Raw genomic sequence first — 288,358 nt, 5'->3', positions numbered from 1 at the left:
ATTAGGCCCACTTCTTGGGCTGGAGGTGGGAGCCAAGCTTCCCTGAGGCCCAGTCCTGACAGGTAAAGGGCTGATAACTGAACAAAATCAGGGCTTTGTTAGGTAGGGAAAAGGGAGAATAGAAGGAACCAGCAGGTGATCACACGGGGTCTACTACATTCAGTAAATGGGAGACTAGAACAGCAGGTCCCAGTGCCAGTTGGCAGACTGGCTACATAGAAATCATCTGGGAGCTTGTTTAAAAAAATATAACTCAAACAGTACTGTGCATATGAATTGCCCTGGGATCTTGTTAAAATGCAAATTCTACTTTTGTAACAAGCTCTCAGATAATGTAGCCAACTACTGGCCTATGAACCCCACTTTGATTAGCAAAGATAAAGCTATCTAACCCCCAAATTACTGACTCAGTCTCCCAGGTGATCCTGGTCTAAGAATTGGGTACAATGTGATAGAACATCAACAATATCAAGACTGGCATTCAAGCCCACACACCTGTGGTCAGTTAATCTTCGACAAAGAAGGCAAGAATATACAATGGAGAAAAGACAGTCCCTTCAGCAAGTGGTGCTGGGAAGGCTGGACAGCTGCATGTAAATCAATGAAATTAGAACACTCCTTCACAAAACACAAAATAAACTCAAAATGGCTTAAAGACTTAAATATAAGACATGACACCATAAAACTCCTAGAAGAGAACACAGGCAACATATTCTCTGACATAAATTGCAACACTATTTTCTCAGGTCAGTCTCCCAAGGCAATAGAAATAGAAGCTAAAATAAACAAATGGGACCTAATCAAACTTATAAGCTTTGCACAGCAAAGGAAATCATAAACAAAATGAAAAGACAACTAAGGAACTGGGAGAAATATTTGCAAATGATGCAACCAACGAAGGCTTAATTTCTAAAATATACAAACAGCTCATACAACTCAATAACAAAAAACCAAACAACCCAATCAAAAAATGGGCAGAAGACCTAAACAGACATTTCTCCAAAGAAGACATACAGATGGCCAACAGGCACATGAAAAGGTGCTCAACATCATTATTAGAGAAATGTAAAGCAAAACTACAATGAGGTATCACCTCACACCAGTTGGAATGGCCATCATCAAAAAATCTACAAGTAATAAATGCTAGAGAGTGTATGGAGAAAAGGGAAGCGTCCTACACTGCTGGTAGGAATGTAAACAGGTAGCAGCCATTATAGAAAACAGTACTGAGGCTCCTTAAAAAACTAAAAATAGACTTACCATATAATCTAGCAACCCCACTCCTGGACATATATTTGGAAAAAATTCCAATGTGAAAAGATACATACACCCCAATGTTCACAGCAGCACTATTTACAACAGCTAAGACATGGAAGCAACCTAAATGTCCACTGACAGATGACTAGATAAAGTTGTGGTACATTTATACAATGGAATACTACTCAGCCATAAAAAAGAATGAAATAACGCCATTTGCAGCACCATGGATAGACCTAGCGATTATCATACTAAGTGAAGTAAGTCAGACAGAGAAAGACAAAAATTATATGATATCACTTACTTGTGGAATCTAGAAAATGATACAAATAAACTTATTTACAAGACAGAAACAAACTCACAGACTTAGAAAACAAACTTAGGGTTACCAAACGGGAAGAGTGGGGATGAGGAGGGATAAATTAGGAGTTTGGGATTAATAGATACAAACTACTATGTACAAAATAGATAAACAACAAGGTCCTACTGTATTGCACAGGGAACTACATTTAGTAACTTGTTATAAACTAATAATGGAAAAGAATCTGAAAAAATATATGTTATAACTAATCGCTATGCTGTACGCCAGAAACTAACACGACATTGTAAATCAACTATATTTCAATAAATTAAAAAGAAGATTGGCATTCATTCATCCAACAAACATTTGTAGAAACTTCTACCCAGCCAAACCTGGTGCTTATTGCTGAAACTACAGTCCACATTCTGCTGGAGAGGGAGAGCAGGCAGATGGACGTATAAGCAGATGTTGTTATTGTGAGAAATGCTCTAATATGGCTCTGTACCATGATTGAGGGGCAAGGAGTGACTCACTGGTGAAGCCAGAGGAGACAGGTAGGGAAGGCTGCACAGAGAAGGACATTTGAGCTGGGCTTTCCTGGGTGCCCAGAGTGAGACAATATGGATGCATGAAAGCGTGAAAATACGAATGAGCAAAGTACACTCGGGCACATCGAGAAGGTCTCTGTGCCTTCCGTACAGGCTACGGTGCGGGTGGAGAAAGAACAGGTCAGAAAGCTCGGCTGGGGCTAGGTTATGGAGAGGCCTTAAATGCTGTCTTAAATCATTCTGTAGCTGTTCTCAAGTTTGCTCATTAGAATCACTTGGAGAGCTTTAAAAGATCCCGCTGCCCAGGTCACACCCTGGGTCAGTTAGATCACTGTTGGGGGGTGGGAGTGGGGCAGGGAGGCATCAGTCCACGTTAAAGCAGGTGATGCCATGCGCGGCCAAGTGGAGAACCGCAGCTCTACAAGAGCCAGCGCCTGCCTCACCTGTTTGCATAGAACACACGCTTCAGTGTGGACAGGGCCCATCCTTCCCAAACGCACTTTTCATTTCAATTTGATATTCAAAATCAGAATTATTAAAAGGCTTTTATGCCACAGAGGCCATGTGATGGGCACTGGAATGGCGCTCCCCCTGCACAGGGGCCTGCGGGGCGCGGGCAGATGAAGCCTGCCCTTTGTTCTCCGGCTGCATCTGTGAAAGCTGATCCCTGCCAAGCCGCAGCCAGGCAGAGGGCACCCTTGTCCTCGCTGGCCTAGACCACGGGGATCTTTGATGAGATGAGTCTGCAGAGTGTCTGCCCAAGGACACCTCCCCCCACTCCCTTGTCCGAACTGAAAACCTACTCGGGAATTGGAGCATATTTTCACTTGATGGAGATGAAAAGATGAACTCTCCACATTGTGAAAGCTGATGGAAGAATCTTTTTGTAGGCGCTTCACAATACGAATTTGGAATGCCTGCCCTTGGTTTTGATCTCTGTATTCAGCTGCATATAAAATGTTTTCGTTAATAAAAGCTGTCCCTTCTCATTTCTCACCATCTAAGTCCCTGAAGTCATCTTGAAAGGGTCCAAACACAGCTCTGCAACTTTCGTAGTCGTCCCCTCAAGTTGCGGAATTTTTGGAGTGTTTTGAATTAAAAAATTACTTAAAATCATTCCATGTATAAAACATAAACACAACTCAAAAACAGCACTCCAAACTTGTTTACCATCAGGATCAGTCCCCTAGTTTTGAGTCAATAAAATATTCAGGCGTCTTTAATGGAATGGAACAAGCTCTTCCTTTGGGAGACAATGGAGAGCAGAGACTGATGTATGCAAACACCACAGCCCAGCAGGTTCCTGGGAACGCGCGCCTGGCTTGGGGCTGACTCCGGTTTGGCCTTAATGACTATTTTGACTGTGTCCTGTTTTGCAATTCCCCATCCAGCACCCGGGAGGTGAAGTGCTCCTTTCGTTTCAGAATTAAACTGTCTTCCAGCAAGCCTTGTGGGGTCCCCTCCACTTCTCCTCGGAGAGGCCCCCAGAGGAGGGAGGCACGCCAGCCTCCTCCACAGCGGTTCTCAGGGCCTCCGCGGCAGACTTTTTAAATAATTCACCCAGCCTCTTCCCTCCGTGATAGCCCCGGCTTCCCCACAACCAAATGATGTGTAATCACCTTGAAAAGAAAAATAAAACAAACACTTATCTGCAGCTCTGACTCAAAGAGCTGGATTCTATGGAAATTACAGGCTTTCACTCTGGCTGTGCAGATGTGACCAGGAATCCACGCCGTAGCTAATGCAGGAGAGGGGCTGGCAGCCATGTGCACAGACGTGCCAGTGTGTGGGTGGCCCGGCGGGTGCAGCCGGCCCTTCCTGGGGAGGCTTGGGCTGGGCTGAGTGTCTGAGCAGGAAGCCCGGCTGATGCCTGACCACTTACAGGGAGAATATGTAATTAGTAAACAAAACCTCAACAGCCCCCCACCCGGAGCCTGCGTTCCCACAGCCTCAGCCGTGCCTGGCCTCCCATTCCTGTGGCTGCGGCAGCTCGGACCCACCAAGCGCCTGGCTCTCCCATGGCCCCGCTCCGATGTGAACAGGCTGGCCTTTGATGACAGGAAGGGAGTGGAGTTTTCATCTTGGTTCAGGGAGACATTACCTCCCTCTTTGTGGATCAGTGATTGCTTTCAAAATACCGGGAATCATTATTTTACCTTACAGTAAGGGTTATTTTGTGCCATGATTAATTTAGCTGAGGCTCTTAGAAAACAGTAAAAGCTGAGTGGCCTTATTAGTCCTCATTTTAAAAAGCACTTTAACATCCCCGGGCAGCAGGTCTGATGAGAAGTGCTACTTACCGTGACCCTCATGCACATTCCTTCTTCTGAACTGATTCTCACAGGGCTTTTTAGTTGCTCTGATGAAAATGCACTGGTTCCAAATGAATCAAATAGAAGTGAGGCAGGAATGCAATTTTTATCTCTAAAGAAGATCAATGCCAATTTCTAATGAAGGAGAAAGAAGTCATTTCATGCTACCTAGGAGGGAGACATCTTCATTCTAGAGAGAGGTAGGACAGGGGTTTGGGTTTAAAGTTTAATTAGAAAATGCCCAAAAGAAACTCATTTTTTAAGCTTGCTCACAACCTGGGACCCTGATTCAAGCTCTTCTCATCTTCTCATCTCTTCCCCTCTCCAACTTCCCCTTCCCTTCCTCATTTCCCATGTCTCTCTCTCTCTGCCTCCCCTCATCTCCCCAGGAATGAGTCTTTACAAGACCCATCAGTACATCTTGGGTGGTGCTGAAAGGCAGGGATTACAAACTCAGGGGATGGGTTGGCAGAGGGAGGCACCTCGCCCCAGCTCTTTGGATTCCACATTCTTCCCCTGAGGGGAGCAGCCCTGGTGGCCTGCAAACCCACACCACCAGCAGCCAGGAGGTCAGCAAGTGCCCTGAGAGCTGAGGAGTTTTCTGGAAACCGGTCCAAGCTGTACCTCTGTCACCAAGGATGTACCAGGATGTGCCAAACTCTTATTCCATGTGACAGTTTTAAAATTACCCTTTACATGTGCTCTTAATTTTTACGTAATAAAGGAACAAATGCTTTATAGTTAAAGACCACTTGGTGATTAAAATAAGTTTTACTGATGGCTGACAACACAAGTAAGAGCTGATCTAAATCTTTATGAGCTCCACGAGGCCCACAGCTGCTTGTCAACAAGCCCTCCTCTCCCAACCCTATTTTCTCTGAAGCAACATGCCTCTCACTTTCCCCCAGTTTTGTTTTGGCCTAGTAATTCTATCCTATTACACAGTTGCTCATCCTTTATCCTCCTGTTTTTGATTACCAACTGTTGTTTATTTTAAATGTAGTTACTGGCTAATTAAATAGAAATTAACTACATTTAAAGACAGGGTTCCCAATTATTGGATTCTTGCTCCTTCCTTGGCAAATACTCATTCTTCTTTAGGCAGTTCTGACAGCAGATATCCTGAAGGCCAAGCCCAGCACCCTTTGCCAAGGCCCCTTCAGGCAACTACCTGCTAGACCCAGAGTTGCAGGAAGTAGGGATGAGATGCTCTGTTCACCCATTAGGGCCCGGAGCAAGCTGGGCTGTAACCAGACCTGTTTCCTGTTGTGATTTGGTTAAACCATTTCTGATTCAAGACAGACTCTCCTACCAGAAGCTCAGGTTTATTTCACTGAAGAAGGAGGGGAAAAAACCTTGCTTTTCTTTGTGTTTTGGGGACAGCTGGACTGCATCTTCCTTTCCACCCAAACACTGAGCACTGCTTGGTTGGGTGGAAGGGCAGCTGGCTCCCTTCCTGGGTTGGACAGAGCACACGGACTAACTAAATCAGCGGGCTTCAGGGAACAGCTGAGCTGTAGGCTTCTGACTTTCAGGTCAAACCCATTGTGCTAATCACCCAGATAATCTGATATGGGCATCATTTATTCTAGAATAAGAACAAGAAACACATCGGTGACAGAATTCCATAATGCAAGCCTTTTTCCATCTCGATATGCGCTTCTGTAGATTTTGCACAGATGTATATAAATTCTATATGGGTATGTCTCCATTTACATAGCCTTCCAATCGGGAAATGTATTTTCCTGTCTGCCTATTGTTAAGCTACCCAACTTTCAAGGTTCAACTCAGGCCCATCTCCTCTTTCATGCAGACTTTCCCTAAGATACTGAGTCAAGTCCTAGCTCCATCACTTAGTAGCGGTGTGGCCCTGAGTTAACCCTCTGAAGTCCTCTAGTTCTTATTTTCCCAACAGGGAAAGCAGGGCATTACTGTTAAGATCAAAAGGTTTAATAAGTGTGAATGATATTAAGTTCTACACAGATGTGAGGCAACGTTATAATTCCATTATGACTCCTTGTCATTATTGCATCCTAGAATGCTATTTGGGCATTCATTATATCTTACATCATTACTTAATTGTTCCTGATATGCTTGCCTGTTCTCTCTAATTAGGTTGTAAATGACTAGAAAGTAATCAAAGACAGATTTATCTACAAGGGTGATTCAACCTTGCTTATAATAGCAAAAAAAAAAAATGGAAAATTGTCTAAAAGCACAATAATAAGGGACTGGGATTGGTTTTAAAAAGCAGATTACATATTCATTTAATAGAATACAGTTCAGTCGTTAAAATGAAAGGGAAGGATGGAAAGAGCTAGAAGGGGCATCACTTTTACCCTTACTAAGAATAACTGGATTAATGTCAAAAATCACAACTTCTCTACGTTAACTTGTCAAAGAGCTGAAGTTGCAAAGCAAACTACAGGCCCAAAACCTAAGAAGGGATAATGTCTGCAGAGAGAAAGGGAATGCAAAGTACTCACCGGGGGTAGTAGATGCCACCAGACACCAGTAAGTGAGTTCAAATAAAATAGCTGATAAATTGGTAAAGATGGAATACAGGCTAACAGGCAAGTGTGAAACCCTAGAGGGCCACAGAATTTGGAGGATTCTACACTTCTTTCAGGCTCTTTCTCCACAACCCCAGCAGATCCTCACAAAAAAGACTGGGACAAGCCCTAAGTTAGGTCAGCATGTTGTAGAGCTAGGAGGGTGGTAGAGCAGTTTTGTGGGAAGGGCCAGAAACACTGGCTGGGTCCATCTCTCCCACCTCTGATAGGGAAGATAGCCTTACTCTATAGAGGGAAAGGGCACCAAGCACAGCTGCCCTGAGGCTTTGGAGAAAATTCATTGCAAGTGGATGAAAGGCGCCAAAGGGAAAACTCAAGGAGGGATAGCCTCACACCCTGGGCACACAACACAGCCAGGGCGGAGGACGAGAACCGAAAGGCCATATCCTATATGGTGCACACCTAAGACTGAAGCTTATTCAGAACACAGAGAACAGATTCCCACACTATACCTCCCCCACTGCAAGCTGGCAACAAATTACTTGAATGACAAGTAGCAGTAGAATATTACTGAGAGAGCGAGATGGGAGAGACACAAGAGCAAGCAAAGACACTCTTGCTAAGGTACAATGCAAGGAGAAGACCTAAAATTCAGAATCAAGCAGATCTTGTTCTGGTAAATTCACTTCCAACCTGAACACAAGGTATCTCTATAAGAATTTAAAGCCTGTGATACATTGAGAATCAGCATAGCAACCCAAACCTAGATTGCTTCAAGTCACTACATTAAAAGCCTAATAGAAGGAAAGGTACCCTCATATTAAGACTTAAAAACTACTTATTCCAGGCCCTACTAACATTACACAACATGATCAGCTCTCAACAGAAAATTACAAGGCACAAAGGCAAGGAAAAAACACACTCCAAAGAAACAAAGTAAACATTGGAATCAGATAGTTATGATACACATGTTGGAACTATCTGACAAGGAATTTTAAGTAGCTATAATTAATATGTTAATGACCCTAGTGAAAATGATAGACAACATGCAAGATCAGATGACTAATTTAATCAGTGATAGAAAAAATGAGAAAGAATCAAATCAAAAAGCTAGAAATGAAAAACACAATAACAGAGATTAGGACTGCCTTACACAGTTTCATCAATAGACTCAGACAGATGGGCAGTGAATCTGAAGATAGATAGGTCAATATAAATTACCAAAAATGAAACACAAAGGCAAATAAGAGTGGGAGGCAAACAGAACTAACATCCAAGAGTTATAGGACATTATTAAACATTCTAACATATGCATAATTGGAACCCTAAATGTAGAAGAGATAGAGGGGGAAGCAAGGTACATCTGAAGACATAATGACTAAGAGTTACCTAAACTTAATTGCAAACACTAAACCACAAATCAGAGAGCACAAATCAGATAACACAACACATACATCCCTAGGTATATCGTAGTATTCAAACTGCTGAAAACCAATGACAAAGGAAAAACATTAAGGGCAGCCAGAGAAAAAGAAACATTACATACAGAGGAACAAAGAGAAGAGCTGCAACAGAATTCTTCTCAGAAATAATGCAAGCCAGAAGACAGAGAAGTGACATATTTAAACTGCTAAAAGAAAAAAAAAACAAAAACAAAAACAAAAAAGCCTGTCAACCCAGGATTCTATATCCAGCAAAAATGTCTTTCAAAAAAGAAAGAATTTTAATGACTTACAAAAATTGAGGGAATTTATTACTAGAAAACCTACTCCATAAGGAATGTTAAAGAAAGCTCTTCATGCAAAAATAATATGATATTAGACTGAAGGTTAGATCCACACAGAGAAATGAAGAACTTGGAAATGGAATACATAAATAAGGGAAAAATAAAATTCATCTCTTTTCTTATTTTTGATTGCTCTAAAAGATAACTTTTCATTACTGAAAACAATGATAGTGGCATGTATTCTACCTTCACAGCACGTGTAAAAGTGAAAGGTATAAAAATAATAGCATAAAGGATGGAAGGGAGGAGTTGAGATTATACTGCTGCTAGGTCCTTATATAACACATTAAAAAGTATCATATTTGAAGGTGGACTCAGGTTAATTAGAGATGTATACTGCAAACCCTAAAGAGACCACTAAAAATATATTTAAAGAAAAATAAATAATAATTCAGTAGGGGAGATGAAATAGAACAAAAAAAAATTCTCAACACAAGAAAAGGCAGGAAAAGAAAGAAAAAAGGACAGATGGAACAAGTGAACTCACCTTAATTATAAAGACAGATAGATTAAAAATAAAAAGATGAAGAAAATTATGCCATGCAAACACAAATCAAAAAGAAAAGTTGGAGTAGCTATGCTATCAAAGTAAACTTCAGAACAAGAGATATTATCAGGGATAAAGAGGTATACTACATAATGATAAATGGTTTCGTTTTCCAGGAAAACATAACGAATTAACTTGTGAATGCACCTAACAGCACAGCTTCAATAGACTTGAGACAAAAAGAGATGGACCTGAAAGGAAAAAAAATACACAATTATCTCTCAGTAATTAATAAAAGAAGCAGACAGATTGTGGAAATAGAACCCCTGAACACTATTAACCACTGTGCCAAATTAACACATATAGAACACTCCATCCAACAATAGCAGAATGTATTTTCTTTTCAACTACACATGAAACATTCACCAATATGTGCCATATTCTGTGAAATAAAATGACCTTTAAAATATAGAAACCATTCAAAGTATGTTCTCAGACCATAATGAAATTAAACTAGAAATCAGTAACATAAAGATATCTGGAAAATCCCCAAATACTGGAAATTAAACAACCCTCTTCTAATAATCTATGAACCAGAGAGAAAGTCTCAAGGGAAGTTAAAAAAGATTTTTGTTGGTGCAGCCACTATGGAAAACAGTATGAAAATTCCTTTAAAAACTGAAAACAGACTTACCATGTGATTCAGCAATCCCACTTCTGGGCATACATCTGGAGGAAACTCTAATTTGACATGATACATGCTCCCCAATGTTCACAGCAGCACTATTTACATTAACCAAGACATGGAAGCAACTTAAATGTCCATTGACAGATGAATGGATAAAGATGTGGCATATATACACAATGGAATACTACTCAGCCATAAAAAGAATGAAATAATGCCATTTGCAGAACCATGGATGGACCTAAAGATTATCATACTAAGTGAAGTAAGCCAGAAAGAGAAAGACAAATACTGTAAGATATCACTTATATGTAGAATCTAAAAAATGACACAAATGAACTTAGACTCACTGACATAGAAAAACTTATGGTTACCCAGGGGGAAAGCAGGGAAAGGGTAAATTGGGAGTATGGGATTTTCAGATATTAACTACTATATACAAAATTGATAAACAACAAGGTCCTACTGTATAGCAGAGAGAACTATATTCAATATCTTATAGTAACCTATAATGAAAAAGCATGTGTGTGTGTGTGTGTGTGTGTGTGTATAACTGAATCATCATGCTGTGTGCCAAAGACTAACACAACAATCAGAAAACAATCTAATTCTTAAAAACAGGCAAAAGGTCTGAACATATATTTTACCAAAGAACATATTCAGATGAGAAATAAGCATAAGAAAAAGTGCTCAATATCATTAATCATTAGGGAAATATAAATTAAAGCCACAATAAGGTACCACAATATGCCTATTTGAATATTTAAAATGTAATAACCTGGCAATATGCAAAATGGTGAAAATGCAAAATGGTACAGCCACTTTGGGAAACAACTTGGCTGTTTCTTATAAAGGTAAACATTTATCTATTATCTGACCCAGCAATCCTACTCCCAGGTATGTATCCAAAAGAAAAGAAAACATGTTTGTACAAAAACCTGTAAATAAATATTCATAGTTGCTTTAAAATTGGAAACAACCTAGATGTTCCACAAACTGTAGTATATCCATATATAGAATGCCTCCAGCAATAAAATAGGATGAACTATTGATTCACAAGACAGCAGGCATGAATCTTACCTGCATTTTTGCAAAGTGAAAGCAGACAGACCCAGAATTGTTTGATTCTATTCACATGACAGTCTGGAAAGGGTAATATCATAGGAAGGAAAATAGACAAGTAGTTGATGGATCAGGGCTTGGGGGAGGGTTGTCTGTATAGGACTAGCAGGAGAAACTTTGGGCTGATGGAGTTGTTGTGTATAAAATGATGGTTCATAATACTACTCTATGCATTTGCCCAATTTGGTAGAATGGTAACAAAAAGTGAGTTTTACTACATGTTAAAAAAAATCTACCAGAATGTGGGAGAAAGATGGAATGCAAATTGTGACAAATGCATTTAACTTATTACAAATGAATCACATAAGCACACTGAAGGGGATGGGGAAAAAGGAGCTGACCTAAGTAACTTTAGAAAAACAGTGTTTTGATTTGATAGAAGGCTGAAGCACCAAACATAAACACTGCACTTCAGTTGTTTCTCACAGGGGGATGGGCTAGGAATTCTGACACTGCTTGGGTTAAACAAATAACTAAATATATTGTTGGTAATCAGAGTCAGGTTTCTTGCTATTGGAGAAAGAAGTGACATGTAAGGACACAGTGAAGGCTCTAATGACTCCTGTGGTGCTCAATTGGTTTCAGATGTATCAATATGGACCCATGTTTTAAATGTTAAATTAAAAAAATTTTTTAACATATACAGATAAATTGGTACAGAAATATAGATATGTTTGTATGCACAAATTAGTGTATACTTCACACACACACATGCACGTATTCCTAGCTCTCTGCACTGAGAGGGGTTATAAACAATGACACCACAGTAACAAGGAGAACATCCAACTCCCCATGGTACTGGTTTCTAAATACCAGTCTCCAATAGAAGAGATCAGGGATCTTTGGAGAACTGTTGGATTCCAGGGGCTGGGGTAGTGGATGAGCCTGGAGCATCTGTGGTGTCTGAGTGTAAGCAGCATAAAAGATGCACAGGAACCATCTGAAAGAGCTCCCAGTAATCAACGATGGAACAATTTGAACAGCAAAAGAAAAAGGAATAGTACAATATTAGATTATAATGAAAAGAATAAAATCAATGTCCACAAGTCCACATGGATATAAATGATTAAATAAATAAATGGGAGAGAAGGAACAGCTCTTCCTCCGAGAAGAATACCAATTAATAAATGCAGAAGGCATGAAGGAAATAGAAAATCACCATCAAAACACCACACTAATCATTGCTTGCAGGCAAGATCCACCAATGTATGCTCAAAAGAGTGGGCAAATATTTAACTAGAAACAGGATATTTGCATAGTCTCCCAGAATGACTGCATTATTTCTGCCATTCTTCTTTAAATCCAAAGCTACCTCAAAATAAAATATTTTAAAATGAATAATAAAGAGAGGAGAATAGAAACATGGAAAGATGTTTATGACTTATTAAATTTTAAAAAGCAATATGATACCAATTGTGTGTGTGTGTACACCTCCACACACACACATTCACACACCCCCAAACAATTTAAACCAAAATGTGAGACATAGCTATTTCTTGGTGGTGTCAATATAGGTGATTTCAAATTTATATTATTATTATTATTATTGTTGTTATTATTGTTTATAAGTATTTTCTAAAATTTTCTACAATGACCATGCAGAATAAAAAAATGTATTTGAAACACTCCTTGAAGGATGTGTTACATATCTTCTGTATTTTATCTTGTGTTGAAAACAATAGTGGGTACTGACAAAGTGAATTCTTGAACTGAAGCATTGCCTTGCTATTTCCTTTTGCAAAATAGATAACCATTCCCCAATTTATATTTGTATATAGCACTAACCTTAGTGCTTTGCACAAAATACTCAGTAATAGTTGAATTATAAATATAGGTTCTGCTGTATTTAAATTAGTATAAAGTGAAGTACACCTGAAAAAATAACATCTACATCATCTGATAAATAGAAGTAACAGAAAACACTTGGAGTTAAGTATGTACTAGCACACTATATACTAGGCACTATTCTAAGCACTTTGCATGTATTAACTTATGCACTCCTCACCACAGCTCAGCAGATGGGGGTGGTACTATTACTCTCATTTTACAGATGAAGAAATCGAGGCATAGAAATTAAGTAATTTGCATGTAGCAGGCAGCAATAGGAAGCACTTCTAAATTCACTATCATTTTACTTCTCACAGCAACTCACTGAGTTAGGTCCCATTACCCCAGTTATCAGCTGTAAAACCTGAAGCTCAGAGACGTAGGTGACCCACCAGCCTAGCTGAAAGTGACAGGACTGGGACACTTGACCTCAAAACCCGTGCTTTTCCAGCTATATCATGCTGCCTCATGCATTAACATGAGGTGGGCAAACCAAAACAGGAAATTACCAGAGAACTGTCAAAACACATTTCCAGTGGAGAATTCCAAACACGGATTAGTTCTTTCCCAAGTCTGCTTAAATTGCACACCATCCACCTGCGTGTTTTTGCCTTCTCTACCAGCTGAGAAGGGTGACATTTGTTGTTCTCTAGTTTAAATCAGAAAGGCATGCAATACTATAATCACCAATGAAGCTACATATTAGCTTACAGAGGTTTTTTTTCCCTCCTTTAAATTAAAGAGGCAGTGAAAGGTACAATCTTGCTTCTGTTCCCAGGTCTCTGAGAAAGTCATTGTGGGCATTCTCAAGGCAAAAAGAAAGTAAAATCATTTTTAGAGAATAGTGCCCTGTTGACAAGTTGGCAGGCCTGCCTTGTTTGGAAAAGAATGTGCAGAAAACCTGAAAGATAATTAATGTGTGGTAACCTGACAGCACGCATCAGGGCCACAGTATGCCTGGCAGAGGCAGATGTGGCCACACAGTTTATTAATGCTGTGGAGTTTGTTTAATTCCAGTTGAGGCAATTAGAGAAGGCTGTAGAATCTGGAGAGAACTCCAAAAGAGACTCTCTGATCTCAGCTGCAGTGGGGTGGATCTAAGTCACCACCTTGGGCCCCAGGAGATGAGGCCAGAATTCCTCATAAACCTATTTGCTTTTCTTTGACAATCATCTCCACATCGCCCATCGTGATGGAGGAGAGTAAGGGCATCAATGGTCAAAATAAAGGAGAATTTTGAAACTGGCCTTACAATGTACTACATAACGTGTCCAGTATTCAACTTACCTTTTTACTTGTATTTTGCTTGTGTCAATTAAAATCATAGGTGTTTCCAATTTTACAGTGTGGAATAAATTTTAGTAAAATTGTGTACAAAGCGATTTTCTATCAATGTAATTCTGTTCTGCTGATGATTTTTAAAAATTAAAGATACGTGTCATTGGAGGAAAAAAAATAGCTAGGTAGCACTGGTTTTTTTTTTTGTTTGTTTGTTTTTGTTTTTTTGTATTTTGAAATGCTTTATAGCACTCTGAGAATGCTCATTGCTCCCTTGAACTGAGACTTCTCCTATCCCTACCTTCTTTTTTTCTCCCTTCCTCAGACTATGAAAATCCTCACTTGGGCCCAAAGATCCTCTGTCTCCACTTTTGCAGTTCCTGAAATTCAGGTAGATCTCTTTCTGCTCTGTGTATTTATAGTGTCCAACTGAGCTAGAACGCACTAGCACACACAGCTAACAGGTGCCACTCTAAGCTATGAGGGACCCCAACATGCTCTCTCCATTTACGAATTCTTTCATGCAGAGAGGTGCCCCGTTCTATAAGATCATTGACCTTGGGAGTCTATCAGACGGATCTGTTCATAACGCTACACTTGCAGTGTCTCTGAGCCTAGAAACCGATGGCAAGGGAAGCAATCCAACAATACACTGAGCAAACAGGGAAAGCCAAGCTGCTGCTAAATATTTTCCAAAAGTCTTCCCTCTGTGGGGTTCATCGGCCAACAGATAAACAAGTGACTTTGAGTCTTTAAAAAAAATTAAATAAGAACAGAATTTTTTCTAGGCCACACGTAGAGCCTGTCAGAGCTACAGGAGCTGCTTGCCAAATGCCTCTACCCGCCCCCCACCCACCTGGCCTGCCTTTTGCAGACGAAAGAGAACACGTGCGGCTTTTGTTTAGCTGTGGATCAGTGTGGGGTGTCACTGATCTGAGCGATGCCACCGTGTGCCCTGGGCAGGACTCCAGCCTCCCAGCAAAGGATTGCCGTGTCTTGCCAGGATTTTGTGTTGAGCCATTATGTGCTCTTGCTCTTTCTACCTGCCTTTTCCTGACTGCCGGGGAGGGGTCAGCTGGCTTCAGCAACTCCTTTACACTCCCACATCTGTTTTTCTATAGAGGAAAGCAAGAAACGTTGTAAGACCTCTCTCCCACCCTTTCCAAGGAGAGGGGTCCAAAATCCCCCACATAAAGCTTATTGCTGGTACTGTGCCCAGCAGAGCTTCTTGTCTCTAGTGAACCTGAGTAGCTCAGTGAGAATGAGACGTTACCCAAAGGCACCTCCCTTCAGCAAATGGCGTAGGCTTCCTGGCTTTATTTCCTCAGCTCTGGAGCTCATCATGCCATAAACCACAGGGACTTGGTAGGCATGTTAATGTATTAGCACCACATGGAGAACACTCACGGAACTCACATGCAGAACATGTGATGTCAGACCAGTTTACATGAGTCCAAATTTTGTGCAGCTGTTAGACGCAGATGTTTCATTTCATTTTTTATGTCAGCGCCATCCCAATAAATCCACTGATTCTGAGACTGAAAAGTCAAGAGAGTTCTGTGTGCTCACAGATGTTTCAGAGCCAGGAAACTGCACCACATCTGTGTGGACCTGCTTTTGCTACCAGGGGTCACATCAGAGCCTTGGTTCCTGTACTCCTCGCAGAAAGGCAAGCACTATTTCTATGGAAATCAATAGAAAAGCAAATGTAAAATACACAAAATGAGAAACTATTACCTAGGATTGGATGTACTCCTAGAAACAGACTCTTGCAAAGGAAGAATTCAGGAAAGACATTGCAGTTTCTTCAGAAGGTATTTGATAAAAACCACACATCAAAAATAATTAGCTTCTGACAAGAAAAAGTGTTTACTAACAAGTGTCCCGGGCTCTACCTCTTAAAGAATCAGCAAGCCTGTCTTGGGTTTGCCTTAGTCAGGGCAAGATGAATCACTCTGACCAGTAAAGGAAAACCTTCAAAGGTTGTCACCAAAATAATGCTGATCTTCAAAAATAAATAGCTCTCAGCATTTCCTTGGAATTAAAGATGAAAGACTATACATTTTTTTAATGCCTAGATTTTTAGATTTATATATGCTATTTATGACTCTCCATAATACGACTACATGTGTTATTTAAAAATAAATGCTAAGAACTGTGGATTTTCTGTGATTCATTTGGGAAATGTTGTGGTTCTTCATGGTTTGGTCAAAAAAAAAAAAAAAAAGAAACAGAACTTTAGGAATTTTTTAAAAAAGGGCAAGAATTCTCCAGTTTTTCTGGACTGGTGCAGGCACAGTTTTTAGGCCTAAGACTTGATATAACGTTATTTCCCCTTGGCTCCATCTTCATCACTCCCCTTCAGGGATTTTCACAGGCTCATCTCCATGTTTTGTGATGCAGCAGAGTAAAGCTTTGCAAACACAAAGGCCTGTCTGCGGGAAAGTGGCTTCTGCATAAGAAACATTATGAAATTGCTTGCTTGACTTGTCTCCCCCTCCCTGTTTGGATTTTTGAAATTCAGAGAAAACAAATCAAAACTTCTGAAGAAGAGTTTATCTTCTAAAGAAGAGAGAAAACATTCAGCTGCAACATGCTGTGAACATTTCAGGGCCTGCTTCTCATTCCAGATGCATGGCGTGCCTTGCTACTTAAGACAGAAAATCCCCTGCTGTGTTCCCTAAGCAGGCACATAGAGCAGATTTCATGAGCTCCTGGGTGCAGTTTAGACTCTGGTTCTTAATGCTCAGTCATTAAAAATGCTATAGGAGATATAACTCTATTGGGTGTTATTTGGGAAGATCCCACTGGATGGCATCTTCCCAAATAAGGTGGGGAGAAGAAATGGAGCTCAATTTAGCAACAAGGGAAGGGTGTGCTTGGAATGAGGCTTAATCAGCTTGCTTTGAACAGAAAGCTTTGCTCCATTGCACCATCAGCTTCAAAGATTTCTGAAACTCTCTGGACCTGGGGAAAGATGCTAACAGGCTTACGGTCCTTTTTGAGTACAATGCTGGCTAGATGTTGTGTATAATTCAGACTAGGTAAGTCATGTCACACACGTGACTGACAAGCAACTGCTAGCAATTCTCATTTAGGAAAATCAGAAGATTTGCATGAAGGCCTGGTGGCAATTGTAGCAATTATAGAAATTGCTCAAGTGTGAAAGTTAAACCTTGTGAAAGATTCAGCTCTTGGTGAATGAGACCCTTCTGGATTTTTTTTTTTTTTAAATGACTCATCCTACTTAAAACTAAGCTTTCATCATTCTCTGAACAGTCATATTGTTTTCCCTGTAACAAATCTATATCCATTTATTGAGGACATGTAGGAATTTGCAGCATAAAATAAATTTTATAGTAAAAAAATTCTGTACTGTATGCCTGATTTCTGGAGGTGGTTTTATTCTTGTATTTTTGCTTTTTTTTTTTTTTTTTTGTATCTCTTACTCACAGCCCCTTATGCCTTTAAGAGATTACTCATCTTTGAGTTGAATTAATCCATTAACCGTTTCACTACAGAAAATCCTCCAGGCTGTTCCTTCCAAGAGAATGCAAGACTTAATGATCAGATATTTGAACATATGTGATGAGAATGCATAAAACTTATAGGTGCACTAACCAACTTCCTTTTAAAACCCACAAATGACTAAATGCACAACTTATATATCTGGTTATCTAACATCAGGACAATATTCATTTCAAATATTTGATATATTTTTCTTTAAAAGTACACTCACACTTTGTATTTCACTTATATTGGTTAAAAGTGCACTGTGGGACCAAGAGGGAACACAAAAACAGTTGACTGATTTTGCCATTCTAGACACATAAGAAGCCATGGCTGTGTTTGCTAAAACAGGAAACAAAACAGAACTCTTTCCTAAGGTTAGAAATCATGAAGACAAGTGGGTCCTCTTGAGAAGCAATATCCCAAGGTGAATCCAAAGTCCAGCAGACAGATTGACTTTTATGAATTTAGGAAGTAGTACATGGAATAAATCATAGATGAAGAGATGGCCTAGGTTTAGGTGGTCTACTGGCAAGTTCTAGCAAGTCTTCAAGATAGAGATAACATTATTTGATCTGTTTGAGAGTATGGAAAAATACGGAAAGACTTTCAAGATGGCTGACTAAATACTCTACCCAAAATCTTATTGAAACGGCACAAGAAATATAAAAGAGTCAGAATAATCAACATCAGAACTAGGAAACCAGAAAACGTACCATTAACAGGCTCAGGAACAGCGAGAAATTCTAGAAAAGTGTACAAGTTAAAATTGGCAGATAAAGCTCCCCAAACAGAGGGAACTGAAAGCCCAGGGAGATAAAAAGAAGGCTTTTTTTAAGGTTTTTTTTTTTTTTTTTTTTTTTTTTGGCAGAACTCTAGTAAAAGCCCAAGATCAGACAAAGCAGATGCTCATAAAAAGAGTGAGCCATGAGCAGAGACAGGTAACTGCTTATAATTAGAATCTATCTTTAAACTGTTAAAGGAACAGGATTTCTACTATCAGTTGAAGAACTAACCACCAAAGAAAAAGAGATTTTTAAAGAAATAGATAATAATTTTAAAATAAGGTTAATTAAGATTCTCAGAGAGAGTAAAAATATTGTATTTATTAAACAAAAAAACTTATGAAAAAGAATTAGTTCTTAAAAATATTTGGGTGTAGACTCAGATTTTTAAAAGAAAAATTAAAAATAAGTATTCATTTCAAGAGTCTAAAAACAAGAAAAATTTAAAAATAAACATTTTGAAAAAGTAAAAGACATTAAGAGATTATACAAAATAAAAGCAGAAATTAATTAAAAGGAAAAACAAGCAAAAACTAAGGTAACATGAAAATTCAATCGAATACAAAGCTGGTTCTTTGGAAAGTAAAATGCAAACTAAACTTTGGGTAATTTGAGTAAAAATAAATAGAAAGCACAAATAACTAATATTAGGAATGAAAAAGGGGGACTTAATTATAGATACAGGAGAGATTAAGAAAATGCCATATAATTTCCAAGAATAAAAATAAATGAATTTAAAATCTAGATGCAGAAAGAGGTAAAAAAGAATCTGAATGGACAGCCATCAAAGAAGGAGTTGAAAAGGTAGTTAAAGAATACCCCTTAAAAATATACCAGTTCCCCAGAGGCTATTTCCTCAGGGAGCAGGTAATTCTTTAGTTAATTTAAACAGTTATAGAGCAAAGATAAAGAAAGAAAACTTCTCATCTAATGAATAAGGCCAACATAACCCTGAAACTTATGTTTAGCACAAAACACATGCAAGTTTTAAAAAAAGGAAGAAAAAGAAATTACTAAATCAATACAACTCATGAATCAGATATAAAAAATATTTTTAAAAATAGCAATTCAAAATACATTCGAAGAATAAAGTACTGTGACTAATTCCTATTTCCCTAAGAATGCTAGAACAATTTAATAAATGTTAGTAAACCTATTAATCTATTACATTTATAGGTTAAAAGAGAAAATCTACATGATCATCTTAATAGATGCTGTCAAAGCATATTGAAATTGAATGCCAGTATATTTTGAAAATTATTAGCAAGCTACGGCTGGAAGGAAAACTTTCTTATTTGATATCAGAAATTAGAATAAAATCATCCATAATGGGGAAGTATTAGAAGCAATCCCATTACATTAAAAAAAAAGAATGTGTATAATTATCTTTACTGTTTAATGTGTTGGGTCAGTGTAATAAAGCAAGAAAAAGATATTAGATATAAATGGTAGAAATAAAAAAGAAAAGTCATCATCATTTGTGGTTATTATAAAAAACCTACTTTTAAAAGTCAAGGTAATTAATTGAAAAAAATTATAGAGTAAAGAGTTAAAATTTACTAATGTGACCAGATATTAGATCAACATCCAAAAAACAAAAGACATTGCTATAATTGGAAGAATTGCAATTACAACAGGAACAAAACATACAGATTATCTGCTATAGAAAAGAAAAAAACCTAACAAGAAGTACACAAGACCCATAGAAAGAAAACTATAAACTTTACCCAAGAGGACATAAAGGAAGAACTAAATAATGGCAGAAATGTCCACATAATTGGATGGAGAGATTCAAGATTACAAAGGTGTTGATTTTTTCCTCAATTAATATCTAAATTTAATCAACTCCAATCAAAACCCCATTAGCATTTAAAAAAACGAAACTTGGCATGCTCATTCTAAAGAAAACCTAGAAAGGCAAATGGGTAAGAATAGCAAAGATAGAGTTGAAAAGCAGAACAAGAAAAGATAACCTCCCTCACCACATAGAGCATTTAAACACAACGTAAAGCTATAGTAATTACAGAAAGTGCTTTTTAGCATTGAAATAAATCAACAGTCCACTAAAATGGAATAGAAGGTCTAAAAATAGTTTGTCATAAATAGGTACATGAAGGATAGGATTTTAATATATATCTTTTAATAATAAAGGTAACATTTTAATAAAGGGAAAAGTAGCCTATTTGCTAATTGGTATTAGAAAATTGCTACTCAATTAGAAAATATTAAAGTATATCTTTACATCATAACATACATAATTAATGAATTCCATCTATATTAAACATCTAATCATGGAATATGAAAAAGTATCTAAAGAAAAAGAAGAGATGTTTTTATAGTTTGGGGAATTAAGGGCCATCTCTAAGCAACATACAAAAACTAGAAATTAAGAAAGAGAAATGTTGATAAAATTGATCACAAATGTTTTTAATATTTCAGTATGGTTAAAGACTCCATAGACAAAGTTATAAGGGAAAATACTTGCCATGTACACAACAAAGGATTACTACACAGAATATACAAAATACTCCTGTAAATCTGTAATAAAAATAGTCAAGCAATATAAACAGATAATTTAAAGAAAAAAAAAAAACAAATTGCCAGGATTCCAAGCTTCACTCATAATAAAAGAGATGCAAAAGTAAAATAATTTTTTAAAGAAATCTTGCTTGGTGTTCTCTGAGCCCCCTGGATCTGGGGGTGCGGGGGTTGCTGTCTGTAACTGATTTTGAAAAAATTCTCAGAAGATTATTTTAAATCTTTCTTATGCCCTTCTTTTTCCGGTGTTCTAATCATACACATTAGCCCTTTTGATACTGTCCCACAGCTTTTAAACATTCTATTTAAAAAAATTTTTTTCTCTTTGAGTTTTAATTTGGGAAGTTTCTATTGGGCTACTTCAAATTCACTGATTCTTTCTCACTGTGTCCAGGAGATGAGCCCAATGAAGACATTCTTTATTTCCATTACAGTTTTTCATGTCTAGCATTTCCTTCTGATTTTTATAGTTCCCATCTTACTGCTGATATTACTGAAATGGCTTTACAAGCTGCCTATTTTTCCATTAGTGCTTTTAACATATTAATCATAGTTATTTTAAATCCTTGTCTGATAATTCCAACATCTGTGTCATATCTGAATCTGGTTCTGATGCTTGCTTTGTGTCTTCAGACTGTGTTTTTTCTTGTCTTTCAGTATGCCTTGTAATTTTTTTGTTGAAAGCCAGATATGTTGTATCAGTAATAGACAGTAAGGTAAACAGGCCTTTAGCATGAGGATTTATGTTAATCTGGCTTGGAGTTGGGCTATGTTTAGTGTTTGTTGTCATTATAAATTCCACAGGCTTCAAATTCCTCTGGTGTCTTTATTTTTGTGTCCTTTCTTGGCTTTGGGGCTTCCCTTTGTACTCCCACTCAGAGAGACCCTTGGGCTTTGCAGCTCTGTCAGGCTGTAATCCACTGGAGGTTTACTGGAATGGTGAAAGGGTGTTGGGGGAGGGGAAGTGTTCTATAATCTTCTGATTAAGTCAGTCTTTGGTGGCCCTGTGTCTTGAAAGTGTTTCTGTCCCTCCTCCCTGCATAGAGGACCCTCACCCTGTACTCCACTCCCAGCGTCCTGTTAACCATATTATTTGGGGGGTTTGTTTAGTTGAGGCAGGAAGGCTAGGGGCTGGAGTAGGGTGGAAACCCCTGCCTCAGCGTGGTAAGGCCGCAGTATTGTCCCTGGAGAGTGGGCCTTTGTTATGAAGAAGAATCCTGGAGGGTTATGCCATTGCTACTCTTCCCATGCCCCTGCTGGGGGAAGAGGGGATTTTTCTCAAATCCTCACTGGGAACTGTAGTGGGGTTCCTGGGGAAAAGAGACCTCAAAACTATGGGGGCCCTCGATGACTGGAGCCCCAGGTGTTTCTTGCTCACCTAGTCCGCACTCAGCCTCCAGCAATTCGTCACAATTACTAGTGAGGTTATGTGGTACCACCCTTATCGCTCCAGTGGCTTCTGTTGTCTCTCTCTGGATGCACCTGTCTCTCCAGATTTCAGGGTGTGGTTTACCTTGAAACTTCAGTTCTGTGATGCATCCAAGAAAAATCATTGATTTTCAGTTTGTCCAGCCTTTTCTTGTTGTAAGGATGGGAATGGCGCTTTCTAAGCTTTTTATATGTCAGAGTGGAAATCTGGAAACTAAAATGAAATTCCATTTTTCCTACCAGACTGGCAAATTTAAGAATGATAATATTCAGTAGTAGAAAGAGGGGGAGGAAGTGAGTATTCTCATATGGTGTCGACAGGAAACTAAATTGGGTGTCATCTTTCTTGAAGGCAATTTCACATTATCAAATTTTAAAATGCACAGCCCCTTTGAGCTAGCAATTCCACTTCAAGGATTCCAGTTTACAGAAAAGCACACACAAATGTGAAAATAAATATGCACAGAACATCTATTAAATGTCTCTAAAGTAGCAGTAAATTGGAAACAAATTTCTATCAATAGAATAACTGTTAAAGAAACAACTGTGATTGATTTCTTCCATGACTATTGCATGTAGCACACTGAAAATGTAGGTAGATTAATATACTAAAATGATAATATGCCTGTGACATATTGCTAAGTGAAAAAAATCGAATTACAGAGCAGCATGATACTATCTTTGTAAAAACAAAACAAGCAAAACATTGTGTGTGTATGGCACATGGGGGTGGGCATGCACAGATATGCATTTGGATTTGCTTAGAAAAAAAGTCTGGGAAGTGTAGACACCAAATCCTAGCAGTTAATAGTTTCTTTTCTGGCAAGGAGGAGAAGTTCCCCATTTTAGGGGAGATTAACACATTCTAAAGCAAGCATGTGCTATTTTTATAATTAAAAATACACACACAAAGGAAGTAGATGCTATTCCTCAATTAAAGAGAAAGCTGTCTGTGAAAAGCTGATAGTAACCTTTAGTTCATGTTTACAAACAATTCCAGGAATCTGAAACAAGCTGCATTTTTATCTAAGTAAAAGACCTCTTGGGAGTGGAGCAGGGAAGGAAAGTCACTTCTTTGTCAGTGGAACAGGCTGGGAAACCTTGGCCTGTGCAAGAGTAAATGCCGGGACCGTGTTCACCTTGCTCACCATGATCCCGCCAGTGCCTACACTTTGTCAGGCACTTAGCAAGGCCTCCATATATATCGGTTGAATTAATAAATTAAGTGGAAAAAATGGCAATGGTTCTGTGATTAATTGACTGAACTATGTACAACAGGGAAATCTGGCAGGCAGTTGATAGGAAGTTTCTCTGTTTTTACTGAGTGTAGATACCAGACTCAAATTCTAGAATTTAAATAGGAAGTTCCAAGCACCACAGCAATGGTGAGGAAATTAACCAGACTGAGAGAGAGTGCTGCTCACTGAGAGTCTTTCTCATACTGAAATAGCAGCAGAAGTGGCCTAAGCAATTTTTTCTCTGCCAGCTCACAAAAAGGATCACTGACTCAGGAAATGACCTATAACACCTTAGTTTTAATTTTTACACTCATAAAGTAATGTCGTGATTAGGGCCAGAATCAGAATTACCTGGGGGTCTTAGTGTGTCACCAGGATGAAACAAAAGAGAAGAGACCAAGATTTACTGAACATCTCCTAACAACTCATTGAGGCACTGGGTTAGTCACTCAGAACGTGGTATCTCATTAAATCTCGTAAGAAGCTTGTGAAGTGTGGTCATCATTTACAGATGAGGAAACTGGGACTTGGGGAACTTGGGGAACTTGTCTCACAACACATACTAAATAGTGACTGAGCTGGGATTTGAACACAGGTGGGTCTGGCTCTGAAGCCCATGGTCACTCCTGGGCCACTGGACTCTGCTCTGGTTGGTGATGGCATGCCTCACTGATCGTATTAACAGGAGAGCAGTTCCTGTAGAAGACTTCTAAGGGCTGGGATACTAAGAACTGACTAGACTGGACCATCACTTCTGTAGAACTAATCCAGAGATCTTTACACATATACATAACTTCTAGAAATGGGGAAATGACTCAGTATTACCAAACAGGGCTCTCCAAATCTTGAACAAACACAGGTTTGTTCAACTCGTCCCAGGACACAGAGCACCCCCAGGCTGAGACAAATCACAGATCCTGAAGAACTGCTTACGGGGTGGCAGTGATGCGGAGACAGTCACGTGCTATAAATACCCTCATGGAATAAAGATCTTCATTTACTTTTCCATGATCTTTGCTAACTCAGAGGAAATAGTTTTCATCTCTATTTTCACCACAGCAGGAAGTTAACATCTCATGTCACCTTGGATTCCTTCTCTAAGGCGTTTCATGCCTGGTGTTTGGCCTCCATCTGTAGTATGCTAAGTACTGCACTTACTTCCCTGACACACTGTCCTGCACCTCTACTGTTAGAGTGCCTCGTGGCCAGGTCCTGGGCTTCCTACTTTTTTCTTTCCTCCCATAGCTTTACATTATCTTTTACAAACCAGTTGCAGCTACTTTTATTTCTCTAGTCTTTGTATCTCCAGTCAGATGTCCAATAGAAGTCTCCCATGTAACAGAGCTGCAAAGAATTCTCAGTTCCTACCTTCACCTCAAACCCATTCCTCCCCTCCACCGTGAATTCAATTCTCCACCTCATGACACTGTCGTCCACTCTGTTGTTCAAACTGTAACCTTTTTCCTGGCTTCTGACTTTCGTCTCACCTCCATATCTAATTCTTCAGCAAGTCTGGAGGTTCTGCTTCTAAAACATCTCAAATCTACCCTCTTTACTTCCTGTCTCTGCCAATATTCAGCTACTAATCGCTTATCTCAACTACTCTAATTTGGTCTTCTTGCTTCCCTGTCTCCAGGAGCCAGGTTGATAACTTTAAAACATAAATAATATTGATATACTGCAGTCTTTCAATGTTTTCCAGTTGTACTTTACCATGGTCTACAGGACTTGCATTACCAGCCCCCACCTACCTCTAGATCACCTCCTAGATCTCTTTTAACTTGTAGCCCTGCAGGTATGTTGACCTTCTTCCCATTTCGTGACCACACCAAGGTGAACCCATTTGGGGTTTCCCTGAATGCTCCCCAGGTTCTTTCTCCGGATTTTTCATGAGGGGCCTTCCTCATTAGTCAGTGTTAACCTCCTCAGTAATTCTTGCATGACCACCTTAGAGTAGTTATCCCTTACTTTGCCAGTCAGTCTCTATCAAAACATCCTGCTTTAGTTGGTTTTTTTTTAACTTATAGCACATATAATCATCTACAATTATTTTCCAATTATTTATTTATCTATTCATTGTCTGCTTCCCCCTGGAGAGAGACATTTCCATGTGGGCAGGGGACATTTCTCATTCAGAGCTGTATCTTCAGATCTAAGACTCATCTCTTACTGAAATAGTAGTAGAAGTTGCCTGGGCAATCTTCTCTCTGCCAGACTATGGAATAATAGGAAAAGACATAAAATTATAACATTTTAGTTTTAATTTTTGTTTTAAAAATAGTGTAGTGAATGGGTCCAGAATTAAGGTTCTAAATCAGAATCAGACTAGCACACAGTAGGTGTTCAATAAAAGTTTGCTGATTATTGAATGCACAATTGCTTGATTATGGTAACACAGAAGTGAAATGCTGCCCTTTACTAACCTGAGGCTATAATTATGATCAAAGAACACTGCACTCATTTTAAACAGCATTCTAATTAAATGACAAATTCTGGCTTGCCTTTAAAATATACATTGCATTGTGTCATGACTTACTGGATCATTTATCACATCAGCTGGACATTGTGAAATGTCCACCGCTTGAATTCAAACAAAGAAGAATATAGTGCAGGGGAAATCTGCTTTCCTGATAGTGACCAGCTGCCCTTACTGAACATTGCTGTTTGATTTTCATCACCTTCCATGTCTAGTGTCACTTCAGAATGCTGAGATAGCCAAATACGTGCCCTGATTAATGACCTCCACCTCCCCTTGAAAACAGTCCCTCCCAGTTAGTTACACTGGACCGAGGCACTCTTGGCTCCCAGCCAATGAGCTGGCAGCAAAGAGGGCTGGTTGCTTTGAATGCCACCTTTCCTAAGCAGAGGTCCATGGTGAGGACACCAACCCCTCTTAGTGGCATTGCTTTTTCTCCTTCTTTTTCTCCTTACGAACAGTAATATATTGTTTATTCTCAGCATCATTTGCAAAACGTTATCTGAAAGAAGCCTAAGATTTCCTTTTGCCTCCTAAGGAGGACTTCTAAATAGAGGCATTTTATAAACAGCTGCATGTTCTTTGGAGAGGAAATTGGAGGAACTGGCTGGCTGAAAAAAATGAAACATGGAGCTGTATGAATGCCTTTTCTTCTGATAAATTGTGGGTAAACCTGAAGGAGCAGAGGAGACAGCAGTCCTTTTGTTATCTGAAAACTAAGCCCCCACTGGGCATGCGGTATGGCCTAGAGTGACTTCTCCAAATCGAAATGGATATTCTCTAAGTTTGGGCTAAAAATAACAGCAACAACAACAATATAAAATTAAAAACTGTCTTGATAAGTTGCAAGGAAGAGCCATTCATTTCCATTAGATTTCGCCTGATTAGGTCCTGTGGATCAGCTAAATTGGGCAACAATGTCTTTTGCAGAAAGAATGCAAAATGAGTTCAAGTCAGATTCCACACAGGTTTGGAGGATGGACAACATACAGATCATAATGAATGAAGTAGACAAAGATTTCCTGAGGAGTCACATCAGTTAAAGCCTTTGGGCTTTGTTTTTTGTTTAAACTGGAAAGGGGGACACAAGATGACTTACACCTGCAAGGGAGTTATGCTACACTATTTGTTCTTGAAATCCAGGGAAGCCAGAAGCTAATTTGAGCTTCGTTGAGGTTTCTGCACATATCAGGACTAAAACACCTAAGGTCATGGAAATTCAGTTAGGAAGGGCTTTGGGGATCTTCTACTCAATTTATGGGTGAAGATACAGATCCAGGAAGTTTCTGTCCCAAAGCTAGGTGTCAAGTCAATTTTAGGTTTGCAGCACTTTCCTTTTAATCCCTTCTCTGTCAACCTCTCTCTTCTTCTTTAACTCAGAAATTCTGAACCTGTTTAAAACTATAGTGGTCAGAATAACAGCTTTGGAAAGGATGCCGGCTAGACTTCATGTCATAGTTGGAAACACATCAAATGAAAACTAATTAGGAAAACAAAGCTCAACAGACAAGACTTCTATGTAGACAAATTTTCATGAGTGTTTCTGTTTCATGTATTAATGGATTCCTTTATTTTTTGGAGGTTTCCAAATAAAGAATGAAAACAAACTTTGGTGTGATTCGACAATAGTGGTTTCAGTTGATTTTAATTTCTATTGACCAGTTAACTATGTATCATCCTGTTCCTCAAACCCCAACCACACCATCCCCAAGGTCAAATGCCACCCATGTGCTTTCTGCCTCTGTGTACTCAAAGAGAAGCTGGAGACAATGAGGATTCAGGCATGTAGATATATTTGGTCTGGAATACTTGGACATTGGCATCTTGATTTGCAAGTTATTGGGAAAGTACATCAACTTGGGAATCAAATTACTTCACTGACCCTCTAAAGACACGATGACCCCCAAAACATACTCTAGGACTTAGGCGTACCATTATTGACACCAACTGAGAAAAATGAAACTCCTTTTTGTATTAATTTATACTCTACCCTTTTCTTAAGAAAAAGAAAAAATAATAACTCTATGAGAAAATAAGCTCTTTGTACAAAAAAGTACTCTACTGAACTAATTGTGATAGTGAACCTGGAAACTATCTTAATATCCAATAATAAAGTAGTAATTAAGAAAACTGTGGCACATAACCTGCATAAAGTATTATACAAGGATCAAAAATTATAATGGAACTGCAGCAATATAGAAATGCTTATTTAATAATTATATACTGAGTACCTCCTGTATTCCAGTACTATCCTAGGCAGTGGAAGTCAAGGAGTACTACAAATAGCTTGCAGGGTAGCAGAGGAATCAGAAATGAGCAAGACATTTCAGGAAGAAAGGACAGTGAGGACAGAGGCCGAGAGATGTGTTCTGGGAGTTGAGAGCCATTCAGTATGGCTGAAAAGACAGGGCTGGGAAGGAGATGAAACTTGAGAGGAAGGGTCCAGAATGAAGGAGGACTTGGGATTTATTCTGTAGATAAAAAGGTGTCATTATAGTTTTAGCAGGATAAAATACATGACTATTATAGCATTCATGCAATCATTTGATTGTTCATTTGTTAATTCAAGGATCAGGTATTGAATGCGTATTCATTGTGCTAGGCATAGGAAGATAAAGATGAATAAAACATGATCTCTACCTCTGAGAGGCTAAAAACCTGATGGTGGGACACTGATATAAGAAAGTCATTATAACACACTGTGATAAGCACTTCAAAGGAGCCATCATCTACAAGGCACATGGACGCACAAAAACAAATGCTTTGATTGGGAGGGAGTGGATGAATGGTCCACGTAGTCCTATGTAGGGAAGGAAAATCTTTTCCCTCTACTCATCTTAGGTTTTATTGGCTGGGCTCTGCAAAGTAGACTGACAAAAAACAGATTAACAAGAAAAAAACAAACAGAAGTCTATGAGAGCATGCATTGCACATGTGCATGGGAGTAGTCATGATGAGCAACTCGAAGGGGTGGTTAGAACTTGGGCTTCACAGCATCCTAACAAGAAAACAAGATTTTTAAAGAAGTGACAGACAAAGGAAAAAGACTGAGTTTCTAGGGCAGCAAATTGTGAGAAAGTAAATATATAGGGGAATTAATGGAAGATAAGGGCTAGTTAGCAAAGTCTGTTATGTAGATATCTCTGGGGTGATTAACTTCTGTCCTTCCCAGTAGAGAGGGGAGGGGAATACCTTTACAAATTTATGTCTTGCTTTCAAGGCAAATAGTGGGAGGGCAGAGAGTTTTTCTTGTATCTGTTTCTTCTCAAATGCCTTCAGCTCAAAATAATCCTTATGTCAAAATGGCATATTTTGGGATGGCATGGTCTGCTACCTCTCACTTAACAGAGGACAAATATTAGTCATGAAAACAAAAGCATATTAAGAATTTCAACAGAGAAAATTTAATACAAGAAATTAGTTAATCAGGTCTTGGAGAACTGAAAATGCAAAAAGGGAACACTGAGGTTTCACAGAGATAGCAACTTCAGGAAGTAACTACCACCTCCTAGGTCTGAGCAAACAAAGGGAAGAGATTGGGGTTATAAGAATTCAGAAGCTAGGTGAGGTACCTCGCAGAGATGGGACCCAGACCTTAGAGGAGGAGATAAGGCTGGCTGGCGCTGGTGTTTCTGAGGAAGGTAGGGTGAAGCTGGTTCTTCTAGGGGTGCCCAATGAAACTGGAGATGGAAACAACTACTGTTGTCAGGACGAAGGCTCATTGCTGGCTGACTTTACAGGAACAGCAAGCAAATAGGAAAGAACAAGCCCCTTCAACTTCCTTACGCCTTCCGGTCTCCCTTTAGCGGCCCCTATTGACAGAAACCAAAAGGAATTCTGCTGGCTAAAAAAAGGCTAATTTGCTTAGTCCCAACCCCAGCATCACAAAAGAGGGTAGGGAAAGGTGAGTTTGACACTGACAGAAAATAGCCTAATCTCCAGTTTAAGAGTTTATCTTAGAAAATGAGGAGGCAACCTTAAAGGGAGGGCATTTCAGGTAAAAGTAAATTGCTTTTGCAAAGGCATGATGCCATCAAAGTGCTCTATGCTCTTGGGAATTTCAAGTATGAAATCAGTTGTAGTTGGAATGCAAAATGCATTGGTAGAGCATTGGGCAGAGCAATTGGAATGATAGAAAGGGACCCTGTTACCTGAAGGGCAGGGAATCCCATGCTAAGGAGAAGAGCCAAATATTATTTTTGAATATCGCTTATTGTATTTTTCAGTGTTTAGGTTTTTTTCATCCTCCTTGCCATTAAGAGTAGACCTTAAATCTAAGACTTATTGTCCTAGGGAAGGGGAGTATTTGGTACAGCATAGAACAAAGAGGTCATAGCCTAGATTTTTGAATTTCAAAATAGTTTCTTAAGTCCCTAGGGAGACAAAATAGCCTGAGGGCAAGCCCTTCTGATTCACAAAAATTTGGCTTTTTGAGACAGTAAAAGATTGACTCAAAATGACAAAAGCCTTACAAGAGCCAATAAATCAGTTTATTCCAAAGGGCCATTGAGTAGGAATACACAAGATAGGATATAAGGCAAGTTTCTGTCCTACAGGACAAAAAAGACTTTAGCTTCTGAGAAGAGAAACCGACCACAAAGTCAGATTCAGATTCCATGTTCTCACTGTGTTCATTCCTCACCCCCACCTCTGGGTCAGACCTGGGCAGGGAGTGTGTGTGTGTGTGTATGTGAACTTCCTGGAGACATTCAGTGAGAAGTCCCAGAACAAAAAGTTTATTCCTCAGTTCCCCAGCTGCAGGCTGTTCAAACTTCCTGCTCCTTAGAGAAGCCCTGTGTTGACATGGGGACGCAATCATACTTTAGAATGGGTCTTGGATAGCGTGTTCCCAAACAATATGTATGGCTTTCTTGTTTTTTGAGCTTTACAAAAATGGTATCATACTCTATGTATGGAACTTGATTTTTCCTTACTGTTTCATGTAGCTGCAGTTCATTCTTAATTGTAATGCATTTACGCTTAAATGTAATGCATTATGAGAATATCCTATAATTTATTAATCCATTTTCGGGTCCATGGATATCTGTGTTGTTTCTCATTTTTACTGTTATGAACAGTGAGGTAATGAACACGGTACCCACTTCATTAGCATATACATCAGGGATGGAATTGCTGGGCTACGAGACTGTGCAATTTTATAAAACAATGCTAATAGTTTTTCAAGTTGGTTGTATCGATTTGAATTCACAGCAGTATTTTTAAGAGATTCTGTTGACTGTATCCTTTCCAATACCTGGTATTGCCTGACTTCCTATTTTGTCAATCTAGCAGATGTAAAATATTTTCCAATTATCATCTTAATTTCTATTTTTAAAATTATTTAAAAGGCTGGACATCTTTTCATATGTCTATTTACCATTGAGGATTTTTCTACTGTGAAATTTCTTTGTATGTTCTTTGCTTTTTCTATCAAGTCACTTGTCTTTTAATATTGATTGGTAGGAGATCTTGAGATATCCTGGATTCTGATCCTTTGTTGGTTATGTTGTAGTTGTTGCAAACATCTCCTATTCTAGTTTGTGGTTTTGAGTTTTTACTTTCTAAGTGGTGTCTTTTGAGAAACAAATGTTCTTAGTTTTATTGTAGTCAAATTTATCAGTATTTACTGGTTAGAACTTTATATATCTTAATTTAAGAAATTCTTCTCTACCCTAAGGTTACAAAATTTCAAAAAATTTTATCCTAAAAGTTAAAAAATTTTGCCTACTTTGTATTCTCAAACCACCTGTAGTTGGTATTTCAGACTGATGTGAGGTAGAGATTCAGTTTTGCTCTCTCCGTATGGATAACCAGTCATTATACTTATTGAATAACCTGCCATGCACTGCCATGCATGTCCATATATCAATGTTCCATAACTATTTTAGATTTTTAACAAGTCTTGATATCTACTATGAAAAATCCTCCATTGTTCGTTAAGAGTAATTTGGTTATTCTTGTCCCTTTGCTTTTCTATATGCATTTTAGAATCAGTTTGTCAATTTTTAAGAAATATTCTATTTGAATTTTTACTGGAATTACATTGAATCCCTCAACCTCAACCCACTCTATTCTGGCTTCAATCTCTAGGACTCCACTAAAATTGATTTTGTCAAAATCACCAAAAATCTCCACGTTGCCAAATCAAATGGATTTTTCTTCATTCTCATTTTACTTGACTTACTAACAGCATTCATAAGAACATTCTCCTTTTTGACTGCGTTTATGCTCTGGACTTCAGAAACATCACATTGTCCTCATTTTCTTCCTAAACCACTGAACTAGTCTCAGTATTTACAGCTGGCTCTTTCTCCTCTGCCTGAAATCTGAAAGTTGGACTGTCACAGGGCCTAGTTTTCAATTCTCTCTCCTTAATTGTCTTCTGGCTTTAAGTGTTCCTATGTATTGGTATCTCCCAGATCTATAACTGACCCAAGCTTCAGACTTGTGTATCCAATTACACAACTGACATTTCCAGTTGAATTCCAAATAGACACTGCAAACTAAATGTACATAAACGACCTCTTGAATTCTGTCCTAAATATGATTCTCTCTCATATGCCCAGTTGCTTAACTTGAAAAATCAGGATCTCAGTCACTCTAGATTATTCCCTTCCCCTTATCCTTTGCATCTAATCCATTGGCAAGTTTATAAGTGCTACTTCCAAAATACATCTTGAATCCATCTACTTTACTCCATTGCCACCGCCATCATCCGAGTCTAAGCCACCATCCTTTCTTGCTTTGCCTACTACAAGAACCTACTAATGGGTCTCTCTCCTCCTGTTCTTGCCTCTCCATAATTAACTCTCCACTAAGCAACCAAAGTAACGTAAGAGTTAGGACAGAACATGTGCTGCCTCTGGTTAAAATCTTCAAAGGCTTCTTGTTGCACTTAGAATAAAATCTTAAACTCCTCACTATAGCCCACAGATATTACGAAGCTGACTCCTTCCTACCTCTTGGGTCTCTGCTCATTAATCCCATGGGAATTAATCCCACTGACCTCCTTTTGCTTCTTCGATTATGATAAGCTGTCTCCCACATCAGGGCTTTAACAGGTGCTGCCCCTGGTGCCCTCAGCTCACTGGATGGCTCATACTTCCTTATCATTCTTCTATCAGTTCAAATATCCTCAGAGGGGACTTCCCTGACTCCAAAGGGTCTGGAATTATTTTGTTTATTTATTGGTTTACATATTTATTCCTAACTGGAATTAAGTTCTTTGAGGACTGGGGCCTTAGGCTGTCTTGTTCATCATTGTATCCTAGCACCTGGAACAGTGCTTGGCATGTGGAAAGTGTTCAATGAGTATTTACTGAATGGATAAAAGCATCTCCCAGAGGGACTGTGTGGTAGGATAAGGAAAGAGGACAGATGACTGAGGCTTGTTAACCATCTCTTTTTTTCAACCGGTATGCAAAAAAAGGACAGGCAAATGGACTTGGTATAGAAAGGAACAAAGAAAAAGACAAACAACTGATGAGTGTTAATGGTATTTCCTTTCTTCTGCTATTGTTGATATGCTATTTGTAATAAATTCAAATTAGTAGAGCAAATCAACTTATCTGAATTTATATTGTTTCATAATGAAATGGGCCATTGTCAGCTTATGAAAACAATTTATATTCATAATTTGGGGAGAAGAAATTAAATTTACAAGAAGGTGTTCATCAAGTAGTCTTTTTTAACCTTGTTTGACAATCCATTTATGTCTAAAATACTGAACTTACACATTTGTTTTAAAATCTTAAATAACACTTAATTGCTAAGAATGTAGTTCTTTAATGCATATTTTTTGTGTCTAATCTATTTTGGAGAAGGAGAGGTTTAGATAACTCTCAGTATATTATTTTTCTCTCAGCTTTAATTATTGTCTTAGTAAAATTTTAGTTGAATGTATAACTGAAAGTGTACTATGGGTGATACAACACTTGGTTTAACAAACAGAATATGCTGGAATAGTCAGTAAATGATAATAAATAGCTACTTATATTTTTCTTTTTTACTTTTTAAAAAAATTCTTTTTAATTCTTATTTTTCTGCTTTTTTTTTGAGGGGGGAAGTAATCAGGTTTGTTTGTTTGTTTGTTTGTTTATTTATTTATTTTGATGAAGGTACTGGTGATTGAACTCAGGACCTTGTGCATGCTAAGCAAGTACTTTATCACTGAGCTATAACTCCCCCCCCCTTTTGACTTATGTACTTAACAAATCTATACATAATGCCTAGTATGTGCCTGGCACTGTTCTAATTACTTTAAAACATGATCATGTTTAATTCAATTCTTATAAAAACCCTACAGCTATTATTGCCCCATTTTATATATGTGGAAACTGATACACGGAGGTTAAATACCATTCCAAGCTCACATAACTAGTAGTAGGTGCCAAAGTTGATATTAAAATCCAGGCAGTTCTTGGTACTGACTATTCACTGTAACTGGATGTGATAGTGACTGAAAGTTGGTTATGTAAATGAAAATATGTTTTCTTTGTCCAGTTGAAATAATTTTGTGATATGCTTGTTATACTGAATAGTTGCTTGTTCTAAAGTACAAGAAAAGCTAGTAAGACAGGCAGGCTGCTGAAGTATCATTTAGCACACATGGTATTCTGAAAGATATCACTAGTATTTCTATGGTTAGGTTCACTATGGACCATTTTTTATTGATTTTTTAGTATGGGGGAGGCAATTTAATTAATTAATTAATTAAAATCATTTTTAATAGACCTACTGGGGATTGAACCCAGGACCTTGTGAATGCTAAGCACGCACTCTACCACTGAGCTATACTCTCCCTGCCCCCACCAACTATGGACCATTTTGTGACTTGCGCAGTGTACAACTCCAGAGGGCATCACCCACATAGGTTCCATGAGAATGGCACCCCTTAGAGTTGTTCAGGGTATAACCATCTGTAGTGGCTCTGCCAGTGGCCTGAAGATTTATTGGATATCTCAGAGTATGGCTTCCAAGCAGGAGACCTTTCTCTCTACATAACTCATTTCTAGTTTTATATCCATCAAAATTTATTACTAAAAGTGTATTAAAATGCCACTCTGTGTCCTGGATAATTGTCATGTCTCTTCCATTTTCAGCTTACTAGAAAGAAAAAAATGCTTAAATCTTTAAACATCTCCATATATGGTACACTATAGAAATACTTCTTTTTTTCCCCTCTGTGCAATGTTATGATTTTAAATGCCTTTCTCAGTACTTTTGGAGATGGCAACAAATCTAAGCCAAGATTTCGTGAAAGGCCAAATCCATTTCATCGTCCACTTGCCTTTAGATAGTTCTGAGAACATCTTACTTATATTCTCAATTTAGTTGACTGGCAATCAGCTCATGTGGTACTCCTGGTCCACTGAACTTAACTCCAAAATGTGGATGCTATCACTGCCAGTGACACTTCCAGGCAGAGCCAGAGCAGTCATAGGTACATGGGACCTAAGCAGTCATCTGGCCTAATTTTCCCTTAGGCAGATGAAGAACCTGAGGCCCGGAAAGTTGACAGTAGTCCAGGCACACCCAGCTGGTTGGTGGCAGGAATGAGACTTGAATCTGAGATTCCAAACTCTTACTTTTTTGCTTTTTTCTGTTACACCTCACTATGCCCCGTACCCTTGTAGAAAACACAGACATTATCTTGTGTAAATACTTAAAAAAAACTATGTCTCAACTTTCTTGTCTGCCCTTGTCTACATTCACTGGGACAATCAGTACAGTTCTTTGAGCAGTACAGTTCTTTGAGCGTTAAATGTGATCTACCCCATTTTAAGGAAGGAAAATCCATTACTAGCTCAGAAATATAGACTGATGGTTTACTGGTTATCACACAGGAGTCAGGGTCCCACCATGAATTGTGTGAATTAATTGATCAATTAACTTCTTTGGGTTTTCCCCAATTATGAAAGGAGGAGGCTGGACAATATACCTGCCATGTACTCTCTAGCTCTTGTGATTCCATGATTCTGTGAACTACCATTGTGATTCTCAGTTATCTTGTCCTTAAGGTGCATTTGGAACAGAACTCTCCTTTTATGTCTCCATTAAATGAGATCATGTTTTTTAGTAGCCTCGTCAGTTGTGCTACCTTATTTTTCACATGTTGCTTTCAGTGCGTAGTACCCTAACCCTCTTGTGTACTTTCCTTTTCTTCCAAATTGCCACTGAATATACAGTGACCTGTCATTCTGCTCTGGCTAGTCTAGTTTTACCTTTTATTTTGGTTTTGGTTGGAAGAGGATTGTTGCCAAATGAGCAGAGAAGGAAATCTCCCAGGTGGACTTTTCAGTGTCCCAGGGACCTGTCAGGAGTTGCCAGGCTTAGGGGCACATGACTGATTAAACCAGGGGTTGAGCCTGGTCCACAGGGAACTCAAGGTGGGGGGCTGCCTTGAGAACTGAGGCAAAATAGATGATCAGGACTAGACAGTGACCAACGGACTCAAACAGATCCTCTCTCGGAGCCTTGAATGGAGACAAAAAGCAGACTACAGAAGACAGCAACAGAGACCCAGAGGCATGCCATTTGGAGTCTTGAAACAGAAGCACTGTGGTAGGAGAAGCCAAGAAGTGGGGAAAAGTTAGTCAGAAAGAACAGAAAATAAATGAAGACAGAGAGTGGCTGAGTCATAATAATAGTAGACTTACTAAAGCGAGGATAAACAAATAAGCCTGAGGCAACGTCCAGATGACTAGAGCTCTTGTATTATGAGTGTGTCAGAAGCCCTCACTGCACGCTGTACTCCATGAGACCTGGCTGGCTAAAAGTTGCGTTTTATAGCTCTGTGGTTCCCCCCATCTATCTATCTAATAATTTCCATCTCCTGAAGCATCCCAAATAGGCCTGTGCACTTTGCCACTTGGAAGAGCCTAAATAACACGGTGCCTTTGTTGAATCCACACACCAGGTTCTTGGAGGACCTGGGTGATGTGTCGTGCCGTCATAAAGGAAGCTGAATAAAGCTTTGAGATGTACAGAACTACTTTGGGAGTGATTGAGCCCATGTTAGGCTGGCAAAAGAATAGTTCTGTATAGGAGCAAGATGTAGCCATAATAACTGGGCTGGAGCAGAGTGAAGCCTTGTGAGTAGGTGAAGGAAGAGCGGTCTATGTAGCAAGATTACCAGGAAGGGCCCCTACCCTAAATATTTTGCCTCCAATTTGCCACTACACAGCCTGAAATTCTTACTGAGAGATTAACTTTTATAGTGGAAGTCAAAATCTCTCCAAGTGCCCACTTATAAAGTGCTTATGTCCAGAGATAAGATTAACACTTAAAGTTATTATCAGTATTTCCCATCTAAGTGTGCATTCATTCAGCAAGCCCATTCTGTGCCCTTTGTTGTCTTAAAAGGACTGAGAAAATAAAAGTGTTGATGGTGTCAGGTCACGGAAGGTCAGGAGGGGATATTATCAAAAGATGAAGTACTACTGAAGGAAATCATGGTGACCAAGTGGACAAAATAAACTCTGGCTAATTTTGGTGAAGGGCTGAAGAAAACATTAAGGATGAAGCCAGATGTCAAATACCTCCAGGCCTCATTCAAGGACAACTTTCAAGGATGATGTATGTTTAAAAAGTCTGAGCTGAGTCCATTCTCTACTTCTTGTTTATTATACATAGAACTTGGAGTCTCTGGACTGGTTTTTCCATCTATAAAATGAGACATAATAATAAAATATAATTGTTCAGAGGAAGGTAGTAAGGACCAACTGAGAGGATGGAGGTCAAATGACTTTGATAGTTGCAAACTGCATCTGTTGCTAAGTAGTTCAATCCGGGAGCTGATGGAGAAGGCATTATCCTCACGGTACCCCTTCCTGCTGCTCCCCAGGGAGAGGAACATGGATTGACTTGTCTTCCACCCAACATTACCGTGGTGGTTACTCATCACTCTGAGATATTTTTTCCTCATCCTGTTCTCAGCAGCAGTCACTCTTCTATTCATTATTGATCTTGCTCTTCTAAATTGGTTATGAAATTCACCTTAAAAGTAGCCCATTAGATTTTCTCTTTAGCCTCTTCTCTTTCTCTTATAAATGTTTTCTAACAGGTAGGTATGGCGCTTCAGAAGCATTGTTTGCAAATTACAGAAAACTTGAATCAAGCTGGTTTAAACAACATGGGAGTTTAATGGCTTATATTACTAAATGGTCTAGAGATAGATCTTCAGGCAAAGCTGGATCAAGCAGTAAAGTGATGACATCTGGGGCCTAGTTAATTTCAGTTTCTCTCTTCTGCCCTCCATAGTATTTGCTTTATGTCAAGGCTAGTTTCCATTATGATCCAATTGCATCAGTGTTCTTGTCCACCAGGAAAAAGAGGATGACTTTTCCCCAGCAAGAGCCTCAAGATTCACTTTCATTGGATAAGTTTAGGTTACATGCCCCCTTTGAACAAATCTCTGTGGCCAGGAGGGAGTCTGCACGGAATAATTTAACCTAAGTCACATCCTCTACTCCTGGGGCTAAAAGCAGATTAAGTTTTTCCAGAGCCTCATAAATTTCTGAACAGTTTCTGGGCTGACAAGGAAGTGAACAGGGAGAAATGGATGCTGAGGAGGCCACTAACCAAAGCCCACTATAACACGTTAGAAAGAAATACTCTCCTTACATGAAAAGCTGCAGTGGCCAAATGCTTAAAGTTTTTCCATTTGAAAACTAGAGCACATGCTGTTTAAACCAAATTTGATGTGTCTAATGTGATACAAATTGACTTTCATCAGCAGGCATGAAGAACAATCATTAACCTTTGAAATCTGTGATTTTATAAAGCATTGAATTCTATATTCAATGCTCTCATGAGGGAAACTTTTTTGTTTACGCATTTTAGCCATTTTCAACATGATCTAAATTGAAACAGAGAATGTGTTTTTGCTTTTTTTTCCCGTCTAGTGTAAAATCGAATAAGCAACAGCACACTGCAGGAAGTCAGTCTAGCCACAGCAAATCTGTACTTGTTTTTGTGAGAGAGGATGGGAAGAATGAATATTTGCCCTGTGGCATCAATTTCCTGTTTAATGTTCTCCAAGAGGCATTTGGAAAATGCCCAGCAACACAGATGTACGTAAATACCATACATAACGTGTTTTCGTGAGTGGAAAGAAGAGTCTGTAAAATTATGACAAGGCTGATTTGCCCTCACCGCCTGGTAGTTGGTGAGTCACTCCACCTTTCACTTAATGGTTTGGAGGATGGATCATTCCAGAGTGTGGAATTTGAAAGACAAGCAGTATAGGAATAGCAAGGCATTTGGCTTCTTAGCTCAAGTTCTTACTCATTTAAGGCTACTTACATCCCAAAGTTGGCTTGAGCCTGTTGGAGATTGTCTTCAGACTGCCTGTAAGAAATATATATATATCAATCATGACAGTTTTCGAAAAAAACAAACAAATGAAATAAACACCCCAAATAGAATCCCATCTGTAAGATCTGCAGACACAAATTGTTTTCAAACCACAGAAAAACGTATGCACATACCACATAGCATCGCTCAAGGTGTGGGCAGATGTGTTCTCAGTTCTGTAGAGTCATATTACCCCAGACAACTCACATACCATTTTTGGACAACTTATTTGAAAGGTCATGGCTTGGTTGGCGAACCAAACTCTTATTTTGTTTCAGCAACTAACCTCTAGGGCTACTACATAATTTAAGAACTTGACACAGAAGGAAAGATTCACACAGAAAGAATCCATCCTTTAACTTACCCATTTGAGCCATTTCCTCACATAAGGCAAGATGAGAAATAATAGTTATGATCTATTAAGCATCTGCTTAGTTAGGTACTTAGGAAGGACTATGCAAGGAAGGCCTTTATATACTGCACTGGTAATCCTTCTTTTACCCCACTGTTTGTTTCAAATCTCCCCCATCTTATAGATGAGGAAACCAGGACTCACAGAAGATAAATTACAGCCAAGGTCACCCCAGTAACTAATGGAGCCAGCATTCGAACCCAGACCTGTCTGGCCCTGAAGTCCATGCTCTTTCCTCAAATTTATAAATTAATTTATGATTCATGGATAGGATTCAGAAGATTCACAAGAGCCTAAAATTGAATGCAAATTTGTTAAGAATGTATATATATGCATTCTTCTGGGGGGAGGGTCTAAAACTTTTCTCAGATTTATCAGCTATATTTCTAAAGCCTTGCATAGTTTTGAATAGAGTAGGGACGTGATAAATATTTGTTCAGTGAACAGTGTAGTTCCATGACACACACAAAAAGGATTAGTACCACTGCCTTTACTAATGCCTCTGTATTGCTATAGCTTGTCCCTTTACCTGTCCTACAGTTTAACAGATTTGAACTTCCAGTATAATCGGCTTTGTTTTGGATACATAAATTCACTTTTTTAAAAAGTTGAAAATGCAGAATTCAGTTGATGATCCATTTGAAACTATGTGATATCTATAGAACAAATTAAATGTTTTTAGAGGCTATTGTCTAAGGAGATGTTTTTTCTTAAATAGAGTTTGCTAATGCAAAGGACTGGAAACTATTTCGATCACTATAGAATAGAAATATAAAGTGAGCCACAAAGGCAAACCACATTTGTAATTTTTAAACTTTCTGGTAGCCACAAAAACAGTAAAAAGAAAGATGAAGCTAAAAAAAAATCATATGTTTTAATTAAGTCAGTATGTCCAAAACACTATCATTTCAACCTGAAAGCAATATGAAAAATCATTAATGAACTATTTTACTTTTTTTTTTTTCATACTAAATCTTGGAAATCCAGTGTGTGTTTTTGCACTTACTTCAGACTGGCTTCATTTCTCATGCTCGGTGGCCACGCTGGCTCATGGCTGCTGTACTGGGCGGTGCACATGGAGACCCAGGTGGTTGAAAGACTTGGGTAATGTTGATGAAGCAGGGAAGAAAGCAGAGAGAGAATGTGGCAGGTTTGGGCATGTGGGGAGACACTTCGATAATCCAAGATACGGTGACGGTAGGCTAGGCTGCCAGCTCATATTGCCAAAATTGTAGCTTTGCAGGTCATTATTAAGACAGGCTCTGGAAAACTGTAAAATTCAGCATTCAGCAGACGTCTTTTCCTATTCCTGCAGTCACCTTCTTTTCTTGGTAACAGACGTGCAGATCCTGGGTGCACATTTAGGGGAAGATGTGATGCAGAGTGACTAAAGTTACGCCTAGTAATTACAATAATTTTGTTCTTTTAACCACACCTAAAGCAAAGGATCTGTGAGTTTTATAGTGCATAGCCTAGGCTGTCTCCACGTCCTGGAGTTGCATTCCTCCACTTGACAGATTCAGGAAGGAGGCTGCAGAGCCCTGAGGTCATAGTCTGCAAGAACAGACAAAGCCATAAAACAGCGCAGGAAATTTTGTTCTGCACCCTGCCCAAGCTTCACTCATAGATCTTTCTTGTGCTTTTTGAGGCTGTTCTCAGGCTTTTCCACAGGGTGTGGTCCTAGTCTACTCCCCGGCCTGCCTTTCCTAAGGCTGAGATTGAGCTCATTAAAACACCTTCTGCTCCTAGGTAGACAGCTTGCGATCTAGACACACAGCTAGAAATACTTAGTTGATATAAAGCATCTTTTGGAATTACAGTTCTTCCCCTAAATTTTTCAGGTACTCCATATGACAAGCATAACTTTATTTTTCCCCATAAGATACTTATAATCCATTTGGGAGCTTATGGTCTGGTTAACACAAGTACCACACCTAGAATTCCCAAGAAATGAGAAGTCACCTGAATCCATGTGACATGGTTTCATTCTATCCCTGGCCTTACATTAAAAGCATTCGTTTTAGGCAAGTGGTAGAAAATGTTTTAAATTTTAAAGGGAAAAAATTGCAACCAAACATATGAAGACCTATGCCACTTGAGGAAAATAGAGATACTATTTATTGGGGAACCCTCAATTTTAACCTCATAAGCTCTTGATAAATTATGAAACATTAACAAGATAAGTTCAAATCTTCAAAGTAGAATGAAATCATACATCCACACAAATATTTGCTGGGTGAGGTGCCGACACAGCTGAACAAAATTTTTCCACCATCACTGTTATCACCACCTGTTACCAATACCATCACTACCACCAGCACTACCAGCACCACCACCACTGTTACCACCGCCACCAACACTGCCTCTCCTTCCGCTAACCTGCTTCAGGTAGTTGGGAAAAGAACCTAGGGAAACAATGTTTCATGGGGAGTTGCCTCTGCACCAGGGCCATGTCCTCCCACAGGTTACTGGGTCATGGAGTGGTATGAATTGAAAAGTGCAGCTTTTGTGAATTCAATCCACAATCCAAACACTATCTAGCTCCTCTATAATGATGCAAAGTTATTTGCTGAGGTAGACATGAACTAGTGTAATAGAGTCTAAGAAAGCAATTAACTAGGAGGGTGAAAATACATGTCAGAGATGACTGTGGCTGAAAACCCTTGGGGAGTAATAAGACAGGAATTCTTAGGACTTAGTTCATAATGGAGAGTGTCAGAGTGTGGAGGAGTGGATGGGTAGGCAATGACTCATATTCCCCACACAGGGTATAACCTCAAAAGACTGAGGCTGCTTCTACAAAGTATATATGAAAACCAGTCTCTGAACTGCAGTCACTACTCAGGGTGGCCATTGACTCTGTGCTGGTTAATTTCTAAGACTGCTTTTGTAGCAGAATAGTGCCTTGTTCACAGCCAGTTTACAAGCGAAGCTGTTAGGAGGATGTTCTTCAACACGTGTGCTCTGGAGCAAGTTTCTTAATTCTCTGAGCCTAAGTGGCTTCATCTGCAAAATGGGGAGAAGGAAGTATAAATTAGAAAATGTGTAATTTATTACATAGGATCTTCAAAACCTATGAGGAATGATCATGATAATGAGGATCTTATTTATTAAGAGAATGCTTGTCTTTTCTCTATTAAGCTCTCTACACCCTTTGGAAATAGATACTACTATCACCCACCTTTTTACAAACAAGGAAACTAAGGCTCAGGTTAAGGTTAAGATCATGCAGCTTGCAGGAAGATGTCTGCTGCTCTGCTTTTCACTGTTGGGTACAAATAGATTTCTTTCTTTCTTTCTTTCTTTCTTTCTTTCTTTCTTTCTTTCTTTCTTTCTTTCTTTCTTTCTTTCTTTCTGGAGGTGGGGAGGTAATTTGGTTTATTTATAGGTGGGGAGGTAATTTGGTTTGTTTATTTACTTATTTTAAGGGAGGTCGTGGGGATTGAACTCAGAACCTCATGCATGCCAAGTGCACACTCTACCACTGAGCTATACCCACCCCTACAACTAGATTTAATGTGTAAACTGTATAATTTACAATGGTTTAGACATCAATGGAAGACGAAAATTATCCAAACCCCAAAATATAAATATATATATAGAAAAACTCACTAATCTGGACCAACTGGGCCATTTCAAAGAAAATGCAGCCTTATTACTTTCAAGTACCTACAGTAACCAGAAAAATGACTAACAAGTGCTGGCAGTTCAGGCTCAGATTTAGTAAATAGATGAAAATGATTAGCATATCTAAGAAGTTCTGGTCTTGCCTATACTTTGAATAGAATGTTTTATAAATGAAAGAATTGTCAAGTGTTGGAAGACAAATTATTTTCTTTGGTAAGTAAATGCTTTCTTTCAGATATTACACGATTCATTTACTTACGAAGACATTTTTTTCATAGATAGTACAAAAGTACACATCAGCTTAGTCCCTCATACATGATAAAAAAGTTAGAGATTAAAACAATACACATTGTGTTAACATTTTTAATCAGATTAACTTATTTGTCTTTTAATTCTTTAGAATATAGTGTTCTGAATAAATGTAAATTTCTAAAGTGTTTTTCAAATTTTATGGCTATTTAAACTTTATAAACAAGATTTATTCTGGTATTAATACGAATGGCATAGTATCAACTATGTCCTTTGTTATTGCAGACAGTTTCTGAGGAATGTAGTCTTTTCTCAGATGAAATATTGATGTCATTTATGAGTTCTCTTTATGGTAAAAAATGGGAAAATGGAGAAGAAAGTGTTCAGACTACAGTCTTTGACAAGCCTGGCGCTAAATCTGCCCTCGATTACAGACCTGCGACTTCCACTCACTACAGTCTACCATGGCCCAACCTGGGTGTGGAATCTTTGAGCTATTGCTGTTAATCCATAGAAAATGTTTTAATGTGATGTGCTCCCCTTAAAAGTTAACGAATTGTTGCAAAAAGAATAAAGGGATTTATTAAATATGGTGGTCCTGAACCAAGCCAAATATTTTGTGGTTTTGTGGGAAAACAGCAAAGGTAATTGGTAATGTAACAAATGAGGGTCTCGTCAAGCCCCAGCTGTTAAACACATGATGCTTACTTGGAAGGGCAAATAGCAATATTTTTCCATCCCTTGAGTACATCCTGCTCTTGAAACGCCTGCATGACGACAATGAACCAATATTGGGAGTGACATACAAAGGAGACTGGGGGACTACATTTCTTTTCTCCTGCCTAAGCAAAACTTCATCTGGGTTATATCTGTCTAGAGTTAAATTTTCCGTATCACACAAACTCTGTGTCAATATTTTAATTGCATTTGATAGGATGTTTTTCTTTATAAAAGCTGAACAAACATTTGTAATAAATTTTTTATTAGGTAGTGTCTGGTTTTTACCGCATATTTGTGTATATAACTAAATTTAATGTTCAACAAACAACTTTTAAGCATCTGCTTTATGCCCCACACTACAACCTGCCCAAGCAAAGGAAAAGAACCAGGCACTAACCTTCAAGAACTTTAAGTCTGGGTAGAGAGATAAGACATATTTATCCAGAATCTTAGATGTGCAGAGTTAGAAGGACCTCAGAGGTGATATAGTCTTGGGGTTATATATTCAAACTCTAACAGAGTTAGCATAAACAAGTGAAGTCCCCAGGCCACTTGGGCACCATGCCATGCCAGAGAGTCGCTGCCCCATGTTAGGGAAATGTGCTTTCCTTCTTAGTGGATTTGCTGTTATGCAGAAATGTAGGTCTCTTGCCGCCTGATCAGTTGACTTTTTTTTTTTCAGAGAGGGTAGAATTCCAAGCTTTTGAAAAATTTCCCAATTTTTAAACATTGCCAACTAATTTGAGTTTTCCTAAGGCCAGATAAAAGACATCTGTGGGTCTTACTCACCCTGCAAGCTGCCATTTTGCAACCTCTGGTCTAGACTAACTCTTCCATTTTACAGATGAGGGAAGTGGCCCGTTCAAAGTCTGGAACTGTTCTCCAGGACTCCCAGTCCAAAGCTTCCACCACTTAACTACATCTTCTCTCAACAAGAAAACAATTAGATGGCTTCAAAAAGAAAAAAAAAAATTGTAGTTATTAAGCAACATGTTGAATTTTTTTTTAAATGCACAAGATAGTAGCATGAAAACATTGGGGTAAATCCTGTAGGGGAGAAGTAATAGTATGCTCATGGCAGGAAGGATTTGAGAAGGCTTTTGCAAGTGGCATTTGTGTGAGATCTTGAAGTAACTAATATGAATCAGTAGGAAGGAATAGTAAAAAGAATATAGTAGAGGGGAATAAAGAAACCACATACTAAGAATTTGCAAACAGACATGCAAGACAGCACAGAGAATGGCTTGACTTAATCAGGAAGTAGAAATCATGTCACTATCATGCATTCAACAAATATTTCTGGAGCTCTAATGGTGGGCCAGGCACTGTTCTAGGACATGCAGATACATCAGTGAACAAGAGAGCCAAGGTCTGGGTTCTTGTGGACTATTTTTCCCAGTGATACAGACAGCTAATAAACAAGTGAAAACTAATATAAAGTACTATGACTAAAGTAAGTAAGAGATGTGACAGTAGCAGCTGTGAATGCACATTAGACAGGATGGTCAGGGAGGCTTCTCTGAGGAGGAAGCAGTGGCACTGAGTCTCAGATGATGAGAGGAAGCCAGTCATGCAATGATCTGGGTAAAGAGCTTTCAAGGCAGAGGGAAAAGCTAGTTTAAAGGGCTTAGGGTAGGAAGGAATGGAAAGAAACAAGTGAGCTAAAGTAGCGTGAGCTGTGACAAGAGCAGTAGGGAACAAGGTCAGAAAGACAGGCAGACACTCATTAGGTCTTGGTGAGGAGTCTGGAGTGAAATGAGGTTTTCCACAGGGGAGCGGCATATTTGATTATAAATGCTTAGTTTCCAACAAGAAAGTAGCATAATTTGATAAGAAACGGAGGTAGATAATAGAAGTTCTTAAATGGAAGCCAACAAAATACAGTTAATTTTAGGGAAACACTGTAGAGTCCAGTGGGCAGAACAATGCTGAAAATGGTGGCTGGGCGTCTATTGTGCCTGCTTAGTGCAGAAGCCCGGGGTGAAGGCTGTTGGACAAGCTCAGGGATAAGGGAGGATTAGGATTCAGTCAGGAGTGGTGGCAATGAAGGGAGGAAGCAAGGATCGTGAACACTCAACAGAATGGATTGATGCCAATCATAACAACCAGATGAAAAAAACTACTGTGAAGAACTCTCAAGTTTCAGAGTTGGAGGCCATTTGGGAAGTTTCCTTGGTGACTAAGATGGGAGAGAATTCTCTCAGGATAACTCTTAGGGGATGGTGAGATCTATATTATACGTAATTAGAAATGTAAAATTAAAGAGGCCTTGGGGGTGACAGGGCAGGGCAGGAGAGAGGTTTGGAACTACTCTTTGTATGAATAGAAATTGAGGCTAACAGAGAAGCAGAACTCCCAGAAAGTAATGTAAAGAATAGAAACAGGTCAAAAAACTCAACCCTGGGTTGAGGCAGTGGTAGAGTGCAAGCTTGGCATGCACAAAGTCCTGGATTCAATCCCCAATACCTCCATTAAAATCAATCAATCCAATTACCTGCCCTCCAAAAAGTAAATTAAAAATGATTAAAAAGAATTCAACCCTGATTATATCCATAGTAAGGCTGAGAGTATAGTGTAACTGGAAGTTTGTTCTGTTTTTGTTTTTGTTTTTTTAGTTGATCTGTTCAATCAAAAAAACCCCATAAACCCCATTTGTTAACTAGGGTTTGGGAAAAAATAGCTTTATAGAAGCAGGCAGCTACTCTTATCAATGTAATAAACACTAATATGTTTTACTATAGAGAAGTGTTATTTGAAGCAAAATTGATAATAATATAAAATTTAGACTTGGATAGCTTCTCATTTTCACTTATTAGTAATGATTATTTAATATCTGAATGGAAACCAGTTTTTCTAGAATCTTCAGCCTCTCTATACATTCTAGGAAGGCTGCTAGTCCTGAACTTGAAAGCTCTGAGTTTAAAGACAAAACAAACTAAAATTTCAGGCAGACTTTTAAACCAATTCTTTACCCTTAACATAGAAAAGAACTAATTTTATCTTTCAAGAAAAAAATTTTTAAAAAAAATTCTAAAAGATTTCCTTCAATTATTTAAAAGGATGCTTCAAAGTCTCATTGGTTTGATTTTGAGGAAAATCACTATTGCTTTTTATAAACATTAACACGTTCATCAGTGCTCGTCATGAAGAATTCAAACAATGTACACAGTACAAATATGAACATGAAAAAAATTATCTCACTTTCCACTACTTCATAATAATATCATCATTATTATGAGCAGGAAAACATTATCTGGATACTTATACACAGATGGAAGGATAGATTTGAAGGGTAGAAAAGGAGCAGGGAGATAAATACCTCTATTCAAATTAGGGTCTGTGTTGCTATTTTTAATAAAATATATTACATTTAATTATATCTAAATTTCAGTGGAAGAAAAGGGAACAAAAGACAAAAATAGAAGGGAAAAACGATGAAACCAATTGTCAGAAAACACCAGAAGCCATTGGACTTTGGCCTCTAGTGCTGGGCTACTGAATAGTAGATATACTGATCTTTGTGATTTAGTAGATGTTTATAAGCTCTGTTTATGTTATGTTAAGGTACATGTTTAACACTTCACCTTGATGTATTATCCCTTATTAACCTTCCATGTTTAATCCGACTCCATTATAACATACGAGAGAGCTTTCTATCATGAGAACATATTTTCCATTGACATATGCTAAAAACTAACAAAAATAATGGAGGACAGACAATTCTCCACATGGTTCTGATCTGCATGAACTTCAGGTACCACATTTTAATGAAATACCACCAGGCCCCCCAATAGCAGAGTTCAAATTTTTGTTAGCATGCTGTATATAGTATATTAACTGTGAGTAACTGCATAAAGCACACACTTAGCTCCTAGCACGCGAGTGCACCAATCACTATGTAAATAACAGATGTGCATCATGATCCATGACAAATCACGTCACTTCCTCCAGTCTGTATGGTCACCTCGCATCTGTTCTTCAGCTCTCCCAGGTCTGTTTGCTGTCACACAGATAGCAAAGTGTGCAGTTGTGCTGCCTCCCTGTCTCCCAGCAGTAAACCTCTGTGACATTTTACAGAAACAGTTAATCAAGAACGAACTGACCAACAAAGGCAAAAGTGCAGCAAAGTACAAAAAAGATAATGCTGGAAAAGGAATCTGAGTCCAGTGTGAATACAGTTAAAGAAATAGTAGACCGTGGCAATGTGGGCACTGCTGCAGTGCGAGCCCCCCTAGATGTGCTCAGTGCAGGCAAACCAATGACATTAATGAGGAAAGTGGTTGTGATGATAAGGATGATGATGTCCCAGAGGAAGTGACTCCAGGGAAATGCTTCATATTAAGAAACTCTTGGGAGATATTTCATGACACTGAACATGCAAAGGATTAAATGCTGGAAGTTGATCCAGACTTAGGAAGACATCTGACAACTTTGCCAAAGCATAGAACAGATGTAGAGTAAGTTATATGATAAGACGTCAAGTACTGTGGAAACTACTCTTGATATGTTTTTTTACAAGGAAGTAAAATACTTTAATACTCAATGTTCCTGAAGTTTTAAAACTATAGTTTACTGAATGCCAGTGTTTACTATTTTTTTCCTTTCCCTATACATTTATAAATGGCCTTAAGAGGCTTTTTAATATTTTCATTAAAAATTTTGTAGGTCTTGGCATAATCATAGTATTTCCTATTGATTATGAAGCTTACTTTGCACGGCTTCAGCTTGCGTAGTCCTTTTTACTGTCCCACACTCCCATGCAAAGTGAGATCTGTCTGTACTTAATTATGTCACACAAACTAGCACTTAAATATATTTTTCCCCATTTTGTGTAACTAGATCTTAAACTGCTTAGTTGCAGAAATAAGGCAAACCCTCTTAATTCTACATTGTCTACTCCACCTAGCCTAGCACTGAATATTTAGTAAATGCTTAAATAGCACTTATGGGTTTACTAAGTAGGTATTCTTCTGTTGAATGATAGGTATTTTATAAAGTGTGACACCATAATAATAAATACTATTCCTTTCGTTAGAGTGTAAGATTTACCCATTTTATTTTCTACTGTTAGGGCAACAAAGTATGGCTCCCAGGTTGTGTCCTCCTAGCTCCAGGGTATGCTGTTCCTTTGGGTGACAATGCAAATGGTGACCTTAGGTCTGCTTTGTACACAATCTATATAATCCCACAGGCAGCCCTGATGCCCACCCCTAATACCTAGGACAACACCTATCATGCCAAAGGCACATGGTAAATATTTATCAAGGGAATTTAATTAATAATAATTACTAGGGCTGTGCACTGCACATTACTTTTTGCCAGATGCATATAAAGCATTATCTCATCTTATCCTTACCATTATCCAACGGTCCCCATGTTATACATGAGAAAAGCTTGGCTTAGAGAGATTATGTGACTCACCCAGCAAGGGTCTGCTAGAACTAGAATTGGTAAATAGGGCTATTTGAGTCTAATTCCTGTACACTGATAACAAACTGACATTTGTGACATCAAATGATGTGCAAATGGCTTAGAGAGAAAGAAATGATGCAATTAAAAATCTCTTCAAATGCATTTCCTTTTATCACAGGCCTATTTTGACAAGGGGGATACTTCTCATCAAATTTATCTTTGCATAATTTTCCATTTATAATTTCCCTGATGACATTCCTCTTTTAAAAACCAATTTTTAAAAAGAAGCACAAAAAAATGTATTTCCTGTAATACTAGCTTAAGGCAGAAATGATTATTTAGAACGGTCTCTATATTTATAAGCCACTTTATGAAGTTCTCTCAGTATATAAAAGAGAGTGTGCAGTGTGTCTGTAACCCCTCTTACATTTAAAAAAGTTCATGTTTTAAAAAATCACTTGGTTTTCTGCCTTGGTATTTCCCTCTACAAACACTTCACAGGTACTTCTTGCCTAACAAACTATTGATTGCAGGAGGAGATGTATCACTATAGCCCCGTACACTATGTAAGTTTCTATTAATTTCTTACTCTAGTGGCAGCACCTCAGATCAGTGACAGCAGGCTCTTCATGGGAAGGGTCGGGTGCATGAAGCCTGCAGAGGCCATCATGGGCCATCAGAGGCTGTGAGGTACCTGGGCAAACCCACTGTGGGCGGAGGGCTGGAATCACTGTCAGCTCGGCAAATGCCCCTGCTTCAAACTTGTTTTGTTCCTCTTTGTATGTAATAGAACATTCTTTTGACTACTCTTCTTCCTAGTGATTATGTGTATATAAGCTATTCGGTGGGAAGAGTTAGTGCAACTCCACTGTTGATGGGAATATGGCTTACTATCTAATCTCTCTCTATCTCCTTCTCTCAGTGTCCCTGTCGCTCTCTGATGCTCTTGTTCTCTCTCCCTGACTGCATACCCCCTGCCACCTCATCTCTTTTCTCTCCCCAGGAATCTATGCTAAAACTGTTCTTTAAAATCAGGGTTTTGTTCATGGATATTTGTTCTACTTTTAGACTTCTTACCGTGTGCTTACTGATGCCCTTTCCTAGTTGATCACTTTGCTTCCCTTCAAATCTTCAGTTGTCCTCCTTTCTCTTTAAATCAGAAGATCTCTTGCCTTCAATTGCATTTAGTAAATGCTCAGTTAAGGTGGCATCTTGGCATGTGTTCAGGATCTGAAACAAATTGTTCTATCAATAGTGATCACTTAGTGGGGCTCTTCCATTAACATTCTCTCTCTCAGATATCTCACTCTCCTTGGAACTTAAACTATATCCCCTCTGTGCAGATTCAGTTGTTCAACAAATCTTTATTGAGCAATAACTATGTGGCAGGCCTCTAGATATGGTGGTGAATAGAACAAATAATTTCTTACCTTCATTAAGCCTAGATTTTAGTGGGGAGAACATTAAACAAAACAGTAAACAAATGTATAAGCAATATAAATTTTGCTAGGTAAGTGCTATCATAGGGGAGGAAAAACTTTCCCTTTACTCTGTTACGATCTGTAGTTAAGACCTGCAAATTAAGCTGACAAATGACAGATTAAGTACGAGAAAAGCATTCATGTTTTATCTGATGTTAATATTTTCACATGGCATGGGGGGGCTTCATAGGAAAGAGGTGAGAACCCTAAAGAAGCGGTTAGATTTGGAAGCATATATACCATTTTAACAAAGGGTGATAAATTGTGGAGAAGTAACTAGACAAAGGAAAGGGGTTGAACTTCTAGGGGTGGTAAATTGTGAGAAAGTGACTAAGAAATATGTGGGGATACCTAATGGAAGGCAAGGGTAATTTTACTAAGATTTGTTTGTGCAGATTCATCTTGGCATCAAATCCCCATCTCCAGAGATAAAAGTGTTTTGTTCTTCCTGGTACCAGGAGGGCATCTTTCTCACAGGAAATTTATTCCCTGCTTTAAGGCAAAAAGGGAGAAGAGCAGAGAGCCCTTCCTGCACCTGCTGTTTTTTAATTGCCTTCAGCTCAAAATAGTCTATATGCCAAAACAGTGTATTTGGAGGTGCATGTCCTGATCCCCTCACTGTGAAGGCAATAAATGGATACGATGATGGGGTTCACTGCTTTAAATAGGGTGATTAGGGAAGGTTTTCCTTAGGAAGTGATATTTGCTCTGAGAGCTGAAAGCTGGTACCTTGGACAGTCAATTCAAGATGGCAAGAAAGAAGTCTTCAGGTAGAGGGAACAGCACTGGTACCCTGTGGCAGCAGTGAGCCACAGCGGCTGTCCTGCTGAAGAACAGAAAGAAGGCCAGAGGCGCTGAGAAGAGGTGAGTACGGGGGAGTGTGGAGAAGGGTAGGTGAAGGAATCATCAAGGGCCGGATCCCATGAGGCATTTGTGGGCCATGGGAAGAAATACGGATTTTATTTTCATTGCAGTAGGGAACCACTGGAGGCCTTAAACTGGAGAGTGGCATAAGCCAGTGTACTTTTAAAAGCTTACTCAGAATATGTGTAGACAAGAGATTTTGGAGGTGGGATGGTAAATACAGGAAGTCTAGTTGGGAGGTGAATGCAGCAATCCAGGTGAGAGGGTGATGGCTTGGACTAGGTGGCAGCAACAGTGATGAAAGAAGTGTACAGATTTAGAATACAGTCTAGAAGTAGAACTACCAGGACGTGCTGATGAAGTAGACAAATATGGGAGAAAGGGGAAAGAAAGGAGTGAAAAATGGCTCTTAGGATTTTGGCTTGACCACTGTGGTGTGTTTACTGATGGGGAGGACCAGGGGAGGAAGAGGTTGGGGATGAGGAATGAAGAGTTCTGTTTGTGCATGTTCAGGGCAAGGTGCTTATTAAACACCCCAGGGGCCTGTGTAGAGCTTGTAGTTCACAGGAGGTTGGCATCTCTCCTAAGTTTGGAGGAAAGTTTAAAGAGCAAATAGTTTAAGAGAAATAACAATACATCTATCTTGAAATTAGAATTATATCTTCATTTATTAATGTTTGGGTCAACTGCCTCATTTTGGAAATCAAATGACTGGTGACAGCAGGTTGATATAAGAGGAGGACTCTTGACATTTGCTGTCAAATCAATTTAGATAGTATTTTTCAGAGCAGGATTCTTACAGTGTGCAGCTGGGGATGTTCCAAACAATTACCCAGTGGATTCTGAAGTTTGACTGGATTTAAACCCCAACTCCATTGCTTACTAACTTTATGATTGTGGCAAGTTATTTAAATTTCCTTAGCACTGTTATCTTGAGTGTAGATGGAGATAATAATGACCTCACGGTGTGGATTTCATCAGTGGCCTCTCTAGTCTTATAAGGACATTATGTAAAGGGAGACATGAGATCAGTGAAAGTTATATTTGTCTATGGTTCCCAAAGCTGACCTAGATCTGAGCTGGATTGGCCCAAGGTGCTCACTAAAGCACTACAGAGAGACCTGAACCCTTCCTTTCCATCGCTTCCTCCACTCAGAGATGTGCTATGAAGATAGTGAGGCCTGCTGGCAACCTGGAGTGGATGATCCTTTAACAAGCTCAGAGGAGGCTGGGGAATTAGATCTGAGTCTTAGCCTGGGGCTATTAAGACTTGCCTTGAGAAAGGGACACATGTTTGTTGTCCAAACTGTTGCCCCTAACTCAGTGGTTCTCAAATCTAAGTGCAAATCAGAATTCTCTGGAGGGCTTGTTAAAGCACAGATGGCTGCGCCCTGCTCCCAGAATCTTAAATTCAGTAGGTGTTGGATGAGGCCCAAGAATTTGCATTCCAACACATTTCCAGGTGATGCTGATGCTCTGAGAAGCACACTTGGAGCGAACCACTGCCCTCCTGCATCCCAGAGACCTAGGCGGTATGTGCGACTATGACCTCATACTCTGTACCTGGTACAGGCAGGAGTTATCCATAGCAGCAACAATGTTAACAATGCATACAACAGTGAGGATCGCGTACAAAAGTCCTCAACCTATGGTGGAAGTCCAACTCTAAACACAACTCTCAGCTCCAGAGAGAAAACAAGAATTCTGGTTTTCGAGATCAATTGGATCTGAAACCCAGATGAAATGAAGAATATAGGAAAGTCGAAAACTGGCCCCAAAAGCACCTCCCCAGTGAGCTGTACACCAATCCAGGGCCTGGGACCCCTGCATCCTCCATAGTTTGTGTCTAACCATAGGACTTGGGTCCAGGCAGTAGGCTTGAACTGAACTGCTACAGCTTCCATGCTCTCTCTAAAATGGTACCCTTCCTAATGGAGATTTGTGTGGGATTCCTTAAGAATTCCATCTAGGGCTTTCAATTATACCACAGGCAGTCAAACGTGGCCCAGAGGAAAGAAAAGGCTTGGAGTTTCTCTTAGTCCTATCCCTAAAGTATTGTATCTCATTTCTACTCTACAGACAATTAAGCATTCTGCACTTTAGTGCATCCTGAATTGTGTCCTTTTCCCCTCCTCAGATCTCCTGAAGGAAAGTCATTGTGCAGGTTTGTTCCATTTGGTTTCTTCGATCCTGGATCTTCCCGTCAGAGCCTGAATTGTTCCCTTTGGAGGTTTTCTCAATGTCTGACCGGCACCTAAATCTCCTGTCTCGTTGTACCTCAATCTCCTTGACTTTTATTTCCCCTCCCAAACATCCCTATTACTGCTCTCTCTCCCTTCTGTAATGAATGGTTTTATCAGTCAGGTCAAGTTAAATTAGGCAGCAGTAACACATGACCCTGCTATTTGAGTGGTTTATAACAACGGAAGTTGTTTTCTGGATGTATTTTAATTTCCAAATCATGTTCTGTTCCATGTCATCTTTATTTCAGGACTTGGACTGAACGAGTTATCCCTACCTGTGACACACTGGTCATTTTACAACAGAGAGAAAAGCAATGGTAGACCCACATAATGGCTTTAAAGCTCTGCTAGAAGTGTCATGTGTCCCTTCTACTCACATTTCATTAGTCAAAGCAAGTCAGAAAGCCAAACCTAATATTGGTGTGTGGAAAGTATAATCTTCTCTTAGGATAATCCCTCCCATAATATAATCCTCCTCTGTTGGGAGGGGCTGGTAGGGTGGAGCTAGACCTGTGTTTGTTTTTGCAAACTGATACAAATTAAATTCTAACTTTATGGGCCTCTAGGAGACCCAAGTTAGCAGTGATCTGCTCCACCCTTCTTTCCTTCTGACTTTTGCAGCCTCCCTGTTTTCACTGGCCATTCTCCTCACTCCCTTCCTGTCATTTAAGCCATAATCAGCTTCTTTGGACTTTACAAATGGTCTTAAACCATCTTTGGTCAATAAAGGGAAAGAAAGAAGTAAAACGGGGAGAAAGAAGAAAAGAAGCTACTTTAAGAACCTTAAGGCAATGTACTTACACAGATTTGAACAAAACTATGCTCCACAGGAAAATGTCATCCGTCCTGTGTGGCACAGACTAAGGACATTACCAGTTGTCAGTGGCCATTTTCAGTCACTGGTCATATTCGCTGTGCTGGTACATTGACTTGGGGGTATTTTATGAATGCTCTTGACTCCTTTTTGTCCAGGAAGTACAAAGGCTGTGAGATTGTTGGAAGAGCTGGTAAGAAGACACATATGGCTGTGATGGAAACAAAAGTAGGGAGAATAAACATTTCAAATGAGGAGAAAATGATGAGAGTTGCATGTGTGTAAGGGATGAGTTGTATCCCAGAAGGAATAGTTCTGAAGGACAAAGAGAATCAGACAGCAATTGAAGAGCTGGGCTTTTGCAATCAAGAGTAATCAGCTAGAGATGAGGCAAAGTGATTAACAAAATGGAAAGCCCGGCCCACGGACATGATCAGAATCAACACAGATGTCCTTTAGCCTGTGTTAATTCAGGAGAAGGCCAGGAGTTTGTCTGAGAACTTAAAGGCCAAGTATGTTTGTGGTAGACCAAGGCCGCGCCTGCCTGCAAAGTAAGTGGAAAACTCCTACACTCTGCCGCCCAGGTGTAGATAAGGAGACTGCCCCAGGCTGGGCATGGCAAGCATTTCAAGGTCTGGAATCTGGGCGTTAGCCTGAATGAAGCAGCTTACAGAGTAACTATGTTTTTGCCTTATATGGTAGCATAAGTTGTTTCTGGTTGCTAATGTGTCTGGAGGTATAAAAGATAGTGAGACCACACTTCTGGACTCCCCTGACCTCCCTGACATCTCACTCCCTCCAGGCTGCCAAGACCACCAAATTTATGACATCTCTGTGAAAAACAAAGGAGCCACAGACAGCTGCATCTGCCTTACCTCATGTCTATCCTCTGCACAGCTTACATGCTGCTCTGGAAGTAAATCAAAGTGCAGCATCTTTGAACTGAACTCAAAATGTCATTCTTGCCCATTCTCTCACCTAGACCAGACTCCATGTTCTGACTCCGCATAGGGTGAAAGTACTGCTGACAAAGCTCCTGTTAAACCCACAAGTGGTCCATTAGTTCATGGCCGGGCCCCATGTGCACTGTCAGATGAGCAGCAAGTGTAGATATTATATCTGTAGAGGTCAAGGGATTCCTGGCTCAAGAGATTTTCGAGGATCTATTCTGGTGGAGAAAATGCCCAATAGTGTACATGTGTTAGTACACAGGGGACAAGTGCATCTGATTGAAAAGTTTTGAGAACTTTAGGTAGAAATATGCTCATTTATTATAAGCTTAAACTCTTCTTAGTCACATTAGACAGTGGCAGTGGGGCCCAAATCCCACCTGCTTGGCCTCTCCCTTTCCCTCTGAAAGTCTCTCCCCAGACATCTTCACAAACCCCAGAGCTCCTTACAACACAGTGTGAACAGTACTGCCCTACCTTACACAGAATCTGTAAGCTATACTCTAAACTGGGACATTTTTGAGCATGAAAGGGAGCACTACTGGTAATGATGCTGGACAACAGAGATAACCTGGGGCCATCCTGAGAAAACTGGGATTATAGTCATCCTGTAGGTATCCTAATCCCAGTATTTGCCTGCCGAGGCTCCTTCCAACGGGATCCTGTTCTGTCCACAGCCCCTGTTGGAGAGGCAGCCCCAGCCTCATCAGGCTGACCGTGAGCCACAAGACTGAATTTGAGTCAAGCATGTGACCTAAGGCTGGTAAATAACCCTGGGCTAGTGACTCTGGGAGACCTTGATGAGGCTTGGTTGAATAGGACCAGCCTGGTCAATTGGATTCTCCGTTTCATAAATCTGAAATACTGACCAAAACAAGCTGGGGGCGGGGGTAATAATTCTATTTTTTCTGCTTCTATATTGTTAACATGTGGAACAAGTACTGCCATTGTCAGTAAGTCACATCTGTCATTACACTGCAACAATTCTCAGCTGCTAGGGAGTGGGGAGGGGAAGTAGCCACATAAAAATCCCCAGCCAACGTCTGCTAAAACCACAAATGTGCACACCTTTGACCCAGTAATTCCAACTCTAGAAATTTATCTGACAGATATCCTTGCACATTTTCAAAATGATACATGTAGAGGCTATTGTGGTAATGTTACTAGCAAAAGACTTGCCCCCCCCAAAACTATGGGGAGTATAGATATTAATATGATAATTTATAGTTGTACAACAATGTGAATACAGTTAACACTACTGAACTGTACATTTAAAAATGGTTAGGATGGCAAATTTTATGTTATGTGGTTTTTTATCACAATTAGAAAAAAAGGTGATAATAAAACAAAAATTTAGCCTACTTAGAGTATTTTACCCATAAATGATGCTCAACAAATGTTTGATAAATGAAATAAAACTGGCAGAAGAGAGAATGAAAATAAACACAAAACAGAGTAAAATATTTGCTACTATAAAAAGAAAATCCAACTGCTGAGGGAGAATGGAGGAAGGACCCATGAATTCTGACGGGGAGGATCACAGACATGCACATTGTGACAGAGGGGAACAAAATGAAGGTTTTTGATCTTTTAGCCCTTGGATCCATGGGCTCTGTGGCTTGATTCTTTTTCTGGCTAGGTGACTTAATTTCTCATTGCCTCCTTACTATCCACCTTTCAAGGCTACTATCCATTGTAAATGAGATAATTCAAATAAAGCATCTAGCAAGATGTGTCCTTTACGTATGTTGGACCCCTAGTGAGATTCAGTGAGATTCTTGAAGGATGGGTAGAAATTGACAATCTGAAAAAAGTCTAAGAAAAAGGTATTTCAACCCAAAGGAATATTACAATTGGGTGAGTCAAGCAAGAGAAGCCTTGGGATTTTCATAAAAAACATTCAGGGGACTTAAATAACACTTGAATCTGGTTAAATGCCAGTGTGAAGATCTGGGTCTCCTCTTTCCTTTCTCTTTTTTTTTTTCCTATGGATTTGCTTCTTTCGATTTTGTATAGTTTTTCTTTAATCTTTCTCCTCCTTTCCTTCCTCCTCCTTTTTCCCCCTTCCTGTCCTCCCTCCCTGCCTCCTTCCCTCCCTTCCTCCTTTCCTTTCTTAACGTCAGAAGATAGATTATATTCTGAAGACTATCATTATTTTCTCAGGTAATTTCAAGACTACTTAAGACCTGGAAGAAACATGCTTTCAAATAAAACAGGGAGGACAGAGTTATTTGCCCTACTGAGATATCATTAACAAAAGAATAATGATAACATCTGCTGTGTTCTGAGTACCTGTTAGGTGTTTTGCATGAAATATAATTTCTCACAACAGGTAGATATTAGCTCCATTTTACAGATAAGAATAATCAACCCTGGCAAGGTTAAGTGCTTAGACTTACTGGAGCCAGGATTTGAGCCCAAGTCTCAGTTTAAAGACCAAGGTCTTTCCTGCGTACTATCTTCCCTCGCCAAACTCCTTAATTTTCTCTGGTCTCCTGTCTCTAGCCTTCTATAATGCTTGTAGTCTTTAGTTCTGGAAGTTAGTCAGGTTTAACAGGAAAAAATGATTGAGATAGTTCATCTATATAAGCCAGAAAAATGACAATAGTACTGCTATCTCTTTGTTGGTTCTGGGAATGGAATTTTATTTAATAGATGCCAAAGTAATTAAGCTTATTAAAGCATATGAAAGACACAGGAATGCCTTTGATTCCACCAGATTCTCATAATGATTAACACTGAATCAGTGAATTCCCCTCCCCAAACTGTATTGTTTTTAACGCCCAAGGTCATACAGCTGAGCTCTTTCTGTTATTTCTTCTGCTTAAGGCTACTTACGCAGTGAGCAGAATTACTACATGCATGCACAAAAAGATGGAGTGTCCTCCACACTCAGGAGAAAAAGGTATTATTTTGAGGCTTTAACAACTATTGTATATATTTTATTCACTTGCTCTCTTAGTGACTTACAGCAATTGTCAAGAAGACTGTATGTATGCTTTTAGGCTGGTGGCCTGCTTTAAATGCTGTATGTATCCTGTAATATTTCAAATACGGTTTGTAAGACTCAATGGTTTTTAAATTGAATTGTGAACAAAGTCTGAATACAACTATAATGGAACAACTTACTGGGAAGTTTCTTTGCTTATAAGAAAAATGGTTCAAATATGACAGTGTAAAAAATATGATAGTGTACAATTGCTTAACTACTCATTGTTTTTATTTTTTTTATGAAATGCTTCTCTCTGGCTGATGTTGTTCTGATGTAACTTTACCATTGTTGTAAACACACAAACAAACACATACCCCTACTTCTTACTACATTTCTAAGACAATTTTTTTCCCCCGGGGAAGGTAAGAGTTAAATGTTGAAAGAGGGGGAAATTTATGGACTCTTTGCTAGAATTATAGAATATTTGTTGTGGAAATGGCTTTGGAGAATAATTGTCTAAAACTTTCAATTTACAGATAATGAAAATGAGACCTCAGGAGGCAAAGTTACATACCCAACATCACACAGCTAGATGGTCACACAGGCAGGACTGGAATCCATTTCTTCTGACTTGCAGGTTGAGACTTGGTAGCTTGATAGAGAGAGTCAGGCTTAAAACAGTCTGTGTTAAAGGTGCCACTTTGAAACCAGGTTCCCTTGCTCCTGGGGACCTTCTGCTCCCTCCTGTTTCCTTATCAGTACTTTTGGTTGAAATTTATAGCCCAGACTCTTTCTGTGCCTTTCACCTGCCTTCAGTCTTTCTCTTCTCCTTCCTCAACTCCACTCCAGTTATTATGTATACTGTTGCTTCCTCCTGGCAGGAAAGTATTTTACAAAATTCAGAGGGAGTCATTGAGAGAGGCACTGTCTAATGCAAAAGACTAATGATAAAAATGTAGACAGCAATGGGAGAGAGGGTTTTATTTTTAGTTACATTAATTAGTAAATAAGTAATTAACATTGTTTGGAAGAGGTGAGAGCTCAGTTGGTAGACTGGTTTTCAGCCTTTAAATAATAACCATCCAGTCCATTATCAATCGCTAATCATACAACCACCTTTGTATAAATTCAAGCTTAAAATCCAGAGTAAAAATGAGAACTATTATTTAAAAGACTGCCCTTTAAGCCTGTAAAACAACTCACATGTTTATAGATCCTTACAGTTTACAAAGCACATATACGTCCATTTTCCTCTCTGGGCCTCAACAAACCAGGTGAACTCAGTAAGGCAATCTGTGTTGTTATATAGAGGAAGAAACAGAGGATCAAAGTTAGAGAGATTTACCCAGGGTAGGCTCAAACCTAGGTCCTCTAAATCTATAAATCTTTACCACTCTGCCTCCCCAAAAGCTCAACTGCAAACCTTCCCAGTTTCAGAAATTGAGGCAATTGGGCCAAATCTGCTTAGAAGGTTTGATGGTGGATTTTATGCACCATCTGCAACAGGTCCAGGCTACTGTGCAAGTTGCTCTGCTTCTCGGCCACACGATCCCTGAAGGTTATACTGATACTATTTTAAGACACTCTTTCCTGGATGCTGAGGCAGGTGGGGTCAGAATGAGAAGCACAGGAATGCATGCTGGAGAGAACGTGGCTGGTTTGGGATGGTTCAAATATGACAGAATACACTTGCTTACTTACTCTTATTTTTATGAAATGCCTCTCTCTTGCATGCAATACAGAGATTTTATTAATGAGAAAGCTGGTATCTGACAGTGAGCATCCTCATTTAAAATCCCAGTATGAGACTTGTCTCCCCAGGCACAAGACCTGAGAAGGCCTACTTCTGCCCTGTTCATCGTTGGGCCTGGAAGACCAAGAAGAACAAACATTTCCTTTAGGCAGCTCAGTCCTAAGGAAGGAGGAGGGGTGGCGCTGGGCTCCTCACGAGCTGTTCCTCTTTCCAAATTCAGGTGTCTTCGAGAGGAATCAAGATTATTACATTAATGGAGCTCCCTCCCCATGGAAGGAGATGTCAGGAGTGGGAAGTTATGTTCCACCTTATTACAAGGTAGCGAGGACTTCACGACTTAATGTAGGTGAAAAACTTAGGGCCTGGTCCAGAGTCGGTACTCGATTAATGGAAGCTCTTTTAATTAGAAATCCACATATTCATTTCACGTTTCAGCTCCTCCATTAACTGTAGGATTCAGGGCAAGAAACCATATCTCTCTGGTTCACTGCTGAATGCCCAGAACCAAGACTGGTGCCTTGCATAGCACCTGTAATAATAATAATAATAATAATAATAATAATAATAATAATAATAATAATAATAATAATAATAATAATAATAATAAAAAAAAAAATAAATTACCCTTTCTGAATTTGTTTCCTCATCCATAAAAGGAGGAATTTGATCTTTTTTAATATTAGATTATCAACTGTATTTTCATATGCTAGCAATGAAAAATCCAAAAATGAAATTAAGAAAATGATTCAATTTACAATAGCATCACAGAGAATAAAATACTTACGAATACATTAACAAAAGAAATATAAGACTTGTACATTGAAATCTATAAAACATGAGAAAATTAAAGAAGATCTAAATAAATGGAGAGATACTCCAGGCTTCTGGATTTGAAGTCTTACTATTTTTTTTTTTAACATTTTTCATTGATTTATAATCATTTTACAATGTTGTGTCAAATTCCAGTGTAGAGCACAATTTTTCAATTATACATGAATATACATATATTCATTGTCACATTCCTTTCTCTGTGAGCTACCATAAGATCTTGTATATGTTTCCCTGTGCTATACAGTATAATCTTATTTATCTATTCTACAATTTTGAAATCCCAGTCTATCTCTTCCCACCCCCCACCCCCTTGGCAACCACAAGTCTGTATTCTACGTCTATGAGTCTATTTCTGTTCTGTATTTATGCTTTGTTTGTTTGTTTGTTTAGATTCCACAGTATGAGCAATCTCATATGGTAATTTTCTTTCTGGCTTACTTCATTTAGAATGACATTCTCCAGGAGCATCCATGTTGCTGCAAATGGCGTTATGTTGTCGGTTTTTATGGCTGAGTAGTATTCCATTGTATAAATATACCACATCTTCTCTATCTAGTCACCTGTTGATGGACATTTAGGCTGTTTCCATGTCTTGGCTATTGTAAATAATGCTGCTATGAACATTGGGGTGCAGGTGTCATCCTGAAGTAGGGTTCCTTCTGGAAATAAGCCCAGGAGTGGGATTCCTGGGTCATATGGTAAGTCTATTCCTAGTCTTTTGAGGAATCTCCACCTGTTTTCCACAGTGGCTGTACCAAACAGCATTCCCACCAGCAGTGTAGGAGGGTTCCCCTTTCTCCACAGCCTCTCCAGCATTTGTCATTTGTGGACTTTTGACTGATGGCCATTCTGACTGGTGTGAGGTGATACCTTCATTGTAGTTTTGATTTGCATTTCTCTGATAATTAGTGATATTGAGCATTTTCTCATGTGCCTATTGATCATTTGTATGTCTTCCTTGGAGAATTGCTTGTTTAGGTCTTCTGCCCATTTTTGGATTGGGTTGTTTATTTTCTTCTTCTTGAGTCATATGAGCTGCTTATATATTCTGGAGATCAAGCCTTTGTCGGTTTCATTTGCAAAAATTTTTTCCCATTCCGTGGGTTGTCTTTTTGTTTTACTTATGGTTTCCTTTGCTGTGCAGAAGCTTGTAAGTTTCATTAGGTCCCATTTGTTTATTCTTGCTTGTATTTCTGCTAGGAGAAAATTTTTGAGATGTATGTCAGATAATGACATTTAAATTTCTTCTTTGCTCTAATGATCTAATTCTATAATAGGGAGTTGGGGAGATGGAGCAAATATAACACACCTATTTTTTTTTTTAATTTAAAAAAAAGACAAAGGGATTTGCTGCCACGATTGGTGATTAGTCTTTGTATACTGAATTCCAATATTCCGAAAGGGCAATTGACTTAGAATAGCAACATAAGTATGATTCTCTAATAATCTTATGGTTAATTTTGCTCGACAATGCCCCACCCTACCGCCAAATATCCTGTCAATTCTAGTAATAGTTCCAGTATTTTCGTCTATTCCTTATAATTTTTCAAAAAACTCATTGGGTCGGGGTAAGACAAAGCTTAGCTCTATTAGTCAAGTGTTCACAGCTCTGCTACTAGTTCTCACTTTATAAATTGAGGCCTTTATGGAACAAATCCAATGCTGCCAAGCACTCAGTTGTTTTAGAGAATAATCTTTTCCTTGCCCACTGAGCCAAAAACCAAACCATTCTCCAGTTGTTACCATACCAGAGATGAGAAAACAGGCTCAGGTAGTAATATGACCAGGGCACATAGCCAACAAACGGCTGAGCCTAGTCCTGAGCTTTTTAAGGTGCTTCTGTATCTTACTATTAATCTTATCAAGCAATTGGTACCTATAATCACATGCCCCATCATGTATTACATAGAAAGTTAACATGCTCCGGAAATCGCATGCACAGCACATAGTAGAATTTAGAACTTTTCCATCAGAAAATAAAAAATTTCTTATTTACATTTAAACAGATTTGCCAACAAAGACAAATATTATAAATCTAAAGTGATCAGCCTCAGAAGGCACAGTGAAAAACACCACAGTAGGTGAATGAATTCAGCAACTCTTAAAAACAAAGGTTCTTCAAGACTCAGATCTTCTTTATGCCCCGCTATTTCAGTCTGAATTCTAAAAGACAATCTGTCTACTTTGTGTCTGACTTATTTTCCTGTTAGACAGGAACTGGAATTTGAACTTTGCTCTCCAAAAGCCAAAGGCCAACTAATTTAGAAGGAGACTCTCAAAATCAATGATGGTTGCTTCTAGTTTCATTAGTTCTGTCTAAAGTGATTAAAGGATCTGATTCCCAGATAACCATGATCATTACTGCTATTTTTACAAATCATGTTAATTTCCATACTTCATTCTGATCACTTGTGGCATTCCTGAGGCAAGTCTGGATTCATGCAGCATTCCAACTCCGAGTGCCTTTTCAAGTTTCCAACAGAATCCTGTGCTGGTGAGTGATGATACCTTTATTGGAGTAGCCCCAAGGTGTGAAGCTGTTTCCTGTGGCTGAGACTCAGCCCAACCCCTCCACTTGTTGAAACATCTGCAAATACTTTGTTCAGTTCCAAGGCATCTGACCACAGCTAGCCTCCCATCTGGATTGCTTCCTTTTTCCTGATTGCTCACGTAAGGCATCAATAATCTAGGAAGGCACTGAGCAAGAGAGAAGCTGGAAGGGCCGAGGGATTAGACTGAAGTGCTTGGACGTTAAAGTTCTTAGGGTTTTCTCTCTCATTCATTAATTGATTCATTCAGTCGTCACTGTTGGGTGGCACTAGCAATGCAAATATCAACAAGAAGCAGTCTCTGTCATCAAACAGGAAACAATCTATTGCATGCTACATTTATTGTCTGAGGTAGGGAATTATGTTAATCAGTCTACAGGAATAAACTATATTTACCAGGTGTCTTCTATGTGTAAAGTTCCACAATTGCTTTAATTCTTATCTTTGGTAGCTATAAGGCTTATGGAATATATTACTTAATCTCTTTGTTTCCCTACTTTGAAACTACATAAAATTGAAAGCAATACTTGCTAAAGAATTTTATAAATAATAATAATAATAATAATTAAGAAATAACACAGGAATCTTTACTTGATAAGAAAGCTGATAAATTATGTAGTGCTGAGTAATCATATTCCTTCATATACCTCATTCACTTTAGGCTGTATGTTAAGCTACAAAACTATCTGCTTAACTATTATTAGAAAGAGACTATATTTTAAAAGATGTTAATGCAGATGGATCATTTTTATGCTCTTCAATGAAATTAATTCCAAGTTTAAAAAATATATTTATATTATGCATACATTTGCACATTTTAGTAAGTTACATTTAAACTCTCATTTTCTTATAATTAAATCATACAAAGATCTAATTAACTCTGTCCCAGGAGTTGCTGGGCAATAATTATACCTTCAAAGCACCAGGAGATTTAAGGTGTAGGCAGGGTGGGGCTCATCCACCCAGGATTTCAAAAGCACATGGTTCTTCAGGTCCTGTTGGGGCTTATCTATTTGCACGTCTTCCCTGCAGGAGTTTGGACTAATCAGGTCACTACATCTTGACTGCAGTCTCTACCACTCATTGTTCCCAATACGATTTAAATGTCAACAGACCACAGAGAAGTTAGCAATGGGAAAAGGAAAAGGCTTTCATACCAACCAAGACTGTCCCCAGGGTTCAGTAGGACATAGATCCTATATCAAATCATCTAATATCAAACCCTACAAATGAGCTCAGCCAAAAGGTTGAGCCATGTTGTCTGACAGTATCACATTCTCTAGTTGCAATGCAATCCTGAGGCAACCTGTAGTGAGTTGACAGTTCTTCCAGTTTGCTAAAATGGAAAAGGCAGGTTGTTGCTCCAGCAGAGTTTCCCTTTTGCTGCAGAACATTTCACACAGCATCAGCTAGTCTTCATCAATCTGGATATTAACTGGACATCTTGGGTGCTGATAGGGGTTAGCTCATTTCTCCTTCAGCCACTGCATTCTATGGTGCTTCATTCAAATTTAAAAAAAAGACACCCCTTCCTTAGGTGGATAGTATATTATCTTAGCAGGTGGAGGTAGGGGCTGGAGTTCAAAGCCTACCCACCTCCTCTGCCAGGCACCATTATTCAATCAACAAACTGCACAGGTGTAGGTGCCTGGGCAGAAAGGGTATGCAGAGCCTGACAATGATGGCAGAGGGCATTAAGAAAGATGAGGGCAATGTTGATGTGGAGAATAACGGAAAACGGGCAGTATTGGGTGGTTCTGCCTTAAGATTTTCTAAATAGAAGAGACTGATTAAGTATGGTATCTGCCTTGTGAGTCAAGTTAAAGCCACTTACCACTCTGGTGACTTCCTTTCCCTCTCAGGGAATCTCTTCTAAGAGCTGAGACGAGGAGCAGGTGTTATATTCACACAAAGATGAATATACCATATTACTATTCCTAAGGTGATCTGCATTTAAATAGAGGCCCAAAACATTTAAACATTAAGTAATCAGTCAGTTTTGTCTTTCCACTGCTCTATCCCAAACACCTAGAACAATGCCTGACACACAGTAGGCCCCTTAGTATGTTGACTAAATCTCTAATCCTAGACTTTCAGTCACTGAGCAACAGGAAATTACACCAAGAAGGTCTCCTGCTTTCAAGATTCCACAGATCAAATTAGAAAGTCACCAAAAATGAGTTTTCTCCTAAGCACTTCATAGGCCGGAGGTCTCAGCTCTCTTATAAAATACCATCACCACAAATACTCTAATACCAATTATTTAAAACTTCCACTGCACATCATGAACTATTTGTCAACCGACAATGAAATGTCTGTAAGCCAAATATTTTATGTAAGGATGCAGCCTCCCACACTACAGTTCAGTACTTAGTAGACTAAGTACAAATGAAAAAAAACTTGGTGGCACAGTTGTATTTAAACATTATGTTATACTTTTGTAATTTTATATCTGGGTTGCCATAATAGTAGTATATTATAATATTTGAACGTATCATCTTCCTCCAAAGATCTCAAAGCACCTTTGGTGAGTAACCAATAGTCCTCCCCACACCTCCGAAGTAGGTATGCTGTGAGCATTATATCCATCATACCAGGATCACACGTGAGTCAGTGGCAGGGCTGCATGACTCACTCATGACACTTCAGTTCACAGCTTAAACCATCAGGGAGTACTGCCTACAAATTCATTCATTCACTCATTCATTCCTTCTTTCAAAACATTCATTTGATGCAGTTAGGCTCAAGACCGTATTTCCTTACTGAACTTGCATCAGATGAACATTATAATCTGTTAAAATTTTTTTCTCATAATACTTAAAATTCATAGCAGAAATTTTTCTTCCCATGGTGATTAATCCTAATGTTTCATAGTGGTATACCTACCAGTGAGTCACATGGATATTAAGGAAATGACTGAAACACAAACAATTTTAAAGATATACTTCTCTCTCATGTTGTGGATGTTAATCATGTGTCTATACATAAGACTTTTTTTTTTTTTTTTAGTGTTTGCCTGGTACAGCTAAATACTTGCGTTTTCTGTGTCTAATTAGAAGTTTCCGCTGTGTATTATAGTTGAGTTGGTACAAGATGTTCAAGACCATGAAAAGATGAATGTAATGGCTTCCTCGTGTTATGGTCTGAATTTTTTTTCCACTTCATTAGTCCTTTTAAGTAATCACACTGTTTGTACCCTGACTTTCTTTACTGAACTCACAATTATTCCTCTTGCCAAACCATGCCCCCAGACTTGAATGTATAAATTAAATCTCATGCACGCATATGCAAGCCGTGTGCACTGCCCGTTAAACAAAGTAATATGAACAAATTAAAGGCACATTTTAACGACATTTGAGTTCGGTGTGTTATAGTGGTTTTCTGTTACCTACTGGGCACAGTATAAGACATTGATTCACAGAGGTCATTTTCAGTGTGCTGCTCGCAAACCGGTTTGTTCATCCAATCCAGCCCCCTAACTGCGCACGTTGCATTTTGTACGGTTTTCCTCTCGGGCTCTTCACCCCGTGGAAGGGGCTGATTCACCCCCAGCTCCCTCTGCCGAAGCCGGAGCCGGAGCCGGCGCGGCCAAGGCCACCGGGCAGAGCGGGCGTGCGGCCGAGGCCGGGCTGCGTGACAGGCTGCACTTCCCAGCCCCGACGCTGTGGTAACTGACTGATCTCATCGTCTCTCGTCACGACACGCGCTGCCTGGGCTGCACGCGGCATAGCGTGAGAGGCGCCGGGGCCGCGGGCGCGCCCATCCCGGAGCCTTCGTGCGGACGCGCCCCGCTGCCCCTCCGAGGCCCGCCGCGCAGAAAGCCCAGTCTGCTTATCACCACACCACCGGGTGTTCTCAGGCTGCAGAAAGACGGCCCCCCGGACGTCAGCAAATAACCTGACCTCCCAGGCGGTGGTCTTCGCTCTTTTCAGCCTCGGCGGACCCTGCCCCTCGCCGCCCCCTGACGCACAGCTGCCACCCCCGCATCGGAGTTCTGGGGAAGGCGCCGAGTGGCCGGGGTCAGTCGCCGGGCAACGCCATTCGCCTTCCGTGCGCCCCTGAGGGTCGGTGCGCGCCCGGTTCCCGGCAGGCGGGGCTGTGGTGGGGGCTTGGGACTCCCTTCCTGGTGTCCCTGTCCCGGGGCGGGTCGCCCGCGCCCCGTTCCGCGCAAACCCCGGAGGGCGCGAGGACGCTACGCAGCTGTGGCTCCCGAAGGAGCGACCTGATAACGGCAGGCGGCGAGCAAGCTCAGGGGCTGCTCTGGAAGCCGAGAGGGGTCCGCAGGGCGAGACTGATCCCTTGCCCGCTCCGCTCAGCCCTCGTCCCGCCGCCCGAGCTGTTTACTTTACAGCAGCGGTGCTGGGCACTTTCCGGTGTTAAAATGAGGGCATCGGCCGCTCGGGCTCAAGTCAGCGGGGGTCGGGCGGAATCAGGATTCCTCGAGGGATTAGGCGGCCGTGTCTGCACGCGAGGCGGGCTCCGGGCTCGCCAGGAAGCGCGAGTGAGTGCGGAAGCGGCGAGAGCAGGAGGCGGGGGCGGGGCCGCGGGGTTGCGTGACCCGCCGCCCGGAGGCCGCACGCACTTCGTGCCCCGGACAGCCCTGCCTTCCTGGCCCACCGCCGCCGCCGCCGCCGCCGCCGGGCAGCAGCGCAGGTGCTGGAGGGCGGCGCCCGGTTTCCACTTTTACAACCGCAGCGGGGAGGGGAGTCACGCTGTATTTCTGGGACAGGGAGTGAGTTCACCGGGGAGGACACGCCGTCTCCTTGTTATCGGGACGTGGGTAACATTCGGTAATAAAACCCGCTCAGACAGGATGTATTAAACGAACTGGGAACCAGAGGCGCTCTGTCAATAAGCAGTCGTTCTGGGGAAGCTTTCCAAGGAAAGCTTTAAATTAAGAGGAACAGCACACAGGTGCAGTTCGTGTGACATGCTTCCACAGGAAGGAACCAGAGCAAGGACGGCGGCTTTGCGACGCAAGTTTTGCCCACTCTACACAAAGCTTAGTAACAGAGTCGTGATGCTGTGCAAACTTACACTCCTGCTAGGAGCGTTCTGTCTAATGTTTTATTTTAAAAGAAGAGGTGCCTGGTTTCTTTGACATACTAACTGGAAAGATCTCTTTTATATGGCGAGTCGAGTCCCAAGGACGTTTAAAAAAACAAAACAAAACTAACTGGCTTTATAGGACGCCATGAACCAAGTTGCTTCTCAAAATCATGTGAATAAGTATTTATTTCATTATCTATTTATATGATTCAAATGTTTGTAGATTTGGTGATAAATGAAGTTTGGAGGGCAAAACAAAAATATCCACACTAGGACAGTTTAACAAGCAAAACTACTCCAGTTGACTGAAAGCTCTCGAAATTTCACATTAGCTTATTTTATTTATTTAAATAAATAATGTTTTGATTTGGTGGATCACTGCTTCTATTTATTTCCCTATTATTATTGCCGTTGGGCTTACAGTGCTTAGTTAGACACACACACACACACACACACATACATTTTGTTGTAAAAATAACACACCATTACAGAGGGGATTCTCTCCAGTTATGACACCTACCATAAACTCCCAGGAAGCTCTTTCAGAATACACATGTTCACCTCTCAATTTATCACATGTGGAAACGGAGCAAGATTCACTGTTTAACATTGAAATGTTCTCCCGCCTAACTCAGATTCTCACTTGTATATATAGGAATGTTTATTTTGTCTGCTAGGATTCTTCCTTTCTGCCCCTCCTCCTTGGGTTCTGCTTCTGCCTCTAGTCTTCTAGACGTGTAATTAGCAAGGGAGGTGTCATGATGTGTGGCCTTGACTCCTTGGTCACAACAACTAGTCAGGAGGTGTGTACCTGACTCCTGCCTTCAGTGATTTGGTCAAGGGTGTGTAACTCAAGGTGTGCTAAACAGTCATTTCCTGGCATTTTTCTAACGAGGTTGGGAACAGAAGTCCCCTATCTTCCTATTGGTGTCAAAACTGGACTGTCAGCCACCACTGCCCCACCATGTGCAGACACTGTAAAAGAGAACAGAAACAACTTTCAGTGAGTGGTAGACTCAAAGGACTGAGACATTCCATGGCTTTTTAGAGTTCCAGAGTTCTCAAAGCAGTCCTGTTTCCTGCTTTCTTGAAGCTTAGTTATTCAGTTATTCTGTTGAGTCTGTGAGGTACCCTGATATCCCAATAGAATACATATTGGTAGTAATAACTAACAAACATATATTTAGAATGCTATTTGGAATACATTTTTTAAAATTTATACTACTACTTGTAATTTGCTTTTTTCACAGAACAATCCATTGGGACATTCATCACCAAAGAACTACATCATCATTTTTAACAGCTGTACCATCTTCTTGTTTGATAAATCAGTTTATTTCATGTTGGTGTTTCTGATTTTTAAACGTTATAAACAAGACTGTGATGAACACTAAATATATGTGCTGATAAGAAACAACTTTCCCAGAAGCTTCCAGCAAACTGTTTGGTCATAATTGGGTCATAGGCCCACTCCCAATTTAAATCCCTAGTAAGGGGAAGTGGCTGGCAGAACTGACCTCATCTGAGCTAATTTCTGGAGTTGGGCTGATGCACGTGTGTTTAGGGGTGGAGGGGGAGAGAATGGTGATGGGGTCAGGATTTCTGAACAAAAGATAGAAGGGGAATCAGGTGTCCACTACAATTGTTCTCAACATTTCAAGGTGTTTAAAACATAATAAATATTAACTTTTCACACTAAAAGCAGTGTTTAAGACTGCTAGTTGCTCTACACCCTTGGAAATCAGGGCTACTATAATTACATCTATGTGATCTGATAATAATGTTTGATTTTTTTTATCAGTAGTTCATAAGGAAATATCTTTAAGATGATTCACAACTCCTTATTTGATGGCATTAAAGTATTCTATTAATAGAGATATAATAAAATGACAGGAAAATTGCTCTGATTTGATTCATATAAATTCTGCAGCTATCTAAAATTATAGGTACAGAAACATGAGATTTATCTCTAAAAAGGTAGAATGAAATCACTTCTGTCAATCACTTATCAAAATAAATGTGAATTAGACTTTTAGATGCTTCATTAGAATCTCATGGAAATCTCAGAAATAAGCAATAATTTCATTTAAAAAGCAAGTTCTTTAAAAATTTTTTTTTTAATGCATAAAACAGTTATCAATTTTCAGTCTTTGGATTTACTAACATGTTATAGACTAGATATTGGATGATAAGTTTTAAAGAATATATTTTAAATAAAAAAGTTCTGGGGATGTAATGTTCAGCATGGTAACTATAGTTCATAATACCATACTGTATATTTGAAAGTTACAGAGTAGATCTAAGAGCTAAAAGAGTAGATCTTAAAAGCCCTCAACACAAGAAAAAAATTTGTGTCTACATGTGGTGATGGATGTTAACTATACTTACTGTGGTGATTATTTTACAATATAAACAAATACTGAATCATTCTATTGGATATCTGGAACTAATGTTACATGTCAGTTATATCTCAATTTAAAAAATAAATATATTCATGTAACAAATATTGAATTACATTTGGTGCATAGTACATTTTTGGGTAAAGCTCTTTATCAATAGTGAAGACGCCACAAGAGAATACACTTATGATCATCAAAGGTTTCACTGTAGTGCTTGAATTACTTTTAATACTTGAGAGCAGATGTTAATTGCTTTAAGACCTGACTTGTCCCATTGGAAGTTATGTTCAGTAATTATATTCGCTGGGCTAAAGAGTTCAGAACACAATTTATTCCTGCACAGATGACAAAACATTTGAACTCCTAGAGAGAAATGCTATTTAAACATTGTGACCTTCATTTTATTAGGTACTCAAGTTTACACTGCACATGTGATGGATTAAAAAATATACAGAGTATAAATCCACAAAGAGTATTTTGTCCTCAAGCCACCTCTTGACCAGAGTTATATGGGGTTCAAAACAGACAAAATAGTTTTACAAAGGAGTCTAACTATTGATTAGCAGTTTAAAAAAAATTAGGAAAGAAAATCTAATCCATACCTTGGTAGGAATAAAATGTGTTGCAAGCAGTCACTAGTAGCTGACCCTTTAAAAAAAACAACTGGAAGCTGTATGGGAAAGGTTATGAAAACAGTAAGTATAAAACAAAGTTATGGTCCCAGAATTAAATACCTTTTGGGTATTTACATACGTTACTAATCCAGAGAGGACTGATGCCCCGTGGGTACTGGCTGGCTGGCAGAACCAACAAACACACTACCGAGGCCCAGGTGATTCTGCTAACACTCACATTCCATCCAAGCATATTTCAGTGCTCATGTGCAGGGCTATGCCCTTGGCCACTTCCATCATCTGGGTGAGAGTAAACAATAAGTAGGATCTGATTGAGTTCCATTTAGAAAGATTCTCAATAAATAAGACATTGTGTATCAGATGCCTGACAAATAAAAAGAGCCCAATAAATGTTAGCTTTTTAAAAATTCTGCACTTGCATTGGATGGAGCCCAGAAATAGCACTGAAACCACTGTTGCTTCTAATTTGGGAGACCTGTCTGCAAACATTTTATTCAAGCTTTTGAGGAGATAGTGTTGTACTGTGTTCTGATTCACAGGATAAAAATAAAGTTGGGCTAACCCTAATTTTGCCATGCTTTCTTTTGAGCTCACTTTAAAATTAGCAATCTTGGGTAGACTTCCTGATATTTGTATCAGATTTGCAGACAAAGTACCTATTCTTCCACATGCTTTTCATGTGGGGAGGGGAGTGGCGGGGTGAGGAAAGGAGGGGCATAGTACTACTTACCAGAATGAAGGGGATGAATGACAGTGACCTGCTGGATAAATATCTTAGGTAAATTCAAATTCATACAGAAACAGAAGCACAAACACCGTGTTCTCATAAACGTTAATACTACAACACAAATGTCAGCAGGCCACGTGGAAAGACCTAGTTTAGTCACTTTACAGAGACTCTACTCTCAGAACTAGGGAGTATATTTTTTCCTTTCAGTATTTTTTTTTTCTTTCATTGACCCACAGGGGAAAAAAAACAACAAAGGGTCACAGAAGAGGTTAAAAGGAACTTAATTTGGCTATCAGTGATTATTTTTAAAAGTCACAGTAAAAAGTGAAACTTGGCTGATTTAAAATTTAAGAAGTGGATAAAACAAAACTTTATTCAATAAGTCCAATGATGTGAATATTTTAAACTCCACTTCAGTTCCAGTATGGCCAATAATGAAGTGAGGAAAAGAAGTGGAAAAACAAAAAGAACAAGGAAAGAGACCTGGACAGAGATAAATGGAGAGACTGGGACCAACTGAGAGCCAAGAAAAAACACACACCAACACTGGGGAGAGGCTTACCACTTTTTTTTTTTAACTTAAAAAAAACCTATTTTGTAACACCCTGTCACAATTCATCTGTCCTCTGGTCTTCAGGAATAAGTTTCCACTGCTACCTTTTAACAAGGGCTGTTCTTCATAATTTATCAACTCTCTTCACCCTTGAATTTTTACCAGGCCTACCAAAGTTCAATAGGACTTTAATGATGAAAATGTTCTGTATATGTGCTGTCTTATGCGGTAGCAATATGTGACTACTGAACACTTGAAATGTGGGCAGTGCAATAAAGAAATGGAATTAAAATTATTTCATTTTAACCAAATTAAGTAGTCAAATGTGGCTCTCTTACTGGACAGTAAGAGACACTGGACAGTGTAAAGGTCTAAGGGACATTTACAGTGTAAGGAAAATTGTTCTCAAGGCCAATGCAGAGCTGAATAAGCACACATGAAGTCAGATCACACGGTGATTTATAATACAGCCTTGCAGCTGGACCTTCTCCCTTCCTTAAAGTTTCCTTTCCTTATCATATGCACAGAGTACTCAATAAATATTATTATTGCTAATAATCATACTATAGCCAAACTAGCCTCAGAAGAGTGATCTTGCTTCAGGTGTACGATTCCTGTTCCAGATAAAGCACTTGATGGATGTAGATGAACTGTTTTTTTTTTTTTTGTGCTCTATACCTAACCCCTCACTGTTACAAAATAATAACAGTCTTACTTTCACTGTCCCTCAAAGAAACAGCCTGAGGATGAACAGCTGACAGTTCTTTGCGCTTCTCATAAACATGCAGTGCTTGACCATTTCATCTGCTATCCTCTGCTCCCTTTAATCCTCTCTTCAATCCTCTAATTATCTTTCCCAGATGAAGAAAGCTGTCCTCTTTTATAGAGTGGAAACAGAAAATCACTGGTAGGCGTTGGGGCAAAAATATCGGTCAGGTTACATCTATCTCTAAGACTTTCAGTGCTTTGAGGAGCAAGGATTTATAACTGTTCAGTACTCCACGCTGTCATTTTCATTAATAAATAGCTATCAATCAGCAATTTGACTACTGTCCCAGCACTGCTCTCTGCATCATTTGATCACTTCTCTAAATCACAGGTTTTAATTTTCTTTGTCTTTACTTAACCTTACTTCATTCAATTGTAGTAAGTCTCTTTCCTTGCTAGCAAGCCGCGAATGTTTTATTTCTTGGAAGAGCTGATTTTGGACCTTATAAAAGCCTCAAAAAGGAAAGATCCGTACTATGAATGCGTTGCCTGCATTGATTAGTCACTGAGCATCACCCCGGCCTGGTTATGCAGTGCTTGTTGGGTAGTAGGTCATCAATAAACTTTGTTTTGAACTAAGTAAGGAAAAGTAAGTCACGTCTAAAGGTGGGCAGCCTTCTATAATTGTGGACTACAGTCTCAAGATACCTTCTGAACTCAGCTCTTCATCTTGACTACTTTTGGACTAGGATGAAAATTTTACTATTTCCTTCCCAATCAACTTGCCCTTCCTGCAACGACTGCGACCAGAGCTTCCCTTTACACCCGTGAACTCTATAGGCATCGCTCTTCTTTCCCTTAAGAACAAAAACTGTCCACTGCTGCGTCCGCTACAAGGGCCCTGGACCCAGTGGTGAGAGGTAGAACTTCGGCCTTCACCCGACCCAGTCTCTCCAACTCGCCGCAGGACTGTGGCTGTCTCCCTCCAACCACCATAACTCTAGCCCGCTCTCCCCCACCTTGCCCTTCGCGCCCTTAGCGCCCCTCGACTCCCTCTCACAGCATGCTGCGCAAGACGAGCCCCTTCGCGGACCACCAGCTTTCCCGCTTCCGCCCGGCGCCTGTGACCGGGGCGGCGCAGAAGAGCCCCGCTTCCGCGTCGGCGACGGCGTGGGCCGTGACGTCATCGCGCCCTGACGTCAGGTCGACGAGCAGCACGGTCTCCTGGGAGACCGGGAAAGCCGTTTCGCACCCGGCGGAATCGAAGTCTAGGTGAGAGGCAATGAATGGCTTCCTTGAGCCCCGGGATGACCGGGTTCCCCTGGGCGCAGTTCCGGAGCGGAGGCGTGCTGGCACCCGGGGAGAAGGCCAGAAAGCCGCGCTGTGGCGCCTCGCTCAGAGGGTGGGCCCCGTGCCTCGCCTCTGGCCCCCGCTGCGGCCCGTGTCCGGACGCTCTTTTCTTCCCCGGAGTGCGCGGCTCGGTTTCACTCCCGCACTCTCCTCCTCCTCTTCTTCCCATGGCAGGTCCTGAGGGAACGAGGTTAGATAGGGACAGGTTTCAAAACTCTTGCAGCCGTTTTGGCTGGATGTGCACTTGGTTTCTACTTGGAAAATCCCACCTCGCCCTTCAGAAAGGTCTTAGGACGTGAACACTCTCTTCAAGTGACCTTGCCCTCCTCATCTGGGGTGATTCACACCAAAGGAATAGCGCTTTAGGGAACGACCTGAAAGCGGAACGTGAGATAATGGCCCAGCTTGACACTTGGGTCAGGAAGGGAATCAGAAGTGAACAATCAAGGAAGTTTCTGTATTTTTGATATCTTCCTTGTGATCCTGTTAGAGAGCAGGTTCACAAATACCTGCGTGGTTGCTGCAGGTTATAACCACACCCCTTGTCAAAGGAAAGTGCGTAATGTGAAAGAATAAAGGGGACTCATTGGATTAAAAAAAAAAACCCGCAAAATAACGTAAGGGTAAATTAAAAATTAAAAAAATTTTCCTCTTGCTAAAGGGAAAGATACCCTCTTCCCTCCCTTTCTTGGGAAGCCTCCTATTTGTGAATGCTTCCTCTGCCCCTTTAATATGTATGCAAAACTTTTAAAGACCCAGAATGTTTCTCTGGAGGACCTGGGAGCAGTTTCTTTAACATGTAAACATCAAAGAAGATAGGGTCCCTCTCTCCATATCACCTTGAGAGTTTAGCCTAAGCGCCTTACTTTTAGTCACCCAACTGCTTTGTCACAGAGATTTGTATTCCTTAGAGCAAATGCAATTAGCTAGCGCAGGTGGCTACTTCAGTTACCAAATGAATTTAAAACGAAGTGTGAAAGAGAGTATAGCAAGCTATGTTGAGGACAAGTTACCATTTATCTTGAGGACATGTATGTAATGGATTGTATCTCTTGGCTGTATAAAGAGTGAGATTTCCTTCTGTCTTTGTAATCTCATTAACATATTAGCAGTGTTGTGCATCACAGTCCAGTTAAATGCTTATTCAGTAATAAAATTGTTTTCTTTCTGCATCCTGGAGAGATTTCCTTGATTGGCAGGATATTTTATTTTTAATTTTTCCTCAATAGTCAGATCTATCAATTCTTTCCATTCAGTATAGTAACTAGGCCACAAAGTTGGAATAGATTTACAATGACGGTACTAAATGAAAACGGTTTGCCTTGTTTATACTGTCACTAGATCCATGCTCTCAAATTTATACATGGAATTTTAAAAGGAGATTTAGTTGGTAATTTTAGGGAAGATTCTGCTCCCAATAGAGTTTAAGATAATGTCATCTTATTTTACTGATGGTGAACCCATTGTACAATGGCAGAAATGAGAATAGTGAGCTTTCTGTGAATAATGAGCTCCTGCCACATCACTGTGACAGTCTGCCAAACATCAGATTATTATGTACTTGGCCACCAGGGTCTATGTTAGCTATGTCAGTTAACTTTACCCCCATAGTTAACTCCATTTAACACACACACACACTACATTTACATGGGAAGACAGTTCATTAGTTATTTGTTTTAAACAGCAGCTCATTAAAACAAGAGGCTTTGTGCTCACACAGAGGATGGAGAATCCTCTCTTCTACCACTACTTGCACAATTGAAGAAAAATACTGCCTCCTCAAGGATTTTTGTCAACTACAATTTCCCTGGCACCTTGCCGTGGTTCGGGTTGCTGTCTCTGATCGAGTACCTTTCCAGTCTCTGTCAAAATTCTGTCCTGATCAAAAGCAAAAAACCTCAGGAAGCCTTCACTAAAAGCAAAAAACCTCAGGAAGCCTTCACTAATCCTCCACTTCCATCAGAAAGATAAGACTTTTTTATTTTTATTTTTTAATTGAGTTATAATTAGTTTACAATGTTGTGTCTATTTCTGGTGTACAGGATAAGACATTTTTATCCCGAACTTCTAGATTGTTCCTTGTCCACAACTCCTGGCCCTCACGCCTTTTTTCCTGCTATAGAATTTTGCCTATATCACCTTACTCTCTGTCCCCCTCACTGCTCACTCCTTAGATAAATATAAACATCTCTCTCTCATGAAACTGGACTATCTATTCTTTCTCCATATTTGGGAAAGATAAAAAAAAGAGCCTAAAGTGCTCCTTCATTCATCTTGTGTGGTTTTGTGAAAGCAGTGATAGAATTTTGTTTTGAATTGTTTTATTAGAAAATGAAAATCTATTAAAAGTAAAATATCTGCATAAAATTATATAAATGCTCATCTTAGGTAAAATTGGCACTTGGCTTCTCATGCTTTGATGACTCTTCTGTTCAGTGCCTGCATGTCATATTTAATCTAAATAAACTTTTAACTCTAAAAACTTAAAACTAGCATTCATGTCACGATTGCCTTTCTTAGCTGCTGAACTAAATAGTCGATTTAGATATTTTTTCTAGCAGTTTTCCAGGAAAAGAACTTAAAAAAAATAAATGGGTGTATTTAAAATTTTGTGATCCTTATTCTGTATTTTAAAAACAAATAACTAGTAGTAAACCACCACAGAAATTACAATTAGACTATAAAGTTCCAAAGAAATGATTATTTCTAATTCAGTAGTCTCTATATGTCTCTAGGTCTTTTCTGTTTTATTAGCCTAATAACTTAAGGAGACTACTCCAGTTTTACCTTTTAACATTGACCTGATGAAACAAACATCTGTTGACACAGTTATCGCCATTGATCCCCAAATACTGCCAAGAATTCTCTTCTAATTTGAATTTTTTTTCATATTGTTTCAGTTCTGACTATTGCCGTCAATGTCTTTTGATTATTTTACCTCAGAGCTCCCTCAGTGTATTTTGGGAAGTTATGGATCGTCATGTCCCCATGCATGCATTACCTGAAGAAATCCAAAAGGTACGATGCTATGCTATTACAGCATTAGGAACATTTTAACAAAAAATTATAAAACCTGGCAGAATGAATTCAAAGGTTTTGTATTTGTTTTAGCCAGGGGATCTGCAATGAATTGGTGGAGTAGGGAAAGGGAGTAACTGTGATGGTCAAAACTGTAGAATTCAGTTCAGTGCAAAGAATGTCCTGTGAAAGAAGACAGATACATAATTCTAGCATGATATTTGAACAGTTGTTTCGGGAGCCCTTGTGAAAAGAGCAATGACCAGATACTTTATTTAGATATTTTTATAGCAGCTTTTCAGAAAAAAAAATAAAGCTGACATAAATGGGTCTGTTTAAAATTTTAAGTGATCCTTTTTCTCTAACTGTGAAACAAATAATTAGTAGTAGATCACTGCAGAAATTATAGTTTGTAACTTATTATGATGCAGGAATTTTTTGTTTGCTTGTTTGATTGTTTTTATGATGCAGGAATTTTAAGTGTCTCTCTGCAAGGGTATATTTCAACTGCACCTTAATTCTTATCACTTGTCACACACCAGGCACTGTGTTAAGCCCTTTCATAGATAGCAGCTCATTTAATCTGGTTAACGATCTTTTTCACAGTTGATATGCTACTCTCTGTTAGTTCATATCTGTCTTCAGGCAAAAGCATTTCCCCCATATTTAGTTTGGAGATGCATACATTGTTAACAGCATAATTTAAAAACATCCTTTTGAAACTGATTGACAAATTATGAATTAAAACCTCAAACGTTAGCGTTCATTAATCAGTCAGGTTTTTTAGTAAATCTACAGTCAACTCTTAATTAACCACCAATCCGTAGTTTTTAATTAAAAATTGCAGTCAGCTCTCAGATACACTTTTACCCTTTGTGCACGTTGCTTTGGGCTGCCTGATAGCATTAATCATGCCATTGATTTAACTTGATGCTTACTGCTACAGCATGTCCTTCAGATTTATGTGAACTGCAATCTGGCAGGAACTGGAAGAGGGGTACATTACCAGAAAAGACCTTTTAAACCATTGCATTTCACCTTTTAAGTTAGGTGTAAGAGAAAGTAAGCACAGAGAGAGCACAGCTGTGTTACGTTTACCTGAGAAATGGTGCTTAGATGTGTTTGAAGACATGGAGTGTCCTGTCTCTTTCCCTCACCTGAGTTCCTTTCATATACTATCCTGTTGTGGTAGAGATTAAAATAAACAAAACAAAACAGTCTGCAAGAAACAATGCCCATACTCAGATCCCTGTCATCTGTCACAAAGAAGATATATAATAAAATGAAAAAAAAAAACCTCTAAAAGACAGTGTATGAGTTACATGTCATAAGATAGTATCTTCTCTGAGAATGGAGAAGGTGGGGAGAGGAATCCTTGAATGTTAGGATGGTCAAGGAGGATCTTTATGCAGGAGATAGAACTGGAATTGGCTCTTGGAGGCCAAAGATTTCTACAGACAGGTAGGAATAGGGCATCCTGGTCCAAAGGAACAAAATCTTACTGGTGAGAAAAAGCTGGCCAAGTTAGAGAATGTTTAACAATGCAAATGTTTTAAATACATGAAAGAGTATGTATTATTTTAACAAAGTTTTAATGAGAGTTGAATGTTTTTTATTCTTTTTAAGGTACTTTATAAGTAAATTATTTAAAAATGTTAAAACCAAGCATTTCATACAGTTATATTCTCAAAGCTGGGATGGCAGGCAGCTGTCCATACAGTGCAGAAAGGTGGGGAGGCCAGGAGTAGCTCAGTTGCCTAAGGCCCTGGACAAGTAGCCCTTAGCCTGCTGAATGTTTAGAATGTAAAGTGCAGCTTTGCAGTTTTTCAGACCTAAGTTAAATACGTTTATAGAACAAATATTTATCAAGTGCCTATAATGCATAAGGTACTGTTTTGGGTACTTGATTATAAAGCAGCATGTACGTGCATCCCACAACCTGTTAAAGCTTGGTGTAAGGATGTCAGTTATTTGTTTTCCATAACTTCTTACCTATATTTGATTCCTCTTTACTGTCCATAATGTAACTTGTTAAATTGCCTAGTGACCAGGCATCTATCTATTTAGTCAGCTTACATACATCATTCTATACAGAATCATTTTAAATAGATATATAACTTATAATAGCAATAAGAATACTTCAGTTTAGAACCATTTCACTATTAAGATAAAGAAAAAAATCTTTGTTTTTCATAATGGCTTGAAAATTGTGCAACATTTCTTTATTGGATAAAAAAGGACATGAGGTGGGTGGATCAGTACAGAGTGACTGGTCTTTCAAAGACTTTTTTTTCCCATGTTCTTCTGTTAGCTTTTTGTGTTAGTTTTTACGCTGGCTCTTCTTTCTAAAGAAGCCCCTGCTGTTTCCTTTTTTTCCTGTGTGTATGCAAGGAAGGTTAGTGTAGAAATCAGGGAAGGGAAGGTGAGGGGAGCCTTTCCTCTTTCTTTCTGTGCTTTTGCTATATAATACGGAAATGGGGTGGTTGATAAATTACATGAAAGATATGTGATAAAGGAAATGAAAATGGCTGTACTACACTGTACTATTAATAGCAAAATAGTAGCAGTAGAAAGAGTTACAAGAAAAAGTAAATGTAGGGAGATGGCCACCAAAGGGAAAATGTGGAGAAGAGTGCTGACAATACTAAGATCTAGTTAAAGAGTCTATTGCCCAATTAGAAAGCAAAGATTGTTAAATCATCTCCGTCTGGTCTCATCTTCTTAGGGAATCTTAGGGAAGGAAGAAGATAATCTTTTAACTCCCATTCCCAGATCTTTTTGCTTTTTATCACAATTTCTGACCGAGCATAAAACACATTTCAGACTTGCATCTCCCCAAGTGGTAGAAAATGTAAAACAGGCCCATGGGCTGGACAGCAAGACCATACTCGTCGCCTTTGTCTGCTGCTAGACTCTACAGTTTACTTCTGTAAGTTCTGAGACCATATCTCTGAATCTGCTCTCTAGACTGAGCTGACTTGTACCTATCTCTGACCTCCGATAAGCGGCTTCTCAGCTAGAATTTTCATCCAGCATACTGAAAGCAGAATGTACTTGTAATGATAGTACAGTTCAGTTTAAAACTAAAACAATACTTATAGATCAGCAAAGTAATAATCCTGTATCTTTTCACCTGCCAAATGTCCACCCATTTTAGAGACATATGAACTCCTCTTTTGAGAAAAAGAGCAATGAATGATTTTCCTCTTGCTATTTTTGCTAGAGGACATACACAGAAGTCAGAACAACCTCAACAAATCAGTGTTATTTTGCAAAAGTAAAATGGATCTCTTGTTTTTTTAAATGGTGACAAAATGAGCACTTGTAATAGGATTTTAGCTTCAGGAGATATTTATTACCACAGGACACAAAGTAAAATAAAAAGACCAGAGTTGTTTATTTTACCAAACAGAAGTGGCAGTACAAGGGCTGGAGAGCACACTGTTCTTTCTGGGATGACAATCCTTTTCCCTACCAGTAACAGCTCATTTTGTCCTGTTTCAGTAAAGTAATTTTAGTACTTTGGAACTTTGAAATTTATTCAGAATAACAGTTTTATATTTCCAAGCACAGTTTGTCATTGCCAGAAAAAATAAACTTAATTTTCCAGGTCATTTTGGGCCACTGTGGCTAGGGTCAGATTTTGTGTTGAGTTAAAGTAGAGAAAAAAGAAAGAGAACATGGTCATAGAAACATTAGCACCAGCATCCTGGAAAAGTAGTGATATGTGTGTGGGTAGATGTGTTGTGTTTTTAGGTAATTGCAGTTTTAAAACCTAGTGACAAAAGAAATAGGAAGCTGTATAATTTTTGGAGAGACTATTCACTTAATATTGTGACCCAAGTTCATTAGGAAAAAAATCATTGTTTTTTTTTAATTACTGTGAATTTTGCAAACTCTGCATTTGTCAATTTGTAGTCCAAAAATTTTGCTGGCTGGCCAGAGAGTGTCATGGAGTTTACTAAGGTGACGTTTTTCTGGAAAAATAGGGGGAAATATACTTTGGAAGCATATTTAGATAAACATAGGTGTGTCATGTATAATTTATGTATGAAACCAACATTTCTTAACATTGCCCAATAAAAATTATGGGTTAATCTCTGGTATTTTAGTCCCAGATTTTTATATTTTATTATTTTAAAATCAAACATTTTATTTTGAGATCATTATAGACTCACATGCAGTTGTGAGAAATGATACCAAGAGAGCTCATGCACCCTTCCCCAGCATCCCCCAATGGTAACATCTGGTGAAGCTATACTACAATATGACAACCAGGTTGTTGGCATTGATACAGTTAAGGGTTCTGCCACCACAAAGATTCCTCATGTTGCCCTTTTACATCCACATCCTCTTTCACACACCTCCACTACCCTACCCCCAGTTCATGACCCCTGGCAACTGTTGATCTGGTCTCCAGTAATCTTGTCATTTCAAGAATGTTATACTAGTGGAGTTATGCACTATGTAATCTTTGAGATTCGTTTTTTTTTTCATTCAGTGTAACTCTCTGGAGTTTTATTCATTGTCTTTTTGATATTGCATTATATGAGCTATTTATCTTTTGATTATTAACACCCTTATCAGTTATACAATTTGGAAATATTTTCTCCCACTCAGTAGGTTGTCTTTTTGTTTTGTCAAAGGTTTCCTTTGCTATACAAAAGCTTTGATTAGGTCACATTTATTTACTTTTGCTTTTGTTTCCTTTGCTTGAGGGGACAGATCCAAAAAAATACTGCTATGACTTATGTCAAAGAGTGTTTCTCCTATGTTTTCTTCTAGGAGTTTTATGGTTTACAGTATTAAATTTAGGTCTTTAATCCATTTTGAGTTTATTTTTGTATGTGGTGTTAGAAAATGTTCTAGTTTCATTCTTTTATATATAGCTGTCCAGTTTCCCCTGCACCACATATTGAAGAGACTGTCTTTTCTCCATTGTATATTCTTGTCTCCTTTGTCATAGATTAATTGACCATAAGTGCATGAGTTTATTTCTGGGCTCTATATTCTGTTCCATTGATCTATATATCTGTTTTTGTGTCAGCACCATATTGTTTTGATTACTGTAGCTTTGTGGTGTAATCTGAAGCCAGGGAGCATGGTACCTCCAGCTCAGTTCTTCTCTCTCAATATTACTCTGGATATTGGTGGTCTTTTGTATTTCCATACAAATTTTAAAATTATTTGTTCTAGTTCTGTGAAGAATGCCATTGGTATTTTGATAGGGACTGATTGAATCTGTAGATTGCCTTTGGTAGTATGGTCATTTAAACAATATTAGTATTTTCAATCTGTGAACATAGTATATATTTTCATCTGTTTGTTTCATCATCAGTTTGTTTCATCAGCATTTTAAAGTTTTCTGAGTACAGGTCTTTTGCCATCTTAGGTAGGTTTATTCGTAGGTGTTTTATTCTTTTTGATGTGTTAGTAAATGGGACTGTTTCCTTAATTTCTCTTTCTGATAGTTTATTGTTAGTGTGTAGAAATGCAAACAGATTTCTGTATGTTAAGTTTGTATCCTGCAAATTTATTGAAGAGCCCTAGTGGTTTTTTGGTGTCATCTTTAGGATTTTCTATATATAGTATCATGTCATCTGCAAACAGTGACAATTTTACTTCTTCCTTTCCAATTTGGATTCTTTTTATTTCTTTTTCTTGTCTAATTGCTATGACAAGAAAAAGATGCCCACTCTCACCGCTTCCAATACTATGTTGAATAAAAGTGGTGAGAGTGGGCATCTTTTTCTTGTTCCTGATCTTAGAGGAAATGTTTTCAGCTTTTTACCATTGAGTATGAGGTTAGCTGTGGGCTTGTCATATATGGCCTTTATTAGGTTGAAGTTTATTCCTTCTATACAACTTTGGTGAGAGTTTTTATCATAAACGGATGTTAAATTTTGTCAAAACCTTTTTCTGTATCTATTGAGATGATCATGTAGTTTTCATTCTTTAGTGTGTTAATAAGAGTGTATCACATTGACTGATTTACAGATACTGAAAAATCCTTGCAACCCTGGAATAAATCCCACTTGATCATGGTGCTTGATCCTTTTAATGTATTGTTGAAATTAGCTTGTTAGTATTTTGTTGAGGATTTTTGTATCTATGTTGATCATTGATACTGGCCTATAATTTCTTTTTTTGAGTGTGATCTTTATCTGGTTTTGGTATCAGGGTGATGCTGGCCTTGTAGAATGAGTTTGGAAGCATTCCTTCCTCTGCAATTTTTTGGAATAGTTTGAGGATGGATGTTAACTCTTCTCTACATGTTTGGTAGAATTAACCTGTGGGACCATCTGGCCCCGAACTTCTGTTTGTTGGGAGTTTTAAAATAAGTGATTCAATTTCATTACTGGTAATTGATCTGTTCATATTTTCTATTTCTTCCTAGTTCATCTTGGAAAATTGTACATTTCTAATAATTTGTCCATTTCTTATAGGTTGTTTATTTTATTGGTATATAGTTGTTTGTAGTAGTTCTCTTACGATTTTTTGTATTTCTGTGGTGTTGGTTGTAAGTTCTCTTTCGTTTCTGATTTCATTTATTTGGGCCCTCTCTTTTTCTTGATGAGTCTGGCTAAAGGTTTATCAACTTTGTTTATCTTTTCAAAGAACCAGCTCTTAGTTTAATTGATCTTTTCTGTTTTTTTTTTTAATGTTGAATATCTTTTTATGGGTTTATTTGGTGCCTCTCCTCTTAGGTGAAATGTCTCTTCATGTCTTTTTGACCATTTTCTAATCGGATTTTTTTAAACTGTTGTTTTGAGAGTTCTTTGTATAATCTAGATACTAGTCCTTATCAGATACATGGCTTGCAAATATTTTTCCCTAGTCTGTAGCTTGTCATTTCATTTTCTTTACAGGATCTTTTACAGAGCACAAGTTTTAAATTTTAATGAAATCCAAGTTATCAGTTTTTCCTTTTATGGATCATGCTTTTTGTATCAAGTGTAAGAACTGTTTGCTTAGTTTAGATCCTGAAGATTTTCTCCTAGGCTTCTTTCTTCTAAAATCATATTTTTATGTTTTACATTTAAGTCCATGATTCATTGTAAGTTAATTTTTGTATAGTGTGTGAGTTTAGGTTGAGTTTTTTTTTTACCCTATGTATATCCAATTGAAAAGGCTATTTTTCTTTCACTGAGTTGCTTTTACGCCTCTGCCAAAAGTCAGTTTGGCATATTTATGTAGACCTATTTCTGGGTTCTCTGTTGTTATTCCATTGATCTATGTATCTATCCTTTGGCCAGTACTACATAGTGTTTATTACTATAGCAATACTATAGCAATTACTATAGCAATAATATAGCCTTCAAATCAGGTGAAATTTTCCTCCCACTTTATTCTTCTTTTTCAAGACTGTTTTAGCTCTTCTAGTTCCTTTGCCTTTTTATATAAATTTAAGAACAAACAAATCCTGTCTATATCTAAAAAAAAACCCCGTCTTGCTGAAAATGTGGGAATAGGGGTTTTCAGTAGATTCTTTTCACTGAATTGATTTTTAAATTGGTGGTGCAGCCAGTTGACTTAATTGATGAGGAAGGGTCTTGATGGCCTAATGAAATGGTTAGGTGGTCTGTGTGACTAGTGACTCAAAAGGTTCATTGTCCTGTCTCAAAAGCTTTTTCCTAATCTGAATGAAATTCACTAGCTAGACCCTGATTGTTTTGAGTAAAGGCATCTTTTTTAATATAAAACTTAGAAGGGTTAACATTTTATACTACTGTCACTTTTACAGCAGTGGAATAGTTTCTCTGTTTCTTTCCTCCTTATATAAGTACAAAAAAGCATGGGATGGGTGGGGAAAGAAAGGAAGAACAATTTTTGGAGCAGAAAATGCCTCACTTGGGCAGCAGGAGGTCACTGAGTGCCTTTTCCATTTGAAGCACAGACAGGAACTTTGAAAAGGATCTGAAGTCTAATTTAACCTTTTAAAAAATATGCATCACTTTTATATTAAATAACTATAATTTTAAAAGTACAAACACTGCACTTGAGAAGTTTATTTTATAATTTATTTTTAAATGGCTCTGCATTTGTTTAATATACTACATTTGTTGATGCCTCCTCCAAAGTGCATCTTGTAAAAAGCAAAAGCATCCTACTAATGATAGCCTTTTTCTCAAGAATGACAGCATGTCATTATTTTACTTACAAAACGAGATGATATAATGCCAAGTTATAAGAATGAAACACAAATTATATTTTACCAAAAAAGATAAATTTTACTTACTTCATTTGGGAACATAATTATAGTTTTTCATATCTTCTCAAGTTTCACAGAAATGTCCTAAGTAATTAGCCCACACAGATACAAAGAATTTGAAAGTGTTACTACGTTTTCCTGTTGCAGTTTTACTTGCATAAAACTATTTACAATCTAATAGCATTGAAAACTTTTATTCAATGTACTTGTTTAACATAGATCACTCAGTGATTCAGGTTGTACTAAGTGAAGTCTAGAGAATACTCTTATGGACCTTTGTCTTGTTTCCTAGATCATAATGAATGTCATCTTTTGGTTTTCTTTGCTGAACTTCTAGAAGACCTGTTCTGTAAAATGTACGTTTCACTTATTTCAGCTTTCACCATCATGATTGCTGTGGTGGAGTAACATTCTAATAGCTTCTACAACTATGAAGTTTATACTATTTGTGTTTCGTACATCAGGCTGCAAATAACTCCATCCAGCAAGAGTTTTCTTTAGAATAGGGATAAGGCACTTTCCCAGGAGCAGGGAAAGAACTCTGTTTAATAGGTAAAGGATGAAAATATCTTGGAGTAAGAATATAATTTTCAAATTGATGAGAAGGAATCAAAACTCATGATGGGGAAAGGGATTGTAAGAAAATACTCATATGCTCTGAATTAGCTCAAGTCTCTTGACCTGGATGAATTACATTCCTGGGGACTGACAGTACCTTTCAGTGGGATTGCAGAGCTGCTCTTGGTGATCTTTAAGAACATGTAGAGAGTAAGGGGATAACATACAAATGCCCTGCTATGTATAAAATGACTATAAATTGCAATCAGTGAGGTCAATTTCAATCCCAGACAAGATTCTAAAATATAATATTAAAGGATGATTTGTGAGGATATATTAGAGAAAACAATAACCTGTGGACCAATTTTATGTTCATTTAAAGAACCATGTAGGCCTTGCCGTTGCATTCTGTATAGAGTCACTAGATCCAGGAACTGTAGTTGACATAGAATATATGCACTTTATGAAGGCATTTGACAAAGTTTGTCATGATATTCCTGAAGATAGTAAGAATAAATATAGGCTGATTACAAAAATAATTGGATAGTTTTGTAACCAGCTGAAGAGTTGTATCTGGAATGTGCCGAGTAATGAATTCGTATCAATCAAGGAGATAGGGCCTGCTGTAGAGTTCTATCCTCAACTTTGTCATATTCAACGTTTTTTTCTTTTTCAATCAATTAATTAGATGGATAAAGCAACTTACAAGGAACAACTTTGTGGCAGACACAAAGCTTAGAATTTTCTGGGTACCAAAGTCACTAACTAAAGTTTGAGTCTAAAACATACATATATATATATATATATATATATATATATATATATATATATATATATAAAATTTAAAAATATATATTTACTTCTTTAAATTTACAGTTATATTTCTTATTCTGTACTTGCATATGAAAAGCCAAATGTTCACATAATAGAATGAGGGGGTTATTGGTTGCAAGGAATAGGGAGCTTTAGGGAGAGAAAAGAGAATAGATGATGAAGATTGGTCATGGATCCCAAAGGGCAAGTAAGGCAGCTAGGTCTCAACAGGGACTGAAGTGAGGAATTAGAAGGCCACTGGGTATAAGACAGTCACTGGTTCCATTTTTCTCTCTTGATTCTTCTGGGACTGAGGTCCAACCCTCATCTACCAATCAGCTATGCTAGGGTGGATGGGTAGCAGGTGTTTTAGTCACATTACCAACAGAGTAGCAAGGACTATGTAAGGTAGTTTCTCTAAAAAAGAGGACATAGATGGGAAGGAATGGATTGGCATATTCAGTATAATGAGTCATGGTTTTACACTGTGGTGTATTTTAAATAGGAGCTTTATTTAATATAAAAGCCAGTTATAGTATATAACAGCAACATATAATTGCTAAAAATACAAAAGACCATTGTGATCTAAGGTTGCGTTAGATGATACTACTAATGATATTATTGATGAAGTATTAGAATGAAGTTTGACTCCTCTCTTATACTGCTTTAGTGAGACCAATTGAAGTATTCAATTCTGGGCATAATACTTTGAAACAGATATAGAATACTGGAACATATTCAGAGAAAATTATCTAGAATGAAGAAGAAATTCAAAACCACGTCATATGGGAGGTATCACCTAACACTAGTCAGAATGGCCATCATCAAAAAGTTCACAAATGATAAATGCTGGAGAGGGTGTGGAAAAAGGGAACCCCCTACATTCTTGGTGGGAATGTAGTTTGGTGCAGCCATTAAGGAAAACAGTATGGAGATTCCTTAAAAAACTGAAAAGAGATTTACCTTATGATCTAGCAATCCCATTCGTGGACATATATCCAGAGGGAACTCTAATTTGAAAAGATACATGCACCCCAATGTTCATAGCAGCAATATTTACAATAGGCAATCATGGAAGCAACCTAAATATCCACTGACAGATGATTGGATAAAGAAGATGTATATACAATGGACTATTACTCAGCCATAAAAAATGAAATAATACCATTTGCAGCACTATGGATGGACCTAGAGATTATCATACCAAGTGAAATAAGTCAGACAGAGAAAGACAAATACCGTATCACTTTTATATGGATTCTAAAAAAATGACACAAATGAACTTATTTACGAAATAGAAACAAGACTTACAGACGAGGAAAACAAATTTATGATTACCAAAAGGGAAAGTAGGGGGAGGAGTAAATTAGGAGTTCAGGATTAGCAGATACAAACCTCTCTATATAAAATATATAAACAACAAGGACCTACTATATAGCACAGGGAACTATAGTCAATATCTTGCAACCTATAATGAAAAAATATATGTATATGTATGTATAACTGAACCACTATGCTGTATGTACACCAGAAACTAACACAACATTGTAAATAACTATAATTCAATAAAAAAAGACATTTTTAAACAAAAAGTAAGCATTCCTCATATAATCCAAGGTTACTTTCATTTTAGTGCCCAGTATCAAATATTTAATGAAGCTGTCTTTTATCTTTGTGAATAGCAAGACATGTAGAGGCTACTTGAGGAATATTTACATATTTGAGAGAGAAAAAAGAATTACCTCTCTCTTGACTTTGCTAAAATTCCATTTTTCATTTCCCCGATCTGGCCAAATATATATGAAGATTTTATTGAAGGAAGTTAGAGGATTTAGCTGACATACACATGGTAGATGAATATGATAGAAATGGTTACAGGCATAGATGCTGGTTTTAAATAGACTTGACTTTAATTCCAACTTCTCTACCTATCAGCTGGTTATTTAACTTCAACAATCTTCATTTCCTTATCTGTAAAATAGGTATAACTATACCTACCTGAGGGGAAAAGAACTATATGATTAAGAGAATAGAGACTAGGTTCAAAGTACTTTTTCTATTTGTGGTTTTATGACAGAATGTTAAATTCTGTAAAAATCATAAAATGTTAAAACTGAACAAGAACTTATTGTTCATTTGATCCAAAGCCATAATTTTGTAAGTGAAGAAAATGAGATCTGAATAAGCCAAGAGGCATCTCTGTGGTCACTAGTGCAGTTGGCAGTGAAAGGTCAGTGATTTCTTCCTACTTCATGGAAAACTCATCTTAAAACAAGAATTATAAAGATGTTTCATCATTTTTAGTTTTATTTTATGGAAAAATATTTCAAAAGTAAATCTTTCGTAGAGATACCATGGAGAAGTAATTACTCCAAAAGACCTTTTTTTATTCCAAGATTTTGTGTCAGAGTCAATATCATGCCAGTTTTTAAAATTTTATCCAGATGTATGCAATGTTATAATTTTTACTCCATGACATAGCGCAGTATACATTTATTTTATTTGATTAGCATGGTTACAATGACATCTTCAGATGAACTTTATTTTTTAGAAATTTTGAAAGTATCATTTCAAGTAAATGTATGTTCTACTTTCTAGATGTCCCCTGAAGAAAAGTTTTGTAAGTACTGTGGAGTCAGCTATCTAATTCTTCATGAGTTTAAGGCTATGGAAGAAAAAGTGAAAGCAATGGAAAAAGAGATGAAATTTTATCAAGAAAGTGTAGACCGTGAAAAGAGACTTCAAGAAAAGCTACAGTCTCTTAGCCAAGATTTTGAACAGTACAAAACTGACAGTGAATCCAAAACAGAAAGGTTAGAGTATGTTATTCCTTTCCGTCATTTATTTAGTTTGGAAGAAAAGTACAGAAAATAAACTTTGAATGTTTTTGTAGAATTTCTCTATATCAAGTATAATTTACACCTTAATACATTTGAGTTTGTTTGTTACTTATTACTGGTTACTAAATATAATCCTTAAATATAGTTTGAACATTCCTTTGAGGTATATATTTACTATCTGAATAATTAGAAACCAGTTAATTCAGTAACTATAAATTGAGATGGATTGAGTTTTACTTTTCCCCAGATATGTATCTTAATTTTATCATTAAGATTATTGTCTTTCAAAAATCAGGTGAGTTTTGGTAGTTTTTGATATCTAACATTTGTTTTTAAATGGCCTTGAATATTTAGATTTATAGAATAAGGTTTTCATGTTTTGAAAAGGATGCCGAAACATTAAAATTGGCACATGATTCCAAATCACTAAAACTGGAATAAAATTACGGATTGGGTTCCTAATGCTGTTGAGTCTAATCAGCAATTTAGTCTGCCAAAAGACACCTTACTGAGCTTATTCAAACATTTCTACGGAAAGGTTTCTGCTGTTGTTTTACAACTTTTCTTTTTTCCTTTGAATGAATATTTCTCTATTTAAAATATCAACTGTTGATGTTAGTAAACCATGAACTAATGAATATAATGAAAATCATGTCGTAAAGTAGAAACTTTCTTAAGTCTCTTAGGACTAAGTACGTCTATTAAATTTTATTACAAGTTTTAATAATTATATTAAATATCATTTGAGCTTGATATTTCTTACCCTTAACTAAGAAAATTTTGTTATATTTTCTTGAATTTCTATTCTGAATAATAAAGTATTTTATAGTATTTGATTGGAAAAATAAAAAGTTTAAAGTATTCAGTTTAAAATTTTAAATTTGGAGGGTTTTTGCCTATCAGATTCTTTTGTTTGGTGTTATTCACACTTACTTTCTTTAATAATGCATTGTATTATATAAGTAATATATAAATATATGAAATAAAAGAAGTATACAGAAGAAAAGGCAAGAAAGTCCTTTTTTATCCTTCTGATTGCTTTCTTACTGGAGATAAAACTACTTTTAATAGTTTGGTATATATCTTACTACATCCTTCATTAGGCCTTAAACTTTATTATAGATGTATTTTTAATAAATGCAGTGCAACCTATATATATATATGAGCCATGTTGTTTTAAAGCTCTTTATCTTTTAACAGACTAGTTTTTAATGTATTAAATTTCTTGATCTGTGACTTTTGTCACTTAGCTATGTATATTGGAAACTGTTCCATGTTAATGCACGTAGGTCTACCTTGTTCTTAACTGCTGCAATGTTTTCCTTACTAAGAAACTCCATAGTTTACTTAAGCATGTCTCTTTTCAATGTTTAGATTATTTCCAATATTTATTATTACATATAGTATTTATATTTATATTCTTACGTGCATATGTTTCCCATTGGATAAATTCCTAGAAGTGAAATAGCTGAAAGAAAGTCAATGCCAGTTTAAAATTTTGATGGTCCTTATACCAAATTCTCCCTTGAGAAGATAGGATTAACTTATTTTTGGCCAGTAATTTATAAAGTGGCTATTTTCCTACATCTTCTTAATATTGGAGTCTTTAATTTTTCTCAAATTTTCACTTTTTTCTTGAGTGAAAAAATGTTACTTCATTGTTATTTGTATTTCTTTATTGTTAATAAGGTTGAACTTTTTTCATATATTTAGTAGATATTTATATTTCTTCCTCTATTATCTGTTCATGTATGTTGTCAAAATTTCTATAGTTATTTGTTTATTTTTATTTATGTATAGGAGTTTCTAACATAATATGGACTTATACTTTGTTTACATATTGCAAATATTTTCTCATGTTTGCATATCTTATTGTTTGTTGTAATTTTTTGTGTACCAATTTTTAAAAAATATCTTGTGCCAAATTCTGGTAAGGGTTCTTTGTCAAGTTCTTTTGGTTCCAAACAACAGAAACTCTGGCTAGCTCTAACCTAGATTCAAGCAATTTGAAAAACAACGTATGTTTAAAACTTTTATAGTATTATTGTTTTAGTTAGCTTTTTAATCTACTTGCAATTAGTATTTGTGAGTCAGATTTATAATTTCATGTTTTTTTGTTGTTTCATAAATGTATGGCTTTTTGTTCCAATATCATCCTTTAAATTCTTCATTCTTTCTCCCTTGATTTGAAATGCCACCTGTTATGGTCTATTTCTGGACTCTGTTTTATGCTCTTGATCTGTTATCTTATCACTGAGTGTCTTAGTCTAATTGGACTGCTATAATGAACTATCATAGACTGGGTGACTTATAAATAACATTATTTATCTCTCACAGTTCTGGAGGCTGGAAAGTCCAAGATCAAGATGCTAGCTTATTGTTATCTGGTGATAGCCCCCTTCCTGGTTCATAGACAACTGCTTTCTTGCTTTGTCTTCACATGGCAGAAAAGGCAAAGGAGCTCTCTGGGGTTTCTTTTATAAGGGCACTCATCGCACTCCTGAGGGCTTCATCCTTATGACCTAGTGACCTCCCAGAGGCCCCACCTTCAGATACCATCACATTGGGCAGTTGGTTTCAACTTAATACTGAGGGAATAGAAATATTTAGTATATAGGAGTGGGTCAGCAACACACTTTTAACTACCTTAGCTTTATATGTATTGACATTTTGTAGTGTAGTTGTTTATTTTGCTTTTCAGGTTATCCTGGCCTTTCTAACACATTTTCTCTTCTAGATGAATTAGAATCAGCTTATCAGATTCCATAAAACTTTCTATATTATGATGTAGATTGGAGTTGCATTTGTCTTTTAGAGCAATTTGACATCTTGAGAATTGACATCTTTTTATCTTGAGTCTTTAAATTCTAAAACATAGTATTTCCCACCCCATTTATTCAAGCCTTATTTAAATCCCTTAATAAAGTTTTATGATTTTCTTGAAAATTGCATATTAGTTTAATTCCTAGACATGTAATTTTTGTTGCTATTGGGGATGGCATCTTTTTGTTCATTAGATTTTAAAATTTTTCTAAATGCCATTGATTTTTATACATTGATTTTGTAGGTAGCTCCCTTACTGAATTCTTTCACTACTTGTATTTGTTTTTTAGGTCATTTTCTTGAATATATTATATATATATAATATATATATATATATATATATATTCATTTTGTATATGTACACATACATATGAGTCACATTATATGCAAATAGTAACTTACCTTTTAATTTCTAATAGTTATACCCTCCCCACCCTACTACACCCCTTCTTTTTGTCTCATTAACTTGAATTGGACCTTTAGAACAACATTGAATAGTAAACTTGTAGGGTGCATCTTTGTCTTATTTCTGATTTAATGTGAACCCGACTAGTGTGTCTGTGTTAAAAAGGGTATTGGCTATAGGTTTCTTAGAGATGAATTTTATCAGTTAAAGGAATTCCCCTTTATTTTTAGATCCTTAAGTTTAGTGTTTTAATCAGGAATAGTTGTTGAAATTTTAACAAATGCTTTTCTATCTTCTGTTGGGATGAATATATGATTTTTCTCCTTTATTCTGTTAATGTAGTAAGTAATACTAATAGATTTTCTTTTTTAAACATTTTATTTATTTATTATCATTTAAAAATTTTTAGATTTTTTTTGAGGTAGCCTTGTTTTATAACATGTTTCATTCATATATACATTGTATTTGTTTATGTCCTACATTGTGCTCACCACCAAAAATTCAGTTTCCATTTGTCACCATACAGTTGATTCTCTTTAGCAATTTCACCCTCCTCCACCCTGCCCTTACCCCTCTAGTAACCACTTCTCTGTTCTCTGTATCTATGTGGTTGTTTTGGTTTAGTTTTGTTTGTTCATTTATTTTGTTTTGTTTGTTTATTTGTTCTTTATATTCCACATGTGAGTGAAATTCCGTCTGACTTATTTTACTTAGCATAATACCCTCAAGGTCCATCCATGTTGTCATAGATGACAAGATTTCATCTCTTTTTATGGCTGAGTAGTATTCCAGTGTGTTTATGGTATATACATGTATATACCAGCTTATTTATCCATTCATCTGTTGTTGAGTACTTGGGTTGTTTCCATATCTTGGCTATTGTAAATAATGCTGTGATGAACATTGGAGTGTATATATCACTTTGAATTAGTGTTTTCAATTAATTAGTTATTAATTAATTAATTAAATACCCAGAAATAGGATAGTTGGATCATATAGTAGTTCTGTTCTTAATTTTTTGAGCAATCTCCATACTGTTTTCCATAGTGGCTGCACCAGTTTACATTTTTACTGAAAGTGCACAGGTGTTCCCTTTTTTCCATATCCTGGTCAACATATGTTATTTCTTGCCTTTTTGTTAATAGCCAATCTAACAGTGTGAAGTGATACCTCATTATGGTTTTGACTTGCATTTCCCTAATAATTAGTGATGTTGAACATCTTCTCATGTATCTGTTGGCCATCTATATGTCTTCTTTAGAAAAAAGTCTATTCAGATCCTCTGCCCATTTTTAATTGGGTTGTTTGGGTTTTTTTATTGTTGAGTTTTATGTGTTCTTTGTATATTTTGGATATTAAACCCTTATCAGGTATATAATTTGAGAATATCTTCTCCCATGTGGTAGATTGTCTTTTTATTTTGTTGGTGGTCTCCTTTGCTGTGCAGAAGCTCTTCAGTTTGACGTAGTTGCATTTATTTTTGTTTTTGTTCCTCTTGCCTGAGGAGACCTATCTAGAAAGATACTGCAAACACCAATGTCAAAAAGCATACTGCCTATGTTTTCTTCTAGGAGTTTTATGGTTTCAGGTGTTACATTCAAGTCTTTAATCTGTTTTGAGTTGATTTTGGTGCATAGTATGAGATAGTGATCTAGTTTCATTTTTTTGCATATGGTTGCCCAGTTTTCCCAATACCATTTATTGAAGAGATTATCCTTTCTCCATTGTACATTCTTTACTCCTTTTTTGTAAACTAATTGTCCCTATACGCATGGGTTTATATCTTGGCTCTCAGTTCTGTTCCATTGATCTATGTATCTTTTTCCCCCAATATCATGCTGTTTTGATTACCTGGCTTTGAAATATGGTTTAAAATTAGGGAGAATGATACCTCTAGCTTTGTTCTTTTTCTTCAGGATTGCTTTGGCTATCTGGAGTCTTTAGTGGTTCCATATAATATTAGAAGCTTTTGCTTTACTTCTGTGAAAAATGTCTTTGGGATTTTGATAGGGATTGCATTGAATCTGTAGATTGATGTAGGTAATATGGACATTTTAACAATGTTAATTCTTCAAATTCATGAGCATAGATTATCTTTCCATTTATTTGTGTCTTCTTCAGTTTCTTTCAACAATGTCTTCAGTATGCAGGTCTTTTACCTCCTTGTTTAAATTTATTTCTAGGTATTTTATTCTTTTTGATGCAATTGTAAATAAGATTGTTTTCTTAATTTCTCTATCTACTAGCTTATTATTAGTGTATAGAAACGAAACCAATTTTTGTATGTTGATTTTTCTACCCTGCAACTTTACTTATTTTTTTATTTCTAATAGTTTTTTTGTGTGTGGAGTATTTGGGGTTTTCCACATGTAAAATCATGTCATCTACAAATAGTGACAATTTTACCTCTTCCTTTCCAATTTGGATGCCTTTTATTTATTTTCTTGCATAATTTCTCTGGTTAAAACTTCCAATATTATGTTGAATAAGAGTAGTGAGAGTGCACATCCTTTCTTGTTCCTGATTTTAGAGAGATAGCCTTCAGTTTTTCACCATTGAGTATGATGTCAGCTGTGGGTTTGTCATATATGTTCTTTGTTATATTGAGGTACATTCCTTCTATACTTACTTTATTGAGAGGTTTTTTTTTTTTTATCATAAATGGGTGTTGAATCTTGTCAAATGCTTTTTCTGCATCTATAAGATGATCATATGGTTTTTATCCTTCATCTTGTTATGTTGATGTATCATGCTGATTGATTTGCATATGTTGAACCATCTCTGCATCCCTGGAATAAATCCCACTTGATCAAGGTTATTATACTTTTAATCTGTTGCTATATTCAGTTTGCTAATATTTTGTTGAAGATTTTTGCATCTATGTTCGTCAGAGATATTGGCCTGTAATTTGTGTATGTGTGTGTGTTGTCATTGTCTCATTTTTGTATTACAGTGATGTTGGTCTCATAAAATGAGTTAAGAAGTGTTCCTTCATCTTCAGTTTTTTAGAGTAGTTTGACAGTTATTCAGTCTTTGAATGTTTAGTAGAATTCACCTGTGAAGCCATCTGGTCCTGGACTTTTGTTTTGGGAGAACTTTTTGATTGTTATTTCGATCTCTGTACTAGTGATCCATCTTTTTAGATTTTCTGTTTCTTCATGATTCAGTTTTGGAAGGTTTTATGATTCTAAAAATAAGTCCATTTCTTCTTGGTTGTTCAGTTTGTTGGCAGATAGCCGTTCATAATAGTCTCTTATAATCCTTTATATTTTTGTGGTATCTAACTATTACTTCTCCTCTTCCATTTTTGACTTTATTTATCAGAGCCTTCTGTCTCTTTTTCCTTAATCTAGCCAATCAATTTTGTTTATCTTTTCAAAGAATCAGCTCTTAGTTTCATTGCTTTTTTTTCTATTATCTTTTTAGTCTCTATTTCCACTCTGATCTTTATTATTTCCTTCCTTCTACTGACTTTAGACTTCATTTGTTCTTTTTCTAGTTCCTTTAGATGTAATCTTAGATCGCTTAATTGAGATTTTTTTGTTTGTTTATTGAGGTAAGTCTGTATTGCTATAAACTTTCTTCTTAGAATTTCTTTTGCTGCATCTCATAGATTTTGGTATGTTGTATTTTCATTTTCATTTGTCTTCAGGTAACTTTTGATTTCTCCTTTCATTTCTTCATTGACCCAATAGTTGTTTAGTAGCATGTTGTTCAATCTCTACATGATTGTGATTTTTCCAGCTTTCTCCTTGTAGTTACTTTCTGTTTTCATACCATTGTGATTGGAAAAGTTGCTTGATTGATTTCAGTCTTTAAATTTATTGAAACTTGTTTTGTGTCCCAACATACGGTCTATTCTTCAGAAAGTTCCATGTGCCCTTGAAAAGAATGTGTATTCTGCTACATTTGAATGGAATGTTCTGTACAAATCTGTCACATCCATCTGGACTAATGTTTCATTTAAGGTCAGTGTTCCATTGATGACTTTTGCCTAGGTGATCTATTTATTGATGTAAGTGGGATTTAAAGTTTCCTGCTATTATTGGGTTACTATCAATTTCTCCCTCTAGGTCTGTTATTAATTGTTTTATATATTTTGTGCTCTTGTGTTAGGTGTTTATATATTAATAACTGTTATGTCTTCTTGATGAATTATTCCTTTGTCATTATATACTGTCCATTTTGTCTCTTATTATCTTTTTTGGCTTGAAGTGTATTTTGTCTGATGTATGTCTATACCCACTTTTTTTTTTGCTGCCATTTGCTTGTAGTATGATCTTTTATTCTTTCACTTTAAGACTACATTTGTTAAATATAACTGAGATGAGTCTCTTGGAGGCAGCATGTAGTTGGGTCTTGTTTTATAAACCATCCAGTCACTCTGTATTGTTTGAATGGTGAATTCAGTCCATTTATATTTAGAGTGATTTTTGATTATTGATAGAAGAAGACTTAGTACTGCCAATTTATCTTTTGTTCTCTGGCTACTCTATTTCTTCATTATTTCTTGGAGAAGGCCTTGTGATTCTGCCTGCCATTTTGGTTTGGTAGTTTTCTATGATGTTTTTCTCAGTTATCATTTTTTTTTCTGTTTCGTGTCTCTGCTCCACATTTATGTTTTGTAGTTACCATGAAGTTTGTATAAAATGTCTCATAGATAAAGTAGTCCTTTTTATTTATTTTTTAACATTTTTTAATTGATTTATAATCATTTTACAATGTTGTGTCAAATTCCAATGTAGAGCACAATTTTTCAGTTATACATTAACATATATATATTCATTGTCACATTTTTTTCTCTGTGAGCCACCATAAGATCTTGTGTATATTTCCCTGTGCTATACAGTATAATCTTGTTTATCTATTCTACAATTTTGAAATCCCAGTCTATCTCTTCCCACTCCCCACCCCCTTGGCAACCACAAGTCTGTATTCTATGTCTATGAGTCAAATAGTCCTTTTTAGATAACATCCTACCTTCATTTACCTATACATTCACTCTCCCATGTTGCTTACATCACTCTCTCCTAATATATTTTCTAATATGAAATAATACTTGCATTTTTGGTATAAAGCCATTTGGATTATGGTGTGTATTTCAGGGTTTCCTAAATTTTATGCATTTTCTTACCTTCTTCATGATATTTTTCCACGGCTATGAACACTCTGTAGTATTCTTCCATAAATACTCCATTAATTATATATGTGTAAAGGAAATTTTCTATAATAATAATAAATGGAAAAACATTATCACTTGCCATAAAAAGAAAGTTAAAAATAAAGATACAATTATTAAAATAAAATGTGTCTTTGTACCACTGAAATAATTATCCATATTACTAGTTATGTGTGTGATAGTTTATGAAAATTATTGTTCCTTTAGTATGGTGCTGGATTAATTTGCTAATGCTTTACACAGATTTTTGCATCCATGTTCACTATTGAGGTTGACCAGTAGTTTTCATGTTTTATATTATAAAGACTGGCTTATACTGGCCTCTTAAAAAAAGTTAAGAAGACTTTCACCTTTTGTGCTTACTAGATGTTTTGAATAACACATGAGTTGCCTCTTCCTTGCAGCTTTGGCAGATATTGTTTAAAAAGTATGCTTGTATCTTTTCTGAGAAGTAGAGTTTTGATGGCCCATTATGTTTCCTCTACAATTATTGGTTTATTTATGGATTTTACCCCTTCCTGGGTCAATTTTGGAAATTGGTATTTTTCTAGAAAGACAAGTATTTCACTAGCATTTCAAATTTCTTAATAGTTAGTAATATATGTTATCCCTTTATTTAAAAAATTTCCTTTGTATCTTTTATGACCCCCTTTATCTTTTCTTGGGATGATTATTTGTGTCTGGTTAAGAGAGATACAGTGTAAAGAAAGAGAGAGAAAACTTGTTTTTCTAAGAAATAAACAGATTTGTCTATTATATTGACCTTTTCAAAGAGCCAGATATTAGCTTAATTGATCAAATCTGTTTCTTTACTATCTCATTAGTTTATACTCTTGTTTATATGTATATATTTACTATCCTTAAAAAAATTTCGAGTTCTCTTACTAGTTACTTCATCAAAGTCAAGGCTAATTTGTTTTCAGTCAGTTTCTATTTCAAAGTTAGATGATTGGATATATAAGACCTATCTTTTTTGATTAGATGTTTTAATATAAAATATTCTTGTTAACCTACTTCACCTTTTCTAACACTTAATTATTTAAATTATATTTTGTAACTTTATACTTCACGAATGTTTTATACTGGCTTTTTTAAATCGAAGTATTGTTCATCTAAATATATTAATTTCAGGTATACAGCATAGTGATTCAGTATTTTACAGATTATACTCCACTAAAGGTTATTGCAAGATAATGGCTATAATTCCCTCTGCTATGTTCTTTGTTGCTTATCTGGTGTATACATAGTAATTTATATCTCTTCATTGCATATCCCTAATTAGTCCCTTCCTTCATCCTTCTCCCCTTTGGTAACTGACTTTTAAAAAAATTAATAGACTTTAATTTTTGGAGCAGTTTTAGGTTCACAGCAAAATCTAGTGGAACATACAGAGAGTTTCCATATACCCACTGCCTGTACACATGTACAACTCTCCCCACTATATAATCCTACCTCACTGTGATACATTTGTTAAAGTCAGTGAACCTACCTTGGCACATCATTATCACCTCAAAATATAGTTTACATTAGGGTTCACTCTTGATGTTGTACATTCTACGGGTTTTGACAAATGTATATGGCCATATATCTACCACTGTAGTACCATACAGAATAGATACACTGCCCTAGAAATCCTCTGTGTTCTGTTTGTCCCTCCCTCCCCTCTAAGGATGGAGAACCACTGTCTGCTGTCTCCATAAGTTTGCCTTTTCCAGAACGTCATATAGTTGGAATCATAGTGTGTAGCCTTTCAGTTAGCTTCTTTTTTGAATTAGCTTCTTTCAGTTAGTAATATGCATCTGAGTTTATTCTATGTCTTTTCATGGCTTCATAGCTCGTTTCTTTTAGCACTGAATAATATTCCATTCTGTGAATTAATCATAGTTTATTTATCCATTCACCAACTGAAGTGCACCTTAGTTGCTTCCATGTTTTGACAGTTATGAATAAGGCTGCTGTAAATATCCATGTGCAGGTTTTTGTGTGCACATACATTTTCAGCTCCTTTGGATAAATACCAAAGAGTGTGATTGCTGAATCATAAAGTAAAAGTATCTGTAGTTTTGTAAGAAACTACCAAAGTGGCTCTATCACTTTGCATTCCCATCAGCAGTGAGTGAGAGTTCCTGTTACATGTCATCACCAGCTTTTGGTGGTGTTGGTGTTTTGGATTTTGGCCATTCTATTAGGTGTGTAGTAGCCTCTTATTGTTTTAATTTATGTTTCCTTGATAACATATGACGTTGAACATCTTTGAATATGCTTGCTATCTGTATATCTTCTTTGCTGAGGTGTTTGTTCAGGTCTTTTGCCCATTTAAAATCAGGTTGTGTTCTTATTGTTGAGTTTTAAGAGTTCTTTGTATATTTTGGATAACAGTCCTTTATCAGATGTGTCTTTTGCAAATATTCTTTCCCGGTGTGTGACTTGTCTTCCAGTTCTCTTGACATTCTCTTTTGTAGAGCAGGAAGTTTTGAAATTTAATGAAATCTAGCTTATTAATTCATAAATCTTACCTTCAGAATTGTATTTAAAAAGTCACTGCTGTACCCAAGGTCATTTAGGTTTTCTCCTATGTTATCTTCTAGGAGTTTTACAGTTTTGTATTTTGTGTTAGGTCTATGATTCATTTGAGTTAATTATTGTGAAGCATGTGTGGCCTGTGCCTAGATTTCTTTTTTCTTCTTTCTTTCATTTTTTTTTACATGTAGATGTTGTCTAAATGTTCCAGCTCCATTGGTTAAAGAGACTATCTTTGCTCTATTGTATTGCCTTTGTGCCTTTGTTGTATTTATGTGAGTCTATTTCTGGACTATATTATGTTCCATTAATCTCTTTGTCCATTTTTCCACCAAAATCACACTATTATAGTAAGTCTTGAAGCCAGGTAATGTCAGCCCTCCGACTTTGTTCTTCTCCTTCAATTTTGAGAGAGCGCCGAATCCTAATCACTAGACCACCAGGGAGGGTTTCTCCTTCAATTTTGAATTGTCTATTCTGGGTCTTTTGCCTCTCCATATAAACTTCAGATTTTGTTTGTCCATAACCCCAAAATAACTTGCTGGGATTTTGTTTGGGATTGAATTAATGGGAAGAATTGATGTCTTGACAATATTGAATCTTCCTATTCACAAACATGGGATATCTCTTCATTTATTTAGTTCTTTATTTTTGTTCATCTGAGTTTTATTGTTTTCCTCATATAGTTCTTATACATATTTCATTAGAGTTTGTATATTTCATACCTGCATTTTTGGGAGGCACTAATGTAGGTGGTAATGTGTTTTTAACTTCCTACTCCATGTGTTCATCATGGTATATAGTGAAGTTACTGACATTTGTATAATTAACTTTCTATTTTGTGACCTTGCTATAAGCACTTGTTTTATTACCTTTTCTAATCCATCCAGTTTTTCTATAAAGTGTAAGACCTCAACCCCAAGATGGGCTCATAGTCTTTAAGGCATTAACCTGCTGTGACTTCCTTTGCCTGGCAAAGCAATAAAGCTGTTCTTTTCTATCCTCCCCAAACTCTGCCTCCAACTCTCAGTTTGGCTATCGGGGTACAGAGACTGGTTTTTCAGCAACAAAGCTTCGATTTTTTCACTACTAAATATGATATTAACTGTCATTTTTTTTGGTAAATGTTCTTTATAGAATTGAGGAAGTTTCTCTCTATTCCTAGTTTGCTAAGCGTTTTTTATCATAAATGCATGTTGGATTTTGTCAAATGCTTTTTTCTGTATCTATTGATAAGATCATGTGATTTTTCTTCTTTAGCATGTTGATGTGCTGGATTACATTAATTGATTTTTGAATGTTGAACCAGCTTTAATATCTGGAATAAATCCCACTTGATTGTGGTATTTAATTCTTTTTATATATTTTCAAATTTTATTTGCTAATATTTTATTGACAATTTTTACATCTATGTTTGTGAGAGATACTGATCTGTAGTTTTCTTGTAATGTCTTTGGTTTTGGTATTGTGGTAATGCTGGCCTCAGTGAATGAATTGAATAGTCTCTTCACTTATTTCTATTGAAAGAGAGATTTGGTACAATTTTTTCTTTAAATGTTTGGTAGAATTTACCAGTGAATCCATCTGGACCTGGTGCTTTCTACTTTGGAAGTTTGTTAATTATTCATGCAATTTCTTTATAGATACAGTTATGTTCAGTTTGTCAATTCTTGTATGAGTTTTGGCATTTCTTTCAAGGAATTGGTTCATTTCATCTAGATTATCAAATTTGTGGGCATAGAGTTATTCATAGTATTTCTTCTAAATTTTTTAAAATTATTTTTTCTTTTTTATTGAGGTCTAGTTGATTTACAATATTGTGTAAGTTTCTGGTGTACAACATAGTGATTCACAATTATTAAAGGTTATACTCCATTTATAAAATATTCCCTGTGTTGTACAATATATCCTATAGCTTATTTTATACCTAATAGTTTGTATTTTGTAAATCCATACCCATGTATTACCCTTACCTCTTCCTCTCCCCACTGGTAACCACTGGTTTGTTCTCTATATCTGAGTCTCCTTCTTTTTTGTTATATTCACTGGTTTGTTATATTTTTTAGATTCCACATATAAGTAATATACAATATTTGCTTTCTCTGACTTATTTCAGTAAGCTTGATACCCTTCAAGTCCATCCATGTTGTTGCAAATAGCAAAATTTCATTCTTTCTTATTGCTTGGTAGTATTCCATTGTATGTATATACCATGTCTTCTTTATCCATTCATCTGTTGATGGACACTTAGGTTGCTTTCATATTTTGGCTATTGTAAACAATACTGCTATGAACATCAAATATATATATATATATATTTGAATTAATACTGCCATTTTCTTCAGATATATACCTAGGAATGGAATTGCTGGATCATAAGGTAATTCTATTTTTAGTTTTTTGAGGGATCTCTAGTGATGATTTCTCTTAATTTCTGACACTAGCAATTTGTATCTCCTCTCTTTTTCTTTTTTAGCGTTGCTTGAAGATGATCATTTTTGTTTATCTTTTCAAAGAACCAGCTTTTGGTTTTATTGATTTTCTCTGTTGATTTCCTATTTTGATTTCATTGATTTCTGCTCTAATTATTATTTCCTTTCTTCTGCTTACTTTGGATTTAATATGCTCTTCTTTTTCTAGTTTCCTAAGGTGAAAGTTTAAATTATTGTTTTTAGATCTTTCCTCTTTTCAAATAAATGCTTTCAGTGCCGTAAATTTCCTTGTGAGCACTGCTTTTGCTGCATTCCACAAATTTCAGTACGTTTTATTTTCGTTTTCATTTAGTTCAGAGTATTTTCAAGTTTCTCTGTGACTTCTTCTTTGATACACTTGTTATTGAGAAGTGTGTTGTTTAATCTCCAAGCATTTTGGGATTTCCCAGCTCTTTCTGTTTAATTTGTAGTTTAAGTTCATTGTTGTCTGAGTGCAGACATAGTATGATTTTTATTCTTTAAATTTGTTAAGATGTGTTTTACAGCACAGAATATGGTCTATCTTGGTGAATGTTTCATGTGAGCTTGAGAAGAATGTGTTATTCTGCTGTTGTTGGATGAAGTCTTCCATAGATGTCAGTAATATCAGTTGATTGATGATGCTGTTGAGTTCAACTATATCCTTACTGATTTCCAGCCTCCTGAGTATGTCCTTTTTTGATAAAAGGGTGTTTAAGTATCCAACTGTAATAGTGAATTAAACTGTTTCTCTTTGAGGCTCTATCAGCTTTTGCCTTACATATTTTGATATGTTAGGCTGTGTCATTAAGGATTATTATGTCTTCTTGGAGCACTCACTCCTTATCATTATGTAATACCCTCTGTATTTCTGATAACTTTTTTTGCTCTGAAGTCTCTGTCTGAAACTAAGGTAGATACTTCACTTTCTTTTGATTGGTGTCAGCATGATATATTGCTATCCACTCCTTTATTTTTAACCTGTATGTGTCTTTGTATTTGAAGTGTGTTTCTTGAAGATAGTATTATAGTTGGGTCTTGTTTTTTAATCCACTCTGACAGTCTCTGTCTTTTAATTGGTGTATTTAGATCATTGACATTCAAAATAATGACTGATATAATTGGATCAGTATCTACCATTTTTTTGTTATTGTTTTCTATATGCTTCACTTTTTCTCCATTTTTGTTTTTGTCATCTACACTTTTTCTGCCTCTTATGGATTTAATTGAGAATTTTATATAATTCCATCTTCTCTTTCTTGGAATATCAGTTATACTTCTTTTTCTTACTTTTTAAGTTGTTGCCTGAGAGTTTGCTATGTATTTTTATAACTAATCCAAGACTACTTTTAAATAATGCTACATTGCTTCATGGGTAGTGCAAATGCCTTATAATAACAAAATATTCCTAATTCCTCCCTCCCATCCAGTTGTATCATTGCTGCCATTCATTTTACTTATAAGTAAGCATACCATAAGTATGTATATAAATGCATTTGTGTGTGTGTGTATATATATATATATATGTTAAAGCATACCTAATCAAATACACTGTTGCTCCTATTAGTTTGAATAAACTGTTACCTATTATGCCAATGAAGAATAAAGAAAAGCTTTTATTTTTACCTTCACTTATTCCTTCTCTTATGTTCTTTTTCTTTATGCTGATCTGAATTTTTTCCCAATAATCTTTTCCTTCTTTCTGAAGAACTTCCTTTAATTTCTTGTAAAGGAGATCTACTGGCAGCAAATTCCCGTCAATTTTTATTTTCCTTTTTTTGGTCTGAGAAAGTCTTCATTCTCCTTCAGCTTGGAAGGGTAATTTCTCAGGCTACAGAATTCTAGATTGGTGGTTGTTTTATCTCTCAGACTTTAAATATTTCACTCCATTATTTTTTTGCTTTCATGATTTTTGTGGAGAAGTTGGATATAAAAGTCTTATCTTTGTTCTTCTGTAGGTAAAGTGTTTTTACCCTTTAGTTTCTTTCTGGAGTTTTTTCTTTATCCTTGATTTTCTGTAGTTTGGAGATGATGTGTCTAAGTTGGCATTTATCCTGGTTGGCATTCTCTGAAGTTCCTGGATATGTGGTTTGGTATATGACATTAATTTGGTGGAAATTATCAATCATTGTTTCAAATATTTCTTCTTTTCTTCTATCCATTTCTTCTCCTCCTTGTATTCCTATTGTGCATATGTTAAGTTAAGCCTTTTATAGTTGTTCCAACTTGGCTATTCTATTATGGGTTTTTTTTTTCATTTTTTCTTTGCTTTTCAGTTTTAGAAGCTTTTCAGTTCTATTGTCATATCATCCAGCAAGAGATTCTTTCCTCAGTGATGTCTAGTCTACTAATGAGCCAATCAAAGGCATTCTTCATTTCTGTTACTGTGTTTTTTATGTTGAGCATTTCTTTTTGGTTCTTTCTTTGATGTTCCATCTCTCTGCTTACATTATCCATCTGTTCTGGCATGTTGTCTACTTTTGCTATTAAAATCACATTAATCATGATTTTAAAAAATTTCTGGTTTGATAATTCCAACACTCCTGCTATATCTCACTCTAGTTCTGGTGCTTGTTCAGTGTCTTCAAACTGTGTTTTTTGCCTTTTAATATACATTGCAAGTTATTGTTGACAGGTGGACATGATGTACTAGGTAAGAGGAATTGAAGTATAAAGGCCTTTAGTAATGTGGTAGTAATGTCGGAGAGGAAGGAGAAGTGTTCTATAGTCTATGGTTATGTTTCAGGCTTGTAGTGAGTCTATGCCAGTGAACTGTGAACTTCACAGCTATTTCTCAGTTGCCAGATCCCCCATCCGCTACCTCTGCCCTCAGGTGGGACAGGATTTTAGAATGGGCTAGGGCTGAGTTTTTCCCTTTGCCAGATTCAGTTAGGCTCTGATAAGATCCCTGCAGATTAAGTTCTGGTAAAGAATAGTTTCTCCTGAGGGCAGGCCTTGTTAAACATAATAGAAAGCTCTGGCATATTTAAAAATATTTGCTTTTCTCCTCCCTCAACAGAAGCACAAGTAGATTTTTCTTGGATATTAGAAAATTTCACTCATAAATTTACTCTCTATACTGCTTTAGTTGTGCTGCACATATTCTGATATGTTGTATTTTCATTTTCATTCAGTTCTCTGTATGTGTGTGTGTGTGTGTACATATATCTTAAAATTTCCTTCGAGACTTTTTCTTTGACATACGGATTATTTAGAAGTATCCTATTTAGCTTCCAAGTGTTTATAGACTTTCCTGTCATCTTTCTGTTACTTTCCTAGTTTGATTGCATTATGGTCAGAGAACATACTCTGTATGATTTCAACTTTTAAAATTTTGTTGAAATTTGTTTTATGGCCAAAGATATGTGCTACCTTGGTGACTGTTCCATGGATGCTTGAAAAAATATGTTTATACTGCTGTTATTGGGTGGTTTCCTAGATGTGGCAATTAAAACCTGGTAGTTGATGGTTTTGAGTTCTTTCATTTCCTTGCTGATTTTCTGTCAAGTGATTCTGTCAGTTGTTAAGTGGAGTGTTGGAAGTTACCAGCTCTAATTATGGATTTGTCTATTTCTCTTTGAGTTCTGTAATTTTTGCTTTACGTATTTTGTAGCTCTGTTGTTTGGTGTAAACACACTTAGGATTGTTATGTTTTCCTGGTGGATTGATTCTTTCATCATTATGTAATATCCTTTTTTGTCTCTAGTAATTTTCTTTGCTCTGAAGTCTACTTTCTCTGATATTAATATAGCCACTACCACTTTTTTAAAAACATAAAACTGTTTACATGATATTTTTTCATTCCTTTATTCTCAACATATCTTTGTCACTGAATTTGAAGTGAGTTTTATAGATAGCATATTGCTGAATTATTTTTTTATCCACTCTGTCTCTTTTAATTGGTGTATTTAGATCATTTACATTTAGGTAATTATTGATATGTTAAGGTTTATGTATGCCATTTTATTTCTGTTCAGTTTGTTTCCTCTGGTTCTGTTACTTCTGTTTCTCTTTCTTACCTTCCTGTTGGTTTCTTGAACATTTTTAGGATTATATCTTGACTTATTTATAGTGTTTTAAGTATATTGTTTTGTATGGGCTTCATAGTCGTTGCTCTAGTTAATTCAGTATAGATTCATAATTTATCACAGTCTATCATTTACTTATGACATGCCTTAACATGGATTTCTTTGGGTTTACTCTGTTTGGATAGATAGTATCTTTCCTACAGTTTATTAAATCTGTATGTTTATATCTCTTAATATAGTTATAAGTTTTCAGCCATTATTTCTTTGAATATTATTTAATCCTACTTCCTCCTTCTTCTCATGTCCTCAGACTCTGATCATATGAATGTTAGCTCTTTTGTTATTGTCACAGAGGTCTCTGAGACTCTGTTAATTATTTTTTCTGTCTATTTTCTCCCTTGTTCGGGTTGAGTGAATTCTGTTGATATATCCTAATGTTCACTGATGCCATCCTATGTCATTATACTTTTCTATTCAGCCCATCCAGTGGCTCAGTTTTCAGTTCTGTCATTTCTGGTTTTTGGTGACTTCTATTTCTTTGTTGAGATTTTCTACTTTTTGTTTGTTTCAAGAGAATTTTTACTTAAAAAATTTTTATGATAGCTGCTTTATAAGCCTTGTCAGATTATTCCACTATCTAATTCATCTCAGTGTTGGGTCTGTTGATTATCTTTTCTCATTAATGTTATGATTTTCCTGGTTCTGGCATGTTGAGTGATTTTCCATTGAAACCTGATGATTTTGGAAATTATGTCATGAGACTCTGGATCCTACTTTATCTTTTATTTAGCAGGCCCTCTCCCTGTTGAGGTATAGCCTGAAAGCCAGCTGGGTGTTGTTCAGCTTTCTGCTGGGCCCACTGACACTACTTTAGCAAATGTGGGGTTTTGACTCACACTGCCTTGTTTCAGACTGGTGGAGTGGAAGTTAACATGTCCCTCTTGGCCCCATTCACACCTTTCTGGCAAAAGTGGGTCACCAACTTACACCGCCTTGTGTCTCTGCGTGGTGATATAAGATCAGTTCTCCGCTGCTGAACTCACTGTCACCAGGGAGAGGGAACCAGAGGGCTGACTCATACTGTTTTTTTGCAGCAGGGTGGGGACAGAAGCCTGCTTTCTCTCTGTGCCCACTGACACCAAAGGATGGGAGAAGTAGGGTGCCAACCAGCCCTGCTGCCTGCCACTTGATTCTGCCTTGTTGATGCTAGCTGGGATTAGAGGCTCAGCATATTCCATTGACATAACAGGGAGGGAAGCAGAGTGTGGACTACTCTGTCTCACACCATCTTTTTCTACCTCACTGATGCTGGCTGGCGTCTGTCTGAGACTCTCTGACACAGGATATGGGTGGGGAGGCAGACTAGGAGTACCACTAGTCCTTTTTTTCACTGCTTCATTTGATCTTTGCTGCCAGTTGGGTATGGCAGTTTAGTTCCCCACTGAGCCTCACCTATCCGCTTTGTTCAGATTCATTGGTGCAGGGTTGGGGTGGATCCCTAGCTCCCCGCTGAACCCACTGACACTACTCTGGTGTGAGAGTTGGTGCATATGTTGCGTCTACAGAGGGGAATGGAAGATCAGCTCCCAGCTTTCACCAGCAATGCTACACCAGCCAGGTGAATTGGACTGCATCACCTGCCTCTGTGGGGCAGGGATGTGGTGTGTGGAAGATCAACCCTCTGCTTGCTTGTGGCTGCCCTGAAACTGTGAGGTGGGGCGGTACAAGTTTACAGTTGATATTTGGCTGGAGAGGGCAGATATTACCAAGATTGTTTTCTATTATTTAGTCATGCTTTCCCTGATCAGCTAAGTAGATCAGACTTTTCTTGGAGCTTTTTTTTTTTTTTTTTGGTCTGTGGCTGCTGTTGGTTCTGGCTTGGAGACTTCTGCAGTGCCCTGTGTGGGCTATATGGAAGAAAATAAGGATACTCGGAGATCTCATCACCTCGGTGTTTCTCAAGTCCCAAAGTCAGTAGGCCATCTGCCTTCTTCCCACCTTTCAGAGTCTTCCTGTGCTTATGTTGTGCTGTGATTGGGTTTTTTAGTTGTAAGAGGGAGGACCTGGGAGTAACAGGGCTACTTGAACTTAGTTGTGACCTTGGTTTGATTTTTTTAGTCAAATTAGAAATTGCTTTGAATAACTAAGAACATTTTTTTAAAGTAATGCCTTAAATTCTCACAAATGTTAATAGTTAGCTCACATAAGTCAGTCATTGTCTATGCATACTCCACGTGCCTGCTAAATATTTTGTTTTTGATTTCTCTTCTGCTTATGCCAAATTGAGACAGTGCATAGAAATTTAAGCAGAGGTAGGATAGGCCTGTCCATGAGGAGCCAGACTTAACAGTTCTGTTGATCATAGTTGGCCATTCTCACAAGTCAGTTGAGCCACAGAAGTCAAGTCGAGACCAGTCAGCCCAAAGAAGGGGTGTAGGTACATACTAAGAATTCAGACCGCCAGATTGAGTCTACAGTTTGGGATCAAATTAATGGAGTCTTTCTGAGTTTATAAATGAAGAGAGTTGGAGGAAATGGAAGTACCTGGCTCGAGTAGAGGATAACGGGGTAAACAAGGCACGTTTTGTTAGTTGTTATCTTCCTCTGCCAAACCTACCTCCCGCATAGACCAGTCATGTCAGTTAGGAGTGCATTCTGCAGCAAGTGGCTTAAATGGGCAAAAGTTTATTTGTTTCTTGAATCAGGAAGAAGGGGAAGGGGTATAGACAGCTCAGATTGCACCAGGGACCCATCCTCTTGCCATCTCTCACTCCGTCTTTGTCAGTGAGTAGGCCTTCAGCCTGATGCTGGTCTCCTCATGATCTCAAGGTGGCTTCTGCACTGCCAAAGGTAGGCAGAAGGAAGAATCTTAGGAGAATCTAGGCAGAAATACAAAGAGGGAAGTAGTCACGGGAAATGCCTGTACTTGGAGGTCAAAAGCTTTCCCACAACTGCAGGGGAGTCCTGGGAACTGACTTCAGGGAGTTGGCTCATTGCTTCCTGAAATAAAGTCAGGTTCTGTTATAAGGAGAAGACACCAACAGGGCCCACTTCTCTGGACATTACATTTCCTTCCAGGAAGTAGCAGGTGCATGCTTACTTTAGTTTCCTGAGAGGAAAAAAAAAAACTATCTCAAGAAAAGAAATATATCAAGGACTTCTTTTTTTGAAGGTCTTGTGTTCTGTACGTGCCTTATGCAGGCTCAGCTTTTTCTACTTGTGCAGTAGTACTCTGTTATTGATGGAAGTAGTGTGGGAGGCATATATGTTAAGAATGTTTGGGTCAACTGAATTTTGAATAATCAAGATTTTGTAGAACAAAGAACTGGTGCAGAACTATAGCTCTCATGGGTTGGGCATACTTCCTAGGCAGTCATTTCAGATCTCTGGGGGCCTTCTCAAATCCTCAGCTCTCTCCTAAGATTCTTCCTTCTGGGGCTGAGTGGGAATCTCTTCAGTGAAATGAAAGCTGTTACTGATCGGAGTGTGATTGGGCATATGAACATGGGGAAGGCAGGAAAAGAAAGGTTGAGTACCATTTGGAAACGTGTATGTTCTTTTTCAAGCCACTGAAAAATGGCTCCAATAGACACAGGGTCATTAACAGATCATTTAAACCTAGATGTTTATATCATATTTCTCTTAGTCTAGATGTATATATATGAATTTATTATATTGGTATTTGTATTATGCATTACTTAAACTTTGAGAAATCTAAAAAAGTTTTAATCACACCAGGTAGTTCTAAGACCAGATCATCCTTTTACTATCTTTTCATTGTTCTCCTAACCAGCACTAGATTGTGTTCCAGACCAAAGTCCTTAGGTATAGAGCATACTGTTTTCCATTATTCCTTTAGTCTGTGGACACATAAAAACAGTAAATACTAGAAGTTAAGAGGGGTTTTTACAATTGGTGTAAATGATGTTTATGTGGGTTTCCTTGTTACTACATCTGGCAAGGTTATGAAAGTTGAAATTTATTCAACAACGTTGATAGATCTATGTATACATGTGTATCTTTTATTACCAGTGTAACTTTGAAAGCTCCTTTGTGTATCAATATATTGTTGCTATAGCAACATGGTTACTAAAATAAAGTATTTTTTCTGCTTTGCTTTTTTTAAAGGAGGTCTTTTTTCCCCCAAGCTCCTTAATCAGCACTGTAGAGTTTCTGTCCCATTCAGTATTCTTTCTATTTATCTTCTCCCTTGAATTTCCTTTGTTTAAAATCAGTTATTTATCACTATAAGATAAAATATGATTTTTATTGGACTAAATCCTGGTAAGAACTATAAGAATAAATCAAAGCAGTGTATAATCTGGTACAAACAGTAGCGGCTCTGCTATTACTTAGCACTATGACCTTGCCTTATAATCTTCTTATACTTTTGATTCTTCATCTATAAAATGGTCAGAGAAACAACTACTTCACAGGGATGATCTATGCATTACTCTGTGCCTGGTAGGAATTCAGTTCTGTTTCATTTCCCTCACTTTCCTTTTTTTTTTTTTCCCTTTCTGTGTTTGTTAACTAAAGTTAATAGCATACAGTCCCCCTTCCCACCCCCCTACAGATAATATCACTTTCCTACCTACCTTGGATATCTAAACGTTGCCTAATATCTCACAAGGGATGTTCCTGGGACTAGGAAATGTCCTGATCTCAGCTCTATTATGACTATTAACTTCAGTTTAATTGGGGGTTTTAAAATGCCTAGCCCAATTTTGATTAGGTCCACACCCAGTGTTTTCTGCTCAGTGGAGTAGAGACTTTGAAGAAAGCATAACTTTAGAACTTGTTACCTTTTATTTATTACACCCCACTTCTTTTCAAAAAGGATATGAGGTGTTTTAAAAGGACATAATAAAATTAACAACATGGGGAAAAAAACGGAGGGGGTATTGGATGAAAACCAAGAGACCAAATACGTCAACCCTGAGGGTCAACAGCTAAGTGTAGCTTTTCCATAAATCCTCTTACCTGAGCTTCAGGGATTTCTATACTCAAAGCCTTTTTGTAGGAGTAGGATTGGAAGAAGTGTTTGGGGAAATGGGTTTGATTTATTTATTATTTAAAATGTATTTATTTAAAGGCGGCTGAATTAGCACTAGAAGAAATCCACTAGAGGTCTACAGGAGGTAATTCGGGAGGCAGTGAGGCCCTACTGAGAACCGGCACTGTCTGCCTGTCTAAAGGCAATCCTAATAGGCACTAGGTGGCTGCCCCTCTAATGCTGGAGGCAGCAAAACTGTTCTAAGGAATGTAGTCCTGCTTAACTTTCGGTTCATTTTCTCTCAATCATTGATCATCTCTCCACCCACCTCCTTACTGCTTCACTTACCAACAGGCCTGAACAAACAACTCAGGTCATGTTATTTTAGCTTAGGAATAGGATGATATTTATTTGTTGTGTGTTTGAATTAATGCATCTTCAAAAAAAGTGTGCACTTCAGTTTCTTCCTAGATTCTGTATATACTATTTACATTCTAAATGGGAATGAATACTTTCAAATTGGAGAAAAATGAATTAACTCATTGAATGAGGTATGATCAGCAATTCCTATTATATCCATTTTATAGATGGATAAGCAAATAAAAAGATTAAATAACAGTGCTCACACAGTTGATTAAATTATTTTTCTGTACTATCATTATCTGGGGTAGCTGAAGAAACCAAACAGATATGGCTATGGCAAGCAGCAGCATGAAGGAACTGTCATTGGAGACCTGCTCTGAAGGGACAGGGCACACCGGATCATGAGCCTTGTCTTGCTGGACTGAAAAAACTCAACTGTATAAAAAACCATCCAGTATTATCAAATATTGGTTGAGTTCTTAGAGCTGTTAGGGAAGCTGTCCCTGGAAACAGTGTGATGAATTCAGCAAGAAATGTTCATGTATTACTGGCCTTATTTTAAAGTAAACTAAAGATGTGGTAAAAATAAAAAAAATTTTCATCAGCCAAAATGGCTCCACATCTGAAATTATTAATTCAGACACCCATTGTCTGTTATAGTCTCCTCATCTTCCAACTTGATCAATTTCTTTGAGGCCTGAAGTCTGTTGATGCCTCTGCGTGCTCTCTGTCTCTTTCTGTTATCGCTTTTTTCCTGTCCAGTTTAGCTTCCAGTCTGTGATGTTAACCATTCCCTTGATAGTACCTTAAAGTTTCTTGTCCCAGTATACTTCTGTCATATCAACCTAGAAAACCCCTAATGTGAATGACTCCAGCTCACCACACTCTTTAAACTGGTACCCTAGCTGTCAGGAACCTGATACTACCTATTATTTCCTCTTTCTATCATATTTTTACCTTCTCTTTCTCTACAAACTCTGTCCTTTCCAGCGACATTTCCTTAGGACTCTCCAAACAAACAAATGAAACCTTAACTCAATCTGAGTCTTCTTCCAGCTACTACCTTAGCTTCCCCTCCCTTTTCTTGCTACTCTTATCAAATAAATTATCTGGACTTACTGTCTCTATTTTCTCACTTCCATACATACCTCAGCTCACTGTAATCTGGCTTCTTTTAGCATCATTTCAAAGAAAATGTTCTAATTCAGATCACCAGTTACTGGCATGTTACTAAACCTAAGAAATGCTAGTTATTTATTTTTCTTGACTTCTTAGAAGCATTGACATAATATTTTATCCCTTCTACCCAAAGTACTCTTCTTTTACTTCTATAATATCATATTCTTCTGGGTTTTGTGTGGCCTCTCATGATCTTTGCCATCCCCCATTATCCTTTCCTGGCCTCTCCACTTCTTCCTTCACTGTAAATACTGGACCCTTTCAGGGCTCTGTCTATAGCTCTTTTCTGTTTTCATTCTACATCCTCTCTTCTGTTTCCAGTTGCTCTTACCCATTCCCAAGGCTTTAGTTACCCTCTTTGTGTTGTGGGCTTATGAATCTCCACTTATGCTTCTAACTTATCCTCTGAGCTGCAGACTAATCTATTCAACTCTCCAATCAGTATCTCCACCTGGCTGCATCACTGGCTTCAACAGTGCCCCATGTGAACTGGTCATCTTCTGTCCACATCTGCTACTCTTGTGTACTTAATGCCAGGAAATGTTACCCCCATCATTGCTACACTGGATTTAAGGTAGTGTTGAGAATCTGGGTTCTGTAATCAGACTGACTGAGTTTGAATCCTGTCTCCACAAGTTGCTAGTGGTGTGGACTTGCCTCAGTTTCCTAGTTTGTAAAATGGGAGTAATAATACTACCTATATCACAAGGTTATTCTGAGTATTAAATAGGGTTGTTGTGAGGTGTTTATATATATATGTACATTTAATAAAATGTATGAATTACTTATGTACCAAATTATAATTATGATTATTATCAATCCTGGTCATCATTCTTGATTTTTCCTATTTTACCACTTCTTTCTAAATATCTCTTAAATCTGTCCATTTGCTTCTCAATCCATACGGCCACCATCCTGGTCCATTGTCTGTTGGGACATCTACAGTTGTCTTCCTACATGACCTGTTGCCCATTTCTAATCTATTCTTTAGTCTATACCTGAGATGATTGTGTCAAAATACATCTCTGATCATTACACTCTACCACTTTACCTGCCACAGGTTTGCATTTACCTTAGAACAAAGTTCAAAATCCTCTTTATGGTTTGAGACTCTGTGTGGTTTGTAGCCCATGGTTATCCCTCAACCTCACTCTCTTTGTTCCAGTCATCCTTGACTTTTTTTTTTCTCCCAGTTTCTGAAATGTACCATACTCTCAACTCTGTCCCTTTGAATGTACTGTACTTTCTGATGGGGACTCTTCCCCTTCCAGAATCTTCTATTCCCTTTTACAGGTCTCAGCTAAAATGCCAGATCCTTAGCAGCAAGAGAAGAGCTAGTTACCTGCAAGGGAACTTCCATAAGACCACCAGCTGACTTCTCAGCAGAAACTTTGAAGGTCAGAAGGGAGTGGCACCATGCATTCAGAGTTCTGAAAGGAAAAAAACCTATAACCAAGAATACCCAGCAAGTTTATCATTCAGAATTGAAGTAGAAGTAAAGAATTTTACAGGCAAGCAGAAGTTTAAGAGTTCAGCACCACTAAACTGGCCTTAAAAGAAATTTTAAGGGGACTTTTTTAAGTGGAAAAGAAAAGTCTACAACAAGAGATAAGAAAATTACAAGAGGAAAAATCTCATTGGTAAAGGCAAACATACAGTAAAGTTAGTGGATCAACCATTATAAAGCTATTAGGAAGGTTAAAAGACAGAAGTAGTAAAATCATGTATCTACAATAAGTATTTAAGAGATACACAAAATAAAAAGATGTAAAATAATGACATCAAAAACACATCAGTGGCTTTGAAAGAACCCAGAGGGAAAGAACCAGAAGTTTTGTGTTTGATGCATCCTGCCTTATCTTTTTTATTACTATGTACAAAAATTTTTTTTACACAAAGAAACTTAATGCTGTATTAATAAATCCACTGTGTATCTTCAAAAAAGGAAGTAGAAGAGGGAGGCTTATTAGAATTTGTTGAAACTTCAGAGATTATCAAGTTAAATATAAATATAGTCACCTATAAATATAGACGGTTATATATGAACCTCACTGTAATCATAAACCAAAAATTTATAATGGCTGCACACATGCAAAAGAAACAAATACAAACTTAACACTAACTATAGTCATCAAATGAAAGGGGAAGACAGCATAAGAAGAAACAAACAAAAAGAACTATAGAAGCAACCAGAAAACAAGTAACAAAATGATAGTAAGTACATACCTAGCAATAATTACTTTAAATATAAATGGACTAAATACTCCAATAAAAAGCCATAGAGTTGCTGAAGGGAAAAAGATATTCCATTCAAATGGAAATGAAAAGAATGGTGGGGTAATAATGATTATGTCAGACAAAAGAGGCTTTAAAACAAAGACTATAACAAGAGACAAAGAAGGATATTACATAATGATCAAAGAATCAATCTATAAAGATATAACAGCTGTAAATATATATATGTACACAACACAGGAGCACCTAAATACATAAAGCAAGTATTAGCAAACATAAAGGGAGAAATAGATGGTAATACAATAATAGTAGAGGACTTTAATACCTCACTTACATAATGAACAGATCATCCAGACAGAAAATTAATAAGGAAACACTAGCCTTAAATGACATATCAGGTAGATTTAATAGACCTATACACAACATTCCATCTAAAAACAACTGCACATGTAACACTCTCCAGGATAGATTATATGCTAGTCCAGAAAACAAGTCTCAATACATTTAAGAAGATTGAAATCATATAAGGCATCTTTTCTGACTAAAAAAGGTATGAGACTAGAAATTAAATACAAGAAAAAAAAACTGCAAAAAACACAAATACTTGAATGCTAAAAAATATGCTACTGAATAACCAACGAGTCATTGAAAAAATCAAAGAGGTAATCAGGAAATACCTGAACACAAATGAAAATCAAAACAGAACAATCCAAAATTTATCATATGTAGTAAAGCACTTCTTAGAAAGAAGTTTATAGCATTACAGACCGCCCTCAAGAAACAAGAGAATTCTCAAACAATCTAATCTTATACCTAAAGGAACTAGAAAAAGAAGAAAAAACAAAACCCACATTTAGTAGAAGGAAAGAAATAATAAGGTTAGAGTAAAAATAAGTGAAATATAAACTGAAAATAACAATAGAAAAGATTAATGACAATAAGAGTCAGCTCCTTAAAAAGATAAGCAAGATTGACAAACCTTTAGCCAGACTCATCATGAAAAAAAGAGAAAGTCCAACCACTAAAATCAGAAATGAAAGAGAAGTTACACGAGACACCAGAGAAAAAGAAAGGATTGTAAGAGATTACTATGAAAAATTATACACCAATAAACTGGACAACCTAGAAGAAATGGGTAAATTTATAGAAATATATACATAATATTCCAAGACTAAACCAGGAAGATATATAAAATAAGAACATATCAATTTCTAGTAATGAAATTGAATCAGTAATAAAAACAGTCCCCCAAAACAAATGTCTAGGACCAGATATCTTCATAGATGAATGCTAACAAACATTTAAAAAAGAGTTGACACCTATCCTTCTCAAATTATTTCCAAAAACTGAAGAAGATGGAATGCTTCTGAATTCGTTCTTTGAGGCCAGCCTGATCCCAAAACCAAAGATCACACATACAAAAAGAAATTACAGGCCAGTATCACTGATGAACATAGATGCAAAAATCCTCAACAAAATATTAGCAAACCAAATTCAACAATACATTAAAAGGATCATACACCATGATCAAGTGGGATTTATCCCAGAGATGTGAGGATTGTTCAGTATTCACAAATCAATCAATGTGATATACCATATTAACAAATTGAACAGTAAAAACCATATGATTATTTCAATAGATGCAGGAAAAGCTTTTGACAGAACTTAACATCCATTTATGATAAAAACTCTCTAGAAAGTGGGATAAAAACCTCAATATAATAAAGGTCATATATGACAGACTTACAGTCCACATCATACTTAATGCTGAAAAGCTGAAAACTTTTCCTCTAAGATCAGGGACAGGACAAGGATGCCCACCCTCACCACTTTTATTCAACACAATATTGGAAGTCCTAGCCAAAGCAATCAGGCAAGAAAATGAAACAAAAAGAATACTAACTGGAAAGGAAGAAGTAAAACTGTCACTGTTTGCAGATGATGTGATGCTATATATAGAAAATCCTAAAGATGCCATCAAAAAACTGTTAGAACTGCTAAATGAATTCAGTAAATTTGCAGGACACAAAAGTAACATGAAATTTTCTGCATTTCTATGTACTAACAATGAACTATCAGAAGGAGAAATTAAGAAATATTTCAGTATGTGTGTGTGTGTGTGTGTGTGTGTGTATTTGTGTTGATGTGTGTCTCACTTCTTCTTTATTCATTTGTCTATTGATGGGTATTTACATTGCTTCCATACCTTGGCAATTGTAAATAATGCTGCTATGAACATTGGAGTGCATGTATTTTTGAATTAATGTTTTTGTTTTCTTCAGATATATGCCCAGGAGTAGAATTGCTGGATCTACTATTAATTTTTGAGGAAATTCTATACTGTTTTCCATAGTGGCTACACCAATTGACATTCCTACCAACAGTGCACAAATGTTTACTTTTCTCCACAACCTTGCCAGTATCTGTTATTTGTTATCTTTTTGATAATAGTTCTTTTGACAGGTGTGAGGTGATATCTCATTGTGGTTTTGATTTGCATTTCCCTGATGTTTAGTTATGTTGAGCACCTTTGCATGTGTCTTTTGGCCATCTCTATATCTTCTTTGGAAAAATATCTTTTTGGATACTCTGCCCATTTTTTAACTGGGTTGTTTGTTCTTTGTATATTTTGGATATTAATCCTTAACTAGATATATCATTTGCAAATATCTTCTCCCATTAAGTAAATGGTCTTTTTGTTTTGTTGATTATTTGCTTCATTGTGTAAAAGCTTTTAAGTTTCATGTTGTGCCATTTGTTTGTTTTTAATCTTTTAATCTGTGTGTGTCTTTATATTTAAAGTAGGTTTGTAACAGACTATGTAGTTTATTTGTTTTTGTTTTTTGTGGGTTTTTTTTTTTTTTTTGGATTCACTGTGATAATCTCTGTCTTTTAATTGGTATACTTAGACCTTTACCACTCACAGTGATTATTGATATAGTTGAATTAATTTCCACCATATTTGTATTGCTCTTTACTTATTGCCCTTGTTCTTTGTTCTTTTTTTCTTTTACTTTTTCCCTGTCTTTTGTGTTTTTAATTGAACATTTTATATGATTCACTTTTCTTTTTTTGGCATATACATTATACTTTTTTTTCTTTTTTGCTTTTTCAGTGGTGGCTCTGGCGTTTGCAGTATACATTTACAACTAATCCAAGTTCACTTTCAAATAACACTATACCACTACATGAATAGTATTGTGTGTATCTTATAATAACAAATAATCCTGATTTCTTTCTCCAATCCCTTGTATCCTTGCTGTCATTCATCTCGCTTATATATAAACATACATAAACATATATATACACACACACACTCGTAAGTTATATACATAAGCATTCATAATCAAATACATCATTGATATTGTCATTTTGAGCAGTTATCTGTTAGATCAATTAAGAATAAGAAAAACAAGTTTTTTTTTAACCTTCACTTATTCCTTCTTTGATATTCTTTCTTTCTTGATGTAGATACCAGTTTTTGACTTGTATTATTTTCCTTGTCTCCAAAAAACTTTTAAAATACTTCTTGCAAGGCCATTCTACTGACAGCAGATTTCCTCAATTTTTGTTTGAGAAAGTCTTTATTTCTCCTTCACTTTTGAAGGCTAATTTTACAGCATACAGAATTCTAGGGTGTTGGGGGTTTTTCTCTTAACACTTTAAATATTTATCTACTCTATTCTTGCATGCAAGTTTTCTGAGGGGAAGTAACATGTAAATCTTACTTTGTTCCTATATAGATAAGTGTTTCTGTCCTTTGGCATGTTTAAGTATTTTTTTTTTAACTTACCTCGAATATTCTGTACTTTAGAGATGATATTCCTAAGGGTGTTGTATTTTTTGTTTGTTTGTTTGTTTGTTTTGCATGTCCTGCATGGTGTTCTCTGAGGTTCCTGGATCTGTGCTTTGGTGTCTGACATTAATCTGGGGGAAATTCTCAGTCATTGTTGCTTCAAATATTTCTTTTGTCCCTTCTCTTTTTCTTCTTCTCTTATTCTCAGTATGCATGTGTTATGCCTTTTGTGGTTGCCCCACAATACTTGTATAGTCTGTTGTGTTTTTTTCATTCTTAGTTCTCTTTGCTTTTTTGGGTTTCAAGGATTCTATTGATTCATCCTCTAACTGAGAGATTCTTTCCTCAGCTATGTTGTCTACTAATAAGTGCATCAAAGGCATTCTTCATTTCGGTTATAATGTTTTTAGTCTCTAACATTTCTTTTTAGGTTTTTCTTAGGAATTTCATCTGTCTGCTTACATTGCCTGTCTGCTCTTGTATGCTGTCTACTTCATCCATTAGAGCTCTTAGTGTATTAATTATTGTTGTTTAACTTCATGGTCTGATAATTCCAATATCCCTGCCATGTCTGACTTTGATGCTTGCTCTGTCTCTTCAAATTTTGTTTTCTTGCCTTTTGGTATGCCTTACAATTTTTTCTTGATAGCTGGACATAAGGTACAAGGTAAAAAGAACTGCTATCAGTAGGCCTTTAGTAATGTGGTGGTGAGGTGCTGGGGGAAGGGAAGTGATCTATAGTCCTATGAGTAAGTCTCACTCTTGTAGTGAGTCTCTGTACTGTGAACCTCACAAGATTTCTCACCTCCACCCATGTCCACCCCCAACCCCAAGCCTTTATTTGGGACAGGATGGCTAGAGTGACCTGGAGTTGGGTATTCCCCTTTGCAAGGCCTGTTAGGCTCTGATAATACCTCAGTAGGTTAGGTTCTGGTTAACTAGTTTCCCATGGGTGCAGATATTGTTAAGAAGAACAGAATGCTCTGGCATATTCATTTTCTCTCCCCCCTGCTAGAATCAGAAGGGGGTTTTTATTTAATATCTACTATGGGAACCTGGTTGAGTTCCCAGAGGTAAATCGCAAGTATTATGGAAGCAGCACTATGACTAGGTCCCTCTCAGAGTTGTCCACAGTGAGCCTTCAGCAATTTGTCATTTACAGGTCAGGTTTTCTTATCCTCAGTAATTGTTCTTGAACAATCTTAAACTGGAACTATCCTAGGACTTATGATTAATCTTGGGAAAGTAACTCATCTATATATGTTAAAAAGTTTATAATTTTGATATAGATTTAAATTAGTATGAAACTTTCTGAGGCCATTCTCATTTTTGTGTGTTTGCACATGTTTTTTTTTTTTTCCTAGCCAAAGTAAACTACCCGTTTCACTTCTTTTTTTGTGATTAGATTATTTTGATTCTTCAAGGTCCTTCTTTTTTATGATGTTACCTCCATTTGCTCCAGCCCATAATAATCTCTTTTTGATATCATGTAGCACTTGTATTTTCTAACAGTTTAGCAGTTGAGTAGGTACTGTCTTATTTTGTACTTTTGTTGCTGTTTGTTCTTAAGTCTTTCCTTTTTAATATGTCAAAATCCTTGAGGGCAGTAATTATCTTTATCTTTCCCTGTATCACCCAGAAGACCCAGCACCTAGTGGTGGGCACATGGAAGGTGTGTGCTAATTTGCTGAGTGATTGAAACATGTGATTATTAATCATGAAGCAAACATTTTCATATTACATTTCATTTTAGTTTTACCACAGTAATCTAACATAGAAGTGTTTACACACCTCCTGGAAGGTGCTCAGGCTTATGGGTTGTTGTATATTAAAAATGATATTCATGTCAAGAATGGAGAAATGGAACAGTGTTTCTCTTACTGCCACCTCTGTTTTCTATTAACAATAAATGCATGTAGGCCTCTAAATGGCTGTCTGCCATGAATTGCATCATTTACACTGGCTTTTAATATGCCTCCTGGCATTTCAGTTTCTGTTCTCAGCAGGCAACCTCACTCATGATGAATCCTCTAATATTTGTACCCAGATAAATGCTTATATTGCTGTGAAAGATATTCTCACTTTGCCTCTACATGGTTTCAGATGAATGTCAATGACACATTGGAAAGTGCATCATTCAAATATAATTTAAAATACTGAATCATAACAATTTCCTAGAGTTTATATTCCATTTTCTGTTAATGAACATGAATTTTCATATTGAGTTTTGTCACTTGTATATGATTAGTCCTGGGTTTTGTCATCGTCTGCTCTTGGAAGAAGAGGGATGTGTTTTACCTGCTGCAAGCCAGCAGGTACACTGTGGAATGCCTGTGCCTGAGCTCAGAAAGAGGGGCAGAGAAACAGGAAAAACTGAAAATGATTTATAACATTTGCCTTGCCCAAGTTGGGGATGAAGTGTAGCAGGGAGGCTGGGGATGGAAAATGCATATTTAAATGTATTAGCTTTTAATCAAAGCTCAGAGGAGAAAAAATTTTCACTTTGTAATAATAAATTTTTTGTATGTCAATAATTATGTTGATGAACTTAACAAATTTCTTTTTAAAGCTTTTTTTTGTCTTCAGGACCCTTTTCGTTCAAAGACATACTGTACATGAGATAAAGGTAAAAGAAAATCACATTTATTTTCATGTGGAACATTCTTTTCCAAATTGTATATTAGTAAAATGATAGATTTTTTTTCAGGGAATAAGGCTTCATATTTAGAAACATGTATTTATAAATATTATGAATTTTTTTAGATGTTTTGTGTGGCCATCAGAATCATAGCTTTGAATTTGTAATTCTCTATCTAAAAACATGTGAATGATTACTTTATACATTTTGCTTTATTGGTATATTAATGAAAGTCCCTGATTATTGCTCAGGAGAGAGGACTCACACAGCAACTCATATAATTATGTAAGTTTTAATCCTAATGTTGATCTAATTTAGAATCATTTTTTATCTATTAGAATTTTTTTTTAATTAATGGAACATAATTATTGTGGTGAGGTTCTGGGATCAGGGTAATCCTTCTGCCCCTCTTCTTGCCATTTGAAAAAATCTGTAGAAAAAGATGTAGGTTAACTCATTCATTTATTCATGAATGACTCATCATTTTCTAACTTTTTCCAGGTGGTATATCTTGAGAAAGATATTTGAATATTCATTCATGTGTATTTTGCATCATTCTATTATTATTTTGACAAACTCAAGAGAGTTTTTCAGTCCATATCCTGTCATTAACGTGCAAATATAGTTCTGATAACAGTGAGCATAATGATACAATCAAGGAATAAAAAGAGTCTTCATTTTCAATATGTTATTCTGTCCAATAGGCGGTCTAAGTTTATGTAGCTTTTCACTATGACTAATGAAACTATCCAACTGAATGTAATTGCATCAGAGATGGTCAAATAAGGTGGTAGAGTTATGAGTGGGGAGGGGATTAGGATAGGGAAGGGACAGAAGAGTAAAACAAAGCAGTTGGTCAACACTTAGGTTAAAAAGCAAATGTACAGTTGGAAGGTATGGTAGTATTTGTGGCCAGTCTTAACAGCAGAATATATTTCAGACTCAAGCTTAGACTGGAAGTACACCATTGCCAAGTAGAATAACTAGTGCCAAACCTACAACACTCACTAAGCCATACATAGATAGGTGTGTGATTTAAGTTTTCCTTATTCTTTTGTTAATAACTTCGGTTTTGTAAAATAAATAATTTTGTGAAATGAAGTTAATAGCTTTCTTCTGATATTAAGCCAGAAGATTTTGAAGAGGCACAGGAGAGAAACAAAAATAAAAGGACTGAAAATGCCTAGTTAGAGTGTCCAGCAGATCTGGGGGGCTGCTAATCTGAGGAAGAAGATAGCTAATAAACGTGCTGTGTTCTATTGTTCCTTTCCTTTTGCTTAGATTTATTTGTTTTCTCTTTCTCTAATCCTTTGCTTTTAGCCTGTCTTTATTTTTTTTAAGTTGCGTCTGTTAAAAGCAGCATTTTCTTGGAGTATTTTCCACCATTGTTCTTCTGTGTCAGACTTTATCTAATGTTTTTAGGTCTTTCTCACCAACATCACATTTCAAACAGGCCTATCTTATTTTTTTCTTTTTTTAACTTAATGAAAAACTAATTAGAATATGAGCTGAAAACATGTTATGTGTATGCCTTTGACAAAAGAAACATTAGTATAACCTGTTTTATAGCTCTTACTTTCTAAAATGGAAAGTTTATTTTCTTGTGAATGTTAAATCCTAGATTTTCTTTATTAATCTTGTTTTCTTTGGCTAGATATATTATTCCTCGTATCTTACTATCTAGAAGAATAGGTTATAATTTTCTCTATTTCCTATCATTTTTAGAGGAAAAAAACTTGGCTATTAAAGTAAAACAAAATTGTCTATCAGTCAGAAGCCAGTCATCTAGTACCTCACTTACACTATATTATTGGCCTGGGATTTTATGCTGTTGTGTGAGGAAGCCACAACTAGAGAGCTTTCTAGGGTTGATAGCAAGAATTACACTAAAAGAAAATTTGTGTCACATAATTATTAGTATTTTTTTGTTGTTGCAGTAGAAAAAATAGCAACACCAACAACTATCCTTGTGCCTCTTTCCTTCAGTGCCTTTCTTTCTTTTGCCCAAATCTGAGGCCAATTTGGAGGGAGTTAGAAGGAGATGAAAGAGATTTGCAGTGGAAGCTAGAATATTAAGTGCTTTGGCAAGCATTTTGATTTCTCTCTCAGGAGGAAAGGAGCAGCATGCCAAATTCTTACTATGCAGAAAGACACTGACTAACTGGGGCTAATTCTGAAAACATTTTATGTGCATGAAAACAAAGGTTTATGAGAATTACCACTAAACTCTTTCCCTCTGTGAACCCCTGGGTTTTGTGAGGGGATTAAAAAAAATATTTATTTGGGAGTATGTGTAAAGTTAATCTTCTGCCTAACTTTCCTTCATGTGCATAATATTTGTGGATTTCAGCTGCTGCTCAGTTCTCTTTCTTGTAAGGCCATTTCCAACTCCTCAGTTGCTGTCAATAGCCATTAAGTATCAATTTAATCAAGGCAGAAATCAAAGTACAAGCATATAAAACTCATCTTCTAAAGTGATATGCAAATAAATAATCAAAAGTGCAAAATTAAAGTATGGTCAACTCCACATTGGTACCAGAATGAGAGACAAGCTGCATGGGTTCAAATCCCGGCTCGGTCCTTGCTGGTTATGTGGCCTTGTTCAGTTTGCTTACCTCTTTGCCTCGCCATTCCCTTAACTGTCAAATGGGGCTGATAATGGATCAACCTCGTAGGAATATTGTGATGTTTCGTGTAAATTATTAAGCACAGTGTCTGGCACTTGGTAAATGCTCAATAGAGTTCTTTATTATTTTTGTTGTTATTGTTGTCGTTGTTATAAAAGTTTTCTGAACTGTAGGAAAATATGATTTTGAAAAACATTTTAACATCAATAAAATAGCAACATATAAGGTAGTATGCTGAACTCATTTATTTAAATGCCAAAATGAGGAGAAGTAAAATCTGAGAAGTTATATTGCAATGTAATTGACCCAGTATATATTGTATGACCTAAAAATTCAGCATTGTTTGGCAAGAGTGATCTAAATTACTAAATATTGAGATGAGAGAATGTTTAATAAATGCTCAGTTTTAATTCACTGAAGTATATATAAATAATAAAATCAGGACGACAAAGCAATGTGTGATTTAATACTTCACCAATTTGATTTAATAAACCCTCAAATCTAATGTTTTACTTTTTAATTATTTCCAAATGTAACAATTCACACTTAAGTACTTTTCTGAAGTTTGTTACTGGTTATTACATTAATATTTCCATCATAAATAATGCAGACAGACTTCAGCCCAGTCTTTTGTTCCACCTATTAGAAATTCTCTGTTAGTATATTTGGAATCAATTACATTGTGATATTGCAGTATATTTACCAGGCAACTCAGATGTCTTTATGCTGTTAGTTGAGATTAGCATTATCAGCTTACCCTAAGAAAATGGGCAGTTATTTTCTAAAAGCTGTGCTTCTTTTTAACAAAGAAGACTTCAGTATTTATGGGAAGCTAGATAAGCATCTTTATATTTATTAACACTCCGACACTCCTGGAGAATTTTTTTTTAATTATACAAGATTCAGGAATACAGCATTACAATTCAACATCTGTATATACTACACAGTGATCATCACCACAAATCTGGTAACCATCAGTCACCATACAGTTGACCCCCTTCACTTATTTTGCCCACTGCACAACCTCTTTCCCCTCTAGTCACCACTAATCTGTTTTCTGTACCTATGAGGTTTTTTTTTGTTTTATTTTGTGTTTTGATTTGTTTTGTTTTGTTTTATATTCCACATCTGAGTGAAATTATAAGTAATTGTCTTTGTCTAATTTTTTTCACTTAGCATAATGCCCTCAAGATCTATTCATATTGTCACAAATGGCAGGATTTCACTCTTTTTAATGGCTAAGTAGTACTCCATGTGTCTATAAGCCATAATTTCTTTATCCATTCATCAGTGGACACTTTGGTTGTTTCCATATCTTGGCTGTTGTAAATAATGCTGCAGTGAACATAGCGGTGTGTATATCTGTTTGAATGAGTGTTTTTGTTATCCTTTGGATAAACACCCAAAAGTGGAATAGCTGGGTCTTATGGTGGTTCTATTCTTAATTTTTTGAGGACTCTCTATACTGTTTTCCATAGTGGATACACCAATTTATAGTCTCATCAAAAGAGTACGAGGGTTTCCTTTTCTCTGCATCCTCTCCAACATTTGTTATCCCTTGTGTTTTTGATAATAGCCATTCTAATTGGTGTGAAGTGATGTCTTATGGTTTTGATTTGCATTTCCCTGATGACTAGTGATGTTGATCACCTACTTTTCCATATACCTACTGGTAATTTGTATGTCTCTTTTGGAAAAATGTCTGTTCAAGTCACTTGTCTATTTATAAGTCAGGTTATTTGTTTTTTTGATGTTAAGCTGTATGAGTACCTTATATATTTTGGATATTAACCTCTTATTGGATATATGGTTTGCAAATATTTTCTCTCAGTCCATAGGTTGGTTTTTCATTTTGATAATGGTTTCCTTGACTGTGCAGAAGCTTTTTTAGTTTAAGGTAGTCCCATTTGTTTATTTTTGCTTTTGTTTCCCTTGCCTTTGGAGTCAGATCCACTGAAAACTTGGCTACCACCAATGCAGTGAGGTTACCACCTATGTTTTCTTCTAGGAATTTTATGATTTCAGGTTTTACATTCAAGTTTTTAATCCATTTTGATTTAAATTTTATGTATGGTGTAAGATAGTAATCCAGTTTCATTCTTTTGCATGTGGCTCTCCAGTTTTCCCAACACCATTTATTGCAGAGACTGTCCTTTCTCTATTGCATGTTCTTTGTTCCCTTGTTGTGAACTAATTGTCCATATATGTATGGGTTTATTTCTGAGCTCTTAATTCTGTTCCATTGATCTATGTTTCTGTTTTTGTGCCAGTATCATAATATTTTGATTACTTTAGCTTTGTCATATAGTTTGAAATCAGGGAGCATGATACCTCCAGCTTCATTCAGGAGAATTTTAATTTTGAGAAATAAATCCAAGATTACCAAAGGGTAAGAAAAAAGTATATACTTTTGCCTTTGGGGTTATATGATTCCATATTCAATAAATTATAAATACTACAAGACAGGCCCAATACTACTTAGTTTCTAAGAATGGAAGAATTGAAGGGTTTATGAATCTTTTTAATCTGGATAAGGGAAGGAAGGACTTAAAGGGCTAACAAGGGAGAAACATAACATTATCATTTCATGACATGTGACATAAGATTAAGTCTCAGTGAGGATCAATCTGATGAGCCAGGTTATCATCTGAGAGACCAATAAGAATAAATTGCACTTATCACCTTCCAGAACTCAACTGAGCATGGCTCAATTTCTTATGATAAGTACATAGTTTATTAGAAGAGACTGGACGTGGGATTACACCCATCGATTGGGTAGAACAGGTGCTAAGGAAAACAGCCTCAGCCTTATGTACTGTATAGGTGTTGTCTTTTACTACCTACTTTCCTTCCATACTCAGCCTTGACTTTCTAAAAGCATTGATGTGTTGGACAAGAAGTTAACAAGAGAAGTTCAAGACGAAGTACTGGTAACTAATAAGTTGCCCCATCTGATAGTAGGACTTATGTTGGGGAATCCAAAAGTTGATTTAATCACTCAGAGGCAGAGAAAGTGAATTGTAAGACTGTGATCCTGGCCTGGAAAGAGAATATTAAGGATCTAGTGTTAGATGAGATTACCAATAGAAGACAAGATTATAAGAAACCAAGATAGAAGTTTGTTTATTAACAGAGCATAAAAAAATTCAGCAACAAGAATGAATTGATGCAGAAAGTTGGATAAGGCTGTTGAACTCAAGCCTGGAGACAGAATTGGTGTCCTAAGATGCAGGAGAGAGGAGAAAGGAGAAAGGCATAAGGGCAGGAGGTCGAGTCTCTAAGTGGGGAAATCATGTGGCAGTTGTTGTGAGGTAGAATATGCACGGATTGATGCTGTCAATCAATGAGAGCATCTATAAGTTGAGTTTTATAGGAGAAACAAGATTTAAAGGAGAGGACTCAATGGGAGGACAGACTGACAGACAGACAAAATATTCCTGGGCCTGAGTCTCTATGGAAGTTTCTTAGGTGACTTCTGGTAGAGCGATCTTTCAAAAATGCCAATCTGATTCCTGCCTCAGATCCCCCAGGGGCGCCGTAGCACTGAGGGAAGGTGCACTTTCAATAACCTGGCTCATGTGATCTTCAGTTGGCCCTCAATCATAATTACTTCACAGGAAGCACTAAGAATTAACCAGAATATGCCATCTTCTCTCAAGCTTCTCTGCTTTGGCTAATGCCCTTCTGAAATTCCTTGCTGAAATTCCTCTGCCCCACATTGACCCTAACTCATCCTTTACCATTCTAACTTCCTTGACTGAATCCTCCTCTGTGCTCTCATAAAATTCTGTGCATGCCTGCAGTTAGAGTATTTACCTTTAGTGCCAGTTGACCAATCAACCAGTCTTCCGAATTAGCTGAAGTTCTTTGATGAATGAATAAATGAATAGATGAGACTCTGAGTGGAGAGAATTATTGCTAAGATTTCGCCTGGTTTGATGGTCAGCTTGTTTGAAGCACCTCAGGCCTACTAATGCTAGCTTCCTGTTTGCAGTGAAGGAACTATCCAAAAACTTTCAAGAGGTCTTCCTTAGCTGGCTTCTGTTTCTCAATAGAGCCCTTTGTGGGGGTACTGGAGCCTTGTAAGGTCAGGTTATATAGGGGAATCTCTGTTACTGAGGGGCTCTGGAATTCTAACTATGCCTTTGCTGTCAGGGGAGGTTTCAGGTTCTATATTTTGGGGAGTGGAGAAGTCTAAAAGGAATAATGTAGTTTCTGTCTTCAAGACACTGGTGGAGGAATGGCACTGGAAAAACCTACCCTGGCTGAAATTTTTAATCCATGGATCTTGAAGTCCGTGGTGTGGGCTACTTGGGAAATATGTGAAGATCAGATAGGTCAGACTTTGTGAATCTGACAATGTGACAAATTGTGAGTATGAGAATATACTGTTCATTAGCTCCTTTCACGTGTCTTTTGGATTGGCCTTACTGATCTTTAAACAAGAAAAATACTAACATTCAACTTCACCAAGATAATAAGAATACCGTCTTTAGGTGTGGTACTGTCAATCTCTCATAGTCAAAGAAATTGTCTGGGTCTGGGGTAGAAAATTGGTTTTGGGGTAGTGAATGTGCCCCAGTTGCCCTCTCCAGGTTAGGGAAAGGATGGGGCACATTAGCCTGCCCAAGGAGTCTACCAAGTTGAAAGCAGTGGGCCAAGGTGAATTAAAAGGTGAAGTAAAGAGTCTGGAGGCAGAAACCAGTTTGATTTTCCAGAAAATGTGTAGGACAGAGCCTGAGACAACCACTGAAATGGTATGTAGGAGAGGGAAGTCTTTAATGGACCAGACTCCATTGTGGGCAGGGGACCCTCTGAAGAGGGCAGCTTATGGACCAGATGTGAGTCCTCTTCAGGACTCACTAGGAAAGGAGGAGTCCCTATTCTTGTTGGGAGTATCTGCTATCCACTTGACTTTCTGCTTTTTGTTTATACATTCTGATACCCTATTGAAATGAATACCACTTTAAATAAAGGTAATCACATAGAATGGTTATTAAATTAATACTGAAAATAGAGCATTATTCCTTAAAGTGTGTTCCAAGGTATTCCTGTGAAATGTTATCGAAAAAGTATACTATGGTCAAATTTTAAGTTTGGAATAGATAAACAAAATTTATACTGTATAGCCAGGGAAATATATTCAAGATCTTGTAGTAGCTCACAGTGAAAAAGAATATGGAAATGAATATATGTATATTCATGTGTGACTGAAAAATTGTGCTGTACACCAGAAATTGACACAACATTGTAAATTGACTATAACTCAATAAAAAAATAAAAACAAAAACAAACAAAAATTTAAGTTGCTCTATGTCAATCTTTTCTTGGTGATTCACTTTACACATTAGCATAGTAAAAGCTCTGAGAAGTCATACAGTAAAGAAACCTGTTATTTCCAATCTTAGCTTATTGTGAAACCATTTTTGGAATGTGTGATGGGGGCTTACTGTAGAACACACCTTGACAACACTAAAGTAGGGGTTAATAAAACATTTGATATGGCAAAGAAATTGCTAAAAATCAGGTAAAAATCCCTTTATTGAAACTAAAAGGAAATAGAGAAGCTGGAGCTAGGATCCCTCAAAAGGTTTAAATCAGAAAATCTATGAAGCATGTTGCTTTGGGCCTTTTGCATAGTTGGTACTGGGTCATTTCTTTCTGCTGTTGTTATTGTTTTTTGTTAATAGGAAAAGAGCCGAAAAAGGCCTGTTCCTGCCAGCTTTGTGAGAGCCAAGTTGCTGTCTGTAGGATAGATATCAGCTAATCTTTCAACTAAGGAATCACTGCAGTTTCTGGAGGAGTCATGGTTTTTCCTTGCCTTCAAGTTTTAATATCTTGGTAACTGTTAATATAAATTTAGATTTTTCTCTATGGTTTTATCATTCTCACTCTCTCTCTCTCTTTTCATAGATAGAGATATATTTTTTTATTTTTCAAAATAAAAATAGAATTCATTCTACAGAATTCCTGAAGTGAATGGCAGACAACCACTTTTCATAATTTTCAGAGAAAAAATATTTGAGGTTGGCAAAGGCTCATTCAGTTCGGCATTAAATGGCTTCTAAAGGCATCTAAAATCCAGCTAGTAAATTTTAGAATTAGGCAGAATGGCAAATCAAATGATTATGGAGCAAGACAGGTATACAGAATAAGTGAGTGAAACAGGCTGGGTGTTAGCTATAGTGAATGGAAAGGTGCATGCTCATTAAATGAGGCAGCAGCTCCAGAAGATTGTTTTTTGGGGGAATGTGGGCTCATTTTTTCTGTATTACTTGATTTTTACAGAAGGGCAGAGTATCTGAATCTCTAAGTAAAATCTCTCAAATTTTAAGTTGGTGCTCATAAAAAAAAAATTCATTCTGCAAGTCAAATAATACATGTTCAGGGACTGATTGAACTTCTAAAATAGGCAAATATCATAATGTACACAGCAGAATCCAGAAAGTCTTCATCCCAGCCTAGTTCCAGGTTCTGTCTATCATTGAACGTTTTACAGAGACACGAGTATAACTATGTTCCTAGCCAACCCCATAACTGACATGTCTTTTGTGAACCTTATAAGCATCTGCTTAAAATTAATTTGAGACCACATTGCCGTTATTTGATGATCTTATAAAGTCACATTACGTTTCCTCATGGCATTGCATTAGGAAACTTTCAGTTTAAGGTTATAGGATTTCAGTTAGAAAACATTTAGTAAAACACTGACAGCAAAAAAATTGGCCAAAAGTAAAATAGTTTTCTTAACTGCAAGAATACTTTGACTATTATATTTTTATGTGATTGAATAATTTTTAGTTGGAGATTCATTTTATAACTTTATTGACAGACATTAATTTCAATTTTGAATCAATACTACTTAAATTTTTTTTTCTTATTTTCTTATTCTCTTTGGTGAAATGAAGAGCATATGTAATATGTTGAAAAGTTTTTGGGGGCATTTAAAATGTCACTTCAGTATTAATAAAATTCTTTGAGTGACCTTTGATGTGGAAGTAATCACAATAACTCACTTTTTTCCCCTTGATTATTAAATATTTTGAGAAGGAAATGAAAGTCTTTCTAACAAATTTTATTGTGTTCCCTCCATTACACTTGGCCGACCTCCTCCGTCTTTTCTTCTCCTTGCCTGTTTGTAACAGCATTTATGGTGCAATCAGAGAGACTTTTCTAATCATAAAGTTCTTCACGCTTTCCAGGACACAAAAAGCAGCTGATTACTTGCCTCTCTCTGCCCTTTCTCATCTGCCTTCTTCCTTTACCATTTTTATTACACTGGAATGTAACTGTCTTCCTTTTTTACTGTCTTCCAAATGTAACTATGAGTCACTCGAGGAAAGGGTACCATTCCTTTATTTCCAAATTAATGAATGTCTGATGTGGTATCACACACATAGTGGGCATGTAATGCACATTTTTAAGTGAATGCCTTTCATCTTTCTTTTTTCTCCTTAGTGTAATTACAGTCTTATCAGAAAATATAAATAGTGACCTGAAGCTGTCGCATATTCTCTTTTCCTTTTATTGAAGCAAAGTTACTATTGTTTCAAACCTAAAAATGGGAAGAAAAGGAAACTTTAAACTTTAAAGATTCTTTGAACATCTTAAAGTTGTATGTGTTTTTTCTAGCAGCTCACGTATAGCGCTCCTGAATCTCTTCAAAGAAAAATAGGTGTATATATATAGGCTGGTGTTTAAAAACAATTAATGTAATCTAATGATACTTTGTAGTGCATTAGCAAATGTGTTATAGTGTTTCATTTGTACTAATTTTTTTCGTTGATTCAAACATTAACTTATGAATAATTTGCTGATCTATTATGTATAAGAAAAACTAACTCTCTTATTTTTGCTATACACATTATGGAATGTTTGGAAAGTATTTGGAAAGTAATGAAAAAGATTGCCTTTGAAATTACTTCCTATGATAACTGCTACTAACTTTTTGGAGTCAGTTTCTTCTTTTAAAATGTGTTCATTATATTATTCCCCAAAACTTTAAAAATCACACTTAAAAAAAAGTATATTTTGCAAATCAATCAGTGTAATACATCACATCAACAAGAGAAAGGACAAAAACCACATGATCATCTCAATCGATGCAGAAAAAGCATTTGATAAAATTCAACACCCATTTATGATAAAAACTCTCGCCAAAGTGGGTATAGAGGGAACATATCTCAACATAATAAAAGCTATATATGACAAACCTACAGCCAGCATAGTACTCAACGGTGAAAAACTCAAAAGCTTCCCACTAAAATCTGGGACAAGACAAGGATGCCCACTATCACCACTCCTATTCAACATAGTCCTGGAAGTCCTAGCCACAGCAGTCAGGCAAGAGAAAGAAATAAAAGGGATCCAAATTGGAAAAGAAGAGGTAAAAGTGTCATTATATGCTGATGACATGCTACTATATATATAAAACCCTAAAAGGTCCACACAAAAGCTACTAGAGCTGATTGAAGAATTCAGCAAGGTAGCAGGTTACAAAATTAACGTTCAAAACTCAGTTGCATTTCTTTACACTAACGATAAGTCAACAGAAGAAGAAAGTAAAGAAACAATCCCCTTTAAAATAGCACCCAAAGTAATAAAATATCTGGGAATAAATCTAACCAAGGAGGTGAAAGAATTATACACAGAAAACTATAAACCATTGATGAAGGAAATTAAAGAAGACTTTAAAAAATGGAAAGATATTCCATGCTCTTGGATTGGAAGAATCAATATTGTCAAAATGGTCACACTGCCCAAGGCAATCTACAGATTTAATGCAATCCCTATCCAATTACCCAGGACATATTTCACAGAATTAGAAAAAATAATAAAATTCATATGGAACCATCAAAGACCTAGAATTGCCAAAGCATTACTGAAGAGAAAGAAAGAGGCTGGAGGAATAACTCTCCCAGACTTCAGACAATAATATAGAGCTACAGTCATCAAGACAGCATGGTATTGGTACAAAAAACACACATATGGACCAATGGAACAGAATAGAGAGCCCAGAAATGAACCCACAAACTTTTGGTCAACTCATCTTTGACAAAGGAGGCAAGAATATACATTGGAATAAAGACAGTCTCTTCAGCAAATGGTGTTGGGAAAACTGGACAGCAGCATGTAAAACAATGAAGCTAGAACACTCCCTTACACCATATACAAAAATCAACTCAAAATGGATCAAAGACTTAAACATAAGACAAGATACAATAAACCTCCTAGAGGAAAACATAGGCAAAACATTATCTGACATACATTTCAAAAATTTTCTCCTAGAAGAAATAAAAGCAAGAATAAACAAATGGGACCTAATGAAACTTACAAGCTTCTGCACAGCAAAGGAAACCAGAAATAAAACAAGAAGAAAACCTACGGAATGGGAGAAAATTTTTGCAAGTGAAACCGACAAAGGCTTGATCTCCAGAATATATAAGCAGCTCATACGACTCAATAAGAAAAAAATAAACAACCCAATCCAAAAATGGGCAGAAGACCTAAACAAGCAATTCTCCAAGGAAGACATACAAATGATCAAAAAGCACATGAAAAAAATGCTCCATATCACTAATTATCAGAGAAATGCAAATCAAAACTACAATGAGGTATCACCTCACACCAGTCAGAATGGCCGTCATTCAAAAATCCCCAAATGACAAATGCTGGAGAGGCTGTGGAGAAAGGGGAACCCTCCTACACTGCTGGTGGGAATGCAGTTTGGTGCAGCCACTATGGAAAACAGTGTGGAGATTCCTCAAAAGACTAGGAATAGACTTACCATATGACCCAGGAATCCCACTCCTGGGCTTGTATCCAGAAGGAACCCTACTTCAGGATGACACCTGCACCCCAATGTTCATAGCAGCACTATTTACAATAGCCAAAACATGGAAACAGCCTAAATGTCCATCAACAGGTGACTGGATAAAGAAGAGGTGGTATATTTATACAATGGAATACTACTCAGCCATAAAAACCGACAACATAATGCCATTTGCAGCAACATGGATGCTCCTGGAGAATGTCATTCTAAGTGAAGTAAGCCAGAAAGAGAAAGAAAAATACCATATGAGATCGCTCATATGTGGAATCTAAGGAACAAAAACAAAAACAAACAAACAAAAACAAAGCGTAAATAAAGGACAGAAATAGACTCACAGACAGAGAATACAGACTTGTGGTTACCAGGGGGGTGGAGGGTGGGAAGGGATAGACTGGGATTTCAAAATTGTAGAATAGACTACACTGTATAGCACAGGGAAATATACACAAAATGTTATGATAACTCACAGAGAAAAAAATGTGACAATGAGTGTGTATATGTCCATGAATAACTGAAAAATTGTGCTGAACACTGGAATTTGACACAACATTGTAAAATGATTATAAATCAATAAAATCTATAAAAAAAGTATATTTTAAGGAGAAAAAGGGATTGAGAAACTGAGATTTCACCATCATAATGTTATTTTTCTGTAAGAATTTTAATAAAAGTTTTTAATAATCTTTTATAGCTGTTCAACTATTGCAAGGTAAACATAATAAATAAATGTAGTTTATTTAAGGAACACATACTTAAATATCACTGATGAGGACATCCTGAACAGCATGTAAGACTGTACTGAAACTGGGTTTCTAGGAATTGTTATACATTTCATAACCACTAACAGTAAAGAAAAAAGGCAGCCAACTGAGCAGCCAGCCCCTTACACAGAGTCGCTGTGTGTGTATTTGGAGAACAACAGCCTTTATCCCTTTGCACAAGGTGCTAATACCTGTGGAGATCAGTTTTTCACTAATAATCAGTCTTCAGAATGCGAATCATGTTCCCTGTTAACCTATTGAGTCATATCCAGCTTATGTTATAAAATCTTTTATAGTCAAAGACATGTCTGAATTATTTTGATTGTATATATATATAGTTTAAAAAACATTTAACTATGCAATCTGATATCCTGATTTTTAAAAATCCAACACTATAATGTAAGCATTTTCCATGTTGTTATACACACCCACTGTAAAATTATTTTTAATAACTAATATTGCATTGAGTAAATTAATTAATCATTTCCTTAATAAACGTTTGTATTACTTCTCAAAATTTTGCTACTGCAAATTACTGTGGTGATTGGCTTTCTTCAAAGCCAAAGCAAACAAAGTTTCCTATATTAAGACTTGTTTCCTAAGGCTTGATCCCAGCAGTGGAATTCCTCGACCAAAGGATATGGATATTTTAACACGTAGTTTCAAAAATGCATTACGAAAACATTTTATAGAAATTTATACTTCCACAAATGATGTAAGAGAATGCTGTGTCATTGTAATTTGCCAGGATTGGATACACTCATTTTTGTTAAATCTTTGTTACATTAAAATTTATTAGATTGAAATATTATTGTTTTAATTTACATTTCTCTAAATTTTAGTGATGTACTTTTTTTAGTTTTTTACTCAGAATATTTTTCTCTGAATTGCCTATTTATTGTCATTTGCTTATTTAACTACATTTTTTATTCTTAAGGATTGGTGGAAAGCATTCAGCCTTCAAACACCTGTTATTTAGGACTCGAACTAGTGTTAACAAAAAGTGTTTCATAGATCACAGGTTTCAAGGAAAATTTGAAGAGTGGGAAGGCCTGTGAAGCTAGGCATCAGGAATAACCTGACCAGAGGACATGACCACCCCTAAGATTTTCATTTTTGCCTTTCATTCTGCTTTTCTTTGCATGTTGGCTTAATTCTCCTAAACTGCTGATTAGCTTTCTTCACTTAAAGGAAAAGCTGTTGCCTACAATGCCTAAGTTTTACTTCTTACATCTACTGCCACCTGAGAGGGAGTGCCTGTTGTTTTCTCAGGTCCCAAGAAAATAATCCTAGAAAAGACCTCCAACCCAGTTTGAGGAAGGTGGTTCATCCACTTAGCCACTGGGGTTGGGTCATAGAACATGGAAACTTCTGTGGCAGTCATATGAATGATTGGATCTGCAAGAGTGGGGTAGAAAGAACCAATTCTTTGCATAAAGGGTTGATGATTCATAAAAGAAAGGGAATTATATTAGGTGGACAAAACAGTAGATAACTACTACATGAAAAAGAGAAAATATCCAAGGATTTTGTATTCTTTTTCGTCCTTTAATCAACAGAAAAATATTTATCAATGCCTACTATGCTGCCAGAACTGGGAGAGGACCATTAGGGAAGTAAGAAACATAAGTTCTTGCATTAAACAATAAATAATGTAATTTTTATTAAGAGTACCTTAAAATGACATAGCAATTTTAAAAGTGTGATTTTATTAAGAGCACTTTAAAACAATGGAGATTTCAGTTTTTCTCTAAATTGTCTTCTTTCCCTTTGCCTTCAAAAAAATACAGTAAAATTATTTGCCTCCATTTTATGAAGTATATACATCAACCCTAAAATACAGAATTGTGTGTTTGGTTTTTTATTAAGTTAGGGTTAAGATTTTTAACTTCTGCTTCTGCTCTAGTAAAGCTTAAGATTATCATATTTAGTCAAAGGAAGCTCTATTACTTTAATAGACTCTCTACATATTAAAGAGAGCAGGAGGGAAATTAGTGAATAATCAAAGACTGAGTAATGCTCAAATGAGGTTAATTACATGAAGTTAATTTAACACACAATGTTGTACCATTCTCTCATCTTGTTGGAAGAAGGTGGGGAGAGACAGAGACAGAGGGGAAAAGAGAGAGGAGGGAATGAATATGAATGTGTGGTATCACAGTCAAGCAATGGCTTATTATTATTAGATCATGTAAATACTCCTTACCCTTAATCCAACAAGGCAGGCACCTTTTAGAAGGAGTCAAACTATTGAGTACATTGATGGCATACAGCGTAATGATGCTTCAGGATAAAATTAAAACTACCTTAGTGAAAGGATATATTTTAGTAACTAAGTTAGAACTTCTATAGGATGATATAAATATCATGCTAATTTTTTAAAAAAGCAATAGAATACCACTCAAGAGGAAATTGTTTGTATTCACAAATAATTTTGTTTTAAATATTGCTACTGTTCTATACACTTGTATGTTAGTGATATTTCTAGTCCTGTGCGTTCTCCTGTTCATATTTTTGAAGTTGCCGTAAGTCCTGATAATAGGCAAAGAAGTTTGGTTTCTGCCTCTAGGGTTTCACAAAGTGCTAATGACTTTTCTCTGCAAAATAAGATTTTTTTTCTAGTTTTATTGGACCCTAAGTGATTTATCTCCCTACATATGTGGGCTTCCCACCCCCATTCCCTATTTTCTAGAAAGGTATTTTAGTTTTCTAGATGTATTTAGGTAGTGGTTAATTCCAAAGAACAGTACAGAAGCCACTTCTTACAATTGGCAGTCATATATCAATGTCTAAAATCCATTTCTCAAGAGCACTTCAAGTACTATCTTGTTTGGATTGATTTCTTTGTTGCAGCCCTAGTTTTCCCCTTGATTGTTAGATGTCTTTGCCTGTCAGATCTTGGTAGGATACAATCCTGAAAATCTCCCACTTTATTTTTTCACACCCTGAACCTCCACCTGTTTTCTAAGATTGCTGCAAAAGCAGTTTGAGGGAAAGACTAAGAATAAATGAATCCTTAGAACCAGGAATTTGATTTAAAAAAAGAAGAGTTTAGGTTACAGGTGGTAAAATACCAATGATGTGATCAGTTTTCTTGCTACATTTTCTAACTGTTTGACTACAGAGTGCAGGGAAGTTAATTAAAAGGGAATTATTTCTATTGCTTGGGTAGACTGCCCTAGGAGAGCATTTTTGAGATGTATGTCAGATAATGTTTTGCTTATATTTTCTTTTAGGAGGTTTATTGTGTCTTGTCTTATGTTTAAGTCTTCGATCCATTTTGAGTTGATTTTTGTGTATGGTGTAAGGGAGTGTTCTAGCTTCATTGCTTTACATGCTCCTGTCCAGTTTTCCCAACACCATTTGCTGAAGAGACTGTCTTTATTCCAATGTATATTCTTGCCTCCTTTGTCGAAGATGAGTTGACCAAAAGTTTGTGGGTTCATTTCTGGGCTCTCTATTCTGTTCCATTGGTCCATATGTGTGTTTTTTGTACCAATACCATGCTGTCTTGATGACTGCAGCTCTGTAGTATTGTCTGAAGTCTGGGAGAGTTATTCCTCCAGCCTCTTTCTTTTTCTTCAGTAATGCTTTGGAAATTCTAGGTCTTTTGTGGTTCCATATAAATTTTATTATGATTTGTTCTAGTTCTATGAAATATATCCTGGGTAATTTGATAGAGATTGCATTAAATCTGTAGCTTGCCTTGGGCAGTATGACCATTTTAACAATATTGATTCTTCCAATCCAGGAGCATGGGATATCTTTCCATTTTTTTTTGAAGTCTTCTTTAATTTCTTTCATCAATGGTTTATAGTTTTCCATGTATAAGTCTTTCACCTCCTTGGTTAGGTTTATTCCTACGTATTTTATTACTTTGGGTGCTATTTTAAAGGGTATTGTTTCTTTACTTTCTTTTTCTGTTGATTTAAAGTATTTTCCTTTAGAATCTTTTTATTATGAATAATATTAATAGATGATCTAAATGAAAATAACTAAGAAGAGACAATAATACCTTTCCCATTTTTTTTACAACTCTGTATTCTTACCACAAGTCCACTTTAATCAAGTTGGCTAAGAGAAAAACTAGAAAATAGATAAGGGTAATAAATGTGTTGTCATCATGATTGCGTTTGGCAAGAGGGTTATAGCACAAGTCGTCTAACTCCCCAGTACCGGACTCTGTCCGCTAGAACATGCTGTTAGTTCCACTGTTTTCAGGAACACCCTCTGACTAGACAACAGCATGTCCTCACATCAATCAGCATAGAGCTCAAAATCTGTGCAGAATTATGACTCTTAGAGAAAACTGTGTGCTTGCACAGTACATACTGTATTATAATATTTTGTGAATTATCTGTTTCATAAAGTTGATATAATACATACAGTAAAAGTGAACATTAGTGCCTTTCAGGCATGTCATTTTTAACCGTATCAGTTTGATTTGAAAGAAGTGAAGCAGAGTTAGCAAAGCCAAAACAGAATGGACTAATGTGACCTAACTTCTCAGGGAGTATTGTCAGAGGGTTTGAGATGCTATTTATATGTAACATTCATTTGGGGATTATAGCAAAATGAGTGATATTGGAAAGTGTTTTAATGTGTATTTTTTAATTATAAAAAGGAAACTGTTTTGTAAAAAATAGGCTTAGAATTCTTTTCTAGGTAAATTTTAATTGTTGGAGTGGGCTTTTTTATTTATTTTATTTTTTATAACATCTTTAAAGTTTATGTTCCACTTACAGTTATTATAAGATATTGGCTATATTCCTTGTGTTTCATTAAGGAATGTTTAATACAAATTTCATTTAATCCAACAACATACTGTATAAGCTTAAATTTCCTTCTAATATTTCTGGATTTTTTTCCCCATATTTATCAACCTTAGATGTACTTAAACACACATAATGAGATTGAGTAGGTATTTTTAAAATTCTAATTTTATTTTTTTATAAATTGTTATTGAAGTGTAAACATATATAAGAGAAAAATGCACAAATAATACATGTACAGATAAATTAAATTTCACAAAGTGAACTTCCCATGTAATCAGCACCCCAGTCATGAACCTGAACATTAACATCCTCCCAGGAGCTCTCTTGTACTTCTCTTACTGTCACCCACCCAAAAGAATCTACTAATCTTGACTTAGAACACCATCGATTAATCTTGCCAATTTTTGATCTTTATATAAATGGAATCATATGGTGTGTGTTCTTTTATCTGGTTTCCTTCACTCACCATTATATTTGTGAGATGCATCCGTCTTGTCGTGTGTAGCTGCTGTTCATTCTTATTGCTGTTTGGCTTTCCATGGGATGAACATACCACAATGGATTTATCTGTTCTACTGTGGATGGGCATTGGGTTATTTCCAAACTGCCATGAATAATAGTGTGCATGTCTTGGTTAATATATGAGCACATTTTTCTGTTGGGTATGTACCAGGTGTGGAAATTCTGGGGCATAATATTATGCATATGGCCAGGTTTAGTAGATCATACTATTTATTCAAAATAGTTATGTTAATTTATATTCCCACTAGGAGTGTTTGAAAACTCTTGTTGATCTGTAAATTACAACTTTCTTTTCTTTTTCCTTCTTATTAAGTCTTGGTATTCTTTCCATGCTAGGACATAGATATCTATTTCATTAAAAAATTTTTTTGTATAATGTTCCATAGGAACATAAGTTACTTAATGTTCTTCTAATATTGACCATGAAGGTGTTTCTTTCTATTTTTGCTATATAAAAATTGCATAACTTCCAAAATCTAATATGCACCCACCTTTTTACACCGTAATTTATAATACAGATGTATTTGACATGTACACATTATTCATTGTATATGTACAAATGATTCTTTTTTTAAACTTTTTATTTTGAAATAATTTTAGACTCACAGAAAGTTCCAAAAGTAGTACAGAGAGTTCCCATATACCCAGCTTACCCTAATGTTAACACCTTTCACAACTATAGTACAATTATAAAAACTAAGAAATTGACATTGGTATAATACTATTAACTAACCTACAGAATTTATTTGATTTGATCAGTTTTGCCACTAACGCCTTCTTTTCCAGTCCAGGACTCAATCTGGAATCACAGAGTGCATTTAGAGCATTTATCTTTCTAGTCTTCCTTGATCTGTGACAGTTCCTCAGTCTTTGTCTTTCATGACCTGTGGTTTTTGAAGAGTACTGGCCAGTTATTTTGTAGAATCCCTTCAGTTTGGGTTTGTCTTATGTTTATTTGTAACCATATAGAGATTATTCATTTTTGGCAAGAATACCACAGAACTAATGTGCCCTTCTCAGTGTATCATGTCAGAGTATATATGATGTCAATATGTCTTATTATGGATGATGTTCACCTTGACTGCTTGGCTAAGGTGGTGTTTGGCAGGTTCCTCCATCATAAAATTATTATTTTTTCCTTTGAAATGAATAAATATCTTAGAGTAGAAACTTTGAAAATATTCAAATATTCTGTTTCTTCTCAAACTTTCACCTACTTTTTTAGCAGCTATCAATAGATTTTGCTTACAACAGTTAATTACTATGCTCTTACTAATGCTGTTTTCTTTTCTTCATTCCTTCCACATTTGTTAATTGGAATTTCTCTGTACAGAAGAGCTGTTCCTTCTCTTCCATTTATTTAACTATTTAATTATTTATTAATATCAATATGGACTCATTCACTTTCCTTTTGTGGGTCATGATCCAATATAGTTTTTTATTTTGTTGCTCAGTTGTTCCAGTTTTGCCTGATTGGTGCTCCTTCAGGTGGCACCTGTGCCCTTTCAACGTGCCTCCATCTTTTTTTGAGCTTTTCCTTACTTTCTGGCACCACAAAATGTCCTAGGCTCACCTTAAATTTTCCCTATGCCACCCCTGGAATCAACCAGTTCTCTAAGATGCCCTGATTTCTTTTGTTGGGGAATAGTGCTTAGACACCAAGGTATGGGCTTTGGGTGTGCTCATTGCTACTGGGGTCGCCTTGCTCCAGAACATTCATTGTTTTTTGTCATTTGTGCCTTTCTTTCTCTTGGATCATGACATTCAGAATACCCATTTACTGTTTTTTAAAAATGAGTATTTAAAGCTATAAATTTTCTTCTAAATGCTTTGATAGATTGTGTTTCCATTATCATTTATTTCTAAATAATTTTTAGTTCAACTTTTATTTCCTCTTTGGCCCAAGGTTATTAGATGTATGTTGAAGTTTCCACATCTGCAGTTCATTTTCATGTAATTTTATCGTGGGCAATGAATGTGGGTAGAAGATTTTTTTCTTTTTAAGACTATATTAAAATTTCAATTGTGGCTGATTACATGGTCAATTTTTATGGTTATACCATATGTTTGGAAGACCTTATTATTAGATATAAGTTCCAATTATGGTCATACATAAGCTTGTTAATAATGTTATTCAAATCCTCAATATTTTTGACTATTTTTCATGTCATTGTGACCATTCCATTTCTGTGAGAAATGTGTTAATACCTCTCACTATGATTATTAATTTGTTCTCATTAGATTTTTAACAGATTTTTTAAAATATAATTTGAACCTATGTTTTGGGTATACAAAGGTTCATGATTAGTATTTTTTCTTGGTGGATTGGGCTTTTTATCAAAATAAAAGTGTTGTTCCATTTAATATCTTGCTAGTTATTAATATTACTGTATATATTTTATCATTTTTAAAGCATCTATTCGGGTATATATTTTCTCAAAATTTTTTCCCCTACATTCCTCTGTTGATTTTTTTTTTGGAGGGGGGAGTAATGAGGTTTATTTATTTATTATTATTTTTTAATGGTGGTACTGGTGATTGAACCCAGGATCTTGTGCATGCTAAGCAGGTGCTCTACCACTGAGCTGTACCCTCCCCTTGATTTTTTTTTTTTTTTAAAGATGTGACTCCTGAAAACATTGGTTGATTTGTTTCTCTTAGTATGCTGAAGGAAATACTTGTCAGTGTACATAGTGGGGCTAAAAATAGTAGGATTCATTAAAAATGTTTTAAAGTTGCATTAGGCTTTCAGAACTTCACTCCCACTCTGCCATCCCAGAGGCTTCTACTTACCTTTCCCTGACTCTGGCAGTTGGCATAGGTGCTATCAAAACAGCTAGTTCCCCACCTGATTTCCCCACAGTGAAGCCCATCATTTAACAACTTACTGTACTCCCACCCAGAAGCTTAGAGACAGCATTTCGGTACCTTATCCACTTGCTTTTCTAAAGAGAAAATAGCATAATAAATACCCTTTAACACAGATTCAAAAATTACCAAGATTTTGTCATATGTTTCATCTGTTCCTGTTGTTTTTTTTCTGAATTAATTCAACACAGCTCCAAGACAGCATGCTGTTTTCATCCCTATTTACTTCAGTGTGATGTACCATTTTCTTATATAACAACAATATTATTATCCCAAAATTATTAGCAGTTCCTCAGTATTATCTAATTCCCAATCCATATTCAAATTTCTTCAATTCTTAAAAAAGAAAAAAAGTTTGCAGTTTATTCATCTGACTCTTGCTCTATACAAGTCAGTATGTCGCATTTGATTGTCACTTTTCTTACTTCTTTTATGTAGAAAAGCCTCTCCCTGCTTTTCTCCCTGTGTCATCATGAACCTGTAAAAAATGGACCAGATATCCTTTAAATGCCCCATTCTTAAATATGAATGGATAATAAAGGATCTCCTGACTTTTGAGAGAAGCCTCAAATGTGAAAGACAAAAAGCAAAAAAGAGAAAAAAAAAAATAAACCCAAAGGAAACAGAAGCAATGCAGTAAGCTGAAGAAAATTTAAAAAAACATTATAATTGATATCCTCAAAACAATAATGAAGAAATTGTATCAATGAAACAAGAAAAAGGGATAGTAAAAGAGGACCTTTTGGAGAATAAGTGAGAATTCTTGGTAGTTAAAATATAATAGCAGAAATGAACAATTTCACAGGCAGGGTGGAAGATAATGAAAGTAGAACAGAATGTTGAAAGTGGTAAGATGGCAAAGAAAGGATAAGCAAATAGGATCTCTCTGGGAGTTCCCACTTTCAAAATTATAGAAAGATGTTCCAGAAAGAAAACAGAAGAGATGGAGGGGAAGGAATCTTTATCCCTAGGGGGAAATTCTTGGAACTAAAAAACATGGGATTGGCTGATACAAACTACTATGTACAGAATAGATAAACAACAGGGTCTTACTATATAGCACAGAGGACTATATTCAATGACTTGTAGTAGCCTGTAATGAAAAAGAATATATATATGTGTGTATATGTATGTGTGTATATATATATACACACACACACATATGTATAACTGAATCACTATGCTGTATACCGGAAACTAAAATACATTATAAATTAAAAAAAAATTTTAAACATCCATTTCCAAAGGAAATGCCATGTGCCCAGCATAGAGAATGACAAAAGACTGAAATAATGATGTATTGTGATATAAGAATACAAATTTAGGAATACAAAGTAAAAAGAGAACATTTTAAAACTTCTGAACTGTGATAGGGATGGGGTGGAGAGGACCAACATGTATACCATACAAAGAAGTAGGAACTAGAGTATCATTGGACTTCTCAGAAGCAGCAGTGGAAGTTAGGTAACAGTGGAGCAGAGACTGATTTTCTGGTGAAGAATACTTTCCTCATCTGTGATTATATATCCAGCCAGACTGTTCAGTCTGAAGTAGAATAAAGATGCTTCTAGATATTCAAGGTCTCAGATTTACCTCCCATGCACAAAAAGCTCCTGGAGGATTTATTCCACCAAAAGGAGTAAACCAAGGAGGAGGAAGACTTTAGCACCAGGATGCAGGAGATCCGACATGAGAGAAAGCTGAGGACAATTTCTGAAATGATAGGGAAAGGAAGTCCCAAGATGACAGTTGTGCAGTCAAACCAGAGCATAACCAGACTGGAGCTGGGGAACAGAGAGTTCTAGGAAGGCTGCCTCCTGGAAAAGAAATGGTATGGAAGGATTATCTGCTGTGTCTGAAGGTATTGAGAGAGGAGAATTACACTTCTGTCAGATCTGAAAGAAGTGATAGGTACACAGAAAACTAAGAAGGAAGAAAAGGAGATGGTCTTTAACCCAGGAATGGCAAAAACTTTGTACAAGAAAAGAAAGTGATCATGACATAATATATAGCCTACTAGTGAGGAACACTGGATAAAAAGATTTATTTAATTATATTGGGAGGATGAGGGAAGGAAGGCTCTGTGTGTGTGGATGTATAGGTGTATAGGTGTGTATGGGAGGTTTAATTCTTATTAGGACTGTGTTAGGAACTGCAGGTTACCTACCCCAACATACATTCTTCCTTCCACCTTAGTAAAAGAATTATGGACACATCTGGGGCTGATCTTTCCAGTTAAAAGACTACGTTTCTTAGCTTCACTTGCAGCGGTATACTGCCATGTGTCCTAGTTCAGCAGAAGTGTACAGTGGCACTTTCAGGAAGTCTCCTTGAAAGGGACAGAGGAGCCTTCTTCTCTGCTGCTGGTCTGGAGTGGGAAAGTAATGGAATTTCTACCATTATCATGCACTGATCATGAGAATAGCAGACACACACCAAAGATGGTAGACCAGAGAGTTGTAAGGATACTGGGGCCCTGATGACACTCTAAAGCAATCATATCAGTATTGGACTGACTACCAATACTTTTGTTTTATGCAATAATATACCTTTGTATATTTAAGCCATCATAGTCAGGTCTCAGTTGTATGTAGCAGAACCAGATCTTACCTGATTTGTGATTCACTAGATAGTATCTAAAATAAAATTTAAGAAGTAACAGTATAAGCATGTTATTTAATAATATACAGATAAATACTAGAAGAAAAAAGTTGAAAGTAGTCGTTTTTGACAGTGAGAATTGGGGTAAAGTTAAATGATTGCTATTTTTTCTTTAAATTCTTTTAGTAATATTTGACAGTTAAAGTTATGTATCTATATTACTTTAATAAAAGTTAAAAGTTGGTATTTGTTCAGTTACTTTTTAATTAGTATTTCAAGTAAAAATACATGTTCACTGCAAAAATCTGAACGATACAAAGAATATAGAGTGAAAGTTATGCTTTCCTTCAATATTTGCTGCCTTTCTCCTGCCTATTGATTCCACTTTCCTCCCTAGGGATAGTGGCTCTTTGGTATGTATCTCTCCATACTTTTTCTATACATTCATTTAGCATATGTAAAGATGCATAGTTTTCTTCTTTTATTTATTTTTATTAAAAGCATATTTAAATTTTAATTTATTAAAGTACTCATGATGGAATATTTAGACTTGTAATGGATGTTATTTGTTTATATTTTTAGAATTCGAGATGCAAGCATGCAATTAAAAAGTCACCAAAATGAATTGCAGAGAGTACAGAAAGAATTGAGTCATTTGCAACATGAGTTAAAAATTAAACAGAGACAATCACAAATCTTCAGGTAAGATTATCTTCAAAGAATTAAAAATTACAAGATTGAAAAGATTGCTCATTTAATACTAACGGTATAGACATTCAAATACATTTTAGTGATATAATAGTATAATATTAATCTTTATAAACATTCAAGGACATTTTAATAATATAATTTCTATATTTATATAGTTTAGTATTATAGTATGGTTAAAAAAATGGAAACACTTCACTTTTAAAAAAAACTATTATCTCAACTGAATAGTTTTGCCAATAAAATTTAAATCAGGCAAACACCTTGTTCTTATTTTGCATTGACATTTAGAATGACAGCACAGTAACTAAATTCATTTTCCTCTTGACCAGTATTTCTTGGTGTATTTGATCTTCTGACTGATAGTCCAGTGACATGAAAAAAATAGAATAGGGAAACTTTTCTATCTGGATAGTAATAGACCTCCTAAATTTAGTAATTTTCAACATAAATGGTGTTAATTCTAATTTTGTATATCTTTGGAGGGCTTAAAATACCTGAAGATTAAAACCCAATGTTCTAAAGAAAATAGTACTTTTTAAAAATGGAATTGAATATATTGAGAATATCAGACAGAATGACTGTCTCTTTTTTTAAAAATTTTTTTTATTGAAGAATAGTCAGTTACAATGTGTCAATTTCTGGTGTACAGCATAATGTTTCAGTCATACGTGAACATACATATATTCTTCTTCATATTCTTTTTCACCGTAAGTTACTACAAGATATTGAATATAGTTCCCTCTGCTATACAGTAGAAACTTGCTGTTTATCTATTTTATAGTAGTTAGTATCTACAAATCTTGAACTCCCAGTTTATCTCTCCCCACCCCCTTACCCTTCTGGTAACCATAAGTTTGTTTTCTATGTCTGTGAGTCTGTTTCTGTTTCGTAAATAAGTTTGTTTGTCTTAGAATGATTAATTTTCCAGTTGAGTAACTTTTAGCTCTTAGAAAAGGGAAATAGGTTAAATGAACATAGACATAGGTTCTGGGTGACTAAAAAAAATATACCAGGTGAGTATTATGAATGTTAGGTTCTTATTTTTCCCAATCTACTAGTTATTATCAGGGATATTGTTCTATTAAAAAATTATATGGGCTAATAATCTTTATACAATATCTGGTGATAACCTGTTGGCCATCTACCTTTCTTTAATGTCCTGCACATAACTGATGCTGAATAAATAATTTTTGAATGAATGAATGAATCTACTCATAAAAAAGATGACAATTTTTGTCATCATAAAGATTCCCTGCCCTTTCCTAGAACTCTAGTATTGAACCAGCAGGATACCACCCAGATGACCCCAACTCTCCATTTCAGTCAAGACCATCAGTGTTCAATCTTGGCTCCAACAACAGCTTTGGCCCAGGTCTGCTAAGGAAGTCCCATTTGTTTTACCCACAGATGCCATTATGGATGGCAGAACTGACTAAATTTTAAAGCTTAGGCCAGGACTAGATTAAATAATTAGTGCTGCTTCAGGATATTATGGACTGATACAATCAGTTTTTATTATTCATATTTTACGTGTGATTTATAGTATTTCAAATTCTTGAAGAAACTTAGACATATTTAAATGTTATTTTATTCTATGTTCTAATTTTGTCATCATTTTGCATTATACTTTTACTGCTAATTTTTTCCAAATGTTTTCACTAGATCTGTGATTTCTATTTTTAGCTAAAAAATCACAAATTGGGAGTTCAGAGTCTGATTTATATAAAAAACTAGCACTTACTAAAAACAATTTTGTAAATAATTATCTAACTAGACACTTAGTATAAATAAAAGTTTTTGATAGATGAATAAAAATAATTCCTGGTTTTATTCATACTCTCACTAGTAGGCACATAGCGTAGGAAAAGGCAATATGATGAAAATAAAATCAAACTCAAAGTTGTAGAATTCAGTAATTTTGCTGCAATAGTAAATTTTAAACTAGTTTACTGGTTATTTTTAAAAAATACCTAGTAGAACATAAAACTTCAAGTTTGCTATGGGTAAAGAAAAGGAGCTTATAATCTCAAAGTGGTAAAGAAAAGAAGCATGAGCTTTGCCTACTCAGATGTAATCATCTTTATTTATGGAGCCCAAAAGGAACTTTCAAGAGATCAATGAACTATGTCTTTGAGTCACATTGCCCTTTTTAAATTATTCTTTCATTTGTTTAATTGCAATTGGGCTTAATCACCTACCCTCCAGCAAAATGTTCTTCATGCTCTGTGTTTTCCCTGACATTTCCAACCTGTCGCTTGTAAGGGAGTGGTGAGGAGTAGCTGTGATATGCCTCAGTTGGCTCGGCACATCTGCTATTCCAACGAAAGTGTCTTTTGAGAATGGAAATTAACTTTTGAAGACCTGTAAAATAGATACTAAAAACAGTATGGAGTATAGATATGCTTTATGTAAAGTTGCATATAAATCCAATATTCCAAATCAATCCATATTTGAAACATTTTAGTAGTGCTTGCTTTTACAGAATTCCTACTGTGAATCTTTCATGAATTGTTTGAATTATACTTATCCTTTAGTTTTTCTTATTTGTAAATCCAGACTCTGTCATCTCTGAAATTTTCAATGCCAACTCCTTAAATCTCTCCTTTTAGCTCTGTCACTTTTCACTTCAGCTCTTCAGCCACATTAAGGCTGCTGGTATTCTAATTTTCCCAACAATTTCCTGACTTTACTTTGTTTCTAGCCTTGATCCCATAGTTAATAACCTCATATCTTTTTTCAAATAGCTGTATTGAAATATAAATTACGTCTTACAAAATCCACCCAGTTTAAGTGGACAGTGTAATGATTTTTAGTAAACATACTGAGTTGTGCAACCTTTATCGCATCCAATGTTAGGACATTTGAATCATCCCCAAAAGATCCTCATGCTATTTGCAGTCAATCTCTATTTTTACCACCAGTATTCCTAGGCAACCACTGATCTTTGTTTCTATAGGTTTGTATTTTTCTGGACAGTTTAGATATATGGAATCATACGATATGTAGTCTTTTATATCTGGCTTCTTTTACTGATGTTTTTGAAGTTCATGTTGTATCCTGCATCAGTACTTTGTTCCTTTTTATTTCTAAATAGTATTCCATTGTATGGATATACTACATTTTATTTATGTATTTACCAATTGATGGATTTTTGGATTGTTTCCACTTGTTGGCACTTATAAATAATAGTGCTATAAACATTCACATACAAGTCTTTGTGTGCATGTATGTTTCATTTCTTTTGGGTAGATACCTAAGTGTAGAATTACTGAATCATATGGTAAATTGATATTTAACTTTTAAGAAACTGCCAAACTATCTTCCAAAGTGCTTGCACCATTTTGCATTCTTACCAGGAATGAGGATTCTAGTTTCAACTGTGTTCTTGCTAACATTTCTTATTGTCTGTCTTTAATTTTAGCCATTCTAGAGGCTGTGAAATCATACCTCATTGTGCTTTGATTTGTGTTTCCCAAAGGACTAATGGTGTTAAGTGTCTTTTCATGTGCTTATTAACCATTTGTATGGTTATTTGGTGAAATATCTATTAAAATGTTTTGTCTGTTTTTCATTTTGTTTTTATGTTATTAGATTTTAAGAGTTATTCGTATGTTCTAGGTACAAGTCCTTTATTTGAAATATGATTTGCAAATATTTTCTCCCAGTCTGTGTAATTTCTTTTCATTTTCTTAATGGTATATTTTAAAGAACAAAAGTTGTTATTTTTAGTGAAATACAATTTAATCAATGTTTTCTTTTACGGATTGTGCTTTTGGAAATGTATCTAAGAACTCTGCCTAACCAAAAGTCACATAGATTTTTTTCAGTGGCTTCTTCTAAAGATTTTATAGTTTTAGCTCTTACATTTAAGTCTATGATCCATTTTGAGTTAACTTTTGTGAATGATGTTAGGTAAGGATCTAAATTCACCTTTTTCATATGAATATTCCGTTGTTCTAGCACCATTTGTTAAAAAGACAGTTCTTTCCCTATTTAATTGCCTTGGTCCCTTTACCTAAAATCAGTTCACCATGAATGTAAGTGATTATTTCTGGACTGTCTATACTAGTCTATTCTATTTATCTGCATATCTATTCTTACTGTCATTAGCATACACTCTTGAATAGTGTAATTTTTAGGAAATTTTGAAATCAAGAAATGTAAGCCCTCTAAATTTCTTTGTTTTCGAGTTTGTTTTGGCTATTCTGGCTCCTTTGTATTTTCAAATGGATTTTAGGATCAGTTTGTCAATTTCTGATAAATAGCCTACTGGGATTTTGGTAGATATAGCATTAAATCTATAGATCAATTTGGGGAGAATTGCCATCTTAAAAATGTTGAATTTTTCAATCCATGAACATGAGATGTTTTTCCATTGAGATCTTTAGTTCTTTCCAAAATGTTTTGTTTTTAGTATATAAGTCTTACACTCCTTTTATTAAGTTTATTTCTAAATATTTTATTCTTTTTGATGTTATTATGAGTGGATTTTTTTCTTAATTTTATTTTTGGGATTGGTCATTGCTAGTATACAGACAATATTAATTTTTGCTATGGTTTATTTTTCTGTTACCTTGGTAAACTCAATTTATTAGTTCTAGTATTTGTTTGTGTGTGTGTGTGTGTGTGTGTGTGTGTGTGTGTTATTCTTTAGGATTTTCTACATAGAGGATGTTTCTGCATAGACTACCAATATTCCAGCTACTTTTACCTCTGCTCATTTAATTATATTACCCTTAAAACCCTCAATCTTCATACCTACTTACAGGTTGTTACACACCAGGTCCTCAGTTCCTCCAATACTCTAAATCCTCATTATTTTGCTTAGAATCCCCTGTGCTACTCATCTCTCAGCAGCTGTGTTACATTTGCCTTATATTTCACAGAGTTAAAGTTATCAACACAGGCATATTTACTGTAAATTAAGTGACACTTGAGTTTTAGAACCCCTCACTCAGGACCCCCTTCCAGGATTCTAGGAAGGCCCCTGGCAAAAGTAAGATGGTTTAGTTATAACTAAAAATTTTGTAACTTTTTTCAGATTTCATCATATGAGATACATTTTCAATAAAATCTCTTGGATTATTTCGTAATCCATTCAATGAAGTGGAGTTGATTTTTGAATATATTGGAGAAAGGTTTAAGTTTCTTGCTGATTTGACGAAACTACTAACATTACTGAATATGACATAAAAATCATAGTATAACATTTCAAGGACATCTGAGATAAACTGGTTCATGAATTTCATCATTTCAAAGACACTTTAGGATGTCATTTTCCAAGAAAACTTGAAATGCCAAAAATCTTATAGTTGTATATTAAAATTTTTTCATAAGGAGTTTTCCAAATTTGACAATTTTTAATATCTGTATGATATTACCAATAAGGGGCTATGAAGTTGAAAGAATCTTTCTAACTATCACTGATAATAAAACTAATGGCCATGCTAGATAAAAACTGTATAATTTTTATATTCTCTCCACATAAAGTATTTTTATAAAATGGTTCTCAAATGAAAAGATGCTTGTAGAGCACGTAGCTAAAAATTGTAGACAAAAAAGTAATGCAGAGCTGTTATTTATTAATAGTTATATTGTTTTTCTGTATTTTGTGATATTGATGGGATTTATTAACTTTTACAATTTTATTTGTAGTGATTTTTTTCATTCTATAAATAATTGCACACTTTTAAACCTGGTTTTGTAGTTATAACTTTTGTATTCTTTTTTACAAGAAAGCCACCTGTCTATCCACACCTATCATATGAGATCTAGGCCCCACAAAATGTGGTGGATCTGCTCTTAGCTAACAAGCTTGAATTTTCTGTTTCCTGCCTTTTTCCCTACAGAAGCACATGCATCCATATCCAGTCTTTCTTCTATTAAATAACCCTCCAAGCCTTGACCCCCATATACATGGCTTGCTCCAAGCAGCTACCTTACATTGGGCCCATTAGCCCCTTAACCTTGACTTAATTCATGGTTCTTGTCTCTCTGTCTTACAGTTTGTGGCTTCACATTCTGACTTCCCATCCTCATGGTTGGTCCCCTTGCTTTAGTGATCTATTTTGCTCTCTTTGATTTCTGAAATCAACATCTCTCTTAGCTTCCAGGTCTGCATGCTGATTGAGGATCCCCTGTGGCTTCTGGTCACTCAGGTAGACCTTATTAATGACCACACAGAATGACACCACCATTCTTCTTCCTGGCAAAGGCTAATTTTTTGAGCCTTTGCTTTACATCTGCCTTTTCTAGGTCTTTGCACAAGAAATGGTCCCATCTCTTGTCTATTTTTAGGCTCTGTCACTGCACTCAGACTGTCTTCTCAGCTGTGTGTCTCACCCAGGTGTCTCCATTCCTAACAAACCATTCTACTATGCATCTTCCTCTTTCTCTCCTTGCCACCTCAGAGTTCTTGAATGCTTCTACCACATAACTATTTTCTCACTTCTGCTTTACTGCTCAGTCTTTTCCTGCCTAATGCCTCTATCTAAGATCACCAAAGGCCTCCTTAATACCATATACTATGGACTCTGTTCAGCGTTTATTGGAGGTCTTAAACACAGACCATTACTTTCTTCTTTAAATTCTCTTATCCTCTGGCTTTTCAGAAGTTATTCTTTTGGCTTTTATTCTGACTTACTGATTGCTCCTCCTTGGCCTTTTGAGGGATTCTCTTCTGTTTTAGTCTCATAAACATTAGTATTGTCCAGTATTTTATCCTTAGTACTTCTTACTTCATACCAATGAGTGATCTGTTTTTTCACTCATTCATTCATTTGTCAGTATTTGCTGAGTACATATTATGTGGTGGATACTGTGCTAGGTCTTGGGAGACCGTGATGAACAAGACAGATATAGTCTCTGCATCATAGATCTTAGTCTACTCAGGGAGACAAATATTAACCAAACAAATTATCTCCCATGGCCTCAGTCATTATCTTTTTGTTGATAATGCTCAGATCTGTGTCTGCATCTTGCTTGGTTATTAAGTAAATTATAGCCAGAACATCTGAAGTAATAAAAGTCATTGAGGTGGCAAAAAAAAAATGTGGTTACTTTAAGCTGTGACATTTGAAGTGAAAGCACTGGATCAGTCATTTTAAAAGGTTTTATTTACTGTTACCGCAGGCTTTACACTGCCTGTTGAGCCATGGTACAGGAAGATGCTGTCTGGAAATCTGAGATTCTCTTTTAGGCTCTGTGACTAAGTAACTTTTGACCAAATTTTCTTCACTAAATGCTTGCTGTTAAATTAATTTTAAAAGATCAAAAGAAAAAATGTGTATGAAAATAGTTAGCTATCTTTATAGTAATAACTTTATAGTAAAAACGATAACACAATGGAATGAATTGGGGTGACCTCAGTCTTCCTGGGGTATCCCCAGTTTATATCTGTCATCTCAGCATAATACAGATTGCACCTCCTTTCACTTTCAAAACTTCTCCATTTAAACAGTAGTTTAGGTGGTTACTCTAAAAGCATTTTTCAAAGAAAACCTTTTTTTCAAATAAATATGTGTTACTATGGCTGCTATTTTTTAAAATCCTAATTTTTCTCTACTGTTTTACAGTCAGAGACTGACGGAGTACAAACATTTCTGGAATAAGACTCTTTCATTACTTACTTTTACTAAAAGAGAGCTAACCAGTATTAAAAATGAAGTATATGATAATTTTCAAAACTGGACTTCACTGAAAGGAGAAGTTCTTCTACAAATTAAATCCATAAGTGAAACGGCTTTGACAGGTTTGTTACATATATTTAGAACATAATTGTCCTTTTTGGGAAATGGTGCATCATAAATAATGAAATAATATTTTGTTTTATGTAATGGGAATTATGATTAATTTTTAAACCTGTTATTGGTTGGTAGACTAGATGACCATTAAGATCTGTTTCAACCCTGAAATTCAATAATCATAGGCATGATCTAAGATAAGCTCTGAAACATCTATCTTGAACTGTGGCCAGAAGTCTGGTTATTCCTGTTAAATGTACAGATTTTGTATTTTAAAACTTTTTCTTCTGTTAATGGCTGAGTAGCTCTACTTAGATAAGATTTCCCAGATTACAGATAACAACTATAAATTCTGGACAAAATAACTACCGAAAAACACTGGAGAGTGACCAAAACCAAGTACATAATAGAGGGAACGTCAAAAATCAAAAGAAGGCATATTACTAATTTTAAAAAAGCCAATTGGAAAAGTCTATTTACTGGACCATTCCAACTATGTGACATTCTGGAAAAGTGAAACTATGGAAACAGTAAGAGATCAGTGGTTGTCAGGGTAGGCAAGAAGGATGAATAGTTAGAGCATGGAGGATTTCAGGGCAGTGTAACTACTTTTGTATGATACTGTAATAGTGGGTACATGTGTTTATACATTTGTAAAAACCTATCGAATATAGGGGTGACAATGCATCAATGTAGGTTTATTTATTATAACAAACTTACCACTCTGGTGCGGGATGTTGGTGGTTGGGGAAACTATGCATGTATGGCGGGCAGGGATTACCTGAGAGTTCTCTGTACTTTCTGCTTAATTTTACTGTGAACCTAAAACTGATCTAAAAATAGTATACTAGTTTTTTTTAATTGAAGGAAGAGAATAGTGCTGGGTGAATTCCTTGGGTTATTTTTGTTGTTGTTGTTTGTTTGGTTTTGGGTTTTTTTTTAAGGCTGTTAGATTGAGGGCAGGATATAGTCTATTCCATGCAGGGAAGCTAAAACTTTGCTAGAAATCTGTAGTCTTTTTGGCTTGAAGACTGGAGGACAGAGGTCAAAGCAGACCCAGCTTTGAGAAGAGAGAGCATATCCTAGAAAAGAGATAATAATAAAGGGAGAGCTCAAATTTTGCATGTAAAGTCTTCCTGAATCTCTAGCTTGTCCCTGAAATACATGTGTACAGGGAACACTCTAAGCAGCCCATCTATGGCTAAAGCGCGTGATATTACCTACCACCTACCCTAGGGGAAACAGTTTTTAGTATTTAGGTTCAGCCAAGCTAACTACCTGTTAAAACCAAACAATACCAAAAAAAAAAAAAAATCAGTAGGGTAGAGGAACATAACAGAGTCCAGTGTCTCCATAACATAACAGCCACAGTGTTCAGGTTACAGTCCAAAACTACTTGATTTAGGAAGAAGCAGGAAAATGGCTCATACTCAAAAGAGTAGGTGGTCAATAGAGACCAACCCTGAATTGGACCAGATGATATAATTAGCTGGCTAGGATTTCAAATCAGCTGTTAAATATGTTCAGTGACATAGAAGAAAATAAGCTAGTAAGGAATGATAGAAAATCTCAGCAAGATACAATTAAAAATTATAAATTCAAGAATTTAAAAATACAGTATCTGAAATAAAAATTTAATGGATAGACTTTTATAGCGTATTGCAATTATCAAAGAATCAATGAACTTTAAGTTAAATCAATAGATATTATTCAATTTGAAGAAAAGAGATAAACATCAAAAAAAATGAACAGAGCCCCAGGAAAGGATTAAAATGTACCATAGGTGATAAATATCAGTAAATATGAAAGACTCTTTTTTTCATTTGAATTAAAAACATTTCTATGCTCATTTAAATTAAGAATTATGATATTTTGGGTGTTATAAACTATGTTGATTTAACATATGACAACTAGAGCATAAAGGACAGAGGGATGGGGTAATAGACCCATATGGTTGCACAATTTCTGTATTTTATGTGACATGGTGCAATCTTCATTCTATGTAGACTAAGAAGTTAAGGATGTATAATTCCTAGAGCAAGCACTAAGAAATAAATTTATAAAGCTATATAAAAATCTAATAATAATGGAGAATTAGCATCACCTGACTCTGAGATTTATTAGAAAGTCACAGTAATCAAATCAATGTAATACTGGCTTATAGAGCAACAAAAGATCAAGGGAACAAAATAGACCCCTGTTGATACGATCATTTCACTTTTGACAAAGCACCAAAAGAAATTCAATGGGAAAAAGGAAGTCTTTCAACAAATTGATCTGGAACAACTGAATACCCATATAGGAAAACATACTTCAACTCCTATATTACACTGTACATAAAAATTAATTCAAGATAAATCAGAGCTAAATATATAAGCTGAAATAATAAAAGAAGAAACAGGAAGATATCTTCATGAATTGATAGTAAATGAAGGTTTCTCGAATAGAAGAAGGTTTCTCTTACAGAAGTAAGAACTACAAAAGAACAAAAATTGATGCTTTAGACTTCATCAAAATTAAAAACTTCTGTTCATCGAAAGATGTTATTAAGAAAATGATTAGGTAAGCCACAGGCAGAAAATACTAAAAAAATCTGTGACACAAGGACTGCTGTCCAAGTTATGTAAAGAAGACCTCTAAGTCAATATTAGAAGGACAAACAATCTAATCAAAAACGGCCAAAAGGTTTGAACAGACACTTTACAAGGAAAGATACACAAATGGCCAATAAGGAGATGAGAAAGTGCTCAACATTATGAGTCATAAGAGAAATGCAAATCAGAACCACAGTGAGATACTGGTACACTAGATTAGCTCAAATGAAAAAGACTGACGACATCAAATGTTGGTGAGAAAGGAAGGCAACTGGAACCTCATGTAAACTAGTGAGAGTATAAAATGCTACAGCCACTTCAAAAAAAGATCTGATAGTTTTTTTAAATAAAACTAAAGATACATCTATCTGATGAGTCTGAAATTCTTCTCTTTGGAATTCACCATCTCCTTCAAATGAAAACATATGCCCGCAAAAATACTTGTATAAGAATATTCACCAACTTTATTCAAGCTTTAGTCAAAGTAGCCTTTAATTGGTAAAAGCCCAGAAGTACATCACTAGAAAGGAGTGTCAAAAAAAACACAGAACTGAATAAAGAATGGAATATAGAATGAACTACAGTAATGCAGTAACTTGGATAAACCTCAAAAAATATTACACTGTCTGAAAGTAACCTTACACAAATAAAATATTTTGTAAGATTCCATTTACATGATGTTCTAGAATAGGCAAAACTGATCTACCATGGAAAAAAAACAGAACTGTACTTACCTCAGAGGAGGAAGGATTGACTGGAAAAGAGGCACAAGGGTACCTTCTGTGGTGATGGTAGTGCTCCCTATTTTAATATTTTGATAGGGATCTGGGTTACATAGTGGATGTATTTTTCAAAATCATCTAATTGTACATTTGAGATTTGTGCTTTTCTTTGTAGGTAAATTTCACTCAAAAATTAGAAATATATATTGAACACTAATTAACAATGTGCATGCTAAAATGTTTAGGGAGTCAAGTATATTGATTTATCCTGAAATGCATAAAAATGTAAGATGGGTAGATGAATGGCTGTGTGATAAAGCAAATACAGTAAAATGCCAATTGAAGAATCTAGCTGGTATATATGAGTTCATAGTACAAATCTTCCAACTTTTCTATATACTAAAAAATGTTTATAGTTAGATGTTGGAAAAAAGAAATCACTCTAACCATACAACTTCAGCTTCCTAATTTTGTTACATAATATGTGCCTTCAGAAGTGCATTTATATATAACAATATCATTTTAATTTTAAGAATTAAATTTAGACAATTATAAATGATTATAACAACCATATTTTCAACTGCAAAATTGACAACTTTTAAAACTTTACCTTTTAAAAAAGAAAAAATCATATTTCAAATATATTATTTATACTGTAATGTTATGCATATATGAATTATATTTATTATTTTTACATTAATTTTAAATTTTACATAGGTGATACCATATCATACATTGAACTTGCTTTTTCATTCAGTGGTATTTTTGAGATCAACATTAATATAAATAAAATATCACATGTATGTTAGTGTCTTAGTTCTCACAGAAGCAGGCATTGAATCAAAGATATTAGTGCAGGTAGTTTATTTGGGAAGTGAAAGCAGCCCAGATATAGGGAAACAAAGGCAGCCAATAACAGTTGTACCATTACAGTGGGCAACTGGAGCGTAGTCCCATGAAGGAACTCTGAGAAATGGTTTAAAATGCATGCCTCAGAATTCCTCACTCAAGGAGTGAGGGAGCTGGGCATCAACTCCCAAGAGTCATTGGCTACGTGCTGCTCCCAGACAGTGTAAATTCCTTGGCACTTCTAGCCTGCCATGTGGTAGGGAGTGCTGCTGTCTGCAGTTCCAGGGAAAAGATTCCTCTAGCACAGAGATGCAAATAGTAGGAGGTAGAAGTCAGTAGAAGAGCATTGAAAGGTTCAAGAGATATGGGCAGGGCACTGACAGTGTCCACTGCAGTTAATAATATAGATATACTTTATGGAATTTAATTTCATATAAATATACTCTTCTTTTATGCATCATTTTCATTATTTGAACATTTACATGCATCTTTTTATGAATATATGTTTTTGTTTCTTTCTGGTAAATACCTAGGCGTAGAATGGCTGGGTCATATGGTAGGATATATTTAACTTTTTAAGAAGCTGTATGTATATGTATAACTGAATCACTTTGCTGTACACCTGAAACTAACACCATAAATCAACTACACTTCAATAAAAACAAAAACAAAAAAACTACCCAATAGTTTTCCAAAGTGGTTGATCCTTTCAAATTCCTACCCGCAATGTGTGAGAGTTCTGATTGCTCCATATCCTTGTTAACACCTAGTATTGTCAGTCTTTTAAATTTTAGCCATTTTAATGGGCCATGTATAGAGGATATTAGTCCACATTTCAAATCATCTCGTCGATAATTTTTTCATTTTTGAATGTCTTATCCCATCTTACTATAGAATATTTACCTTATGTCAGTAATGAACTCAGTCATATCAGAATAGGAGAAGCATCAGCTCTACCAGTTTTTGTTTTCATTTATTTTGCATTATTAGTATCTTCTCTAATCCATGATTTCTTTGGGGAAATCTTTTAAACTAATTGTCCACTTTACGACTTTTAGTTTAGGTTAACCACGTAGGGAACACATAGACTACAGTGTGTCACAATCACAGAAAGAGACAGAAAAGCAAAGAGGCACTAACAACCTCTCTGCATGGAGGAGTATTATTCCTCCCTCAGAAAACTTTACTCACTTGACTCTCACTGAATGTGTCCAGTGGCCATGACTATATGATATAGGGACAGAGGAAAGCACTTCAGGTTCATGAAGGGGAGACTTGCAAAGAGGCTCTCAGAACAAGTAGCTGCTCTTTCTTATGACTTAGATCTTAGTTCAGATGTCAACAGAGAGATCTTTCCTGGCCACCCTAGTTAAAGTAGTCTTCCCTTACACTTCTGTATCCTATTTTTGTTTCATGTTTAATAACATTTATCACTGCCAGAAATATTCTTACCCATTTACTGATTTATGTGTTTACTGCCAGACTTCTCTTATTAGGCTATAATCTCCAGGAAGACAGGAATTTTGACAGCTTTGCTGAATGCTGTATTTCTAGTGTTTTAAGAAAATTGTGCCTGTCACGTAGTAGGTGCTCAGTGAACATTGTGGAATTTAAACTGAAATAAAAGTACATGCAAATTTTAACCTAGATTACTGGTAGTCCGTCTGTGCCTTTTAAAACCTCTGAGTATTTTCTAAATGTCTTTGGTAATACTCACATATCAATTCTATATCTGGAGAAAGGTAGTAAGGAGAGAGGAGTGGCCTTGTTTATGAGTTACACCTTCCTGAAGTTGTGGGTTACTATCAGTTGTAAAATTCTCAGTCTAATTTTTAAAGCCAGTTTGAGACTTGTTTCTTGAACTTTAAGGAGGCAAATGCAAAACTTGATAATCCTATTTTTTCCCCTCAAATTCAAATGCTTTTAAGGATTTTTCTGACCATAAACATAAAATAGCTTCAATGTTAAAACAGAAAGTACAGAAAAAGAGCAAGGGAAGAAGATAACACCATCTGCAGTCTCATTACACAGAGATGTCTGCTGTTAACATTTTGATGTAGAGCTTTCTAAACTTTATTTTCTGTATAATATGCCATGGAAATACACAGTCATACCAAATAACAATGTAAACTGTGTTGACGTAGTATCTCATTATAGGAATGTATCTTAACTTATTTAACTGATTTTCTATTCATGGACATTTTGATCATAGTTTTTTGCTTTTATAAGTAAGGCTTCAGTGAACTTCTTTACTCATGAATCTCTATGATCTTGTCCCATTTTTTCTTTAGCATAGTTAATTCCTAAAAGCAGAATTGAAGCATCAAAGTGTATGCCCATTTTGCTTTTTATTTACAAGTAATATTACATTTTACATTTTATCTAACATGAGAAAATGGGAGTAGTTTTCAACCCTTAACTTTGACATTTACCATTATAGTAAATCATATCACTTTTACATCAGAAGTGGGAGGGCTTAGAAGTTACACAGTGATCACTGCAGAAGCTCAGAGATGGAAATACATACACGAAAACAGTATATTCAGTTTCCAAGCAAGAGCTTAGTGAACCTAACAGATGGGGCGTGTGAAACTGAAGCTATATTATTGTAAGGGCTTTTCCCTCCTTTAAAAAAACTTTCTCCTTACTCAGTATTATCGGTGCAACCAAAGCCTCAGGGCATAGACATACAAACATGTACAAGTATATACAAAACTGCAAATATGCTGATGCTTTCCTTTTTATATTCTCTTTGATCAAGAACACACTTTAAATTTAGCAGCAGTTCTCGTAAATATATAAACATGCCAATTTCACAATATAGAATTTTAAGTGAATAATCTTTATCCTAAATTTAGATTCAGAGAAAATAGGGTGTAATGCTGTTGAAGGTTAATTTTTGTAAAGCTTGAGCAACTATCACACCTACACAAAAAGATGACCAAGAGCCTAGGAAGTGTGTAGACCCACATTGTCCAGTATTGTAGCCACCAACCATACATAGCTATTGAGCACTTTGAATGTGGCTGTAGCCTTTGGTTGAAATGACAGTAATTTTGGCTATGTAGAGTTAAATAAAACACAATGTGAAAATTAATTTAACATGCTTTTTTTTTTTTTTTACATTTTTAACATGGCTACTAAAATTTTTTAATGTATATATGTGGCTTGCATTATATTTCTGTTAGACAATGCTGGTATAAATAGTGAATAGAACTTTTTATACTTTTAAAAACTTAAAATGTTATAATTTTATTTTGATTTATTTTCTATTTATAAAAATTATAAGGGCTTGTTGTCAATTATACATGAAAAACAATTTCAGCAGTCACCCTTTAAATTTTGTTACTATTATTTCTAGTTTGTTGTCTTAACCATTTAATTAAGCTTTTACTTAAGTTTATTAAACCAACTGTAGTCAAATGTAATAATTAGAACTTGTGGAAGAAATCAGGAAGAGTCAGGAGGGAATGCAGGATCCTTGGTGTCTTTGCCCTTTTACAGGCCTGACCATCAGGCCTAGAAGAGGGCCACGTAGCCAGTATGTCAGTGCCAGCCTATACTGGCCTTTTTTGTGTTGTGGATTTTAATTCTTAAATATTTAAAGGTACATTGGAATCCTAAGAACAAGGCTCCTGAACCAGAGAACCAAAGTTCACATAATGACTCTACAAAATCTCTGCGCTTCAGTGTCCTTATCCGTAAAATGCGTGCCCACGCACACATACACATACACACTCCACAATGTGCCTATCACAGTAAGGAACCAAAATATGTTAACTGATATTATTTTATTCTTTTTTAATTTTTTTAAATTTTTTAAAACTTGTTTTATTGAGTTATAATCATTTTACAATGCTGTGTCAAATTCCAGTGTAGAGCACAATTTTTCAGTCATACATGAACATACATATATATTCATTGTCACATTTTCTTCTCCGTGAGCTACCATAAGATCTTGTATATAGTTCACTGTGCTATACAGTATGATCTCGTCCATCTATTCTACATTTTGAAATCCCAGTCTGTCCCCTCCCACCCCTGCCCCCTTGGCAACCACAAGTTTGTATTCTATGTCTATGAGTCTGTTTCTGTTTTGTATTTATGTTTTGTTTTGTTTGTTTTTTTAGATTCCACATATGAGCAATCTCTTATGGTATTTTTCTTTGTCTTTCTGGCTTACTTCACTTAGGATGACATTCTCCAGGAACATCCATGTTGCTGCAAATGGCGTTATGTTGTTGGTTTTTATGGCTGAATAGTATTCCACTGTATAAATATACCACATCTTCTTTATCAAATTTATTTTTAATATGGATGTTGCTATAGCAAAATATAAAACTTAAATGATAAAAGTTTATTCCAAGGGTACAATTTAACTTCATCTTAAAGAAGTTCATCTATTTTTTTTAAAATATACATACCCACATAAAAAAAGGCTCTTTGACTTAAACTTATGACTTCAGAATTAAACTCTAGAAATAAATGCTGTGGCCATCTAGAAGTTTATATTGACAAATTAAATACATTTTCAAGTTATAATGCAGTATTTGTATACAGAATAACTATATATATACTTCACTTACATTGCTGATATATGATAGTTACCCAAACTGTCTTGAGAAATGAGGCTATTATATAGATTCAAACTAAGTAGAAGATCAGTCTCAATTATCTATTTCTTTCACAACTAATAAGAGATCTTCCAAACATTTGCTGAATATAGAAAAAGTCCCATGCTTCGTGGTGTGTTCTGGGAATTCCAATATATTTTAGATGAGAGATGTTGCCCGTGAAGGAATTCACTGCCGTGCTCACTTGTAAAGTTGGAGGAACTCTGGTCCAAAGGAAGGGATTGCCCTCCATTCACTGGCCTCAGTGCAGCTCAGATGAAGATCTGACTAAATGAGTGAATGTAGCCTGGCTGTTTGTGAGGCCTGGGTGGAGAGGAGAGAACATCACAGCTTTAATATGAGGGCCCACTCCTAGGAAACGGACCATCAGGACTTGGTGCTTGGCCTCCTGGCTGGGTTGTAAAAGCTCCTTGTGGAGTCCTGATTCTCATGACCTCTTCCAGGATCTTGAGCACTTTTAGCATCTCCGCCATCTCTTCTTACATAGACTGCAGGGATCTCTCTTTCTTCAGTTCTTGGATGAGAAAATTGATTTCCTTCCTCGAGCTCAGGTTAACTGTCATCAACTTTCTGTAAGTATCAGCGAGGCTGGGTATATGTACTGGCTTCTTCTCTAGCCTGGCATTCTTTAAAGTTGTCTCCATCCTGACATACTCCTTTTTAGCCACACAAAGCTTGTCGATGAAGTGACATTTCTCCTCAATCTGTGCAGTGAGTGTTTCTGCCAGCTGCTTTTCATGTCTTCCATTCAGTTGACTTCTAACAGACTGAATAAGTCTGAAGGTAAATAAGACACCCACCAATAAGCTGAGGACAGGCAGACTCAACACTGTCTCCCACTGGAGGCTCTGGAACATGAACTGAGAACACAGGCCACTGGACAGCAGCCAAACCAGGACCGCACTCGGCTTCCTAAGGATCAGCCGAAAACCAAGCTCCACAGAGGACAGCAGCCCCTCCATGGCACTGATCCACCACAGGGCTCTGCCCAGTTACCGTGGATCCACCAGCCACAACAAGCCCCAGGGAACACCCCAACATTCCACCTGGAACCCAACCAGCAACTGACATCCTGGATTGGTCAGTTATCTCATCAGTGTTGGTGGGGAGGAGGAGGAGTTGTCAGAGGAGAGGGTTGTAACTAAAATTATTCTTTTTTTATTCTGAAGTCCACATTCCTTCTGTTGTATTAGATTTTCATTTATCCTGCAGAAGTGTTCATTTGGTGGACTTGTAGCTCTTCTCCTAAATAAGGGAACAAAATTAATGCTCTTCACCAATAGTTTAAAAAATTATATATTCTCCAAAGGAAATGAAAACACTAGCTCAAAACTAACTATGTCTGCACCCCCATGTTCACAGTGGCATGATTTACAATAGCCAAGATATGGAAACAACCTAAGTGTCCACTGACGGATGAATTGGATAAAGAAATTGTGATGTATATATAAAATGGAATATTATTTAGCTATAAAAACTGAAATCCTATAATTTGGGACAACATGAAGGCATTTGCTAAGTGAAAGAAGTCAAAGAAAGACAAATATCATATGATCTCACTTATATGTGAAACCTAGAAAAACAAAAAACAAACAAACAAAAAACTATACATCAAACTCATAAAGAGATCGGATTTGTGGTTATCAGAGGTGGGGAGGTGGGGAGGGGAGAATTGGAGGGAGGTCGTCAAAATGTTCAAACTTCCAATTTTAAGATAAATAAGAACTAGGTATATAACATGATAACCATAGTTAACATTGCTGTATGATATAAGGGAAAGTTGTTAAGAGCATAGATCCTAAGAGTTCTCAGCACATGTAGAAAATTTTTTTCTTTTTATTGTGTATATAAGATGATGAATGTTACCTAAACCTTGTGTGGAAAATTAATTTCACAATATATGTAAATTAAACCATCATGTTGTACACCTTAAACTTATGCAGTGATGTATGTCTTATTTCTCAATTAAATTTTAAAAATTAAAAAATATAGCCATTTATTTAGACCTACACAAATATGCCCAACTGTTTTTTTTTTAATTGAGGTATAGCTTATGTATAATGTTATTTAAGTTTCAGGTGTACAACATAGTGATTCACAATATTTAAAGGTTATATTTCATTTATAGTTATTATAAAATATTGGGTATATTCCCTGTTTGTACAACATATCCTTGTAGCTTGTTTGTTTTATACAGCCCAACTGGTTTTTGACAAGTGTGCACAAGCAATTCAATAGAGGAAGAATAGCCTCGCCTTTTCAACAAGTGGTGCTGGAAATCTAAAACTTTGATCCAAACCTCATACCTTACACGAAAATTACCTCAAAATGGATCATAAACTTAAATGTAAAACACAAAATTATTAAAATTATAGAGAAAAAGAAAATCTTTGTAACCTAGGTTCTTAGACTTGAACTCATAAAAGGAAAAATTAATAAGTTGGATCTCAGCAAAATTAAGAACTTTTGCTCTGTGAAAGACCCTGTTAAGAGGATGGAAAGGCAAGTATTTGCAAAGCACAAATCTGAGAAAAGTCTAGTATCTAGAATCTACTTTTTAAAAACTCTCAAAGCTCTACATCAAAAAAAAAAGTCCAATAAGAAAATGAGTAAAATATCGGAGTAGAAACTTCATCAAAGCAGATACACAGATGTCAAATAAGCACAAGAAAAAAATGTTCAACGTCATTAGCCATTAGGGAAATGCAAATTAAAACCATGAGATACTACTATACTTCTATTGCAATGTCTAAAATTTTAACTGAGTATACCAAGTGTTGACAAGGATCAGAGAAACCAAATCACTCAACTTTGCTGATGGGAATATAACATGGTGCAGCTGTTCTAGAAGATAATTTTGCAGTTTTCTCTAAAACTAAAAATGCGCTTACCACATGACCCAGCAATTGTACTTTCAGGCATTTGTCCCAGAGAAATGAAAACCTATGTTCATGCAGAAACTTACACCTCAATGTTCATAGCAGCTTTATTCATAATAGCCCAAACTGGGAACAACCCAAATGTCCTTCAATGAATGAAGAGCAAACTATGCTACATCCATGCAATGGAACACTACTCAGCAATTAAAGAGGTACAGTTTATTAATACATGGTCAAGGGACTATGCTGAATGAAAAAAATCCAGCCTCGACAAGGTTACATACTCTATGAGTCTATTTATAAGCATTCTTGAAATAAAATTATAGAGAAGGAGAATGGGTTAGTTGTTGCCAGGGATTAGGGATGGTGGGGATAGGAGTAGGTGCACCTATAAAGGGGTAGAAGATGGCAGCTTTGTGGTGATAGAACAATCCTGTATTTTTATTTTATTGATAGTTATACAAAGCTACATGTGTGCTAAAATTGCATAGGGCTATGTGCGCGCGCGCGCACACACACACACACACACACACACACACACACAGAGTGTGTATCACTGGTGAAATCTGAATTAGCTCCATGGACTGTACCAAGATCAGTTTCTTAGTTTGATAGTGTACTATACTTATACAAAATGTCAGCATGGAGAAGGGAGGAGGAAAAATGGCACAGGATCTCCCTAATCGCTTCCTTACAACTTTCTGTAAATCTAAGTATTTCAAAATAAAAAAAAAAAATTTAATCTATCTATATAGTATTTTATGATCCCTTCATTAAATAATAAATCTAGTCTCTGAGGTTTTTTAAATGCTAGTTTATATTACATCAATATGCCTTGGTAGTAAGGTTATAGAGCCTTCCTAAAAACATAATCACCTAACATAATTTCAAGTGCATTTAACTAAGCTAATAGGACTAAGAACAACAGAAAAATCTTATCAAGGCAAATAAATTGATTGTCTGAGATCAATAATATTAATTAAACTTGTGTCAGCTAGCAAATTATATAACACTTATTTTAAAAGCTAAAAACATGTTTTGGCTACAAACTTTGACAACATTACACACATTTTAAATAACAAATACTTTTTTTTTTAAAATACCAGCTTTTATTTTTGATCTCCATGGATATAGCCTTATGGTGTGAGTTGATTCTGCATGGTATAGTTCTTCATTTGAAAAGCTGACATAAAACGAAGTTCGAAACATTTTTTTAAGAAGCAAAATAAATACTAGTTCCTCTAACTCAATTGTTTTCATTTTTCCATTTTATCTTCTATACCTCCACATGCTCATCCATTTTTCCATACTTATAATCACAATATAAATGCCAATAACTATTCTAAAATATATAGTGTTATTGGCTGAAATGTGTCTCTCAAATTCATGTGTTAAAGTCCTAACTCCCCAGTACCTCAGAATATAACTGTATTTGGAATTAGAGTTCTTAAAGAAATAATTAAATTTAAGTTGGTGGGCTCTAATCCAGTTTGACTGGTGTCCTTATAAGAAGAGGAAATTTGGAAACATACACACAAAGACGGAAGACCGTGCGAAGACACAAGGAGAAGACGGCATCTGTAAGCCAAGGAGAGAGGCCTGGAACCGATCTATGCCTCATGACTCTCAAAAGAAACCAACCTAGCTAATGCCTTAATCTCAGACTTCTAGCCTACAGAACTGTGAGAAAGTCAATCTCTACTTTGTGATGGCAGCCCCAGCAAACTAATGTAGTAAACCCCATATACACTGCACACATTATTCAGACACTTTAGAAGATTTGCACATTAAAATTAATTTACATTTAAAATCAAGTTCTAAAACAGGAACAAAGTTTCTAGGAAAAGGCATTGTTTAATATTTTCTTGCTGACAAAATATGCTGAATATTAAATAGCAGATAGAAATGAAGTATTTCCTACTCTTTACTGAGTGATTATCACTTTATATAACAATATTTTTAAGTTTACTTGTTCATAGATTAGTTTTTCCTCAAACCAGAATATACCTATTTTAGTGGAAGAAATTTTAGAAAAAAAGTAGTATTTTTACCAAGGCAGAATACTTAGCAAGTTTAGAATCAATTTGCTTCCACTCTCAAAATAACTATTGACTGAATAACCCTTAAACTTTTAAAATTCAAGTTCTGAATTAGGCTTGGAAATGTAGTCCACATTTTTCATAAAATTGATGAAATTAGGGCTAGAATAGGCCTATTTGCTTATCCTATTAAAAATGTTTCCTTCTTTTTGATGTGTGTTTATTGCCTTACCGAGTCTGACATTAAATAATTTGGGGCTCAAAATACTTGCCTCTGAAATGAAGGGTGAGGTAAGACAAACACATATTTAGGACTGTCAACTAGTCATGTAGTGGAAACCTCATTTAGTAGGTATTTATTGAGGTTCTGTTAATTCGAGGATGTTGTGGTAGAAATTATTGGACTAAAAAATGAATGAGATATTACCTCTGGCCTAAGATAACAGTCCAGTAGTAGATCACATGTATGCATGTGATCAGTGCCATAGAAATGGTGTAACTGATGTGAGTTTCAGATTGAGTCAGAGGCAGAGGTAGCATAAGAGCTGTGGTAGGTCTAATGTATGAGGCTAGGAGGACCTTCCTCATGGGGTCACGCAAGGACAGGGAAAGCGTAAGATAGGTCCAATTTCCAAAATAGATTGATCATAATTTCAGAACCCCAAACTGAGACACATGACTGACAATTAGGAAGTTGTATTAATGGCAAATAAAGGAATGAATGTTTGACATTAGGATTGCCATAGCTACAGGGGATGTATAGTTTGCCAAGGGTAAATTAATTGACCCCTGTTGAATTTACTCTCCTAATTCCATGTTAGAAACATTGTACCTCCTGTTAGTTTTGAAATCTTGCTGTACTTTTTTCCATGTATTAGAATATATTTCACAAATGAATTTGTATTGCAGATTCTTATTCTTTTAATGTTAGGTAGAAAGTCACATTGACATGAGTAGTTATTTTAGAGACAGATAGTAGTGTGCACTAACAGTCAGCCTGCAAACCCAAGCAGTATCCTTCTGGCAGACGATAAATAGGTGACAGCATGTGCATGCTCCTCTGCAGTGTCACTCTGACTCAATCACAGACAGATACGGTTAGGTACAGTACAGTTTATTCAGCCATGAGAAGCCATGTTTCTGGCTACAAAAATACCCTGGAGTTTTTAGGTCTGAAGAAAAATTGCAACCTCCTTATTTTCTTTAACTACAGTCTTTTAAAAATTCTACGTACTACTGTGCTAGTAGTTTTCATCACACAAATGGGAACACATCCATAAATTTTTAGTAGCATATAGCTATTCCTAGGGGAAAAATTTCCATATAAAAAGGAATCATTGGTATATAGAAGACCCACTTACTTGGTCCCTGCCAGTTTATTTCTCTAGGTTTTCCGTTTTGAGTAGAAGTTAAAGATGAAGAAGGTGCCAGACCCCTTGTGTTCATGCCCTAGGTCTACCTTAAATGCCACTTTTTCTTCCAGGCAGACTTTCTTCCCACAGAAAGATGTCTTGCCTTTCTCTTCTTGGACCACATTCCTTATCCTACTCATCCGTCTTCTTAAGGCATGCTCTCTTCTCAGTGCTCTGTTCAGCATACTGTGTTATTTCTGTAACCATTTACTGGCCATATTGCCTCTGCAGCTATGTGCCGTGTCTGCCCCATGGCTGTCTACTTCTGGTCTTCACTGGCCCATGTGGTTGCTATTTCTGCTGTGGTGGCTCCAAGACCAATAAACCAAGCAGACCCTCTTTGATACCCAATCACATGCTAAACCCATCACATGATCCAGGATAACTAAGCAAGGAAGGGAATGCCAAGTGAACTCTCTGGAAAAGCAGACTGTCCAGATTTTCGTGTAGATCACAGCTTCATTGATTCAGTTAATTGTGGTTGTACAAATTTTATAGTATTTTTATTATTATTTCGTGTGCGTTTGTGTACTTTAATGGCTTAAGACTGCAGTGCTAAAAAGACTGATGAAGGGAGAGCTTGATAATTACCATTCTGAGGATAATACGTTCCATGCATTTCTCACAAAATTATATAAAATTAGCACATTTATATCTACATAATGCTGTGAAGGCATATTTTTATTAAACTTAATCTAAGCAGACAGAATAATGAGAAGTGATTACTATGATGAAATTCTTGTCTCATTTTGAGGGGACAGAGTGTTATTAGTCTCATTAAGGTATATTAACTAATACTTTCTGCCCATAAAATTATTGGTTTTAGACACTGTATCCTTTTATTTCTCTCCACCCCTCCCACCTTTCTTCATAATTCGTATAGAATGTATCCTGGTTATCTTCTAGAAATGCCTCCCAACCAGCTCATGCTAGCATATTTAAATTTGCTTTTCTGAATCATGTTGCCAAGAAAACAATTTAATTTCAATAAAACCCAGAATATTACACAGGTATTGTGTTATTCATTCATGTGAGTATTTAAAAAGCAGACAGGATTGCCATTTAATAGAATTTAAGTGTTTCATGCCTCATTTAGCAATACAATCCTTTTTCTCATTTCTTTTTCAGAATAACTACTCAATTAAAATTTAATCTTTTGGTTAGGTAGCACTATACTTAGAAAAGTCATCTTGACTTTTAACTATTAATTTTCTAAAAGAAAATAGTCATTTTCTTGGAGAGCCATTTTATGATTCAATGTTACCTATTGGTAAACTTTGAATTTTCTTTACAGAAATAAGGATACTAAATAAAAGTTTGACAGTGTCCCAGAGAAATAATGTATGCCTTGAAGAGGAAATGAAAAATCTGAAATTATTGTCAGATGCAGCCATATTGAGGTCTCAGCAGATTCAGACATCCAAACAACAGGAAGTAAACTTGCAAATCAGATGCCATGGCTTGCAAAAAGAAGTACTAGGTAAAAGAGAGTTATTTTTTGCCATTTTTAGCAGATAGCCAAAGTAAAGAAATGTCTAAATTTTTATTTTTCTTATAATTCTAACAAAATCTTGTTTTAATTAGTTTGTGTTGAAAATATGCCTAATTGTTAGTAATGATGCCAATAACAGTTTCTGTGATAAATGTTTGTTATCATCCATGCCTATTCTGCCGTTTAGAGTGGCAAGACTTAAGTGGAAATATACTAAATACATTTCAGGTACAAAGTGGTATTTCAGGAAAACAGTGGAATTTACTTTCCTATATCATTATCCTCAGTAGATGGTGGTTTAGAATATCGAGGTGAAATACAGTATGTGCTGTTATATAAGGTGATTCCAAATTTTTAGGCATTCCTTCCTTTTTCCAAATGAAAAGATTAAAAAATATGTTTTGGGAACCTTGGGCAAAGATTTTAAATTTTTACCTTAGAGCAATGATGATCTTGGAAGTAAGGCTACGGTATGGCGTTTATACTTTTTCCTAAAGGCAGTAAGGAATCATTGAAAACTGAAAATCAGGAGAATGATATAACACAAGCAGTGTTTTAGCAAAATTAAGCTGTTAGCAACGTATGGAGGTGTTCTGAACGTCAAAGAATTGAAGTCAGTTAGCCAATCAGAAAACATCTTTGCTAGTAACCCAGTCCCTAGACTAGCCATAAGAACCTGAAGTAGGGAAGGGAACTGACATTTTTAAGGTCCTAATGTGTATTAGACACCATGTTAGCCCTATATATAAATTACTCCAGTTAATTCTCACAGTGACCATGGAAAACAGGTATAATTATCCCATCTTAGAGGAGAGAATCAAGGCACAGAAAGGTAACATGCCTGTTCCCACATAGCTGGTCAATGGCAGAGAATGAAAGCAAACCTAGTTGAACTCCGAGGCTTATGCTCATCCCACTGTATCTCTGTGGCCCTCTCCATGGCCACAGTGGAAAGGCTCAAATAGAATCAAGGTTGAAAAGACTTCCAGGACCGGAGGTGAATACCTGGCTGCGTAGACAAGCAAGAGAAAGAAGTCACAGGGGGCTCTTAACCTCTTTGCTTGAGGGTCTTTAATGGAGGGATCACATCACAGATTAGGGAAATCTGGAGAGAAACTAGTTATGGAAGAGAATATAAGTGGTCATATGAATTTGGAAGCATTATGAAACCAAACATAAATTTGAAAATCAGATATTTTAATTTTTTCTTTTGTGAATTACCTATTCATAGATTTTGCCAATTTTCTATTGCATTACTAGAATTTTCCTTAATAAATTTTAAGAGCAGGTATAGTATTTATTAATCTTCTATTTTCAGTGTATTTCTAATGTGTAATTTGTCTGTTGACTTTTTACAGTAAATTGTACCATATCAAAGTTTTTCATTTTGGTATGATCAAATTACTACCTTTTATAATTTCTAGTTAGTCTTGGTTAAAACAGTCTGTTCCATTTCTAGGTTATACATATGGTCTCACGTTTTCTTTCATTTATGTCATTAATATGTATGGAATTTTTCATATGACATGAGATTTGGGCATCCAGCTTTATTCTTTCCAAATGCATAGCCAGTTGCATCAGTATTACATGTTAAATTATCCATCCTTTTCCCACTAATTAAAGTTACTATCTATCATATGTCAAAATTTCATATATATATCAGCATCTATTATTATGTTCTCTTTTTTGTTCCACTAATTTATTAGATGTAGCATTAATATCATATTCATTTGACTTAATAGCATATTCTCATAGCTGATAAGTCTTTCTCTTCCTCTGTCCTTACTTTTTAAATATGTATTTGGTGGCAGTTATTTTTCGATTTGAACTTTAATATCCTTTATTAATAACCTCTAATTCAAAGACTCTGATAGATATCCAGTAAAGATTTTCTCTTCAAATCTGTATACTTTTCTTTCATATTTATTCACAGGCAGTTATTCTTCTACATAAACTTTAAGATAATTTCATTCAATTCTAATCCCAGCAGGGATTCTAATTGAGATTGCACTAATTTTTTTAACACTAATTTTTAGAGACTTGACAGTTTTAGTGATATTAAGTCTTCTTAATATTATAAAAGTTTATTTTATAATATTTATACTAATTTTTAGAGACTTAGTTTTAGTGATATTAAGTCTTCTTAATATTATAAAAGTTTTCTCAATCAAGAATATGGTATGTCTTTTCATTTCTTTAAATGTTTTATGTTCTTTAATATGATTTTATAGTTTTATTTGACTATGTTTTTTTGCCATTCTTTTAAAATTTATGACTATCATTTTTTAATCTACTGTGAATGAACTATTTTCTCTATCTCAGTGTCTTGGTATTAATAGAAGAAAGAAAGGCTATTGATTTTTCTGTTTGTCTTATATCCACTAAATTTGCAAAGTTCTCATTTTAATTCTAGTAGTTTTTATTAATGTGTCTTAGGTTTTCTAGTTATACAATTATATCACCAGCCCCAACATCCCTCCAAAAGAGTTTATCTATTCTTTTCCAGTGTTTATATATTTTATTTTTATTTTCATATCTTGTTGATATCTTATTAAATCCATTTGAACTGTTAAGACTGTGTTAAACACTGATGGTGACAGTGATCATCCATGTCTACTTCCTGATTTTAATTGAAATCATTTGGCATTTTGCCACTTGGAATTATATCTGATGTTTGGTTTTTGGTAAATATTGTTTATTTTTAATCAAATATTTTCCTTCTATTCCAACTTTACTTAGATATTTTATTAGAAATGCTTTTGTATTTTGTTAAATGCCTTTTCAGCATCTATTCATATAATAGCTTGTTTTTTCTCCTTTAACCAACTGGTAAAATGGATTAGTATTACTAAATTTCCTGATATTGAAGCATCTTTGTTTTTGTGGAGTAAATCCTACATAACTTACTTTTTATATATCATTTTCTACATGGTTATATTTTATTTATCAGTTCAGTACCTATATAAATGAGAATGGTCTATAATTTTTATTTATTACAGGGCACCAATTCTTTCAGAGTTTTGTGTTAAAATTAAGTGACGTTAATAAATGAATAGGTTTAATAACATTTGATTATCAGTTTTTTAAAAGTTACATAAAACTTGATTATGAACCCAGTGATCATTAAGATTCAATTATGAACTCATCTGATTCTGAAGCCTCTTTCAGTGGTAGTTATGTAATATTTCCAGAGTTTTCTGTAGTAATTTAGCTATTTAAATCTTCAGTTCTTCTCAGTTCAGCTTTGATTATTTATATTTTGACAAGAAATAATTCTTTTTATCTAGATTTCAGATTTGTACTCATAATATGGCATGTAATACTCTTATTTTTAAAATATCTGCTCTGTCTGTGGTTATACCTCATTTCTGATTTTGAACATTGTCTATTTTTATTTATCTCTTATTATTTATCAGACACCCAAAGAACTAGCTTTTGAATGCTTTCTACTACTTTTATTTTCGATGACATTACTTTTCACTTCTATGTTTATTACTTTTTTCTTCCTGGCTTCTTTTTTGTTTTTATTCTTATTTTTCAGACTTCTGAAGGGACTTCTAAATTATGTTTTTCCTCATCTTTTTGGTTTAATAATAGAGGCATTTCAAAGTATAAAATTTTTTTGCATAAACTTTGTGTCTCATAGCTTTTAATATGAATTATTTTCCTTTTCAATGCTATCTAAATACTCTGTAATTTCTCATTTTTTCCTTAAGTCGAAAGGTTATCTAGGAATATATTTCTTAATTTCTAAGTACTTAATTGCTTTGGAAGAGAGTTACTTTTTTATTATTTTTTTAACTTCAGGATATTCTGATTAAATAATGTAACATAACCTCTTTGAATTTTTTAAGCTTTTCTTTCTGTTGAGTGCATGATCAAGTTTTGTAAATGTTCCTTATAAGTTCAAAATAAAATATATTTCTCAACTTGATGGATGTAATGGTAACTTAGCTAGGGGTAGGATACTTGAGTTCTTTTTTCTCAGTAGATTGTATATGCTAATGGTTTGACTTCTAGCTTTCAGTGTTGCAAATGAGAAGTCTGCTGCAGCTCTGATTCTTTTTCCTTTAAAGATAACTCATTCATTTACCTGGAAGCTTGTTAAGTTTCTCTACCTCTTGTTTTTTCTTTTTTTTTTTTTCCCCATGGGACCTCAGGAACATTCAGTTGAATCACTCATAATCATTGGTTCATGACATATTATATACTGGCCAGGACTACATATAGTGTTGAATAGAATAGGGTTGGTGGGCATCCTTGTCTTATCCACAATTTTACAAAAATATGAAGCTAAATAACTTTGAGATTTAAGCAGAAATTATTATGAATGTAAAATAAAATATCTGGAATTTAGTAATATGGAAAAGCACTATATCAAAAACTTGTAGGATGCAGTCAAAGCGGTGCTTTGCGAGAGATGTAAAGCTTTAAATACATAAGAACAAACTCAGAGAACATAGAAGAAAAAATACAGTAAAAATAAGAGCAGCAGTCAGGGAAATAGAGAACAAAGATACAGTAAAGAAGATCAATAAACAAAACATTGATCAAAGAAAATAACAAAATAGTCAAACCTCTGGCAAGTTTGATCAGAAGAAGAGAGAAGATACAAATGAAAAATATAAGGAATGAAACAGGAGCAATGACTACAGATAAAGAGTAAAAGCTGACTCCAATTTAATCATCAAAGGCATTTATCGAAAGGATATTATTTAGATGTTCAGAATCTCTGAGAAGGTGATAAGGAGAATGGGGCCTAGAGATGCTTAGAAAACCATGAAGCTAGAACTGCCATAAGAATCATTGGGTGAGGTTGCAGCTGTTGTGTTCTTAAAACACCGGACACTTGGTCCCCTCGCCCCTCCTCTGGTCCTGCACCAGCTGATCTCAAGATGAATTCTCTACTGCTTCTGCTGCTTAGTGTCAATTGTACCTATGTCAGATCTTGGGGAAAATATTTTAAAAATTAGCCTGGGAAGAAAGAACCATGTTTGGCCACCTAGCTCTAGCATAGTTAGAATGTGTTGTTATAGGAGTGTGTAGCAGCTGTACAAATGCCAATGTATATTTTTAGAACAGAATAGCAAATCCAGAAGTAGCATCAGATTTTAATATAAGGATCACTAACAGATGGAAAAAACCCAAATTTTGTAATAAGTGGCATATGGATAACTAAAACAAAATAAACCAAATACACCAAAATAAACCTCAAATTATATAGGTTAAAAAATAACAGAAAAAAACTAGCACCAAAAAAAAAAAAAGATATAGAACTTATCCTAATCACAGAGTGATAAAGCAGCACTTTGAAAATAGCAAAGAGTAAGATTGACAGATCTTGTCTATAAAAATGTAGAATCTCTGACTTCAAAAAGTGCCAACCAACCTAAAGTTAGAAGATGGGCAAAAAAAATTTGTATCATATATGGTATGCAAAGGTTAGTATCCATACCATATAAAGAATTTATTCAATTGTTTAAGAAAACTCCAAGACCCCAAGCAGGCAAATGGTTGAAAAACAGAAACAGACAGTTAACACAGGAAATATGATAAACAAGAAGGAAACATTCAATTACTAATAACTAAACAAAAATAAAACATTTACCTCCTTTTAAACTAGTACAGACTTTAAGTGATAGTTTCTCTTCCTTTGGTGATAAAAATTATTGTGTTTTTCTAACCCATAATGCTTGTGATGAAGTAATCTCCGTCTTATGAATTTATGTTAGAAAACTGCAGAAAAAAATATTTATATGCAAAGATCATATTTTTAATAGTGAGTGATTAGAAATAATTTATCCTTAACTCTAGGGAAATGGGTAATAAATTACCATATACCATAACTTGAAACATTATTTAGACTTATGACAACATGGGAAATGCTATAATTATTACATAGTAATAAAATGCACAAAATTCTGTGTATATTATAATACAGTTATGTCAAAATAGGTGTATTTGTCAATAGAAACCAGAAGAGAACATGAAGATATGAAAATAAATTTTAGTGTGATGGAAATATGAGTGATTTTTCCCGTTATTTATTTTTTTTTCTGATTTTAACAATAAACTTTCTTCAAAAAAGAAGAAATCTCTACACATATTTCAAGACTTAGCTCAGATTCTACCTCCTACAAAAACAACAACAACAAAAAACACCTCACCAAAACAGTATAATACTGGTTAGCTATGGTTTTTATACTCATTAAGTCCTCACCTTTATTAAGTGCAGTCTATATTTAAATCAAAAGTACAGGTCATTTATTCAGTTCTTCATTTAGAGGTCATATAGTTATAGATGTAATACAGGCTCATCTAAAGGATGGTGTAATTACAGAGCAAAATGGCACATAATTTCAAGACTAAATTAGGGTTTCATTTTTGCTGCTGGTGTTGAATAGATTCACTGCATGGGTAACACCCAAACTGTGTTAGCAGAGAAAGAAACCACCTTAAAAGGCTGTTACTTCTCTCTTGGTTGAAACCATTGAAAATTTGTAGGTCAGAGTGGACAGGATCATTAAAGCTTCTCTTAACTAGAGATGACAAGTTTCTATGAACCTATTCATGAAGGGCACCAAGTTGTTTTTTGTTTGTTTTTGACTCCACAACAATCTTATTCCCATGTCAAGTTCTTGTAGAAACTGTCAGAATATTTAGAAAAATGTTTATTAATGTACCTTTTGCTTTATCCACAAATACCCTTCTGGTGAACTGATTGCACTGACATTTTGTTTCTTTCCAATTCATGTTGCCAAAGTGGTTACAGTGGTTTAGGAAAGCTATAGAACTGAAAGTGCAGGAAAGACAGCAAATTTTCCATCTCAGGTCTTGGTAGTGTTCTAGTCCCGTACTTGATACACTTTCTTCTCCCCTCTAGGGTCCTGGGACTTTCACAGGTGCTCCCACCTCCAGTGGTCCAAGCCAGCCTCTCCGCTCCCCTCCCCTTACTACCTATTTTCTGTTTGGTATAGTCTGCTTTTACCTCTGCCCACTATCCATTGACCTGTTCACTGGCCTCTTACCACAACTCATCTATTCCCATTTGTTGGCGTTGGGTTGATCATATCCTGGGAATAACTTCATTTTTTTCAGCAAATAGTTATTTGGCATTTACCATATGCCAGCCAACTGGCCTTGTCTTCACTTTGATTCTCGGTGACTAGGTGCTCTCCAGGTCTTCATGAATCTTCACTGGATGTCTGACCTTCTAGCCCCATGCTGGTTATATGTGCCAGCACTCTTATTTTTAGCCATTCTTGGCAGCTTCTCTTAGTCCTCTATATTGAAAATATGTTATAAATTTCTCTAGCTCCAAGTTTGTTGTCATTCAGATTACTTTGTTTACTTTTACTTTCTCTACCATCTTACGACTTCACTGTCATAACTTTCAGGAACTTCAACTATCTTATTTCTTAGTTGGCTTTCTTTTAAATGCATGCCTAATATTTCTATTACTAACCAATTAATATGCTTAAGATTTTATATTATCTTGATAATATCTATAGATTTTCCAGTTTATTAATATCTTTTCAGAAATCGTATCAATTATTTGAGAAGAGGAAAAGCCACAGGGCATATATTCTCCCTAGATAAATCATTGGGTTAACATAATGGGCATAGCATTTTAGATTGTCTTTGGGTAAATTAAAATAAGGGCAGACTGATAAACTACTCATCTCTTGAGTCTCCCTGTGTCTTACTTTTAAGAAATATAATTGTTTGTTCAAAGTATACAATAAAAAGTATTTAAATTCACTTTTTGATGTGGCTTTTTACTATTAATGATCTTAAATCCAATTCTAAGTATTTGCATTGTTTATATTTCTTTCAAGTCATTTTACTGGCTTCGCCACAGTTGCAGAACCAGCTGTAAGTGATAAACATCACAGTAAGTTTTCCTTTCTAATACTAGTTGAACATCTTCCCTTCTATTTTCCTAGCCTAATTCTCTGCCCCACCTACTATCCCCTATTTTCTCCTTCAGAGCATTCAAACACTTCACTATTTCCCCTGTATCCTGCCATCTGTTAATTCATTTCACTTGAACTTCTATAGTGTGGCTGGTTATTATTTATGCTCTTAGTTGTTCCTTATTCTCTCTTAAGTTCTCTCTTGTAATAAATGAGTTAACACGTTATACTTTTTGATTAACATGAAACATATTTTTTATATTCTGAATTTTTAAACCTGTACTGAATACCATGTCATTATTGTTTCCTTATAAATAAAATTTATAAATTGTTCTAATATTTTATATTTCCATATCTCTTACTTTTAGAATAAATTTCTCTTTCTCCATTTTGAACTGTGTAACTATCTCTCTGTTGTGTCTTCCAGCCTCTACCCCTGACCCACATTTCCCACCAGTGTGGTACTAATTGAAAGCATGCTAGGCCAAGAATCAGAAGATGGTGACCCTCCACATATTAGCCAGGTGACTCTGATATGCCATTTAGCCCTGATGAGTGTTTTTCCACACCTGGGTAACTAATGGTTAAGCTAAGGCTTCAGAGGCCATTTCGGGTTCTAATAGGTTGTAATTCTTATCCTAATTCTGATGCCTTTCGCTTGTTTCCAAAGTTACATACATATTTGTATTTTTACGTTGATACATTTTTTTCTTTTAAATCACCTTGAACAATTTCAACTTTGATTCAAGTATATAGTCTTTATGATCATTACTTTCTTACATGAAAACTTTAACTGTTTTGCCAACATTTTCCCTTTGTTTGTCTTTTGAAACACAGATGCTTGAAAATTTGAATACATATGATAATTCTAGTTCATATATTTAATAGTGGTTTAAAAGTAAATCATAGGCTCTAATTAACAGCCTAACTCTTAATGCCAAAATGTTATCTTTTTCATAGGAAAGTAAACATACAAAATAAAATTTTGGAGACTAAATTCTTGGTTCCCTTTTAAAGATTTATTTACATAAGTTCTTTAATTTTATGCTCAGCTCACACTAATATAACTTCCAAAATGCATAATTTATCTCAATTGCTAATACTCCTCTCAGAGGTCACTGTGACCCACAAACCCGTCCACTTAAATGATTTTCCTTCCACCTGGTAGAATACAGTGTCCTTTACTTTTGTCAGCAGTTACAAATATTTGAAGACAGAGTTCAGATAAATCACTTTAGCATAAATATTCTTCCTAAAATTTATTTGACCAACTTTCAGATTTATTCCTAGTGAAAACACTTTTGGATTTTTTTCTTTCAGAAGACTCTCTGGTATAATATATAATACATAAATATTTTAATGAAATTACTTTGCACATAATATTTTAACATCCTAGTTGAATTTTTAAAGAACAGTCTTATTGAAAATATTTTAAATATCAAAATTCACATATTTTAAGTGTACAATTCAGTGGTTTTTAGGATATTTATAGACTTGTATAACTATCACCATGATCTAATTTTAGAGCATTTATGTCACCTCAAAAAGAAACCTCATGGTCATTAACAATGATTTCCCTTACCCTTCTGCCCATCCCCCACCAATCATTAATTTACTTTCTTTCTCTATAGCTTTGCCTGTTCTTGACATGTCATATAAATAGAATCATATAACACGATCTTTCCTGTCTGGCTTCTTTGACTTGGTATAATGGTATGTTTTTTGACTTTCACTCATGTTGTGGCATGTATAAGTATTGTATTCCTTAATTAGTAGCTCCTCTGTTAAAGTGAAAAAAAATCAAAATGAGTGATAGGGTTCAATTAAAAAAAATACTGATCCAGGAGTCAAACACTTCAATTTTCTGGCAAGTTTATGTTTTTTTAATGGGACTTCTAGATAAGTTATTACTCTCTTTGACTCAGTTGCTTCACCTGTAAAATGGGAATATGATAGTCTTCCTTAAATACTGTGGAGTATTAGGAGAATCAACAGTATAAAATGTAGGAACACAAAAGAACTAGACAAATAGAGAATATTAAACTGCATTTTAAAGTGGTTTTCCTGGAGTGATAGCACACCAAATGATTATATTTAGGGTAAAAGTATTAGAATTTCCTTAAATACACCTTTAATAACCAAGGAAAACTGTACATATTAATTTCTGTTTGCCCAAAGGTTCATTCCACTGATTTATTTTCCAGTCAACACTGATTAGTTCTAACAGCAGTTTGCCTGCTCTTAGAACAAGTTGCTGAAGAAGGGAGTGGCTATGATTAATTCAGGAGTCATCTGTTGCATAGCAGATGGAAGAGTCTCTGAACAGAGTTCCACTGTGACCTTACCTGTAAGCCATAATTTTCACAGGGAGTTCACTGTGATGAATTGACCAGCCTTTATGATTCCTTTTGAAGCTTTGAACTCCAGGAGGAATAATACAACTTTAGCTTCCAAAAAAGGAGAAGTGCTGATTTTATAAACAGAAAACCAAGAAGGTTTGCAGTGATCCTTAGTTTTACTAAATCCAACAGCTCTTAAAAGAGGCTAACTTATTAAAGGGACACTGTGGGATGCTTCTGTTTCCAAAAGCAGGGAACTGCAAAAAAATACAGTTCCTAGGGACTGTAAACAAGTTGCAAACCAGATGGTCTTAACTAGAACCCAGAGTCACCATTAGAACCAGGTCACCATTAGAATATGGAATCTAATAAAAGGGTGTCCTTTAGAAGCCACTTGGGCTTTGATTACTTGAGACATATAAGATTATATCTGTTTCCTTTATTTTTCATTTGCTTCTAACTTTGAGCTTTCCTATAAAGATTATCTCTATTTACATATTATCTCCATTTTACAAATGCTTAAATCTTGGAATTTTCTGCAGTGAACTTAGGCATACACTCTTTAAGATGGATATCTCTTCTCTGAGACTCCTTTCTCAAGCTTTGAGATAGCTGTAGTTCTGGTTTATTCTCTAGTCATACTTCACCTCTGCCCTTGCAGCCTTCTTCCTCTCTTCATTCTTCCACTCCAGTGTGGTTTTCCTCTTTTAAGGCTAGATCTTAGCCTTTCTGGCTTTTCTTTAACTGCACCATCTCCCTCAGGACCTTGCGATAAATTTTAGACATTTTGTTTCAATCCTATGTAATCTGTCCTGTGCCTCAATTCCTAAATCCACCTCTCTCAGAAAGATTAGCACTATTCATTCTTTTTTTCATTATTGAAAGATGGTTGCCGTAGAATACTATGTTAGTTGCAGGGGTACGACATAATGATTTGATACTGCTACATTATGAAATGATCACCTTGATGTCCAATAACCATCTGTCCCCATACAGAGTTATTAAAATATTTTGGACCATCTTTCTTATGCTGTATATTACATCTCTGTGACTTATTTATTATATAAGTGGAGTTGTGCCTTTTAATCCCCTTCACCTATTTCACCACTCACCCCTTCCCTCTGGCAACCACCCATTTGTTCTCTTATGAGTCTGTTTTCATTTGGTTTTGTTTGTTCATGTTTTTACATTACATATATCAGTGCAATCATGTGGTATTTGTCTTTCTCTGTCTGACTGATTTCACTTAGTATAATACCTTCTAAATCCATCCTTGTTGTCACAAATGGCAAGATTTCATACTTTTTATGACTGAATAATATTCTATTATATATATATATACACACACACACACACACACCATACCTTCTTTATCCATTTGTCTAGTCAAAGGGCACTTAGATTGCTTTCATAATTTGGCTATTGTAAATAATGCTGCAATCAACATTGCAGTTCATGTATCTTTTTGAGTAAATAAAATTGCTAGATCATATGGCAGTTTTTAACTTTTTGAGGAATCTCCATACTGTTTTCCCTAGTGGCTGTACCAATTTACTTTCCCCCAATACTATGCAAGGTTTCCCTTTTCTCCACAAGCTTACCAATACTTGTTATTTGTTGTCTTTTCGGTAACAGTCATTCTCACAGGTGTCATGTGATATCTCATTGTGGTTTTGTATTTATATAATTCCCTGATTACTAGTGTTGTTGAGCATCTTTTCATGTGTATGTTGGCTGTCTGTATGTCTTCTTTGGAAAAATTGTCTATTCAGGTCCTCTGCCCATTTTTAATTGTGTTGTTTGTGTTTGATGTTGAGTTGAATGAATTCTCTGTATGTTTTGGATATTAAACCCTTTCACATATATGATTTGCAAACATCTTCCATCGAGTAAGTTGCCTTTTTGTTTTGTTGACAGTTTCTTTCACTGTACAAAAACTTTTGAATTTGATGCAGTCCCATTTATGTATTTTTGCTTTTGGTTCCATTGCCTGAGGAGACAGATTCAGAAAAGTACTACTAAAACCACTATCAGAGAGTATACTGCCTATGTCTTCTTAGAGTTTTATGCTTTCAGGCCTCACATTTGAATCTTTAATCCATTTTGAATTTATTTCTTAATATGGTGTGAGAAAGTGGTCCAGTTTCATTTTTTTTTTTTTGCATGTAGCTGTTCAGTTTTCTCATCACCATTTATTGAAGAGCCTATCTTTTCCTCACTGTATATTCTTGCCTCCTTTGTCATAGATTAATTGACCATATAAGCATAAGGTTATTTCTTGGCTTTCTATTCTGTTCCATTGATCTACCTTTTTGTGCCAGTACCATACTATTTTTATTATTGTAGCTTTGTAGTGTATTTTGAAATCAGGAAGCATAATACTTCCAGCTTTGTTCTTATTTCTCAAGATTACCTTGACTATTTGAGGTCTTTTTTGTTTCCATACAATTATTTTTTCTAATTCTATTAAAAATGCCAGTGGTGTTTAGGGATTGGATTGAATTTGTAGATTGCCTTGGAGAACATGGTCATTTTAACAGTATTAATTTTTTCAGTCCATGAGTATGGTATATCTTTCCATTTGTTTGTATCATCTTCAATTTCTTTCATTGATATCTTACAGCTTTCTAACCACAAGTCTTTTACCTCCTTGGTTAGATTTATTCCTGGGTATTTTATTCCTTTTGATGCAATTACAAATTAGAAATTGTTTTCTTAAATTCTCTTTCTGATAGCTCATTGGTAGTATATAGAAAGGCAACAGATTTCTGTATGTTGATTTTATATCCTGTAAATTTACTGAATAAATTTATTAGTCTGGTAGTTTTTTGTGAAATCTTTAGGATTTTCTATGTATAGTATCATGTCATCTGCAAATAGTCACAGTTTTACTTCTTCCTTTCCAATTCTGATTTCTTTTACTTTTTTCATTGTCTGATTGCTGTGGCTAGAACTCCCAATACTATGTTGAATAAAAGTAAATAGAATGAGCATCCTTGTCTTGTTCCTGATCTTAGAGAAAATGCTTTCATCTTCTCACCATTGAGTATGAAGTAAGCTATGGATTTGTCATATACGGTCTTTATTATGTTAAGGTATCTTCCCTCTGTAGTCACTTGGTTGAGAGCTTTTTTATTATTATAAATGGATGTTAAATTCTGTCAATAGCTTTTTCTGCATCTCTTAAGATGATCATCTGATTTTTATTCTTAAATTGTTATTCTTAAATTCTTAATGTGGTGTATAATATTGATTGATTTGCAGATATTGAACCATGCTTGCATCCCTAGGATAAACCCCACTTGATCATAATGTATGATCCCCTTAATGTATTGTTGAATTTTAGTTTGCTAATATTTTGTTGAGGATTTTTGCTTCTATGTTTATCAGTAATAGCCTGTTATTTTCTTTTTTTTTTTCTCCTCTCTCTCTCTCTTTTTTTTTTTTTTTGCTAGGTGTCTTTCTCTAGTTTTGGTATCATGGTGATGCTGGCCCCCTAAAATGAGTTTTGAAACATTCTTTCTTCAATATTTGGAATAGTTTGAGAAGGATAGGTGTTAACTCTAAACATTTTGTAGATTTTACCTGTGAAGCCATTGGGTCCTGGACTTTTGTTTGTTGGGAGGTTTTTGTTTGTTTGTCTTTTGTTTTTGTCTTTTGTTTTGTTTTTACTGATTCAATTTCATTACTGATAATCAATCTGTTTATATTTTCTATTTCTTCCTGATTCAGTATTGGGAGATTGTATGTTTCTAGGAATTTACTTATTTCTTCTACGTTGTCCATTTTATTGGTATATTAATTGTTTGTAGAAATACCTTATAATCCTTTGTATTTCTGTGGTCTCATTTGTAAGTTTCATTTCTAATTTTATTTATTTGGGCCCTCCTTTTTCCTTGATGAGTCTTGCTAAAGGTTTATCAATTTTGTTTATATTTTCAAAGAACCAGCTGTTAGTTTCATTGATCTTTTAAACTGTTTTTTCAGTCTCTATTTCTTTATTTCCCTCTGATCTTTATTATTTATTTCTGGTAACTATGGGTTTTGAATTTCTTCTTTTTCTAGTTTTTTTAGGTATAAGTTTAGGTTATTCATTTTAGAGTTTCCTTGTTTCCTTGTTTTCAAATCCTCCTTAATTTCTTTAGTAATTCATTGGTTGTTTAGTAGCATATTGGTTAGCCTCCACGTATTTGTATTTTGGAATTTTTTTACTGTACTTGATTTCTAGTCTCATACTGCTGTGGTCAGAAAAAATGCTTTATGTGATTTCAGTTTTCTTAAATTTATTGAGACTTTTTGTGTGGCCTAGCATATGATCAGTCCTGGAGAACATTCCATGTGCACTTGAAAAGAATGTGCTGTCTTCAGATGTATATGTATCTATTGTTCATTTGGTTTAATGTGCTGTTTAAAGCCAGTGTTTCCTTACTGATTTTTCTGTCTGGATGATCTGTCCATTGTTTAAGTGATGTTTTAAGTCCCCTACTATTATTATATTACTGTCTATTTCTCCCTTTATGTTTGTTAATATTTGCTTTATGTATTTAGGTGCTCCTTTGTTGAGTGCATATATATTTACAATTGTTTTATCTTCTTGTTGGATTGGTCCCTTGATCATTATATAATGTCCTTCTTTGTGTCTTGTTAAAATCTTTTGTTTTAAAGTCTATTTTGTGTGATATGAGCATTGCCTCCCCAGCTTTCTTTCCATTTTCATTTGCATGGAGTACCTTTTTTCATCCCTTCACTTTCAGTCTCTGTATGTCTTTAATATCTAAAGTGAATCTTTTTTAGACAGTGTACATATATAGGTCATTTTTAAAACATACTCATTCAGACTTTGATTGGAGCATTTAATCCATTTACATTTAAAGTAATTATTGATAGATATGTACTTATTGTCATATTGTAATTATTTCCTGGTTGTTTTTGTAGTTCTTTTTGTTATTTTCGACTGCTTTTGTTCTCTTCCCTTCTTATTTAATGACTATATTTAAGTGTATTGTTTGAGTTCCTTTCTCTTTGCTTTTGTGTATCTATTATAGATTTTTGGTTTTTGGTTACCATGAGGTTTATATATATATTATTTATATATATATAAATAAAATATGATTATTTTAAGTTGATGATCTCTTAAGTTCAGATGCATTCTAATAACTCTGTATTTTAACTCCCCTGCAATGTTCAATGTTTTTGACACCATGTTTAACATCTTTTTGTTTTATGTATCCCTTAACTACTTATTGTGGATATAGATGATTTAACTACTTTTAATCTTCTCACAAGCTTTATTAGTGGTGGATCTACTCCCTTTTCTATATGTTTACCTTTACCTGTGAGATTTTTTTTCTTTCATAATTTTATTATGTTTAGTTGTGGTCTTTTCTACTTAGAGAAATCCCTTTAACATTTCTTGTAAATCTGGTTTAGTGGTGCTGACCTCTTATAGCTCTTCCTTGTCTGAGATAAAAAGAAAACTCTCTCTCCTTCATATCTGAATGATAGCCTTGCTGGGTAGAATATTCTTGAGTGTAGGTTTTTTCCTTACAACACTTTGAATATAATGTGCCATTTCTTTCTGGCCTGCAAAGTTTCTGCTTGAAAAGTTAGCTGATGGTCTTGTGGGAGTTCCCTTGTATGTAACTAGTTGCTTTTCTCCTGCTGCTTTTAAGATTCTCTCTTTATCTTAATTTCTGCCATTTTAATTATAATGTGCCTTGGACTTTAATTCTAATGTGTGGTATAGACTTCTTTTCATTTATCTTGTTTTGCCTGTCTATGCTTCCTGGACCTAGATATCTTTTTTCTTTTCTTTTCTTTTTTTTTTTTTTAGGTTGGGGGAGGTAATTATGTTTATTTATTTTTAGAGGAGGTACTGGGGATTGAACTCAGTACCCTGTGTATGCTAAGCATGCGCTCTACCACTGAGCTATACCCTCCCCCCCGAACCTAGATATCTTTTTCCTTTCCCAGGTTATGGAAATTTTCAGCTGAAATTTTCTTCAAATAAGTATTCTGCCCCTTACTCTCTCTTCTCCTTCTGGGACCAGTGTAATGCAAACGTTAAAACACTTGCTGTTGTCGCAGAAATCTCTTACATTATCCTAATTTAAAAAATTTTTCTTGTTTCTGTTTAGCTTGGGTGATTTCCACTTCTCTTATGTCCAAATTGCTGATCTGTTCTTCTGTATCATCTAATCTATTTTTGGTTCCTTCTAGTATTTTTTTTTTATTTTAATTATATTATGCTTCAGCTCTGTTTGGTTCTTCTTTATATTTTCTAACTCTGTTAAACTTGTTTTCTAACTCTGTTAAACTTGTTATGTGTTTATCCATTCTTCTCCCGAGTTCCTTGAGCAGATTTATGATCATTACTTTGAATTCTTTATTGGGTAGATTGCTTATTTCCATTTCATTTAGTTCTTTTTCTGAATTTTTGTTGTTGTTCTTCTGTTTGGAACAAATTCCTCTGTCTTCTTATTTTGTCTAATTCTCTGTGTTTATTTCTATGTATTAGGAAGGTTGATTGCATCTTCTGATCATGAAGAAGTAGCCTTATATAGGAGACGTCCTATGCAGACCAGCAAGCACACTCCACTCTGGTCACGAGAGCTCTGTTCTCTATGGATGCTCCCATGTGGTCTGTGTGGGCCTTCTGTTGTGACAGAGCTTACTACTGTAGGTGCACTGGTAGGCAGGGCTGGCCACTGGCATAGTTGGGTGCCAGACTTTGCCTCACCATTCTGTGGCTGCCAGCTTACTGGTGGACAGGGATGGGTCCCACGGCAGCTGGTTACCAGGCACAAAGAGCCCAGGTGGTGTCATATTGCTGGTAGACAGATTAGCCCCTCAGTACTAACAGGCTAGAGGGAGAATTCCAAATGGTGTTTGCCAGTGTCCTTGTGGTAGAACAAGCTCCCCAAAATGGCTACCTCCAGTGTCTCCATCTTCAGGGAAGCCCGAGTTCCCTCCTGTCTCCCCAAGAGCACAAGTATGTATGACTCAGGCTCCTTTCAAACTATTGGCTCTATGTTAGGACTCAGTGCAGTTGTTAATATCCCCCCATTTATGGGTTGCCTACCAGATAGTGTGGGCCTTGAGTATATTATATCTCTGCCCCTCCTACCTGTCTCATTGTAGTTCCTTCTTTTTATATTTAGGTATGGAAAATCTTTTCTGTTAGTTTTCAGTTCATTTTTATAGCTAATTCTCTGTAAATAGGTGTACTTTTGGTGTGCCCATGAGAGGGGGTGAGCTTAGTGTCTTCCTATTCCACCATCCTGGTCACTCCTTGCCCCATTTTTGTTCCATTCTATACTTGTGGTCTAATGTGATGCAATTCTCTTTCCTCTCCGCCTTAACCTAGATCATCTTCTGCCCATTCAGTCACCAATCATCAAAAAATTTGGTCATTCAGTGTTATTAATTAGGCACCTACACGATGCAGTCTACGCTTTAACAGGAAAAGTTGTGTCGTACATGGCTTCTACACTAAGCATTCTGCATCCTCAGGGAAGCTCCAGCTGAGCAGTGAAAGGAAGGAGCTTTCCTCTGCCCTGTCCCTAACACCCACATGAACACTCTCTTGACGACACTCACAGCCAGTCACTCTTTCACACATGGACTCACCCAGGCACACAGCACACCTGCTGCTCATAGACTCTTAAAAATCATCCACATTTATGGACCAGTAGCATGAATAATAGCAATGCTATCTGAATGAGAAATAAATGACCCATTTCCCCTTTCCCACCCCATGTCCAATGTCTCTCACTTCTTACCAGCATCTCTTCCCCACTAGCCACTAATACTCTCCTTATATCATTTAAAAAAAAAAAAAAGTCATTCCTGTGAATTTAAGTAGCTTTCCTACTACAGTCTAAATAATAGCTAACATTCACAAAGCACTAACACATGTCAAACAGTGCAGCCACAGTGTACTCCCTTATTATCATCGTCCTGGGTTAAGCATTTTTATTATTTCCAGTTTACGAATGAGATTACTGGGGTTTAGAGGAGTTAAGTCATTTGCCCAAGGCAACACAGCCTCTGATCAGCAGAATTAGAGCCTGAGTCCAGAACTGTGCCTCCAAAACTTGGACCCTTAACCCTTGAACTCCACTGCTTATAAACATCAAAGCATACTCACTGTTATCATCAGTATATATTTCAGAGAAAGCCTCTATACAGGCCACTTCCAGCTCTGGTAAATAAAACAAATTTCTGTAAGGGAAAGGCAGAAGAGGTCCTGAGAACTAGTAGACACAAGCCACCCATAGGTTATGAAATGGTTATAAGATGGGTATAGATATATTACATGATTCAGTGTTCAGCTACTTTAATATGAATCTTTTGTTCCCTATTACCAAAATAAGCCATATTCACTATTGATTAGGAAATTCCAGCATTCACATAGCATTATATGATGTGATCCTCTGAGACTTCCTGTTTTGAATATATATATTTTTATAAGTGGAATAATAGTTTCATAATCTCCAACCCCTTCATTTCTTCCATTGTGAAATCTTTCCATGTCAAAAATACTCATAATATTCTAATTTTGGATGAATCATAATTTTAAATCATATCTTATTTTGAATAATTGTTTTCACTTTTTTTCTATTAAAGTAATATTCTGATAAATATCCCCATAGCTAAATCTTTTCACATATGTGTGAATGTTGTCTGCAGATCTCTTCATTCTTATAATTACAAAGTGTTTTTGGTTTTATGCTTGTTACTTTTAAACTATGTAATAATGTAGAATTTTTAACTGCAATTAGCATGAACTGGTTTTGTAGTATAAAAGCAGTCTTTTGAAGGAATTCTTGCCCTTTGCCTATTCTACTGCCCTCCCAGCACAAGGAGAAAGGGGGCAAAAGATAGAATCAGTACTCTGTATGGCTGTGAATGCACTCTACCTCCTTTCCAGTTTGCATAGAATTAGTCCTGCATACAAGAATTTCTGTAAGCATTCTGATGGTAGAGCACATGGATTAATTAAAGAAAGTTGATGTTTATATGGCTATATGAATCTATTTGAAAATTTATTAAATATTTTTAGATTGAAACTCCCCTATATTCCGTTTATTCATTTGCCTTATTATTAACCCTAGGTCTTTTTCTTTTTTATCCCATAAATATTTTCAGCTAATATTCTATTCAGTATAGCTCCCTGTCCCTTCCTGCTTACTTCACTCTAGGCTGTCCATATCTATTATTAATATTTTTCAGTCTTGAAAAATCTCATTATTTTGGTATACACACACATACACATTCAAAATAATAAGATATATGTAATTGTGTGAATTTATTTATTTATACAAATTTATCAGAAAACAGAGTAATGTTCTAATGTATTCACAAGCTTCTAAATCATCAGGATTGCCAGTTGAGAAAGAGTGATTAAATGATTTAACCAGGGTTTAAAAAAATGGAATTTAAGGCTCCTCCTATCTTACCCATGCATGATTTCTAATGTTTTATAAGCCCCTATTAGTTACAATTATCATTATGTTATATTTGGCTGGTTTAATTTTCAGAACAAAAAAAATGCAGTGGGGTTTTAGAAGCTTTTGTTTTTGTTTTTGTTTTTGTTTTTGTTTTTGTTTTTTGCATTCTGAGGTAAATTCTTGATCCTTAGTATTAGAATATAATTTATTTCCAAATTTTAAATATCTGATTATCTCCTTAGCTTGATTTAAATACACTCTCCCCTCCTCCCACACACCTAGATAAATAAATGTCTGGTTCTAATCTAACTACATCTGGACCAAATTGCAACTTTTTAACTGTAAATCCACACCTGATGGAGCATCTGATTTATAATCTCCAAATGTTATTTCAGTCCCTTCTGGCATTATGCAGAAAATGTTAATGTACTTCAAGTATTCCTATTTTGATATAGATGTGAATCAAACCTCTAAAATATAAACCCTAAAATGAAATGAACTTTCGAAGTGGCTGTATTCACCATCTGAGCTTTATAAAAAGTTTGCTTAAGTTAAAAAATGTTAATTTGCAATTGATATAGTTGAATACACTCATTAAAGAACTTTCTTCTATTATTGATATCTATTCTTACATTTGTAAAGCCTTTCTCTGTTAATGCTCATTAAAAAATTAAGTGAGATATTACTTTGTGAAAGGCTGAGTTCATCAAACCATGGTACAATAATATATATATATGTAATATCTAAATGCAGCTTACTGATTGTGTTCATTCATATTGGTTATATCTGATAAGAAATCCCACAATTTTAGCCACATAGTTAACTAACAGTTTAACTAAATGAAATAATTTAAAATGGTAGAAAAATAAAACAGGTTTAATTTTAAAGGAGTTATTGATTTGTTATTTAAAACATAATTTATCATTCATGAAGGAAAAATAAGGCACTTGACTTTAATTTCTCTAAGGACAAGGAAGTATATCTTACTGATGTTTATATACTGAATGTAGCCATCATGGAGCCTACCTATAACAGAGTAGGTACTCAGTAAAAATCTACTGAAATAAAAGAACATATTTATAAGAAAGTTGCATTTTAATGCCAAGATACATATTAGATATTACCATTGAAAACTGTGCAACTCTTTCAGTTCCACTCATTTTAATCTTAGGTACATAATTTTAAATGTGTCTTTGCTGGAATTCTTATTTCTGGTAGCCACAAAATTTCATTCATTCTTTCAATAGTTATTTTTTGAGCACCTTTCTTGTCTCAGACACTATGAATATAAAAGATAAGATTCTTGTTCTCATGAAACTTACATTCTAGTTAGTTTACATTAAATGAGTATAATGCACTTAGAATATAGTGCCTGGCACATAGTAAATACTCAACACTTATCTGTGATGATGATGATGTGAGACATGTATATAAATGCTACTCAAAGCTATGAGACTAAGTGAGATACTAGGGAGAAAATGCAGGTAGAGAAAAGGGCTAAGGGCTGAACCTCTGGTGCCTCCTAATATTTAGAGTATATATAAGAATGAGAATCATCAATAGAGACCGAGAAATATCAATAGAGACCGAGAAATATCAATAGAGACCGAGAAACAATAACCAATGCAATAGTGAATGAGGAAGGTGGAAACAAGATACTACAGTGTAAAGCAAACAATAGGAGTGTTTCAAAGAAAAAGTGAACAATGTGTCAGATGCTACTGAAAATCTGCATTAGATAAGAACTCAGAATTAAATTTTGGAATTGTTAATATAGAAAGTCATTCATAATCTTGAAAAGTGTTATTTCTGTGGAGAATGAAGAAGAAGGCTCCACTGAAGTGGATAGAAAAGATATTGGGGGAAAGGCAAATCATAAAAAGAGAACTATGAATGACTGAGAAGTATAAAATGAGATGATTATCTTCAGTAGTGAGCAGATAACTGCAATCTAAACCAACAATGAAACACTACCTTTGCACCCTGTGGATTGATTAAAAAAAAAAAACTTAAATAGCCTCTTCTAGTGAGTGTTGGGAAAGCAAGAACCTTCATCTAGTGAGCTGGGAGTGTAAGCTGGTGCCTCCATCCTAGTAATCATTTGGCATTTTTAAAGTATGTGTTTGCCTGTGACCTCGTGAGTTTGCTCCAGGAACACACTGAAAAAAAACTCCCCTATAAGCAGACAAGAAGATGGATAAGAAGCTTTATAAATTTTATTTATTTATTTATTTTTAACTTAAGTATAGTTGACTTAGCATATTATATCAGCTTTAGGTGTACAACATAATGATTCAATATTTTTATAGAATATACTCCATTTAAAGTTATAAAATATTGACTGTGTTCCCTGTGGTGTATCTTATTTCCATCCTTGTATCCTGTTTATTTTGTACTAGTAGTTTGTACCTTTTGATCCCCTTCTCCCATCTTGCCCCTCCCCACACACTTCTCCCAACTGGTAACCACCAGTTTGTTCTCTGTATCTGAGTCTGTTTCTGTTTTGTTACGTTTGTTCATTTGCTTTATTTTTTTAGATTCTACAAGTAAGTAAACACAGTATTTGTCTTTCTCTGTCTGACTTATTTCACTGAGCATAATACCCTCCAGATCCACCCATGCTGATGCAAATGGCAAAATTTCATTCTTTTTATGGCTGAGTACTATTCCACTATATATATTTTATTATATATAATTTTATATATATATGTATATACACACACACACCCCACTTCTTTATACATTCGTCTGTTGATGGGCACTTAGGTTGCTTCTGTATCTTAGCTATTGTAAGTAATGCTGCTATGAACATTAGAGTATATAATTTTTCAAATTACTGTTTTGTTTTCTTTGGATTTATTCCAGGAGTGAAATTGCTGGATCATATGGTAGTTATATTTTTCATTCAAGGAACCTCATACTGTTTTCCATAGAGGCTGCACCAGTTTACATTTCCACCAGCAGTGCACAAGGGTTCCCTTCTCTCCACATCCTCCTCAATACTTAATATGTGTTGTCTTTTTACAACAGCCATACTAACAGGTGTGAGGTGATATCTCATTTGTTTTAATTTGCATTTCCCTGGTAACTAGTGATGTTGAACATCTTTCCATATGACTTTTAGCTATCTGTATGTCTTTTTTAGAAAAATGCCTATTCAGGCCTTCTGCCCACTTTTTAATCAGGTTGTTTCTTTGGCATTATGTTGTATGAACTTTTTGTATGTTTTAGAAATTAACCCCTTATCAGATATATTATTTGCAAATATCTTCTTTCATTCAGTAGGTAGGTCAGCTTTTCATTTTGTTGATTATTTCCTTTGCTGTACAAAAGCTTTTAAGTTTGATTATGTTCCATTTGTTTATTTTTGCTTTTGTTTCCTTTGCCTGAGGAGACAAAAAATCTCTAAGACCTATATCAGAGAGTATACTGCCTATGTTTTCTTCTAGGAGTTATATGGTTTCTGGTCTTACATTTAGGTCTTCAGTCCATTTTTTAGTTTATTTTTGTATATGGTGTTAGAGAATGTTCTACTTTCATTATTTTACCTATAGGTGTCCAGTTTTCCCAATACTACTGACTGAAGAGACTGTCTTTTCCCCATTGTATATTTTTTCCTCCTTTGTCACACAGTAAATTTCCATATATGCATGGGTTTATTTCTGGGCTCTCTATTCAGTTCCATTGTCTATGGGTCTTGTTTTTGTGCCAGTACCATACTGTTTTGATTACTGTAGCTTCATAGTATATTCTGAAGTCAAGGATCATGGTATCTCCAGCTTTGTTCTTTTTTCTCAACACTTCTTTGGCTATTCGGGGTCTTTTGTAATTACATACAAATTTTAGGATTATTTGTTTCCTTTCTGTGAAAAATGTGGGTATTTTGATAGGGATTACATTAAATCTGTAGATTTCTTTGAGTAGTATGGACATTTTAACAATATTAATTTTTCCAATCCATGAACACAGGATAGTATTCCAATTATTTTATCATCTTCAGTATCCATCAACTGTGTCTTATAGTTTGCAGAGTATTGGTATTTCATCTCCTTGGTTAAATTTATTCCTCGGTATTTCATTCTTTTTGAGGCAATTGTAAATGGGATTCTTAAAATTTTTATCTTTCTGCTAGTTCATTATTAGTCTATAGGAAAGCAACAAATTACTGTATATTAATCTTGTATTCTGCAACTTTACTGATTTCATTTATTAGTTCTAATAGTTTTTTGGTGGCTACTTTAGGGTTTTCTGTGTATAGTATCATGTCATCTGCAAATAGTGACAATTTTACTTCTTTTCCAATTTGGATTCCTTTTATTTATGTTTTTATTGTGTGATTGCTGTGGCTAGAACTTCCAATACCGTGTTAATTAGGAATGGTGAGAGTGAGCATCTTTGTCTGTTCCTTATCTTAGAGGAAAAGCTTTCAGCTTTTCACCATTATGCATGATATTAGCTTGAGTTTTTCATAAATGGCCTTTATTTTGTTGAGATATGTCCCCTCTATATCAACTGTAATGAGAATTTTATCATGAATCAATGTCGTATTTTGTCAGATGATTTTTCTGCATCTATTGAGATGATCATGTCACTTTTGTCCTTTATGTTGATGTGGTATATCACATTGATTAGTTTGTGGATATTGAATCATGCTTGCAACCCTGGGTTAAATCCCACTTGATCATGGTATGTAATCCTTTTTATGTACTGTTGAATTCAGTTAGCTAATACTTTTTTGAGGACTTTTACATCTATAGTCATTGGAAATATTGGCCTATAATTTTCTTTCTTTCTTTCTTTCTTTCTTTCTTTCTTTCTTTCTTTCTTTCTTTCTTTCTTTCTTCCTTTCTTCCTTTCTTCCTTTCTTCCTTTCTTCCTTTCTTTCCTTTTTTTTTTTTTGTGTGTGTGTGTTTTTGTCTGGTTTTGGTATCAGGGTAATGGTGGCCTTATAGAATGAGTTTGGGAGATTTCCCTCCTCCTCAATCTTTTGGAATAGTTTGAGAAGGACAGATTTTTTTTTAAACATTTTTTATTGATTTATAATCATTTTACAATGTTGTGTCAAATTCCAGTGTTCAGCACAATTTTTCAGTCATACATGGACATATACACACTCATTGTCACATTTTTTTCTCTGTGAGATACCATAACATTTCGTGTATATTTCCCTGTGCTATACAGTATAATCTTGTTTATCCATTCTACAATTCTGAAATCCCAGTCTATCTCTTCCCACCCTCCGCCCCCCTGGCAACCACAAGTCTGTATTCTCTGTCTATGAGTCTATTTCTGTCCTGTATTAATGCTTTGTTTTTGTTTGTTTGTTTGTTTTTGTTTTTGTTTTTTAGATTCCACATACGAGCGATCTCATATGGTATTTTTCTTTCTCTTTCTGGCTTACTTCACTTAGAATGACATTCTCCAGGAGCATCCATGTTGCTGCAAATGGCATTATGTTGTCGGTTTTTATGGCTGAGTAGTATTCCATTGTATAAATATACCACCTCTTCTTTATCCAGTCACCTGTTGATGGACATTTAGGCTGTTTCCATGTTTTGGCTATTGTAAATACTGCTGCTATGAACACTGGGGTGCAGGTGTCATCCTGAAGTAGGGTTCCTTCTGGATACAAGCCCAGGAGTGGGATTCCTGGGTCATACGGTAAGTCTATTCCTAGTCCTTTGAGGAATCTCCACACTGTTTTCCATAGTGGCTGTACCAAACAGCATTCCCACCAGCAGTGTAGGAGGGTTCCCCTTTCTCCACAGCCTCTCCAGCATTTGTCATTTGTGGATTTTTGAATGACGGCCATTCTGACTGGTGTGAGGTGATACCTCATTGTAGTTTTGATTTACATTTCTCTGATAATTAGTGATATGGAGCATTTTTTCATGTGCTTTTTGATCATTTGTATGTCTTCCTTGGAGAATTGCTTGTTTAGGTCTTCTGCCCATTTTTGGATTGGGTTGTTTATTTTTTTCTTATTGAGTCATATGAGCTGCTTATATATTCTGGAGATCAAGCCTTTGTTGGTTTCATTTGCAAAAATTTTCTCCCATTCTGTAGGTTGTCTTCTTGTTTTACTTATGGTTTCCTTTGCTGTGCAGAAGCTTGTAAGTTTCATTAGGTCCCATTTGTTTATTCTTGCTTTTATTTCTTCTAGGAGAAAATTTTTGAAATGTATGTCAGATAATGTTTTGCCTATGTTTTCCTCTAGGAGGTTTATTGTATCTTGTCTTATGTTTAAGTCTTTGATCCATTTTGAGTTGATTTTTGTATATGGTGTAAGGGAGTGTTCTAGCTTCATTGTTTTACATGCTGCTGTCCAGTTTTCCCAACACCATTTGCTGAAGAGACTGTCTTTATTCCATTGTATATTCTTGCCTCCTTTGTCGAAGATTAGTTGACCAAAAGTTTGTGGGTTCATTTCTGGGCTCTCTATTCTGTTCCAAGGTCTGTATGTCTGTTTTTGTACAAATACCATGCTGTCTTGATGACTGTAGCTCTATAACATTGTCTGAAGTCTGGGAGAGTTATTCCTCCAGCCTCTTTCTTTCTCTTCAGTAATGTTTTGGCAATTCTAGGTCTTTGATGGTTCCATATAAATTTTATTATGATTTGTTCTAGTTCTATGAAATATGTCCTGGGTAATTTGATAGAGATTGCATTAAATCTGTAGATTGTCTTGGGCAGTGTGACCATTTTAACAATATTGATTCTTCCAATCCAAGAGCATGGGATATCTTTCCATTTTTTAAATTCTTCTTTAATTTCCTTCATCAATGGTTTATAGTTTTCTGTGTATAATTCTTTCACCTCCTTGGTTAGATTTATTCCCAGATATTTTATTACTTTGGGTGCTGTTTTAAAGGGGATTGTTTCTTTACTTTCTTTTTCTGTTGATTCATCGTTAGTGTAAAGAAATGCAACTGATTTTTGAACGTTAATCTTGTAACCTGCTACCTTGCTGAATTCTTCAATCAGCTCTAGTAGTTTTTGTGTGGACCTTTTAGGGTTTTCTATATATAGTAACATGTCATCGACATATAGTGACACTTTTACCTCTTCTTTTCCAATTTGGATCCCTTTTATTTCTCTCTCTTGCCTGATTGCTGTGGCTAGGACTTCCAGGACTATGTTGAATAGGAGTGGTGATGGTGGGCATCCTTGTCTTGTCCCAGATTTTAGTGGGAAACTTTTGAGTTTTTCACTGTTGAATACTATGCTGGCTGTAGGTTTGTCATATATAGCTTTTATTATGTTGAGATATGTTCCCTCTATACCCACTTTGGTGAGAGTTTTTATCATAAATGGGTGTTGAATTTTGTCAAATGCTTTTTCTTCATCGATTGAGATGATCATGTGGTTTTTGTCCTTTCTCTTGTTGATGTGATGTATTACATTGATTGATTTGCATATGTTGAACCACCCTTGTGTCCCTGGGATGAACCCCACTTGGTCATGATGTATAATCTTTTTTATGTGTTGTTGGATTCTATTTGCTAAAATTTTGGTGAGGATTTTGGCGTCTATGTTCATCAGTGATATTGGCCTATAATTCTCTTTTTTTGTAGTGTCTTTGCCTGGTTTTGGTATCAGGGTGATGGTGGCTTCATAGAATGAGTTTGGGAGTATTCCCTCCTTTTCAATCGTCTGGAAGAGTTTGAGAAGGACTGGTATGAGTTCTTCTTTGTATGTTTGGTAGAATTCCCCGGTGAAGCCGTCCAGTCGTGGACTTTTATTTGTAGGGAGGTTTTTAATTGCTATTTCTATTTCCTTTCTAGTGATCAGATTGTTCAAGTGGTCAGTTTCTTCTTGATTCAGTCTTGGTGGACAGTATGTTTCCAGAAACTTGTCCATCTCCTCTAGGTTATCCAGTTTGGTTCCATATAGTTTTTCATAAGAGAAGGACAGATATTAACTCCTCTTTATATATTTAGTAGAATTCCTTATGAAGCTGTCTGGTCATGGAGTTGTTTCCTGGAAGCTTTTTGATTACTTATTAAGTTTCAATACTAGTAATAGTTCTGTTCAGATTATTTCTTCCTGATTCACTCTTGGAAGATTGTACGTTTCTGGGAATTTATCCATTTCTTCCAGGTTGCCCAATTTGTTGGATATAACTGTTTGTAGTCTTCTCTTTTGATTGTAATTCTGCAATATAGGTTGTAACTACTCTTTCATTTCTAATTTTACTTGGGTCATCTCTCTTTTTTTTCTCAATGAACTTGGCTAAAGGCTTATCAGTTTTGTTTATCTTTCAAAAAACAGATCTTGTGTTCATCGATCTTCTATTTTTGTCTCTTTCATTTATTTCCATTCTGATCATTATTTCCTTTTTTCTGCTGACTGTGGGTTTTATTTGTTCTTCTTTTCTAATTCCTTTAAATGGTGGATTAGGCTGCTTATTTGAGATTTGCCTTGTGTCTTGAAATAGGCCTGTGTTGCTATAAACTTTTCTCTTAGAACTGCTTTTGCTACATCACCTAAATTTTGGAAAGTTATGTCTTTATTTTCATTTGTCTTAAGTATTTTCTGATTTCCTCTTTGATTTCTTTGTTGACTTTAGTGTCTTAGTAGCATGTTGTTTAGTCTCCACTTGTTTATGTTTTTTCCATTTTTCTTCCTGTTCCTTATTTCTAGTTTCATACTGTTGTGGTCAAATGCTTGATGTAATTTCTGTCTCCTCAAATTTATTTAGATTTGTTTTGTGTCCTAACATGTGATCTATCCTGGAGATGTCTTATATACACTTGAAAAGAATGTGCAGTCTGCTGGTTTTGGATGGAATGTCCTATTGATGTCTATTAAGTTCAACTAGCCTAATGTGCCATTTAAGGGCAGTGTTTCCTTATTGATTTTCTGTCTGGATGATCTGTTCATTGATGTAAGTGGGGTGTTAAAGTCCTGTAGTATTATTGTTTTGCAGTCAATTTCTCCTTTTGTATCTGTTAATATTTGCTTTATATATATTTAGGTGTTTCTATGTTAGGTGTGTATATGTTTACAAATATTGCATTCTCTTCTTATATTGTCCTTTTATCATTATATAATACTCTTTTTTGTCTTTTATTGTAGACTTTGTTTTAAAGTCTACTTTATTTGTTATGAGTATTGCTACCCAGCTTCCTTGAGGTTTCCGTTTGCATGGAATTATTTTTCTCTGTTTCATTAGGGCTTTTTCCAGGAGTTTTATCTTGTTCTTTCATTTGAAACATATTCCTCTGTCTTCTCATTCTGTTTAACTTTCTCTGTTTTTCTCTATAGAATTAGATGAACTTCTTACCTACCCTGGTCTCGAATATGTGTCCTTATTTGGGAATTTCCCTATGCAGTATGCATGTACTGAGTGGCTTTGCTAGGAGAGATGGATCTGAAGTGAGCACAAGCCAGATCTTCTCCCAGAGTACACTGGCAGCTGCCTTGGTGGAAGTTAGGGCTGGACTTGGAGGGGTTAGAACCAGAACCAGGCGTGAGCCAGGGCTCCTCCTAGGCTCAATGGCAGGCAGTGCCCTATCAGGGGCAGAGCCAGGGCACAACGGGCTGGAGCAGGATCCCTGAGGGAGCAAGGCTTCTCCTTCATGTGATGGCAGTCTCTGCTTTGGTTGTGGGCATGGCTGTGGCTCGAGGGATTCAGGCTGGACTTCTGAGCTTGTTCTACTTTTCCCTTGTGTGCATGCCTTGGTTAGAGGCTGGGACAGGGATGAAGGGGCTGAAGCCACATTACTAAGCTGCTTCCACTCATTCCCAAGTATGTGCACTTGTGTGCATGCTGGCAATGATAGTATCCACCTTGGCACTGGTTCTGCTCCTGCCCAAGTGCTCAGGGTGCTTCTACTCTGCCATCTTGATCCCACCTCTGGTAAAAAAAAAAAAAAAAAACTTTTATTGCAGGATAATTTGTGGTGACACTAAGTTGTAAGCAACCTACATTTTATCACTATTGGACTAGATCAGTGAAACGTGATATGTGCATATAATTAAATATATATCAATCAGAGAGGAATGAATCACATCTATATACTACTACATGGGTAAGTCTCAAAAACAATGTAGTAAAAAAAGTAAGAATTAAAATGAGATTTATAGCTTCATACCATTTATGTAGTTTTTAAAAACATCTGCAAAAAGTACTGTTTTTTCACACATAAGTACAAGTTAGAAGGTATACATTAAATTGACAAATGTGGATACCCTCTAATCAGATATAAATAAATATGTCCCAATATCTTAAAGCAAAAACAAAATCAACAATCCTCCTTGTTACCATATCCTCCTCCCACTGCAATTGAATTTCTCTTCTCCATAGTCACAAGATCAAATAGCTTATTTTTACAATTTCAACCTCACCCCCTACCCCCACCAAGTTCTACTCCCCTTGTGTTCTTTTGCACCTTGGGCACAGAGAACTGAGTTGCTTAGACTCCTTAGTATAGAACATGCTATCCTTGACCTGTGCAAGCAAGACCCCTCCCTAAACAATATATCTATAAAGTATATCAAACACTGAAAAATACAGAAGATAATACAACAAATGTATGTGAATCCATCACCCATATTTTATAAGTTTTAACATCTTGCCATAGTTTTTCTATAGATTATTTTTTTAAAAAACACACAGTTAAAAACCTTCATTTTTACTCTTCTCCATACAAAAATAACCACTGATAGCACCAGACCCACCTGCAAGAACAAGGTCTTCAGCTGAGAAGTGATGAGATTCAGGGCAGAAGTCGGGGTGGAGGGAGGAGTAGAGTGGCCTAACTACCACCGCCAGTGGTGAAGCCAGTAGTTATGTAATGCTCACTATGTGCCTGGTGCTGTTCTCTTTACATACATTGTCATTTAATTTCTAGAACAATCCGTTGCTGTAGTAACCATTTTGTAGGTAAGGAAACTAAAATGCCTAAAGTCATTTAGCTAGTAGGAAGCAGAGCCAGGATTTGAAATTAGACAGTCTGGCTTTAGAGTTCATGCATTCCATCTCTGTGTTATCCTGTCTTAGGAGTATATTAAAAGAATGATGAGCTTTTGTTTTTCCTTTTCTTCAATTATTTCTACCATTTAAATATATATATATAGCCTACACTTTTTCATTTAAAAATATTCTCCTGAATCTGGATCTTTGGGTGCCATTTCTCCTGCCTGCTTGTTCCTCTGTTCTGCTGCTTGAACTTGGAATCATTTTCCTTCATATTGCACTTTGAATCAGATTTAAATTTTTTTCTGGTGTTTTCTTTATCCAGAAGTTTGAAGCTTGAAATATCTTTGCACTATAAAAGTTTCACTTATTGTTTTCTTAAACATTATACTAACTTAATGTACCCTCCGAGTGACTGTAAAGTTTTATATCCTGCTATAAAATAGCTCACTATGAATACCTTTTGTATTTGTATTTTCTAGAAACCTTTTGAAATAACAGCATTCTCTTAAATGACTAAATACCCCAAATCTGATGCCTGCGTAATGCTATCCAGCAAGCAGCTGGCTTCATATGAAGAGAGGCTAAGAGCTCCTTTTTGTCTTGTTCATTTAAAATCATTTCTTCTTATTTAATATCTGCAAAGAACGCAGTCACATTATAGTAGAATTTGCTGTTGTAAATTCTGGATTGTTTCCACGGGTTCCGCTTTACATCTGCATGGTGTTTAAAGCCAATGCTTCCTTTCTTTTTGTAGGCATTCAGGGCCTTTTGCCTCATAATCCAATGTCATGCTGAATGACAGAAAATTGAAGTTGAATTTATTTAACTATAGAGAAGGACTGCACAGAACAATACACTTATTTAAGAACTCCTTGCCTCAGGAACTGAAGGAGCTGTCTTGTGCAGGTGGCTTAATCTCTCTGCTGCTTTTCCTAACTATGTGCCTTTATTTATTAAGGACAGGAACTGGCCACTCCGCTCCAAGAAACAAAAGGACCCTACTTGTCCTTCAGAACCAATAGTAAACCAATAGGATGCTTATGCCTCATTCAGAACAGCGAAGATATGTCCTGTGTATATTCAAAATAATTCTTAGCAGTTCTTGATTAGAGAAAATACAACTAAAAGTTTTTTAAAAGCTATGAAAATATATTAGCCAACTCCTAATTATACAATGGTGGACTGTTTACATTATGGTTTATTCACAATGAATCTTTTTTTCTCGATTCTATGTGGTATCTTCTCTCTTTAAGTAAAATGATTTATTTGTTGACATTACTTATATTTTCTGTTTCTGTTTACTTCACATGACAGCCTCTAGGGGTTTCTGTGTTTTAAAGTAAAACATTTATTTGCTTTCCCTATTTTTACTCAGAGATGCTGTAAATACATAGTGAATAATCTGAAGGAAGTGGCTTCCCTACTCATTGGATACTGTGATTTAAAGACTATAGTATCCATGTTTATCTTGAAGTAGGGAGAAAGGGAAGTTTAGGTGGGTAGGTAGGGAGAATAATACCGAAAGTATAATAGCTTTTCCTTTCTTGAGTTGGATCATAATTGTGTAGTTTATTTTCCTTTAAATCTAATAAGTTCTGTGACTGTGATGCACAAGTATATTCAGATATGATACTAAGACTACTTCACAATGCTGTAAAAATGGGTTTGAATTAGCTGCCATTTTACTGTATACTGTTCTACCAATGATCAGGTAATTGAGAATTAATTGCATAAAATTCACATATCAATTACCAATTTTTGGAGTTTTTTTTAAGATAATCAATTTTTCCTCTTAACAATAGCTGTATTTAGAAGTTATTACATAGACTTTATCACATGGGCTCAGATCTATGCTTTGTCTAGTTTAAGATTATATCCTGATGAAAGCACCAAGGGATATTTAATAGGAAGGCATAATTGTTCTCTCTGATGTCAGTTTTATAAAGTCAGTCACAGTGATACCCATACTTGTCTTAATATCTTTCATTAATTATAATATATTAATTTTAAAATTTTCAAAAATTAAAATCTAAACCACCTCTTGGAGTTAGACACTACAATAATTTACTACATATTTTATGTAGTAGTAAATAATACTTTTCATTTGTTGTAAATATACATCTTTAAAGATTCTGGGATATGCTAGTCACATCTATAGCTGCACTAACCACACTTCCATGGACAAATATCATATCTCCTTGTAGCTTTCATATTTTGACAGTCAGCGTAAGAAAGTTAGAAAGGTGAAGACTTTGGGGTAAGGCCAGCTTGAGTTTGAATCGCGAGATCACTTTTAACTAGCTCTGTGATCTTTGACAAGTTAGGTAATTACTCTAATCCTTAGAGTCATCTGGTAAAAATAAAATATGTACCTGTTTTTCATGATAGCTGTGACTATAAATTAAACAATATAGGAGAAAGCACTCTGCAGTTTCTGGAATAGTACACCATCAACAAACAACTTCTTTCCCTCCTTATTCATCAGAGAATAGGAAGAAATGTTTTAGCTGTGCCTGTGTGATTAGAACTGCCTGCAAGCCCACATGTACTTAATAACAAAGCAACACATTCATTAGAGACTGCCTTGTGTCAGAAGGTTACACTCAAAACTAAATTCTCCGTGTGTACGTTATTTTGTCTTTTCTCTCATATAATGATATCACTATTTGATAAGTGGAAAAGATATACTGCACATATATTACCTATAAGGTAAGTCTATATTGAATTACGTATTTATTTAAGGGGTCATTTTCTCAGTTTGATCCCCTCACCCGAGTTTAAAATCTTGTCAGCTTGGCTGCCGACTAATGCATTTACTAACTGTAAGATATTAGGCAAGAGAATCAGAGAATATCTCATTTTTACTCATCTGAAAAACAGGGCTATTCACACTTACATGGAAGTTTGAGGGACAACATTAAATAGTATATGTGGATGTGCTATATTTATGCCAATATTTAGTAAAGTCTAGTTAAAACATTTGCTTAGAGGGAATTTATTTTCTGATTTAAGGAACTGCCTCATCATCATAAAACAAAGTTAAGAGGACAGATAGAAGATACATATAGAAAGTCTATATGTTCATACAGATGCATAAAGATTTTAAAGTTTCCTATTAAAATGTTATTAAAACAGCTGAACAGATGTAGCATGGAAATTTTTTAAATTTCAGTGTTTTAAATTGTTTTCTTCATAGAAATCAGTTAGTCCACCTGTGTCAGTTTGTTTTCCACCTTATTCCCAAAAAGAGTACCAACAGGGCTGTTACTGGGGCTGGGGTTCGGATGCTAGTCCACACAGACAGACTAGTGACAGGACTCAGGTCGTTCAAGCAATTTGTTCTTTTTGCTCTAGTTTCAGTTCTGCCTCCACACACATTAGACGTGGCTACTTGAATAGTCTTCCTCAAACACTGCTTGAATTCCCCAGTTCAACACTCTAGGAAGCCAATTTCCTGCTTATATTTTCTTGGCTTTGAAAGTCATTAAAATGCCTGGTAGGTACTACCCAGAGTTAGCAGATTCTTTAGCGGAAGCCTTGCACATGGTCTGTCTATTTCAGTTCTATATCCAGAAGCCTCAGCAGTACTTCTCAGTTCCAGGCCACAAGAACCAGCTCAGGCAGTCAAGTGTTTCAGAAGTGAGCCACGTGATCAAAAAATCCATGTGTGTGCCAGCAACATAAATTTCCTTCAAAAAAATTAGTAAAATTTAACCCATTAGCTGTTTGAAAATTAGCATGACGTTGGGGGCAGAAAGAGGCCAATAAATTGAGTCTGTCAAAACCCGTTAATTCTGTGGAGTTTCAGAGTAAGGATGAGTTGCATATGGTCATCCAAGCAAAGTGGAATAAACAGCTGTATTATTCTTCAGGAGCTGAGTGGCAGCTCTAAAAGAATTCTGTTTACTCTATGAAAATATCTGGACACCTAAAATGTACTAATCAGATGAATACATTATGTCATTCCAGATTTACAGTGTCAAGTAGAAGCACTTGGGCTAAAACTTCAGAAGGCAGTGACTGAGATGGACAACTATAAAGAAAAGCTCATGTAAGATGGTGAATATTAAACAACCCGTAAGAGTTTAGAAAGACCCCGACGTGTTCTCTGTGACTCTACTGCTGTTTTTCTCAGCTATTTTTCTGGCCTAGATTGTATATTGAAGGACCTGTAAAAATTTTTAAATATGTGAAATTTTTAAAATTTTTCTTTATCTCAGTAAGAAATGTTTCTTTATCTCAGTAAGAAACTTAACCTATTCAGAGACCAGAATTTTCCCTGGTTGTTGAAATATAGTAACTTCATATTCTCTGAACTTGTTCTCTTATCAGCTCTTTATTATCTGTCCAGAAGAAATAATATTGAAGTTATTTCTTAAAATTGTCAATTTTAGGTTAAAAAGGACAGTTGAGTATCTTTGAAATGCTAGAGTATTTATTCTTCATATACGTGAGAAAGAAAATATTGGAAAACAAATGATAAGAAAATGCCCTTGTAAAATATCCAGAACACTATTTCTTTTAAGAATGATTTTATTTCAGAAATTTCAAAAATTGTAGTATAAATATAGTACATCTGTACTTATAACACTAAAATAGAATTTGTGTAATCTTTGAAAAGTAAGTAAATTCTTTTCCTTTGTGGTATATAATCCGGTAGCTTTGATTTTCAGTTCCTATATTTTAGAAGGATGAACCACATAAGAAATATAAATATTTAGAATGCTTAGCAACCAAATGTTGAGTTGACCATGGACTACTCCTAAGAACAATATGTTCATCAAAATTTTTAACTACACAAGAAAGAACAAATTCCAAAAATATTCTGTCAAATTAATGTATACTTTGATTTGTAGCAAAATAATTTATTTTTGAAAGCCAAGAAAAACCAAATGTTAATGCTTTATAACACTGTGGTCAATAGTACAGTAAATAATAGTTCAACTGTGTATGATGGTTGGGGTTGAAGGAATGAGTGGACAAGGGGTCCTAGGATGACTCACAGGCCCAGCAAGCAACTTTCTTGATGAGAAGAAACATGAAAAAGAAAAGCAAGATGGGGATTGCCAGAAAAAAAGCATTAGGCCCCATCCTCTAGTTACATCAGGGAGGTCTTTGGCCACATGGATATCTCATGTGGAGGGCCGCCTGGGCAGGGTACAGTTACTGTGTGACTTTGGCTTCATGGAGCTCAAGAAGTGAAGAGGACACAGCCCAAGCATAGGGAGGTAGGGCTGGTACCCAGCTAAGCTAAAAGGGAGTTTGTAGACATACTAAGACTCAGCATATAGAGTGGAGTCCTGGCATATTAGGAGAGATGCTAACCACAGAAATAAACATACTGAGGAAAAGGAGTAAAGCTCATTGGGTGTGATGTAAATTGAGTATTACTGAATAAGTTTGCACAGAATTCTCATGTACCAGGAGCCTGCTCATTTCATATTAACACATGCTTTGTGGTATTTTTTGTTGATTATATTTTTAACATAATTTATGAGTGCTGAGAAATGGTAAGAGTCAGAGTAGACTGGAGTTCGAGGGAGAAATATACCACCTCACTGAAGTCTATCAAATGAATTACCTGGGGAAAATCACTCTACAGTTGCAGAAATGCTGATGCTGTTGTTTCAGTTTATAAAATTGGTACTTCCTACCTGTATGAGAACTTCTTAAAATTAGAAAATGGACAGAGTATCCACTTTTACAAAATTTGAGTTATGAAAGAAAGAGCCACTTAAATGGTCCCCACTGCTTGAGGCCTTTCTCTGTGCTACCTGTACCTATCTCTTCCATCTCTACTCCGTCTACCTTCCTTCGCTGCTAACATGAAGTTAAGTAGGGTAGGCATTTATGGTCAGAGCCCGAGTGGGATTATTCAGGGTATTCAGAGCTCAGGAGGTCCCCAGTAGTATACACCTACTATTTTATTATAGGTTAAAACCAAATTCTTAAGTGGGCCATTTTGAAGTCAAAATAACTCACTGAAAAAATTTTTGACATACAATTTCTTAGTAAATTGGAGATTTATTATACATACCCAAACCTTTTTTTACTTCCAGAAATTGGAAGGTGCTATGAAACCAAGTTTCTTTAAATTTTTAATCCTCATCCTTGTTGGAGCTGGGGGTAGAAATGAGTTTTGCCTATCCAACTTAAGATAATTGTTTTGTTTAAAGATTTTTAAATGTCTAGATATAAATTTTGTGGGTTTTTACTTAAGGGGAAGAGGCAATTTTTAAATGGATGAACTTGAGTTTCTTTTTTTCCCAATATTTGTAAGAAAATATTTTCCAAGATTTATAAGAAATTTGCTATGTATTTGAGAGTAGACATTTTATCAGTTAGGATGCTTTAAGGTATAAGTAACAGAAGTTCAGTGATTTCAGGTTTAGTCAATCCAGCAAGTCAATAACGTTACCAAGGATCTTGATGTTCTTTCTGTCTCCATTCTGCTGCCCTCAGCACTGGCTTCACCCCAAGGCTAAGTCCCTTGTGATCATGAGGTGGCTGCAGTTCCAGGTACTACATCTGCATGTAACCATCCCAGAGGCAGGAAGTGCCTGTTTTTCTGGTGTCTCTTTAGAAGTGAGATAAAATTTCCCAGAAGCCACGAAACAGCCCCCTCCTTACATCTCTTTGGCTAGAACCTTTACACACCTCTCCTAAATGAATTACTGGCCAGGGGGACAGGACTACCACATTTAGCTCACGCCAAGCAGGATTTATTCTGATAAAGACGATAATGAGGGCTAGGAAGAAAGCTATAGTGCATATCTAGAAGGTAACCAGTCATATTTGCTAAAGAGGTAGCATGTAAATGATGCCCTGAAAAGTGATGACATTTTCTACAAATTGTATTTGTGTCATAATATGGATGCTGTAAGTAATGAAAAATATGGATGCTGTGAAATGCAGCTTTATTACTTTTAAGTGTGTGTGCGTGTGTGTGTGTGTGTGTGTGTAGGTTAGGAAATATACTTTTATAACATATACACACACACACACACACACACGCACACACACACATAGTAAATAAGACTAACAAGAGAGATTGCTATAGAAGGTAAAAAACTTTTAGAAATTCCTGAAAGAGAATACATAGAGTCAACTCTACAAAGGAATAAACCAATTACAATTATGCGGTGGGCATGTGACAGGCAGGACCTCTCTTGGAATCGTTAACAAAGAGAAGGGAGTGGGATCTGGCAAACCTTCAAAACAGTGGTTCTCAAACTCCAATCTGCAGAGGAATCTTGAGGAGCTCATTGAAACTTATATTATGCTATGACCTCCCCCATAGACCCAATCCCAGGATCAGTTTCTGGGCTCCATTCCCACAGATATTGTGATTTTACATTTGGGTTGAGGTGGGTCCGAGTAATCTGCATTTTTAATGCACTCCTCACATGATTCTGATTCAAGTGGTCCAGTGCAGTCCACTGTGAGGAATCATATTTGCAACATTTAAGCCACTGGCCCCTCACCACCCCCTGCCCCACCAATCAACAGGTCTTTTCTAAAGCAGCATTCGCAAGGCATCTGCAGAATAAAGCAGTGCATGTGGGGACTGGAGCTAGGGAGCCTGGCAGCTACTGAACCCCAGGAGAGGCCAGGGTCCCTACATCCCAGCAAACCTCCAGTGTCCCCACCATACCCTGCCCCTTCATCACAACCTTCAGAAACAATCTAGGGCAGCAATAAATGGAAAAGCAGACATGTTAACAGAGAATCTTAGGCTGAGGATGAAACACCCAACCAAAGATTGCCAGGTATGTGAGAAAAACCTTCCCCCAACCTTACTTACTTCAGGTGGCTTGGAACTCACACAGGAAAACACCCAAGAAAATTAAAAATAGCAAACAGAAGATATCAAGATAAATTTTGAAAGTTAAGATATCCTTCAAAGTATGTCTAGGATTGTAACCTTAAAGAACAGGCTGTTACAAAAAAACTATTAGGAATTTGAGAGACTAAAAATATGATTAGAAAAATGATTCCATTCATGTCAAAAATGTATCTGAATGTATACACAGGTATATATAGATTCAAATTCATTGAATAAATGATTGGTAGGATTACACCAGTTTCCTCTGGACATGAGAGTCGGGGGGGTGGGTGTGGAGACTCTTATTTCACTCTGTATACCTATATATTGCTTAACTAGCTTACAGTGTGAGTGTATTCATTTTCACATATGTAATGACAAGAACAAAATTCACTTAAAGTAATTTATAATTTATCAGTTACTAGTGAATACATCTGAAGTGGCTATATAAAATATACTTTCTAATTTGGGGACCTTTGTAACCTACTTACACTTTAGTTTTATTAGCAGCCACCTCTTCCTCATTTAACTAATAATTGTAAGCAATAATCAGCTATGACCATCATAAACTTCTAATTTATAAAGCTCTTACTTGACCTTTCAGGAGCATTTTACACAGTTGAGATGTCCTTGGAACATTATTATTGCCTTCTGAGATACAATGTTCTGATTTTCCTCTTTCCTCTCTGGTCATTCATGAGAATTTTTTGCCTAGCAAGTAGGTGGCCTAGTGGCAATCCAGTGTCAGAGTACAGATCCACTTTTTATGTGATCCTAGATTTAACAGGCTAAGTTTCCTTCATTCACTCATTCAATACAAAATACTCATTGAGAGGCAATCTATGTGCCATGACTGTTGTGTACAGGCACTAGATATTGCAGTAGCAAGATTGACCGCTACAGTAGAGCTGTTTAGGTAATTTCAGGTAATATTAAGTGCTGCAAAAATATAAAACAGGCATAAAAGAATGTGAATGATAGGCAGGAGTGGTATATTTTTGATTGAGTGGCATCCCTGAGCAAATGGCCTTAGAGTTAAGATCCAAGTAACAGAAAGGCGCTAACAGTGTTAATAAGCTAACATCTGGAAGCAGAGGGATCAAGGATAGGCCCTAAATTCTTGAGAGTGAGTTTTACAGGTTAGAGAAACATGAAGGCCAGTTGTGGTAGACAGAATAATGACTCCCAAAGATTTTTATGTCCTGATCCCTGAAATCTGTGTGTGCATTGCCCCATTTGGCAAAAGGGACTTTGCACATGTGATTAAATTAAGGATTTAGAGATGGGGAGATTATCCTGGATTATTCAGGCAGGCCCAGTAAAATTGCAAAGGTTCTTGTAAGGTGAAAGCATGAGGGTCAGAGTCACAAAAGTAGGTGTGAGGAGGGAAACGGGGGTTGAAGTGTTGTGATTTGAAGATGGAGGAAGGGACCACAATCCAAGGAATGCAGGTGGTCTCTAGAAGCTGGAAAAGGCAAGGAAACAGCTTCTGTGGAGCTGCCAGGAGGAATACAGCCCTAGTGACGTCAGAGTTTTGGGCAGGAGAGTGAACTGATCTGGTTTGTTTAAAAAGGTCAGTATGGCTACTACATGGAGAATGCAATGAAATGGGAGTAGAGAGTGATCAGGGAGGCTCAGTGGGAGATTGCATTCATCCAAGTGAAAACTGACTGATTTAGTGTAAGGCTACAGTGTGGAGATGGAAAGGAATATATGCTGGGGGTCAATCTGACAGGATTTACTGATGGAGTGGATGTGGCTGGAGAGGAGGAAGACTGGAAAAGAAAGAAAATAATAAAGGATGGGGTTTGGGACTTTTCCACACCAATGTAGATGGTTGAGAGGCAGTAGTGTATGGTGACTAACAGCTAGAAGCCAGATCCAGACGGCCAGGGTTCAAATCTTAGCAGTACTACTTAGCGTGTTACTTATCTCTCTGTTCTCAGTTTCCTCAACTGTAACAAAGGCTGAATAAGGGCTGTTTTGAGGGCAGTGTGAGATGTACAAGGTGTTACCTATTAGTATCATTATGTGTTGGTGCCATTTACTGAAGTGGAAATTCTGTAAAAGAAACAGATATGAGGGAAATAAAAAACAACGCTTTTGATCTGTTAGATTTGGGATGCCTTTTGGACAGCAAAGAAGGCAGTTTGAGAATGGCTATTTCATACAAAGGAATGGAACGGTACAACCCTTGCCTTTCAAATTAGAGGAAAATATCCAATTACTTTATCTTATTTCCTTTGCTTTGATTGGCAGAAGCAGCAGGGGCCTTTCTGAAGGCTTATTCAAAGCAGTTCAAGAGAAAGGATTAACACTGTTTGCTGAGAGTAAAAGAAGGAATGCAGTGTTTAAAGAGATGTAGGCATTCTTTCTGTTCCTTCCAATTCACCCCATCCTAATGAAAGTGAAGATCACAATTGGGCAGTGAAGGGCAGATCATAGAAAAGGTGGCTTAACAGGCATGGGGGTGTGAGCTGACCATGGTGAGGGGAGCTCTCGGGATGGTAGACTCTAGGGCTTTTTCTTTTTTTTCTTTAATTGCAGCCAAAATTACTTGTCCACATGGTCAAATAGCCACTTAAAGGAATTCTCCTGTCCCTGCCTCTAGATTTGGAAAAGTGTGTTAGAGTCTGAACATAGAGTGAAAGTTGTGGTTGGGGCTGCTGAATCTCAAAGCATTTCTAAAAGGAACATTTTTGTTTGATTTCAATGCAAATGTATAAAACTTGGGAACTACAAGAATACACAAAACAGAACATTATATTTATATTTCAGCATATCCTTATACTCCCTTTTTCTGAGTAATGCATATTTTAAACATTTTCACTTAGTAACATATCCTGGATATTTTCCCATGCCATTACATGATATATTTATAGTTATTAAATGACTATGTAGTAGTCAAATCTGTGGATGAACCATAACATATTGACTAACCCCTTGTATTTTAAAATGTCCAAATTTTTCTCTTTTATAAGTAAGGTACTCTGAAAATTCATATAGATAAATCTTTCTCTTTTTTTCCCATTTATTTATGTATTTATTTTAGTTTTATTTTATTGATTTATAGTCAGTTTACAATGTTGTGTCAATTTCCAGTATAAAGCACAATTTTTTCAGTCATACATGAGTAGATAAATCCTTCTATTCTCACACAGTTATTTCCTTAGGATAATTTTTGCTAGAATGAAACGCGTATTTTTAAGGTTTTTAAAGGGTAATGACTCATTACCCTCCAATAAGATTATACTGATTTATAATCTTAGCAGCGTTTGTAAATACCCATTTCTCCGCTTTCTAACTTATACTGGGTATTATAACTAAAAAAAAATTGTTCCTTTAATTAATGAAAAATTGTACCCCTGCATATTTGGCTCTTTCCTTTGTGACTCACCTGAGCACAACCTTTGCCCACTTTTCTAACGGCATGTTACTCTTTTCCTTATTCTTTCTTTTCTAATATTTTATTTGGAAATAATTTCAAACTTACAAAAAGTTGTAAACATCATGATAGCACAAAGAGCACCCTTGTAGTCTCTACCCACACTCACCTATTATTAACATTTAACCCATTTGTTTTCTCTTCACCCCAACCGCTGTCCCTCCATCCCTTTTTTTCTCTCTTCCCCCAAAACCCACACACAATTTTTTTCCTGCACCATTTGAGGATAAGTTACATACAACATGATCTTTTACTTCTAAATACTTCAGCCTGTCTTTCCTCAGGACAGTGATACTTTGCATAACCAGCGGAGTAATCAATGTCATTGACTTTAATCTGCCATTCGTATTCTGACTTTGTCAATGGGCCTTTATAGCACTTTCTTCTCTAGCACACAGTCCAGGTAGTGTCAGCCTTCTTGGTATGTCTCTTTAGCCTCCTTAAACCTGAAATATTTCTAGTCTGTCTTTGTCTTTTTAAGACATAGACATTTTTGAAGAATGCAGAATCCTGCATACTTTTTTAAAATTAAAACCAATTTTTATTTTGTATTTTTCTGATGTTTCCTCTTGATTGGATTAAGGATATGTGCTCTCAGCCGGACAACCACATAGGTGAGGACGTGCACGTCTCAGAGCATCACACCTGGAGGCACACGACCATTTGCCCCATTGGTGATGTTAATTTTAGTCACTTGGTCAAGGTATTGCTTAATTTTTCCACTGTATTATTATGAGGGTTTTTGCTCCCTTTCAACTAGTAAACAGTCTATAAGAGACATTTTAAATACATGCAAATGCTCTACTTTTCATCAATATTTACCCCTAGATGTAACATCCATTAATGATTTTTGGCTTATCCAGTCTTTATCACAGTCATCACTAGATAATGATTTTTCCAACTCCCTCCCCATGTATCAGTGAGCCCTCAGCATTCTACTTTAAGTAAGGGCTTCCCTTCTTCTGTTATTGATTTATTTATTATTGGTATGGACTCATGAACCCCTATTTTCGATAGTTTACAATTTATCACTGTACTTATTATTTAGGTACACAGACTGTCCTAAGGTTAGCCAGTGGGGGCCCCTTCAGGCTGGCTCTTGTGACACTGGACCAAGATCCCATTGTCTTTTATAAGCACTTTCTGGTATAACGAGCTGTTTCAGATATGCCTACTCAGCCCCAACCTTGGAATCAGCTATTTCTCTGAGCAGTCCTGGTTCCTCTGAATGGGAATAGTATTAAAGACCAATATCTAGGCCCTAAGTATTAATTCATGTGTGACTTGATTCTGGTAATGGTTTCATGGGCTTATATACATGTCAAATTTGTCAAACTGTATGTAATTTATTGTATGTCAGTACAATACCTAAATGAAGCTATTTTACAAAAAGTGGATAATAAAGGAAAACATTTTTTACAAAAGAAAGAGTAAAACTAAAATACAGTGTTAAAAGATAAAACTTGGGCAATAAAACTCCAAAGAAAATCAAAGTGATTACCATAAAATTCATGGGAATTGTCATTTTAGGGAGGGCTATGACTAGGACCAGGGGCATGAAGCTCCTAGGCTAGCTGGTAGATACAAGGGTTTTCTCCTTAAAATAATTCATTATATAATTGTTTATGCAATTTTTTGTAGCTTACAGTTTTATATTTCACAATAAAAGGTTTAAAAGTAAATGAATGTTGTGCATGTTCATGATATAAATAAATTATTGTTTATTAGGAATTAAAGTCATTCTGCAGGTAGGGCAACCCTATTAATAATCTAACATATCTTCGTACATTTATAAACTTGTTATTAAAATAGCTTATAAAGCTATTTTAAGGTACATTCAGATAATGAACTATTAATGAGCAGTCTATACAAACTTAAACTGGAATATTAATCTTTTTTGATATCTTACCTTTTTGAATATTGTTATGACTCAATCATATAAGATCAAAATGAATGTTTATTTCAGTTTTAGAATTTCCATTTTGTTCTTTTTAACGGATTCTATTTCTCTGCTGAGATTCATTATCCTTTCACTAATTAGAGTAGATTTTCCTGTATGTTTTTGAGCAAAGTTATAATTGTGCCTTCAAAAATCCTTGTCTGCTAATTTCAATCTGGGGCATCTCAGAGTCAGTCCCTATTAATTGTCTTTTCTCTTGAGAATAAGCCATGCTTTTCTGTGTCTTCCATGTGGAATAATTTTTATCATATTCTGGACATTGTGAATGTTATGTTATGGAAATTCTGGATTCTATTTCTCCAAATACTATAGTTGGTGGTAGGAGTGGTGTTACTTTAATAGTAAGCAGGTAATAAATTTGGTCAGCCTCAAACTGCAAACTGTCTCTAGGGCAAATCTCAGTTCAGTTCTTTTATTCTTAACTGGGCTGCTTGGAGTCTGCCTGGGACACATGTAGTTCAGGGCTCAGCCAGACATGTGGACAGAGTTTATATGCAGTATTTGGGACTCCTTCTCTCTGGCTTGCTCCTGTTCAGGGTTCACTCTTCACTTTCCAGCAGTAGTGATTGTCCATAAACACTGTCCTGTAGTTCTTCAAGCTAGAACAACCGTGAGTTTTCTACCAGTTTTCTATCAGAATTTTGGTTTTCCTGCATGGAAATTGCAGATTGGGGCCTGCCTTCAAGTTTAAAAATCATTAAAACAAAAACAAAAACAAAAACAAAACACCTGACCCCATGGCTGCCACTTTTAAGTGTCAGCTTCCCTCCAGAATCTTCCTGCTTTTGGTCACTTTCACATAGGTGTTTTTCTTTTCTTTTCTTTCCTTTTTTAATGTTATCTAAAGCTTACATCGGTCTGATAGAAGGTTACTTGGCCATTATGGAAGTGAACTAAATATTGATTTCTTTAAAGAATTAATAAAATGAAGATGCTAAGAAATTTTTTTATGGCTGAATAAAATGATGATATAGAAAAACACATAGAGTTGGACAAACAGTTTAGGTTATTTTTTGGCAAACAAAAACCCTTTGACTATATATTTCTAATTTCATGGAAATCTGTATAGGTAACCACAAATAGAATATGAAGATAAGAAAAATAATAAAGGAAAAACATGTTTTTAAAAAAGAAAGAAGATTCATTAACTATTTTGAAACATTTGAACCTCTTTTGTATTATTTTAGGAATAAATCTAATGAAGCTGATGAGTGTCAAAGAGAACTTAGAAAACTGAAGTTTGAATCCATTATTTCTGAGTCACGGTATACACTGCAAATTTTTTATTTAATATTTTTAGTAATTGAATTTGAAACCATATTTTAAATAACATTTTCTTTAAAACGTACTTATCTTTTCATATTGTATTCTTTATATATACAATACCTAATTTGATATTGTAATATATTGAAGCTGTTCATTGATTTTGCCCCTGCCTAGATATGAAAACTTTAAAACCACAGAACTGTCCATTTATTTTGCATTCTTAATTTTTTAAGTTAGAGTTAAAATCTTTAGTTAAGTGAAATGTTTATATATCTTTAATAAACATAAAAATATAGTGTTCAATGCATATTGGTGGATTTTTTTTCTTATTCCATTTTAGGCACACCAGATTGCTTAAAGAAAAAGAGGACTCTTCAATGACTTGTCAACAAATATATAAAACTTTACAAGAAGAACTGACTGCAAAAGAAAGACGAGAAGAAGACTTAAAAAGAAGAATTAATTTTGCAGAAAATGAACTAGAGATAACCAAAACTCTTCTGAATCAGACAAAGGAAGAGGTTGTAACACTGAAAAATGAAAGGTACAGTCAAGAATAATTTCTTCCAAATATGCTTTGTGTTTAAGTCAGTATTCTATATATTTATTTGAAACATCAAGATCCTACATATTTTGATAACAGTGAACTCACAGGATTAAAGATTTTTTTATTTTTTAAATTTTATTTTATTGAGTTATAGTCAGTTTTCAATGTTGTGTCAGCTTCCAGTGTAGAGCACAATTTTTCAGTTATACATGAACATACATATATTCATTGTCACATTCAGATTAAAGTTATATTTCACCTGAAAGGTCATTGCATCCCACCACCTTATTCCATGAATGATTAAATTGAAGCCCAAATTGGTTAAATGACTTGCTTAACATCACAGTTAGTTATTGGAAGTAAAGATGGAACCCACGTTGCATTTGGTGTTAGATTTTTATTGAAATAATCAAAAAGACCATGTGTGGTACTTAAAACTACTGAATTTCACCATGGCCAATAATTGGTAGATTCTATCATTTTCCAACAGAAAAACATCTTTTATATTACATTTTCTTTCTATTAGCTCCTGCTTTTCTTCTCTCTTTATTTATCAACACCTCTTATTGAGGGCTCTCCACAGGCAAAGGTACCTCTGGTACTTAGTAATGTCAGGGATACTAAGAAGCATATTCCTACACCCACCCTGATATTTTTGCTTAATTAATTTGTCTTTAAATTAACCTTATCTGTACTTAATATCTCAACCCTGCTTTCTTTCTTTTTGTTTTCATTTGCCTGATATGTCTTTCATTCTTTCTGAGTCCTTTTGTTTTGAATTCATATCTGATAAATAGTACAAATTTGGGGGATTTGTTGTATTGGTTTTTGTAAAATCTGGGAGTCTTTAATAGAAGATGTTATGCGATTTACATTTATTGATATAACTATTATATACCATAAGAACACAAGTTCCATAAGAGCAAGAATTTCTGTCTTGTGTTATTCTCTGTGCACAGAAGGTGTGATTGGCTATTTGGTTTTCATTCTTACTATCATTTTAAATTTTATTTATTTTATGAGTATTTGGCTGCTTTATAATTTAGATTTATAATCTTGTTTTCATTCTTTTTAAGGGTAGCTATTTGCTCCCAGAGGAAGAGTCTGAGAGTAGGGCCCTGGGAGTGGGTAGCAGGCAGCTTAGAATTAGGTTCATTGTCTCAAAACTTTCTCACCAGCACTGTGCCCTGGGTCATATCTGTCTCTACTCCAGGCTAGACAGAGTTCTGTCTAGTTCACAGAGAAACAAGGCTTGTCTTTGGTCCCTCCTGGGATGATACACATTTACTTCTCTTTGATTGAATAGGATGAACAACCACAGAGCTGATTGCCACCCACTATTGCTTCCTCACCCTGCCACACCAATAACCTGCTTCTTGCAAAGATAATGTGCCTTGTAGTTATGTGACTTTTCATTCCACTCTTACCTCTGCCATTTCACAATTGTGTCACTGTTAAGCCCATAGCATATTAGAAGCAGCAGTTTTATAAGCAGGACATTTGCAAGAGCCAGGCTTACTAATAAGAAGGAATGGTAACTGAAAGATTGACCATGCATAAGAAGAAAGAAAAACTATAAGCTCAAACAAAAAACTTTAAAAGCATTGCAGTTTGGCCCAATGTAGATAGAGACAAACAGCCCTACACACATCAGTCACCTTCAGTGTCTCTATATTTATAACATGGGTTAATAACTGATGGCCATAATGATGATCCTGAGTCAGAAAGATTAAAATCAGCTATATACTCTAAGTATATAGAAGGAAAAGAATACCCCATTTCCAGTGATGTCAGGTTAATTAGACTTAACTGTTTATCCAGATGAATTCTGTCTCCTTCATAGTGGTCATTGTGAAGATCCTATCTCTGTTCAAGCATTTCTGGAACTCTTTTCTGAAGATTAGCTTAAGTGTACATGTTTTAGAATATACTCAGTATGATGAATCTTTGACCTTTAGGAATGAATTTGATTTTGAAAACAATCTCAATAGATCCAGTGAAAGCAAGTTCAGGGAAAATGATGGGAAATCAGTCTGGGAACTATCATTGGGGATTAAAAATAAGTAAAATATTTTCTTTTTTTCTACACTTAATAAATTATCTCTGGCAGCAATTTAAAGATGGCAGTTACATGAATGTTTTAAGGATTAATAATATCATTGGAATAAATATAGAACTTTCTTGGGAGATTGATTGCTTTGAAATAGCACACTGTGTTTTGCCATGTTTTTAAAAAATTTAGTATGATTCTAGTCTTACCTTCTATTATAAGTGTTAAAGATAATTTCTTTAAATTTTCAGAGAACAGAGATATTACTGGACTGCTTCCTCCTCTTCTCCCTTCTACCCCGGCTTTTTTTTCTCTGTCATACTCTTGCCCTTTTTCCTTCTTTTCTCTCTATACTTTAGTCTATCCAAAAGCAGACATGGTATTACCTAGTCATTTGGTGGCACCAAGTTTACTGACATGCTGTCTGTCACATAATAAAAATTAAAATGTGCTTGTGGATCAATAAGTTATCAGATTATCATAGGAGTACTCCTAGACATAAGCATTGCCTTTTTTCTTTGTCCTAGGCCACTTTCAGACTTTTGTCTGCCTTGTCTTCTGTTGTATCCTTGGAATCTGGCACATGTATCCCCTCAATAAATATTTGTTGAGTGAATGAAGGACTTGCTTTGGGTAATTCAGTCAACAATTATTTGTTGAGCATTTACTAAATGCCAGGTACTATGTACCTTGGGGATACAACAGTGAATCTGAAATTTCCCTGTCCTCGTGAAGCTTACATTCTAATGGGAGAGACAAACTATTAAAAAGATAAAAACTAGAGAACTAACAAGAATAATTATAGATTGTGATAGTGAATTTAAAGTAAAGGGTATTGTAGTAGAGACTGATAGAAGGAGTACCTGCTTTGGAAAGGGTAGTTGTAAAAGTAACTTCCAAAATGATACATAAAGAAGACAAGTAGAGAGAGGTTCCCATACAAAGGACCAGGGAAGAGTTTTACAAGCAGAGAATGAGCTTGGTGAGTTCTCAGAAGTGATAGTGGAGTCCTAGCAAGTGTGAGGGAGGTAGGTGAGGGCCAGTCATGCAGGGCCTCATGGGCCCATAGGAGTTTGGGTATTATTTTCAGTGCAATGAAAAGAAACCATTGAAGGGATTTAAGCTGAGGAGTGACACTGGTGAAAGATGGTTTTGGCTGCTGAATGGAGAAGATGTTGGAAGTGGGGGCAAGTCAGGTCATTTACAGTTTTGATATTAATCAAAGGATTTTGTGCATAGTTAAGCCTAAGAGACATGAGAAAAATGAAAGTCTTCAGCTCTCACCCTCTGCACATTTCAACTGGATCTGAATGTCTATACCAAGTGGATGGGAGCAAATAGCCAGGGCTTACATCATGTTGAGCCAGAGGGATATATGAAAGCCAGGGTAAAAAGACATCCTAAAGAACAAGTGACCTTTCAGAGGCCTTGACCTTACTATCTAAGCCTGCCTTAAAACTTCGTTTTCCTTTGGCTTCAGGGGCAACATGCTATCCTGCCCCTTTCCTGTCTCTGCTTTGGTTCTTTGCCCTTCCCTCCTTCGATCACCTGACAGCAGACGTTCCTTGAAGTTCAAGCCTGAATTTGGCTTTCCTCTCTCCACTTTCTTTCCTTCAGTGAACTGTCTCTCAGCTGAGCAAATTTTCTTTTGAATCTTTGATTTGAAGCACCAATGAGATCTCTAAATAAAGGTGTCCTTAAGCAGTTGGAGATGTGAAAGTCCTTCCAAAAAAAGAAGCTGGGCTCAGGAAAAGCTTAAAATAGAGATGCTTGATGACTCCAGCAGAGATTCTGGTTCAGTAGGACCGGGCAATGCCTGGGAATCTGCTACACAGCAAGGTCCCAAACCACTGCCGTGGAAGGACAGCAACCAGCCAGGCTGCCAGATGTGCTCCCCAAAGGCCAAAGCCCAACTCGCCCACAGTACCAGTGTGTTCTGCAAACTCAGGCAGTTTCTTCCACTCACCACCCCTCCCGACAGCAGAGCCCCTGCCAATGATGCCACTGGGACCATTATGGAAAATGTGAACCATAGAAGCTATGTAGCTTCAGAAGAGGTGAAAAAGAAGATGTGAAAAGCCAGAACTGGCCCTAGAAAACAACTGGCAGAACTTCTGAGTTTGGGGTAGGAAAAGAGTTAGAGACGAGGAAATAATTCATACATTAGGACAAATCTAATTAATTAGGCATTGCTTCCTCCCCCACACTCAGCTGAGAAGCTCTAGTAGGAGAAGAGGCTCCACTGTAAAGAAGAGAAGTGATCCTTCGAGATCCCAGGGGCTGAGAGTAGAGAAGGCCTGGCCAGCTTGGTCACAGGCACACTGGGCCTGGAGAGGGGGGTCTCCTTGGTGGGTGGGGAGGGATACAGCAAGGTACAGGGACAGTGCCAGAGAAAAGTGTAGCTATTTTAAAAATTCTGTGTAAAGAGGGCGAGCCCTCAGCTCTCATGCTTCCAGGCTACAAGGTGTCTTCGGCCAGGGCCAGAACTCTGCCCAGGACCATGAATTTGTGATACCACTTCAGAAGTATTATGAATTAAATAGGGTTTTGTGGGCTGGCCTGCAGGCCTAATTCCTTTTATATGGAAAATTATTTCTATGGTAAAATGTTTTCGGGAATTTCTATAATCAACCTACAAATACATTTTAGAAAGACATGTGTTTAAGCTTGGAGACTGCCCACATCTAACACTTAGAGAAATTCATTTATGTGGTAACGTGCGGCCTACAACCGCACTGCCGAAACACACAGCTGTTTGTAAGAGCCCACACCCGGTGCATTCATTCCCAAGAGCTGTGTTAGACCTATCTTGGTAAGTTCCAAGAAAAAAATATAGAAGAGTACTTATTGTGATGTACTTGCCAATAACATGACAGGTTTAGTGGAGAACGTTTTTGGACAAAAAGCTTCGTTGTGTCCAAAGTTAGGTGCAAGTTGCTTATTATTCTGTGAAATAAATAATCTCCATGTGTTTCCCTAGCTAGCCAACTATTTATGTGTCTTAAATGAAATTTACTTAATTGCTCCCTGTCCCCTCGATGCGTATCTTTTAGGCCACAAGCAAGGTTATTCCCTCTCTCACATACACATTAACTTCTTTTTCAGTTTCCTCATCCTCTTCTCTTTCTCTGTCTTTTCTTTTCTTTCTTCTTTTTCTTTCTTTTTTTTTTATTTGATTAACAGCTATAAACCCTCACCTCAGAGGAATATACATAAAATCTAACAAATTATTTCAGGAGATTGATGCAGTGTCCTGTTTTCCTGTGTGCGACACAGCCCCATGATTAAACGTACCTGCTTCTTCAGGCTTTCTTCCACTCCTCCCTCCTTCCTTTCCTCTCTCCTCCCTGCTTTCTCCCTCTCAAGCTCTCTCACACACCACCCACAGGGGTCGCAGTCATGGGGAGCCCTCTGAGTGCTTCCGTGGACATGACCTTGTCTTCACACTGCCCTGAGTGAGATGCATCATTGCGGGGCAGTCAGCAGAATGGGTCAGGACCCAAAAACCGGCCTGAACTCTGCCCTCCTCACCACCTGCCACAGAGGAAGGGGCTTATTTTTCTTGCATAAGTGTGCTATTCCCCTCTTACCAAACCCTGTCTTCCTAGATCTGCCCCTACCCAGAGGGAGCACTTTTTCTAATGCATCAACCCAGAGGGAAAGCCATTTTCAAATTTGCACAAAGGCTCAGGCTAGCAGAGCTGTGACCCTCTCTTGTGAAGCAGATATCATCTTCCACATTTTACACTAGAGGAAACTGAGGTTAAGCAAGGCTGAATGTCTTGCTCAGGGCTACAGAATTGGCAAAGATAGAACTCAAGCTCCATGTATCTAACTGTAACCCATGTTCCCTCAACTACAGTTTGCACCATTCCCTCAGCATTTGTCTTGAAGGGCTCAGTTGTGTCAGCTTCTCTCAGTGTGACTTCTCTTTCTTATCATGCTATAACATGAAGTGTTCAGGGAACTCCCAGCCCTGCAGAAAGCAGAAAAACTCAGGGAGCCCCTTTTGTGTTCCTTCTCCTCCTCCCCTCACTTACCCCACCTCTCCACTCTTTCAGGATTCTTCCAGGCATTCAATAAATACAAGATGGTGACCTTTGTCTTCCCTTCTCTAGTGCCTTGGCAAAATCAGAAGTGGAGCTATATCTTCAGAACAAAAGTAGAATGATAACATTTCACAGTACATTCTAGAAGAGAAACTTGGTGTTTGATGGAGCTTGTCATACTTTCTTGAAGGCTAGCAGCAATAAGAAATGTAGAATTTAAGAAGGAATGTAGAAGCAAGGTTTCAAGGGTTCTGTTACTTCATGTTAGTGTCGCTTAGTACAAAAAGAATGGGCTTTAACGTTAGGCAAACATAGGTTTAAAATCCCAACTTGACCATGTCAAGTTTGGACAACTAGCTTAACCACTTTAAGGCGCATTTTCCTTATCTGTGAATGGGCATATTAATAAGAGCTATTTTCCTGTGAAGATTAAATCATCTAGTATTGTGCCTGTTAGGTTGTAGGTTCCCAAAAAGTATTAGTTCTCTCTTATCTTCCTTTAAGTCACTAACCTGTTAAAGCATCATATTTTATTAATTTTTATACCCTGCACTGCTGATACAGATATTTAGTAAATGTCTGTTGAATTCAATATTACCCACTTTACTCTTAGAGTTGTAAAGATTAGTCCATGGGATGATTCGTTTGGATGGAATCCTGTTGGTTTAAAGCATTATGTAATGAAGTGTTCTAAGTAATACCATTCTAAAATAACCTTATCAGATATTTTCCCCAAAACTTACCTCTTTCTCTGATTTCCTGTCTATCAACAGCTCTCAAAACAAGACTTGCCTAACTTCTTATAATATCACAAACACTGCTTTTAACAGAGGCAGGAGTTGGGGCAAAATAAAAATTATCTCTTTGATTGACAGTGTGAAGACATCACTAAAAGAACCTGTGAAACAGAATTTAAAGCTGTCATTTGGCATTATGGTTTGACATTTGTTTGCAGTTATGTTTTAACTACAATTAAGGGAATTTAGGTTTTTGCATATGTGTAAGAAATTAGATTCTCATTTTCCTTTGGTCTAAGAATTTAAAGTTTTTAAAATAAATACTCCTAATTGTGAGTAGATTCTAATTTGCCTGTTGTGCCAACTTCAAAATGTTATTTTAAAAAACTATCTAATGATATTGCAGGATAGAGAGCCCTTGGCTGGTATAAGCTTGAACCAGCTTTGCCTCTTGTGAATCATATCACTTTAGATAGTCATTTACCATCAGGATCTTCGTTTCTTCTAAAAGTGGGGAATTGCACTAATGTATTTCCAATGAACAGCAAGAAAAAACCACTGTATCCCCAGAGACTAAAACAGTGCCTGACACATAGAGGTACTCTATAAATATTTGCTGGATGGATGGATGAATGGATGGGAATGAATTTAATCCCAATCAAAGCACTGATCACAGGATTCAAAACTCTGGTAGCAGGTCAGCTTCTGACTTGCCAAAAATCAGTTCAAACTTCTGGATTCTAGTGATGACCTTTTTAATGAATTCTTAGTACAATCCAAATGTAGGACCTGAATCTGTGTTGTTTCCTATAATTCTAAGGCATCAGTAGCTCTGGAATTGATTCTGAAGAGGAAATTGGATGTCTGCATGATATTCAAAAACAACTATACATTTTCAGCTTTTTATAACATGGAAAAATACGGAATGTGCTTCTAATAATATTTTATTTTCTTATAATTTCTCTAGATTTCTAGCAAAAAGTCTCACTAGAGTCAAATTTGATCCTTTATAGTTTCTTTCAAGATAAGACTGCTTTTTATTTATCGATGTTTTTAGATGGTTTTGTAGTCCTGAATAATATGCAAGCTTTTTCTTGAGTGTACTACACAAGTGTGATTTCATTTCTGGAATTAGGATTATCTTTTTCACACATATAATCATCTCTACATACATTACTCAGGGCCCATTCTGTGTTAACCAAGAATACTGTGTTTGTAACATCATGTATAATCATTCTTTCTGCCTTGTCTCATTAAAGAATCACACTGAGTCAAGAATAGAAGCCCAGCAGGAATCAAAAAGATATGAAAATCCTCATTTCTGTAGCTATAATAGCAAGCAAAATTATCATCACACATACAAGTTCATAACTTTTATAACAGTTCACTCAAAATGCTTTGTACTTCGTGGAAATGTCATAAGGAACTTCATAACTTTGTCAATTCAGTGAAAGATTATCACTTCACTAGCATTGTTTGAACTTTCGCTTACTGTATTTTAGCTTCTATAATCTACTAGACTTTCAGTTTTTGTTCTAAAGGGATACATATAACAGCAGTGTTTTTTACTGGGTCCATCAGAGGAATGTATATTGAATGGATTCTACTTTTGTTTTTTTTGTTTTTTAATTTTTTTTTGTTGTTTTTTGGAGGAGGTACTGGGGATTGAACCCAGGACCTTGTGTATGCTTGAGCATGTACTCTGCCACTTTATAACTATCTCCAGAGAGACTGAAATTCGAGCATCTCAAATATTCAGTACTATCCATTTTATAGTAAAGGTAACTTCTAATTTACTCAAAGCACCCATCTGGAAATGCTCATTGGAATTTTCTAATCAGTAAGACCCCTTTTCAAATAGGAAACCTGAATTAAGACATAAAGTGGATCAAATTGCCAGAACTCTGCTGCCTAGCCACTTCTAGCAAGCACGTGGCCAGCCACATCCATTCTATGGTACTAGTATTTTGAAAACCAGGTGAAGTGCTACTTTATTTCCATTGACTGCTGCTCCTTATTTTATCACGGTTACCATTATAAGATTCTAATCTTATACCTGAAGTTGTGTAATATCACTTGAAGGTAGACCAGCATGGTTTTCTATTGCTGACCTAATAAATTACCACAAACTTAGTGGCTTATACCAATACAAATTTATACAGTTCTGGGGGTCAGAAGCCCAAATGAGTGTTAAGGGGCTAAAATCAATAGGGCTGGTTCTTTCTGGAAGCTCCAGAGGAGAATACATTGCTTGCTTCTTCTAGCATTTAGAACCTGCTGGCATTCCTTGGATCCTAGCCCTGTGAATCTAATCTAATCTCTGTTTCCATTATCATGTCACCACCCTCTCCCACATTAACCTTCTTGTCTCTGTCTTATAAAGTCTTGATAATTATAATTAGGGCATAATCAGATGAACCAGGATAATCTCCTCATCTCAAGAAACTTAATGTAATCATATCTGCAAAGCCCTTTGGCCATATTTAGGAGAGAATGGGAATTAGGACATGGATATCTTGGAAGACAATTATTTAGCCTACTGTGACAAGTCAAAGATGGCTATTATCAACCCTATAGCAACCATTAAATAAAACTAAACAAAGAGTTATAGCTAATATGCCAACAAAGCAGATAAAAGTGAATCATAAGCCATATGCAAAATCCAAAACAAGGCAGTTAAAGAAGGCAAAGGAAGCAACAGATGGGACAAATAGGAAACAAATATGCAAGATGATGGATTTAACCCTAACCATATCACAATTCAATAAAGTGTAAATTTCTAACATTTTAATTAAATAGGCAGAAATTATCATATTGTATAAAAAAGTAAGATTCAGTCATATACTGCCTATAGGAAATGTATTTTAAATGTAAAGACACAAAAGGTTAAAAGTAAAAGAATGGGAAAAGATATACCATGCTGACACTAATCAAAAGAAAGCTAGAATGTGTGTTTATTAATATCAAGCAATGTAGATTTTAGAACAAAGAGTATTACCAGGAATAAATAAATTCATTTCATAGTGATAAATGGATCAATCCATTTGTAAGAATCGTAAACGTTTGTGCATCTAATAACAGAGCTTGAAAATACATGAAGCACAAAGTGATAATACTGTGAGAAGTAGACAAATTCACAGTTATTGTTAGAGATTTTAATAGCTCTCTCTTAACGATAGATAAAACAAGTAGACCAGAAAATGAGTAAGGCTACAGAAGACTTGAACTTTACAATCAACTTAGCCTAATTGACATTTATACAACATTCCACCCAACAACAGCAGAATACACTTTTTTTTTTCTCCAAGAGAAAGAGCATACACACAAAATATTTACCAAGATAGACAACATAATTGGGTTATAAAACAAAACCAAAGAAATTTAAAAGTACTCAAATCATGCAAAGTGTATTCTCTGATCACAATCTAATTAACTTAGTAATAAATAACAGAAAAGTATTTGAAAAATCCCCCAAATATTTATAAACTCTGTAACACAATTCTAAGTGAGATACGGGTCAAAGAAGATATCAAAAGGGAAATTACAAAGTTTTTTGAACTAAATGGAAATAAAAACATTGGAAGGTGGTGGCACATCACTAAAGCAAAACTTCAGGGGGCAAACTTACAGCAGTAAATGACTGTGTGAAAATAGAAGAAAGTCAGCCTCCACCTTAAGAAGTTTGAAAAAGAAGAGGAAATGGATCCCAAGATAAGTAGAAGAAAGTAAATAAAGATCAGAGCAGAAACCAATGACATAGAAAACAGAGAAACAATATAGAATATCAATTAAACAATCAATTTCTTCAAGGAGATCAATAATATTAATAAACCTTAAGTCAGATTCATCAGGAAAAAAGAGAGAAGACAAAATTTACCAATATCAGAAATGAGAGTGGTGATAATACATTCTTTGGATATTAATACATTAATAGAGGAATATTATGAACAACTTTATGCCATTAATTTTGACAACTCTGATAAAATGGACACATTTTTTGAAATATAAAATACTAAGTTTCACTAAAAAGAAATAGATAACCTGAATTTATAGTTTACATTTTTCCCGTGAAGAAAATTTCAGGTCCAGAAGGTTTCATTGAGAAATTTTATGAAGCATTTAAGGAAGAACTAGTACTAATTCTACCCAAACTCTCCCAGAAAATTAAAGAAGAAGGAATAGTTTTTAATTTATTTCATGAAACCAGTATTACCCTGATACCAAAATCTGACAAAAGCATTACAAGCAAATTAACAAACATCCCTCAGAAGCATAAATGCAAAAATTCTGAACAAAATTTTAGCAAATTGAATCCAGCAACATAAAAAAACAAGGAAACAAATCATGCATATGTGAGGTTTATCCCCAGATTGCAAGATTGGTTTAATATTCAAAAATCAATTATTGTTATTTAAAACTTTTAAAACTCTGTGATTGTGTCAATAGAAGCAAAAAAGCTGTTGACAAAGTACAACATTCATTCCTAATTAAAAAAAAAAATCTCAGCAAAGTGGGAATAGAGAACTTTTTCAAATTGATGCAAGGCATCAGCAAAAACCTACAGAAACATCATACTTAGTAGTGAGACTAAATACTCTCTTCCTAAGATCAGGAACAAGAGAAAAATATCTACTGTCAACAGTTCTGTTCAGCCTTGTGCTGAAAGTTCTAGTCAATACAGTCAGAAAAAGAAAGAAAAGCCATCAGACTGGAAAGGAAGAAATAAAACTGTTTTATTCACAGATGATATGCTTACTACCATACAAAACCCTATGGAATCTACAAAAGAAGTTACTAGAACTAATAAGTGAGTTTAACAAAAGGTTGCAGGAAAAAAAAAATCAATATCCAAAAGCCAAGCTAATTTCTATATATTTGCAAAGAACAATAGAAATTAAAAAGTAATATCTATAAAAATATTTCAAAACACATGAAATACTTAGAGATGAATCTGACAAATGATGTGCCACACCTATACATTGAAAATTACACAACACTGCTGAGATAAATTAAAGAAGTTCTAAATAAATGGAGAGATATGCAATGTTCATGGAATAGAAATCTCAAGGTTGTTAAGATAACAGTTATCCCCAAATTGATTTACAAATCCAATGCAATCACAGTCAAAATTCCAGAAGACTTTTTTGTAGAAATTAACAAGCCAATTCTAAAATGTATATGGAAATACAAAGGACCTAGACTAACCAAAGCAACTTTAAAAAAAACTTTGAGTAGCCCAAAGATCCAAAGTCACTACCCGAATTATTGTAAAGCTACAAATAATCAAGACAGCATGGTATTAGTCTCAAGAAAGACAAACAGATCAACAGAACAGTATTAAGATTCCAGAGATAGACACACATATATGGTTAATTGATTTTCTACATGGGTGCCAAAGCAATTCATTGGAGAATGTATAGTTTTTGTAACTATTGGTGCTGGAACAATTTTATATCCATATGCAAAAAAAATGAACTTTGATTCATCTATGAAATATACATAAATTAATTCACAATAGACCATAGATCTAAATATAGAACCTAAAATTATAAAACTTCTAGAAGAAAACAGGAGAAAAATCTTTGTGACCTTCTATTAGGCAAAGATTTTTTAGATTCGACACCAAAAGCATAATCCATAAAAGAAAAAAAAATCTTATAAATTAGACTTCATCAAAATTAAAGCTTCTGTTCTTTAAAAGACACTATTTAGAGAATGAAAAGACAAGGCATTGTCATAAATTTGCACAATCTTTATCTCATAGAGGGCTTGTTCTCAGAATATATAAAGAACTGAGAAACTCAGTTAGATGAGCATAAACAACACAATAAAAATGAGCTAAAGTATTGAACAGACACTTCAGCAAAGATACATAGATGGCCAATAAGCACATTAAAAAGATGCTCAATATCATTAGTCATTAGGGAAATGCAAATTAAAACAGTAATGAAATAGGACCACACACTTTCAGAATGGCTAAAAATTAAAAGCCTGAACATACATACCAATTGTTAGCAAGATGTGAAGAAACTGGAACTCTCATACTCTGCTGATTGGAATGTAAAACAGTACAACCTCTTTGGGAAACAATATGGAAATTTCTTAAAAAGTTAAACATACACTTATCTTATTACTCAGCCACTTCACTCCTTGATATTTACCCAAGAGAAATGAAGGGAAATATCCATACAAATACTTGTACAACTGATATTAATAGCTATATTTATAAAAGCCAAAACCTGTGAAACAACCTCAATGTCCATCAACAGGTGAATGGATCAACAAATTGTGGTATATCCATATGATGAAATACTACTCAGCAATGAAAAGAATGAACTATTGATTAATGGTACAACATGGACGAATCTAAAAGGAATTATGCTGAATGAAAGATGCCAGACGCAAAAAAAGAACATACCATATGACATATAGAGAATTTTTATGTAATTCTGAAAGTGCAAACTAATGTACAATGACAGAAAGCAAACTCTTGACTGCTAAGAATGAGAGACCAGGAGTGAGGGATTTAGAAAGGGCATGGGGAAACTGGGGATGATGGATATAGTCATTATTTTTATTGCAGTGGTTTCACACACATATGTTTATACAGATGTCAAAACTCATCCAAGTATATACTTTAAACATGTAGTTTATTGTTTTTCAATTATATCTCAATAAATCTGTTTTTTTAAAAATCCTCTTGAAACCATCTCCCCCCACCAAATCTTCTACAGATAGGAAGGCAGTTGAGAAAGCGGTTTGTCTCTCAACAGGGCAAAATCTCTAACGCCCTCTTCTGATGTGGCAAAGCTGTATAATGAAAAAGATAGTACATCTCAGAAAGGAAAGCCAGGAGCTATGGACAAAAATGGATGGAGAAATTACTCCCAGGTGAAAGAACCACAGTCTAAGCATGGAATGTTCCCCATCTCCAGGGTAGAAATCCTCACAGTTGCTTCCAGTAGGCTTTCAGAGTTGTGATGGACTTACCTGCTGCCAGGTGACTTACTGTGCACCTTCCAGTGAGAGGACTATACTATCCACACCTGATTGACATCAGAACTGGCCATTTGATTTGTTCTTGTCACTGAAATGTGAGCGAAGTGACATGCACCAGTTCTGAGCAGCTTTAATAGATCCTCTGTTTTGGCAATTTTTCTTTTCTGTCTGCCTCAAAAACAGTGTTCTCAGGTAAAAGTTGCTTCTTGGACTACATGCTGGAACAAAGCATGCAGAGCAGAGCAGCCGGTGACACATAACATGAGCAAAAAATAAACTTTGACATTGTAAAGCCTCTGAGATCACAGACATGTTGAGTTTTGGATGACTCTGTGAAATATAAAAGTAGAGCAGTCAGATGGAGAGTTGGACACATGAGTCAGATACCCAGAGAACAGATGTGAGCTGGAGATAAAATCTGGGAGTTGTCAACATCTATATTGCATTTTAACCACAGGAGTGGATAAGATTACTTAGAAAAAAGAGTAGAGAGAGAGAGAAAGAGGCCCCAGAACAAAGTGCTGAGGAACATGAACATTTAATCGACAAGTAGAGAAAGATGAGTCTGCAAAGGAGACAAGAATGGCCAAATATTTGGAAGAAAGCCACAGATGAGGTTTTTAGTGTAATCCCCCTTTTGCTGTCCTCATTCTTTGTTCCTTCTGTTTCACTTCCTTTTCTCCAGGCTAGAGACTGCTGAGCAAGCACCAGAACCTGCTGGGTCCGCCTCACACTTTAAAAGATTAATCTTCCTTTTACATTGCTGGATTTTGAGCACCATTTGGACAGGGACCCTGCCCTTCATTCACCTCTGCCTCTCCTGGGCTTGCTGACACTGCCTTTTCCATAGTGTGCATAGCGGATGATAAACCTCTCCCTGCTTCTCACCTACCCATTCCCTCTTCTTGGTCTTTCCCTCTAATTCTCTCCTCCAGATAACCATTTTACTCTGTGCTCAGGCTTTATCATTGATGTTTTTATAAATATTGAATAGATACATAGAAGTTTAGATAGGTATGAAGTATGAAGAACAATACAATGAACACTCAGTTTAGGGGGTGGGGAAAAACTTTACCATTAGCATTGAAGTCCCTTGGTGTTCTCCCTAATTCCACATTCTTGCTCAGAGGTAACCACCAACCTGCCTTTTGCAGCAAACTAGAAAAAGGAGGGACTTCCACAGACTGATAAAGAGCATCTACAGAGACCTACAGAAAACACTTGTTGTTTTGCTTCACTCTATAATTCTACCAAGTATGTTTGTATTCCTTAAAAAAATGTAAGGGTTTGTATATATTTTATCTTCATGGAAAAAAATTAAACTACATGTATTATTCAATGATTTGTTTTTTGTGCTCAAGATTATGTCCCTGTAATTTTCAACTGTGCTGTTACATGTAGCTGAGAATCATTCATTTCTTTATCTCTATTATACTCTGAAGTATACCACAATTTATTTATCCTTTCTGCTTTAGCTGTATTCCATAACTTTTGATATCTAGAAATTTCATTATTGTTCAATTATAAATTAAAATATCAATTGTGACTTTAAAATATCAATTATGATTTTCATTTGATCCATTAATTATTCAGAAACACATTTTTTTAATTTCCAAATTCATGGAGATATTTACATTTTTTGTTTGCAGAGAATATTGACAATAATGGTGGTGTTCAGTAGACGTATAATGTGAGCTACATTTGTAATTTTAAAATTTTTAATTGCCATATTAAAAGAGTAAAAATAAATAGGTAAAATTTATCTTAATGTATTTTACTTAACCCAATATATCCAAATTATCATTTAAATATATAATCATCTTTAAAAAATTATCATAGACATTTTAGGGTTTTTTTGTACAGTTTTCAAATCTGGTGTGTATTTTACATTCGCAGCACATCCTAATTTGGGCTAGTTACACTTTAAGTGCTCAGTAGCTACATGTGGCTAGTAGCTACTATATTGGACTATACAGGTTTATAGTATAATAATTATTTTAAATTTGTGAAATTTCCTTTCTGGCCTAATATGTGGTGAATTCCATGTGAGCTGAAAAATAATTACGTGTTTTCTTATTAAGTGGGTACCTTAAGATAAAGGGGGATATTGATGGGAATACAATCATAGTTGGAGATTTTAACACTGCATTAACATCACTAGACAGATCTTCCAGACAGAAAATAAACAAGGCAACAGAGAAATTAAATACTACAATAGAAAAACTAGATTTGGTGGATATTTTCAGAGCATTACACCCCCAAAAAATAGGATATACATTCTTTTCAAGTGCACATGGAACATTTTCCAGGATCAGTCATTCACTTGGGCACAAAAGAAACCTCAACAATTTTAAGAAGATAGAAATTATCTCAAGCATCTTTACCGACCACAATGCCATGAAACTGGAAATCAACAACAGAGAAACAAAGGAGAAAAAAAGGAAAGCATGGAGATTAAACAATATGTTATTGAAAAAACAATGGATCAATGAGGAAATCAAAGCTGAAATTAAAAAATACCTTGAGACAAATGATAATGAAAGCACAACCACTCAAAACCTATGGGACACAGCAAAGGCAGTGCTAAGAGGGAAGTTTATAGCGATACAGGCCTTCCTCAAAAAAGAAGAACAATCTCAAATAAACAATTTAACCCACCACCTGAATGAATTAGAAAAAGAAGAACAAAAAGCCCCAAAAAGCAGCAGAAGGAAGGAAATAATAAAGATCAGAGAGGATTAAATACAATAGAGATTAACAAGACCATAGAAAAAATCAACCAAACCAAAAGCTGGTTTTTTGAAAAAGTAAATAAAATCGACAACCCTCTGGCCAAACTCACAAAGAAGAAAAAAGAGAGAGCACAAATTAGCAAAATAAGAAAGGAAAATGGAGAAATTACAACAAACAAAATAGAAATACAGAATATCATACGAGAATATTATGAAAAACTATATGGAACCAAACTGGATAACCTAGAGGAGATGGACAAGTTTCTGGAAACATACTGTCCACCAAAACTGAATCAAGAAGAATCTGAACACTTGAACAATCTGATCACTAGAAAGGAAATAGAAATAGCAATTAAAAACCTCCCTACAAATAAAAGTCCAGGACCGGACGGCTTCACCGGGGAATTCTACCAAACATACAAAGAAGAACTCATACCAGTCCTTCTCAAACTCTTCCCGACGATTGAAAAAGAGGGAATACTCCCAAACTCATTCTATGAAGCCACCATCACCCTGATACCAAAACCAGGCAAAGACACTACAAAAAAAGAGAATTATAGGCCAATATCACTGATGAACATAGACGCCAAAATCCTCACCAAAATTTTAGCAAATAGAATCCAACAACACATAAAAAAGATTATACATCATGACCAAGTGGGGTTCATCCCAGGGACACAAGGCTGGTTCAACATACGCAAATCAATCAGTGTAATACATCACATCAACAAGAGAAAGGACAAAAACCACATGATCATCTCAATCGATGCAGAAAAAGCATTTGATAAAATTCAACACCCATTTATGATAAAAACTCTCACCAAAGTGGGTATAGAGGGAACATATCTCAACATAATAAAAGCTATATATGACAAACCTACAGCCAGCATAGTACTCAACGGTGAAAAACTCAAAAGCTTCCCACTAAAATCTGGGACAAGACAAGGATGCCCACTATCACCACTCCTATTCAACATAGTCCTGGAAGTCCTAGCCACAGCAGTCAGGCAAGAAAAAGAAATAAAAGGGATCCAAATTGGAAAAGAAGAGGTAAAGTGTCATTATATGCTGATGACATGCTACTATATATAGAAAACCCTAAAAGGTCCACACAAAAGCTACTAGAGCTGATTGAAGAATTCAGCAAGGTAGCAGGTTACAAAATTAACGTTCAAAACTCAGTTGCATTTCTTTACACTAACGATAAGTCAACAGAAGAAGAAAGTAAAGAAACAATCCCCTTTAAAATAGCACCCAAAGTAATAAAATATCTGGGAATAAATCTAACCAAGGAGGTGAAAGAATTATACACAGAAAACTATAAACCATTGATGAAGGAAATTAAAGAAGACTTTAAAAAATGGAAAGATATCCCATGCTCTTGGATTGGAAGAATCAATATTGTCAAAATGGTCACACTGCCCAAGGCAATCTACAGATTTAATGCAATCCCTATCCAATTACCCAGGACATATTTCACAGAATTAGAAAAAATAATAAAATTCATATGGAACCATCAAAGACCTAGAATTGCCAAAGCATTACTGAAGAGAAAGAAAGAGGCTGGAGGAATAACTCTCCCAGACTTCAGACAATACTATAGAGCTACAGTCATCAAGACAGCATGGTATTGGTACAAAAACAGACATATAGACCAATGGAACAGAATAGAGAGCCCAGAAATGAACCCACAAACTTTTGGTCAACTCATCTTTGACAAAGGAGGCAAGAATATACATTGGAATAAAGACAGTCTCTTCAGCAAATGGTGTTGGGAAAACTGGACAGCAGCATGTAAAACAATGAAGCTAGAACACTCCCTTACACCATATACAAAAATCAACTCAAAATGGATCAAAGACTTAAACATAACACAAGATACAATAAACCTCCTAGAGGAAAATATAGGCAAAACATTATCTGACATACATTTCAAAAATTTTCTCCTAGAAGAAATAAAAGCAAGAATAAACAAATGGGACCTAATGAAACTTACAAGCTTCTGCACAGCAAAGGAAACCAGAAATAAAACAAGAAGAAAACCTACGGAATGGGAGAAAATTTTTGCAAGTGAAACCGACAAAGGCTTGATCTTCAGAATATATAAGCAGCTCATACGACTCAATAAGAAAAAAATAAACAACCCAATCCAAAAATGGGCAGAAGACCTAAACAAGCAATTCTCCAAGGAAGACATACAAATGATCAAAAAGCACATGAAAAAATGCTCCATATCACTAATTATCAGAGAAATGCAAATCAAAACTACAATGAGGTATCACCTCACACCAGTCAGAATGGCCGTCATTCAAAAATCCACAAATGACAAATGCTGGAGAGGCTGTGGAGAAAGGGGAACCCTCCTACACTGCTGGTGGGAATGCAGTTTGGTGCAGCCACTATGGAAAACAGTGTGGAGATTCCTCAAAAGACTAGGAATAGACTTACCATATGACCCAGGAATCCCACTCCTGGGCTTGTATCCAGAAGGAACCCTACTTCAGGATGACACCTGCACCCCAATGTTCATAGCAGCACTATTTACAATAGCCAAAACATGGAAACAGCCTAAATGTCCATCAACAGGTGACTGGATAAAGAAGAGGTGGTATATTTATACAATGGAATACTACTCAGCCATAAAAACCGACAACATAATGCCATTTGCAGCAACATGGATGCTCCTGGAGAATGTCATTCTAAGTGAAGTAAGCCAGAAAGAGAAAGAAAAATACCATATGAGATCGCTCGTATGTGGAATCTAAAAAACAAAAACAAAAAGAAACAAACAAACAAAAACAAAGCATAAATAAAGGACAGAAATAGACTCACAGACAGAGAATACAGACTTGTGGTTACCAGGGGGGTGGAGGGTGAGAAGGGATAGCCTGGGATTTCAAAATTGTAGAATAGACTACACTGTATAGCACAGGTAAATATACACAAAATGTTATGATAACTCACAGAGAAAAAAATGTGACAATGAGTGTGTATATGTCCATGAATAACTGAAAAATTGTGCTGAACACTGGAATTTGACACAACATTGTAAAATGATTATAAATCAATGAAAAATGTTAAAAAAAAAAAAAGTGGGTACCTTAAATCAATCTTATTATTTGCATTGTTTAAGTCCTCTATATTTTTACTTAGTTTTTTGTTTGCTTGATTCTAGGTTGCTACATTACACATTACAGTAGGGCCATTCACATAACAGCCTGGAATTGGGCAGTGTACACTTCCATGACTTATATGGTGGTCCCAGATTGATTTAGTATAATTGAGGGAGCTGTGTTTAATTCTGCCACTATGGTGTGGGTTTGACAATTTCTCCTTAAAGTTCTATAAAGTTTTACTTTATATATTTTAAGGCTATTTTAAAAGGTGCTTATAAGTTTAGAATATACATGGTGAATTAATCTGTTAGCATTATCAGCCCTGAGTAATGACTTTTGTCTTAAAATCTACTTTGTCTGACATTAATATAGTTATGTACTTCCTTTTATTTAAGATTTCTCTGTTAAATCTTCTCCAAAAAAGGAAATATTTTCATATCCTTATGCTTTAGGAATATCTCTTATACAGAACATATATAGCCAAAGTTTGTTTTTATCAAGCCTCTTTCTCTTTGAACTCATGAGTCTAGTTTATTTACCATTATTATGATTGTTTCTTTAAGCTTTCTATTTCTCCCTCTTTTTCTTTACCTTTTCTCCTTTTGAGCCTTTGGGGGTGGGTAGTATTGTTAGAGTTTCTTTTATTTTCTTAGTGCAATTTCCTCTAATGGCATATTCTACTTCTATCCATTTAGTGGTTTTTTTGAAATTTTCCCATGCATGCTTAGTGAAGTCTAAAATTAATATCTCAAACTCCTCTTGAATAGTACAAGGACCAAAAAACACTTGAGTTCTGATAGTTGCCATCCTGACACACATTCTACATTTTTGTCTAGTGTTCTAGTTCTGTCTTTTTGTTAGCCCAACTAATTACACACAGTCAAAACTAACATGTTATACATATGATATTTATTTACAAGTACCTACATGCAGGGCTGGCTACGTAATTTTCAAGGCCTAGTGCAAAATGAAAATGTGGGGCCCCTTGTTTAGAAAACTAAAAAGCAGCTTTTTCTTTTCCTTCACTATCTCTCAGCCTATCATGGTATTTTTGTTTGTTTGCTGTTGAATCTTGTGCTTCCTTGGGCACAGAGAAATCGTAGAATGGGTGCAGGTTCTCACAGGTACCAAGGCCCTGCCCCAGACTCAGCAAAGGGAGCACACATGGGAGACCCAGCCCTCCCTATGCCCGCGCCCAGGTCTGCATCCCCACTGGAAGCGGAGGATGGCAGCAAATGCTGGGCAAGGGTCAGGGAGCAGAGGTTTGAGAACCATCCTGGGGAAGCAGGGAGGTGGTGGGAGGTAGGACTGTGTGAGCCAAGGCTCCAAACCCCTGGCACATACTTGATTGTCCCAGCAGACCTCACTTACAAAACACAGATTCAAAGATAAAATGATTAAGAATTCTCAGTGGTGGCCACAGAGCATTAAGCCTGAGGTGCAGGGACCCCTTTGGAACACGAGCCCTGTACACTGTCCTGATCACATGCCCAAGATGCCCTCCCTGCCTGTGTGCTTGCCAGTTTCTTTGCTTACCATTTTTTCTTGCATGCTTGGCCTTCCTTCTGAGATCATATTCCTTCTGCAAAAGGCATTTTTTTAGAAGTCCTTTAGCTAGTAGTAAACACTCAGATTTTATTATTCTGAGCATATTTAATTTCAGCCTCATTCTGAAAGATGGTTTTGCTGGGTACCCAACTTCAGATTGACAGTTATTTTCTCACAGGACTTTGAATATATTATTTTGCTGTCTTTGGCCTCCTTTGTTTCTTTTGGAGAGTAAGTTTTCAGTATGTTTGGGTTCCTGAAGTTAATCTGGGTTTTTTTCTTTCCAGCTTCTTTTAAGATCTCTTTAACTTTGATATTCTTCATTTCCACTACCAAGTGCTGAGTTATGAGATTTATTTTTACTTATCTTGCTTGGAATCCTTTGGGCTTCCTAGATTTGTGGGTTGGTGTTTTTCATTTGTAATATCCTTCCTCTCCTTTCTCTCTCCTTTGCTTCTGAAATGATAAATAGATAAATATTAGATCTTTTCCCTCTACCCTCCATGTATCAACCTCTTTTTTATATTTTCCATATTTTTGACTTTATGTACTGCAGCCTGTATAATCTCTTTGAATCTCCCTTTCAGTTTACTTCATTTTTTAGCTGTGAATAATATGCTATAGGACCATCTACTGAGCTTTTCATTTCAATTATTATATTTTTATTTCTACAAGTTCAATTGATCTTTTCAGATTTCATTAGTCATTTAAATTAATATTTTATTTCTTCCAACATGTTGAACATTCTTATTTCATATTCTATATCTGAAAATTCAATACTTTAGAATTTGTGAGTTTGATTATACTATCATTTGTGTCTGCTCATTCTTCCTCTTACTGACTTTTTTAAAAAATAATTTTGTGATTTTAAAACTTATGATGTCATAGGTCTTGAATCCTTATCTGTAGGAATTCTTTAAGTCTCAGGTTGAAGATAGATTTCTCCCCCAAAATACTGGTGTTTTTCCTACCAGGCATCTGGAGGCAAGGTTAACCTAACACCATGTTAAGGTATCTTCTTAATATGAAGCTTTTTGGGCCACTCAGGTAATGTGAATTCAGGATACAAACCTGCTTTAGGATTGGCTTGTGTTTACAAATTCTCGTGGGAGATTTGTATTTCCCCCTCTACCTAGCACCAGAATTCAAAGCCAGTAATCTCCTTTTTGTTCCTTGAGTGGAGGTGTTATTTGTATTTTATACACACTAGGTGGGAATTTCATATTCTGACATATAGTATGACAAAAATGACATACTGCATGTATCACTCTTTGAGATGCAGTTTTATGCAGATGAGTTTCCTCTTAGATTCTTCCTTCTCTCCTGACTCCAGTGCCCTTCATGGCTGTGAAATTTTTAAAGCTCAGATTCATCAAATTTGGAAAGTACCTTCACGGTGATATTTGGCTTCAGTGCTCTGCTTACTGTTGGTATTCTTCTTTCCACTTCATTTTTAAAAAACTTTAGCTTAGAATAATTTTGCATTAACAGAAAATTTACCGAGACAGTACAGAGAGTTTATGTTTCCCTTTGGCCCATTTTTCATAACCATGGCACATTTGTAAAAGCTAAGAAATTAACATGGTATAATATCATTAACTAACCTATACACTTTTTTCAGATTTCACTAGTTTTCCACTGATAACATTTTTCTGTTTTCACTTGATTTTTGTTCCCTGAGTCTTTTTCATTTTTTTGTCCAGATCACTGATGAATTTTAAGATTTTTTTTTTAATAAGAAAAAAAATACTTATTTTCAGTAGGAAAGTTGTCAAGGTAACTAGTCTGACACACTTCTGGGGAGAAAAAGTCTGGGAAGTTTTGTTCTTTTCAATCATTTTCCCTCAAATGCTATTCATAATCCTGGTTACCAAGTCAAATGTGTCTTATATTTGGGTCCTTAAAATTTTCTAACCTAGAAATATAGACACGGTTTTTATTATGGTAAGAAAATGTTTAATAATATTGCAAAAGTGAGACTAGGATAGAGATCAATAAATAGATTGAGAGTCTATTACAATACTCTAGGTGGGAAATAAAGTCAAGAACCTTAACTGTTGGTAGTGGGAAAGGAAGGGAGGAAATAATTTGAGGTGCACCAAGGAGCAAAATATTTAGAACTTGTTATTGAATGGATGTAGTAAAACAAGAAGGAAGAGTCAGAGATGACTCAGGGATTTTAAGCTAAAGATTCTGACTTTTGAAGGTTTCAGAAGTCAAAAGGAAAGGCAAACTGCAGAAGATGATGATGAGTTTGTGTTTTGACATGTGGAATCTTTACTGTTGGTGAGTCATTAGGGTGGAGATGTCTAACAGGCAGTTATAAATGAAAGTCACAAGTTTCAGAAAAGGGGTCAGAGCTAAAGGGAAGAGGGTGATGATGGAAAACAAAGGGTTTAGAAACAGGAATAAGCAATAGGGAGGAATCACCTACATAGAAAATGAGAAGGGTCATGGTGATTATAAGTAGGGGGCGGGGGGAAGCCCTGATCAACAGGCATGCTTTTGCCACGATTTGTGATATTTAAAGGCTCAATTCCAATGCCCCTGTGAAATGTTCTCGTGAGCCTATCACTCTTACTTCCACCTGGAGGATCACAAACTAAGCTTTAAGATCCAATTACGTGGATTAAATTGTTCTTTGTGTTTTCTATTTTCTAGTACGTTTTGTACCATATAGCATCTCAGACTTTACCCTCTACTTAATTCAGTTTTTTCCCTATCAGCATTTGAGATAAATAAAAGAAAAATAAATCTAGCAGGAACCACAAACGTGCTGATTTTGTGGCATATCCCAACATATTTTCCTTTTTTAAAGAAACAAAATATTGTCTAGTGCTAGAATTTAGTCATAAACTTTGGAACCACAGTGTATGATATTTTACTATTTTTGTGACTCTACATATGTTGTTACTATTTCAAGCAAAAATAATAGTATTACTTATTAAGCAAAAATTAAACCTAAGAAAATACTTACCTTGTTGGCAGTGTTTTTAAATAGCTGTTAACAACAGTTAAAAGGATATATAATAGCAGCATATATTTATTGCTGAAGAGAATAAACAGACTGAGTTGTGAAATAATATTCTCTGACGCAGGAACTACAACTTAAGAAGAGTGTTAGCGGTGACTCTTGACTCATCTGTTGTGTTTATGGTTTTCAGGGAATCGATGCTAATTTCACATCAGAAAAGCATCGAGCAGCTACAGGAAACCCTTAGACAGAAGCTGTTGAATGATGATAACTGGAGGGAGAAGGTAACAATAATGTGGCTTTCAGCAGAATGTGTCTTACTTGCTTTTTAAAAATTCTGTCCATTTATCAGACTACTTCAGATAGATTTATTTGCTTCTAGGCACACTTTTAAAAAAACTTTTTTGGGGGGGTTGTAACTAGGTTTACTTATTTTTTTTATTATTCTAATGGAGGTACTGGGGATTGAATCCAGGACCTCATGCATGCTAAGCAGGTACTGTACTGCTGAGTTACACCCTCCCTGCTTCTATGCACTTTTTTGATTCTTTCTGGAATTTCCTAGACCAAACATGCTTATGATATATGTGTTTTCAAAAATATTAGACAACAAATGGGAAATAAAAAGATAAAAATATAATTTGAAATTATGTAAGATGAAGATACCTCTTGATTCTCATGTAAAAGTGTAATTTTTACTTATAAATATTTACATTTTTTTCCCATAAAGTGACAGAATCTGCATTTGACCACATCCTAAAAGCAGGGGAATATTAATTCATTCTTATAATTTCTCTGCTTTTAAGAAAATAATATAAGAGAATGAAAATTGACTTAAAATTATTCAGGTATGAACTTTTGGCAAATAAAATGAATAAATATTTAGCTCACTACTTACAAAGAAAATGTTTGTTCTTAGAGTATGAAAAAATTACATTGATTTTTGCCTTTGGGCTTGTCTATATTTTTCAAATTTTCAACAATGAATGTGTGTTGCTTTCATCATTTTAAAGAATACAAATCATATTTTTTAAATTGTTAGCCCCTGCCTTCTCAGGCCATGCACACAGCTCTAGTCGTGGAGGTAGAGACATCATCTCCCTGTCATCAACTTCTGATACTTCCTGATTGATCTCTAGGCCTTATGGTGCACACTGAGTCAAAACCTCCCCGCCGTTTTCTCGTCCCCTCCCAGCACCTATCCCTAGCTCTAGCCTCCTGTCTTGGTTTTCTGATTATGCCTTAACTTGCATCTAGAACTAGAGCTGGCTTCTGAAATTCAGATTGTTTGACGGAAGCCCTGACAACCTATTTGGTAATCGGATTCTTCTCCTTGGTGACTAGACCCTATAACTTGTAACCTCAAGCAACCAGTGGTAGCTGCCTTCAAACTAACATCTTCACCTGGAATCCCCCACTCTGCTATCCACAGATTGAAATCCTTTAGGTATTGTTGCTGGATCAGGTCAATTCTAAATTTATCACTTTCACTTCCGGTCTTCACACAGTTGGTCATACTCAGCCAGTACTGAGTATAAATCAGCCCTCCTTCCCTTGTCCTTTGGGGACAGCACATTCAGGCGATAACAAAAATGATCACTATAGTGACAGTTCCATATAGGCAACAATTAAAATTTGAGAGTATGGATTGAAGTTGCTTTAAGTGTCTCATTACTATTTTGTTTTATTTTGTAGCATAGGCTTTTTCTTTTCCTGCTTCTCTAAAGCCCACACTTCTTTATTTCTTTTTAATTTTTTTTAGCCTCAGTGTATTCATTTGGCTAGTCTGTTCTTATTCACTTCCCCGATACTTACCAATCCATGTTTAAAAATATGAAAAGATGATCGACCTAACTAGCAATCAAAAAAATTCAAATTAAAGCAATCAGAGATTATTTTTTACTACTTCAGTTTTACGTTGTAGTGAAGTCTAATGAGATAGTCTTTCATTCTTAACTGTTTAAGGGACTGAAAATTACAGCAATCTTTTGGAGGGAAGCTTGGCAGTAATATATATAGATATTGTAAATGTCCCATATTTTGACTCAGGAATTTCACTGATGGAATTAATGTGGTTGGAGATTCACAGATCTTTCCTTTCCCTCAAGCTCCTGAGCTCCTCTTAGATTGACAGAGTGAACTTTTTTGCGTTTGCTTATGTAAGAAGTTCCTCATCTCCATGGTCACACCCACCAAGAACCTTCAGATATAATCTACATGTGGAATCTCTGCATTCATGACCCTAGTACTGCTAGGGTCTAGTACTGCTGCTCACTGTGCCCATCCCTGAAGTGCTAATGCAGCATCTGACCATCTAAAAGTTTTAGGTTCTTCCTTTATACTAAGTTGATTTGTTACTGAAAATAAACCTATGTAAGATTCTCTAAGCTCTTATTAAAACCACGAAGTAAGGAGGCTATAGCTTAAGTGCTAGAGCACATGCTTAGTATGCACAAGGTCCTGGGTTCAATCCCCAGTACCTCCTCCAAATATAAATAAATAAATAAACCTAATTACCTCCTCCCTCAAAAAAAAATTAATGAAATAAAATGCTAAAAAAAAGACCATGATATCTTTCTAATAGATTAATTATATCATAGATGTATTTTGGCCTGTATAATTCTCTGTAATAAAAATGGACATTTCATTTTGTTGAAAGGGCATGACTTCTTGTTAATAGATCTCATCATTTAGCTTAGCAGTAAATCAAGATCCAGAGCAATAAAGTCAACAAATGCCAGTTATGCTTGGTTGTTAGTTACTGAGACTATGAATAAAAAGTTCCCTGAAAGTCCTCTCATGAGAAAGAAGAATCACTAATATGACATTGTTGTCTCTTTCTTGGGTCACTGTGCCTCTGCGTAGGAATGAAATGTTCCCTTTACAAATATATGATACACATATAAGAATAAACTTCGTAACTTAAACGCTTTTAACATTCAAAAAAAAGTAGATAGCAATTTGTGCCTGTGCTTAATTATTTTAGAGTATATAAAAAGAACATAATAGAATCAATAGTTGCTATGCAACAAGGATGGCACATTTTAAAATAACTGCATATTTACTAATTGTCATGGATTTTTGTTTATTTCAAGTATTGTTCTGATGTGAGGAAAGCAAGTTAATGTGCATGCTGAACATTTAAAACTGGCTCCAAATGAAGTGGTGTTACTTTTCAGCTAAAATGTTGTGATTAAAAAATCTATAGCCAGAATGCTTACAATAAATGGTAGTCTCTTACTATAACTTTGCAGTGCCATAAACAAATTCCAACCAAATATTTTCATAGATTATTACTAAGGTATCACATCATGGAACATTTTAAAATTATACTATTGCCCCCGTTGTAAAAGTACATAGAGTTTTTAGAAACCAATAGTTAAACAAAACTTACTTCCTGGCTAAGCAAATGGATTGATAGTAAAAATACAGAGAGAAAAAGTTTACTTTAAGAAACAATTCTAGCACTGAGGGGGGGAGGCAAAAAAAAAATCTTAAATTCTTCTTCAAAATGGAAAAACCAAATGGCCTAATAATTCGTAATGTATTTCAGTGAAATTTAAAAGGACAACTTGTAAAATAAAATTTGACAGGGATAAAATTGTCATTTACAAATTTCAATTTTCATTTATGTATAATAAATACACAGCTAAAATGAATATTGTGGGCACACTTTAGTTTTTTAAATTATGCGATGTAATTTTCAAAACTGAATTAATAAAATCATAAAAATTTAGGTCTGGAATAGCCTGCAGATGTCATCTGATTTAAACCCTTAATCTAGATAATAAAAATAGTCTCCATTATTAGAGTGTTTACCATATGCCAAGCCTTGTGCTGAATGCCTCTCATCAATGTAATTTTAATCATTATAACACTATTATTCCTATTTGCACATGGAAAAATATAAGGATCAGAGAAGTTAGGTAATTTACCAAAGTTATACAGCTAGGAAATGAGAACTGATGCCACTCCCCTCTTTAAAAAATGAGAGCTAAATATAAAGTCCAAAATGTCTGTATTCAGCTTAGATGGACTAAGAGGAACCAGATTTACTCTCCTTTCTAAAACAACTGAAACACTGGAGAAAAGATAGAAAGCAATGTTTTTAAGATACTGGACATCAGTCAGTGAAGGACAGTGATTCTTGGAGGTAGAAAATAAACAAGGTAACCCATGATTGCCCTGACATAGTGCCTTGAAAAAAAAATTAAGGCCATGATGCAGGGAGTGGGAATCCAGGTGGAATTTGGCAGATTCTCTGTTGAGGAGACATTACTAAGAGTCCAGAGAGATCAAACTGGCTAAAATTCACAGAATAGTGTTCTTAGGAGAGAGCTGCACAAAGAATGCTGGATATTTGCAAAGATCTCCCTTAAGTATATGTATGATCAGTGCATATATATGGGGAAACTACCCAAAGCCAGAGAGACCCATCTGAAAGGATTAGAGAGAAGAGTACCAGATGCTTCCACAAGGCAGATAATAATGCCTGCTGTCACCAGCCAGACCAGAAAACCTATAATTCCCAGGGCACTGGGGAGACTTCTCAGAAGGGTCCTGAATCAGTATTGGGGAATAATTAGCCCTGAACTAAATGCTGAGCTGGTCCTGCCTAACAAATTTTAAAAGGAAGACATTAAAAAATCAAGCTGATTCGATGAAACTTAACTACATCCCAGAACAGAGTTCAAGAATATTTATACAAATCAAAAATATCCAGCATTTAACAAGGTAAAATTCACAATGTCTGGCATCCAATCAAAAATTGCCATGCATGGAAACAGTAAAATAGGACTCATAATGAGTAGAAAATCAACAAATAAAAATTGACTCAGAAAAACACATATTAGAATTAGCAGACAAGGACATTAAGATAATTACAGTAACTGTATTCCATATGTCCAAAAGCTGCAGGAAAAATTGATCATGTAAAGTGGAGATGTGGAATATATTAATAAGATCTAAACTGAGTTTTTAGAGATTAAAACTACAGTGTCTGAGATTGAAAAGTACACTGGATGGAATTAATGGAAGATTAAACATCCCAGAAGAAAAGTTTAGTGAGCGTGAAGACACAGCATTAGATACTATGCAACAAAATAAAATAGAAAAGAGACTCAAACAAAGAGGATCAGTGAGCTGTGAGACAAATTCATGTGGCCTAATTAGAATTCTCAAAGGACAGGAGAAGGAATAAAAAATATTTAAAGAAATAATGACTAAAAAAACTTAAAATTTAATGAAAACCGTAAACCCACAGATTCAGAAAGCTCAACAAACCTCAAGCACACCAAGAGACATTATAATCTAACTGCTACAAAATAGTGATAAAAAGAAAATCTTAAAAGCAACCAGAGACTAAAAGACATATATAGAGGAACAAAGATAGGGCTGGCAGCAGATTTTTTTTTCATCATAAACAATGTAAGCAAGAAGACAGTGGGACTGAAAGAAGAAGAAGGGTGGGATAGGGATGGGAGGGTGGCAGTGAGAGCTGCCAACTTAGAGTTCTATACAAAATGAAAATATTTTTCAAACAGAGTGAAATAAAGATCTTTTCAGAATGAAAAATGTGGAAAAAATGTATCACCAGCACACCTACACGATAAGAAATGTTAAAAGAAGTCCTTTATTTAGAAGGAAGATTGTACCAGACAGAAATATGGATCTGTACAAAGAAATGTAGAACACCAGAAATGGTAACATGTGGATAAATACATGATTTTTTTATCATTTAAATTTCTTTAAATTATAATACACTAAACAAAAATATTAAAATCTGAGATTTATAACATGTAGAAGCCAAATATATGACAACAATATCACAATATCTGGGAAGGAAGAGATGGAACTATACTATTGTAAGATTTTTTTTTTTTTTTTGAAGTGAAAATGTAATTTATTGGCTTTCTTAACTGCAAAGTTCAATGGTGAGCTCCCTTCAGGCCAAGCTAGAGTCAGGGCTCTCAGGCTGGTTTTCTGCCAGTTTGATTTCGTCTTCAGACTCAAGGTTGTCTCTCCTGATGGCAAGAAGGGAGCAGCAGTTCCTCCCATCTCTTTCCCACATTCTTAGCAAAAGATTCACTGTGGCTATTCGATTCTAACTGAACCATGTGCTCAATTTTGGACCAATTACCACAGTTAGCAAGACTGGGCATGTTGATTCACTCAGGACTGGGTCACATGCTCACCCTTGCAGGCCAGAATCCCACTTCACCCAGAGACTGACAGTAGGGGAAGAATAAATCCTTGAGGAAAAAAAAAAAAAAAAAGGCAGGTATTACTGCTAGAAAAAAGGACGATGGAGGCTAGAAGGGAAAATAACAAATCCCCTTTGAAGTTTCCAGTTAAAAAATGGGCCAAGAGATAGGGCAGTGGGCTGACAAACTGACAGTGAGCTGGGAAGTACAGCGGACCCTCCTGGGGGTATCTGCCTGGTAGACTACCCTTCTCTGAGAATGTCTCCATTTACCTCATGGGTTAAGCCAGACTCCTTTCATTTGCCCCACTAAGGCCACTCTGCACCCTTGAAATCCTGCTTTCTACCCCAAAAGCCTGAATTGAATGGATGAGAGCAATAGTTCCTGGACCCTCTGACTTTGGTTGGGATTGGTGAGTGGGGAACACCGGCAGGGAATCTAAGGGAAGGAGGAAGGGGTCCTTTCAGTCTAGTTATACCCCTCAACCAACCATCACAGCCCCCTCTTTTCCCCAGCTTTATGGAGGTATAATTGACATGTGACACTGTGTAGATTTAAGATGTACAACATAATGATCTCACACACACACACACACACACACATATATTGCAAAATAATTACCACAGTATGGTTAGGTAACATATCCTTCCCCTCATGTAACTACTTTTGTTGTTTTGGTAGTGGTGGTGAGAACACTTAGATTCTTATACAATACATGAAGTGATGTATCTCTAGAAGATAGACTGCATTAAGTTAAAAATATATTCCATAAACTCTAAACCAACCACAAAAATAGAAAAACAGAGTTACAGCTAATAAGCCAGCAAAGAAGATAAAATTGAATTAAAAAAAATAATCCAAAAGAAGACAAAAAAAAGAGGAAAAAGGAAAAAAAAGATGAGGTAGGTCAAATGTAAAACACAAGATAGATTTAAAGCTAATCATATCAATAATCAAATGTAAATGGTCTAAACCAGGGGTTTGCAAACTTTTTTTGTAAAAGACCAGTTAATAAATATTTTTGCTTTGTGGGACATACAGTCTCTGTTGCAACCATTCAGCTCTGCCATTTTAACTTAAAAACAGTCATAGACTGTGTGTAAATGAAGTCCATCTGTGGGCCATAGTCTGCCACGCTCTGGTCTAAATACCCCCATTAAAAGAGAGAGATTGTCATGTTGGACAAAAATGCAAGACTCCACTATACATTGCCAACAAGAAATGTACTTTTATATAAAGAAATATTTTAACAAATAGGTTAAAAGTAATGGAAAAAAGATAGGCTCGAACAAATCAAAAGAAACTGGAGTAGCTATATTACTATCAAACAAAGATTTCAGAGAAAGAAATCAGAATTTTTTTAACATTTTTTATTGAGTTACAATCATTTTACAATATTGTGTCAAATTCTAGTGAAGAGCACAATTTTTCAGTTATACATGAACATATATATATATTCATTGTCACATTTTTTTCTATGTGAGCTATCATAAGATCTTGTATATATTTCACTGTGCTATACATTATAATCTTGTTTATCTATTCTACATTTTGAAATCCCATTCTGTCCCTTCCCACCCCCCATCCCCTTGGCAACCACAAGTTTGTATTCTATGTCTATGCATCTGTTTCTGATTTGTATTTATGTTTTGTATTGTTTTGTTTTAGATTCCACATAAGAGCGATCTCATATGGTATTTTTCTTTATCTTTCTGGCTTACTTCACTTAGAAGACATTCTCCAGAAACATCCATGTTGCTGCAAATGGCGTTATGTTGTCAGTTTTTATGGCTGAATAGTATTTCATTGTATAAATATACCACATCTTCTTTATCCAGTCATCTGTTGATGAACATTTAGGCTGTTTCCATGTCTTAGCTATTGTAAATAGTGCTGCTGTGAACGTTGGATATTTAAATATTACCAAAGATAAAGAAGGTGATTTCATAGTGATTAAGTATCCTAATTCATTTATTTTGTATAAACAGAAGTCCTGCCATCTAAGATATTTTGAACAAACAGCTCCTATCAACATGTGAAAGACATAAACATGACAACTGGGCATGAATTCGTCTTCTCAATGACAAATAATATACCAGCTTAAGCAAATCATTGTGGTTGTGGGCTCATCATTTTGTTCAAACTCTTCAGATCATGAAGGAACCGGTAGTGTCATCTCTGTACTACAGAGTCAATATGTTCAGTTGTTTTTTGGCTTCCCATTATAGCTGTCTTAAATGTTTAGAAATCCTACCTGAAGCTCATCACTTTGCTTCTCTTTCTCAGGTTGTGCAAATTAAAAACCAAATCAGAAATAGTAAATCACTCTTCTATCTACTGTGCTTTTTCTTTTCCACCTTCCATCTATTCCTTCCCTTTTTTCCTCCCCTTACCTACACTAGCTCATTCAAAGAGTAGTTCAGGGAGGAGAGGATTTCCTTTCTTCCTGACTCAGGTAGAACAGAACATTCTGCTCATTCAACCCAGCCAGCCACCACTTTCCTTCCCTGAATGCTTCTTTTGTTTCATCTTCATCAGGGACTCTGCTGATTTCCTAAATGGCCTCTTCTCCATAAGAAATTTAAAGACCTTCTGTTTTTAAAAGTCCTTCTGTCATCTAGTTTACAGTCTGTCCTGTCCTGCCTAGTTTGTGTGCATTCTTGTTCTCTTAATTTGAGCCATCGGTCCATATTTTGAAAGATGTCTTTTTATCCTAAAATAACTATTTGGCTGTACCAATTAACCACACAAGGAATCTTTCAGACACTTGATATTTTAGTACCTCAGCACAAATTTTTCTTGAGCTTCTCAAAAAGTGTTTATTTAGGTTTTTTTTTTAATAGTATCAAGGTATCTTGTGGTTTATTAACTCTTAAAGTTACACCTTGCAGGTTTTCCCAAATGTTCTGCATTTGGCTTCCCCTTTTCGTGTATTCTTGATTTACCTGCTCCAGTGTGGCTGGAGCACAGTTATCAAAGGGGGTAAGTGGTGAAAGTCAGGTTGGAGAAGTCGAGGGCTGCCGTATTTGGTGTTGGGGTGAATAACTGCACAGGCCAGGTGAGAGGAGGGAGCTGAATCCAGCCTGGGCTCTGTTCACCAAGTCCTGTGCCAGCACTAGGCTGTGTTCATCTAAGGAAGGTGTTTTCTTGATTCACTCAAATGTGTCATATGGGCTGCTGGTGGTCCAGTAGAAGATCATGTCTGGAAGTTTTGATTTTATACTAATGCACCATGAAGAAGGAATGAAAAAATCCAGTTTATATTTTGTGAAGAACACTCTGCTGTGTCTATCATGGACTGGAGAGAGGCAGGAGTAGAAGTAAGGAGGCCAGTCAGGAGGTGATGGTGGCCACAACTAGGGTGGTAGAAGTAGAGATGTAGAGAAATGGATGGATTCAAGGCATCTTTTGGAGGCAAAATGAACAGGACTTGGTGCTGGATTTGTGTGGAAGGTAAGGGAGAGAGAAGTGTGAACGATGATGCCCCAGTTACTGACTTGAATAACCAGGTAGGTGGTGGCACTGTGTCCTGAGATGGGGAGCATTGAGGAGGGAACAGGTGGGGAGGGGGTTGTTTCAAGAACTCTGGTTCAGACGATTTATTTGAGACACCTGTGACGTATCTAAATGGCTACCAAGAGGCAGGTGAATATAAGTACCTGGGATTCAGAAGAACATCTGCTCTTTTCTGAGTACCCTGAGGCTTTCCTCGTCTTTTGTAGTCGGATAGCAATACATCTGAACAATTCTATCATGTCCTAAATGATTTTCAGTATCCTTTCCCCCAAACAATCCAGAAATTTATTTTTGAGAGAGCCAAAATAACTCTGTGCATTGAGTATAAAAGTTAATTGTTTTGCCTTGAGGCAAATGCTTAGTCCTACACCCAGTGCAGTAAACCCCATTGACCCCACACTGGGGCTAGTCTCCTATCTGCATTTTATGTAATTTAAAGGGCTTTCTGCAAACTTAGCAAACTTTCTGTTTCCTGGTACCATGGTTTCAGTGTTCCCTTGAGAAATTTAAGTTGATCTCTCTCCTTCTCCTCTTAGTGGCGTGAGAGTCACAGTCACAGTAAGTCAGGTTTAGCATTTTTTCTCCCTAGTTGTCTGGCATTTACTCTCTCTTAGAATTTATAATCATGGCACAACATAAATTTAGAGCCAGCCTGTCACTGGGATCGCTTCTCTAATCTCACTAGTTGAACTCCTAGACCTGAATGACTCCAGTACTCATAGATTTGTTCTCTGTCTTGCTCTAGTAGGCTGAGCCAAAACCAATGGTTAAAAAGCACAGGGAAAGACATGTTGGCTTAACGAAAGGAAAAACTTCCTAATGCTTAGCACTGTCTGAAAATGAAAACGCCTGCTGGGGAAGGAGTGAGTTATGGTTCCTAGTGGTGTTGAGGCACAGAAGAGACAATCATTTGATGCAGATTCCATGGTAGAGACTTAAGTCACGGTGTAGAAGTAATCTCCACTGACTATTGAATTCCTGCTCATGCTCAAGCTTCACACAGATGTTTCATCTCATTTAATCCTCATAATGACCCCCAAGGGAAATAGTTATAACCCCACCAGGAGAGATTATAGTCACAACTTAAGATCACACAGCTAGAGTGGCAGAGCCAGGATTTAGAGCCAGGATTTAAACTCTGAATCCAAAGCCTTTGTTTATTCTTTCCACAATTCATGGAAGCTTGAGAAAATGAACTAGGGGATTTCTAAGGTCTTTTCCAGCACTGTGATTCTGAGTCAAAATCTAGATACAGGCGCCACTGACTGTGTTTTCCTTAAATCATCCTTCTGGCCTCAGTCACATTAAAATGATAATCTATGGCTCCAAAACTGTCTCTGGTCTCCATCAAGAAAGGACTATTTTTAAAAAATCAACATTGGTATCTTGTATCCAACTCTGAGTTTCCAGTGGAACTTGGTATATGAGCCTCAAAATCAATGTTTTGTTCCTTATATGGTCCCTGCCAAGGACTAAGTTTACACTATAAATGTACAGAAGACTAAGCTTTTTTTTAATCTCTGAAAACTGTTATAATATAGTGTCCTACCTTCTCTACTCATTCTGCAGGTCTTGAAGATCTTAGAAAATCTAAGAATATTTGTCCCAAGGTCAACTTTTCTGGACCAAGTTCTAAGTCAGGTTTTTTTAAATATTAGAATTTTAAAAATAATATTAGAATTTTTAATAATTATTAGATCCTAAAAGATCTCGTCACAAGAAAAAAAATTTATTTCTCTAATTTTGTATTTATATGGGATGATGATATTCACTAAATTTACTGTGATAATCATTTCAGGTATATATAAATCAAATCTTTATGCTGTACACCGTAAACTTATACAGTGCTGCATGTCAATTATATCTAGTAGAAACTGGAAGGAAAAATATTAAAGTTGAAAATAAGCTCAGTTTACTTATCTTAAGGTAAAATGGCTCTATATGTGTGTTAAATGCTGTTTTCTAGATTGAAGCTGAACTCGCCAAGGAAAGGGCCCAACATTTAGTTGAATTTCAGGAGCAAGCTCTTCTCTTTAAGGAAGAAGCTAAACTGGAACTTGATATTGAAAAGGAAAAACATCAAGAAATAATCCAAAAGTATAAGAAAGAACAAGAGGAGCTACAAATGAAGGTCTGTCATTATGATGTTTATCATTATTTAAGGGGTTTAAAACTATAGATGTTGGTTATCTCCTCCTAGGAGCACTACTGTAGTTATAAATCCAGAAGCTTACCTCATAGTCATTGTGCCTTAGTTTTAGGGAGGTAGGATGGTTTGCCTATTCTCCAGAATGAATAACTGAGATAAATTATATAAGCATACAATCCAGCTGTGTATGGAATTTTTTCCTACTAAAATAAACTTATTTTTAAAACAGCATAATTATATAACTAATAATTAGCATGGTTAGATATTCCAATTCCTCAAATATCTAACATGAAAAGATAATGAGGTGTTTTACATAATTAAAAGTTTATCAACCACTAAAGCCTATCCCCTTTAATTACAAATATTTTCAATTCTAAATATTTTTGAATGAAGGGTAGTATTTTTAAATGTAGTCACACCTCCATAATTTCTTAAACAATGTGTCCTAAACTTAAAATTAAGTGTTGGTCAAGTTTCCCCTATTTTTATCAGACTTGAGCATAGAATGTGTGTGTGTGTGTGTGTGTGTATGTTAACCAAGACCCAGTGGTGAAGCCATATTTTGAATAAACTCGTTAAGAGTCTGTGTAAATTAAACACCAAATGAGACTTAACTAGCCCCTACTTTGGTGTCCAGAGGTTGTGGTACAGTCTTTTCAGTAGCTGACTGTGAACAAGAGGCAGGACCAGCTGCCTGAGTATGTGACAAGTGCAGCGTCACAGGGCCCCACTCAGAAAGGCCTCGTGCTTCAGGTTTAATGCTCTGCAAATGCTGTCTTGAAATTCTTAATAATTTTATCTTCAGATTTATGTTTTGTAAGTGAAGTCCTACTGGGACAATGGAGCATGTGCTGGGAGCTGGTAACCTGGGCTCAGGCAAGGCCCCACCTCTTCTGGACAGGCTCTGTCCTAGACAGGCCTCTTGCTTCCTGGCTCCTGCCCCTGCCCCCTCCTCCCCTCACATTGTGACCTCTGTTGCAGTCCTGGGTGGCTCAGGACTGTCAGCAGGGGCGTGCTGAAAGGCAGGCCCCAACTTGCCAGGGGCTGCAATTTTTTCACAAGAAGTCATAAATCCAGATTCAGTGAGTGAATTCCCTTGATTTTTTCAATGTTGACTCCCTTTTTAAAAACATGAAAACATGTTTGTGGCTATGTGAGCCTCCTCTCCCAAGGGTAACCTGCTCTGTTCCAGTGTCAGCCCTCCTCTGGATTATCGCAACTACTGTTCAGACCTAGCAGTGACCCTCTTCGTTCCTGGATTAATGGAAGAAAGAGGAATCTTAATTTAATTTATAAAATTACTAAGTATGGTGAATAGATTTCTTGTAAAAGTTATTGTTAATGTAAATTTAACATTTGAAACAGATTTTGGATACACAACTCTTAAGCAGTAGTTCACAAAATCCTTGGAACTTTGGTCTATGAATGTTTTCCAGATTCTTCATGGGCTGCTTTTCTTGTTGTACTAATATTTATTAGTGACAATATCCTATAGCATGACATGCTATGACAATATCCATAGCATGAATAATAAGGATATGTTTCATCAGAAGCAGCTTTGCTCTTCCTGGCCTGTTTTTTGTTCTTTGTTTTTTTAAGGAGAAAGAAAACAAGCAGTCTTTTCCCTTCTAAAGACTTTCATGACTTTGAGGAGAAGCTTCTCCAAGTTATTCTCTTATCTCTTTGTCTAGAGGTACCATCTTGAGAAGAAGTATATTTTCAAATGATTCTGGTATCCTCTAGAACTGCATGGTCTAATACGGGAGCCACATGGGTCTCCTTAAGTTTCAGCTAATTAAAATTAATTAAAATGAAAAATTCAGTTCCTCAGTCACTTTAGCCACATTTTGAGTGCTCAACAGCCAGTACGAGGAAGCAAGAGTCTATTGTGTGCATTTCTTTCCAACTCAGTGATGTCACCTTCATAACTTGGAACTGGCTTTAGTGACAGTATTTACACCATGGAAACTGGATATAAAACTGGCTTGTGTGTGTGTGTGAGTCCATTGTTAAACATTTACCAGCACACCACCAACGATAGTCTCACGTGGCTAGTGGCTACCATACAGAACAGCACAGAATATTTCTATCATCACAGAAAGTTCTGCTGGTCAGTGCTGCTCTAGAAGATATACTATCTAGGGTGTCTCCAGTCATCACATTCAAGAAAGAAAAGAAATACATCAAAGGAAAACTCATCGGTATGGTTTGAGTAGACTGTAACTGTGATGCTCTCCTACATGCATCCCCAAATATTAGGCATTTCTAGGTCCCAAAGCTACTCTAGAGTGGTCCAGACAAGACACTTTTGATTAAGGCTTGAGTTGTCCTTGGTAGCCCAGTTCAGCCACAGAGATTTGTATATTTCCAAGTATGCCCAAGTGACTAATGCAATGCCATTTTAGGTGAAAAAAAATAAAATTTTAGTCTTAACTTTTGAAAAGAAATTCTTGTTTTTACTCCATGATAGGCAGGGCCAATGCCCCTACTCAGCTCTAAAACAGTGATGGAAGATGGACCTCCACCCCTCTGCAGCCCTATAAGCATTTAGGAGTTAAATCTCTGAGGGGAGAATGAGACAGGAAAGAATGGGGCAGGGCACAGCCAAAAAAGGAATGACACAGCAGTTAGCACCAAGATGGCAGAAAAGTAAACCCCCAATAGACCTTGAGGCCCAAGATGGTTGGAGATCTGACTTCTAGTAGACTTTGAGCTTCATTATACGCTCATTGTATTATATTAGCATGGGACGTGACACACCCACAGGTGCCATGACAGTTCTGAGGGCTGACCGTAAAAGGTCAAAAAGTGGGTGATGGCCCAGTTCCTGGGAATCCCTGCCCCTTCCCCAAAGTAGTTGGAATAATCCTTCCACTTGTTAGCTTATGAAGTTACCAAGCCCATAAACAAGCCCCACACCTTGTGGCCACTTTCCTTTCTAAGTGAGACAGACCGCACTCTATGGAGTGTGTATCTACTTTTACTTTAAACTAAGCACCCAACCCTGCACCTCATGGCCTCTCTGGCCTTCTGAGATGGCCTGTACTCTGTCTATGGAGTATCTCTCTGAATAAATCTACTTTTACTCAATAAATAAATACATACATACATAAAAAGAAAATCTTGAAGGCCTACATGTCATAGAATTTGCTTTCATCTGATTAGAAGAGAACACCAGTTATTTAGAATAAGCCTCTTAAAACCACGAGAACTCTGTGGTTACCTAGAGAATATTGCCTACAAACTAATGCAAGATTTATCTTACAGGTATCTGACTTAATCAAAGGTGCCACTAGAGACCTAAGGCTGAAAGTGGCCACTCTTGAAGAAAAACTCCATGAATCTCATATTCAATATACTGAAGAATCCAAGTCAAAGGAGAAAGAAATTGAAAACCTTAAAAATTTGCTTGCAGAGTTTGAATCACACTTGAAGAAGGAAATTGACAGTAATGATTCCGTTTCAGAGGACTTGAGGAAGGAAATGAAACAGAAGTCAGATGAACTGGAAAGAGTGATGCTGGCACAAACACAACTGATACAAAAATTCAACCAGTCCCAGGAAGAGGTAGGAAGCAGATGATAGAACCATTACAATCAGTGAATGAGTTGTATATTCTTTCAAAAAACAAATGAACAAACAAAAACATGAAAGGCAGCTTGTCATGCAAAGGCTCCTAGACTGTTAGTCAGAGACCTGGGGTCATATCCTGGCTCTGTCCTTAACTAGGCAGGCACTTAACCTCTCTAGACCTGGCTTCCTTTTCTGTAAAATGAATAAGACATTGAACTACATAATCTCTAAGGTTTCCTCAGCCAGTTCTACTGTTACAAATGATGATTTAAAACCTCTAAGATTAGAAATCTTTATATATTTATGTCTTATTTGTTTTGACATTAAATCTTTGCCAAGGAAACTTTTAGAGCACTTGCTGTTTAAGTTAATATTTTGGACATATATTTTAAATGTAACTATTCCTTGGGGTTTTATTTTTCTGTCAACTTAAACTTACAACTTACACGTATTGGTCTTCTTTCCTATGTATGCATGATTATTTCAGCAATGTTTTTATTTAAACTGGAGTAGGCTTATTCTGATTTGAAAATTTTTTTCCCTAACAAAGTCTTATTTCTGAACTGCTGAGCAGCTTAGGAATTGTGGATGCTATGGATTGAATGTTGGTGTGTCCCCCCAGATTTATATGTTGAACTCTAATCCACGATGTGATGATATGTAGAGGTGGGACTTTGGAAGGTGATTCTGTCATGAGAGAGGAGTGGGCTTGGTGCCCTTATGAAAGAGCTTCCTCGCCCCTTCTACCATGTGAGGACACAGCGAGAGGATGGCTGTCTATGAATGAGGAAGCAGGCACCTCACCTTGATCTTGGACTTCCCAGCCTCCAAAACTGTGCTGTCTGAGCCACCTAGACTCTGGAATTTTGTTATAGCAGCCCAAACTGATTAATAAGACAGTGGAGCAATTCTTCAATAACCTAGAATTAGAATATTGTCACATTAGAATCTGTGGTTCCATCTATGACAGTATAGCAAATAAAGGCAAATGAAAGAAGATTCTGAATGTTAGTGACAAGTAATATTCTTGTTGGTTTTATTGGCATCTTAATAAAAGGAAAGTGCTAGTAGTAATATTGATTATTAAAAATATACCATGTTCTTGCTATATTTAAATTATAAGCCAAAATAAAAAGTTTGTGCCTTAATTATAATTATGAAATGAATTGCATCAATATGCAATTATGAATAAGACTGACAACTGCCATTCCTTTCTCTCAAAGAGAAGTTTAAAGGAAATATTATGTGAGTGATTAAATTGACATCAGAAGAAAGATTAACTTAAAAAGAAACTTATATAAAAAGCATAGACTAAAAGTTAAAAAATTAGACTTAAGGGCTTGCATTAGTTATCTATTGTTGCATAACAAATGATCATCAAATTCAGTGGCTTTAAACAACAACTATCTATTATCTCATAGTTTCTAAGCGTCAGGGATCTGAATGTGGGACTTAGCTGTGTGCCTCTTGCTCAAGGCCTCTCATGAAGTTGGTGTTAGGGTATTGGGGCTACAGTATCATTTAAAGGCTCAACTGGGGGAGGGTTGGCTTCCAAGCTCAGTGATGTGGTTGTTAGCAAGATCTATTTCCTCACAGATACTGGGCTGAGAGCCTCAATTCAGTGCTGGCTATTGGTTAGAGGCCCCCCCTCAGTTTATTCCAACATGAACCTCTCCACAGAAGAGCTGGCAGTGTGGCAGCTGGCTTCCCTCAGAGCAAGCAAGTCAGAATGAGAGAGTACAAGAGAAGGTGCCCAGGATAGAAGCCACAGTCTTTTTGTAACCTAACCTCATCCCATTGCTTTTGCTACTTTCTACTCATTAGAAATGAGTCAACAAGTCCCACCCACACTCAACACAAAAGGATTGCACGGGGGTGTAAACAGCAAGAGGGTGGGGGTAACTGGGGGCCATTTTAGAGGCTACCAGTCTCAGGGCCCCTGAAGGTAATTTTGGCAAGAAAAACTAGACTGGCACACTAAAGAAGTACACTGGGGTTCTTCCTGCTTCTTAGTTGTAAAAGGAAGCCACTTAGAGATGCAAAAAATAATTTTTTAATGTGGACTCTTGAACGATACAAAACACTGAGTTGGTATATAAATGATCATGGATCATTACTGGGGAATAGCAAAGAATCATCCCAAAAGTAAAGTTACCTAAAGACATGCCAGGGGGTAGACTTTCCATTAGAAGTTAAATAATTACAACTGAACTGTGAGAGTAAATAATTAAGGCTGCTTCTCTGGTGAATAATGTGAAGTCCAGAATATTCTTATAAAAATAGGAAATGAGCTAATACAAGTCACAGGAGCTATGAGCCAGAAAGAATAGAGGTTGTTAGCATGTAAAGTGAAAAGCACTACTTTTTTTGTGATGGTGCATTCCGGACACTTGAAATTTCTCAGGTTCTGGAGGAGAAAAGCCTCATTTAAGTGGAGAACAAATTCCCATTAGAAAGAAGATAAATTAATAGTCTAAGAAGGAAGCTAATTAAGGGGAAGAAAGCCCTGCTCTCATTCAAGAGGCCAGAGAATAGGTAGAACTTTGTTTTTAATTGTATAAAGGAAGTTCTCAAGGATAGAAGGAAAGCCATAGCCTCTGAAGGACAGAATGGACATTCCTGCATGGAGCAGGGATTAGTGGAGGCTGCCACAGAAACAAGGATTGAGAAGGTGCAGCAACAAAAGATGCAGGTCAGTAACAGGAAAGAAAATGGAAAAGAAAACTGTATGGGAAATGGAAATGTGGGAAGGAGCCTCCTGAAAATTCTTCATAGGGAGAAGACACAGACATAAAAAATTAGAACATTAAAAAAAAAAAAAAGTCAGAAAAGAAACATAGTATATTAAAGAACAGGGCATTGTCATTTAAAATCAGGTTAAAATAGATCACGTGCTTCTTGCTGCAGTTTTGCTTCCTGCCAGCTCCATGTGAGTCCTGTCAAGACAGCATGGCCCCACTGTTAGGAGCCTTGTGATCCAGAGGAAGAGTGTGATAAATTCAAAACACAATTTGTGTACAACTATCAAAGGAAAGCCAGTACAGAGAGTTCAGTATTTTTGTTGTCTTAAGACTATAGATAAGGAAAACATAAGGGGCAGAAGTTTTCAGTTCTACCAGTTCCTGTAGCTAGCTAGCTAATGAAGATGAAAGATATTCAAAACTAGAAGGGAATGCTCTTAGTTAAACATGCAGAATTGAATGCATATGTTTATCTCTCCTTCTGTCCCAAAACACCACTAAAATGACAGTAAATTAATAAAAAAGGAATAAATCCATAAGGAAGAGAACAAGAAAAGAGGTGACACTAGATGAAAAAGATGTGTTGACCAAATTTTGGAAAATGGAAAGCAAGGTATGGATAATAGGTAATTAGCAGACTGTAGGATATGGAAACCTAATGCCTGTGAGGAGTGTAGGAGTGGCTGGAATCCTAAAAGGAGCAAACTCAATCACGTGACATGACACTGGGAAGACTCAGGAATTGGGGACACCAGATACCTCTGAAAGAGGGAGAAAAGAGTGGATCCGAAAACAGGACTGTTTGAATGATTGTAAAAGGAGCAAATAAGTGCTTGGATGCCCTCTCTAACCCCTCAAGCAGCCTCCACCCACCATCCTGGCCGGATACCCAAGGTCTAGATTCTAGAAAAACTGAATGCCAGGGTCTTTGGACCTAAGTAATATACAGCAGCAGCGTATGGGATAAGGCAAGAGCTGGAGTAAAGTCTGTATATTACAGAGTGAGACCTCCGAGTCCAAGTCACCCGCTCACTTCCCAGAACATGGACAACCAGGCTTACGTGTCAGTAGCCAGAAAACTATGGACACTGACAATTGGGGTCTCTTAATGAAGTGTTATATCCATGTCCCATCTACCCACTGAGACATATCCCAGTCAATAAGCTCTCCTACCTAGGCGCACAGAGGTTCCAGGAACATTTTGGAGACTCATTTTTAAACATGAAAAGCCAAGGATCCCCAGTCATTTGAAGAACACCTCTAATATCAAAGACAGAAATCAGGATCAAACAAATAAGCAAAAAATAACTCATAAGAAACAAATATAAAACAACACGGGAAGCAAAAGTTAGCTTCAAAAAAGAGCATAATTAATATCCTTAGAGAGAAAAGAGATGTTGTATCCATGAAATAAACAGGAGGCTATAAAAAAAGAAAAGGAATGAGTATTAAAATACAAGAATTGAAAGTTAAAAATTTAATGTTTGGCTTTGATGATAAAGCTGAAGAAATCTTCTCAGAAAGTAGAAGGGAAAGGCAAAGAGATGGAGAGAAGAAAAGAAAATTAGAGGATCAAGCCAGGGTACCTAATACCTCACTAATAGGAGTTCCAGAAAAAGAGGACAGAGAAAATGGAAGGGAGAAAACTATCCAGGAACTAATTCAAGAATTTTTCCAGGCACTGAAGGGCATGTATTTTCTATATTGAAAGAGTCCACCCAGCATCATGAGCCATCATTACCTTAAGGATAAACATAAGTACTTATAAGCTTCCAAGAAAAAAAAAGAGATCACTTAAAGAGGGTTGGGTATCAAAATGACCTCAGAATTCTTTACAGCAGCAGTAGAAAATAGAAGACAATGGCTTCCAAATTCTGAAGGAAAATTATTTCCAACCTAGGTTTCTATATCCTGCAAATGATCAATCAAATCCAAGTGTCAAATAATATTTGCAGCTATTAGAGTTCTCAAAAATGATACTTCTTTTTCAGCCTTCCTCAGAAAGCCGTTAGAGGATGCATGACACGACAATGAAGGAGTAAACTAAGAAAGGAGAAGACATAGGAATAAGGAAATGAGTGTTCTGACACAAGAGAGAGGTAGAGGGAGTCCCCAGGATCATGGTGGGCAGAAATCCAAGAATTACAGCAGTGCAGATTTAGAAAACAATCAGGCTGGGTTTAGCAGAAGAACAGAGGGATTTTAGAAGCGTGTATCTGAAAAATAAGAAGCTGATGGATTACACGGAGTGCTTGACCATGTTGAGAGTATATTTGCACTTCTGTAAGTGGGTTTGGTGAAACAGATAACCATTAGTTATCAACACCTAGACAACGAAGTAGATGAAGACTGGGATAATAATAAACTCTAGAAGGAAACTGTGCAAGAAAGGAAAGGTAATCACAGTGCACTGCATGGCTAAGATGTGAATAATATTTATACGCTATAATCATATAAGGTGAAATATAGTTTTGACTAAAATTTGTGATATAAATTGGGAAGATTTCCCAATAAAATTGAGATAGGAATTTCCCCTAGGGGAGCAGAGATATCTCCTAATAGGGGAGGAGAAACATCTGTTAAGAGTTGCAATAAGAAGATAACTCCTCATCTTTCATTCTATGAAATCAGTAGAAAACAACCTCAAAATGGAAAGCCATGAGATACTGTGTAATGATATTATTTAGGAACATAGAGATAAATATCACAAGAGACACCTTAAAAACCTGAAAATGGTTGTTCCTGTGAGGCAGGACTGGGAACTGTGAAGGAATGATTTTTTTTCATTATAATTGTATAGTATTATTTAAATTTTTAACTGTATGTAATGTATTACTTTAATTTTAAAAATAATTTAAATTAATGGAAAGGAGTAAATTTTAAAGAGGACCTGACAGGGTGGCAGAGGAAAGGATAAAGGACAAACCAGGAAAGTTATAGATAAAGCAAATAACAGAATATGAGCCTTTAAGGAGATTTTTTTTAAAAAATGAAGAAAAAGTAGATTCTAGCTTAAACTTTAGTGACAGGTGCCTGACATACTTCTATTTATTCCAAGTCTGAATAAAAGGAGAGCTCCTCCATGAACCCAGAGAATCCCAGAGGCAAGCTTAGGTATACATCTGTGTGCCTAAAACAGTTGTTCATGCATTCGTCTAAAATTTAAGTAGTTGTTTTTAAATAGATGCTAAGAAGAAATAGTAATTCAGGTAAAGGGATGAAGGAGAGGTGCTCTATTAAATGGGGTAGTCAGAGGACTCAATATTCAAGCAGACCTAAAGTGAGGAACAGAACATTCCAGGCAGAGCCAATAGGAAGTGTGAAGGCCCTGTGGCAAGGAGCATCCTGGGAGAAACCACAAGGAAGTCAGCGAGCACTACTGGAGCTTAGCGAGCAAGGAGGGTGGATAGAAAGCAAGATTGGAGGGGCCAGTTCATGTGGCGTGTTTGTGGGCTGCAGTAGGACTTTGGATTGTTTTCTAAATGTGATGAAAAGCTACTTGGAATTTTGAACAAGGGAGCAATATGATCTGACTTATTTTTAGGGGATAAACTCTGACTGCTGTGTGAAAAATAGGTTGAAGGAGGGGGGCAAAAATGAAAGCAGAGAGACCTATTACAAGGCTCTTGAAAAGGTCTATAAAAGCAATGATGGTCATCGTGGTAAAAGAGGTGAGACGGGGCCAGATATTTTCAAGGTAGATGTAACAGAAATTGCTGATGGGTTGGATGATGTGATCAAGGATAACTCCAAAATTTGGAATCTCAACAACTGAGTGGGTGAAAGTGACATTTACTGAGACGGGAAACACTAGTAAAGAATACAATTGGGGAGGAATATCAAGAATTTGATTTGGGACATATTAATCTCAATATGCATATCAGATATTGAAGTGGAAGTGTTGAATGGGCAGTGTGTTCAGGGGAAGGCTGACTAGAGATACTGATTTGGAGACATCTACAAACAGCTGATACTTAAATGAGATCACCCAGGGAATGAGGTAATAGAGGAGAGGGCTGAGAACACTCCATCTTTCAGAGGCTGGAAGGAGGAGGAGAATCCCGCAAGGGTGGCAGAGGAGGAACATCTAGTGAGGTAGGAGGGAAACTGGAGAGGACTACCAAAGACTCTGAGGAAAAAAAGTGTCCAAAGAGGAGAGCATGCAACTTAGACAAGATGCCCACAACCCCTTGTACAGAAACTTTGGTTTCAGATAGCTTTTGGAATTCAAATTATTTTGAATTTTAGAAAGTTAGTAAAATACATATGTTCCTGGAGATTTAGGGCAGCCCCTCCCATACAGTGACATTAATATTTATGCAGTGGAACATAGGAATGGCCCCACGGAGTGAAATAAATAAAGATAATCAGTCCAGTCAGATTTTATTACCAATGCTATGAGTTACACATATTTTTCTTTTCTGAGCTTTTTGAATGTCAAAGTTGTGGCTAATGGATTATAGATGTGTATTTGCTTTCTTTCTTTATAACAGCAGTTTTCTCGGCATCTTGGATCTGTTTTTGTTTAAAAAACAAAAAAGGAGAGTATATATGTTTCTCTATAGGATACAGACAGAGAGAAATGACAAGAAAAAGTGAAGGAAGAATTTTCCCCAAACTATTTACAGTGGTTACCATTGAGGGAGTCGGAAGATGGGCAGGGGTTTCACTTCTTACAGCTTTTTAAAATTGGGGGGATTGTGGATGACTTTTAAATTTTTTGGTGTTTTGAATATTTTTCGAATATGAAGTCTATTTAAAGAAAAGAAAACCTATTTGTTTAGGAAAGTTTATTAATAAATGTGGCAAGGATGGATTTATGTAAACTCTAAGCTTAAATTTTAGGGTTGCATGCATTTACAAATACAAATCGCTTTTTTTACAAGGATTTACTTAGTTTTAGGATATATACTTACCTCATTTGTGTATTTATTTGAATAGAGAAAATGGCACACATTTCTCTGGTAGCTCTATTTATGAGAAACCAAAGTTAGTAAGTTAAAAAATGAGTGGTTCTCTGGGGGAAGGAGTTCTCAGTGGTAGACTGCTTGTACAAGGTCCTGGGTTCAATCCCCAGTAAGCCCCTTAAAAAATAAATACATAAATTAAATAAATAATTAAACCTAAATTGCCTCTGCCCCCCAGAAAAGCTTAAAAAATAATAAATTATTTTTTTAAATGAGTAGTTCTTAATTTGGAACTGAATAAAGAGAACATCTGAATCTCTTCCGAAGAGTAAAGGGGTAAGTGGAAGTTCTCTAACCTCCAGCTGCACGGGGAGCAGGGGAGGACGGGGTGGTGCATGCGGAGGGGCTGTTCCCAGGGTTGTTCGGCAGGGCTAGGGGGCTCAGACTGAGATCCAGGCAAGACTGTCTTTCACATGTTGGAGAGTCAGCCCTGAATAGATGCTAGAAAATTGACAGAATGAGAAAAAATACAGAGAAATTGTTTTTGTTGTATATAATCAATACCAATTAAGTCTTCATTAAAGTTAGCTCACTGACTTGGAAAAGTAGATCCTGAACACCATGTCTTCCTCGGCTCTTCCTCTCCATCCTGAAATCCACTCTTGAGGCATATCAGTCCAAGGGATTATTCCCCTCTGTTTCCACTTCTGTTTTGATATGTCTGCCTTAGTTTTCGCAGGGTCCATCATGTTCACAAGCATAGAAATAACAATGTTAAGAACAACCTTCCTGCCATCCATTTCACTTCTTTCCTGGAAATGTATTCACATTCTCCTTCCTGCTTTACCAAAGGGCCATTTCCATCCACTGTTTTTCTGCAGTGTTTTGGGCTGATCAGATTACTTGAACAGAAGCCTTAAATGGAAGTTTGGGCACATCCTTTGCTAACTCCTACTCATCTTTTTGGTTTCCACACCTTTTCCACAGACTTTCCTTTCACCTCAGCTCCCCACCCAGTTGGCCAACCACTCACTCACCCTGGGATGTATCTAGTTTGGGTCAGTGGAAACTGTAATCTGATCATTCCACGAGTGATTCCGACCTCTCTGGGTAGAAGGCATGAGCAAAGACACCCATCTGTGCTTCTTCACTGAGGACTTGCTTTCCTGGCATGTTCACCCCAAATTGTGCCAGATACAGCTGATTGCCATCACAAGTGGAATTCTCACCTTCAGAATGATCAAGTTACCCAGCAAAGCCTTCTCTTGCTTCTTCCACTGTTTTTGAAATTGAAAGCAATCCAGCTGTCTCTAAGGATAAAAGTGAAAACAAACATAAAAATAAACCAGTCTTACATTGCAGAGAGTGAGGGGAATTGGCCATTTTTTTAATATTAGAAATTTCAAACAGATGGTGAGCTAATTTATATTTTCATTTTGACATTTGCTTACCCAGTGGGAGTGCACTTAAGCCATATTTTAAGTCCATTCAAAGTGGCCTTCATCAGAAAATGTTGTAGACAAACCTATAGATGATGCTCTCCACCAACTGGCAGAGCTTATGGACCCAGGGATGCTAGCTCACCTCCTGCTAGACCATGCTAGCCAAGGCCCACTAGGGATAGGAACCTCTGCCCTGGAAACTTTGGCCTCCTATCCTCCCTGCCTCCCATCTCACCCTGCTCAGGGCCGTTTTCCGCAGAATTGGCAAAGGGATCTTCCTTTCTTGCAGATTTGACCTTCCAGCCCCTGATCAAAATAAACCTTTCAATGACTTCAGATGGCCCTTACAATGAAGTTAAAACTCTATTATTAGCATGTTACCAAAGTCATCCTTGATCTGACTCTCCTGACTCCTCCCTGTCTCAGTCCTGGTCTCTTCTTCCATTTTGCACTCTGCACTTGAGTCATACTAAGCCATGTGTCGTCCCAAGATGTGACTCTCCCTCTCTCACTGCCAGGGGTTTGCACTCTCTGCCCACCTCTGCCTGGAGAACCCCACCACCCCTTTGCACCTGACTCATGCCTCCCTTCCATTTTGACTTACAGTTTAGTTGCAATCCAGTAATAACACTATTTTACCATTCCAAAATATGGCCAAAGATACCTCCACCTAGAAGATTTAGAATGCTATGGCTTCACTGATTAGTCTCATGTTTGCCTACAATTTTCAACCTTACAAAACATATTCCATCTTAGACGTTTTCCCATGTTGTTCAGTGAAAACGCGTATCAAAATTCTACAGCAATACAAACTTCCAAAAATATAAACAACCTCAAAAGACAAACATTTTGCCTAAATTGCTGAAAGCAATATAACCACGAGTGAATGATTCTTTTCCACATACGATGGAACTTTCCACCAATGTGTCTCATTGACTGACCACGTCCACGTGTGCTCTTGTTATGCTCTGTCACGCACACTCCACTTCTGAACTCGCAATTCCCTAAACTTGATGTGTTCTATTTCCATTTTTGAACTCTATGGTTGAATAAATTATAACATCTGAACTGTGTGTTATACAAAACTGAGTTAATAAGCATCCCCATTTTAAAAGAGGGGTTAGTGGTGTCATAGGAAGTACAGATATTTGAGATTTATCTGAAATGTCATGGTTTTTTGACATGACAAAAATAGAAGTCCTATCTTTGGATCCTGTTTTCAGTTTAGAGGTTCTGGTTTGGGAAAGAACAGAAGAAAGAGGATTTGTTCTTTGTTCTGGAAGCTAATAGCTTTGAAGAAGGATGATTTCCAGAGCAGTGGGCCCGAGACGAAGATGGTCAGCAGCCCTTCCAAACCTCAGTCAGGAGTTGGCGGGTGCTTTGCTCTCACTGTACTTGCCACAGGGACATCTTTGGGTTCACTCCACCCTTCCATTTCCTCCTTTAGTGGAGTGTCACTTGCCTGAAATAGCTTTCAAGTGACTTGCTTTATGGACGTTTTCCATAGAGCACTACTCCTTTCCTTTGAGACTGGAATTTAATTTTAGCAAATGGATTGGAGCTTATTTTTCTTTTAATGAGAGCACTTGTCATCACATCACCCATCACTGTATCCTTCCATATTGGTGCACCTATTATTCATGTCACCAATTTATTGACCTCATTGCTGACTGCTAACTTTCACATTTTCAAGCAAAATTAACTTTTCCATAGATTTCTTAATCAAGGGAATTTTTATACTAATTTATTAAAAGCCTCTTAAATCTAATAACTTCAATACATTCTGCCTACTTAATCTACTAGTGGAAAGGGAACAAAATGCACTGTTTTATCCTTTTAAAAGAAAGTTTAGATTAAGTTTAGAAAAGTTGGGCAAAACCAGGTGCAATGTCTTACTGTTTTTATTGCTTCAGTGTCCTGGAACACAATGGCCCCTGCATGCTTGATATAATTAATTAGACAATTACCTGAAGCATAGGCAGCTTGGAGCCGGGCCCTGGAGGCAGGCAGGACCCCACCACTTCAAAGCTGGGTTACTCTCAGCAAGTTACATACCTGTCTGAGCTTCAGTGTCTTTCTTTGGCAAATAGAGTTGTTGGGAGCAGGAAATGAATGAGATGATGCCTAATAGGCACTTTATTAATCTCTTCTCTAGCCCTCCCTCTCCTGCCTTTTCAACAAGTATTTCAGGAAGACTTAATGAGAACCAGATGATAAAGCCACAGACACCATCCTTGGTCTCCTGTTCCTCAAAAAAAAAAAAATAAAAGAATTAACTGGAAGCAAGTAATTAACCCCCATTATTTAAAAATATATATGGTTATATGGATCATATGTGTCTACTACTAACATATGTAAATGGTGAGGCTGTTTGAGCCAGGCGTGCCGCTGATTTTATAGAATATTACTATGCAACTGTTAATCTGGAATTGCTCCATTTTCTTCAATTTTGATTACCAAATTTGGAATTGAATGGAATTCTGACCATAATCACAAGAAACTCAAATACAGGAAGATGCTACTTTCCCTGATGCTTTGTTATTTAGTTCCACTGACAGTAGATTAAGTCAGTAAGCCCTTAGAAGGATGCTTTCCACTGAGCATCAGACTTGGGAATGCCTTGGCTAGTCTTACAAACAAGCTAACCTAATGGGGAGTCGTTTTTTTAATTGAGGTATAGTTGATTTACAATGTATTAGTTTCTGGTATACAGCATAGTGATTCAGTTATATATATTTTTTCTTTTTCATATTCTTTTTTATTATAGATTATTACAAGCTATTGAGTACAGTTCCCTGTGCTATCCAGTAGGATCTTGTTTATCTGTTTTGTATATAGTAGTTTGTATCTGCTAATCCCAAACTCCCAATTTATCCTTCCTCACCCTTCCCCTTTGATAACCATAAGTTTGTTTTCTATGTCTGTGAATCTGTTTCTGTTTTGTAAATAAGTTCATGTGTGTCTTTTTTTTAGATTCCACATGTAAGTGATACCATATGATAGTCTTTTCCTGTCTGACTTATTTCACTTAGTATGATAATCTCTAGGTCCACCCATGTTATGGCAAATGGCATTATTTCATTCTTTTTATGGCTGAGTAATATTTCATTGTATATGTGTGTGTGTGTGTGTATACACACACACACACAACTTCTTTATCCAATCATCTGTCGATGGACATTTAGGTTGCCACCATGTCTTGGCTATTGTAAATAGTGCTGCTGTGAACTTTGGGGTGTATATATCTTTCCAAATTAGAGTTTTCTTTGGATATATACCCAAGAGTGGGATTGCTGGATCATATGGTAAGTCTATTTTTAGTTTTTTAAGGAACCTCCATACTGTTCTCCATAGTGGCTGCACCAATTTACATTCCCACTGACAATGTAGGAGGGTTCCCTTTTCTCCATACCCTCTCCAGTACTTATTATTTGTGGACTTTTTAATGATGGCTATTCTGACTGGTGTGAGGTGATATCTCATTGTAGCTTTGGTTTGTATTTCTCTGATAATTAGCGAGATTGGGTGTCTTTTCATGTGCTTATTGGTCATCTGTATGCCTTCATTAGAGAAATGTCTGTTTAGGTTTTCTGCCCATTTTTTGATTGGATTGCTTGTTCTTTTGTTATTGAGTATATGAGCTGTTTGTATTTTGGAAGTTAAACCCTTGTCAGTCATATCATTTTCAAATATTTTCTTCCAATCTGTAAGTTGTCTTTTTGTTTTGTTTATGGTTTCCTTTGCTGTGGAAAAGCTTTTAAGTTTAATTAGGCCACATTTGTATATTTTTGGGTTTGTTTCTATCGCCTTGGTAGACTGACCTAAGAAAACATTGCTAAGATTTGTGTCAGAGAATTTTTTGCCTATGTTTTCTTCTAGGAGATTTATGTGTGTCTTGTCTTATGTTTAAGTCTTTAAGCCATTTTGAGTTAATTTTTGTGTATGGTGTGAGAGAGTTATCTAAATTCATTGATTTATACGAGGCTGTCTAGCTTTTCCAATACCACTTTCCAAAGAGACTGTCTTTTCTCCATTGTGTATCCTTGCCTCCTTTGTCAAAGGTCAATTGACTATAGGTGTGTGGGTTTATTTCTGGGCTCTCATTCTGTTCCATTGACCCATATGTCTGTTTTTGTGCCAATTCCATTCTTTTAATTACTGTAGCTTTGTAGTATTGTCTGAAATCTAGGAGGGTTATGCCTCCAGCTTCATTTTTTTATTCAGAATTGTTTTGGCAATTCTGGGTCTTTGGGGATTCCATATAAATTGTAGGATTATTTGTTTTATTTCTATGAAAAATGTCCTGGGTAATTTGATAGAGATCACATTAAATCTGTAGATTGCTTTGAGTAGTATGACAATTTTAACAATACTAATTATTCCAATTCAAGAACATGGGATATCTTTCCATTTCTTTAAATCATCTTTAATTTCCTTTATCACTGTTTTATAGTTCTCCACATGTAAGTCTTTTACCTCCTTGGTCAGGTTTATTCCTAAGTATTTTTTAATGTGATTTTTAAAAGGATTGTTTTTTTACTTTCCTTTTCTGGTATTTCATTGTTAGTTTAACGAAATGCAACAGATTTCTGTATGTTAATCTTATAACCTGCTACCTTGCTGAATTTGTTTATCACTTCTGGTAATTTTGTGTAGAGTCTTTAGGGTTTTCTATGAATAGTATCATGTCATCTGCATTTAGTGACAATTTACCTCTTCTCTTCCAATTTGGTTCCTTTCTATTTCTTTTTCTTGTCTGACTTCTATGGCTAGGACTGCTAATACTATGTTAAATAGAAGTGATGAGAATGGGCATCCTAGTCTTGTTTCAGATTTCAGTGGGAGGGCTTTCAACTTTTCATCATTGAGTATTATATTGGTTGTGGGTTTCTCATAAATAGCTTTTATTATGTTACGATATATTCCCTGTATACCTACTTTGGTAAGATTCTTTTATCATGAGTGGATGTTGAATTTTATTAAATGCTTTTCCTGCATCTACTGAGATGATCATGTGATTTTTGTCCTTTCTTTTGTTGGTGTGATATGTCACATTGATTTGCATATGTTGAACCATCCTTGTGACCCTGGGGCAAATCTGACTTGATCATAGTGTGTGATATTTTTCGTGTGTTGTTAGATTTGATTTGCTAATATTTAGTTGAGAATTTTTGCATTTATATACATCAAAGATGTTGGGCTGTAATTTTTCTTTTTTGGTAGTGTCTTTGGTTTTGGTATCAGGGTGATGGTGGCTTCACAGAATGAACTTGGGAGTGTTCTCTCCTCCTCAATCTTTCGGAAGAGTTTGAGAAAGATTGGTGTAAGTTCTTCTTTGTATGTTTGGTAGAATTTGCCAGTGAAGCCATCCAGTCCTGAACTTCTGTTTGCCAGATGGAAAGTTGCTTTTAGTTGAAGAATCCTGTAGCACAATCACTTTAATTGTGTTTACTTATTTGGATACCACTTTGAACTGCTTACTTTTCAATCTCTTTTTTGACATCCTGCAGACATGAATGTTGGGACATTAGGGATATCCAAGACTTAATTCTTACCATGGGCCTTGAAGTACTTTTGGTGAATTTCATGGATAAAAGACAGCTATTACTCTTCAACTAGACATGTAGAGTCTCATTATGGGAGGGAGTCTTAATGATCTATAGTCCAGTCACACATTTGAAGCTTAAATTTGCTCCAGTACTTCCCAGTCAAATGACATTTAGCCCTTTGGAGTATCCTTAGATCGCACTGACTATTAAAAAGTTCTTCCTTGTCTTAACCCCCATAGCTTCCACCCTTGGCTCCAAATTCTGTTGGGGACATAAAAAGTGCCTCTGCTCAAACTTACAATGCTGCAGACTTACTGAGGGCAGGAACTGAATCCACTACAGCTTCCAGTAACTTGATGTATGATTACTGAATGGAGTTCAAAGCAGATGTTGTTCTTTATTTTGATATATATCTTGCAGAAGAGAAGATGGCCAATATATTTAAGTTCTATTGAGAAAGTACCACATAAAATAACTGATTTTAATATCGAAATGCTATAGCTGATATATTTTATGCTTTCAATTTTACAATTTGAGCTATTTTTATCTGTCATATATTGTAGTTTCCCTTTATTATAAAATAACATATTTAATGGCACTACTGATATTAACTAGTAGACATCACATGTGCAGCACAGACTGTCTGAGACACAACACACAGAGGAGATGAAACTCCACAGAAGTAGGCATTAGACACTCTGGGTTCCAGCACCAGCCCCACCACCACCATCCACGTGACCCTGGTTCTTGTTTCCTATTCTGCAAGCTGCGAGGGTTGAACTAAATGTTCTCTTAAAGTTCTTTCCAGCTTCACAAACAAGTTGCATTTTAGACTTGTTTGTCCCTGCAGTAGAATATCTACAAAGACAGTTAAAGAACACAGACCTCTGGTTTCCAGTTCAGTTCTCAGTGTATATTTCCAATAACTATCCATATGTACACAGTTTAAAGCGAGGGCTGCCTTTTTTCCCCCCTTTTTCTCATTTCAGAACACTTTTCTTCAGGAAACAGTGCGTAGAGAGTGTGAAGAACGCTTTGAACTGACGGAGGCCTTGAGTCAAGCCAGAGAACAGCTCCTGGAGCTCAGGAATCTCAGGGGACAGTTACCGCTGTCACCGTGCTCCCTCAGCCAGGGCAGCCTAACCTCCTCTGCCGCAGCCAGCGGCAGTCAGGGAGAGAGAAGGCTTGCAAGACTGAACTCAGAAAAGGGAATCAGAATCCCCAGCCTGCGTGGAGTGTCAAAACCTACTGCTTCCCCAGTCTCAGCTCAGCCCAGCAGGGTCAGCAGCTCAGGTTTGCCCACTCTTCCCCAGCCACATCCTCCCCGGGGGCGACCGTCTTCGGTCAGTGAGACCAGGCAGAGACTGGCTGCCATTCTGTGGAAGAGACTGAGTCAGCAGTGATGGATCCAAAGTCAGGAGTGGCTCCACACAGCATGTCTGTCTTTTCCAGAAGGCCAGAGACTCACTGTAACTGAGGATGATAAAGATCAAATTATTAGTGCAGATCACGAATGCATATTGACAGATATTTTTAACAAGATAATTGGAAAAGCTAGAAAATTGTGGTCACATTTTCCAAGAGGCCTTTGAAACTACAGCAGATGATGAAGTTGTTGGTATTCCAGAGGGCCAATTTCTATATTTATGTATTGTTATTTAGATGTATTCTATGAATATGCCCTTTTAGAGATCATTGGTAAAAATGTTCATCCATAGCATTTTTCTTTTTTTTTTTTTGCACCATTACAAGCAGATATATTTCCACAAAAAAATAGATCATATAGGTTTTGTTGGTGTTTGTTCATTTGTTTGTTGAGCTGAGTAGTTTAAATAGATGTAATTAGTATTCCAAATAGAAAATGAAAGTACTTTAGTCCTTAATTTGATAATTTTCAAAGTGCTTATTTGAAATAAGCAGAGTTCATCATCATTATCAAAAGTTTCTCTTTTTCACCTCGTAATGTAATTAGTTAATCTAATTTCTTTTTAAGTTAGGTCAGAAGTAATGATAGGTAATCTTCAGGAAGAGAGTCTGGGGACCTTCTAGGAAAAGAGACAGCAACTCCAAGGAAAAGGTGGTTTACTTTTTGGTCATGAAAATATCACTTGGTATAGATTTTATACATCAAATGCTTTTTGGTACTCAGAGTCAGATTTTGGTTTGAACTAGTATTATTCTTAAGTCATTGTGTAGAAAACTAATTTGAGACAGTTTAGTACAGGCACAGTGCTACTTTGGGATTCAAATGTTATTACCCCTGAAAATGGGCATCTGTTTAACATGTTTTCTATTTTCAGAGTGAAAAATTAAAACCAGAAACTAGACAGGCTATTTTACGTAATCTTAAAGCTTCGGGCTCCTCCTGTTTCTTAAAACACAACTCTTTACCTTAGGCTAGTGTTCATCTATCCTTTTCTCCATCTAATAGAAGTGTATTTTTCTTCCATGACTGATTTTACACAAATCCTTCATCTGACTGTATTGTGAACATCCAGGCTTCTTACTCCCAGATTAGAATGATGGTAACACATGTGAAAAGTGGCACATAAAACTCTGCTATTTGGCTACCACACTGAGGAGAGAATCCAAAGGTACTTGGAATCCCTCCTGTGTGCAAAAACAAGTAAAGCTACTGAGCAAAACCAAGTTTATCTCCAATCTTTCAAAAGACTGATGTAATCTACCAGTAGGGTGTTTTAATCTCAAAACATTCCACATTAGGTCCGCTAATTTCCCTGACTAGTTTAAGTGAGCACATCTAGTGTTAAGGTTTATAATGCACCTTATAATGGCATTTGACAAGGGACTATAACATCACATAATGGTGGTGGTGCAGTGGACCGTAGAGGTCACTCAAACAATCTCCTCCCCTCCTTTTTTTTTTTTTTTTTTTTAGCCAGTTTGTGTTTTATTGGCTCCTGGATGCTGCGGCCTTAACCAGTACTCCCGTGACGTGTCTCACACGGTGGGTCCAGCCGCTCCTTCCGCTGCTTCTGCTGCTTCTTCAGGTTATCTTCATGCTTGTTGAGCCCATGGTTCATACACGCGTTTTCTGGGGCAACACACCAACCAGGGGCTTGTACTTCTAGACTTTACAGAATTTCCTCCGGCTTTCTTCCTGAGTCTGGTTAATGACAATGAGAACATAGGTGATGAACTTGCTAACAACTGGGATCTTGGAGAGTTTGGAAGCTGCACCACCTGTCACTTTAGGACATGCAGCTGGGACAGCGCCACCTTCAGGACCTCCAGTTGTTTCAGCAGCTCCTCCACCTCCTTGTCGCGAATGTCTCCAGCCTTAATCTGGCCATGGCCAGAAGCTGCCACTAACGCCTTCTTGAAGGGAAAGAGCAATTTGTAAAGAGTAATCTCTTTACAAATTAAGAATAAACGCCCAAAGAGTTCTGGCTTGGCTAAGATGGTACAGCTAGTTAGTGGCTGAGTTCAAACCAGAACCACTATTACCTGATCCCAACCTTTCCACTTCACTATTCCACTCACCAGAGAGTCCCAGACCTCTACCATGACTTTTGTCAGAAGCACCTATGCTGTGTTTACCTAATATTTTTAAATGCCCTCATTTTTTAAAACTTAAATTTATATAAAAAGGAAATTTGACCCAAGGAAGAATAATTATAAAGTAATGAGTTTAATATGCCAGTCATATTTTTTCTAATATACTTTAAGATAAATGTGTATCTATTAAGATGTAAAATGTTGTTGGTCTACCCCCTAAAACCATGTTGTATGATTCTAGCAGCACTCGTGCCGCACTCTGGAGACCACTCCACTAGGCCTCATGCTTCTCAACTGGTGTTTGCATGTTCCAGTTACAAATATTCATGACATAAGGTGATGGCAAAAGCTGGTGGAAGGTTTAGTAAAAGCATAAGAGAATATTTTGGGTGACAGTTTTTGCTATATTATACATGCTTTCCTGCAATCTTTCCATTTCAGCTCTCTCTTCAAGAGCCATGGGAATACATCTTTTCTAAATTATGAACATATTTAAATTTGTAAAGACAGCCACCCATAAGCTTTTCTAAAGTGATGTAAGGACCATCAGTGCAAAACCTGGTTTCTCAGCTTGTTACACTCTTGCTTTACAATGAGTAATTCTGTAAATAATCACTCTGAGAATAGAATCATAATCTGCAGCAAAGCTGCACTGTGGTCCACAAGTATGTCAGAGAGTGATTCCATGGATAAACAGAGAGACAATATTTACATTTATTTCAACCTAGACAGTTTAAAGCAGTTCAAGCTGTGTACTTACATCTTTTGAAGAAAGGCACTTAAAGAAAAGAGAATAGCATTAGACTATGTAACCTGAGAGTTAAGAACACATTCAAACTTTCCTAAATTTTCTCACTGATAAATTAACTTATGGCATGAAACAGTATCAGGAATGTTAAAAAAAAAAAAAAAAGAGTGGATATTATGGCAAAATAGGGTTCTCAAATGCATATAATGGATATTAAGTCTAATAGTTTTAATTTCTCTATAGACATACATTTTCCATGACCTCAGTGGAAGGATTCATAGGTGTCCAAAGAAAATAATATCATAAAAAATATTCCTCTAGAAAATTATAATCCTATTTGTTTTTTTTCTTAAACTAGGATTGGTAGATGAAGATGGGAGAATTCTTCTATATCTAACACAGACTTATCAAGAAATTTTTTAAAGTCCATTGAATTAAATTATTATATTTATACTTAGAACTATTTAAAGGTCATATTTTCTGGCAATGGAATTGACTGGAAGAGACATTAATATTAAAAATTGCATAAGATTAAGATCTTTTTGTATAGAAGTATAGTCAGTTTACAATGTATCAGTTTCTGGTGTACAGCATAATGCTTCTGTCATACATGAACATACATATATTCATTTTCATATTCTTTTTCACCATAACTCACTACAAGATATTGAATGTAATCCCCTGTGCTATACAGTAGGAGCTTGTTTATCTATTTTATATATATTTATATGTGCAAATCTTGAACTCCCAGTTTATCTCTTCCTACCCCTAACCCCGCCGGTAACCATAAATTCGTTTACTATGTTTTTGTCTTGTAAAAAATTCTTTTTTTTTTAGATTCCACATATAAGTGATATTATATGGTATTTTTCTTTCTCTTTCTGGCTTACTTCACTTAGAATGACAGTCTCCAGGTCCATCCGTGTTGCTTCAAATGGCAGGTTTTATGGCTGAGTAGTATTCCATTGTACAAACATACCATAACTTCGTTATCCAGTTATCTGTCGATGGACATTTAGGTTGTTTCTATGTCTTGGCTATTGTAAATAGTGCTGCTATGAACATTGGGATGCATGTATCTTTTTGAATTAAGGTTCCCTCTGGATACATGCCCAGGAGTGGGATTGCTGGACCATATGGTGAGTCTATTTTTAAGACTAAGATCTTTTATTGTTCTATTAGTCTAAATAGTTTTGTATTAAAAATTAGTTATAGCTAATTTCTTTTTCTTTGATTATGCAGCAAGTTTTCTCAAGCTTTATCTTTTAATGTTCTTACAATAATTACAATATTACTAATAGAACAACCTAGTATCCTAAAAGGGTTAATACACTGCAGCTGAAAATTCCTAACCATCATGTTGAACCTTATAGAGCACAGGAAATCAATTTGGTATGTGCCCAAATTTCACAAATCCTATAGTAATTATGGGGGTTTTTTTTTTTTATGTTTTAAGAAAATAGTTAATGTATGTTGTGTCTTGCACAGGATACCTTTAATGGTCCCCAAACCATCATAGACAATAAAGAGAGTGTTCCTAAGACAATGTCTATGGTGTCTGAGGGAAGAAATCCTACTTCTCCTTTTGAAAATATTTACCATGTAGTAATAAATTGTGATGCCAATGCAATTATGTTGCATCTTTAGAATCTGAAATATAAATTATATCATCTTTGTATATTCTGAATTAACAGATAAAATTTTGTAACACAGTGGTTGAATCTGAAACACATTTATCCTATGACAATATTTACCATGATCCAGAAAGTCCAAAGTTTTCTCTCTTCTCTAGCATTTATATAGAATACTGTTTTATATCCATTAAGTGAGTAAAAAAATGTACTAAAAATCCTTTACCCTCCACATATAGATAGATAATATTCTTATATATCTTATATCTTACATATATGTATATAAGAATACCAGGTCACAGAGACTAAGTAATTTGCCCAAAATAAACACTAGATAAGACTAATGAATAATTTTAAACTTCTGCAGTTTCTGAGCATCTTGACCCATAGATTAATACTTAGGCTATATTTTATATTCATTCATTTCTTCAACAGATATGGAGAATTTAAAAGGCACTGTGAGAGTTACAGAGATAATTAAGATGTATTACAGATGCCCAAGAATTGTATAATAGAGGCAGCGAGGAAGCATGTACAGAAGTTTACAATTTAAGGCAGTAGGTGTTGAGAAGAGAATCAAAAGTCTTCTTGGTGGAAGAATCAGGGAACGCTTAAGCAAGAATTGGAATTTCCAGTCAGTCTTGAAGAATGGAATAAGGCTTTATAGAAGAAGGTATACCAGGTAGAGGAAATGTATAAACAGAGTCATAGATACATAGAAAATACCTGATGAAGGGAAGCTGTGGGAACCTGAATAGGGTAGGTTGAGGCCAGAGCGTGACGGTGTTGAGTATGAGCTGGTCGCAGGAGTCTGATTAGAAGTGGCACGTGCTTTGTCGATGTTTGGGAACTTCACCTTGGCAGGGCTGTATTGGAATAATTACAGACTGGAGAGGCTGGAGGTGGATCACCAGTTGGTAGACTGGTAAAGTAGTCCAGACAAGAGTTTTGAATAATGATGTTGATGGTGGGACTAAACTGGAAGCAGCTGACTCAGATTCCTTTCAGAGAAGGGAAAGAAACCATTACCAGCCATTTCCACTTAGCAGGGGTGCAGTGTATGAAGTGGGCTCCAATTAAAGGACCACCCTTTATTTAAGAATATTACAGCTTCTCTGAAAAATGTGAAATAATAGGAACCACATTTTAATTTGGACAACAGATAACTAACCCACAGGCCCGGTATTCATAAGAATTCTCCCTAAAGCAAAATGTACATCTGAAGAGTGTTCTAAGAATTATGAAGGAAGAATGAGGAAACTGACATAAAAAATAGGTATCATCTTGGCTCAAAGAGTACAAAGCACAACTCAATAGTGACCTTCGGGAGTGATACAATGCAATAAAACTTTCCAGTTTCTGCTAACCATTTATGAGGGAAAACACAGAAGCTAGCTGCCAAAATAAAAATAAGGATTATCTTAAAATCCTTAAATTTTGTAGTTCTGAAGAGACCTGACACATCACCTGGCCCAGGCCTGTGACTTTACAGAAGGAGATGATAGGTCCCTTAGAGGCTGAATCATTTTCCTTTCTTATGGCTGCTTAATAGCTGACTTGATGAGAGAGTCTGGGCCATCAACTCTTGGGCACACAGCTCATTTCTAGACTGGAAGAATGGTATCAGTGCTCTAAATGTTTGTTACTCAAAGTGCTCCAGCAGGATTAGTGTCTCCTGGGAGCTTATTAGAAATGCAGAATGTTAGGCCTCACACCCAGACCTGCTGAATGGAATCTGATTTTAATGAGATCCTCTGATGATTTGTGTACATATTAAAGTATGAGATCACTGTTCACAGTGGTGCCACTGCCCCCAGCATATTCCACCTCTAAGAGCTATGCATTAGTGTTGGACGGAAATAGCCTTGACATCCTCAGTTCCCTTCTGCCAGTGGTGAAACCAGTGGTGCTCTGAGACCACCGCCACCCCCACCAATGTTGACCCATTCAACACCTTAGTTTCCACTGCTCTCCATTTCTACTTCTTTGCCTATTGATTATGAATCTGAGCTCTCCAGGAAAACTTGTGAATTAAAGAAAATCAATATTCAGCCAATATTCATAAATATCACCCAAGTTTCTGGGTTTGCAAAGAACTGGAGATTTGCTATTTTTTAAAAAATTCAATAGAAATACTTTCATTTTGATTACTAGTGAGTCATTGAATAATCTTACATTTTAATTTCATAATAACATGTATATTTGGATCTCTGATTCCCAAAAGAAAATTTGGTAATGCTGGTTGTCTTTCGGGGCTTGTGAAACATAGAATACTTAGATAACTTAGTAGAATTATGAAGGAAATTTTTCCCCCTTGAAAGTAGTTCCTAATCAGATTACTTAAATGTAAAACAGTAACTTGCAGTATTATACCTAGATCAATTTATTTTAAAGGTAGACTAACAGCAGCTGAATATAATTTGATCCAGATTCTCAATTTCAAAATCTGTATTTAACAAATAAGGCATTATACTCACTTGCCTGTGAGCTTTAAGTCAGCTCATCTTATTACACCACTGCATTCTTTAAACTTTCAAATTCAGAAAATAATTGAAGGGATTGACTTCATCTGCCATTAAAAGTCTTTGAATACTTTTTATTAACATTCTAATATTTAACTTGTATGATTATTTGTTATAACTATTAATAATTCTCATAAATAATAATAATTTAAACCCAAGAATTCAACAGACATATAATATAAAATGTTGAAGCATTTCTGTCATCTTAAAGTGAATGAGTTCTATAGTTGTAGTTTTCTATCTGGAACTTTAGATTTCTAGGGAATAAAGATTACTGCCAAGATTCAAGTGCCTTGAGCCCAGATTTCAGAAGAGGAAACTTCTGAGTGCAGTATCAGTGGGTCCTTGTGGTTCTCTGTGACCATGTCCCCATGGAACTCTTGGGACACTTTTAACCAGAGGGACCCCAGAACTGACCAAACCCATCCACTTAATGCAATGTAAGGCAGACCTGCAGTCACCAAGAAGAAAGTTCTCCTTCAATACCCAGCAGGCAGCAGTAGGAGAAGCAGTGAAGAGGAATGGGCGACACAAAGATCAAGTTTGGGGTCAGGGAGTGCTTAACTTCTTTGTAACTACATAGTTGGAACTCTGAGCCAGTCATTATTAATGTCTCCAAACTCTTGATATCTCCATTGCTTTAACTTGGGGAAGAGAGATTATCCTTGTTTTTATCATTTGTGCCCTGAAAGTAATAGGAAAGATGGCCCTACTTGATGGAAAGAGATCTTTTTCCATGTTTTGATTTTATTATTTATGACTCAAATACAGTCATACAACCAATATTAGAGTTTGTTTTGTTTATGTATTAAAGGCCCTTGAAAATGTTGGTCAAGCCACCTGTAATTTGATACTTTTCATTGGTAATGATGTATTTCAGTAGCATGTGTATAGAATCTATATTGCCATTCCTACTTTAGTTAGTGGTGTCCCAAATGTTTCTAATATTGACTTCATAAGTGCACTCTTTAATTATCAGTGGCCCCCAGATACCTGGAATTTCTGCAACCATCCCCGCCCTCCAGGATCAGGACAGCTGTTGGAAGGGCACCAGGAAGGGTGGGCATCTGAATGGGTCTGAGGGCATGTGACCTCACTAAGTGTATGGTCTTGACCGTATTTCAACCACAAAACCTTTATGAATTGTCTATTTACTTTCATTATTTATACCTCTTCTGACTTTCCTTAGTGTGACAGAAATTAAACATTTAATGCAGAAATTGACTATTCATATGATATTGAAACTCAGTCATTAAAAGTTTAATGCAAACCTTAATCCAAGTGTAATAACATGAGTCTCAGTATAGCTCTTCTCGTAAAGGTTCTGAACTTTCCTGGAAATGTGATAAGAATATTGTCTCAGCAGTTTTCTTTGGCTGCCTTCGGATTTAGTCCTAGTCCTTCTGAGGGGATAATTTACCTCAGATCTTATGACTTATCTAAATGTGTGTAAAAATGAGGCTCTTATACTCCTTTAGCCAACTCAGGTTAGGATCAGGGTCTTACTGCAGGTCTGACTGAGGGGTTTTCATTCATTACCAAAAGGGCATGAATAAAAAAAGCATGGATTCCTCCTTACCTGGAGAAAGGGGAAGTCTGCACAGGCATCAGGCTTATGCCCTCACTTTGTGTTCTCAGTTTCAGGAACTAGATTTCCAGTGTAAAATGGCATGGCATCCGACTAACAGGCCTTGGTGCAGCCCCTTCCAATATCCCATTAAAAGCCCTGTGATAGAAAAGGAAAGGTCACATACACACAGCATACAGACCACCAAGTCACAACAAGAACATAGACCACCATCACTGGCCACATGGGTGCTGCCCCTCAAGGCACTCAGGCCACTTTGCTGGGAACATTCTGAGATGGCCATTCCTTTAAAAAAAAAAAGAGGAATCTTCTGTGAGTGGCAGTGGGGAGGGAGAGATGGGCAGTAATGCATTATATCTTGGGAAGTGGAAGTCTTTCAGGGATAGCAGTGGATCAGCATAGCAGAGACGGAGCAGCAAGAGTAGAGAAATGTGCCCGACAGTGCTATCGGGAGGAGGAGGAGCAGCTGTTCCAGTAGCAGTATGGTGGCGGTAGTAATAGCAGCAATAATAAAAAGATGGTAAGAGCTGACATTTTTTTTATGATGGGCAATGCACAGTGCTACATGCTTTAAAAGTATTTCATTCAGTCCTCCCAGGACCCCTATGAGATTGATATATTTATTAGCTTCCTTTTACAGATAAGCACACTGAGGCAGAGAGAGGTTAAGCAATTCATCCAAAATCACACAGCTAGAAAGTGGCAAAGCCTGAACTGGCAAATAGGCACTGTAAGCTGGGAACTGGACTGGGGATCGCCTTGCCCCCTAGTTGTCTCTCTGAGAAAGGATGTAACCCTCACCCGAGAACAAATTTGAGAGACATCCCTGTACCCTGTCTGTTGACATAAAGATCTAGCTTCATTTGAGAATGAGCAATCGAGAAACAAAGAAAGAGAAGGAAGGAAGGTAAGAAGGAAAGAAGGAAGGAAAAGAGAAAGAAAAGAAAAGAAAAGAAAAAGAAAGAAGTAAGAAAGGAAGGAAGGAAGGAAGGAAGAGAAAAAAGAAAGAAAGAGAAGGAGGGAGGAAGGAAGGAAGAAAGAAAAGAAAGGAAGGAAGGAAAAGAAAAATAAACAACTTAGAACAAAGGAAAGAAAGCATGTAGGAAGTAACAAAACAGACCTACAGAAAAGATCTACTGCACAATCCTACAAGGCCCCTTTAGGAAGTGATTTAGCATCCTGTAGAAGCAGAATATTATGGGCCTCACATTCCTTTTTTTAAACTGTGTCATTTTCTACATTAAGTCTTCAGGTCCTGTGCTTTCTGATTTATTTCTAGAATATGGTGTCCTAGCTATAGCCTTATTAACAAAGAAGTTCCTTATAAATACAGATGGGGGAGGGGGAGAGTATTAAGACTGGTACAAAAGGAGAGAGAAATAATAAATGATACAGCTGTTCACAAGATTAAACTCTCCAGATAAAGTCAAAGGCCGAAATTTATAAGAATAGAATCATGTTCTAAATTTAGTAATCACAAAAGTCCTCCTAAAAATTGTCTATAAAAGTCCATTTTTGAGACATAGATCTTCAAAAGTTAAAGTTTCTTTTAACTTTAAAGTTAATATAAAACAGGAGGCCTTGGTGCAGCCCCTTCCAATATCCCATTAAAAGCCCTGTGATGAGAAACATGGGTCTCTAATATGCTGAACCACTGCTGTACCTGAGATACTTAAAATAAAGCCTGTTATTCTCAAAGGTCATTTATGCTCTTTTATCATTGTTAACAGTATGAAATTAACACCATCATTTTAGAGTGTGTATGAACTCCCATTGTTTTGTTTTAGGGCAGAGGATCTTAACTCTCTATCTTTGCTCTTCTTCCTTGGATATATTTCTGCCATCTTACCATGTGCTTTCTATTTCTCTCTCTCTCTCTTTTTTCTCCCCTTCTTGACATCTTCTGAATAGATTTTGGTTCTTTTCTTCTTTTCCTTATTCCCACCCTCACCCCCTACTTCTGCTCCTTTGGAAGTAATTATGTCTATGCCTGTTTTTAGGAGTTACCCAGACATTTTAACATGCTTACTCAATCTCTTGATGCTTCACCCAAACAATGCAAGTACTTTAGAATATTAAAGCTACAATTTTCCACCCCGTTCTAATTTATATTATAATGTGACTGAATTTGAATTCTATCTTGTTTGTTTAACCTCGCAAATTAGCCATTGCTATTATTGTTATAGGTTGTTAACATTTGAGAATTGCTTTGCTCACCATTTCTCCTTGCATCTCAGACCTTCCTCTGTTTGGCTTCATAATCTTTCCGCATTAAGCAGTTTTCCATTTGTAAAAGTTTTATTCAGTTTTTCTTCAATCTGCTTGATTTGTGCTTTTAAAAAATCTCTCTTATTCCTTGCTCACAAACTTTTCATTTCTTTAAACATACCAAACATGTTTATTTTATATTCTGTGTCTGATCATCTTTGCAAACCTAATTTTGCTGCCTGTTGTTTCTGCTGGTTCTCACTCACGGTGCTTTATTTTCTTTTTTGGCGGGGGTGGGGGGGTGGGGAGGTGACGGGCAGAATTTGCCTAGGTGTGTTTTTATGTGAGCTTAAATTCCTCAGAACTTTATCTATAGAAATTCTTTGAGACCTGGGTTGAGACTGTATTCTTCCATAAAAGACTTGCATTTGCTCTTCCCAGTTAATTATACAAACATTATTGGGAGCACTTTCATTAAAATTCTCTTCTTTCAAGTTTTCAGATATAGCTGATATAAACTCAGACAAAAAGCCATGTGAGGGCAAGGCTGCAGGTACAAATTCTCAGGTGGAATTTCCTCCCATTCTCCTCCAGCATAAAGATTGAATCAGATGTGTGGCTGTCTCCTTCTGCATAGCAGGTTTGTTTTTTGGTTTTTTGTTTAATTGAAGTATAGTCAATTTACAATGGTTATTTTTTACTCACCCTTTGAACAGAAAGTAAAGCCCTCTGAGATTTCAGCTTTATCTGAGAACCTCCTATAAGACTTCCAGTTTTGTGTGGGCCCAAGGCTTTATCTCCTGTCCTCTACTCTCAAACATATTCCAAAAAGTTCAAGGTTTCCAGATGTTGGCAAAAACACTGAGAAAGCTGGCTTTGGTTCTCCTCTCCAGAAGTTGCTACTTTTGTCTTAATTTTGATCTCTGCACATTCTTTACTTTTGTGCCATCTTGTTGATGCCTTTTAAAAGTGTTTTCTTTGTTGTTTTGTCTAGCATTTTGGTTGTTTTCATTGGGTAAATTTCTTATCATATCTAGTTCAGCAAACTAAAGGCAATAAATACTCTGTGGAGATGGAGGGACATTCTCCAAAATGCAGTGTATGTGCTGAACTGAAGATCTCTATAAATCACCAAGTCAAAAGAATACAGAGGTCTGGGAACCAAAGGACAGAAACAGAAGTTAACTCACTTACCATATGACCTATCTTTCTTTCTTTTCTGTAATTTAAAAATTCAAAGCTAGAAATTTCGTCTAGTCATCTGCTTCTGGAAGAAGCAAATCAATGCAGTGCTTAATGTAGAATATATTTTTCTTTTTGGAAAAACCCCAAGGTATGTGTTTCATTTATTTTGAGTCTTTGGTTATTTTTAGTCCATAGCAAATTAGAACACACATTGCTATCTAAAATTAATCCTGAAAAGAAATGCTAATTTTTAAACTTTTTTTTAATTGAAGTATAGTTGATTTACAATGTTATATTAGATTCTGGTACACAGCATAATGATTCAATTATATATATATTCTTTTTCGTATTCCTTATCATTACAGGTTACTACAAGCCATTGAATATAGTTCCCCATGCTATACAGTAAGACTTTGTTGTTTATCTATTCTGTACATAGTAGTTTGTATCTGCCAATCCCAGACTCCCAGTTTATCCCTCCCTCCCCTTTTCCCTACCTTGGTAACCATAAGTTTGTTTTCTGTCTGTGAGTCTATTTCTGTTTTGTAAGTAAGTCCATTTGTGTCATTTTTTTTTAGATTCCACATATAAGTGGACTTACATATGATGATCTCTAGGTCCATCCATGTTGATGCAACTGGCATTATTTTATTCTTTTTGTGGTTGAGTAGTATTCCATTGTATAAACATACCACGACTTTATCTGATCATCTGTCGATGGACATTTATGTTGCTTCCATGTCTTGGCTATTGTAAATAATGCTGCTATAAACATTGGGGTGCATATATCTTTTCAAATTAGAGTTTTCTCTGGATATATGCCCAAGAATGGGATTGCTGCATCATATGATGTCTATTTTCACTTTTTTTAAGGAACCTCCATACTGTTCTCCATGTGACCACACCAATTTACATTCCAACCAACAGTGTAGGAGGGTTCCTTTTTCTCCACACCGTCTCCAGCATTTATTATTTGTAGACCTCTTGATGTTGGCCATTCTGTCTGTTGTGAGATGATATCTCATTGTAGTTTTGACTTGCATTTCTTGAATAATTAGTGATACTGTGCATCTTTTTGTGTGCCTGTTTGCCATCTGTATGTCTTCTTTGGAGAAATGTCTATTTAGATCTTTTGCCCATTTTTGGAGTAGGGTTGTTTGTTTTTTTGATATTGAGCTGTGTGAGCTGCCTGTATATTTTGGAAAGTAATCCCTTGTCAGTCAAAGAAATGCTGATTTTTAAGTAAAGTGTTTGTCCATACTTTTTAACTTTATATTATTTTCTCTTCATTTATTTATTCATTCAACAATAACTTTATTGTTTAATGTATTTTTGTTGAAGTATAGTCAGTTTACAATGTTGTGTCAATTTCTAGTGTATAGCACAATACTTCAGTCATATAGGAATATGCATATATTCATTTTCATATTCTCTTTCACCATAAGTTACCACAAGATATTGAATATAGTTCCCTGTGCTATACAATATAAACTTGTTGTTTATCTATTTTTATATATTAGTTAGTAGCAATAACTTTACTAAGTTATTTGTGCCAATCATTATGCTGAGATGATCAATTAAGGAACATCTGTACAAGATAGTTAATTTCTTGCATTAAATACTATAAAAAATTTTAGAGAGGAAGATAGAAACCTTGTTTTTCTGCAGATAACAACTTAGTGTTTGACCACGAAGCATTGGTTGGCCTGGTTTCAAATCACCCCTAACAATTCTCCAACGTGTACTTGAATGAACCCCAGGAGCTCTAATGACCATGTCATTAATAAGCTGTTGAACTCATAATTATTTACAAAGAAATGGATGAAATAAGAAATTTCTTTAAGAGGTGAAGAACATAAGTTACATATCACCTATTGAATCAATTCTCCAGTAATTCATTCAGTATAGATTTATGGCTTCAGGAAAAGAAGAACATAAAAAATATCTAATCAAAAAAGCCAAGATTAAAAAGACAAAAACTAGTATTGGCGTCCCTCACTACTAAGGCATTTCCAAACTCTGTTTCACTTACTGTCACCATTGGCCAGGGCATGCACCATCTCTGCTCTGCTTCGTTTTCCCCCTGACACCTGTGGCAAAAGCCTGGAAATGTTACGTGTACGTCAGCTGGGTGTGAGTGTTAGCAGCGCTCTCCTGCAGTACCCCAAACAATCTG

General features: G+C 36.2%; 2 protein-coding genes across 3 annotated transcripts; one reads left to right on the top strand and one right to left on the bottom strand.

Annotated features, from left to right (window-relative positions):
- Positions 1 to 66,118: 66,118 nt before the first annotated feature.
- LOC116664823 (translation initiation factor IF-2-like) lies at positions 66,119 to 69,480 on the bottom strand. The gene is made up of 4 exons (XM_032483501.1): positions 69,462 to 69,480; positions 68,752 to 68,964; positions 67,637 to 68,620; positions 66,119 to 66,231 (listed from the first exon to the last, which is right to left on the bottom strand). Exons 1-3 carry the CDS (start codon positions 69,478 to 69,480, stop codon positions 67,827 to 67,829), a joined length of 1,026 nt encoding a protein of 341 aa, XP_032339392.1. The 3' UTR covers positions 66,119 to 66,231; positions 67,637 to 67,826.
- Positions 69,481 to 75,259: 5,779 nt separating this feature from the next.
- On the top strand, positions 75,260 to 275,748 carry LEKR1 (leucine, glutamate and lysine rich 1). Of its 2 annotated transcripts, XM_014562369.2 has the most exons (13): positions 75,260 to 75,630; positions 78,609 to 78,726; positions 90,908 to 91,122; positions 148,331 to 148,450; positions 156,034 to 156,209; positions 172,625 to 172,810; positions 207,423 to 207,504; positions 217,871 to 217,948; positions 218,290 to 218,493; positions 242,892 to 242,985; positions 254,387 to 254,551; positions 257,837 to 258,136; positions 273,771 to 275,748. In XM_014562369.2, exons 1-13 carry the CDS (start codon positions 75,422 to 75,424, stop codon positions 274,182 to 274,184), a joined length of 2,361 nt encoding a protein of 786 aa, XP_014417855.2. In that variant the 5' UTR covers positions 75,260 to 75,421; the 3' UTR covers positions 274,185 to 275,748. The 2 variants fall into 2 exon arrangements, with proteins under 2 accessions (XP_014417855.2, XP_032341528.1); XM_032485637.1 differs by lacking the exon at positions 90,908 to 91,122 and having other exon boundaries at positions 75,265 to 75,630; positions 78,652 to 78,726.
- Positions 275,749 to 288,358: the final 12,610 nt, after the last annotated feature.

The sequence above is a fragment of the Camelus ferus genome, chromosome 1 (genome assembly GCF_009834535.1).
Source record: "Camelus ferus isolate YT-003-E chromosome 1, BCGSAC_Cfer_1.0, whole genome shotgun sequence".
In the NCBI taxonomy this organism is placed as follows: Eukaryota; Metazoa; Chordata; class Mammalia; order Artiodactyla; family Camelidae; genus Camelus; species Camelus ferus.
Note: the sequence above shows the minus strand (reverse complement) of the source record. Positions and strands in the feature narration are given on the sequence as shown.

Excerpts from the sequence above, each read along its gene's own strand:
- LEKR1 (XM_014562369.2), top strand. The coding sequence starts at position 75,422 with ATGCTGCGCAAGACGAGCCCCTTCGCGGACCACCAGCTTTCCCGCTTC. Across the intron at positions 75,631-78,608 it reads CCGGCGGAATCGAAGTCTAG|TTCTGACTATTGCCGTCAAT; the intron begins GTGAGAGGCAAT and ends ATATTGTTTCAG. Across the intron at positions 156,210-172,624 it reads AAGTGAAACGGCTTTGACAG|AAATAAGGATACTAAATAAA; the intron begins GTTTGTTACATA and ends TTTTCTTTACAG.
- LOC116664823 (XM_032483501.1), bottom strand. Across the intron at positions 68,621-68,751 it reads GAGCCCGGAGCCCGCCTCGC|CTCGGGCGGCGGGACGAGGG; the intron begins GTGCAGACACGG and ends TAAAGTAAACAG.